This window comes from Symphalangus syndactylus, chromosome 24 (assembly GCF_028878055.3).
Source record: "Symphalangus syndactylus isolate Jambi chromosome 24, NHGRI_mSymSyn1-v2.1_pri, whole genome shotgun sequence".
NCBI lineage: Eukaryota > Metazoa > Chordata > Mammalia > Primates > Hylobatidae > Symphalangus > Symphalangus syndactylus.
Window position 1 is genome coordinate 17849508 of NC_072446.2, and position 288358 is coordinate 18137865.

Genomic DNA, 288358 nt, shown 5'->3' on the forward strand with positions numbered 1-288358 from the left:
TTGGCTTTTCAAACAAAAAATACTAAGCCTTATCTGTATTAGTCTGTTCTCACACTTCTACAAAGAACTACCTGAGACTGGGTAATTTATGAAGAAAAGAGGTTTAATTGACTCACAGTTCCACGGGCTTAACAGGAAGCATGACTGGGAGGCCCCAGGAAACTGACAGTCATGAAGCAAGCACCTTCTTCACATGGCGGCAGAAGACTGAGTGAGAGAGTGAAGGGGGAAGCCCTAGACACTTTCAAACAACCAGCTCTCGTGGGAATTCCATCATGAAAACAGCAAGCGAGAAGTCCACCTCCATGATTCAATCACCTCCCACGAGGCCTCTCCCTCAACACCGGGAATTACAATTCGACAAGAGATTTGGATGGGGACACAGCCAAGTCATAGCATTACCCACCTGCAATATCTGTAAATCCCCCTAAGCAACTCCTGCTTTTCTGTAGAGGACAGAAAGCAGCCTCACCAAAGGCCAAAGATAATAAATTTGTTATTATAATAAAAATGAAAGAACTTGGAGAAAGGAAGCAAGACAGTTTGGCTGGTGGCTCAGTGCCGACGCCTGAGCTAGAGCAGCTGGATTCTCGCTTCCTTCCCTTCCTCACCCAGCCTGCCTTTTTTGCAGTCTCTGCTTTGCTTTCACCAGCAGCCCCTGGCTAGCTCTTTCCTGTTAAAAAGAGCAGTGTGGGAAGGCCTCAAACTTCAGGCATCTCAGAGAAATAAAGAAGGTCAAACCAAGTCTCCTTATTAGTTGTTATAGCAACAAAGAAAATATTGCAGCGACGCTGAAAATGCCTCCTGGAATCCCACTTCTGAAGCTGCAATTACAGCACATCTCCCCTTCCCGTGTGTTAACCCAGGCATGGAATCGCTTCTGTACCTGTGTGCCAGAATTCTGCATCTCCTGACAAAGGAAGCGTCTTGGGCAGCCCACTCGAATGGAGTCACTGGCTTGGCTCTACCACCTGACTTTTCACAGGTGTCTTGGATAAAAGCACATTGCCAATTGCCTCCAGGTGCCTCAAGTCTTACCTGATGGGTACTCTCTGCATTTCTGTCTCCTCGAGCTTTCTTAAAATGAGATTTTATGCCATTTACCACCTGCACTGGAGTTACCTAGAGACGCTAATTGAAAATGTAAATTTATGGACTCCACCCCAGATCTAGTGAATAAGTGTCTTTGCCAACATTTAAGAACTGCTAGCGTAGAGAGGGGAGTGTGGGTGATGGTACTTTATTCAGTGCAGATCCAGGCAAAAGATTATCACTTGGTCCTGCCTTGGCTGACTCAAATCACAACAGATTGATCCAATGAGTTTGCAATGAAATCAGCCAACTGTTGATTTTCATGAGAAGACGGGCAGCTTACCTTCGTCCAGTATTTAATCTACAGAATTTAAAACCTGAATATCAAAGGGAAATTTCAAGTTTGCTGTCTTAATGGAAATCTGAACATCGATGTATTTTTTTCCAGGACCAAAGGAAAGATTTTCTTTAATATAGTTTATACAGTATTTCTAGCTCATAAAGTATTCTCTTTCCCAAAAGTCAAGATTGTCCAAAGAAGAAATAGTAAAATGTCTTCTCATACAAATGTATGTTCTTGTTAGTTTTTCTGTTTCCTGAGCAATTGGCTTACAAATTGAGTCTGTGGATCAGGCATGGTGAAGGCAAACACACTTCTCCTGTATACATCCTGGCATACCCATATATACTGTTAAATAAGTACTTGGAAAATGAATGAATAAATTTCAGAAACTCAAGCAGTCTTCCTTGAGAGCATTTTAATCACTACTGCAATATCCTGCCTTAAACTGGGTAAAAAAAGATATTTTTAACAGAGTTGAGGATGCAAAGAGGAATATGAGATTTACTTCCCTGCTCCCCCATCCTCACCTCCCACCAAGAGAAAAAAGTTGCTTTTTCTAATATGTAATTAAAACAGAAACTTCATAGTTTAGCCTCCAGATCCCAGTTTATTTGCAAGTTGACATGAATGCTTCAGAATTTAGTTTGTATTAGGTAAAAATCCACCACAGCTTTGAAAAACTTTCTCACACTATGTTCGCTACTTGAGGTAGGGATTTACAAAAAAATCAAAATCACTTCAAATTATCATTCCCTTCATTTAAGGCCAGATAGTAAAGTATTTAAATTTCTTATGTTTTCTACCTGAAACTGTGAAATTAATATAAGATAGTATTTGAGGTTTTTATTTGAGAGCAGGGGATCCAGAAATGAGTCAAGTCTGCCACTTGTATGTGTGAATGAAGTTTAATTGAAACAGCCATGCCTATCTGTTTATGTATGTTAAAAGCAGGCTGGGCATGGTGGCTCACACCTGTAATCCCAGAACTTTGGGAGGCCGAGACAGGCGGATCACTTGAGGTCAGGAGTTCAAGACCAGCTTGGCCAACGTGGTAAAACCCCATCTCTACTAAAAATACACACAAAAATATTAGCCGGGCGTGGTAACACGTGCTCGTAATCCCAGCTACTCAAGAGGCTGAGGCAGGAGAATTGCTTGAACCTGGGACGGGGAGGATGCAGTGAGCCGAGATCGTGCCACTGCACACCAGCCTGGGTAACAGAATGAGACTCCATCTCAAAAAACAAAACAAAACACAAAACAGTCTATGGTTGCTTTTGCACCAGAAGGCAACAGAGACCATAGGACCCAGCAAGCCTAAAATATTTACATCCCAACCCTTTACAGAATAAGTTTGCTTTCCCCTACGGAAGCCAGCCTTAGGGATTTACAAAGCAGATTCAGGCATCAGATTACCTGGGTTCGAACATGAATCTACCATTTAATAGGTCAAAGATCTTGGGCATATTAATTACATAATTTAGACTCCTTGAGGCTCAGTTTCCCCATCTGTAAAACGAAGATAATTATACTCACCTCATGGAGCTATTGTGGCGATTGAGATAATACCACAGAAGCACTTAGACTTGTGCCCAGCAATAAATAAACGCTGATAGCATAACCGAATCGAACACTCTTTTCTGTCAATACGTTTCTTTTCTTAAAAATCCTTAAAGAGGTTTTCACTTATAGTTACCTACATTCGGCAACATTTCTTTTCACACTCATTAGCTTGAGGCTTGCTTCAGTAATTTTAACTTCATTAAAATTATAATTATTTCTTTAATTCCATTTCCTTTATCTACTTCTTCAATGTAATTCTCCCATTGGCTGCCAAGGCCCTGGGAATCATGGAGAATCTCTTATGAGACAGTCTTAGAAGAGAAAGAAAATAAATAAGAACCAGATAAAATCAGGAAAATGAACAGTGAGGTAATTATCAAATGTGCCTGGCAAACCAAATTTTTAAAAGACAAAAATGAAGACCCCTGAGAGAAGTACGATCAGCTAAAATTGTGTGAAAAGAAGCTACAGAGAACCCAGAGAGAACACAGATGCATTTCGGGGAAGCCATTAGCACTAAACAATTTATATATCCCTAATCTACTAATTAATTGTTAGTTGAATTCAATCCTTTCCCCAGTATTTCTCAACCCCTTAAAAAACACATTCTGACCAGCAGTGTCCTAGGAAATCCCGGCTAACTCAGATCTATGAAACTATGCATTGCTTATCTGAAATTCAAATTTAATTGGGTATCCTGTATTTTATCTGGCAAAGAGTAGTGAACCAGGCAGGCGCTATCCCTGCTTGCTCTGCAGCTTTAGAGGAACTCTAACTTTAGGTGCTCACAAAATTCAATTCACATGCAGCACTGACCTTCTCTTTAGAAGTTCATGGCCACTGGGGGCCCATTTAGCAGGTGTCACTGTATGATATTCCCAACTTGATTTTCTTGTGGACTCTTCTGGAATTAAGGTCTTTGGCAACAAAGACTGTGTCTTTTGATTTCTACATCCCTGAACTCCAGTACAGTGCCGGAAACTCACAGATGCTCAATACAGACCACGTTAATGAATGAGTGAGCAAATGCGTGAATGGTTGAATTCATATTAGACACAATACACTCACAGCTTGCATGCAAAATGTCCACACACCCTTCAGAAATACCTAGGATAGGGAAAAACATGTTGCCAGAATCCAAAGAACATATGGGTGGAGAATGATCTTTTATTTTCAAATGTTTTATGAAGATACTCCGAACAAAATAAAGGCTTTTAAAAAAGGAGGCAAGGGGGTGAGGAAAGCATATGAGAGAAACTGTCACCCTGTAAACAATACTAACGGGTTCTTTGAACGAATAGTTTTGAACAGAACAGATAAGAGTGAGTCAAAGCACTGATTTAACTAATTGGTGATATAATCAAATATAATTTCCAGTAGTTAATCAGAACCACAGTAATAATAACTGAGGAATAGGGTGTAAACAAATAACAAATAATTAAAAGCCATTTTATTGTCAATACTGACTGTCATACAACTGAAACACTTGGAAGGAAAATCACAAGAATCCACAAAAGGACAGATTCAGAGAAGTGCAAGGGACAAGGTATCTACAATAGAAAATCATTTCGTGACATTGACTTCTTTCTGTCCAGCTGTAAAAGAGGGAACACAGAGTCAATATCTATAGAGCACGTTTCAATTACGCTAAGAATTTAAAAAAGAAAAAGAAAATAAAGAAAATTATTGTATTGCAGAGTTTTCCAATGACCACACAATTAGCCACGACTTTAAGCTTCTTCTCTTTGTCGTCACTTCCTTGCTGTCATTCTGTGACCTCCTGGGTGAATCTGTGGCTGACACATCGCAAGTGTGTTAACAATTCTTGGCAGTTACTGTCAGTGCTCAGATCTGTAGGCTGGAAAAGTCTCTGTTCGATGAAGCTTCAGAGGGCTGCCAACATCTTTTCCAAAAAGAATTTAAAATCAACAGTTACATTTCAAGAAAGCCCACAAATTAGCTGGCAACAACTTTCTCTATAACAGAAATAAGTCAATGTACTTAAGGCAGAATTTTTTCCAAAGGCCACTCACGATGATATGTAAATAAGTCACAGAGATTGCATGAATTACATATCATTTGCATGTGGCCTTTGGGCTGAGCCATGGTCAGTCCATTGCAATTATTTTCTTCCTTAATTTTTCATCTGCATAAATCCCCATATCCAGGATATTTAGGAGAAATGAGATAGAACTATGGAAACTTTTAGCTAGAATATTCTGGAAACCTGAGCAGCAATAAGGCAGTTTTATGCTTATACTTTGGTGATCTTGTAAATGTTAAGGAGAACTTCCTAAAATTTATTTAGCCTTTATTATTTCAGGTTTAGATTTCAGACCAAACGGAGTTTTCAAAGTCAAGAAGGCAACACACAAGATCCCTATTAGCCCCCTTTGTGACATGTTAATAATATAAGGGTTGTCAAGCATTTTCTAAAAAGAGCCAGACACTAAATATATTAGGTTTTGCAGACCATATGGTCTCATTGCCGCTACTCAGCCCTGCTGCCTGTAGCACAAAAGCAGCCATACTTAATATGTAATGAATGTCGTCCTAATAATGCTTTATTAATGAAAATAGTCAGCAGGCTGGATTTGGCTCACAAGCCGTTGTTTGCCTATCCCTGTAGATAATACTTCCCTGATTTAACAGAAACTGGAGGTTCTACTGCCACCTGCTGGCCAAGGGTTACCACAAGCAAAGAACTGTATGTACACTGCTAGGTGAAGAACTCAGGACTCAGAGCAAAGCCTTCGGAACAAACTTCCGCAGCCTTGGTGAGTAAAATGTGTGGATCAAGCAGGCACAAGAAGCAGGACTGCAGCCAGTGGAGCATGTCCGCCCCACCCACACACATTCAAAACAATGTTGTTTTTATTTTATTTTATTTTTTTGCATTTTTTTTCACCCGGGCTGGAGTGCAGTGGCATGATCTCAGCTCACTGCAGCCTCAACCTCTTGAGCTCAGGTGATCCTCCCACCACGGCCTCCTGAGTAATTGGGACCACAGGTGTGTGCCACCACACGCGACTAATCTTTGTATTTTTTGTAGGGACAGGGTCTCGCCACGTTGCCTAGGCTGGTCTCAAACTCCTGGGCTCAAGTGATCCGCCTTGGCCTCCCAAAGTGCTGAGATTACAAGCATGAGCACCACACCTGGCAATATTGTTTTTAAACGCTGAACCATGCAAAAATGTTAATGATGGCGTGTGGCCCTTAAGCCTTGAGTTTATGCTCTATCATTTTAAGACAAGCAGCCCTGACCTCAGTTCAAGTCCCATTTGATCTTCCTCCCAGAAGCATGAACTTAGACAAGGAACAACATCACTTTGACTCATTTTCCACTCCTGAGGAATGGGGAGAAAGCACTTGTTCCCCCTCCTCACAGTACTGTTGAAGAACAAAGGAAGTAGAAATGGCTTCATGAGCTGCACAGTCTTAAATAGATGACTACGATCTCAACACCAAAACAGAAACAAGCAAAAAAGAACATCTTGGATTCAGATATTTGCAAGACTCAAATCTGAACCAAAGGAAAATGATATATCCAGTCATATCATTGCTAGTACACAACAGCAGTGATTATTATTAGCTAAGTCTTGAATATCAAAATATCCCAAATAATTAGAAATCATTCCTCCCAAACTCCCAGCCAGTTTGAACACATATTCTATTCTCCTTCCAACACACAGACGCATGCACACACTATAATGCAGAAAAATTGTATTAATGAGTTTGAGTACTATAAGTAAAAATTCAGGAATATCTTCATTACAGTGTATCAAAACCTCCTTCAGGAAGCAGAGACCAGACAAATCTTGTTAGTGCAGAATCCAAATTTTTAGCCAACTACGCAGAAAAATGACTGACAGCATTCACTTGACGTCAAGTCAAAATGAAAACGCTTACAGCTTCTATCCTGAGGGCTGAGTCCTTCCTGCATGGTTTGAATGCTGTGTTTAGTATAAGGCCAGCAAACGGAATGAAAGGCTTCCCAACGCTCCCCACATTGTTGCAGTTCACACAAAAGTCACAAGCTGGTAATGACCTGTAGACCACATCTGGGCCCAGACGTGTTCTCTGGCCTCCACAGGCCTTTTTTTTTTTTTTTTGAGACAGAGTCTTGCTCTGTTGCCCAGGCTGGAGTACAGTGGTGCGATCTCGGCTCACTGCAAGCTCCGCCTCCCAGGTTCACGCCATTCTCCTGCCTCAGCCTCCCAAGTAGCTGGGACTACAGGCGCCCGCCACCATGCCCGGCTAATTGTTCTGTATTTTTAGTAGAGACGGGGTTTCACTGTGTTAGCCAGGATGGTCTCAATCTCCTGACGTCGTGATCCACCCGCCTCAGCCTCCCAAAGTGCTGGGATTACAGGCGTGAGCCACTGCGCCCGGCCCAGGCTTTAAAACATTTGGAATTGCTTATTAATATTTAAATAGCTGCTGACTGCCCACAAAGATGTCAGTTTCCCTGTACTCCTGGAAAACTGGAAGGCAAAACTAGCCCTACATTCTGCTAAGCATGACCAACTGCAGACAGCAGACTGCCTGCTCTCCCTGACATCCGCCAGGGACCCTGCCACTCCTATACCTGTCCCGTTTACTCATCTGCATAGCCTGCCTGGACCCTGTAGACATGCGGGTTTGAGACCTTTCACATTTGCTTGGATCTGAATCTATTGCTTCCCTCTTAACTTCTGCCCGTTTGAGATTTGTGACTGTGTTAGGATTAATATTGAAAAAAACAATGTTAACTTCTCCAAAGTAGCCCCTTGCTCCAAGAATCTATCATCTTTAAAATAAATATGTAAATTGCATGGGTTGGAATGAGTCCTCTGGAGGCATTTCGGTCTCAGGGAATCTGCATTTGAAATCACCCATGGAGGAATGATTTCCTCCCACAGGGAAGACCATATGATGAAGGCAATAGGCCTGGATTAGAAGTCAGAGCCCCGGAGTGCTAATGCCTGTGCCTGCATCCACCAGCCACGTGGCCTGGAGTAAGACCTTAACCCCCGAAGGTCTCTGTTTCTTCAGCCATTGAAATGGAGAGGATAGTCCCACTCTCACCAACTCCCGGGCTTGTCAGGAGAACCACATAAGGCTACATGGAAGACGCCTGGTTCAGTGACACAACTGTTTAGTGCCACTCTTTGATTTCCTCAAATTATCTCAAGTCCGCTCTGTGATATAGGTGCCTAGTTTTTCTTGTTTTTGTTTTGAAACAAGTGATGCTATCTTCCAAGGCAATTCCCACAGAAGAGTTCTGAAAATACCGGAGCAATGAAGCAGCTTGGCCTCAGGGTGAAGATTGCTGAGATGATAACTTTGAGAAGGCGGCGAGAGAGTTAGAGGAACATTGCACTGAAGCCAGACACTCGGGTGCTCATGTGCAACAGCCTTGGGTCTAGTCACCCACTTCCTCTCCTGTTCTCTTGCAATCCCTTGAATGAAAATATCAATTAAATCTGACATTGCCATGCTGAGGACCCTCTAATGCTTCCCCTCACACTTAGAATAAGCAAGTCTTGATCATCTGTAATCACCACCCCGGCTGTCTCTTTCTGCCCCTTAGGCACCAGCCACACTGGCTCCTTCCTGATCTTTGAACGCCCGCAGCTCATTTCTGACTCAGGGCCTTTGCATCTGCTGACCTCTCTATGGAGAATGCCTTCCCCTGGCTCTCGGTATGGCTGCCTCTTTTAGACTTAAGGTCTTGGGGTGTTGCAGGGGCTTCCACTGACTACCCCATCTCAAGAAGTCCCTTTGTCAGCGTCTTCTCAAAACCAACAGCTCTGCCTCACTTTCTTTGTCATAAAAACGTTCTTTTCCACTGCTCCATATACGAAATCTGAAATTAACTATGTTTGCTTGATCATGGGTTGTGACTCTCCACTAGATTATAAGCTCCGAGAGGGAAGGAATGTCTCTGCCTAGGACCCCAGGTATGTCTGTCATCTAGCACAGCGCTTGGCCTAAACTAGATGCTCAATAAACATTTACTGAGTAAACAAAGAACAGATGGATGGATGAATGAGAGATAAAAACCTTAAAATCTTTGCTACTTACTAGATAGGTAGACTTGGACCCATCAATAACCCTTCAAATTCTCATTTTCCTAACAGCAAATGAGAATAAAATACCCTGTCAGGCAGCTGTTTTGGGATCTAAATGAGATTGTGTATGTTAGGTGCCAGTGGAAAGCCGGTACACAGTAGGTCCTCACAAAGAGTAGCTTTTAGAAAGACCCCATTGAATATGGCTTGTCTCCCTCGTAATGATGAAATCTGAGATTTCAGCACTGCACTGGTGGCATGTGAATGTTTATTCATATAACAAGAGGGAGAAGAGGTTTCATGTCCAAATAGAAGTGCAGAGCTTTGGTTTAAACAAGTTTAATCAGGTTTTTTACTGCAGGATGTCTCAGAGCCCTGAAATTAATTGATTTGTTTTCTGACTCTCCATGAGAATTTAACATGTAGCATTTCCCCCAAACTCGTTTGACCACAGTACTTTTCTTAGGGGGAAGGTGCTGTCTACCAGAGTTAGCTTTCCAAGGAACATAATTTGCGAAATGCTACTGATGTAACTGCTGTTATTTTATCCAATGCATTCCTAAAAGAATCCAGCGAATAGTGTTCAACATAAACTTGTTGATTGCTTCTGTAAGTTTCTTCCATAGTTTTCTTTTCTTTCTTTCTTTTTTTTTTTTTTTTTTTTTTAACTGAGACAGAGTTTCACTCTTGTTGTCCAGGCAGGAGTGCTGTGGCATGATGATCTTGGCTCACTGCAACCCCTGCCTCCTGGGTTCAAGCAATTCTCCCACCTCAGCCTTCTGAGTAGCTGGAATTACAGGCGCCCGCCACCATGCCCAGCTAATTCTTGTATTTTTAGTAGAGGTGGGGTTTCACCATGTTGGCCAGGCTGGTCTTGAACTTCTGATCTCAGGTGATCCACCCACCTAGGCCTCCCAAAGTGCTGTGATTACAGGCATGAGACACCACGTCCAGCCAGTTTTCATTATAAACCTACTTCAAATGTAGATTTTTTATCTGCATAATTATAGAAGAGAATTTCTATGAAAATTTTAAAATGAAGTGGGAGAAGCAGTGAAGGTAGATTATGTATGTCTTGTGTGGCACATGTCAAAACCAGCACCTCCCTTTCCCCACCAAAAACTGTAATAAAATGATAATCCCCAAATCAACCAGCAGGTGGCTCTCGAAGACTACATTTGAAGAAAATGACCATTATTCTCAAACCAATTTGGGAAATTCCTCCATAAGGGGTCTGCATGATTTCCAACCTTAACATCCAGATTTGCCAGAAAAAAAAAAAGCCTGAAATTCATCAATGTAGGTGAATTGACCAGAGGAATTACAACCATAATCACCAGCAAAACAAGAAGAAATTAAAGGCTCTGTAACTTCATCATATGGCATCCCCCAGGCCACCAAGTCATTAATTTTCCCCAATCCTATTTTCTTTTTCTAAGGGGGATGAAAAGGAGGGGAGAGGGAAGGTAGTTAGTATAGGTAGAAGAAAAAAAACTTTTTTTAAAAAATGTACTTGTTTAAATAGCCACTTGTAATAAGCAAGATAATTTTAGGTACTCTGTGAACATCTTTTAAATCTTCAGTACTTATTATTATTTTATTGTCTATTAAAAAGCATAACTAGCTGGGTGCAGTGGCTGATGCCTGTAATTCCAGCAATTTGGGAGGCCGAGGCAGGAGGACTGCTTGAGCTCAGAAGTTTGAGACCAGTCTGAGCAACAAAGCAAGACACCCTCTCTACTAAACATAAAAAATAATAAATTAGCTGGGCTCGGTGGTACACACTTGCAGTCCCAGCTATTTGGGAGGCTGAGGCAGGAGGATCACTGGTGCCCAGGAGGTTGAAACTGCAGTGAGCCATGATCGCACCACTGCACTCCAGACTAGGCGAAGAGCCAGACCCTGCTTCAAAAAAAAAAAAAAAAAAAAAAGTATAACCAGTGGATCTAACAGTATTAAGGTAGTAAAATGGGCTTTTTTTAAAAAAGGTATATTACAATAGAAGAGAATAAAATTGAGTAACATTCTGGTATGTATATGACAAAAATTGTGATGATATAACTCAAATATTGCAAACATTTTTGAAGTTGAAATGAGAATCAATGGCATCGTGACAACCTGATCTAACTCACTCTCTCTGCAGAGATATCTTGGAAGGTAAGCTTATTTTTCAATTATTAATTCAGTCATTTGCTCAGCTGCTCACAGAGGCACTCAGGATCTTTTTTTTTTTTTTTTTTTTTTTGCAGCATCTGCTATGTGCCCTGCTCTCTGCTAGTGAACAGAGCACAGAGTCATGAAAACTAAAATGTAAATACCCCCAGTGCCTTCTTAACATTATGCATTCTTTCAACAAATCCGGATGGAAGGCATACAAGGCACCGGGGGATACAATGATAAAGACAGAAGGAGGCGCAGCTCTCCTCCCTCCTGTACATTATTGCTTCCTGGGAGAGCTGACCATGAGTCAAGTGGCCACATAGATAAATATGAAATGAAAACTGGGTCATCATCTGCATCTTATGAGTGCACATAATCAGAGATGTCCATGCAAGTTACAAGAAAGTCCTGAGGGCTTTCTTGGAGCCTGAGGGGCACTGGAGGTGAGACCTGGAGGTGAGCAGGAGTTAACTAGGATGAGGGACAGGCGCAGCATACAGGAAAAGCTGCCTGGGGGTGAAAGGACTAACAGCAAAGACTGAGGAAAAAAGGCTTTGGTGACCAGGGTTCAGCATGGAGGACTGAGGCCGTGGCCTCCCATGGTCATTCATTCATTCTTACATTCAATTATTCAGCAAATTTCTGCACGTAAACTGCGTGTAGTCTAATGCATGCTGTTTCATTTGGTGGTCTTGCACCTCATCATTAAAGAGTTTTTTTGCACAGAAATTGCAGGGAGCCGAGATCGCGCCACTGCACTCCAGCGTGGGTGACAGAGCGAGACTCCGTCTCAAAAAAAAAAAAAAAAGTTTTTTTGCAAGTATCCCCCACATAGGTGCATAACATAATAATCTGTTCTTATGTACAATGAAATGAAAAACAAAACAAAAAAAATATGTTTGAAAGGACAGGTTTAAATAGAATTTTTGTTGTTGTTGTTTTGAGACGGAGTTTTGCTCTTGTTGCCCAGGCTGGAGTGCAGTGGTGCGATTCTGGCCCACTGCAACCACGGCCTCCCAGGTTCAGGTGATTCCCCTGACTCAGCTGGGATTACAGGCACAGGCCACCATGCCCAGCTAAATTTTGTATTTTTTTTTTAGTAGAGACAGGGTTTCACCATGTTGGCCAGGCTGGCCTTCAACTCCTGACTTCAGGTGAACTGAATCGCCTTGGCCTCCCAAAGTGCTGGTATTACAGGCGTGAACCACCATGCCTGGCCAGTTAAAATAGATTTTTTAATTGTTGATATTGTCCACACTATGGGCTGTTCTGTGTCATGCTTCAGAGACCACTGCTCTGGAAGAAGAGCTTACTTCGATTTGCCTAAAGTCATTCAGCAAACCTGAAGCCATGGCTTCTGGCCTCAGTCCAGGGACCCATCCAGCCAAACGTTGGCTCCTAAACCTGAGCTCTCGGGAGAACCACCTGGAGGGCTTGTTCAAATGCAGGTGGCCTGGCCCCACCCTCAGAGCTCCTGATTCAGTAGGTCTGGGGAAAGGCATGGAAATTTGCATTTCTAGCAAGACTTCAAGTAATGCTGATGCTGTGATTCATCAGTCCACTACATCATTTCTTGAAGCCTGGTCCCTGGCCCCTCGCCCAGACCCTGTGTACGGTCTGTTAAAAGTGCAGATTGCTCAGCCACATCCTATGCCTTAAGATCTAGGGTCTCTGGGGATGAAACCCAAGAAGCTGCATTTTAAGTGACTTCCCCCAGGATACTGTGATAGATACAAATATCTGTAGAGCCACACAGATATTTGGCTCTACAAAGATTAAGTGCCTCATGTGTGAGGCCTTGATGGGGGTCCTACCTTTGGAGGAAGGGCACTAACCAGCATGCATGCAGCTGCGAGTTGAGCTGAGCCCCCTCCCCAGTACTCCCAGGCCTGGCCCACACCCTGGACACAGGCAGCCCCACGCTTACCTTGCAGGCGGTAGAGCTGCCCCGTGCTGTGCTGCCGTGTGATGTGCTGCCAGTAGGCGCTGCGAGGCAGGGGTACCATGGTGCTCAGCGAGGCGGCCCGCTCACTCATCTTCATCTGGAGCTGCAGCCAAAGGGAAGAAAGTTGTGCGTCAGGAACACTGGGGCTGAAAGTGGCCTGACTGAGGAAACAGGAGAGCATGGAGTACAAGAACCACAGAGCTGGCCAGGCTGCAAATCAATGAACATCGATTGATGGTGGTAGGCATGGTGGCCAGCTACTGTTTTTGCTTACTTTGCACCATCCATTCTTTACCCTGCTGGCAACAGTGCCTTGATGACGTTCCTTTGGGGAACTTCCCTCCAACCCAGCCAAGTCCCTCTAGTCCTGGTGGGGCTGATTCCCCCATTCACTTTAGGGTTGGGCTGGTGACCCCTGCCAGACCAGTCCGAAATAATTTATTGAGACATTATTAGAATTTTTGTGGAAGAGAGAATCAGCAGAAGTAAGCTAAAGATTTGTGACTGTTTTGTTCATTGCTCTATCCCCAGAGTGTAGAATATTGCCTTGCACGTAATATACGTACAAGTAACATGTGTTGAGTGATTTCTTGTGGAGTTGTTAAGAGGCTGGAGATGGGACTGGAGCCTATCTTAGAACTACAAAGGGACCAGGTGACAGTGAGTAGACACCATTCAGAAGAAGACAGCCAAGAAAAGGAGAGGGATCTTGACACGCTCCACTGAGACCTTGTATCCCACCGAATCCAGAGGCTAGCCCCAGACTTTTCAATTGTATTAGCTATTTTATTCTTTTCAGTTTTGGGTGTTTTTTGTTTTTGTTTTTGTTTTTAGATGGAGACTTGCTCTGTCAGCAAGGCTGGAGTGTGGTAGCACGATCTCAGCTCACAGCAACCTCCATCTCTGGGCTCAAGCAATTCTCCTGCCTCAGCCTCCTGAGTAGCTGGAAGTACAGGTGCATGCCACCACGCCCGGCTATTTTTTTTTGTATTTTTAGTAGAGATGGGATTTCTCCATGTTGGCCAGGCTGGTTTCGAACTCCTGACCTCAGGTGATCCACCCGCCTCGGCCTCCCAGAATGTTGGGATTACAGGTGTCAGCCACCCCACCCAGTCTAATTCTTGTCAGTTTAAACTGGCTTGTGTTGGGTGTTCTGGCATCAGAAAGAAAAAATAAAAGTCTGTTTGAACAAGTAAGTTTTGTCGACAAATCATTGTTCCAGACATTGAGGGAGGAAACAAGATGAAATGGCTTTTGGCAGCAGGCAACTCTAAAGACACAGTTCTAGTCCCTCAGATTATCAGAGAGCAGTCAATGGCCTGACCAGCCACATCGGGGAAATAATTGTACAAAAGAAGGAAAGTTTCAGAGAGAAAAGAGCCTGTAGGATGGGTAGAATAAAAGGAAAGGTGAACAGGGTCAATGAGTGCAAGAAGAATGGGGGTGCTAGTGGAAGCAGCCCTCCAGGCACCCCCATATCTGAGCTCTGGTCTTAGACACAATCATGACGCAGGTTGATTATGTCATTGTGTAAGAAGTGACTATTTGCGAAGTTGGATTTCCTGGATACTTGAATATCAAACAATCCATTCCCATCTTTAAAAAAATTCACCCACAAAGATTTATGCAAGATGTTCATTGGGAGGTAATTTCACATTGGTGAAAGCTGACGGCTATTTAAGTATCCTCTCATTCAAGGCCCAGTTAACTACACATAGGCACAATGTAATACTTGGCAAAGATGGAAGATTTACATGAATTGGAAATGAAACATTCATATGTCGTACCACGAAGGAAACACAGGGGGTTACAGACCTAGTGCAATGTCATTTTAGTTGCTCATAGGAAAGTTGTTGGCATTACACACCTATCCACTTGGGAAGTATGAGAGTTTGATGACATGGTACCTACTTATCCTTACCTAGTAACAAATAGGTAAAGGGGAAAAATGGAGATGATGATGCTGCTGATGATGATGATAATTAGAAATTGCAATGCCCATTTTAGGATTTTTTTTTTTTTAATTTCCAATCTCTTAAAGAAAAAAATGTCTCCACTGTACACATCTCATCAGCATGGTCGTTTCAGGCATAATTCACTCAGTAAAGCCAAAATAATAGGAGGCTTCATATGTTGAAGAGCAAAACTCATTGTAGTTCATGCGATTCAACTTGAAAAAAGGATTATAATATTCACTCAAAAGAAAATTGAATTTATAAGCATTGAATTTACATTTGCTGAATCGAATTCCCTGTCCCTATCATAATTCCACAATTACCAAAACATGCCCCCAAGTGGAATCATATAGGATTAGATTCCATGAGGACAACTTTTCCTAAAAATAAACTTTTAGATGAAAAGGTCCAAAAGCTAAGTACTAAGCTAGTAGAAAAGTTCTGCAGCTGTTTCTTGTTTTTAATTTTTAAAATGTATTTTTAATGGCCAAATAATAAGCATGCATATTTATAGAGTACAATGTGATGTCTTGATCTATGTACATACTATAAAAAAATCATTCGAGCTAATTAACATATCCCTCACCTCATCAACTTCTTATAGTCGTTATTTCTGTATACATGAAAGCCTAAAAAAATCCAAAACGATTTACCAGTGACTTTTGGTAACATTCTATTTCATTTGCATGGAATTCAAAAAATAAAAGAAGGAAAATAACTCAATTTAGAGGTACTGGTTATTTGATTTTCTTAATATAAAGAGATTCTATTTAATTTAACAGAAAATTTAATATAAAGAAAACATTTGTGGACTACTAGTCACTTCAAATTATTCACTACTTCACTGCAAATATATTTAGGCAGCCCAGCGTGATTTGACTGTATTTTTAGAAAGCTGATTTGGGATCAAGAGTGAAATGACAGCAATGCCGCGTTTTGAAGAGGAGAATAGTACAAAGCCTGGCTCTCTAGTTCTTAACCCTTTGGAAAAATATCTAATTTTATGAAAGGAGCATTTTAATTGTCTTTGGACAAAAAGAAAAGCCTTCTAACAATGCAGAAATGTCTGCATAATTGTATAAGGGAGAAAAGAGGGAGGAAGTCCTTTGGTGAGAATCCAGCAGGTGGGTTTCCGCTCCCTCTTCTGTGATGCTCCGAGTCCCTCTATCCTTGATATCAACCACCAGTGGAGGGCCACAAGTGGCACTGATGTACCGCCCTGGTGGAAATAGCAGTTAGCACTCATTTTTGGAAGAGTTAAAATTGGGTTACCTGGAGCGCTGCAGGTCCTCAAATAACGTCAATGCATTCAGCTTTGTTTCATTACAACTTTGATGTGAACATAAAAATCTATTCCTGGCAGGGTCACTGTCTGTGTCGATTTGGCACGTTCTCCCGATGCCTGCTTGCGTTTTTTCTGGGTCCTCCGCTTTCCTTTCATATCCCAAAACTGCCTGTTGGCCTCACTGGTGTGTCTAAGTGGTCCCTGTCTCAGTGGGTGTGGGTATGGGTGAGTGTGTCCCAAAACGGGAGGGAATCCTATCCGGGCTGGGTCCCATTTGGCACGCAGAGCTGTAGAGATGGTGGGCTCTGGCCACCCGTGACCCTGAACTGGAATCACTGGGTAAATAATCATCTTGTTTTTATTAATCTTTCTCAAATGTACATATAGCTCACATTTATTTCAATGTGTAATATTAGAAGTGTTTTTGTCTTTATCTAGAAGTTTGGTAATGTTTCTGTAACCAGAAATATGCCATAGGAATTGAACTCTTCTTTATATCAGTCAGCCCACGGGAAAATTGGTTTTGTTATATGTCCTTCCACTAAAGTCACAGGACCTATCAACAACGTTAAATGAGGATTTCCTGTATTTGGAGAGAAGGATTACAGTCTTCCTACTTAAAAAATATATTTTATATAGTTTTTTTACAATAGATATAATATCTTCACATTAACAAGTAAAAATAAAAATTATCCCAAGCCATAGAATTGTAAAGTATGGGGATTTCCCCTGTAAGGTGACACAGACATTCTTGAAAAACCTCCCATTCACAAAATTGTGGGAAAATTCAGGGGGTGGGTTGACCATTCAAATGTACGCCTGTTGACAACCAGAGTCATTGTTACTTTGGGGGATAGCTTGCGCAGCCCAGCTAGACTGGAGGTTGATTTGGGGTTATAAAAAATGTAGAAAACACTTGATTGGAAGTGCCAGCTTGAGGAAGTCCAGGTGATAGAGGTGAAGAAGGGGCTCTTGCAGAACTGGCAATGGTGGCTGTGCAGCCACATGAACAGGAGCTGAGCAAGACTGCAAAGGCTGGGCACACCCCTCTATAGGGAGGGAGTCCAGGGACCTGTGCTCATGGCTCATCTTCTGGAAGAGGCCCTGCCTGTGCACCAGTCTATACGTACCTTTTCCTATCCACTCCTGCTAATCTGGGCTTCCCTTTCTTAGGAAAAATTGCTCAGGAACCGATACAACCTTAATATTGTAATGAATTTCCAACTTTTCAAATACATCTGAGCTCAGTGGCAATATAGAAATGGTGTGGCCTGGCGCGGTGGCTCACGCCTGTAATCCTAGCGCTTTGGGAGGCCGAGGTGGGTGGATCATGAGGTCAGGAGTTCAAAACCAGCCTGGCCAATATGGTTGAAACCCCGTCTCTACTAAAAATACAGAAGTTAGCCAGACTTGGTGGCAGTGAGCTGAGATCATGCCACTGCACTCCAGCCTGGGCAAAAGAGCGAGACTCAGTCTCAAAAAAAAAAAAAAAAAGAAATGGTGTATGGTGGAACAAACTGTATACTATACGTGACCCACAGTCCTGACCCCGTATAACCTACTAAAATCATGTCTCTGGACTCCATAGAAAACAACCACAAAAATTACAAATAATCCATTTTGTTTCCTATGTCAGAAAAACTTAAAAGAATCATGGAACATTAGAGTTGGAAGAACGACGGGGGACATCCAGCCGAGTCTCCTGAGTTAACCGGTCAAGGGACTATATCCTCATGCTTATGGTCAAACTTCTTAGACTGGCGGGCTCTGATCTTGACACCCTTCCCGTTTCAGGCCTCAACACAGCCTAAACCACACCATTCAGCCCAGCCAGTTCCAACAGCCTGGAAATCCATTGCACATCTGCTCCTAAGCCCAAAGGTTTTCCCCATTACTTATGTGGTTAAATTCTACCTTCCCTTCAGGAGTCAGCTAAGGAATCACCTCCTTTAGATACTCTCCTGATATCTCTCCTCCTCCCTTAATAGGATCAGGTGCTTCTACCAGATAGCTCATCATTTCACTGTTTTGTGATAGTCACTAACCTAGCCTGCCTTCTGCTCTAGACCGTGAACTGCTGAAAAGTAGGGATTATCTTTTTTTTTTTTTTTTCGAGACGGAGTCTTTCTCTGTCCCCCAGGCTGGAGTGCAGTGGCACGATCTCAGCTCACTGCATGTTCCGCCTCCCAGGTTCACGCCATTCACCTGCCTCAGCCTCCCAAGTCACTGGGACTACAGGCGCCCGCCACCACGACTGGCTAATTATTTGTATTTTTAGTAGAGATGGGGTTTCACCATGTTAGCCAGGATGGTTTCGATCTCCTGATCTCGTGATCTGCCCGCCTTGGCCTCCCAAAGTGCTGGGATTACAGGCATGAGCCACCACGCCCGGCCAAAGTAGGGATTATCTTTTATTTCTGTATCCTATCTCCAGCACCTAGCTAAAGCCTTCAGAGGCTTAAAAACTGTGTGATGAATGAATGAATGAATGAACCCAGGCTTTGCCTAAGTAGCAGAAAATAGCCTTCAAAAATAAATCCCAACCAAGCTATCATATTAGAAGCACTGTTAGCCCAAGGTTGAATTCATGCTGAAACTTTAGGTCCAGGTTAAATTAACATGGCTGTGACTGACTGTGGTGAACGTGGCAATAAGACTACTTCACTCGACTTTGCCATTCAAGTGATGCGCAGAAGCAGGGCCTTGGGGAAAGATCTTTCTTATGTGTATATGCACAATCATTTAGGACTATCCAACAGCAGGGGAGTTTAGCACTGAACATTTATTAATTCTATTAGCAGTGATAGCTCAAGATCCCACCAGAGTAGAAAGACAAGCCTTTGTGAAAGTCAAACAAATGTCTTCTTGTACTTCAACACTTGAACTTTCCCTCTAAACAGGAGGAAAATGCATGCAGGTCTCTTCCTAACCTGGCCTAAGTGAGTCACGATGCTGCCTAGTGGCATAAAACACTTAAAGCAATCAATCAACTTATGTCATCAACTGGGTTCTGAATGCACAAAAAGCATCATGCTGCTGGGGAGAGAAGCTAACCATGAAGTAAGAGACCCACGTTACAATGTAGAAGCAGAAGACGCTTCGCATCACGGGAGTTGTTTGGACTTACAGGTCTCTTTTCTCATAGAACTAAGAGACCCACGATGAGACTGTATACAAATTAACAAAAATATTCAGATTGCTATAAAAAGAAGAATGAAGCTCTGATATGTGCTACAACATGTATGATTCTGAAAACATTGTGCTAGTCACGGAAGTCCAGGGATTATATTATTCCATGCTATGGTTTGAATGTTTGTCCCCTCCAAAAGTCCTGTTGAAATTTAATTGTCTTGTGACTGTTTTGGGAGGCGGAACCTTTCCAAGGGGCTGCCATTATCTCAGGAGTTCATTTGTAACCATCTAATGAGTTCTTCCTGCCCATTGCACAAATAAAATCAATTCATGGAGATCATGGCATTGCAGTAAAGAAAGAGCTTAATTGACGTGAGGTCAGACACACCACGTGGGAAATGGAGTTCTTAGTCAAATAAATCTCACCGAAGGCTCAGAGGTCAGGAGTTTTTTAAAGACAGTTTGGCAGGCAGGGGGTTAGGGGATAGGGGCTGCTGATTGGTTGGAGATGCAATCATAAGGGTGTGGAAAATGGTCCTCATGTGCTGAGCCCACTTCTGGGTGGGACCATGGGACTAGTTGAGTTACAGGTCTGGGTGGAGCCATCTGGTTGTCAGAAACGCAAAAATCTGAAAAGCCATCTCAAAAGGCCAATCTCAGGTTCTGCAATAGTGATATTATTTGCAGGAATAATTGGGGATGTTGCAAATCTTGTGGCCTTCAGTATAATGTCTGGTCATTTTTAAACTACATCTACACCTCAGAAGAATTCAGACCCCTCTCATCCTCCTAACTTGGCCTTTCATTAATGTTACAAGGGCAGTTTAGATTCGGGGAAGGGCTATTATCATTTAAACTATAAACTCAATTTCTCTCAAAGTTAGCTTGGCTCATGCCCAGGAATAAATGAAGGCAGCCAGCTTGTGAGGCTAGAATCAAGGTGGAGTCAGCCATGTCAGATTTCTTTTACGGTCATAATTTTTCAAAGGTGGTTTCGGGTTTATTATTGCAGGAGTAGGTTCATCCCCTCTTGGTCTCTCTTCCTGCCCTCTCTGCACTTTCACCGTGTGATACTCTCCACCATGTTACGACACAACAGGAAGGCCTTCTCCAAGATGCCAGCACCTTGATCTTGGATTTCCCAGCCTCTAGAACTGTAAGAAGTAAATTTCTGTTCATTATAAATTACCCAGTCTTTGGTATTCTGTTATAGCAGTAAAAATAAACTAAGATATTCCATTTACATAAAATGTCCCAAATAAACAAATCCCTAGAGAGAACATAGATCAGTGGTTGCTGGGGCCTAGAGGATACTGTCAAAAATATTTGAGAAGATTTATTCTGAGCCAAATATGAGTGACCATGGCCCATTGACAAAGCCCCACAAGATCCTGAGAACATCTGCCCAAGGTGGTTGGGCTACAGCTTGGTTTCACATGTTTTAGGGAGACACGAGACATCAATCAATACATATAAGATGAACATTGGTTTGATCCAGAATAGGTGAGACAACTCCAAATGGGGGCTTCCAGGTCATAGGTAGATTCAAAAATTTTCTGATTGACAATTGGTTGAAGGAATTTATCGAAAGGCCTGGAATTAACAGAAAGGAGTATCTGAGTTAAGATAAGGGGTTGTGGAGACCAAGGATTTTATGATGCAGATGAAGCCTCCAGGTGCCAGGCTTCAGAAAGAATAGATGGTAAATGTATCCTATCAGAATTAAAAGGGCACCAGACTCTTAGTTAATTCTCTCCTGGATCAGAGAAAAAACCTGAAAAGGGAAGAAGATTCTCTACAGAATGTAGATTTTCCCCACAAGAGACGGCTTTGCAGGGTCGTTTCAAAATATGTCAAATAATATATTTGGGGGTAAAATACTTCAATTTCTTTCAGGGCCTGCTATCTCTCATGTTAGTATCTTACTCCTACAAAGAGTCTGTTTTGTCAGTCTTGAGGTCTCTGTTTTAATGTTAATGCTGGTCAGTTTTGCCTGAACTCCAAAGGGAGGAGTGTATCATGAGGCATGTCTGATCCCCACTTCCCATCATGGGCTGAACTGGTTTTTCAGGTTAACTTTTGAATGCCCTTAGCAGAGAACAGGAGTCCTTCCAGTTGGCTGAGGAGCTTAGAATTTTATTTTCAGTATGCAGGGGTGATAGCTAAAGGAGGTGGGGTTTCTCCTTAGGGTGATGAAAATGTTTTGGAATCAATTGTGATAGTTTCGCAAACCTGACTACATTAAAACCATTAAATTGTACAGTTTGAAAGGGTACATGTGTATGGTATGGTACGTGTGGTATGTTTGTATCTCAATAAACCTGTTACCAAAAAAATAAAAGCAGATAGTAGTATATGCCCTGAAGATTATTTTAAAAGCATGATATTAATCCCAGCACTTTGGGAGGCTGAGGCGGGTGGATCACGAGGTCAGGAGATCGAGACCATCCTGGCTAAAAGGGTGAACTCTCATCTCTACTAAAAATACAAAAAATTAGCCAGGCATGGTGGCGGGCGCCTGTAGTCCCAGCTACTCAGGAGGCTGAGGCAAGAGAATGGCATGAACTTGGGAGGCAGAGCTTGTAGTGAGCCGAGATCGCACCACTGCACTCCAGCCTGGGTGACATAGCGAGACTCCACTCAAAAAAAAGAAAAAAAGAAAAAAAAGCATATGATGAATTAGTGAGTGGCTACTTCTGGTCAAGCAGCCCCAGAAAAAGTAACATTGAAGGAAGACCTGGCTGACAACTGGCTGAAGCATGGTCCCCCACCCCCGCCCCCGCCCCGCCCCGCCCCGCCCCACCCCGCCCCGCCCCCGCCCCGCCCCCGCCCCGCCCCGCCCCACCGTCATTATTGTCATTAACAGCACAGTAAAAGCCTTGTAAAAACTTCCCAATACTCACAGTGAGTGAAGGGCTGATTGCCAAGGCCCTTTCCTCATAATGGTGAGAAAATTCTATCAGCTCTCTTGGAAGAGAAAAAGATTCTAATACCGGACCACTGTGCATAGCTTGCCACTGAGAAAAGAAAAACAACTGTCTCCCATACCTGCCAAATGCATTTCTGGTTTCCGGGTTCCTCACTGGGTTTCACTGACCCTGACTTGTTGCTAGTGCACTTCTTTCATGAGTCTGAGACCAGGTGCAGAGCAGTGGCAGGTCTCAGCCTCAGCACTGCACCCTATTGTCCTTCTCTGGAATCCAACTGTTTTTATGGTAGAGCATTGTGTTTTGCAAAATTGAACAGCACAACAGGATGTAACTGTTTTCTGCTACAGTCAGTCATGAGTACCATATGCCGTCTTTGTGACATCAGTCTGGATTCATTCAGAAAGGAGCACAAATCTTCACTATGGCAAAAAGATCAGTACCGCAATATCTAATTCCATCCTCATCAAGCTCTTAAATTTTCATCAGGTTGCTCCTTAAAGTATTAATAGCTCAAGTGGGGTCTTTGCCAATAACAACTCTGCATATGCAAATCGTATTGTAATTTTCCTTTCATTCAACCTGGGCCCTAAAGCGACTGAATAAAGACACTGTCTTGATAAGATTCAGCTGAGTCAGAAGCCACATCCACGCCTGAACACATTCTCAACCTGAGAAACTTCCAATTCTAATCATATCTTCCATTTCATATACATAACCCAACTAATTTTCTATCAATATTTCAAGCACAAAACATGGACAAAGTTGAGTCAGAAGGGACATCTCAGTCCAAGAGAGAAAGAATAAAACCACTTTCCAAATGAAGCCAGCCTCTGAATACCTGCTTTTCTCACTCTGCTGAAACCTCGGCTCCCATCTACACTACCCTCCACATTCACTGACATTCACCAGGTGGCTTCCTGAACAATATCTTTGGGTTCTGCCTACTTATTCTCTTGTGAAAATAATATTTGAAAACATGATCTGCCTATGCTTTCTGGGCCCTGGGTCAGCAGTTCAGCTATCCAACTGCAAGCAGAAGCATTACCTGGAGGGATTGTTCAAATGCAGATTCCCGGCCCCACTCCTAGAATTTCCGAGGGTGGAGCCCAGTCATTTGTATTTTTGTTGTTGTTGTTGTTGTTGTTGTTGTTTTGGTTTTGTTTTGTTTTTGAGATGGAGTTTTGCTCTTGTCACCCAGGCTGCAGTGCAATGGCACAATCTCGGCTCACTGCAACCTCTACCTCCCGGGTTCAAGCGATTCTCCTGCCTCAGCCTCCCGAGAAGCTGGGATTAGAGGGATGCGCCACCACGCCTGGCTAATTTTTGTATTTTTAGTAGAGATGAGTTTTCACCATGTTGGCCAGGCTGGTCTCAAACTCCTTACCTCAGGTGATCCACCCGCCTTGGCCTCCCAAAGTGCTGGGATTACAGGTGTGAGCCACCACTCCCGGCCATGAATTTGTATTTTGTAACAAGTTCCCAGATGGTTTTGATCTTAATGATTTAGGAACCATGCTTTGAGAATTACTGTCCTGTGCTATTTATTACCTTTAGACCAATCATTCTGGGAAATTTTCCACTGTGGTAAGAGCCCACGTGAAAGTCAGAAAATCTGAGTTAAAGTCTGGAATCTGCCACTAATAGCTGCATGACCCTAGGCTCGTTACTTAATCTCCCTTAGTCCTTAATATCTGGTCAGTAAAAAAGAGAGAAAATAGTCCTTGCTTTGCAGCTAATTCTTAGGCCATGCATAATTCATTGTGGATCCCGTGGTTATTACTGATATTTATAATTAGCTCTATATCATGATATTGTCTTTAGCAAGAATTTCTGAACAAGGTCATAATAGAAGCATTCACATTTTCTTTTCAAATCTAAATATCTGATGTTGGACTGTTTTTCTAGCTTGAGGGCAGAAACCTTAAAATATTTTTAGGGAACAACGACAAAAAGCCATACATAAAACCACCAAATAATATGCTTAGAGAATACATTGAATCACCCGGTTTCAGTGAGTGTACAATGAATCCAAGGAACAAGCCTGAGTTAAGATGTTACTATAGGCATGGAACCATTGCAGGAACGGGAAAAAAGCAAAAAAGCTCTAAGCCCTCACATTCAGCCACGACCCCGGCAGGGAGTTTACAGTCTCCGAGATAGCTCTATCTTTGGGTCTGGTAGTATTTTGCCTGGCATCAAAAAGTGGGGAGGGGTCCATATTTTTGTGATATTTATTACCCACTACCATTTTGTTGTTGTTGTTGTTTTGTTTTTGAGATGGTGTCTTGCTCTGTTACCAGGCTGGAGTGCAATGGTGCGATCTTGACTCACTGCAACCTCTGCCTCCTGGGTTCAAGCGATTCTCCTGCCTCAGCCTCCCCAGTAGCTGGGACTACAGGTGCGCGCCACCATGCTCAGCTAATTTTTGTATTTTTAGTAGAGGCGGGGTTTCACCACGTTGGCCAGGATGGTCTCGGTCTCTTGACCTTGTGATCCACCCACCTGGGCCTCCCAAAGTGCTGGGATTACAGGTGTGAGCCACTGCACCCAGCCTATTACACATTTTTTAACATGTAATAAATTATGTTCTTCCTTTGCTATATTTTATATTATGTTCAGAAAATACAGAAAAACATATAAGGTAAATTTTAAATCACCCCGTATCCATTACCCAGAAAAACAAAACAAGAAAATAAAAACCACTTTTGACATATGGGTATATTTTCTTCCAGCCAGCCAGCCAGGCTGGCTGCCTGCCTCCCTCCCTCCCTCCTTCTCTCCCTCCCTTTCTTCCTTTCTTTCTTTCCTTTCTTTCCTTTCTTCTCTTTATTTTTTTGACAGGTTCTCACTTTGTTGCCCAGGCTGGAGTGCAGTGGCAAAACATGGCTCACTGTGGCCTCAATCTCTTGGGTTCCAGTTATCCTCCCACCTCAGCCCCCCGACAAGTAGCTGGGACTACAGGCATGTGCCACTATGCCTGGCTAATTTTTCTATTTTTCGTAGAGATGGAGTTTTGCCATGTTGCCAGGGCCAATATTTTTAAAAAGGTACATACATAATGTATATTTAACACAAATTGGATAGCGTACATATTCTCATGCCATTCTCTTTTGTCATTTAGTATATTACGAACATATCCTAACATTCCTAAATACTGTCTTCTACAGCATCATTTTAATGTCTGGATCTTAGTCCATCTTTGGCTGTGTCATACTTTGTTCATTTCCCTAACCACTTTTTAATTTACCAGATGAGACAGTAAAATTAAATTCTGACCCAATCTCCTTTGTAATATTTATTTTTCCTGCTGACCACAATTTTCATCCTGGGACCTACTATATTGAAGATAGTTCTGATAACCAGTTTTTAAATGAATATTAGAATTTCATTTTAATTTGCATGTTAAAATGGATTTTAGACTGACTCAAAAATGACTTATGTTGCTGCTATATCAAAAAAGTAGATGAGTTGGTAATTTCATTTTTATTCTTACACAGAGAAGTCTTACCTTCACATTATTGTGCAACAAACCAATCTGTAGCCAATAAGAAGAGAAAAGGTAAATCTTTGTGCAGTGATATGAAATGAGCGTAAAAACAAAGGAAGGCAATTATTAATCTAAACAGATTCACAGAGACAGCTTGTCATTCAGGTGGGTTTAAATACCGTCTATCTACAACCTGACAATTCCCAGTTGGAAATCAGCAACCCTTATCTCTCCCCCAAAGCTCAGAGTTGTGTATTTAACAGACCATTTCCCACTCCCACCCAGATGACTGGTAGGCATCTCCCATTTAACAGGTCCTGAGCTGTTGTTTCTCATGCTCCTCTCCCCTCAACCTCTCCCCCTTCCGAGTACAGGTTTCCTCCATTCTACATGTTGTTTTGGTTAAAACACACACAAAAACAACTACAATCTTGAGTTTGACTGTCTCCTCTACTCTATGAGACTTCTTATGTATCAGCAAATCCTATTGGTCCAATCTTCAAAAATATATCCAGGATCCACCACTTTCCCTCACCTCCATCACCATCATCCTGGTCCGTACCCCGATGCTCGCCTAGATACTCAGATGACTGCAGCAGCGTTTAACTCATCTTCTTGCTTGTACCCTTGCTCTGGGCACCCCCAGTCTTTTCCAAACAGCTTCCAGGGTGATCAATTCGAAAGCAAAGTTAGCCGATCACCCTTTCTCAAAACCCTCCAATGACTACGCAACTCTCCCCAAGGAAAATCCATAGCTCATAGCTACAGGGTCTGACAGGACCCTACTCACAGTTCCTTTCAGAATTCACCTACTATGCTCTTCTCCTCATTTCATCTGCTCCAAAATCAGCAACCTCTTTGCACACGCACATGCAAAGCACAGACTGCCTCAGGGCTTTGGCACTTAAAGCCTCCTCTGCCTGAAGCACCTGGCCCTTAGGAATGGCTGTCTGCCTGGGTATCACTTTACCAGAGTGACCATTCCTGGTCATTCTCTCTGTCTTACACTGATGTCTTCTTCATAGCATCCATCAATTCTTGATATATGTTTATATATTGATTGTTGATTTGATTCTCCACCCACAGCAAGGTAGTAAACTGCTTGAGGACAAAGACTAGTTCTTGTTTTCTGTTGTACTCCTGCTTCTTGGAACAAGGCCTTACAGAGAACAGGTACTTATATGTGAAGAATGAATGAATGTATTAATACATATGTTTTATATCTATTAAACAATTTATATTCTGGAAAGATTCAAAGGAATCTGGTAAAATGCTTCTGAGAATGTAAATTGGGGGTCTGGGATGATGGGACAGAGACTTGTTTTATAGTGTGTGTTCTTTTGCACTATTTGCATTTTATATCATGTTGCCAATAGAATCTTTTAATCCAGGTGCTTTATTTTGAAACTAATGCATCTCAAAATAAATCACAGCTTCCTCGCTCACTTACACAGTATTCTATTCATCAGTTTCAAGGATTCGGTATCTGTGGATGAGGCACTGAGGGATACGTTACGTGCCTTACTCCTCTAAACGCAGTCTTTTAAAAAGGAAATATCTTCCTACTTCATACACTGTGGTTTTATAAGTCCTGCCCCCAGCACCATCCCAAACCCTTTTGGTTTTCTCCAAATGACACTAGAAAATGAAAACCAGGGGAAATTCAAAGGACAGCAGCAAAGAGTCCTCAAAGAAACCGAACATAATTTCGAGTCTCTAGAAAGAAGTATTCAAAATATTTCATGAATATCAAGTATGTTTTTAACTCAATCTTAAAATGTTCCCTGCATTTCTACAAGATTCAGACCAAATGGTCTCCCTTAAAAAAGAACGATGATCATAGATAATCCATTTTCTAAAAGACATTAAAAATAAAAAATATGCTTGTGCAGTGTGTAATCTATTTACCAAGTCTGAAAAGTCGATATTTCTGAGGTTTATAAAATACCTTCCTAAAGTTCTCACAAATGCATCTTGTATGGTTTGGTGTGGGGCATAATTTATTGAGAAAAATACATTAGCTGCACTTTGGGAGCCTCGTTCTGCTTGATGAAGCAGGTTCATTTAATCGATATAAACTGCGTAATATACTAATTGCTATGCTAAGTGGCAGTAACCAATTCCTCTGGAACACAGATGCAGATGTTATTGAACAAGTTTTGTGATAATCGTGGGGCAACCACGTGGCTGATGAGAAGACTAAGTCATTCTTAGGGCATATAGACACAGTCCTGTGCATCAGTTCTGGTTCTGCCTCTTTCCTCCATCTGCTGGATTCGGTGCATTCCCCTTTGTGTTACAGGAAGAATGAATTCTTTTTTTTTTTTGAGATGGAGTCTCACTCTGTTGCCCAGGCTTGAGTGCAGTGGTGCCATCTCGGCTCACTGCAAGCTCTGCCTCCTGGGTTCACGCCATTCTCCTGCCTCAGCCTCCCGAGCAGCTGGGACTACAGGCGCCCGCCACCACGCCCGGCTAATTTTTTTGTATTTTTAGTAGAGAAGGAAGAATGAATTCTTAAAAGGATCCCGTTTTCTCCAATGAGAGAACGCAATCACTTACAACTTGTTCTTCTTTCCCTAAACACTTGCAACCTTGTGAACAGATAGTGCTAACACACACTGTAGGCTGGTTAGTGCCGGTGTCATGAGACAAGTAGAAAATTATGCTTGAATTGACTGTTCTCAGCACAGGATGTGATCACTGATCAGTGAGTATGTCTCACTGTGAACCGTTGTATCATGAAGGGTGGAGAAGCACAAGGTGCACGCTATGATTTCTGTAGCTCCTGGTCCATCCCTTGTTTTTTCTTGAGACAGTCACACTTCTTGAGAATATACATCTTTTTGCTCTTCTCAGGACTAAGGGGCCAGATCCTAAAATTCACTTCAGAGCATCGGTTCTGAAAGCATGTTACCTGGTCTAGCGACCTCAGCATCGCCTGAGTACTTATCAGAAATGTGCATTTCAATGCCCCGCCCCAGGCCTGTTAAAACACTCAAGGTGGAACCCAGAAATCTGTGGCTTTACAAGCTTTGTAGACGACTGTGAGGCACAAGTAAGTTGGAGATCCACCGCGTCTTTCTTTCCCTTACCCTCACCCTGTCACCTTGACCCACGCCACAGACACATTCACACTCAGACCCTAGAGGCTCTCTCTGCTTGAACCTCTGACAAGTCTCCCAAACCTGTTTCTTCCTTTCAGTTCCCAGTGAGTATCAGTCCAGGGTTTTTGGTTCCCATCCTGACTCTCTACTTAACTAAAGGGTGACCCACCGAGCCTCAGCGTCTGCCATTATGAAATGGATCTACGAATATGTCCAATAAAATGCAAGATACTCCAGCATTTCAAAAGACAAGGCAGCAACACTGATTTAAATATTTTAAAAAGCGACTTAAATCCTTTAATTCAGCAATTCTACTCCCGAGTTTAGAAAACTCAGTTAACTAAAGTTCACAAACTGAATTCAATAAGGTTAACAATCTATAAGAACTGCGTACAAGGATAATTGTTGTAGTACTGGTTTTGATGTTGTTGTTTTGTTTTGTTTTTTATTTTCAGGGACTCACTTCACAGCCAAAGAGTATTGTTTTAATGGCAAAAAAATCTGATATTCTTATATGTACATTTAATAAATTATGTTACATCAAGACTCTGAAATATCATGCAGCCATCAAAAAGAATGAATAAGAACAAAGTTGGCAAACTTTTCTGTTTTGGACCAGATAGTAAATGTCTTTGCAGGCCACACCATCACCAACTACTCGACTCTGCTGTTTCAGTGCAAACAACAACTCATAAATGAACAGGGAGGATGTAGCTGTGTTCCAATAAAATTTAAATTACAAAAACAGTCATAGGCCAGATTTCACCCTTGGGCTGTAGTTTGTCAACCTCTGAATTACAACTGTACTACAAGACTTCAAACTATTTCCATTAAATGTTTACTGTTGAATGGAAAAACTAGGGGTTAGTTGTGTGATGTGATCACAATTTTGTAAAATAAACAATTGCATCACAACACCCATCTTTTGTATGTATCTGTGTATGTGTCTATGTATATATGTAGATGTGAATATCTGTACAGGATTATGTGGGCACACAGGAAAACATGGAAAGGTACATGTGAACTTCTTAACAAGGATAGGAATTGCTAATAAAGAGACAGGAGGGGAAAAAGATGCATGTAAACAAATTATAAAAAGAAAAAATAGAGCACTGATCATCATCTATATGACCATAATTTTGCAGTTAGTTAAATTTTACAGACATGTCTTTATGTAAAAATAAATTAAATAAGATTCAAAAACCAGTCCCTATCTCCAAGGATAGTTATGAAAATTGAAGGAAATAAAGCACGCAGACTCTCAGCAAAGAGCCAGATGGAGCCACTCATTCCAACTCCAATTATCCCTCAATTAGAAGAAGCCTCCTAACTGGGTTTTCTGCTCACACGCTTCCTACCTAAAAACCTCCGCCCTTTCCCTCACCCCTCTCGATGAATTCTGCACTCGATGTTCTTCGGCTCATTCATTCCCTCATCCCATCCATTTATATAATCTGGGCACCATTTATAAGCCACACACTGTGCTAGGGGCTGGAAACTTGAAATGAAAAAAAACTTTCACACTTTCTCTTTCCCCCAGGATTTTAGAGTATCTGGTCAGAAAGCTAGTTGAAAGCCAAGCTTTGGATATATCATTGTCTGCCTCCACAACGGTGCTCCTTCCTCTAAAAAAGAGAGAAGACCCTCCTCGCAGCAGAGTTCTCCTTCCTGAAGGCAGAGATTTCTTGTATATGCTCATATACATCATGCCCACCATGATTCCTGGCATATAGTAGGCATTTAATAAAAAGGGATTGGATAATTGAATTATGGATGGATGAATTGATTGAAGAAATGAATGAATCATTTGTGTGAATGGGAATTCCCTATAATCTGCCTTCCCTTGCTATTTTATTCTCCCACTACAAGTCAGTAATAAATAGCAGCTCAGTTTGCTGCTGTATTTAATAGGTACCAGGCACTGTGCCAAGAAATCACCTGCCTTATCTCACCTGGCAAGGTGTGAACTAATATAATCCACACTTTGTAGAAGGGGGAACAAGTACTAAGGGTGATAAAGTCAGTAGCCCAAGGACCCTGAGCTGGTAAAGACATCCAGCCAGGATATAGGACCTGGCCTCTTACTCCATAGCTACAGTTCATAACACAATCCTACATATTTCTCATAGACAGTACTGAGAGTATTATACAGATCCTAAAGGATGGACTCAAATCTACTTTGTTCCAAATGATAAAAGGCACCTTAATTGTATTTCCAAAGCTTAAAGAAATGGCAACTGGCCAAACGTCTAGGCTGCAGGGAGATGAGGCTGCCCCCACCATCTTGAAAACCAGGAGATTAGAACCTCTATGAGGCCCTTGGACCCCCACTGTCCCAGGGGCCTTCTTTCAAGTGGAAATTAACGATCTGCCAAACATGTGGTCTTCCCTGACATTCTAATGAACCGCTCCTCATGGGCTGCCTAATTCTGATGCCAGCTCTGACAGATGTTTGGCAGGAACCACCCAAAGAGCTGTCTTTACTTTCTCCGACTCCTCTCTTTTGTTCTGACATTTGGAGGAAAAGTGATGGGTACTCCTATCATCCAAACGTTACCAAGATATCACAGAATATTATGAAACTGTCAAGAAAATAGAGTGAGTAGAGGCTTACTTCCTCGATGTTAGAAAACACAAAAAAAAAAAAAAAAAAAAATGTGAGTAAGAAAGACCGCTTTGCTGCTAAGGGAAAAAGAAAACATGCAGCAAAGACACTACACAGTGAGTAGACTCTGGCAGAAACAATGCCTCCATTGTGGCTTACAGCTTTGACAAAGCAGACTGTTAGTGAAATCAACCATTTGGGGCCAAATTTCCAAGTGCAGCATGTTGCTGAGCACCAGATGCACTCAAATGGTTATTTTCATGGGGAATGAAAGTGATTTGCATCAATTTATTCAAAGCCATCTGAATTCTCAGCCACGTGCATAAAACAAATTCACTGCTCCCTTTGCCTCCGATAACTTTTTCTGCCTCCTTACTAAAAAAAATCCTGTCCCCCACCTGTACATTGACATAGACATCCTTAGGGGATGAGTTTTCTGTGGCTTTTTAAAGCGGACTTGCCTGGTACCTGTGCCCTGTTTGGGCATTAGGAAAGAACTGGACTTGGTATTTTGGCTTCGATTTTTCTTTTTCTCTTGGCTCACACAATAATTTATTTGATCCCTATTTTGTTCATTCAACAAACCTTTAAGCCTTGTGCCGGACCCTGAGCTTATTACACACCCATGGGGCCTTGTCCCTGCCTTCCAGAGGTTTACAGGCTCAAATGGAGCTGCCACTTACTCAGAGGTCAGCTTTTAAAGTTAATGCATAACATAAAAATCCCATATAATCAGATTGTCCCTTTAAACATTAGGCTCACACTCAGTGGAAGCAGGTGCTTTTGTGACAAGATGCCAAGCACATGCCAGGGTGAAGGGGTGGGCTGCTGGGCAGAATCGCCTGCCCCATGTATTCACACATTGTTTTCTTGTTGCACTTTGCTTTACAAAGCAGGTATAACTGACTGTGCATATTTCTGGAATTCCTGCTGAGTACTAGGCTATGAGCCGCACAGAAGACCTCATAGTCACGTGTGGTTGTGCTCACTCTATTCTTTGATACTGCACAAACGTCATCAGGGTCTTAAGGAAACAAGAGCTCTCAGCTCCATCATTCAAATTCCTGGTGTTGCCTGTTTGTATCCCCATTGCTTCAGGGTGAGTCTCTTTCTCCTGGCCCAACTCATATTGGTTTCTATAAGTAAAAAGGAAATCACCAGCCAGGCGCGGTGGCTCACGCCTGTAATCCAAGCACTTTGGGAGGCCAAGGCGGGTGGATCACAAGGTCAGGAGATCAAGGCCATCCTGGCTAACATGGTGAAACCTCGTCTCTACTAAAAATACAAAAAATTAGCCAGGCATGGTGGCAGGCACCTGTAGTCCCAGCTACTCGGGAGGCTGAGGCAGGAGAATTGCTTGAACCCAGGAGGCGGAGGTTGCAGTGAGCCAAGATCGCACCACTGCACTCCAGCCTGGGTGACACAGTGACACACCATCTCAAAAAAAAAAAAAAAAAAAAAGAGGAAATCACTGTAATAGTTCACATGTGTTGAATCTTACTATGCCTCGTCTCGTTGCCTCACATGTACTAGCTCATGTGAACCAACACGACCAGGCAGAGGCATTAGTATCACCCACTTATTACATATGATGTGAACAAGGCAAACAGAGGCTGGGTTGCACAGCTCATATATGATACTCAACCCCAAACACACAGACCCATCAAATTCTGGCCCAGCTTCAAGCAGAACCTGTCTATCAGAAGAGCAAGCATTCTCAACCTTGGCCCTATTGACATTTGGGGCCAGCTCATTCTTTGTCGAGGGGAGGAGGGCTATCCTATGCATTGTGTGGTACTTACAGCACTCCTGGCCTCTACCCACCAGATGCCAATGGGACCCCATTGTTGACAGCCAGAAATTACTCCAGATACTGCCAAATGTCCCCTGGCCAATAAAACTGCCACTAATTGAGAACCACTGTTTTAGGGTGACTCCGCGTTCCAGTTTGCTTGATCACATCCTGTTTATGTATGTTCCCCAGGCATAACTCTTCACTGGGGCCGGCTTCACAGGAGTATAGTGTGTGCAGTCATACAGGGCTCTGTGCTTAGAAGGGTCCTGTACTTGATTTCATGCCCTGCTACCACCATTTTGAAAATCTTAAGAGTTTTTAAACTTACTCCTTGACTTCCCAAAACAGATCGGAAACTGCACTGAATTGATTTCTTTCTTCTCTCAATCCTCATCACTATTTCTATCTCTATCTTCTTTGCTATGCTTGACACTGGGAAATAGGATTGCTCACCACCGCCCACACGGTCAAGCAGATGCACGTGTGATTTTATGCTCTGAAGTGAACATCTCCAAATGAGGGAAGGGTCGTGGCATGACAGACTGCCTTGCCAACATCAAGGTCGCAATGTACTGCCTAATGACGGAGCCTCCATCTCAAGTATTAAAACTAGTTTCTGAGTTTATAAACAAAGCCACGATCTGTTAGCAAAACAAGTTGTCTCCTTTTCCTATAGAGGCATAGCCATGAGTCAACCAACATCCCTGGCACCATGACAGGAGCTCCCAGCTCTGGGGAGGAGCTGTGTAAGCTAAGGCAGCATTTAATAATCAGGTGAAAGCACTATTAAAACACACCCCTGCACATTGCAAGTTATTATGTTGTTGTAAGAGACTGAAACAGAAGTGCTCAGAAAATGAGATTTTCTTCCCCTAATACACAGGAACAAAGCCACCGCAAATTTAAGGAAGAAGCCTGAGTTTCCTTCACATGCATCCTGTCTGAATAAACAGTTTGGTCTGTGTTAAATATCTATTAGTAAATATAGGTTAATCTCATTTAGCTTTTTTTTTTTTTTTGAGATGGAGTGTCGTTCTGTTGCCAGGCTGGAGTTCATGGCATGATTTCGGCTCACTGCAACCTCCGACTCCTGGGTTCAAGCGATTCTCCTGCCTCAGCCTCCCAAGTAGCTGGGATTACAGGCACCTGCCACCATGCCTGGCCAATTGTTGTATTTTTAGTAGAGACAGGGTTTCACCATGTTGGCCAGGCTGGTCTCAACCTCCTAACCTCAAGTGGTCTGCCCACTTCAGCCTTCCAAAGTGCTAGGATTACAGGCGTGAGCCACCGTGCCCAGCCAATCATGCATTTTTATGTACTTGAAGTGAAAGAACCCTCCCTCTCTCTTACCAGTTGAATCAATTACATTTGCTATATGCCAGAAACTCAACCACTGTTTCTTTTTCCAAAAATATATTACATAGCCATGATTTAAAACTGTTAAATATAAGAGAAAGACATAAAGTAATACATGAAAGCCCCTTCCCAGACTCTCCAAATCATAGTCTTGCTCCCAAAGGGTAGCCAACACTAACACATCAATTTGTACCCTGCCATAAGTTAATTTTCTGCGCTTCTAAGAGCATTCGTGAAGGTGTCAGAATCCACCTTGAGTTCTGCCTCATATTCATTCATTTCCTTTACACACCTTGATATGATTGTATATTACACTCTTCATGTGGTCATTACTATACGTGAATCTCCTGTATTTCTAGTTAGCTGCCTCATGTAATTCCTGTCATATCATGTGCCATAATCTGTCCCCTGGTGGTAGACACTTAACCTCTTTCTAGTTATTTCTGCTCTTACAAATAAGCTCCCCAAGAATGGGAACTTCATCTTCTTCAGAGCCATTTCCCCAGCACCTCGTATACTATCTAGTGGACAGCAGGGCTCAGCAAATACTTGTTAAAAAGAGGAATCTAAGAATAAAGGAACGGGTCCTCCCGTGAACATTTGTGTACACATCATCTTCACTTCTACTAGCATACTTCAGAGTAAATTCCTAGAAGCACTACTGTTGAATAAAAAGATGTGTGAATTTAATTTCAATAAATATGGTCCTCCAAAGAGACCATAGCAAATTGAACCCGCAGAATTACACTGTTGCATGAGGGGTATATTTAGAACTCCTAGAATTTATGCATCTTAGATAACTGATACTTCATACCCATCGATTAGCAATTTCTTATTTTCTTCTCTCCCAGCCTCTAGTAACCACCATTCTACTCTCTGACTCTAAGTTTGACTATTTTATATACCTTATATAAGTGGACTAGTATGTTTTTCTGTTTTCGTTAAGCCGTTCTTGAATTCTTATAAAGAAATACTTGAGATTAGGTCATTTATAAGTAAAGAGGTCTAATTGCCTTAAAGTTCTGTAGGCTGCACAGGAAGCATAGAGTTGGCATTTGCTTCTGGGGAGGAATCAGGAAGCTTTTACACAGGATGGAAGATGAAGCAGGAGCAGAGATGGGAGCCGGGCAAAGAGAGGTGCTACACACTTTTAAATAGCCAGATCTTGTGAGAACTCACTATGGCAAGGACAGCACCAAGGAGATGTTGCTAAACCATTTATGAGAAACCCACCTCTATGATCCAGTCACCTCTCATGAGGCCTCATCTCGAATACTAGACATTTACAATTCAACATGAGATCTGGGTGGGGACAAATACACAAACTATATCACTGTTGTAATTTGAAAAGAAAACTGGCAAGATTTACTTATTTAAGGTAAAATAATAGTTAAGGAATCTTGCTGAGACTATAAACTGATATTTCACAAATCAGATGCATAAATTCTAGAGATTTGCTGTAATACATTGTCCCTATAGTTAACAATAATGTATTGTACAGTTAAAAATTTGCAAAGCTATTATTTTCCTAAAGATTACCACTTGCTTCACACAATATGAGGCAGTCAGTTTGGCAAACTGTGTATCCTGCCGTATACTGCTATATCTTTCCACTTATTTGTGCATATTTATACAAGCGTCTGTATAGATACACACCAGCTTACTTTTCTACTTTTATCTAATTGTAGGCATACTATAAGCCACATGTTTGCAACTTGCTTTGTATCACTACTTGTGTATGTAATGCACTGTTGTTGATGTTGTTTCAGGTTTATGTGTATTTCTGTTACTAAGATTTTATTTTCTGATTCATAAGTGCCATAAATTTTTATAACATGTATTTTTGAATATTTCGTAATCACTATTGTGGTTTTTTAACTATTTCTTCTTGAGATGCTCATTATTATAATTGGAAAAATCCATTAGTTTTGTATATTTATCTTACGTTCAACTACCTTAACAAATTTTTTGTTGTCATTTTAATCTAGAACTTTAATTTTCTATAAATCAAATTATCAGAAAAAAAACATGATTTTTTCTTAAGGACATGGTTGAAACATATGTTAATAGCAGACATCCCTGTGTGTTCCTGATTTAAAATAAAAATATTTGTTTTTCCTATATATAAAAAAAAAAAAAAAAAAAAAAAAAAAAAAGAACTCCTTATTTAAACGGTAAGCTCCTTTAAAGATGAAAACAAATGCCAGGCGCAGTGGCTCACGCCTGTAATCCCAGCACTTTGGGAGGCTGAGGTGGGCACATCACTTGAGGTCAGGAGTTTGAGACCAGCCTGACCAACATGGTAAAACCCTGTCTCTACTAAAAATACAAAAATCAGCCGGGCATGGTGGCAGGTGCCTGTAATCCCAGCTACTTGGTAGGCTGAGACAGGAGAATCACTTGAACCCGGGAGGCGGGGGTTGCAGTGAACCAAGATCGCACCACTGCACTCCAGCCTGGGCAACAGAGCAAGACTCTGTCTCAAAATAAATAAATAAAAGATGAAAACAAATTATGCTTTATTATATATGCTCCATAAGATCTAACACTTTGCTTTGCAAGTAGCAAATAGGTATTTCATAAAAATTTTTTGAAGGATAATTAATATGCCAGGATATAAAAAGGGCTTAATTCAGGAGGGGGAAAATGAAAATTGCTTTAAGCAGTACATTTTTAAAAATCCATAAGTTAACCCAATTAACCAGAGCCCATAAATAGAAGAGGGAAAGACAGATTTTCTTGGGGTGGGGGGAGGGACAAGGGAAGTAGGGGATGCTGAGTTGTGAAAAGAGCGTTTACACACATAAAACCCCACCACGCAAGGGTCTACTTTAGTGTCTGAATAGTAATGAAATTGACTCTATGATTTCTTTGATGCCCTCTATATCTAAGAAAACCAAATGTGTAGCATATTGCATTTAAAATTAGATCGAATATAAATTAATTTTGTTTCAAAAATTGTGGAAGAATGCCACTTGAATTCTACAAATTCATTAGCAAGTTGTATTTGCAAATCCCAGCTTGGAAGTAAATCAATCCTTTAAACAAAGAAACACAAAGAAGTGACAAAAAAAAAGTTCGAATTGAACTCTCAAGCCTGTGGGTAATCCGGACTCCAGAGTACAGGGCAGAAGTCACCCGGGGGCCTGAACATCCCCTTCAGTGGAGCCCCCTCACCCCACCCAGAGCCCCTGGGAAAACCTGTCAAAAGCAGGCATTCTTCACCTTAAGGCTCTCGCCTTGAAGGAAAGTCTAAAAATGACAAGCCCAGTCGTGGAATGAGGAATATCCCACACACTGCCACTCCTTGTTCCAAAATTAGACTTTGTCAGAGACACTGATCTCAAAGGTGGCAAAAATAGCTATAGCTGCTCAAGGGAGTGCCTGAGATGTCCTGAAGTTTTGCTGCGGCTTCTCCAGCAAGGCAGCTGGCAGCTGGTGCAAGACAGTCCTCGCCTCCTCGCCTCATTCACAGTTAGTTCTCCACCTCATACTCCAGGCCCACCCCCGCTTCTTCCAGCACCCCCTTTAGAGTGAATAATAACAATGCATTGAATTTTTAAAGTGGAAATGTAGATGAGAAATAATAAAGTGGCAAGACTGCTATCTAAAGCCAAAACTACACAAATAAATGAGATTTCATTTAACAGTGATTTTTCATATATATATATATAATTTATTGAAACAAGGTCTTGCTCTGATTGCCCAGCTGTCATAGCTTACTGCAGCCTGGATCTCCTGGTCTCAAGCCATCCTCCCACCTCAGCCTTCCCAGGAGCTAGAACTGCAGGCATGCACCATCATGCTGGGCTAATTTTTAAATATTTTCTAGAGATGGGGTCTCCCTGTATTTCCGAGGTTGGTCTCTAACTCTTGGCCTTAGACAATCCTCCTGCCTTGGCCTCTCAAAGTGCTAAGATTATAGGCATGAGTCACTGTGCTCAGCCCTAACAGTGATTTTTTTAAAGATATATTACAAATTGATAGATGTTTCTGAAAGGTGCTCTGATTATCAAGGTCATTTGAGAATGCTAAGTCTGACCGGGTGAGGTGGCTCACGCCTGTGGTCCCAGCACTTTGGGAGGCTAAGGCGGGCAGATCACGAGGTCAGGAGTTCAAGGCCAGTCTGGCCAACATAGTGAAACACCGTCTCTACTAAAAATAAAAAAAATTAGCCAGGCATGGTGGCAGGTGCCTATAATCCCAGCTACTCGGGAAGCTGAGGCAGGAGAATCACTTGAACCCACAAGGCAGAGGTTTCAGTGAGCCGAGATCATGCCATTGCACTCCAGCCTGGGCTACAGAGTGAGAGTCTGTCTCAAAAAAAAAAAAAAGGGAAAATGCTAAGACCATGCTCAGTGGGGACATAAGAGCTTTAAAACCCTTCAAAGGAGTGAGGCATCGTGGCCAGAGGTAGAGTTTTGGAACCAGATAAAACTATCCTGCATTCCTGGCTCCAGTAGTAACGAGCTATATAGCTGCAGACAAATGACTTCGCCATGCTGAACATCTCTTTTCTCATCTATATCATAGGACAGTGATTCCTTCCAGGTCAGGGATCATGAATATTCTTTTCCATTGTAAGCCCTGTAGCAGCATGGGCCTCAAGTGTCTACTTACCACTGTATCCTGCCACACAAAACAGAACATAGTAGGTTCTCAATAAACATGTTTAAATGGTCAAATGGATGAGAGTGAACAAACGAATCTACCTCACAGAGCTATTGCGGTGATTAGAGAAAAGGCAAGTAAAGTATCTGCTATGTTGTAGGAGGCCTGAAAAATAATAGTGGCCATTATTACTAAAGAGTTGGGCATATAGCAGATGTTCAATAAATACATCGTATTATTAGCAAACGCCATAAAGTAGGAAAAATATTTAAAAGTGAAAAATCAAACCACTAAGTAAATATTATTCCAGAAAGTTTCACGGTGCAGGGGACAGACACTGAGGTGGCCCCATGATCTCCTCCTCCTGGTGGGCATACCCTTGTGTGGTGCCCTTCCTTTGCATGCACAGGGCTTATGATTTGCTTTTAGTCAACAGACTGGCTGGGTGCAGTGGCTCATACCTGTAATCTCAGCACTTTGAGAGGCAGAGGAAAAAGGTTTGCTTAAACCCAGAGTTTGAGACCAGCCTGGGCAACACTAATAGGGAGAACTCATGTCTACAAAAAATAAATAATAAATAAAAGGAACCAGACATGGTGATGCATGCCAGTAGTCCTAGATACTCGGGAGGCTGAGGTGGGAGGAGGCCGAGGCTGCAGTGAGCTGTGATCGTGCCACTGCAGTTCAGCCTGGGTAATAGAGCAAGACTCTGTCTCCAAAAAAAAAAGAAAAAAAATCGATAGGCTATGGCAAAGTGATAAGATGAATAAAATAATCCTTCCATGATTGTGATACATAGGATTGTGCCCTCTTGCTGGCTTTGATGAAGTGTGTGGCCGTGCTGGCAAGGTCCATGTGGCCAGGAGCTCAGAGTGATTTTTCTGTCCAACAGCCAGCAAGAAACTGTAGCCCTCAATCCCACAACCTCAAGTAGCTAAATTCCACCAATAACCATGTGAGCTTGAAAGTGGATCCTTGTCCCAGCGTGGTGGCTCACGCCTGTAATCCCAGCACTTTGGGAGGCTGAGCCAGGTGGTCAGGAGATTGAGACCATCCTGGCTTACATGGTGAAACCCTGTCTCCACTAAAAATACAAAAAATTAGCCGGGCGTGGTGGAAGGCGCCTGTAGTCCCAGCTACTCGGGAGGCTGAGGCAGGAGAATGGCGGGTGAACTCGGGAGGCGGAGCGTGCAGTGAGCTGAGATAGTGCCACTGCACTCCAGCCTGGGCAACAGAGTGAGACTCCGTCTCTACAAAAAAAAAAAAAAAAAAAAAAAAAAGCAAGTGGATCCTTCCCCACTTTTACCTTGAGATAAGACTGCAGCCCCAAGAGAAACCTACATTACAGGCTTGTGAAAAACTGGAGAGGAAGGTCCACTATGCTATGCCAAAACTCCTGACCCACAGAAACGGTGAAATAATAAATGGATGTTGTTTTAATGGTGCATAGTTTGTGATACTTTGTTACATGGCAATAGAAAATTAATCTATACAGTAATATAGACATCAGTTAGCCACAGCATCAGTAGCAAGGTCCCAGAGAAAGATGTGTGAGGACAGACACTACTGGGTGTATCTAAGCATTGCCTTGTCAGGATGCAAGATCAGCACTGCCAGAGCTTCGCACTTTTCAAGAAAATATAAAAATCTGAGATTTATGTGTAAGCTCTTAATTTTTAAATGTTGGTTACTAATTTGGAGTTTTCAGAATAACCGTGAGTTAATCTCATGCAGGGTAAAGAAAACATGTCTAGGGGCTTGATTCAAAGATACAGTGTAAGGCAGGGTGTTTTGTCAGCACACCTGTTCCAAATTTGAGCCTACTACCTTCTAAGCTGGTGGTTTGGGGTCTTCAATGCAAGAGTTTTCATGAAGTTTAGAAATTACACAAAATGTCCTTAAAATATTGTCTGTTACAGAGCACAGACATAATACATTTTTGTTTTGTTATTATTATCATATAGTTTTCTATGGCTGTTGAAACAAATTACCACCAATTGGTGGCATAAAACTACACAAATTTATTGTCTTACAGTTCTAGAGGCCAGAAGTCCCAAATCAGTTTCTTTTGGCAATAGTCAAGGCATCAACAGGACTGGTTCCTTCTGGAGGTTCTGGGGGAGAACGTGTTTTTATGCCTATTTTGTTTTTTGAGACGGAATCTCATTCTGTCACCAGGCTGGAGTACAGTGGCACAATCTCGGCTCACTGCAACCTCCACCTCCTAGGTTCAAACAATTCTCCTGCCTCAGCCTCCCGAGTAGCTGGGACTACAGGCACACGCCACCACACCCAGCTAATTTTTGTATTTTTAGTAGAGACAGGGTTTCACCATGTTAGCCAGGCTGGTCTTGATCTCTTGACCTCGTGATCCACCCGCCTCGGCCTCCCAAAGTGCTGGGATTACAGGCGTGAGCCACCGCACCAGGCTGTTTTTATGCCTTTTCTAACTTCTCAAGGCCACAAACATCTTTTGGCTCACAGTCCCTTCTTCCACCTTCAAAGCCAGCTGCGTGGCATTTTAAAATCTCCCTCTCCGCCCCTTCTCTCTCTCTGTCTCTCTGCTTCCACCATTGCCTTGCCCTCTGTTTGACTCCTCTTGTTTCCCTCTTCTGCAGACACTTGTGATTATATTCGACCCACCTGGATAGACCAGGATACTGTCGCCATCTCAGGATCCTTAACTCGATCACATCTGCAAAGTCCCTTTTGCCTTGTAAGATAACATTCACAGACTGCATAGATTCGCATGTGGACATATTTGGGGAGCCATTATTCAGCCTCCCACAACTGTTACTATTATTATCGGACCCACAGGCCCCTTCTTTATGAGTTTTGGGATTGAGGGTCATAAGGCTGACTGAAATCAATTCACTCCAGGCTGTAATTTCAGCCTGGTATTGGCCCCACAGTGCAACATTCTGTCTGTAGACACACTCTTGGGAATTTTACAACAGCGACAGTTAACAATGAGTTAGGTCTTCCTAATAGTGAGGCTAAGGCCAGATATGAGTTTTGCCATCTTTCTCCGGTTATGATCTTGGCCATCTCATAGAAGCAAGTCCGCAGTCATATAAAGGCAATTCCCAGTGGGGAATGTAGCCAGGTCTATGTGGATCCACTCTTAATTACCAGAAAAGACAAAACAATAACCTAGGCAGGGTGACCCAGTAATGCTGCCTCCATTTGTTTTCTTTTAGCGTGGTATCCCCTAATCAGAGACTGACTAAAGTACATTGATTTTAAGCTTTTCACAACCCCTCGTTTAACTCTTAAAGATTCAGATCCATGTTGAAGCTTACTCATTTCCATCTATAACAGGATGCCGTGGCTTTAAAATCACATTTATTTTATAGAACCCATTAAGCATACAGCAAATTAAGAGCAAGTAACATTATTTTCTAGTTAAATTTGCAAAGGGATAATCCAAACGATTTACTCATATTCCTGATTAATTTTTAGCGGAAATAATGAGCAGGTTGTAAATGGAAAAACATGTGCATGAGCATGCAGAACCCACCTTTCAAGTACAAAACAATTTATGCTAATTGATGGCTCTACGAACAAGACAATCTAGACAAACTTCTTCAGGTGCCTAAAGGGATCTAATGGAATAGCCGCAGAACACTAATACAATAACATGTTGCCCTGTTTTAAGTGACTTGAATTCTGCTTCACAGCTTGCTCTCGCTCTCTCTCACATTCCCCTCCCTCTGTCTCTCTCCATCCGTCCACTGATGTCTCTTTATTGAAATATCCAGAACTCCTGAGTACATGGGAAAATAAATACCAAGATTGTATTCATTCAAAAAGAAAGTCTTCCTGGAAGGCTACTTGGAAAGAAAAGCAAATCCTTAGAAGCATTCTCAGACTTTGATTCAGCAATCAATTTTTAAGAATTTATCTTAAACAGATAGTCATCGCTGCATAAAGACTGGGCATCAAGCTGACGCACAGGTTTTTTGTTGTTGTTTTATATGTGTGTATATATATTATATATATATATATAAACTCAAATATAAATATATATAACCATATATATGTATATATATTAGAGATGGCGTCTCCCTTTGTCACCCAGACTGCAGTGCAGTGGCGGGAACCTAGCTCACTGCTGCCTTGAATTCCTGGGCCCAAAGCATCCTCCTGCCTCAGCCTCCTGAGTAGCTGGGAGTACAGGCACAAGACACTGTACCTGACTAGTTTTTAAATTTTTTGTAGAGACCGGATCTTACCATTTTGCCCAGGCTGGTCTCAAACTTCTGGTCTCAAGTGATCCTCCTGCCTAGACCACCTAAAATATTGGGATTACAGGTGTGAGCCACTGTGCCCAACCTTGATGCATAGTTTTAAAAATCTATGAAATATCCATATAATAAAATAGGACCACAAAATATGATGTTGCAGATGATATTTAATGGGACAATATGTAGACATTGTCTTGCAAAAAGCTAGCACAAGCAATGTATTCAATATAGTTCTATTTTCTACATCCACCTAGTTAAAATACTGGAAAGCTACACACTCAAAAGTGAGAAACAGGTATATTCTTGTGTGGTGGGCAGAGGGATGACTTACTATGTTCTTTTTGTTCTGCTGTGTTGTCTGCAATTTTTCAATAATATGTAGATTCCTTTTGAAATAAGAAAATAATAAATATAATGATTTCTTATGGTTTCTTATAGTAGTTTCTAATTCTCTAAAATCTATTAAATTATATCATTCTCCATTCCTTCTCAATCTAATATTACATTTGCTCTACTTAGACATTTAGAGAGAAAGAGAGAGAGATGGTGAGAGAGAGAGAGATGGCGAGAGAGAGAGAGAGAGAGATGAGGTGCAGATGTAAATGGGCTTAGATGTTGTTACTAGATAATCCTCCAGCCATTTTCATCAGCCATTGCTAGGATCGATCTGGACCAACCAGTCTGCTCAGCTATTAACAGCAATGCTAATGATGGCTCAGCTATTAACAACAGTAATAACAGCTACAGTTCATGGAAAGCTATATAATGAGCTCTGGGATGAACACGTTATGAGCATATCTCACTTAAACCTTAAGAGGGGAACTTAAGATAAATACTATTACCGTTCCCATTTTACAAAGGAGAAAACCAGAGCTCAGGGGTATCAAGAACTTTGTTCTCCTCCACAAAGCTGGAATGTTTCAGAAATGGTGTTGGAACTAAGTCTGGCTTCAAGGCCCATGATCTTGAACACAGTATGATGGCACTGAAATTTATCTCTGTTTTATCTGTTTCTACCCCTAAATTAGTTATATTGTCACAGTTTTCCAGAAACAGAGTAAACAGGATGTATACACCAAGATCTGCAGTCTGAAGGCCTGAAAGCCAGTGGCGATGGTTTCTGGTCTGGATTTGAAGGCCAAAGGAGACCAATGTCCCAACTCAAGACCATAAAGAGAGCTAATTCTCTCTTACCCTCCCTTTTGTTCTATTGTGGCCTCCATCAGATTGGATGAGGCCCACTCACATAGCAGAGGGCAATTTGCTTTACTCAATCTATCATTTCAAATGTTACTGGCATTCAGGAACACCCTCAGAGAACATACTCACAAGAAAGTTTAACCAAATATCTAGGCATCCTGTGTCCCAGTCAGGTTGACATATAAAAGCAACCATCAAAACCCCTTAATTCATTCCAGGCCTCCTCAGCATGCCCACCTCCACCACCTCTGAAATCATACACAAGTCTTCAAGCCTGGTTTCTCGCAAATGCTTATGTCAGCACTGGCTCACAGGGGCACTTGCTCTTTTCCAACTGTAAGCTCTGTCCTGCGGCCCAAATCCAGCCTGCTGACTGTTTCTGAATGACCCATATGCAAAAAACAAACAACAACAACAAAAAACTGCACTTTTTAATGGTCGAGAGAAAATCAAAAGAAAAGTAATATTTCCCGATGTGAAAATTATATGAAATTTGTATTTCAATGTCCATTAATAAAGTTTGTTTTGAGACATGGCCATGCTCATTTGATTATATCTTTCCCATAGCTGCAGTTGTGCTACAAGGGCAGTTAAGTACTTGCAGGCCCTATTAGTCCACAAAGCATAAAACATTTACTGTCTCTTTACAGGAAGCTTTGCTGACCCTTGCTCTAAAATCCCGGAGTGTTGCCTATAGACGTCATTTGGGAATAACCTGGGGCTGTGTTGGAACAGATCACATTACTGGCATGCTTTGTCCCTCCACTCTTTAAATCCAACCAGCCCACATGTTTCAATCATAAAGTTTCAAACTACCCTAATCTTGCCAACCCAATTCCTTTTTTGTTTTGTGTATTTCCTTCCAGATGTGAAGCTCTATGTATACATTTGCAGCCACAATGCATGATGTGCATTATTTAATTGTTGGGCATTCATTTATGATTTATGATTTCATGAATTTACCCTCCTTAAAGAAAAAATTCATGAACACAATTAAAAAAATTTTTTTTTTAATTTTTAGGCAGTGTCTCGCTTTGTCACTCAGGCTGAAGTGCAGTGGCACAAACTCGGCTCACTGTAGATTTCACCTCCTGGGCTCAAGTGATCCAGCTACCTCAGCCTCTTGAGTAGCCGGAACTACAGTAGCATACCACCATGGCTGGCTAATTTTTGTATTTTTGTAGAGACAGGGTCTCCCCATGTTGTCCAGGCTGGTCTCAAACTTCTGGGCTCAAGCGATCAGTCTGCCTCAGCCTGATTACAGTTCTGGGATTACAAGAGTGAGCCACCGCGCCTGGCCTCATGAACATAATTCTTTGTGTAATCCAAGTCCCTAGCACAATGTAAAGCAAACAGTAAGTGTTCTGAGGGCATGTTTATGTGTGCTACGTGTTTATGTTTGGGCATCTCTATATACCGATGACTATGAAGAGATAGCACATGCATGGCTGTGGGTAGCACTTCACCCGCAGACGAGTTCTCTTTGACCCACAAAGTATTGGAGTCTTAACTAGAATTAATTTCCAATAGTTACCAAGTAGCAGGTATTACATACAGGCTCAAATCTTTGGCTTCCCTTGAAAAATCAAGGGATCTACCTAGATAGATGTCACAATCTCATGTTCTCATGTCCACAGTTGTCTGGTCTTGGGCTTTTGACATTTCACTCCAGTTTCCCTCAGCCCTCTTTTTTCATTTACATTTTTCTCTCTGGCCCCTGTTGACATTTGAAATAACTTCTGACATAGCAAGACATATCTCCATAGGTAAATGATCCACATGGTTGTGTCTATAGATGTCTGTACACATACAAATTAATTTTACACACCCTTACGATTGAGTTGTAAAGTAGATAATGGGGATGCATGGTCAAGGTGTTACCAACGGCCCACATCAGGCATTCCAGAATGGCATTTAATCCAAGTGATACACTGTTGAGAAGAGGAATCAATTATCTGCTCAAATAATGCTGACCATATTTTCCAGCACAAAAATGACCCAATTGCTTTCTGCAGTGATAGGCACTGGGACACGAGGAAGAAATTCCAAACGTACCATTGAGTTTTTCACGCTCTGTAGCAAGCGCTCGTGCTGCTCAGCTATGGCCAAGGCAGCAGAGTGGACTTTCTGATAGATGGCCTCCCCGTCTCGGGTCTGAAAGATAAACAGCCCTTCACCAGTCTCACACATCCTGTGAAAACAAAAACAAAATAGCTTCTGAAAATCCAGCGCCTAGAAGTTCAATGCACCAAGATCCTGGAATACTCCATTAGGCTGTGCCCGTTTATTATTTTTTTATGAGATTAAGATTCTTGTTCACATTTGTTAAACAAAGTTAACTAGAATTGAAATGTTCAAAGTGTTCAATTGTTATTAACAAAGTGTTCAATTAATTGTTATTAACCTGTGCTGAATGGTTTTATCACAAAGTAAAACAGAAATTTTTTTTTAAAAAGCTGTTTCTTGATTTTCAGTGTAATAAATACTTCACCTTCCCTATCCTTCACCTTGCCACTCTCAAAAAGAAATACCTGTGCAAGTGTATTCCTTTGTACAGTCTGTGAATAGCTCCTCATCAGAAACTGCCAGCGCAGAGAGAGAGAAAGATTCTATGTCTCTTAGATTCTGTTCTCGCTTTCCCTACAGACCATGGCTTTAAGGATTCTTTCCTTCCTAAAATCCTAGATCAAATATTACTCCAGCTTTCCTTCAGTGTGATGGATCAAATGCAGTTAATTTTTTTTAATGAGCATGACTGTGCTGAATGAATATTTGGAACATTAGAGAAGTTCTTCATGGAAAGCTGTATGGTTTTGATAATTAACATCAAGAGTTAAGAAGAACGGTATCTGTACCTCAGATGGTAAAGGTAAACAAAGAGAAATAAATTTCATTAATAAGGGAAGACTGGGACACACAATTAGGCAAGAAACAAATAAATGCTTTTTACTTACATATATTTTAGTATATGTATGTGTATATATATATGCTATATATATATATTTTAGTGTGTGTATATATATAAAACTACACTAAGATATATTTAATTATTATAAATATTTTTAAAGAACTTGGACAAAATCATATGCAGGGATATTAAAAGAAGCTCTGAATTTGATACATACATATGCCAACAGTAAACTAAGAGGTTGCTTTGTTTGCTTGCTTGTTTTAAAGAGCCGAATTATTCTAAGACACAATGCCACTCCTTCCATTTCAGAATTTCCTGCTGAAAAACTGAACAGTAGCTTCAGTGCCTGAATTTTGCTCCCATCTAAAGAACTGTTTAACACAGCATAGAAACTAAGCAAATTTTCAGCCTAAACCACTGATATGTTTTTTTAGTCTAGCCCAGTCTATGCAGTTAATGCAATAAAATGAGGAAAATGCATCTAATGTTTTGCAGTTGGCCCAGTACCACAGCCAAATGACAGCTTTCTATATGTATGGCATGGCCTAAGTAGTGGGCCAAAACCCATTAAATTTGAATTAAATTTCATGAATTTTATGAATATGAGCCATGTAGGAAGAAACAGAGAAAGTTTGGGTGCAGTGGCTCACACCTATAATCCCAGCACTTTGGGAGGCCAAGGTGGGCGGATGATCTGAGGTCAGGAGTTCAAGACCAGCTTGGCCAACATGGTGAAACTCTGTCTCTACTAAAAAATACAAAACTTGGCCAGGCATGGTGCAGGGGACACCTGTAATCCCAGCTATTCCGGAGGCTGAGGCAGGGAGAATTGCTTGAACCTGGGAGGCGGAGGTTGCACTGAGTCGAGATCATGCCACTGCACTCCAGCCTGGGTGATAGAGAGAGGCGCCATCGCCCAACCAAAAAAAAAAAAGAAGAAGAAGGGAGAAAAAAATGAAGGCTCTTTCAATAAGCTAATCTAAAGAACTAGCTCATGAGGTTGATCATGTGATTTTAATTATTAAGTCATTTTAATCCAAAGAAGACCTGAAACTGAAATTCAAGGCATTTTCAATAAAGTCCCATTTCTTCCCTGAAGACATCTTAAAATACTTAAGCCCTTTCTGCTACCTCTTCCTTATTTAAGCCACCATACAAACTTGACTCTATTGCTTGGCATCCAATTCTGTAAGGTTTTGTTTTTCATACATCTTTTTTCTATCAAATATGGAAATAATTAATTTGTTAAGAGAAAGAAGTAATCCTAATCAATTCTTCAAGAGGAAAAAGTGGCCACTGGTTTCCCCTGGGGCAGAGGTCACTATATATTTATTTACTTCCTTAAATGCCAACCTTGGTTCCAGAAGTAATGAAGGTACCTGTTACTCAGAAACACTTGTAGTGTGACAGATTAATACCAAATCTTGCAGCTATGTTTCTCAAGCTTGGACAATCCAGTTGCTTTCAAAGTCTTTGTTAACTGCAACCCACCGTAGGAAATGTACTTCAGATTTTTAGCCAGTATACCTATCAATCTATCATCAATCTATAACATGCTATTATTTTCTATTCCATCTTATTTTTAATACTAGTGGTGGAATGCTTAATTTATATCATAACCCATTAATTAATTTTACTCTTGGAAAATCACTCTTACCCAATGCCCACGTTTTTTTGTTTTGTTTTGTTTTGTTTTGTTTTGGTTTTGTTTTAGATGGAGTCTCGTTCTGTTGCCCAGGCTGGAGTGCAATGGTGCGATCTTGGCTCACTGCAACCTCCACCTCCCGGGCTCAAGCAATTCTTCTGCCTCAGCATCCCGAGTAGCTGGGACTACAGGCACGTGCCACCACTCCCAGCTAACTTTTGTATTTTTAGTAGAGATGGGGTTTCACCATTTTGGCCAGGCTGGTCTCGAACTCCTGACCTCGTGATCTGCCCACCTTTGCCTCCCAAAGTGCTGGGATTACAGGCATGAGTCACCGCACCCAGCCCCCAATGCCCACTTTTAAGAAACATAATAAATCTACAACCTTCCTTTAATGACATTTAAATCTCTAAATAAATATTGTTATCAAAAACAAATGAAACCAAAATAACTATAGTACTAAACATTCTTCTTTAATGTACATGGACTCCCCTCTCCTCTGCCTGAAGATCTGGAACACACACACACACATGCACACACACACACACCCCACTTACCACTAACAGAAAAGAACAGGAGACACAACCTCAAATTCCATTAGAGTTCAGGCAGAGAACGTGAATGCATAAAGGTGCTCAAACCCACTATGACCTAGGGTAGAGGGAGGGCAGCTAGCAGAGAGCACAGGTCCCGTCTAAGCATGGTATCCAGAAGTCAGCCCTAGTCAGGTGTCTACGTGGGGGAATGGGGAAATACGCGTCCAAGGTACTCACAGTTTCTGATTGTTTAAGAGAAGCAAGACTTCTTGACTTTTATGTGAAGTCACCTGAATTTTATATGTCAGCAACTTGTTTCATTTTCTTTTTAAGTTGTGAGAGTCAAAAGGACTTAATCAACCAGATCTGGCCAGGAAATCACCACTGTGCATTAAAGTCACAAAATGCATTAAGAGCTCTAAACAGAACAGAAATGAGGCCTCCGGTGTAAATTGTTAGGACTTTTGCTTGTATAACTCAAAGGCATGTGTCCTTCATTGGACAGCCTGACCCATGAAGATGCTAATGACCACAAACTGACCTTCAGATGCTCTTCCATCAAGTCTCTTCTATACTTTCCCCACAAGTCCTTTTATCTTATCCACCCCTCCTAATTGATGTGTTTGGAGTTGTTTCATAAGCAGCTTTACAACACTTTAAAATGTTACTACATGCCTCCATCAAAACCATATGATGGGCTAACTCCCCAAGGCAGTAAGAAGAAAACAAACAAACCAAAAAAGGAAAGTGAAAAGAAAGGCACATCAAACAGACTAATGGTCTTACATAACCTCCTATAGCCATGTCTGCTTCTTGTCTCCAGAGAAACTGCAACACAGAACAAAGATGTTCTAATGGGTTTACCCTTTAGCAGAATAGCAAAGCCACCTGCTTTAAGTTCTGATGCTACCGATTCCTCCTTTCTCTTTACCCATTGATTTTTACCCCGGATGCTCTTCCTGTATCCAAAGTAGCCCCAAGTGACCCAACACTCCGTACATTAATGGAAACCAGTGGATTAGAAACCCAGAGAAGGTTAAAAAAAAAGTTTAAGTTAGGCCTTTCTAATTTTCTCTGTGAAGATAAGGATTCAAATATAATAATATTGCTGCCATAGAGATGCAGGTATAGTTCTGAGTTTCCCAATAATTGCCTAAATGAAATGCCTATCACTCCAAATCATGGATTATTCGATTATTCAAGAATCCAGAAGGAACCAATAGCCCAGAAAATGTTGGGAACAATTCGTTCTTCCACCTACCAAAGGCAACATAATAGAATGCAGGAGCTTGACCAGGGATCACCTGGCTGGCCTGGCATCTCACCAGCTTTGTGACCTACTGTCAGCTATCTAACCTGTCCAAATCGGCATTTTCATATGTAAGCAAATGTAATGCTAAGAACTCTCACCTAGATTTACTGCAAGTATTAAATAGGATATGTAGAGTACATAATTATATTTTCAAGTAAAGACAGCTTCCATTACTTTACCAGAATGTAAACTCTCTGTAGACGGGGATTTTGTTCTGATATACTCACAGCTTTCCCACTAATGCCTAGAGCATGGCTTGGTTTACATCTGGTGCTCAATAAATAACTGTAGAATGAATTGTGAAGTAGAAGGCAGTGCTAGGAAAGGCATAGCTGGGAACCTGACCCAGGCTTCCCTGAGCAACTTTTGCTGACACTGAAAATTCATTGAGTTACCCTGGGGCGAGGAGTGATTTGAGAAAGAAGGCAGGACGGACAGTCTTGACAGACAGAACTGCACATATAAAGCTTTTAGGTGGGACACAGGTAAGTGAAGTCAACATGTTGGGGAGGTGGTGGGAAAAAGGGCAGCCTGTGGGGCTGAGCCCCCAGTGGACAGAGCACAAGTGTGCATGTGCTGGGACTGTGGTCCTGGGTACTGTGAAGATTCAAGACCCAGACACTATGGTTCATACTCACTGAGTGCCCAACCTCAGAAACTCTGTTCTCTCCTTTTACCCATAACATTGCACACCAACATATCTTATTAGAAAAATACTAATGGGTTGAAATTATGAAAACTAAAATAAATTATCTCATAGTAGACAGAATGAATAAGTAAACACTTGAAATCAGTAAGCAAATAAGTTTCATATTTTCTTGCTTCTAAGATGTATTCTGTGCACATGGCTCTCTCTGTCTCTCTCTCTCTCTCCCTCTGTGTGTGTGTGTGTGGGTGTGTGTAGAATATATGGACACTGCCAAAAGCAGAACACATTTTGACCTCAACGTGTGTGTGTGTGTGTGTGTGTGTATAAAAAGTTTTTGGGTTTTGTTTTTTTTTTTTGAGACAGAGTCTTGCTCTGTTGCCCAGGCTGGAATGCAGTGGCACCATCTCGGCTCACTGCAACCTTTCTACCTTCCGGGTTCAAGCAATTCTCTGCCTCAGCCTCCTAAGTAGCTGGGATTACAGGCGCCTGCCACCACGCCTGGGTAATTTTTATATTTTTAGTCGAGACGGGGTTTCACCATCTTGGCCAGGCTGGTCTCGATCTCCTGACCTCGAATGATCCATCCGCCTCAGCCTCCCAAAGTGCTGGGATTACAGGCATGAGCCACTGTGCCTGGCCAACATGTATATTTAAGGTAGGCTTTTCTTTTTCTCCACCCCTGCCCAGGCAGCTATTAAATCAATGTTGTATTTTACATTTACAATTATGTTATAATTGAAAGAATAAGGTACTTATTACACCTACCAGAGACAAAGCATAACAGCCGCCGTGAAGGATGTAAACATAGGCTTTTTCTTTGAGGAGCTGAGAATTAATTTGGAGAGACAAGATCTACATATGCAAAACGTTTGAGAATAATATCACGGTTGCATGAGCCATACTGATGCAGCAATTAAAAAAGGAAATGTACAGTTGAGAAGAGGGGTGGGTGTCAGCGTTGGGAAAATGAAAATCTGGAATCCAAAAACCTGAGAGAAACAGATCTGAAGCACCTGACAGAGAGGGATATAAAATTAAAAGGGAAAAAAAAAGCACAGGATGTTTACTTTTGTCTGTGAAAGTGAGGCGAACTAAAAATACAGTTTGAGGCCGGGCACGGTGGCTCACGCCTGTAATCCCAGTACTTAGGTAGGCCAAGGTGGGTGGATCACTAGGTCAGGAGATCGAGACCATCCTGGCTAACACGGTGAAACCCCTTCTCTACTAAAAATACAAAAAAATTAGCCGGGCGTGGTGGCGGGCGCCTGTAGTCTCAGCTACTCGGGAGGCTGAAGCAGGAGAATGGCGTGAACCCGGGAGGCGGAGCTTGCAGTGAGCCAAGATGGCACCACTGCACTCCAGCCTGGGCGACAGAGCAAGACTCCATCTCAAAAAAATACAATTTGAACAAGTGGAGTACAATCCCCTCCCCCTACCCCTGGGGCTATAGCAAGGCCAACAACACTGTGACAAGAAAACACACTTGCACAGACATGAGATGAAGAAGCAAGCGGCTTAGCCATGTAGGTTCTAGGAGTTTCATTGTGAGGAATAAATTTGGGAGGAATTTCTAAGGAGCTTGTAATACGGACTTGATCTCAGCTCTGCTAAAGTCAGCAACACTGACGTGGTCCGATCATGCTTTGTTATTAGGGCTGTCCTGGGCGTTGTAGTTTACTGAGCATCATCCCTGGCCTCTACTCACTAGATGCCAGTAGTACCGTGCAGTTTGACAACCAAAAGTGTCTCCAGACATTGACAAATATCCCCAGTTGAAAATCATTGAAATAGACCAAAATGAGGACAAGGGAGAACCCAGGTAATGAGTACCTGGTAAGAGGTTTTCTATACAAGGCAGTGTCTGAGTTTAGGGAACTGTTGCTTCAGTACAGACTGGGATGACAAGGACATTCTGCGGTTGACTATCTTTGTTGTCTTTCCTGTTCCAGTCACTGGCATTGCTGCCTGGTTGATCTCAGCTTAAGACAAAGCAGCAGTCAATTCTCCTAGTGCCCTGTGTGTGTGCTCGCTGGAGATCAGGGGAATCTGGCCCACCTGCTACTGCAATTGTTTTCCTAGCCCTTTCTATGACTGGTAGGGTGAGAAATGGGAATTGATGTAAGATAACACATCATGTATCACTTGCCATTAAGGCTTCTGAGCATGGGACAGCTGGTGACATCCATCATTCACAAACAACTTTCATGATGGTTGTCAAATCTTTGTGCCACCTATGTGATTCATTTTTAATCAACTTGCTTTATTTTCCTTAAATGAATATATTTTTGTAAGTTAGAATTATCACATCAATATCAAACCAGTATCCCCTGTTATAAATTGAAAGCAGACTTTAAAAATACATTAAAAGGCTGGGCGCGGTGGCTCACGCCTGTAATCCCAGCACTTTGGGAGGCCTAGGCGGGTAGATCAAAAAGTCAGGAGTCCAAGACTGCCTGGCCAAGATGGTGAAACCCCATCTCTACTAAAAATACAAAAATTAGCCAGGTGTGGCGGTGTGCGACTATAATCCCAGCTACTCGGGAGGGTGAGGCAAGGAACTGCTTGAAACCGGGAGGTGGAGACTGCAGTGAGCCGAGATCACTCCACTGCACTCCAGCCTGGGCAACAGAGAGAGACTCCATCTCAAAAACAATACATTAAAAAATTGTTATCAAACTCTGCTACATCCTCTTGCTGTCAAAGATTTGAGCTAGAAGTTTGCTCACTTCTTAGTTCATTAGAAAGTTTTAGAGATGTGTGTCAGGCATGCGGCATCCAACTGAAATGTTTCTCCATTATTCAACCAAAAAGATCAAAAAGTAAACGGAAAAGAAAATGACTGCATCACTGTGAGACTCACATTTATTTAACATCGCCTCTACCGCCCAAAATCATGCCGCATTTTTGGAAACACAGGTCTAGCTCCTAGAGCCCTGCTCCAGGTGACGTGGAGCAATGTCTGGAAGACAAGAAGTCTCAATCCCAGCCCCCTCCCATGATGCAATCACTACCCTGGACAGGTTCCTTGACTTCTTGAAGTCTCTGTGACTTCATATTTCAAATGTGAATAAATTTGAACAAGTGGAGTACAATCCCCTCCCCCTACCCCTGGGGCTATAGCAAGGCCAACAACACTGTGACAAGAAAACACACAGGATGGTGAGAGATTGCGTTTTGTATTTAGCAAAGGATCCAGCATCAAATAAGCATTTAATTAGAAATTTTTGTTTTTTCTGGCCGGGCGCGGTGGCTCACGCCTGTAATCCCAGCACTTTGGGAGGCCGAGGCGGGCGGATCACGAGGTCAGGAGATCGAGACCATCCTGGCCAACACGGTGAAACCCCGTCTCTACTAAAAATACAAAAAAAAAAAAAATTAGCCGGGCGTGGTGGCGGGCGCCTGTAGTCCCAGCTACTCGGGAGGCTGAGGCAGGAGAATGGCATGAACCCGGGAGGCGGAGCTTGCAGTGAGCCGAGATTGCGCCACTGCACTCCAGCCTGGGCGACAGCGAGATTCCGTCTCAAAAAAAAAAAAAAAGAAATTTCTGTTTTTTCTATCTTAACCCTTTAAAATGTCAAAGCCAAAGAGAACAGGACTCTTGTGAAAAACCTCATGAGAGAGGCACAACCACATATTTGCCTTGAAGGAAATGCGGGCAGCTGCAGCCCAGAACAGCAGTGGGGAAGCAAGAATGACTAAGAAGTATGGGAATGGAACATGTGTGACTGGGAGAAAGTGATGTGGAGGCTCATGGGTGGGTGAAAACAGAATAAAATAAACCTCTTCTTTGAGAATGAAAATATGAATTCAGAAATAGGAATCGCCCTCTAAGAAAAGGATCGGCTTTACTTAAAGAAAAACTAGGATGCAAAAATTGGGTATTTTGTTTCTCCAGCTCCAGTGAAGTACAGTGTCTGTGCTGGAGCATTAGCACACCTTACGAGATATAAAGCTTACTAGCTGGTGTGCAGGGTGAAGAGAAAGGCCCCAGTGCACACTGTGGAGGGCCACGCTGTGGCCATTTCATCGTCACTAGCACAGGCTTCCTAACAGCCAGAGTCCCCTCAGATGTGCACAGAGACCTTCGCTATCACTTTTAGATGTAAATTCTAATACTTACTGTCTGGACTTGAAGGTTTGTGGAAAAACAAACAAACAAACAAAAGAATAAATTAACTACTATCTGCAGTCATAGAACAAAGCTAGTATAACAGACAGTGGTTGTTTATTAATTGTATCTGTTCTTTATCACTTACGATGTGCATAAAGTCAAAGGAAGATCACTTTTTTCCATTTTTGCTTTATGATATGATCTAACTCCTTGTGTGAAGAAAGCATTTTCACACATTCTTCCTGCGATAGCAGTTATAAGAAATGGGTTGGAATTAGCAGTGCTTTTAACAGTTTTAAACTCAAACACAACGTGTAGCTTTACTAATTCCTGACAGGATGAAATGGCGGTTTAGTAAGTGGGGTAAACTGCTGAACGAGCCCCGAAGTTAACCTTTCCAAAACTGACCTCTGGAAAATCCTCAGCCCCAGTGCCCACTCCTCGACCTTTCTCTGCAGTCTTAGCTGCTCCTGGAGGGTCCCTAACACTTCCCTTTCCCTCTTAGCCCACATCCAATCTGTCAGTAAATCTTTCTGGCTTTAGCTTAAAAACCTATCATCATCCAAAACTTAAGACCGTATTCACTGTTACGCACATGCCTACAGCCATTCTTTTCCCTCACATGAGTACTACAATACCCTGTAACTGGTTTTAGCCTGAGAAAGTCTTAAAGAAAAAAAAAGATTATGTCACTTCTTTGCCTAACACCTACAGCATAGAGAAGAATTTAATCTCATCTGAAAATAGCCCTTTGCTAGGATCTCCTGCAAGGTAATGTTTGCCTGCCTGGAAAACTTGAGCCAGACAGATAGGAACAATATGACTCAAGATAACGGCTTCAGGTCATGTGATATCAGGCAGCCTGGAGACTGAAATCCACCAGTCAATCAGTCAGTCACACGTACATAATGAAGCCCAGTCAAATCTTTGTGAGTGGTGGCTTAGAGGTGTCTAGGTAGGCAATGCTCCATGTGTAATGTCACATGTAGGTAGGAGGAAAGCAGCATGCTCGGATTCCAAAGGGAGAAGGTAACAGAAGCTCCACACTTGGTACTTCTCTGGACTCCATCCTCCCATGCGCTTCTTTGCTTGCTTGATTTCAATCTATATGCCCTGCTGTGATAAACCATAACTCTGTGTTTAATAGCTTTTGGTGAGTTCTGGGAGTCATTTTAGTGACTTACTAAATCTTAGGGTAGTTTTAGAAACCCATGAACTTGCAGTTAGTGTCAGAAGTGAGAGCCATCTTGGGGACTTGCTCAAACTCTGTAGTTGTCCAACTCTACACAGCCCCTGAGGGCTCCCTATCAGACTAAGACTAAAAGCCAAATTCTTCACAACCACCTTCAAGCTCCACATGGCCTGACCCTGCTGCATCTCCACCTGTGTCATGTGGCTTCCCATCCATTGATTCTGCTCAGACACATCAACCTCCTGGCTCTTCTTTGAATACTTCCTCTTCAGCATCTTCTTCCATCTTCCTTCTGGAAGCAATGCTCTTCCCCCAGATTCTTACATGGCTCACACTCTCACCTCTTAAGATGATGTACTCAGTAAAGCCAGTCCTGCTCACTGTCTTTGAAACTGCACCCCTTCTTTGGCACTGTCTATCATCCTTCCCTACTTTATTTTTCACTGTGGGACTCTAACATCTACTTTACCTTTTAAAATGTTCGTCATTGTCTATATCTCTCTCTTCTGTTGAGTAAGTTGTATGTCGTTTTCACTGCTACATCTGCAGTGCTTAAAACCACACCACGCATTAGGGTGCACTAGGTGAATATTGCATAAAGGAAGGAATGATTCATTTTTACTAGTCCTTTCTAGAATTCCAAAATACCATCTCATATAAAGTAATCACAAACACCAGTGGGCCATCACCTACATTAAAGATGGCCACAGACAAGATATGTTGCTGAGTGCCTAATTTTGCCTCGAAGGTGAGAAAAAAATCATCCTTTCTTTCAAGAATTTCGCGTGCTATTTAATAAAATCACAGAAGCTCAGAGGTGGATAGGATCTAGCTAAGCCTCTTACAACAGTGGCCTTGTCTTGCTTGTCTTCACACCTCTCACTTAGCACACTGTGTGGCAGACAGCAGACATGTAATAATGAAATATCTATTAAGATGATTATTAAAGAGGTTACTCTGTGGAGTAGAAAAGAGAATGCTTCCTTCTGATTTCATACATGCCTCTACTATTGGAATATTTATAATGTGTGCATTATCTTTGTAATTATTTTTGAGGAAAATGCTAATGGATAACAAGTGGCCATTTAAATGACACAACGTTTGTTCCCTTTTTCTTACAAAAGAAGAGGATTTTACTTCTCCTGAGCAAACGTGTTAGATCCAGCACATTTGCATTCTAATTGTTATACTCAACATAGTTGAGGGGAGCTCAGTATACTGGATTGCTTACTTGCTTTAAATTCTTCAATAAGGATAAGTGTATGCTCTGTAAAACTTTCAGAAATGAGAGATTACTAAGAAGCTATCTAAGAAGATAAATTGGGAATACGTAGCTTTCAAATATGCAAATACACATATATTTCAGATATTCAAATAAATAGAAAATATTCATAAGCTATCAAAACAATTGTCATTTTACCTGGAAACTCACCAGTTAAAGGAGGAAACAATTTTTTTCTTGAATGAAAAGTTATTTCACCAATTAGACTGGTTTTAGGGTGAAATATGCAAAAAACAAATTATTTTCTAAAGCTGTTCAGATGCCTTTATATCCAAATAAATAAAAATCTTTTTCAAAAACCACTTGTGAACTCCATTTAAGGAAAAGTATTTGTATATGCAATTTGGATTTTCACATATTTTTGGCATACCTAAAAGTTTCTCTTAAAACGATGTCAAAAGCACAAGAGACACTCTTTCCAGCTGGTAAAGAAAGGCACTCATGTGCGGTAATTATTTAGTACGTTCTGCCAAATGTCACCTGAGCTTCTCTTGCTCCTGCAGGTGCGAAACCCAGGGTATTAATTTAAATCAGTCAGGACGTAAGGCAAGTCTGACATTGAAGCATGCTAACTCAGCAGCGAGCTGTACAGTTAACAGAGAAAGGGACTGGACACCTGCCACCCTTCTCTACACAATCACATTGCAAGGATGGTTCCAAGGGAGATGTTGCTGCAGTTAGAACTTCATGTCAGTTAGATCTTCCCATAAAAAATTAGTGCCCCTGCCAGTCTGATGTGCCGTGAGGTTTCAGGGCTTTGAAGTGGAAAGAAACAAACAAAAGACTAAGAAAACTTCAAGCAAAATAAGCAGTATGTCCCTTAGCCCCCAAGATAAACTAATTATTCTCTGTCTCCAAGGGTAATTAATTGTGCAATTTCATCTTATTAAAAAATGTTATATTCCAATTCTGAATTTCCTCAAAAAATAGGGACTATGGTCAGATTTTATGACACCAGGAGGAGAAGGAGAAAAACAGTGTGCAGAAGACCCTAATGACCTACAATCCGCATAGTGCTACCCCGGAAAGATGTATGTGCCTACACTCCAAACTAAGAGAACATACAGGGGGTTCCAAAAAGTCAAGTCAAACTAAGAACATTTATACCCCAGTGCGCAGCTCAGGAGGCATATTTACATCACCAGCATCTTTGCAAGTCTGTGGCTCATTGACAGTTGCCTTCCTCATATTGAAGCAGCTTCAGTGGGAAAGGATAATATGCTCACAAGATCATCCCAAATGGATTTAGTAAGCTTTGGTTACGTAAGCATGCTTTCTCTCCTTTAGCTCTGCAGAAGTTCACTAAGAACTAGGCTAACCTCCAGTAGAAGGTGAGCCTTCTTTTTTTTTTTTTTTTTTTTTTTTTTTTTTTTTTTTTTTTTTTATTATACTTTAGGGTTTTAGGGTACATGTGCACAATGTGCAGGTTTGTTACATATGTATCCATGTGCCATGTTGATTTCCTGCACCCATTAATTCGTCATTTAGCATTAGGTGTATCTCCTAATGCTGTCCCTCCCCCCTCCCCCCACCCCACAACAGTCCCCGGAGCGTGATGTTCCCCTTCCTGTGTCCATGAGTTCTCATTGTTCAATTCCCACCTATGAGTGAGAACATGCGGTGTTTGGTTTTTTGTCCTTGCGATAGTTTACTGAGAATGATGTTTTCCAGTTTCATCCATGTCCCTACAAAGGACACGAACTCATCATTTTTTATGGCTGCATAGTATTCCATGGTGTATATGTGCCACATTTTCTTAATCCAGTCTATCGTTGTTGGACATTTGGGTTGGTTCCAACTCTTTGCTATTGTGAATAGTGCCGCAATAAACATACGTGTGCATGTGTCTTTATAGCAGCATGATTTATAGTCCTTTGGGTATATACCCAGTAATGGGATGGCTGGGTCAAATGGTATTTCTAGTTCGAGATCCCTGAGGAATTGCCACACTGACTTCCACAATGGTTGAACTAGTTTACAGTCCCACCAACAGTGTAAAAGTGTTCCTATTTCTCCACATCCTCTCCAGCACCTGTTGTTTCCTGATTTTTTAATGATGGCCATTCTAACTGGTGTGAGATGGTATCTCACTGTGGTTTTGATTTGCATTTCTCTGATGGCCAGTGATGATGAGCAATCTATGGAGTTTGGAAGTAAAAGATCTGAGCGTGAGTCCTGAATTTATCAGCTCTGTGTCTTTGGACCTCTTGCCATTGCCCAGGTTTCATTTTAAGAGGGAAATAACTGTATCCCCTAGTTTATATGATAATGAGTAGCTCAAATGAGGTAATGAGCCTCTTAGCACAGAGGCTTTCATATAGTAAGGGCTCAATAAATGCTAGTGATGATTTTCAATGGCTCATACACCTGCTAGAGTAGGGTTTCTCAACCACATGATTAGACCTGATAATCCTTTGTTGTCCAGTACTATTCTGTGCACTGTAGCAGCATCTCTGGCCCTTTTATGCACTAGATGCCAGTAACACCCCCTTCCCAGGTTGTGACAATCAAAAATGTCTCCAGACATTATCAAATGTCCCCTAGGAGCAAAATCACCTCTAGCTAAGAACCACTGCTCTGGAAATCGGCACTATTGTGAGTGCAAATGTCAATTACAGTCAAATAGCCTCTTGACCTTATTTGTTTTGAGCAATTATTAAATGCTATATTGTACATATTTTGTTAGGTTTTAAAAGCCTCACCTCCACTCCTCTTCTGATGGCAACAGTACCCTCTTCCTGCCTTCAGTGAACCATCCTCATTGCATTTGTACCCTGTGAGCTTTGTGTAAAGTGCAGTGCTTGACACATAGTATATATAACGACAGCAGAGAGTAGTAATATATCTCTCTTTTACTGAGATAGTGTGGGGAGATCTCAAAGCTTCTGCAAGTCACCATATGGAGCTAGAATGAAGCTATTTTAGAAGAAACAGAACTGTCAAATAAAACCTGGGATTATCCTTTGGACACTGAGCCAAGCCAAGCCTGAAGCCATCTTTACTCCTCAGACTTTGAGTTTATGGAAGTCAATGAGTTTCTTTTCAGTACTAGTTTGGGTGGACACGGCTGCCTACTACATCCAGGCACTATTCCAGGTGTCTTTACATGTGCCTTTATTTAATCTTCATAGCAATCTTGTGAGATAAGTAATATACGTGCTCCCAATTTACAGGTGGCAATGAAAAAAAGCTCGGTGAGTTAAGTGACATATCCACGTTCCCACAGCTAGTACGTGACAGAACTGTAATTTTACTTCATTTCCTCCAACTTCCAGTTCAGTCTGTTACACATGCCCCACTGTCAGCTTTGGTGGGGTGAAACGGGGCCACTGAGCAGGAATAACACTCAGTTCTAGTTCTAAGAGAGAGGCTGAACATGAGCAGAACTTTGTCCAAGAAAGATTCCCTGTGCTCTAGAGGATATTGTTAAGTTTTTGCAGATGCATGTTGGATATGTAAAAACTACTTGCTTAGACAGACACTCCTGTTCACTTCTCGATGTGAGAGAAGGGGAAAATTATATTGGTTAATATAAAACTGCTTTGTTTCAACACATCCAAAAATAGCCAAGAAAAAAATTATCTTCACTAATAAAGCAAGGCAGACATGAAACCTTCACGCTTGGTGTGGAACACAAATGATCTTATTATCCTGAGTATCTTGATGGTAACTATAAAAATTTATCTTTATTTGAGTTTCAGGCAAAATATAAAATAGTAATTTTACCTTGCATTTAACACTATCCTGCAAGCCCATGTTCTGCTCCAAAAGTAATCATAATAGAATACCAAAGATACTATTTAGGAGAAGCCCAGCATCCTTCCAGGTCATCTACATGCATTTCTGCCTTTACCTATAACAAACCTGCAAGAAAGTTATTACTCCGATCAACTTACAAGGAAAGTTAAGAACTTTGTCCAAGGTTATCAGCTAGCAAAAAATAGAGATTACCCAGGGTCTCTCTAAATTCTGAATCAGTACTCTGCATACTCCACCATGCTGTTTGAGAAGTAAGATGCTAAGCATACAACTCCCACACTTTCCTTTCTGACCATTCACTCTCAAGTTTGCACCAGCCCTGCAAAACATGACCAATGCATAAGAAATAATGCTATTCAAAATCAATAAATATTCTATGTCCCTACAATATTAGAGATAGAACATTGAGTGGCCTGGATTGTGAATATTATAATCATCTAACCAATGGAGTTCTTGGATGAAATAAGCAAATGGATGGACCATAAAGGGGTCATCAAAGTCACGGAATAAAACGCTTATATCTTCCAAGTCAGCATGTTGGTAAAGACCACTGAAATAGTTCTGGAATTTATGTCACCAATATATCTTTTCATCCACCATTGTTTCACTTGAGCCGGTTCAATATCTCCCACATCCATACCTAGCTCCTCTATACTATGGTTCACAATGTGGTCAAAGTGACCTTTATAAACTATTAACACAATTACATCACATACACACACACCCCATATACACACATCTCATACACACACACCCCATATACACACATCTCATACGCACACACCCCATATACACACATCTCATACGCACACACCCCATATACACACATCTCATACGCACACACCCCATATACACACATCTCATACACACACACCCCATATACACACATCTCATACGCACACACCCCATATACACACATCTCATACGCACACACCCCATATACACACATCTCATACGCACACACCCCATATATACACATCTCATACACACACAGAGACTAAAACATACCAGCCTTCAAGTCTCTATAGTTTCCTACAGCACTTAGGAGAAATATCAACACCTTTTAAGGAATCGCCTAAATTCTTAGCAGTTCTATTAGATTTCAATATGAATAAATTAAACGTTTGCAGGATATGTATGTGTTCATTTGATACCTGGAAAATTAATAAGATAACATGTTTTCAAGTTTTAAAATAGATATGAGATACTAATAAAGTTTACTAAGGCTTTGGTCCTCAAACACTACCATAAAAAGCTATACTCTTTTTCTACTACTATTTCCCGTAAATGGTAAATAAAAAAAGATTTTAAAATATTAATAATTGAATAAGTGCTGCCCAAAACAGATCCAAAGAGTCTTGATCAATGCAGAATTCTCTTACACATCAATATGAAATATGAACGGTGATGATATGAGATGTACAGTCATAGAAGTCTATTTATATTATAAAACATTTTCAGTACTTAGATTTCACTGTTTATCATTAATGCATAAATAATTTCTGAGACTCAAAGGGAAAAATGTATCAACCTGACCAAAAAAAGTATTCATTTTCTATAGGGATTATCTTTTGTTGTTGTTGTTGTTTTCTTTTTTGGAGATAAGGTCTCACTCTGTTGCCCCAGGCTGGAGAGTAGTGGCAAGATCTTAGCTTACTGTAGCCTCGACCTCCCAGGCTCAAGTGATCCTCCCACGTCAGTCTCTGGAGTTGCTGAGAAGTGTGTGCTAATTTTTTTTTTTTCATTTAATTAGCTTCTGTTTTTTCTACAATATATCCAGTAATTAATAGATATTCTTATTTTCTTTTTTTTTAAACTTTTATTTTAAGTTCACGGGTACATGCGCAGGATGTACAGGTTTGTTACATAGTTAAATGTGTGTCACAGTGACTTATTGCACAGATTATTTCATCATGCAGGTATTAAGCTTAGTATCCATTATTTATTTTTCCTGATCCTCTCCCTTCCCCATCCTCCACCCTCTGATAGACCCCATATGTGTTGTTCCCTTCTATGTATCCATATGTTCTCATGATTTAACTCCCACTTATAAGTGAGAACATGCAGTATTTGGCTTTCTGTTCCTATATTGGCTTGCTAAGAAATTAGGCCTCCAGCTCCATCCAGGTCCCTGCAAAGGACATGATTCATTCTTTTTTATGGCTGCATAGTGTTCCATGGTATATATGTACTACATCTTCTTTATCCAGTCTGTCATTGATGAGCATTTGGGTTGATTCCATGTCTTTGTTATTGTGAATAGTGCTGTGATGAACATACATGTGCATGTGTTTTTATAATAGAAAAATTTCGAAGAGATGGGGTCTCCCTATGTTTCCCAGCCTGCTCGCAAACTCCTGGGCTCAAGCAATCCTCCTGTGTTGGTCTCCCAAAGTGCTTGGATTACAGGCATAAGCCACTGTCCTGGCCTGGGATTTTCTTATAAGAAGAATAAATAAGGCCGGGAGCGGTAGCTCACGCTTGTAATCCCAGCACTTTGGGAGGCCGAGGCGGGCGGATCACGAGGTCAGGAGATGGAGACCACGGTGAAACCCCGTCTCCACTAAAAATACAAAAAAATTAGCCGGGCGTGGTGGCGGGCGCCTGTAGTCCCAGCTACTCCGAGAGGCTGAGGCAGGAGAATGGCGTGAACCCGGGAGGCGGAGCCTGCAGTGAGCCGAGATTGCGCCACTGCACTCCAGCCTGGGCGACAGAGCGAGACTCCGTCTCAAAAAAAAAAAAAAAAAAGAAGAATAAATAAGTAATTCTCACAAAATAAGAACATTGCTCTCAACATTAAAGGTTTATTTTTTGTGATAACTTTTATAGTCTTTGAAAGATTCACCAACTTGTTTATAGGTACTTAAAAATAAAATAGACCAGAAAAGAGCTGTATGAAAAGTATAAAGTAAAAAACTTTCCAGACAGTTGTAAGAACATCAAACTGATCATATTTCTGAAATGTAAATTTTAAATAATTGAGCTTTGATTTTTTAAAATGTAAATTTTTTTTTTTTTGGGAGATGGAGTCTCACTCTGTTGCCCAGGCTGGAGTGCAGTGGGCGATCTCAGCCCACAGCAAGCTCCATTGCAAGCTCCATCTCCCAGGTTCACGCCATTCTCCTGCCTCAACCTCCTGAGTAGCTGGGACTACAGGTAAAATGTAAATTTTAAATAATTGGGCTTTGTTCATTAAAATGGAATTAACAGATTAGTTAGAGGGGACCACTACTGTTATCCATTCACATGGATTGGGGTATTTAGAACTTCGGTTTTTACTTTCCTTATATCAAGAGTCATATTCCTGTCAGGAATAACTGTCTGCTTTTACCAGCAATTTTTATTTAACATCACAAGTTAATGGTTTTCAATTTGAGTGTAATGTCAGGCCATATACAGAAGAACTTATATTTCTTAAAATTTAGGCATTAAAAATTCCAAAATAGAAAATTTATCTGGCCGGGCGCGGTGGCTCATGCCTGTAATCTCAGCACTTTGGAAGGCCGAGGCACGAGGTCAGGAGATCAAGACCATCCTGGCTAACATGGTGAAACCCCATCTCTACTAAAAATACAAAAAAATTAGCCGGGCATGGTGGCGGATGCCTGTAGTCCCAGCTACTCGGGAGGCTGAGGCAGGAGAATGGCGTGAACCCGGGAGGCGGAGCTTACAGTGAGCCAAGATTGCGCCACTGCATTCCAGCCTGGGTGACAGAGCGAGACTCTGTCTCAAAAAAAAAAAAAAAATTGCCTGTAGTGTTCCCAAACGAAGCCTAAATTCTAAGGGAAAAGTGAAGGACAAGGAAAATAGGATTATGACTAGAGGAATCTTTTTGTAGGTAGCAACCAATCCATATATTATTGGCACTATTTTCTCTACCCCAAATTAACCCCTAAGAGGAAAAAGAGAAAACCCGGAAAGTGCTTAGTAGGTATCACAAAGAGCAAGTTGTAGCATTAATCTCGTTCAGTATTCATGGTAATCCTTACACTGTAAGCCAAATAGATGGAACTCAAGAAATTGCAGCTGGTGAAAACTCCATGGGCCCTCATATTAATAATCTACCACGGTTAGCTCAGATGAGGAAACATATGTGAAATAATAATATGGAAGTTTTCCAAAATCAAGAAGCTGGCCTCTCTGTTCAGCTTGACCCAGGAAATGGTACCTTTTTAACATTTTTACCTGGATCAACTTCAGTTTGTGATACGGAATCACACTGTGTAATGAAAATTTGGATCATGTGTATGAAACATTAAAATCTTCCACAGGGGAGAAAAGCCATGTTGAGTATATAAATATTTTACAAGACTCTTCATATTATGTAATCGCAACTCTGAATTTCCTCAAGTGTACTTCAGTTGGATCTCATATGTAAACCTACCACCTCATATGATGCGAGCCTGGTAAAAATGAACACACACACACAAAAAAACAGAAAAATAGTCATTAAAAGTCATTAAACTCACCTCCCTGCCTCAAAAGTGAACCACGTAGTATCACGTCCATACCGCCGCAGGGCGCTTAGCGGCCAAGAGATGAGTTTGACTCTGGGATTCTGGACGTCCCAAAGACAGATATACTCATATGTAATCTGCAAGGCACATTCGCCATGTACATCTAAGTTAGGAGATGGCATCAAATACACATTGAATCTCTCTGGGAGAAAAACAAAAGGTTAGTCTAAAATCCCCAGGAATAAAACATCAAAGACATTGTAGGAACATAGAGGCATTTAAAAACAATTCAAGTTCACATTCTAGATTTTGGTTGCATATTCAGAAAGATAAACCTTTCCCATTAATTAACAGTCCCAGAAAATAATTTCTTAAATGCAGATCCTATTAAATAACATAATAATGATACAGCCTGACTGTCCATATACACTAAGCACTATTTACATGAGCAAAGACCATTTTTAGAATTTTTAAATTTGCATAATAAAAATGTGTATGCCAATAAAAGACTAAAGCAATAAAACCATTAAAAGCAATTTTTTTTCCTGCCAAGAACACATTAACTAGATCCGCACTTTTGTGCTCACAAAAGAAGCAGGTGCAAAACAATTATGTCACGGTTTAATGTTATTAAAGTTATATTGATCAACTTGTAATTTCTATAACTAAATGAATAAAACTGTATTTCAATCATTTAAACAAAACTCCACAGTAATACTATGCACTTAACTGGCCAACAATTTGGGAAAATGCCGATGCATATATTTGAACTAGTTTTAACAAATAACTTTCTTTAGCCAAATACTGGAAAGAAATATTCATTGCATATTTGGATGATAGCTAAAATGCAACCAAAATTATTCTACATAAACTGCTTGGCTGATTACTTTAACCTAATTTTCATCCCTGCAGATACAGTCACCATATTTCTGTTATATTTCTGGAAAATTCATTAAGAAGTTTTTGAGTCAAAGTCTTTCAGTGAAAAATGAACAAAAATATTACTATAGCAAATATATTTCCACCTATGCATCATTATGGTAGATTGCCTACATACGACAATGTGGCATTAACAATTTTATATTAGTGGTATTCTAAATACATTGTTTTATGATAAGATAGTCATTTTAATTTTCATAGATTTTAGTTGAATTTAGTAAATAGTAATGCTGAGATTGTGTTCATGAAATGTGTTCCGCCATCTACTATCCAAAAATTTTTAATTATTCATACTCTCAATAAACAAATATTCGTCGATATCTAGTAACCATATTTAAAAATGTATTCTAATTGAGCATATTCCCCCCTTGAAAGTTCCAAGTAAGAAAGACTGTCTATATTAAGTAAAAAGTAAGAGAGATCATTATCAATCTGTGTGCTTAGAAGTTCTGTAAGTCCTACCTCACTCAAGAATAACAACAGGGGAGAGGTAGGGAAAAAATAATAATAAAAATTTAAAAAGAATAATAGCAATAGTGGTGGAGTGACCATTTTAATTACAATCATTTGAAGTCATACTAATTCACATTGTAAAGGGCCTGAGAGGGCATAGTTGAATTTATAATAATCCCTGATACTTGTAGACCAGAGCTATTATTTCCATTTAATAGAAGAGGAAACTGAGGCACAGAAAGCTGCTGTGGGAAAGGCATCTCCTAGGCACCGCCAATTTTTAAATTCAAATTGTGGTGCTGTCAGGATACTGCTTCCCAAATACAAATTTGTGAAAAGTGCTGATCTGAGCACTCTAGGTGAAAAAATGAATCATAATCAAAACCTGCCAGGTTGTCTTTATGCTTGGCTCCTAGGTATCCTCTCTGCCTGGGGTGTCCTGATTTAGGGAACCAGAGAAGGAGGAGCCTGGGGATTGGTTGTGTAACCCCGTCAATGACTTAACCTCTCTGTAGCTCAATTTTCCAATCTACAAAGAGGCTCCTCTGAATTACCCAGCACTTCTAGGTCTCGGTCAATAACATTTCCATGGAGATGGGTTATGGTAAATATGGTGCATCCAAAACAGTCAAGATCATAAATATGTCATGAAGACATAGTTCCAATTGGGAGGGACAGTGTTTTTTTTACTAACATTGGAGTGTGCACCTACAGAAAAAGTCAGTACAATTCCATCTCTGCCATGTCCGTAATCAAACCAGATGACCCACAGATCTTTCCATGGTGACATGCCCTCATAGATCAAGTCAGCCTATAGCAGAACTCTGTGATCTGATCTACCCTGTCCCTAGGCTCAGCTGTTAGGAGACAAAGAAATGATTCCTCACCTCCAGGTTTGTTCTGTAAATCAACATTGATTTTTGCTGAAGTGTTCATGAATATTTTGGTCATTATTATTTTAAACTATTGATTCCCAGATTGAGTGCTGAGCTCAGAGTTGGCTCAAGTATTTCAATAAAATATATATATTTTTAATTACAGATTTTAGATGGGTTTAAATTTGCTGAAATAGTCATAAAGTTTGAATTATATTGAAAACATTGGAAAGCTGTTGATAACATTTTAAGTGAAAAAGGTATGACCAAAAAAATGCCCATGACATTTTAAAATCTGTAAACTGTAAATATAGTCCAACAGTATCATCTAGAATCAAACACTAGTGAGCTAACGGAATTGAAGGAAGGTCTTTACGTCCTCTAAATTTTAGTTTCCTCATCTGCAAAACGTAGGAAGTAATTATACCTACACCATAGGGCTGCTATGAAATGTATAATAAATAATCTGAGATGAGTAAAGCATCTTCCATCCACCAAACTGGCACATAGCAGGTTCCCCAAAATTTCTAACTGATATTATTAATGTAGATACATGCATGTTATGAACTGGAAAAAAAATAAGAAAAAAATACGCTGAAATGTTAACACAGGTTGTGGATTAGAAAAAAGGTTATTTTCCTTATTTCTTTATACATTTTTATACACCAAAAACTTTACATAATGAAGATGTCTTATGTTTTATCATATGGAGACAGAAGCAGTTTTGAAAGAGAGAGGAGAGAATTTTCTTTACATACCACTCTGTTCTCTCTCAACCCCAGTGGCCAGTAAGTCAGGCTCTCCAAGGCTGATGTCATTGATCCGTGTTCCTATACACTCCATCTGGAGTACTTTGCACCATTCATCGGCCTCAAGATCTGTGGAAATGTCCAGAAGATTAAACTGTGTGCCCAGCATCCATTCAGAATCTAAAAGCAAAAGCCCCCCAGCCCTGCCTGAGACAAACCTGATTCACAAGCAAAAGTCTTGGAGGTATCATCATTGAAATAAATCCCTATGGCATGTTTCTTGGTGCTTTTTGGCAATCGAGCTACGTTCTTCACATTGTTGAGTTCTGTAACCTGAAAATGAACAATTAGAAGTTTGACACACTCCCTGAATGAATGTCTCCAGTATACAACACCAAAAGTGAGGCCCAGAAATCAGTACGGCACAGCACAGCTGAGCACAACCTGTTGAAAAAGTATCTATGTCTGAAAGCTAAGATGTATTTAAGCGAATTTAGTGTTATCTGTAACACACAGCAAGGATGGTTAACAAATTATCTTTCCTTATTAAATTTTCTGAAGCGTATTAAGTGGAACAGGCTTAAAACTTTATAGAGGTAGAACATTTTGGTTTTTCTTTTTTCTTTAGTTTTTTAAATCCTCCCAAAGACTCCACTTGATCAATAGTTCTTTTGTCTGTTTCGGTCTCTGTGGACAGCCTTCTTTCTCAGCCGGCTGCAAAAGCCTCCAAATATTCCATCCCTTCAGAGTATTCCCCATGTAAGTGTCTTAAACACATCAACCCAAGGAAGGGAAGGGAAGGAAGAGTGGTCCAATTCATAACTAGATTATTTCACTCTTGACCAGTCAGAGATAGAGTGTCAAGAGTCTCAGAAACAACCCCTGACTTGAGGTCCAAATCATAGAAAGTACATAATGAATTTGGGGTTCCAAATATTTTCCCACTGTCTCTAACTTACTCCTAGCTCCTCAGTGGTTACGGGGCCGTTGTTTTAGGCTCTGAGAACACTACCCAGTGGCGCCTTCTTCCTAACAGGGAGGGAAGCCATCCCCACTAGACATTCTTCTCTCCTTCCTCTCTCCCATAATCCCTTGGCTCCTTTAACACTTTTGTAAACCCCTCCCTTCCCACAAAGTGTCTTGGCTCATTATGTTTCCACAGTGGTCATCCCTCATCCAGTTACACCCGCATCCTTGGCTGCATTGGAGGTTTGGAATATTTGGGTCATGCCTGAGCGAAGACTTAGGTGGCTTCAGGGTAAGTATTTACAAGATCAATAGCTTTTCACACTGACAAGTTTAACCTCCCTTTCATGTATCTCTTTTGTGCTGTTATACAAAAGAATCCGCTTTCCATCAATCTTTGCCTGCAACGATGTTGTTCCGTTTCTCTCATCTATTACTCTAAATTCAATAAATGCTTAGCTCAAGAAGTAGGTGGGAAGAGAAATAAATATCCTCCATGCACAACACTAATCTGATTATTTCATTTCTCTGCTTCTTAATCTCCATCAGCCCTTTACATAGTATAAGTGCAAATTTCTTAGCATGAAACATCATACCACTGCTCCTCAAAAAGTGCCCAAACCAACTACGTCAGTGACTCAGCACCATGTATCTTATTCTCCAACTACACCAAGTGCCTCAGGACTCACCAGATACAACTGTTGATTTGTTGTTGTTGTTGTTGTTGTTTTTGCCACTACCCCAATTCAAGCCACTATCATCTTGTCACAACTACTTATTGGTCTTTCCACTTCCATTTTAATCCCCATTAATGCATGCTGCACATAGCAGGTTTTTCTTTCAAAATGTAAGTCTTGAAATATTACTATGCATAACCAGAACATTTCAATGACTTCCCATTGCACTTGGGACAAAAGCCTGCATCCTTAGAATGACCACCAAGACCCCCTGTGGTCTTGCCCATGCTATCTCACCACTGTCCTCTCCATACCTTTCCCATGTGCTCTACGTCTCAGCCACAGTGGACTTTGTTCAGTTCCCAGAAGATACCACGGTTCTCCTGGCACGGGGCCTTCTCTATCTCTCCTTACCTCACTTCCATTCCCACATGGGTCTCAGTTTAAATCTCAGTTACGCACAGAGGCCCTACTGGACACCTCCCATCCTAACACCTAGTCAGTCTCAAGGCTACACCATCCAATGATGTCCTACACCTTTCCTATTGGTTATTGGTTTCATGCCCACCTTGCCTGAAAAGTGAGAGTTACATAGGGCAGGAATAGTTTTTGTTTTGTTTTGCTTTTGCTCTGCTCATCATTGTCTTCCCTGATTCAAACACAGAACCCCTCACATAGTGAGAACTCAATAATTATAAGTGGACTATATGAATGAAAAACCCAACTCACCCGTAAATTTACTCGTATGGTGCTTCTGGAAGGCAAATGCCTCTCTCTCTCCTGCCTCTTTTCTCCAGGGAAATTTCACTTTTCCCCCAAGGTCCACTTCCTTTAGGAAATGTGCCCTGACCTTACTGTCAACTAACACTTCTCTTCTCTCTGTTCTTATATATGCTTCATGAAGCTCTACTGTATTATCTGTTGTTGTACTTAATCTGTTTCTCTCTCCAGCACCCAGCTAGACTTGAGTTGCCAGCAATGACTTACTGAAGAGCCGAATCAATGAAAACAGTCATACTGATGCCAACATGCATTGGTCCCCACACATATGTCACATAACGTGCTTAGTTTATTGTTGTTGCTGTTGTTTTTTGAGATGGAGTCTTGCTCTGTCGCCCACACTGATCTCAGCTCACTGCAACCTCCACCTCCCAGGTTCAAGCGATTCTCCTGCTTCAGCCTCCCGAGTAGCTGGAATTACAGGCACCCACCACCACACTGGGCTAATTTTTTTGTATTTTTAGTAGAGACACAGTTTCACCATTTTGGCCAGGCTGGTCTCAAACTCCTGACCTCAGGTGATCTACCCGCCTCAGCCTCCCAAAGTGCTGGGATTATAGGCGTGAGCCACCGCGCCTGGCCAGCATTTTTATAGAGGCTATTTCATTTGATCTTCATAAAAGCTCTGTGAAATAAATATTATTATCATCACCTTTTCACAGATGAGGAAACTAGACTGCGAAAGGTTAAAGTCATACAATCAAGTTCACAGCTTCAAAAATAAAGCAAACTAACCCTAAAGCCTGTGCTTTTAATGCATCTGAAACACTAATGACTAACTAAACACTTTCAACCAGAGGATCTTTAGCCCCGAAAGCCACCTCTCATTTTAAGACCTCTTTCTTTTCAATATGGTTAGAAATTGAGGTGGAAGTAGAGCCCATGTGCCAACTTTATTCTGATTCTCTAGTGAGACATTATGCCTGAAACACAGCAAGGACTTTGAAACATGTGATTTCATTACATATCCATTAAGGGCAAAGAGGAAGAGATAGTCACCTGAAATAGTCAGGAAATGTAGGGGGAATTGTACGAGTCAGAACACAATTACCCATTTAGGAAATTGGTTTAGGAAATCAGCAACTGAACACCCCCGCTCAGGAGAAGCAAGTGACCATTCCCAGAGCAGCCAGGGTCATAATTTTATGGGTCAAAGGACAATCAGATTTTAAAGCAACGGTCTCTGTCTCTACCTCAGAACTACACCTAGTGGGCATGTGCGCACACACACACACACACAACACACACAAGCCTTGCAATCTACACTAATTCATAATGTCATAATGGAAACTTCCTCAGTATACATGCTAAAGTAATAATTATGACGACTAAATTTTGCAGAGATATTTACAAGTCACATAAAACTTTTCAAAGATGTATTTATTTCCACTATCATTCCACTTTGCAAATGAGAAAACCAAGGCAAGACATAATCGTCCTCTTACAAAGAAATCTGCCTGATAAGAAATTCTAAAGGAAGTCCTTCAAGTTGAAATGAAAGGACACCAGATAGTCACATGAAAGCAAATGAAAATACATAATTTACTGGAAAAGGTGTGTGTGTATATATATACATCTATACACACACGCACACAGGCACAAATACATATTATAGTACTATAATATTGCATTACATGTAACATTACAAATATTGTATAAACAGCTTTTAATTTTGATATAGAAATGAAAAGATAAAAGTATAAAAACTATAAAATTATGTTAATGGATACATAATATAAAAAGATCAAATTTGTTACAACAATAACATAAAGGAGTCTAGTGGAATAGTACAGTTTTTGTATGTGATTGAAGTCAAGTTGTTATCATCTTAAAATAGATGATCATAACTACAAAATGTGTTATATAAGCCCCACAGCAACAAGAAAAGAAATACCTATAGGAGACACACAAAAGAAAATGAGGAAGGAATCAAAATACGACCCTAAACACAAATAAGACATCAAGAGAAAAAGATGAGGACAAAAGAGCTACAGGGAATACAGAAAACAATAAAATGACAAAAGTAAGTCATTTCCTATCAATATTTATTTATTTTATTATTTATTTATTATTATTATTTTTTAAACAGAGGCTCACTCTGTCACCCAGGCTGGAGCGCAGTGGTGTGATCTCAATTAACCTCTGCCTCCTGGGTTCAAGCGATTCTCCTGCCTCAGCCTTCTGAGCAGCTGGGACTACAGGTGTGCACCACCATGCCCGAGTAACTTTTTTTTTTTTTTGTATTTTTAGTAGAGACAGGGTTTTGCCATGTTGGCCAGGCTAGTCTCAAACTCCTGACCTCTAGTGACCCACTCACCTCAGCCTCCCAAAGTGCTAGGATTACAGGTATGAGCCACCATGCCTGGCATAGTAATTACTTTAAATGGAAATAGATTAAACTGCCATATCAAAAGATAAATTAAAAACCAGGTCTAATGATATGCTGTCTATAAGAGACTCACTTTAGATTTAAGGACACACATAGGCTGAGAGTGAAAAAACGGAAAAAGATAACCCATAGAAACAGCAATCAAAAGAAGAGTAGGGGTGGCAATACTTATATCAGATTAAATAGGCTTTAAGTAAAAAACTGTCATTAGAGACAAAGAAGGATACTATAATGATAAAAAGGTGAATTCACCAGTAAGATAGAGCAATTATAATATATATGTATCCTGTACCAGAGCAACCAAACGTATGAAGTAAACATTGATTGATAGAATTGAAGAGAGAAAGAGAAAGCAACACAATAATAGTAGGAGATTTCAATACCCCACTTGCAATAACAGATAGGACATCCAAAGATTATATAAGTAAGAAAACAGAGTGTTTGAGCAACACTGAAGACCAATTAAACTTCACAGACAAATACAGCCAATAGCAGCAGAATACACTTTCTTATTAAGTGCACATTAGATAGATCATGTGTTAGGTAACAAAACAAGTCTTGACGAATTTAAATATCTTTCCCTACCACAATAGAATAAAACTAAAAAATAATAACAGAATTAAGTATCTTTTCCAACCACCACAGAATAAAACTAAAAAACAATAACAGAAGGAAAACTGAAAAAAAATCAGTATGTGGAAATTAAATGGCTCAATCTTAAACAACCAATAGATCAAAGAAGGAATCAAAAGGGAATTTGGAAAATACCCCGAGCTGAATGAAAACAAATACACAGGATACCAAAATTTGTGTGACATAGCAAAATCAATACTAAGAAAGAAAATTATAAAGGTAAATGCCTACATTAAAAAAGAAGAGAGACTTCAAATAAACAACCTAAATTTACACCCCAAGGAAGTAGAAACAGAGCAAACTGTGCCCAAAGTAAGAAGAAAAGAAACAATAAAAATTAGATTAGAACTAAATGAAATGGAGAATAGAAAAGCACTAGGAAAAATCAGTGAAACCAAGAATTGTTTTTTGAAAGATCAATGAAATTGACAAACAGCTAGGTTAAGGAAAATAAATGGAGTCTAATCAGAAATGAAAGAAGATACTACTGCTGACGCCACAGAAATGAAAAGGATTATGAGACTACCATGAACGATGATATACCAAGAAAAAGTCAACAGCTTGGATAACCTAGAAGAGGTAGATAAATTTCTAGAAACATACAACCTACGTAGACTGAATCATGGAGAAATAGAAACTTGGAACAAACCTGTAACTATTAAGGGATTCAATAATTAATCATAAATCTTCCAACAAAGAAATACACATGATCAGATGGCTTTTTGTGTATTTCTTTGTTGGAAGAAATGTTGGTGTATTCCATGAAACATTTAAAGAAGAATTAGTGCAAATTCTTCTCAACCTCTTCAAAAAAATTGAAGAGGAAGGAACACTTCCAGATTCGTTTTGTGAGACCAACGTTACTGTGATACCAAAGCCAGACGAAGATACTACAAGAAAAGAAAAATACAGGCCAATATCATTGATGACTATAAGTGCAAATTTCTCAACAAAGTACTAGCAAACTGAATTCAGCAGCATATTAAATGGGTAATATATCATGATCTAGTGGGGTTTATCTCTCAGATGCAAGGGTTCTACACAGCAAGATGGATATTCCACATTAACAGAAGAAAGGATGAAAAGTATATCATCACCTCAACAGATGCAGAAAAGGCATTTGACAAATTTCAACACATTTCATGATAAAAACACTCAACAAAATGGGAATAGAAAAAAATTACTTCAACACGATAAAGACCACATACTCAATGGTGAAAAACGAAAACATTTTTTTTTTTCCTAAGATCAGGAGCAAGTCAAAAGGTGCCCACTGTCACCACATTTATTCAACAAGGTAATAGAATTCCTAGCTAGAGCAATCAGACAAGAAAGAGAAGTAAAAGGCATCAATATCTGAAGGGAAGAAGTAAAATTATCTCCATTTGCTGATGACATAATTTTAATGTAGAAAACCCTAAAGATTCTATCCACAGACAAAAAGTGTTAGAACAAATAAACAGTAAAATGGCATGATACAAAATCAACTTACAAAAATCAGCTGTATTTCTACACACTAACAATAAACAATCCCAAAAGAAAATTAAGAAAATGATCTCATTTACTATTGCATCAAAAAACCCAAAATATTTAGGAATAAACATAACCAAGTGGGTGAAATATTTGTACACTGAAAACTATAAAACACTGATTAATTTTAAAAGACACAGATAAATGGGAAGGCATTCTGTTTTCATAGACTGAAAGACTTAACATTGTTAAAATTTCCATACTATCTAAAGTGATCTACAGATTCAATGTAATCTCTATCAAAATCCCAGGGGCTTGTCTTTTTTCAGAAATAGGAAAAGCAATGCTAAAATTCATATGAAAACACAAAGAACCTTATATAATCAAAACAATCAACATAAAATAACAAAGCCAGAGTTGCTTCAAAATATACTACAAAGCTACAATAATCTAAATAATATGGTACTGGCACATAGGCAAACATATAGACACATGGAACAGAAAGAGAACCTGGAAATAAATTGATGCTTATACAATAAAATGGTCTTTCACAAGGGTGACAAGTTTACACAATGGGAAAATGATGGGCTTTTCAACAAATGATGCTGCAAAATCTGTATATCCACATGAAAAATAATGAAATTGTACCCTTACTTCACCATAAACAAAAAATCAATCAAAATGGATTAGAGACTTAAATGTAAGACCTGAAACTATAAAGCTCCTGAATAAAACAAAGGGAAAAGGTTATGACAGTGGTCTTGACAGTGATTTCTTGGATATGAGACCAAAAGCACAGGCAATGAAAGCAAAAATAGACAAGTAGGACTACATCAAACTAAAAAGTTTATACATAGAAAAGAAACAATCAACAGAGTGAAAAGGCAACCTACAGCATCAGAAAAATATCTGCAAACCATATCCTTGATAAAGGGTTAATAGCCAAAATAGATAAGAAATTTGTATAACTCAATAGCAAAAATAATAAAAATAAAAATAAATAAGCCAATTTTAAAATGGCCAAATGTCTATTCAAAGATAGACATTTCCCCAAAGAAGACATACACTGACCAACAGATATATCAGAAGATTCTCAACATCACTAATCATCAGAAAAAGGCAAATGAAAACCATAACCACAACCTCCTATCTGTTAGGATGGCTATTATCAGAAAAAACAACCCCACAGACCTAAAAGATAACAAGTGTTAGCAAGGATGTGGAGACATTGGAACTTTTGTGCACTTTTGATGGGAATGTAAAAAGGTGCAGCCACTTAGCGAAAGAGTGTGGAGGTTCCTCAAAAAATTACAAACAGAACTACCATATGATTCAGTAATCTACTTCTGAGTATTTATTCAAAAAAATTGAAAACAAGGTCTTGCAGAGATCTTTTCACTTCCATGTTTATGGCAGCATTATTTACAATAGTCAAAACAGGGAAATAACCTAACTATCCATTGACAGATAAATGGATAAAGAAAATGTGGTGTCTCTTCATATCCTTTGCCCACTTTTTGATGGGGTTGCTTGTTTTTTTTGTTTTTTTTTTTGTAAATTTGTGTGTGGCACATATACACCATGGAATACTATGCAGCCATAAAAAAGGATGAGTTCATGTCTTTTGAAGTGACATGGATGAAGCTGGAAACCATTATTCTTAGCAAACTATCACAAGAAAGAAAATCAAACACCGCACCTTCTCACTCCTAAGTGGGAGTCGAACAAGGCGAACACATGGACACAGGGAGGGGAACATCACACACCAGGGCCTGTCAGGGAATGGAGGGCTAGGGGAGGGATAGCATTAGGAGAAATACCTGATGTAGGTGACAGGTTGATGGGTGCAGCAAACCACCACACCACATGTACACATATGTAACAAAACTGCACGTTCTGCACATGTACCCCAGAACTTAAAGTATATATATATATATATATATATATATATATGAAAATGTATACATATACAATATACTATTATTCCACCCTAAAAAAGAAGGAAATTCTGTCATATGCTCCAACACGGATGAACCTTGAAAACATTACGCTATGTGAAGACAATCACAAAAGGACAAATACTGCATGGTTACCACTTATATGAGGTTATCTAAAGTAGCTGAACTTACAGAAACAGAAAATAGGATGGTGGTTTCCAGGGGCTGCAGGGAGAGGGGAATGGGAGGTTGCTGTTTAATGAATATAGAATTCTAGTCACACATGATTTAAAAAAGCCCTAGAGAGCTGCTGTAAAACAATGTACATGTAATTAACAATACTGCACTGTACACTTAAGAGTTTGCTAAGTGGGTAGGTCTTATGTTATGTGTTTTTTAACCACTGTGCCCCACCCCCCGCCAACACACACACACACACACACACACACACACACACAGGCACACACACAACTTTTAGGTGGCAAAAGATACCCAGAATTTTAAAATATTATTTTCTATCCACTGTATTTTTTTATTAAGTTAATTTCTATTCATGGCAAGTGACACTATTCTTGTATTAATGGTAATATGGTAATAAGAAAAGTTTTCTTTTATTGTAAACTTATTTAAACAAAAACCAAGCTGATTTAAAACAAAATACTAGTAAGAGTAAAGGTGATACTGATTATGGCAAAAAATAATAAATAAATGACAAATGACTAAAAGTCAGGAAAGATACTGTTAATCTAATACTACTGCTATGAAATTGACTTTCTTTTCATATAATTTTCTACTGAGTCAACAGTACAGCATGCAAACAATAATGTCATATAATCACCCAGAACAAGGCTCATTTGCTTAGCAGAGGAATGACAATAGATTTTAACAGAAACTGGGTGACGATCTGATTCCCATTTGACATCTTAAAGACCACTCATCTCAATAGGGCCATTTGTTTTCCTTGTAGTTTTTTGCCCATTTCTTGATTGTATTTCACAAGCAACAAAGAAAATAAAGCATTTCAAGCTCCATGACTGAAACCTGAAATATGTCTGAGAATTATGATTTAAAGGACAAAATAGCTGTTGCAATGAAAGGTCTAAAGGAGATGCAGTTATAAATTTTCATTACTAACAGAAAGAGTTTTGATAACAAAAACAAAAGAGAAGTCAAATTTTATTATTAAAAATGGTATGTAAATAGAGTTATTTATTTTTAGATATCCTTGCACACGATCTTTCTGCCAAAACAACAGCAGGCCAAGTTAGAAAATCAAAATAACTTCTGTGTATTTTCTGGGCTGTTACCTGCCTGGTTACTCTTTCAAATTAATCATTTGACTCTTCTCAATTCCTCAACTTTCTTTTCTTTTTCCAGGATATATTTAGGCTTAGATTCCAGAGTTCTTTCTCTTGAAATGGAGCTAAAATTTGTAGCTATCAAAGAAGACCAGAACTGTCTAATGGCTTACTAAAAATGTCAAAATTACGAGCTTTGAAATACTTGATTTTCTCAAAAAAATGGGTATTAAATTTTAAAATCCCAGCTTAATTCTGTATTTAATCTGATTTTTGACATCCTGAAGTAATTTCTTACAGAAATTATCATAGGCTACCTCAGAATTCACAGCACATAGTGGTAAAAGATAATGAACTTTGAATGGGAAGGTTTTTAATGCATGAAGTATACTTGTGATCCTGGAGGTTGGAAAAGATTCAGTAAAGATAAAGGTTGGCAAAAATGATTCTCTCCCTAGGATTTGGGGGTATGTAAATCAAACCAAAGGCACATTCTGCAGCTCACAGCAACCTTCATTTTTTGTCCTAGATTGAGTTATCTATCAAGAATCATTCATTCCCTCTCAGCCCTTGCAACTGTTTCCTATGGCTTTGGACTTGGCCATGCAACTTGCGTTGGCCAATAGAATGTGAGTTAATGTGCTTTAAGTGCATGTAATTAGGTCAGTCCCTCCCTCCTTGAGCTTCAACTCTCCACCATGAGAACAACATTGCCCTCCTTCCTGGATTTTTGAACAGACAGGTGAATCTCAGCTGAGTTGAGATGCATTCGGTACACTCACAGCAAATCAATCCAGACCCCTCATGTAACAAGAGTGAGAGATGAAGATGTGTTGCTGTAAACTGTTGAGATTTTGAAATTATTGCCACAGCAGACATTGGCTAATACACCCTCTGTTTGATTTCCTTTTGGCCAAGGATTTTCGTAGAGTTTTCCCTCAAATCCCATTGTGTAACAATATTGCTTCTTGTATGAAGAAGACCAGATTTCCTAGCCAAATTCCTAATAATCAGGAAACTCTACTAGAACATTGGCTATCAGTTTTATTTTAGCAGTTGAATCGTTTTTTCTTTTTAATTTTCAAAGGAAATCTAACACACTGTCCCATTATATGGATGCAGAGCTAGTGTAAGGAAATAAAGAAATGAATTCCACTCGAATCCTCTTCCCAATAGTAACAATTATAAATCTACTTCTCAAGAAAGAAGCCCATTCACTTTAATCAAACACAGAATACTGAATGATTTTAAAGTAATACTAAATCCTGTGGATGATATAACATCCTTGGTAAACTATTATTAAACCCATTACAAGGATAAATAAAGTGAAAATCAAGGAAGTAACTTAATTATAATTTCTTTTTTTTTTTTTTTTTTTTTTGAGACAGAGTCTCGATCTGTCGCCCAGACTGAAGTGCAGTGGTGCGATCTCAACTCACTGCAACCTCCGCCTCCAGGGTTCACTCCATTCTCCTGCCTCAGCCTCCCGAGTAGCTAGGACTACAGGCGCCCGCCACAACGCCCGGCTAATTTTTTGTATTTTTGGTAGAGACGGGGTTTCACCATGTTAGCCAGGATGGTCTCGATCTCCTGACCTCATGATCCGCCCGCCTCGGCCTCCCAAAGTGCTGGGATTACAGGCGTGAGCCACTGCGCCCGGCCCTTAATTATAATTTCCTAGAAAGGAGGGGGTGTAGCCACACTCAAATCAAGAACTTCCAGCTTCTAAAATAAGTATGTTTTTCCTAATACTACTCTCCATAGCAAGTGTTCCTTAAAAATCAGATAATAACATATGAATGAATCCCTGGGAGGCTGAGTAAATGAGCAAATTAAAAAAATTAAAGATGCAAATGGTCTTAGAGACAAATATGTTAAAGAATATTTCTGAAAATCATACACTGTATCTTTAAAAGTGCATCACTTGGAAGTGCGAAAAAACAAATGCAAATCTTAATTTCTAAGTAAAAATAAAGTACTTGTCAATTCAAAAGAAGGCAGTCTGAACTAAACTCATCTTTCCTGCTTGGACTTTAAAATGTGGAAGAAAACTCAGCTTCTCAAAACCACTTGGTTTTATGTGGGTACATATGGCACCATGGTTTAAAGCCCACGCAGGCTACCACTCAAATGAAATTTAAGACACGCAGCGTAGGAATCTGCATGCCAGGTCCTGTGGCAAAGCACATATAGTAACGAACAGACATCTCAAGACTGCAGTTCAGTGAATCTTTACTTGTTACACAACTGTGTAGTAACCATACAGAGGAACATATAAAAACAATTTCAGTCAATTCCACCCCTTCCTGGCCATTATGGCCCACATATAAAACTACCATTCTGACCTCTATCACCATTGATTAGTTCTTTCTTTTAAAAACTTTTTATATAAATAGAATATCATATTTTTGTGTGTGTGTCTGGATTCATTCATCCAATATCATGTCTGTGAGATTCATCTATGCAGTTGAAGATATAAGAAGTTTTGCCTTCTGAGCAGTAGTCCACTATGTGAATGACCATTTTATTTATTTAAAATTTATTTTAAATTTTTATTTGCTTTCATCTTATATGTATCTCTTGTAGAAACATATAACTGATTTTAAGAAATACGAAGTTGGATTATTATACTTTTATCCAATCTAAGGCATCGTCTTTTGATATAGATGTTAAATAGATTTAAACTAATTATTATGACTCACATTTTGGGAATATTTTCAGTCCTCTTTTATTCTTTCTAATTCTTTTCATGCTTCATTTTTTTAAAAGATATTCTTTGTTTTCTGCCTCTGTTCGTTTCTCCAGGAATTCTGTGTTCATGATTTTCTTTTCCAAAATTTTATTTTTAAGATTTTCAAATACAGAAAAACTAAAAGAATAATGCAACAAACACTAATGTATCCTCTACTTAGGATGAACAATTATTAAGATTCGCTAGTTTTATTTTTGGATTTATCCTCGCTTTATATATAAGTGTAATGAGTGTTTGCATGCATGTGTGTGTTCACACACATGCACACACTTGCTTTTAGTTAAGTGATTTGAAAGTAAATTATATAGTTTATCTGTACAACTCCAGCCAATATTTCTTACAAATAACGCAGTTGACCTGTAATCCCAGCACCTTGGGAGGCCAAGGTGGGTGGATCATTTGAGGTCAGGAGTTTGAGACCAGCCTGACCAACATGGTGAAACCCCACCTCTACTAAAAATACAAAACTTAGCTAGGCATGGTGGTGGGCGCCTGTAGTCCCAGCTACTCAGGAGGCTGGGGCAGGAAAATCGCTTGAACCTGGGAAGTGGAGGTTGCAGTGAGCTGAGATGGCACCACTGCACTCCAGGAAGTGGAGGTTGCAGTGAGCTGAGATGGCACCACTGCACTCCAGCCTGGGTGACAGAGAGAGACTCTGTCTCAAAAACAAAATAAAATAACAGGGTTGTCTCACATTACTTCAAAGCTATTTACACAACTAAGAAAATAGGCAATAGCTCCTCGTATATTTAACTTCCATCCCATATCCAAAGTTCCCTGAAAGTCCCCAAAATGTTTTTTAAAGGTGTGCCCATGCCTGTCCACCATCACTCCAATCCAGAACCCCATGAGGATTCATGCCGTGAGTTTCTTTGTATCTCTGAGTCTCTTTAATTTAGAAAAGTCCATATTTTGTAAATGATTCCTGCCTGTTGAAAAGATCATGTTAGTTTTCTTGCAGAATGTTCCATGTTCTAGATCTGTCTGTTTTCCCACAGTGCCCTTAATTTTTCTATTCCCTGTGCTTCTTCTAAAATGGCAGTTACATTTAAAAGTTTGATGAGATTCAGATAAACATTTTTGTTAAGAATGCTTTGTAAGTGAATTTGAGGACTTCACATGGCATCACATCATAAGGCAAAGAATGCCAGAAAATCCCTCCATGAATGAGGCTCAGCTTGATCACTCGGAGGTAGCTGCCATTTTTGTTTATAGTAAAATAGCAATTTTCCTAATTGTCATTAGAGCCAGGTGATGTTTTGGCATCATCTGACTATACTGTTTCCCAACCATTTCAGCAGTCTTAGCATTCATCTAAGGCTTTCCTCTGCATCAAAATACTATTTTTTAATCCCCCAATTTGCCCTCCTAAGCCCACATGTCTATGATTGCCAGGTTCAAGATAAATATGGACTGAGGACATTTTTCCTGTTTCTACTCCACAATGCTTTTCACTAATATAATCTGCAGAGATCCAGATTATTACTAGAGTCACTATTGTTATTCGATTTTTTAATTTCAAAAATGTGTAACTACTGAATTTAGTCATATGAGCAAGTTCGACTCTTTAGAATTTACTCTGCCTGTTCAGCTCACATCAGTGCCCACCACACAGTCCTTGCACACACAGACACCCTCATCCTCAGCTTTTAACTTAGATGTGTCAATAGGTGAGCTGCTCTACACACTCAGGTAGCTTCCTCAAGAAAGGAACAGTGGCATTAAAACATCAATCATCATCAGTCTCTTCATGGGTATTTCAGCAGAAATAGCCAGCTGGCTGTTATCACAACCACAACTTCAAACTGTACTTATTAAGGATATCAAGAAAGCCAAGCAGAGGTGGATACAGGTGTCTATCTAGTCCTACTGAGAAGGGATATGGGTGATGCTCTGCTTCTCAGGCCTTTTGGCGGCATTTGCATTCCATCATTAGTTGGGCCTTCAAAACCTCCCCAGGCAGCACAGCATCCTTCCTTCAACAGAGACTTGCAGCAGATGGGGAAGGCGGTCCGGCTCGCCTTTCCTGGAGCAGTGCAGGAAATGACAGAAGGCTACCTTGTCGGTGATGTGCTTTTTGGATCCAGCATGTGATTATGTTGGATGGCACTGCCTGAAAAATCAGTCTGAACAAACTTTGATTCTCTCTTCTCAAGATATATTCCAACTGCATGTGTTCTTCCCACACACTCTGAGTTCCTCTAAAAGAAATGGCTCTGTTTGCATAGTTGGAAGAAGTAAAGCTGCACACTGAAGTTCTGCTTATCTAGTGGGCAGCTCTTTGGAACTTTCAGAAAGCTCCTACACACCTCTCTGCAAACATGGCCTTATTGTGATGCTAGAGGTCATTATGTGAAAGACACTCTACTGAAATAAAGTCAACGCACAACCAACGTTATTATTCTTTTTTTTTTTTTTTTTTTTTTTTTTTTTTTTTTTTTTTTGAGATAGAGTCTCCCTCTATCACCCAGGCTGGAGTGCAGTGGTGTGATCTCGGCTCACTGCAACCTCTGCCTCCCAGGTTCAAGCAATTCTCCTGCCTCAGCCTCCCAAGTAGCTGGGACTACACGCATGCGATACCACACCCAGCTAAGTTTTTGTATTTTTAGAGAGACGGGGTTTCACCGTATTAGCCAGGATGGTCTCGATCTCTTGACCTCATGATCTGCCTGCCTCAACCTCCCAAAGTGCTGGGATTACAGGCATGAGCCACCGCACCTCGCCTAACGTTATTATCTTAAGAGCCCAACTTTATTTTATCTTTAAAGCCCAACTGAAATCCATTTCATGTATGTGGTCTTTTTCTATCACTCCCAACAAGCATTCTCCCTGCTCCAGGCTTTGCACTTGCTCTTCTTTTGCCTGGAAACACTTCTTCTAGCTACGCCATTGGCTCACGCTCACCCTACCATCAGTGACTTGCATATTACCCTCTCCATGAGACCATTCCCAATTATTCTGCTTAAAACTGCAACCCTCTCCTTCCATGCTTCCTATCCTCTGTTCTTGCTTTAATTTTCTCTTTGGCATTTATCAGTAACACCAATACACCATACATTTTGCTTATATATATTCCTTTCTGTCTCCCTCTATTCCCCACTACAGTAGGGTCAGGATTTCGTCTGCTGTGTTTGCCACCATATCCACATTGCCAAGAACCATGCTTTGTACAGGGTAGACCCTCAGTAGGTGCTTGTTAAAGTTCTACTTCCAGAGGTGAATACTGGCATTATCCACACTGCAAAAGAAAGAAGGCTGAGAAGCACGGTGATGTCATTAACATATCCAGGGTTGGACCATTCCCAACCAGTGGCAGAGGCAGGCGAACTCCAGAGAATGATTATTTAGACCGAGTCTGCACAAGTGCAGCAGAAGCACACAAAGGGAAAGATCCAGTAATCTGATCTATATGGTTCCCAAAGGTCCCAAGACCTACAAAAAAAGAGGGGCTCCCTGCGTTGCTCATGGGCCATTTGTAGAACCTTAAACAAAAGATATTATGGTAGCATAATAACAATAATAATGGCAGTGGCTGACATTCATTTGGTTCTTAATTATATGCTAGGTATTAAGTTCTAAACACTTCATATCAATCGTGTCATTTAATTTTTTTTTCCAATCTTCCAACTAGCTGGCACTATGGTATGCCCATTGTACATATAAGAGTGTTGCAATGTAAAGAGGTTAATTTGTTCATACAGATGGCGAATAACTGAGACAGTAATTCAAACACAGAAAATTGGACAACTCTTTACTAAGCCACCAAATGAATATAGAGAAAACGATCAGAGAGGCCATCATTTCTGAGTTAGGCCTTGTTAGTCCTCAGGTGAGTCTCGAAGGATGAGTACGGGTTTATGAGGCAAAGAAAACAAAGATGAGCTTCCAGGCGAAAGAAACTACACGTGTGCAATCATAAGATGGCAGAGTTTGGTATGACGAAAACGTAGGGAAGAGTGATGGGAGGAAGGTGGCAACAGGAAACTGACAAGCATGAGGCTGGAGCAGCCGGACCAGAGCTAGATCCTAAAGGGGCTGGTGCACTGCACTTAGATCTGAATAGCACAAATTAAAAGGCTTAAGCAGGCAAATGGAACCAGTGGTCCTCAGTCTGGGGAAGATTTTGCCCACCCCTCTTCCCCAGAAATACTTAGCAATGTCTGAAGACATTTTTGGCTGTCAGAATTGAGAAGATGTACTGGCATCTAGTTGGTCAAGGCCAAGGATGCTGCCAAAGGTCCTACAATGCACAGGACAGCCTCTCACAACCAAAATGTCAACAGTGCTGATGTTATATATAGTAAAAGTGGACAATGAACAAGGCAGCTGCCTCATACAACTATAAGAAGCACCACTCAAATGGAATCTCTCAGAATGGCACCTCCTGGATTTGAGCCTTGTCCAGCTGGCTTGGCCACACATGTTGACCTTTAACCATGAGAAGGATGGGAACTGGACCTGAGGGCAGGAGAGGAGGTCCTGAGAGCCCAACAGACAAAACAGCAAAAAGCGATTAAGACTTTCACCTAGGTAAGAATAAAGAGGAATAAAAAAGCAGGGAGATATTTAAGAAATAGTTAATTACTATGCAGTTCTTGGTTTCTAGCTTTCTGAGTATCAAATACACAAAGTACTGTGATTCCATCAAAAGAAAGAAATACTCAACACTCTCCTAAATTACAGATAAATCTTTATGCCATCCAATTAGGAATTTCCAAAAATGGACTGCCAAATTAATTTTTCTGTTTAGAGCCATACTCCAGATGTCTTATTCATCATAAATGATAGTATTCACTGAAATAAATGTTGAACAGCCAACAATTAACAAAGTGGTCATACTTTAAAAGTTTAATTTGCTACCGATATAGTTTTGCATTAACAACTTGGAAAACAATTGCAAATTACACAATTTAATTTTCTAAATGGATTATTTTGTAACTAGACAGGGAAGCTGTTGAAATTTCTTCTGGTGTTTCAAAAAGATTAATACAATGGGATTTTTAAAGGCACATTCCCTTGAGGAACTGGCATATTCCTGTCAGAATTATGCAATTAGTCTGCATTTTGTGGGGATATCAACTATGTTTCTGATGTGCTGCAAAGTCAAAAGCCATTTTAAAAAAAAAAGGATCTGATTTCCAATTTTTCCCTTTCTTTTGCTGATGGTAATTTACAGATGATGATTTATTTATGTTTACCAAGTTAAAACAAGACTGCTACCTAAAAGGTAATTTTCCACCTTGCTTTGTAGGTTGTATCCTAATTATTTTTTCCCTTGTGGGACTGAATGAATTAAGTGAGCAATTCACTTTGTATATGCAAATTGCACAGCTCTGCAGAAGCTTCAAATTATTATTTTTTTTTTATTTTTTTATTTATTTTTTTTTTTTTGAGACAGAGTCTCACTCTGTCACCCAGGCTGGAGTGCAGTGGCACGATCTCTGCTCACTGCAAGCTCCGCCTCCCGGGTTCACGCCATTCTCCTGCCTCAGCCTCTCCGAGTAGCTGGGACTACAGGCGCCCGCCACCACGACCAGCTAATTTTTTTGTGTTTTTAGTAGAGACGGGGTTTCACCGTGGTCTCGATCTCCTGACCTCGTGATCCGCCCGCCTCGGCCCCCCAAAGTGCTGGCATTACAAGCGTGAGCCACCGCGCCCGGCCCAAATTATTTCATTCTTAAAAAAAACTTAATTATCCTACCATTATCCCACCGAAAATAAAGAGGCACAAGCCCCTTTAACTTTTGTAGGTTGTCTTCAAAAATAAAACTAACATGAAAACCATCCATTTCTGAGTCCACAGTGTTTCTGAATTGTTAATAAATAACCCAATTAAATTATAACAATTATTTTTATATAATTATGTTTAAAATGGCAGAGTACTCTAAAATACTCTAATAAGCATTTCTATTAGAAATTTCCAAAAGATTTTGTATAATGTGTTACAAAACTTTTAACCTTTTCATATTATCTTTTCTAAAAAAAACACCAATGGCTTAAATATACAGTGCCAGTGAGCAGGGAGAAGCGAGCAAAGAGAAACATGCTCAGTTTTCATAAAAAATTTTATCCACAAGACATTTCATCCAAGCTCCTCCCAGGACCCTTGAACATAGCAGTTTAAGCAAACACTTTTATTAAAACTTTCTTAAGAAAGAACCAGTCTAGACAGTTATATTCCAGTCCCCATATATGTGGTTTCATTCTTTCCAAAAATATCTACATGCCCTAGGTCACTTAAAATAGGGACTAGCGCCTGTCTGAGTTATAAATGTGGACGTCTCCTTGAAGAGTGGATCTTTATTTGTCCATGTGAAATAACTAAAATACTCCATTTGTGCACTATGTATTCTTTTAAAAATGCTTAAGTTGAAAAGTTTACATCTGAAATTTACAGACAGACTGGAATCTGACATGAGGGGGACTTTCATAAGCTGTCAGTGGGTGTATGATTTTATATAACCTTCCTAGAGACATCCTGGCAGTAACTAGAAAAAACTTAAAGGTGCAGGTTATTACTTGATAACCTCACTTCTAAGACTGTTTCGTCCACACACGTTAGTCTGAGCACATAAAAATAAACGCACACATTCTTTACTGTAATAGAATTTGTATTAGCAAAAATTGAAAACATTTTTGCCCACCAATCTGGGTATGCTTAAACAGATTATGGTGTATTGATATCAAACAGTACCCTAGAGCTGTTAAGGAGGTATAGTCATTAATTACTGACTTAGAATTATAGTCAAAACATGAGGAAAAGGGGACTAGGGCAATTCGTGTGATCATATAATTTATCTCATTAACCACAATATTTTGAATATGAAGGGAATTGCCACTACAGTTTACGAAAGAACCACAGGCTCACCAAATGTGTCTTACGGAAACGTGAATTTATGAACTGCTTAAATATAATATGTATAATATGTAATGAATTACTCCATTTTAGCTCTAAAACTAATTTATATGTGTATGAGAATATGTTTCTGTGTATGTAGACAGAGGAAAGAGTTTGAAAAATGTACATTAAACTATTAGCATTTTTTTCTGATGGCAGGGACTAGGGTCCAACATCAGATGTTTTTTTTATTTCTTTGTTTTTTGCATTTTAGTCCATACATTTCAGAAACATTTATTTATTTATTTATTTATTTATTTATTTATTTATTTATTTATTTTGAGACGGAGTCTCGCTCTGTCGCCCAGGCTGGAGTGCAGTGGCGTGATCTCGGCTCACTGTAAGCTCCGCCTCCTGGATTCATGCCATTCTACTGCCTCAGCCTCCCGAGTAGCTGGGGCTACAGGCGTCCGCCACCATGCCTGGCTAATTTTTTGTGTTTTTAGTAGCGACGGGGTTTCACCGTGTTAGCCAGGATGGTCTCGATCTCCTTACCTCGTGATCTACCAGCCTCAGCCTCCCAAAGTGCTGGGATTACAGGCGTGAGCCACTGCACCCAGCCAGAAACATTTATATTTGTTACAAAAAACATGTTTTTTTTTAAAATAACTTAAAAAATAAGAAGTGTAAAGAGAAAAAATGAATCTGCAAAAAAATTTAAACAGATTAGTAGATCTCCATCTTTTGTCAACAGAATTTTTTGGGCAATGACTGCCTTGGCTAATAATAGCCTGTGAGTTCTCCCAAACAGAAAAACTATCTGACAAACTTTTCACCAACTTGAGAAAACCCACCCTTTCCTTTTGGCATCATTTACAAAGAGATTATATGTGTACTTGGATTACGTTTAAGTGTTCATGCACATACGCATACAAATGTGAAACTTGATAGATTGTATCCTAGAGATATACGCTATTAAGAAATTCATGTAAGAAACATATGAATGGAGGAAAAACATCTACAATCAATTCACTTCATAAGTAAAGTTTGGTTTTGTCTTGTTTTTCTTATTTCATTATGTGTATTGTGTGTTTCTTCAGAATATAACTAAGCTAACAAAAAACAAATAGTCCAATCACAGACTAAACAAATTAAACTTTTATAAACTGTTAAAAACCTGAGGCTCTTCCCAAAATGCAAAGACAATTAATCATTTCTAAGATTAGTTAAATAATTGTGGGGTAGGAGAGAAAACTAGATGATTGTTCTGTCATATCATAGGCCAAAAACGACTGGCTTATACAAATTAGATACTCAATTTTAAAAACCTTAAAATTTAATACAAATTAAATGAAATAATCAGGTATAAATGTAATAAAACATACAGGATTTGAAGGCTGAACATTAGAAGATGCTGATGAAATAAATTTTTAAAATCCTCTAACAAATGGAGAATCATACCATGTTCGTGAATGGACTTAACATAGAAAAGATATCAGTTCTCCCGCAATTTGATCTATAGGCTTTACACAATTCTCAAAATCCCAACAAGGATTTTCTGTAGATATAGACAGGCTTATTTTTAAGTTTTATGGAAAGGCACAGCCACTAGATTAGCTAAAATAACTTTGAAAAAGAGAATAAAGTGAAATGAATCACTCTACCCAATATTAAAGATTACTATATAGCTACAGTAATCAAGAGAGTCTGATATTGGCAGAGAAACAGATATACAGATCAATGGAAAAGAATAGAGAATCCAGGAACAGACTCACATAAATATGCCCAAATAATTTTTGACAAAGGTAAAAAAGCAATTCAATGAGGAAAGAATAATTGTTTTCAACAAACGATAGTGGAATAATTGGACAATCACAGGGAAAAGAAACTCAATCCACATTTCACTCCTAATACAAAAATTAAACTCAAATTGAATCATATTTAAATGTAAAACTTAAGACTAAACCTTTTTCCTTAAGAGAAAAACAAGAAAATCTTTAGGATTGAACTTCAGGCAAGGAGTTCTTAGACTTGACACCAAAAGCACGAACAATAAAAGTAAAAATTCAGAAACTGGATCTCATCGAAATTAATACTTTTCTTCTGGAAAATATCCTGTTAAGAGGGTGAAAGAAAAATCTATGCATTGGGAGAACGTATTTGCAAGCACATATGTGACACATATATATATACACACATACACACAAACACATACGTACACACTCCCAATACTCAATACTAAAAAAAAAAAAAAAAAAAGGAAATAGGTCAAATACATAAAGAGACATTTCACAGAAGATATACAGAAGCATGTTCAACATCATTAGCCACTAGGGAATGCAAATTAAAACCACAGTGAAATGTCACTATTAGAATGACTAAAATAAATCCCAGTGCTTTGGGAGGCTGAGGAGGGAGGATCACTTGAGGCCAGGAGTTCAAGTCCAGCCTGGGCAACACAGTGAGACCTCATCTCTACAAAGCATTAAAAAATTAGCCAGGCATGGTGGTGCATGCCTGTAGTCCTAGCTACTTGGTAGGCTGAAGTGAGAGGATCTCTTAAGGCCAGGCCTTCAAGGCTGCAGTGAACCATAATCATGCCACTGCACTCCAGCCTGGGTGACAGAGCAAGATCCTGTCTCAAAAAGAAAAGAATGACTAAAATAAAAATAGTGACACCACCAAATGCCAAATGCTGGTGAGAATGCAGAGAAACTGGATTACTCACACATTGCTCATGGGACTGTAAAATGGTAGAGTCCCTCTGGAACACAGTTGGACAGCATTTTACAAAACTAAACGTGCAACTACCATATGACCCAGCAATTACATTCTTCAGAATTTATCCCAGAAGTGGAGAGTAGGGGGGATAACTTATGTTCATTCAACATGAACTTGAATATTCATACCAATTTTATTTGTAATGACGAGAAACTAAAAACGACCCAGATGTTCGTCAGTGGATGAATGTATGCAGACTCTGGGAATGTATACTATGGATCACTACTTAGCAGTAAAAAGGAATGACTATTGCTATGCACAGCAACTTGGATAAGCCCCAAGGGAGTTATGTTGCGTGAAGAAGGCCAATCCCAAACGATTACATATACTTGAAAAGAAAAAAAAAACTGTAGAAATGGGAAAGAAATTAGTGCCTGCTGGGGTGGTGGGGTGGGAGGACTGGAGGATGTGATTATGAAAGGGCAACACAAAAAGTTCTTTTGCTGATGGAAATGTTCAGGGTTTTTTTTTTTTTTTTTTTTTTTTGAGATGGAATCTCGCTCTGCCATCAGGCTAGAGTGCAGTGGCGTGATCTCAGCTCACTGCAACCTCTGCCTCCCGGGTTCAAGTGATTCTCCTGCCTCAGCCTCCTGAGTAGCTGGGACTACAGGCGCCCACCACCACGCCTGGCTAATTTTTTTGTATTTTTTAGTAGAGACGGGGTTTCACCTTGTTGTCCAGGATGATCTCCTCACCTCGTGATCCACCTGCCTCAGCCTCCCAAAGTGCTGGGATTACAGGCATGAGCCACTGCGCCCGGCCATGTTCAGTATCTTAACGTGGTGATGGATACAAGAAGCTACAGGTGACAACATGCACATAGTAAGCTTCTTGGAGCTTACAGTATACTAGCAGTAAACAAATATACAAGCAGATTATGTTTTTTTTAAGAGACAATGTTAGAGAGATGATGTTGAGACTATGTTGCTCAGGCTGCTCTCAAGCTCCTGGGCTCAAGTGATCCTCCCACCTCAGCCTCCCAAAATACTGAGATCACAGGCATGAGCCACTGCACCTGGCCAACATCATTTCAAAAGTGAGAAAGGCTATGTACTTAATATATGGTAGTTTTTCTTGTCCATACTTTCTGTTTCAGAGGTTTCAGGTTACCCACGGTCAGCTGTGGTCTGAAAATAGGCGAGTATGGTACAATAGATATTTTGAGGGACAGAGGCCACATTCATGTAACTTTTACTACAGTATATTGTTATAATTGTTCTATTTTATTATTAGTTATTGTCAATCTCTTATTGTGCCCAATTTATGAATTAAACTTTATCATAGGTATGTACGTATAGGAAAAAACATAGAATATATAGGGTGGAGAGCTATACACAGTTTCAGCCATCCACTGGGGGTCTTGGAATGTATCCCCCACACATAAAGGGAGAGTACAGTACTAAAGAAATGTGATTCTAAGAAGCATGGAGTATTCAAATAAGGCCCTTTTCAGGCACTGAAATTGAGCTAATCTCTGGAGGAAGAGAAAAAAAAATGGGGGAGAGCTCAATAGACCAAAGGAACAGAAACTGCAAAGGCTTTGAGACAGGACAAATGAAGGGAGGTCATTGTAGCAAAGTGACAAGTGGCATGGCAAGTCGGAGAAATGTGCTGGAGCAGAATCACACAGAGCCTCGGAGCCCAGGGTATCGGCAATGAGCTTTGATATAATCCTAAGGGTGATGGGAAGCCTCAAAAAGAAAAAAAGAAATCTTGCAGAGGCACAGCTTTGAAACCAGCTTGTACTTGCAACTCACAGGTGATAGCTGATCCAACGTTTGTGACTCTTGCCCCGGTAGATGTTACAATGTGGGATTGACATCACTTTTGACCTTGTTTCAACCATGGTCATACTACATGGTATATGTATTTTTTTTTCTCTCTCTCTGATTTTGTTCTTTGTATTTTCTTTGAAACCTGTCATTCTGGCATATAAAACATTCAGCTTTCCAATCACAATTAGGGTACTCTTACAGAGGAGGCATAGACACAAATTTGTCCTTGATGGTTTTAATGGTGTTGTTGACCAAAATAATATTTTGTGAAGCACATGTGTATCTCTAATAAAAATCTTTTTTTTTTTTTTTTTTTTTGAGACAGAGTCTCACTCTGTTGCCCAGGCTGGAGTTCAGTGGCACAATCTTGGCTCACTGCCAGCCCCGTCTCCCAGGTTCATGCCATTCTCCTGCCTCAGCCTCCCGAGTAGCTGGGACTACAGGCACCCACCGCCATGCCCAGCTAATTTTGTTTTTTGTATTTTTTTTTTTTTTAGTAGAGACAGGGTTTCACCGTGTTAGCCAGGATGGTCTCGATCTCCTGACCTCGTGATCCGCCCGCCTCAGCCTCCCAAAGTGCTGGGATTACAGGCATGAGCCACCGCGCCCAGCCATAAAAATCTTATTATAGCTGAAGTATTTGTAATGTTTTCCATCACAATGAATGTATCTATATAAACCATAAATAACTGAAAGAAAATAGGCATCTAGGTCCATCGCAAATAAAGTATGATGAGAGTTTTATTTGTAATTTACACATATTAAAATAGTAGATCTACTAAGTACAGTGTCACATGTTGCCTCCTGGGAATACCATTGCTTTCTCTTTCTGGCATTAGTTCAAGGGGTAAATAAGAGATTTAAAAAATTTTTAAAGGCAGCTTTCAGGCCAATCACCTGGAGAGATATTCAATTTGTCCTTTCTTATATTTTAAAATTACAGTTAAATATTAAAAGTGTTCAACTAAAAGATCTTTGCTTCCAATTTCTCTCGAAACAATGGAACATGTGACAAGAGTGAACCCACATTGCTGTAAGACAAGAATCTGGTATTGAATAAAATGAAAGTAAAAAAAAACCTGACAAATAGAGAAAAGCAAAGGGGACAGGCAATAAGATCGTTAACAAATGAGACTGATATAAGAATTGCTTTCTAACATTTATGGGGAAGGGCACAGGGGTTTAAGCATGTTATTGAATGTTCCACATACAGTAGAATATTTATTGAAAGTAATGTAATTGTCACAATTTGTAAGGAAGAAGAAAGAGTTGATGAGATTACAGAAATGAGCCAAACCATTAACTTTCTAAAGGGGAGGAATCTGTTGGTAATGTTGGGAGTTAATAAAACAAGAAACAAAGTTATAAACACATCATCGAGAGTTACAGAGGCAACCACCAGTAAAATGAACACCAGAGAATGACAATGGTGATTAAGTCCCGGGAGGTGAATTCGTTTCCTAGAGTAGGGTTGCAGTAACAACGTACTGAGTGTCCTGCACAACAGAAATGTATGCTGTCACAGTTCTGGAGGCCAGAGACCAAAATCAAGGTGCTGGCAGGGTTGGTTCCTACTGGAGGCTGTGAGGGAGAGTCTGTTCCATGCATCTCTCCTACGATCTGGTGGCTGCCGGCAGTCCTTGCCACCTTTGGCTTTTAATTGCATCATTCCAGTCTCTGCCTGTCTTCGCATGGCTTTCTCCCTGTGGGTCTGTGTCTCTTCTTATAAGGGTACCAGCTATGGGACTGGGGTCCACCCTAATCCAATAATCCCACTGCAACTTGAATACATCTACAAAGATCCTAGTTCCAAATGAAGTCACATCTGCAGGTACCAGCCATTACACCTTAGGCATATATTTTTGGGAGATCACAGTTCAACCCACAACAGAAGGGTAGGAATAAAGTAGGCACTGCTACTTTTCATGATAAACGCTTCAATACCATTTGATTTTTTTTAACCTTCTCTATGTTTTAGATTGATTTTTTTAAATGTAAATATATGTACAAATGAGGCCTGGCACAGTGGCTCATGCCTGTAATCCCAGCACTTTGGGGGGCCAAGGAGGGAGAATCACTTGAGCCCATGAGTTCGAGACCAGCATGGACAATATAGCAAGACCCTGTCTCTACAAATAATAAAAATCAGCTGGGCATGGTGGTGCATGCCTGTAGTTCCAGCAACTCAGGAGGCTGAGGTGGGAGGACTCTTAAGCCCAGGAGGCAGAGTTTGCAATGAGCCGAGATAGCACCACTGCACTCTAGCCTGGATGGCAAAGCAAGACTCTGTCTCAAAAATAATAATAATAAATAATATTTAAAATATGATGTCATTATCTCTATTAGAAGGTCTTCTCCATAAGACAAAACCATGCATGTGCTCAGATGACAGAGAATTTGGCATGTGAGTCACACAGCCCTTTTAATTCTCAATATACCAGGGTTCCCTAACATTTCTACTATGCAATACTAGCATAAGTAGGCCAAGAATCGTTTCCTGGGAACCCTATGGGTCTGTGGAATCCAAAGCACCTACTTTGCATGAGACCCTATGCTGGAAAGGTAGATACAAAGATGAATAAAGCATGGTTTCTATCTTTAAGAAATTCAAATCCAACGGACACTGACTGTGTCAGGATACTCCTGACTGTGAATAACAGAATTCGCTACCCAGAGTGCATTGGATGATGAGAAAATTTTACTACATCTCTAATAGCTAGGACTCTGGTGCACACGAGAGAAAATCCAACATTGTAAAGGCTTAAACATGGCCAGGTGCGGTGGCTCAAGCCTGTAATCCCAGCACTTTGGGAGGCCGAGGTGGGCGGATCACCTGAGATCAGGAGTTCGAGATCAGCCTGACCCACGTGGAGAAACCCCATCTCTACTAAAAATACAAAATTAGCTGGGCTTGGTGGCGCATGCCTATAATCCCAGCTACTTGGGAAGGCTGAGGCAGGAGAATTGCTTGAACCTGGGAGGTGGAGGTTGTGGTGAGCCGAGATTGCGCCATTGCACTCCAGCCTGGGCAACAAGAGCAAAACTCTGTCTCAAAAAAATAATAATAATAAATAAATAAATAAAAATAAGTAAAAAAATAAAGGCTTAAACAAGAAAGAAGTTTATTCCTCTCATATAAAACAAATCCAGAGGTAGGTAGTCTTGGGCTGCCCTGGTGTTCTACGGTGCCCAGTTCCAGGCTTCACCTGTTGCTGGGCTACCCTCAATCCATGAGCTTTCCAGCGTCATGGGCCAAGATGGCTGACGCCCATTTTCGAATCAGTAGGAAAGAGCAAGAGATGAAGAAGGGCGTGTGTCTTCTGTGCTTATTCCCCTGAGGCCAGGAATCAGTTGCAGGAACATACCTCGCTGCACAGGGGTCTTTACTATGGGTTGCCTTGTCTCCAACTAGAAATCAGACATCCATTACCAAAGAAGAAGGGATCGGCCCCAACCGGACAGAACCTGCCACCACCATGAAAATAAAGCCCTCCTTTCATTGTGACGAGTGCATCCAGGCAGAGCGGGCCCAGCAGATGAATCACCTCAGGGAAAGTCGAGAAGACTCACAGGGAGGTGAAGACACAGCAGAGACTTTGAGGGATTGATAAATGTTTGCCACATGGACCACAAAAGAAAAGGGGTCTATACAGCGGGAGGGCTGCATGCAAACCTGGTGACGGATTGATTTGGGAGGGAATACGGAGGACAGCAAGTCAAAGACAACTCCCTGGCTTCTGCCTTGAATAACAGAATGGATCTTGATGCCATACAATGAGCCACGGAAGCCCATAAAGAAACCAAGCTCAGGCCGGGCACGGTGGCTCACGCCTGTCATCCCAGCACTTTGGGAGGCCGAGGCGGGTGGATCACCTGAGGTCAGGAGTTTGAGACCAGCCTGGCCAACCTGGTGAAACCCCGTCTCTACTAAAAATACAAAAAATTAGCCAGGCATGGTGGTGGATGCCTGTGATCCCAGCTACTCAGGATGCTGAGGCAGAAGAATCATTTGGACCCAGGAGGCGGAGGTTGCCGTGAGCCAAGATCACGCCATCGCGCTCCAGCCTGGGCAACAAGGGCAAAACTCCATCTCAAAAAAAAAAAAAGAAAGAAAGAAACCAAGCTTGGGTAGGAAAGAGTTCAGTCAGTTTTGAATGTGTTTCAGGAGTCTTTGGCACTCCGGTGCAGACTCATACTTCCTTGACTAGAAAAAGTACTTACATTGGAAAAATATGGTTTTTTGTACTACAGTCAACCTCTTCTATCTAATTTACCTAAGCCTTAGAAATGTGGGTATGGAATTATTTATCACCTGGGAAAAACATCAGAGTAATAATCCATCATTTAATTTATGGAGATGTGAAGAGTCACATCCTCTTTGGCATAAGCTTAGGAAACTTCTAGAATATGGCATGGTGGGTAGTTTCTTACATGAGGAGGGGATGGCTCCAAAGTAAATATCTGAGTATTGAAAGAGGGGGCTGTGACATTTTATGATTTTGAAAAGACATATTATAGACAGCCATATCGGAAGAGGAAATATTTTAGATGAGGAAGAAACTGTGTTAAAAAAGAATGAATCATTAGTACAGAAAAAGTTATCACACACACATACACACACACAGATAAGTTGGATGAAATTCCAGAAAAATAAATTTTAGGACATTAGCTCATTGTGCAGAACCCAGAATCCTATTTTTGCAGAAACCAAGAACAAGGTCTGACATTGAGCTTAGGAGATATAAATGACCTAGTCACTACAAAGGATAGAATGACAGAACAAATAAGACCAAAGGTGTTTGGGAGAATGAAAATAATAATGGCAATTAATCCCTACAGTTAGAGAGTTGTTCCCTTTTCAAATACATTCACATTCATTTAATACACCCATTAACCCTGATTTTGATAAAGTAGAAACGATCATCCCTAGTTGTTTACTGTTGAAACAACAATAAGTTAACCCATGAAAGCAGCATATCCCAGACTGTGTTCCCTAGAATTAAATTTATTTGTTCCGTGGAATACATGATTAAAACAAATAGTTCCATGGCCCAGTTGTTTTGGAAATGCTGACTCAAAGTCCCTCCAATTTCTTAACTGTAGGACTTTTCAGAGCCCATGAGGGGCTGCAGTGGGTTATGAATGTCAAAGATGGGGCCATAAACGTTGCAGTTCCCAATTTCTTTGACCACACAACGTTTAATCGTGAAAGGCTCTTTTAACGCACTCTTTCATTCACATTTTGGGAAACACTAAACACAGGATTTGCTGGACTTCTCCTTCTGGTCCAAGGTGAACCGAATCCCTGCAGACTCAGCCACATGTGATGATGAGGAAGCAAATGTGTGACTTGCCTTGGAGGCCACCTTTACACAGAAAGAGGGTGATTTGTCAAGACATATACAGTGGCAAAGCTGGGATTAGAACTCAGGCTTCCTAAATCCAGGACCGACATACTTCCCGCCATACCATTTGCCTTGGTCTCAAAAGCGATCAGTGGTCTTCCTTCCACTCTACTTCCTCTCAAGTGTTACTCATCTTGAAAATGTAAAACTATGCACGGAAACTTTCATCCCCTTCTAATTAGTATAAGCAACGTTATTTCCTGAATGAAAACATGGAACTGGTATTTAATGAGAAGGTCAGAAACTACATTTAAAGTCACTGGAGTCTTAATATTGTGGGAATTACAGTTAATCAAATTCGCAGCCGTCTCTGACAGCTATGGGTGCTTGAGGGGTGCTTCATGGAGGAAGTAAGAAATAAAAAATAAATTGTTCTATATGTGCATTATTCATACGTTTATTTTCCAATTTTTGCAAGAGTGTATTTCGAGCTACATTTTCAGTGAGGGGGTACCAAATTTTAAAATTCTACAATCTTTTTCTTGTGTTGAAACTTCTAAAAAGTCAGATATGCAAGACTGGCACTTTTTTCTTAATAATGTCTTTAAAAATAAAAAGGGAGAAGTACTGTGCTCTTATAAATGCCATAGATTTCCTGCGGGAGGGATACGTTTGCATGCAGCACACCACCTCCGTATTGATCAAATAGCATGATGTACACTTCCTCATTTCTTTTGGAAATTGCTTTATTTATGTTAGAATAAACTCTAAAATTTGGTCACGGTGTGCTACTTATAACCCCAGTATTTTATTATCAAGATTCATAAATTACACAGCATTTAGATGAAAAATGCATATCTCAGAATTACTCCAGCTTTTTATATGCCCCGAGAGATTAATACTAAATGTATCAGATCTAAAAGAGTAGAGGATGAATCAGCTACAGGAATTCATCAAGGGCTTGGAGGCTAAATGTAGATAATTCTTCCATTCTAATGCTTTGAACTTTGGTTAATGATTATTATAGATGAAAGAGAATGTGGCTTACCAAGTTCCCCAAAGATTTACATATTAAATTCCAAAGCCAGCAGGTAGCAGTCTGAAATAGAGCAAGTTTGTCCTCAACTTCCCTTTATTCATTTCACATTCAAGCAAGAGCTTCTTCATCCATTTTGATTTTATATTTTTCTGTCCTCCTAAAACATCCAAATCCTGGCTTTTTCTGCTTCCATCACTGCCCACCCTATTTTCTCCAAATCAAAGTTTCTTTTTCTGGTTTCAGATGCCTCAAGTACAGATTTCTTCTGGTAAACTAAATAAAAGTATGACACATAGACATCTGTATGTATTCCATTTCCTCTATTGATAACATTTCTTGCTTTTCAGCCAATACTTTTAAAAGTGTTCACTATGTGTTAGATTCTAGTAACTAACAGTGAATCATGTCTCCCATCCCCAAAAAATCCCTGTCTTTGTAGACCTTATTTTATGTGGGGGAGAGGGGAAGACAATAGGAAACAGCCAAGCCAGTGTGTTATGTTCTGGTGCCTCCTAAGAAGAGCAATAAGAAGGATGTGGAAGGCAGTGAGTAGGTGGGTTCGATTTCCAACAAGGGAGTCAAGAAATGGCCCCTCTTAGAGGAGCAATTTGAGCAACGCACTGAACAAAGTAAGGGAGTGAGCTCTGTGGGTACCTGGGGGAGAGCATTCCAGGAAAAGGGAAGAGCAGGTATAAAGGGCAGGAGGTGCTTGGCATCTTCTAAGGAAAGAGAGGAGCCCAGGGCACCTGGAGCAGAGGAAGGTGGGATTAAGGAAACTCAGAGATGAGGTGAAAAGGGCAGCAAGAAATCAAATCATGTGATTGCATAGACCAGGGACCTTATCCCTGGGCAGCAGATGGGTACTGGACCAGTACTGGTCTACAGCCTATTAGGAACCCGGCTACACCGCAGAAGGTGAGCAAGCATTCCTGCCTGAGCTCCACCTCCTGATTCTCATAGGAGTGGAAACTCTATTGTGAACTGTGCATGCTGGGGATCTAGGTTGCCTGCTCCTTATGAGAATCTAATGCCTAATCATTTGAAGTGGAACAGTTTCATCCCGAAACCAATCCCACCCCCAAACCCGTCTGTGGAAAAATTGTCTTCCATGAAACCTGTCCCGGTGCCAAAAAGGTTGGGGACCACTGGCGTAGACCATTATAAGACCTTCGCTGAGGGTGTTGCAGCAAAGAATATCGTGATGTGATATAAATATTTCGAACAGACTCTAGAAGCCCAAGAATTTGGCAGCCCACTGCCTAGAACCCCAGTGGTAGCAGTAGAGGCTGTGAGCTGTGCTCAGAGTCTCCATACATTTTGAGCATACAGCCAACACCATTTGCTGATGCATGGGATTTGAGGAGTTCTTATAATATATTCCTCACTTATCTTCTTTCTTCTCTTAGGTATGTATAGGTCTATCAGTAAAACATAGCCTATTTCTTATTTTTTCTACATTCAGAAAGGTTGGCATATGGAATTGTGCAGAATCAGATGTTTGGATTGTGAAGAACCAGACATATTTGGAACTCTACCAAGACAAAAAAGGATCAAAAGGCCACACACGATGACCAGACAGTATAGGGCCTCAGGGTGAATTGCAAAGTTACAGACTGGCTAAGGTTCTCAAGAGAAGACCTGATGTGTAACTACACTTTCTGGCCACCTAAAGCTCTGTCTGTGTCTAGATGATAAGCCAAACATCTTCCTGGGTATTTTGATTCTCGTTTTAAGAAAAGGCTGTTCAAGCAAAAATAAAGCAAGTCATCCTTATGGCATTGCTCGCCATCTTGTTATAAGGTAAAATACTGGATACATGAGGGATAACTGGGCCATAATACATCTGGTTCAAAATGACTGGATACAAATAGTTTGGAGTGTTATAGAAGTGGAGAGTTTGGCTCAAGATTATTTGCAGGGTTCAGAGCTATGCTATCACTGGCTTCATGGATCACTGTGCCTACATAATACATTTGCAATTCAACAACTCCTCCCTGGCAACAAAAAATATATATATTTGAAGTGTCATTTCATATTTGGCATATGAAAGATAAATGATAGAGGAAATCTGGACTCAAAAAGGTATTAAGTGGGTTCTCCTTTGGCGAGAAGGAAGGCTGGGAGTGGGAGAAGCCTTGGAATGTGGAACTGCTTCATGGGGTGACAGGGAAATGAAATGCATGGAAGATGCAACCCTTGACTCCCTTCTCTACCTGTCCCAAAAGCTTGTTTTGTGCTTATTCTTCCCTTATGTACATACAGGTGTGCCTCTAACGTATAGCATAGTCCTTATTTCTCTAATTTGAGAAGAAATGCAGCTTCCTCTACTGTTTTCATCATCATATAAACCAAAGTGTCATCATAGACCCTTTATAAGGTGTCGAAAAGTCACTGCTTTTGGAGAGTTTGCACAAAAGGAAAGACGGTTCACTTCCCCCACCTAGCCAATTTTCTGTTCTAATAGATGGACTGGTTTCGCATAAAATTTTAAATGGCAAAGAAGCCTGGCCCCAGTAAATTCTCACCAAATGAGGCTTAAAGAATCTTCAAGATGGAAAGCCAAAACTAAAATGTTCTATCATAAAAATAAGCATAGTTCCTTCATAGACAAAAGAGTAGTATTTTCTCCATATGAAAGTAACCAGAGCCTCAGAGGAGTGTTAACCATGTGCTTTCACACGTTTTCATGAAAAAAGAAAATACACAGGCTGCCTGTTAACAAGGACCATGGAAATATACTGCCATGTAGAGGGAAATACTTAGCTAATTTGTGAATCCAAGTGGTAAGTAAATCTTGCACTTACCTTAATGAGTTTTAACATACAATGACTATTTTTAGTGAGGAAGTCTCACTACTACTAAGAAAATTTAGTCATCAAACTTAAAGAAACAACAAATGGGTAGAACTTCCTCTTCGTCCACTGTTACCTGTTTTCTGCTTCTTCCCTTCCCTTTTCTCCCCACATTTCCCAAGCATTTGAATGAGTGTCTTTCTGCCTCAGGCAGTGTCTCAGACACAATGAGATCCAGTCCTCATCCTCTCGGGGCTTCAGTGTAGGGAGTACAACAACGTGATAAGTCCCATAGCAGAGATTGGAAAACAACAAGAACAGCTACAGCAAATAGCAGGAAACCGGAAGAGTGACTTTAGATAGTCAATTACTTGAAAAAAATAGCAAGCAGATGTTATTTTAGGGGTGTTTTGTCCTTGGAAAAGATATTGCTTGTACCTTTGTTAAATAATTTAGGCAAGTTTTCAGAGTCAATAATTCCAGTTGCCTCCCTGTAAATAGATTTCTGGAAAGCTACAGCAATCGAGTCTTACCTTATGATAACACCTGAAATATGCAGCACGTTCATCAGAAAATTTCTCCAGTCTTTTTGGACCTTTGCTTGAAGCTTTCTTGAATACTAACCAGCATCGTTGATAAATCTGGAAGGAAACACAAAGACTGAGCTCAGCATCTCCACTGACTGACATTTGCATTTAAATGTTTTCTTTTTGATGTTTTCACCTGTGAAATATTTGCAAGCCAGAAATGTGATGCTGCTTAGGGAAAATAAAGTTTTAAAAATCAAAATTGTTTCCACAATGGGCATATTATGTGTCATTCAGACAATTACTGGAATCAAAAGAAAATAAGTATTTGAAGATAAATTTCTTCATGCTTTGATAGCAATATCACTAGGTATATTTCAGAAAAAGTCCCAGAGATAAAAATCCCAAATAAGTACAAATAAAATAGGCATTCAAGGCACATGCTAGAATTTCAAGTGCAATTAAATCTGAAAACCATGGGCTTGGTCTATGCTAAAGATCTCATTGCCCATCCTAGAATCTGACAGCTCATGGTTATCATGTGATATTCCTCATAATGGATGGTGAAGAGTTGGACCAGACACTAAACTAACTAGCTAATAATTGGCTGATTTACACCAACCAGATTCTTGCTTAGGATATTCAACCCAGAGACTTGAAGATTACTGCCAAAGGTGCAGACCAAATTGAAAGGTCAATGCTGGTAGGTTTAAACAGAAGTTGTTGGCCATGTTGAATCACTTGCAGGAGAGTTAAGCAGTGGAACATGCCACAGGGAACTAGATCATTTCTACTCTAGGTAAAAGGGACATTTTAGTTCTTCACCATCTTTCAATTCCTAATATTGAGATCTAGCCTTTCCTCTGGGTTTCTTGGAAATCACCTATATCCCCAGGAACCCATCACCATCAACATCACTGCAACTTTTAATTAAGCTAGCTTGAATGGGGGTCTGATTCTAGCAACCAAAACTACCCTGAAGAAAATAACTAGTAAAAAGTACACTAGTACATTAAAATATTAGTAATGCTAGAGAGAGAAAATGCAAAGAGCTAATGAGCATATGAAAAACAATGTTCTCCAAAAGCGAGATCTCCGCTCATTGCAACCTCCACCTCCCAGGTTCAAGCGATTCTCCTGCCTCTGACTCCTGAGTAGCTGGAATTACAGGCAAGTACCACGATGCCCGGCTAATTTTTGTATTTTTTTAGTAGAACGGGGTTTCACCATGTTGGTCAGACTGAATTCAAACTCCTCACCTCGTGATCTGCCCGCCTCGGCCTCCCAAAGTGCTGGGAAAACAGGCGTGAGCCACCGCGCCTGGCAAATGAGTATAATTTAATAATAATATTTACTGATGGCAAATGTCTGAGTGGCACTGTTATACTCAACTGGTGATCTTTAAAGGTCACTTGACAATAAATAACCTTAAAAGAATAAAAATCAGGCTGGGCACAGTGGCTCATGCCTGTAATCCCAGCACTTTGGGAGGCCGAGGCCGGCAGATCATGAGGTCAGGAGATCGAGGCCATCCTGGCTAACACGGTGAAACCCCGTCTGTACTAAAAATACAAAAAATTAGCCGGGCGTGGTGGCGGGCGCCTGTCGTCCCAGCTACTCGGGAGGCTGAGGCAGGAGAATGGCGTGAACCCAGGAGGTGGAGCTTGCAGTGAGCCGAGATCGCTCCACTGCACTCCAGCATGAGTGACAGAACAAGACTCCGTCTCAAAAAAAAAAAAAAAAAAAGCAAAAGAAAATGAATAGAAATCTATCCTTAGGAAAAAACCCGAAACAAAATGAATTCCATATTCAAGCGCAGATGGGTAGATGCTCTTCAGTCATGATTATCCTCGATCCTTAAATCACCTCCAATTACCATATGTGGTTTTGTATATTTGACCCATAAATAAAGTTTATGTACTACAAAGTTTAAGAACCTCTGAACTAATAAGAAGAAACAAAACAAAGTCTACATAAAATATTTGGTCCTTCAAAACATAGTCAATTTGAAAACCTCTTATAATTCTATCAGTACCTGGCAGATGGGTGAGGAATTCAAGTTAACTACTACTTGTCTGCAATCTTTACATATTCCATTTTTCTCTTCTGGCTCAGAAACTTGAACATAAATTAATTGCTTTGTTCAGGGTGAAAAAACGAAATCCACTCTACTCCGAAGTTTAGCTCTAAATAAAGAGGCTAAGATATGTGCCTGATCCCACCGAATGTACAATAAAATGTTAGCAGCATTATTTACAATAAAAAAGTTAGGGATTACTCAAATTTCAACAATAAGGAGTGACAAAGTAAATTATAATACTTCTATAATATATAATGTAATATATCTACTTATCTATAGAGCAACATTAGTAGCTATATAAAGTAAATGGTACACATATAGTAAACATGTAGTACATATTACGATACATATAGAATATATCTATAATAAATGTTATGCATCTATAAGATAACATAGGTAATTACTTTATAAAAAATAGTAATATAGTGTACATAATATTTATATAGTAAATTATACTACATCTATAATACATATATTATCTGTCTGCAGGATAACATAGTTGGTTCATTTGAAACAAGTTTCAGAAGGAATTTCCAACGACATAGAAAAGTGTTCATAATATGTTATTGTGGAGAGGGGTGAAGCAGAATATAAATTTTCATTTAGGTCATGATCTCCACTATACTAAAAATGCATGGAAAAAGGCAAAAAAAAAAACCCAAAATGTTAACAATGTTTTCTCTGGATCATGAGAATAGATTTTGGGTTTTGTTAGTTTTTGTTTTGTTTAATAAAAGTTAATACTGTATGGCTGGGCGAGGTGGCTCATGCCTGTAATCCCAGCACTTTGGTGGGCCAAGATGGATGGATCATTTGAGGCCAGGAGTTTGAGACCAGTCTGGCCAATATGGCAAAACCCCATCTCTACTAAAAATATAAAAATTAGCTGGGAGTGGTGGCACATGCCTGTAGTCCCAGCTACTCTGGAGGTTGAGGCACGTGAATTGCTTCAACCCGGGAGGCAGAGGCTGCAGTAAGCCGAGATCATGCCACTGAACTCCAGCCTGGGGAGCAGAGAGAGACTACCAAAAAAACAAAACAAAACAAAAAACCTGTAAATTAAATGAAAGAGGATTCTGTTATTTTTTAAATACCCAGAGGTATTAGTATAATTAGTCAATTCTATTGGTTTTCATCCTGCACAGTTGTTAAATCCACCAAGCAATATAAAAACACAGATGCAAAGGTGGAAAAGCAGTTCAGTGGAAGAAAAGCAACCTTTTCAGTGCACAGTACTGAGGCAATTGGACATCCACGGTGGGGGGTGGAAAAATCGTCTACTTAAACATTAAAACACTCACCTTATATAAAAATAGCTTAAAATAGACCCAAATATTAAATAAAATGAAAAAACTTAAATATCAAATAAAATGATAAAAAGAAAATGCGTGAGATCACAGTCTGGAGAGAGTTCTTAGACCTGTTATCAAAGGCACAATCCACAGAGGGAAAATTTGATAAACTGGACCTCATCAAAATGAAAACTTTTGTTATGTGAAAAACTCTGTGAAAGGGGATGAAAAGACAAGTGACAGACTGGAAGAAAAGATGTGTAAACCACATATCTGACAAAGAACTGGTATCTAGAACAGGTAAAGAACCCTCAAATCACATCAGTAAAACAAACAAATAATCTAATGACAAAATGGGCAAAAGTCATGAACAGACATCTCACCAGAGAGGGTGCGCAGATGTTCGAGAAGCACATAAAACATGTCCAGTATCACTGCCCGTGAGGGAAGGGCAAATTAAAACCACAATGGCTACCAATACACACCTATCAGATTGGCTGAAATAATAATAATACCACCACCACCAAATGCTGACAAGGATGTGGAAAAATTGGATGACTCCTACATAGTTGGTGGGAATGTAATATGGTACAGCCACTCTGAAAAACAGTGGTAGTTTCTTAAAAAACGAAACAAGCAACATACAACCAGCAGTTTCATTCTTAGGAATTTATGACACAGAAATGAAAACTTTTATCCCCACACAAAAAAAATCTGTATATGAATATTTATAGCTTTATTCAAAATAGCTGAAACCTGGAAGCCTCATAACATGGAAATCCTTCTGTGGGTGAATGATTAAACAAACTGTGGTACATCCTCCATACAATGGAATACTACTTAGCAATAAAAAGAAATTAACTATTAATATCTGCAACAACTTGGATAAATCTCTGTAAGAATTATACTGAGTGAAAAAAACAGCCAAATCTAAAATGTTACATACTACATGATTGCATTTGTATAGCATTCTTGATGTGACAAAATTATAGAAATGGAAAACAGATTAACGATGGTCCGAAGTTAGGAATGTGGTGGTGGAGGACAGAGGGTGCCCAGGGATGTGGATTTGGCTGTACAGGTTAACATGAGGGATCCTTGTGGCAATGGAACTGTTCTGTAGCTTGACTGCATCAATATCAATGTCAATATCTTTGTTACGATATCGTACTGTAGTTTTGGAAGACTTTACTACCACAGAAACTCAGATAGGATCTTTTTGTAATATTTCTTACAATTGAATGTGAATTTACAATTATCTCGAAATAGAATGTTTAATTAAAGTTTTAAAAAGACAGTAAGATGTACAGATATTAAAGCAAGATCTTAAAATTACAGCCTAATCTAACAAATGTCATCTACATTCTTCTCCAGTCCTTTTTTTTTTTTTTTTTTTTTTTGCCATCCGATCACAGTGTAATTAACCACTAGACTGAGTAACTTTAAGAAGGCAAGTTACAAGAGCCATTGGTAAGAGTTCAAGCACAAAATCCTTTTCAGGGTGGAGATTCAGCCATGAAAGTGAACATTCTCAGTACTATGGTTGTCAAGGAGAGTCCTATCAACATCTTGCTTATGTCTGAATAACAGATGAGACAATTGGCTCTCTTAAAATATTGCCACCACCTGAGAACTGTAATTACAGTGGGAATGACCGTCACTCTGCTTCTTCAAATAAAGGATGTGAAAAATAGGTTTCTTGCTGTCATTCTACTATTGGCAACCTCTTGCTTTTGTACATGCCCCAAGAATGTGTTCAGAAACTGAACATGCTAAAGGTATGCAAACATTATGCTCACTGCAAGAAAAAATATCTTCACCAAGAAAGATATTTTAAATTTCCTAACTATCCCTCAGTTTTCAGACCCAAACTTCAATGACAGCATTTCTAACGTTTTTTAAAATGTGTTCCATTTTCTTCACAGTTTTTGCCTGGCTTATGTCCAAAAGCTGCTGAATGCAAGCTAAAGGTTCTTCAATTTCAGCATGCCTAATGATTTCCATTTTTGACCCATCAGTATTAAGTCTAGGGGACTTTTTTCTCATGTCTTATTTTTCTTTTATTAAGTAGTGAGGACAAATGAAAATATATTGGTTCATTAGAAGATAAGGAAAACTCAAATTTGGTTTATGAACAGGCAGTCTGTGATGTGAAACTATAACATACAAACACACGGTGCAAAAGTAGACAGTACCAAAGCTGAGAGCAATGTGTGCAATCAAGATCCTTCCTTTATTGTCATGTATCATACCTGAGTGATTCTCACTGTTTGGTCCAGCATCACTCAGGATAATTGTCAAATATGCAGATTCCTAGAGACTAGCCGAGGTCTACTGAGTCAAAACCTCCTCAGCTGGGACCAGACAAATTTGCTCTTTACCATGTTTTCAGGTATTTTATCTGTAATTTGCAAGTCAATGCCATAAATATTTATAAAGTACTTTCAGATGACGCTGTGTTTCCCTCTTGGGGCTGCCGACAAAGACTCCTAAAAGTGCTTCCGGATGCGGGCATCTGAGATGGGTGGCTTGCAAAAAGTGGCACATGGTGGCCTTTGAAACAGAGCAACATGAGCTGCCATATTGAGTTTGAGAGAGACACTAAAGGAGAAATGGAATCCATTAAACTAAACTCCTAATTTCAACTGCCAGCACACTGTCCTAAGAACACTAGAAGAGCCACCAAGTATCCAGAGGACTAAAAGCTTATCCTAAATATCTCAGTATTGTTTAGCGAAAATAAAACAGGAAGACTGACTAAATATGGTAGCATGTGGGGACTACTTGGGTTAACATTGGGTTAGCATTGCTTCAAAGAATGACAGTTTGAAAATAATCCCATTCACTTAATAGTTTAGGGCAGTTTTTAAAAATTAATTCATTCAACTGTCTTTATATTTTATATAACAAATCTACTTGTCATCTATAGTATTAGTTAACATTTTTCTTTAAATTGACTTTTTAAACTAACATTTTTATTTAAAAGAGAAATATTTTATTCGAACTATAATAGTTTCACTGGCTATAAATAGTAGTTAATCCTGGCTGGGTGCAGTGGCTCATGCCTGTAATTCTAGCACATTGGGAGGCCAAGGTGGGTGAGTTGCTTGAGTCCAGGAGTTCAAGATCCACCTGGGCAACATGGTGAAATCCTGTCTCTATAAAAAAAATGCAAAAATTAGGTGTGGTAGTGCATGCCTGTAGTCCCAGCTACTTGGGAAGCTGAGGTAGGAAGATCACCTGAGCCCACGGAAGTGGAGGCTGCAGTGAGTCAAGATTGTGCCACTGTATTCCAGCCTCATGACAGAGTCTCAATCAATCAATAAAAGATAAGTAATCCTAGTGTAAATACACTGTATGAGAATTCAATGATAGTCTAATTTCCATGTTGAAATAGCTCACCTCCTATACACCATGTTTCTCAATTTTACCACAGTTGACATTTTGGGCCAGAAAATTCTTTCTAGTGGGGGGTTATCCTGTGCATGGTAGCATGTTTAGTAGCACCTCTGGCCTCCACCCTCTAAATGCCAGTAGCAGATTCTCCCACCTCCATTGAAAACCAAAATTGTCTCTAAACATTGTCAAACATCCTCCGGGGGGGGGCAAAATGAGGACCACTGCTACAGCTGAATGCACGCTGATCTGAAATTGTATATTTGAAAAATATGTGTCTTTGTGAATATCTTCAAAGCCCCTGATTTGAACAAGTCAATCCCCACAGGCCACTGTCAAAGCTTAAGCAGATAAGCACATCACACAGTTCTAACAACCTGGGTGGAAAGACAGTAGATTTAGTAGTTACATGAAAATCTCATTCAGCATGTACTTTGTTGGTGGTGGTGGTGGTTTTATCATACCTAATTTTCAGCCTTAAGTTGTCACCAATCCATGAATAATTTGTTCTGTTTTTCCTTTGTCTTTTCTTCCTTTAAAATTTGATACCCTTAATAATTGCTTAGCCCTGGTTTAAAATCTCTAACATTTTTTACTGGCTTCTTTTCCTAGCAAAGAATATTCTGGTAAGTTCACCAAAATTTCCAGTTTTAAGAAGCAGCTGAAACAATTAAGAATTTGCTTAAATTCCTAATTTTAATATAATAGTAATCCTTCACAATGTCTTAAACAGAGCAACAATTATACTTCTAAAGGATTCAAGGACAGTTATGAAGAAAATAGCAAATTTTGGTCACAAAATTCCTGTTGAAAGGAAATAGTACACTGCCTCCATGCAAACTATAGAGTAAGATGGGGCTGTTTAGGCCTTTATAATCTACCACAGGAGTTGGCAAACTTTCTCTAATCAGCCAAAGAGTAAATGTTTTAATCTTTGAGAGCCCCCAGGTCGCTATTGCAACTACTCAACTCAGCAAATATAGCATGAAAGCAGCCACAGAATATATGTAAATAAATGGGTGTAGATACCTTCCAATAAAACTTTATTTACAAAGCCAAGCAGTGGGCCAGATTTGGCCTGTGGACCATAGTTTGCCAACCTCTGGTCTACGGCAGTATTTCTCAACTCTTTAAGCTCAGATCTCATAGAAATCTGTTTGACAAGTCTCTCCAGGGAGAAATGGAAGTAATTATGCCTTCTGTGGAATCCCTATACATTCCACATCTCCCCACAAGCCAAGATTCTACTCCAATAAAATTCTATTAAAATGTTGACCTGAGGATTTTTCAACTCCCTCCACCAAATGTCTGGGCTCCCTGTCCACCACTGGGGAATCACTGTTCTACAATTAATGTGGGTGCCATCCTGAAGGGCACTTTCTCATGCAGATCCATTAGCATCCCCATCTCTTGCACTGGGCTGCAGTTAGGTTTCTATAGTTATTCTATGAAGTTAAGGTACAACTTAACTAAGTAGGTGAAAATTGTCTTCCATTTTGCCAGCATTCCCTTTCTGTAATCACATTGACTCAGAGCATTCTCTCCAAACTCTAAAGATATATATTAGTGAGAACACTTGGACACAGGGTGGGGAACATCACACACTGGGGCCTGCTGTGGGGTCAGGGGAGAGGGGAGGGATAGCATTAGGAGATATACCTAATGTAAATGACGAGTTAACGAGTGCAGCACACCAACATGGCACATGTATACATATATAACAAATCTGCACGTTGTGCACGTGTACCCTAGTACTTAAAGTATAATTAATAATAAAAAAGATATATATCCTCACAGTGCTGACTGAATTAGCCTCAGTTCTCATGTGCTACTCCTATTGGCACCTACTTTCCAAAGCAAATCAAATATTTTTTCTCAAGCAGGATGTTAATATTAATGCCTAGCATTGGCTGAACTCTTTTTCTGCGCACTGTGGAATGCTGAGCCCTTTATATGCATTATTTCAATTAGTCATCCCAACATTCCTGTTTGGCAGAGTCTATTATTATTCCTATTTCACAGATGAGCAAATTTTGTTTTAGTGAGGTTAAGCATCTTACTCAAGGTCAAAAACTAGGAGAAATATGCCAGGATTCTAACTTTTGTTTGCCTGAATCTGGAAAATAAACTCTTAACCACTACTCCAGGAATTTTTTCAGAAAAGTTGGACTCTTAGGGATGCATAAACTCAGGCTGATGGTCGATCCATCTGTAAGAAGTTTATTTTCATGCTTATCATAATCTAAAAAGGGACACTTAGTTGTAGCCATATGCTCTTTCATCTGGACGACTGCTTTATAGATAATCTATTTCAGTGTGACATTTGCATTTGTGATTTTAAGTTCACTCACTGGCACTAAGTGTTCACCCACAGTGATAGTTTTGAAGGGAGTTTTTTGAAACTGGCTTCTTAAGACACTAATCCAGGACTCCACGTATCCTAGCAATCTGCAAGAAGTATTTGCTTTGAAAAGAACTCCATACTATCTCTCCTTCAGTGATAGCATAGTCAGTGTCTTCGACAGAAGTGCAGGAACCCAAACTAAGTATTTTTCTAACTATATTAGAATTAGATGTTATCTCATACAACTTCTCAACTCTTCTTGGACTTCCTTGCTTCTCTAACTCTCAGCCTCTTGCTCTTCCTTTGCCATGGTGGTGGTAAACTAGTGTTCAGGCTAAGTGACTCCCCGCTGGCCTGGACAGTCCACTATCTGGGGCTGACCAGTCACTTCTCCATGAGTGCCCAACCCTCCAATTTGGCTGACACTATCACCGTAGAGTCTCAGTCTCCTCTGTCACTTTCAGGCTTTTCAATAGCCACAGAGAATGGTGTGGGTTGATATAATCTGGAAGTCAAGGGTGGAGATGCTAACCAAGGAGAACCAGGAGATAGGAGTTTGCCCCACAGGTAATGCCCCTCCATCCTATCTGCCATTGTCTGCAAATTTCTCCTTCTGCAATATAAGAGTGAAACCATCTTTGCAAAAATTATGACAGTGAGAAAATTAAGACAACGAAAGGGATTTGATCTAATCAGCCCTTATCTTGCCTTTAATCTCAAAACTGCCCTTAGTCATTCTTGGGCTTGGGCCAAGCTAATGTTGGGAGAAAATTTAGTTTATAGGTTAAATGATAATCACTTTTCTTCAGAACTAAATGGCCTTTGTAAAACTTATGAAAGACCACCAGGTTAGGAGGATGAGAGGAGCTATTCTGCTAAGATGTAAGCATAAAGAATTACCAGCCATGATTCTGGAAGTCACAAGATTTGCAGCTTCTTCAATTACTCCTGCAGATAACACCAGTACTGTAGAACATAAGATTGGCCTTTTGAGTTGTCTTCTCAGGCTTTTGCATTGTTGACCACCAATAGCCCCACCCAGATCTATGACGCTTGACTCAACTGATCCTGTGGCCCCCACCCAGGAGAGGACTCAGTACACAGGATTGTTTTCCACACTCCTATGACTGCATCCACAACCAATCAGCAGCACCCATTCCCTTGCCCAACAAACTATCCTTGAAAAACCCTAGCTTCTAAATTTTCACAGAGGCTCTGGTCTCCTGTTCAGCCAGCTCTGAGTGAATTAAACTATTTCCCTATTGCAATTCCTCTGTCTTGATAAATTGGCTCTACCTGGGCAGTGATTAAAAGGAACTCGTTGAGCAGTTACAAGAGCACTGGCCTGGATGATCTCTGAGGCCAAGAAAGTCAAAACTTTCCATCCTATGAATGACTCTGTCATGACAGGATTTCACAGTTGGTGCTTGAAGACTACAAAAGAGTGATTTCTATGGCCTCCCCCAATCATAAGACACAGGCTGCTACCAATTCCACCTACCAAAACAATAAGCTGGGTCAGAATCATGTATTTTATGAAGGAAAAAAAAATCTTTTTAATGAGTAAACAACATGATTCTATGCCTAAGATTCATATATACCCTTCATTTGTAAGGAAAGAAAAGCCAATTTGGAGAAAATTGAACAGTGGATATCAAGATACATTTTAAATTTACTGTAAAGAAAAATAGCAGCAAAAATGGGATAATTAATCATAAAATAAAATATGTATAAAGAAGGTTAAAAATACTTAAAAAGCATCCACAGGGAATAAATTAGCTATGCCAACCCTTTCCTGGTGGTGAAGTAAATTAGCACAACCTTTCTAGAGGCAGAATTATATCTACACTTTGACCCAGAAATACTACTTCCAGGAACTGCCCTTTGAGGAAATAATTAAGGAAATATGCACACATATGGGAATAGGGTTCTTTGGAGAAAAACTGGAAATACTCTAAATGTTTCAGAGGACTGGTTTAATTAATCATGGCAAATCTGTAAACTAGAGGTTTCCATCATTAGAAAGGATATTGTAAAATAATATGTATACCATAGAAAATGCTATTAGTAAGTTATTAAGTACATAAAGGAGGTTGCCCCTGCTTTTTAATCTGTTTCTCTTCTAGTTTATATACATATACACTAATTCTGTAAATTAGGCGGAGGTTGCAGTTGCTCATATAAGATTTCAGCTATATTTAATCCTCTCCCTCCCCATCCTCTCTCTCCTCTCTCTCTTTCTCTCTCTCTCTCTCACACACACATAGACACACACACACACACACACACACAGCAATTCTAGGGAATAATCTGCACTTCAATGGAAAATTGGGCTTTCTGTAGCAAGCACCTTTTGAGAATTATCTGTTTTCGATTCTGTGGGAGCTATTCTACTTCTCTGTAAATTGTAGGTAAGTGAAAACAATGCAAAATTATTCTAGTCTATAAAGATGCAAATTATGTACTGTCCAGTAGAGGTTCAACTGAATCCCACCCACCCCACCCCCCACTGTCCACGAAGCTAGATTTGCCTCCTTTTGAATATTCATTTCATCATTCCGGATATATAAATGTGTGAGTTCTTTGAATTACCCTTTGAACTAGTTATAATATTTCACGTTGTTCCTTCATTTAATTAACGAGTTAAGTAGAAACTTCAACACATGTTCATTCTACATTTGTATGACAGTCATAATTTTACCTGTTTTAAAAATTATCTTTTAACATAATTCATCAATCACCAAATCCTGTGTATTTTTACCCTCTAGCTAAACCAGGAATATTTATATTTCTCTACAAGGGACTGCTACTCTAATCTAAGCTACCATCTTCTGAGTTTCAGAGAGCTCCCTATTTTATTCTTGCTACATTGCAATCCATTTTCTACCTAACATCTGGGGTGATTTTGGCAACACTAATCTGAGCACATTGCTCCTTTACCTAAAGCGTTTCTGTGGCTGCCTGATGCCTTTAGGGCAAAAATCAACAAAAATCAACGTCTTAATAAGACATTCCAGAACCCTCAAGAACTGGCACCTCCCTATGCTGTAACCTATTTTGCGGTTTTCTTCATTTTACATTCTTCCTTCATAAATATATGTCCTGTAGTATGTGTTTTTCATATAATAAAAATGAATATATAATTTTGAAAACATTCTCATGGAATCAATATCTGCCATGAACAGCTCAGACCATTCTTGCCACACATCGGGAACCCTTCCTTTGTCAGCACAAAGTTGACCAGTGTCAACCAAGCAAGCGTTAAAAGAGAAAGTTATATATGCTTTTCCGTCTCTGTCTCCAGTGCCTTTCTCATCTCCAAAGCAGAAGCACTGCAGAAAGAAGCCATAATTTGTTATATTTATTTTTCTAGCTTCGATTTCTAATTAGTTTTATAGAAAAAAGTAAAGACACTACTCTAAAGAAATGCCAGAAAGTCTAAAATACTGGGTGAACATTCTACTTAAACAGAAATTTGAGAGCTGATATCATTCTTTAATTCATTCAACAAATATTTATCAGGTGCCTACCACGTGCCAGGCATTATTTAGGTGCAGGGGCTATGGCTACGAACAAAAGGGAGAAAATCTGCTGTCTTTATTGTGCTTTCAGACAATCAGTAAAATATATATACGCTTACGTGCGTGTGTGTGTGTGTGTGTGTGTGTGAGAGAGAGAGAGAGTATCTTATAATATGTCTCATGGTGTGATGCACCATGAAGGGAAATAAACCAAGGACAGTGATAGGAATTGCTAGTGGTGGGTATTGTGATTTTAAATAGGGTGAGGGATGATCAGGGAAGTTCTCATGAAGAAGGGGTCATCTGAGCAAAGACTTGGAAGAGACAAGGCAATCAACAGAGTGGATATGTGAGGGAGGTGGGCTCTAGGTGGAAGAAATAAATGGCCTTGAGTCAGACACGTGTCCAGCAATGTTAAAGAGAGAATAAAGAAGCTTGAAGATAGGAGAAGAATTCAGGGCTGGCAGTGGTGGTGAGTGTGGGTCAACATGGTCAGGCCTTATGGGTCTCACTCTAAAGATGTTGGCTTGGCCAGGCGCAGTGGCTCACACCTGTAATCCTAGCACTTTAGGAGGCCCAGGCGGGTGGATCACTTGAGGTCAGGAGTTCTACACCAGCCTGGCCAACATGGTGAATCCCCCATCTCTACTAAAAATGCAAAAATTAGCCGGGCATGGTGGTGCATGCCTGTAATCCCAGCTACTCGGGAGGCTGAGGCAGGAGAATCACTTGAACCTGGGAGGCAGAGGTTGCAGTGAACGGAGATTGCACCACTGCACTCCAGCCTGGGCAACAGAACTAGACTCTGTCTCAAAAAATGTAAAAAATAAAAATAAATAACTGAGTAAAGATGTTGGCTTTTTCTCTGACTGAGACGGGAAGTGAGACGAAGCATTGAATGGAAGTGATATAATCCAACTTCAGGTACCGTAGGGCAGGAAAGGCACAGGTCGGGGAACCAGTTAGAGGGGGTCACAACAAACATTGCAGGGGGTGATGCTGACTTGGACCACGATGAAAGTGGAGGAGAAGTGGAAAGTGCTAAGAATCCGGACATATTGTGAAATTATAATCAACATGATTTACTGATGGGATTGAATGTAAGGGTAAGGTTAAGACAAAAGTCATGGATGATTCCAAAATGTTTAGCTCAAGCAAGTGGAAGAATGGAGTTTCCATTAGCTGAGAAATCCTGGAAAAGGACGAAGCTCAGTAGGGACGGTGTGAAATTTGGGGATGAGTATATTGAGCTTGTCACACCTATTAAACATCTAAGCCTGTAAAAAAATTATATTACTAAGCATAATGAAGAAGTTGTTCTGTATACATTGTGTATATGAAACTATATATACAAGATTTTATTGCACTCTATAAATACAATAATACTATCTTCCCTATAGGGCTGTGTGAGAATTGAATATGTCAGTGCATTTAAAGTACTTAGGGCCAGGCACGGTGGCTCACATCTGTAATTCCAGCATTTTGGGAGGCCACTGTGGAAGAATTGCTGGAGGTCAGGAGTTCGAGACCAGACTGGGTAACATGGTGATACCTCATCTCCAAGAAAATAGAAAAATAAAAAAATTGTCCAGGTGTGATGGCGCACCCCTGCAGTCCCAGCTACTCAGGAGGCTGAGGTGGGGAAGGATCACTTGTTCCCAGGAGGTTGAGGCTGCAGTGAGCCATGCTCGTGCACTGCACTCCAGCCTGGGCGACAGAAACCTTGTCTCAATAAACAAATAAATAAATAACATACTTAGCATATTGCTTGGTATATAGTAAACACTCCATAGTGGTTAGCAGTTCATACCATCCAGCTAGGTGGTGATTTGCATGCAAACAAGGGCAACACATTTTGTTTCCTTCATTTACTCATTTATTCTGCAGATATCTACTGTGCACCTACTACAAGCCAGACACTGTCCCAAGCAATGAGGAAAGAGCAGCACAGAAAGCAAAGTCCAGAAACTTTACTTTCTATTACATAGGGACAAATAATCAGGCACTCCAGGCCTTCGCACAACGCCAGGTCTGTGGTCATAATGTTGATAGACTATCTATGCAGAGCACTCATTTTGTGGTATGCACCCAATAAGTATTTTGGTAGAGTTAAAAAAAAAAAAAGCAATGATCTTCCTGGGGCTTCCAAAGGGATTTCCAGAGAGGTCTTCTGAGTAGTCACCAAGACTAAGTTCCAGTTGCTTAGCCTACCCTGTATAACTGACCCCTGCTTACTCATTAGGCCTCATATACCACCACTTCCTACTTCACTCATAATAGGCCAGCCTCCAAAGTGTTATATTCTTCTCTGACAAGAGATGAGAGAATATTTCCTCCCCTGCCCTTCACATGGTTGACTCCTTTTCCTCCTTCGGGTCTTAGGTGGAGTTTCTCTATCAGTTAGTTATTGTTGCAAAACAAATCATTCCAAAGCTTAGCTGCTTAAACAACAATTTATCACTTCCCATGAACATAACTGTTGTTGGGCAGTTCGGCTGATCTGACCTGGCTTCATTAATCATGGCTGGGTTCATTCACGCATGAGCAGTCAAGTCCTGGGTTGTCTTAAGGTTGCCTGGAATGACTTAGCTCTGTGGCTCATGGTGTCTGATTCTCCAATAGCCTACTTGGGGCTTATTCTTCTGGAGCAAGCAGGAGCCCATGAGAGCAGGCATACATTGAAAATGCTTTTCATTTTTCAACTAATCTTTTTATTTGGAGATAATGGTTGAGTCACATGCAGTTGCAGCAAATACTACCGAGAGATTGTAGCTACTCTTTCTCAGTTTCTTCTAAGGGAAACATTCCCCAAAACTATAGTATAACACAGTCAGGATACAGACATTGATACAGGCAGGATTCAGAACAATTTCCACCACGAGGATCCCTCACTTGCCCTTTCATTACCAAAACTACTTCCTTGCCTGACTTAACGTCTGGCAACCACTAATATGTTCTCCTTTTTTTTTTTTTTTTGAGATGGAGTCTCGCTCTGTCACCCAGACTGGAGTGCAGTGGTGTGATCTCACCTCCACCTCCCAGGTTCAAGCAATTCTTCTGCCTCAGCCTCCCAAGTAGCTGGGACTACAGGCACGGGCTACCATGCCTGGCTAATTTTTGTATTTTTAGTAGAGACAGGGTTTCACTCTATTGGCCAGGCTGGTAGGCTGGTCTTGAACTCCTGACCTCGTGATCCACCTGCCTCGGCCTTGCAAAGTGCTGGGATTACACGTGTGAGCCACTGCGCCCGGCCCCGTTCTCCTTTTATATAATTTTGGCATTTCAACAATGCTATATGCATGTAATCATACAGTATGTAACCTTTTCAATTTGGCTTTTTTCATTTAGCATAATTCTCTACAGATTCACCTAGGTGGTGATGTTCCATGGTACTAATGTAACACAGTTTGTTTACCCATTTGGTCACTGAAGGACATCTATGTTCTTCAGCTTCTGACTGTTACGAATAAAGCTGCTAAAAACATTCATACACAGATTTTCGTGTCACCATAAGTCGTTATTTCTCTGGGATACACTTTACCACCCTTCACATAATTTTACTTCTCGTATTTATCGTTGTCCTAAATATTTTTTCTATATCCATTTAGAAACATAGAAGACAGTGTTACAATTTTGCTTCAAACAACAAACCTAATTTAGAAAACTTGAGAGGGGAAGAAAAACGTATTGTGGTTACCCATATTTTTGCTCACTGAGTTCCTTCTTTCCTCCTGATGCCCCAAGGTTCCTTCTTGTTTTGTTTCCTTTCTGTTTAGAAATCTTCATCAATTATTTTTTAAGGTAGATCTGCTAGTGACAAATTATCTTTATTTTCTTTCATCTGACAATGTCTTGATTTCCCCTTTATTCGTGAAGGACATTTTTGCTAGGTATAAGATGCTGGGTTGACAGTTCTTTTCTCTTAGCACTGGATGAATAAACTTCCTTCTGCCAAATCTTTTCAGCTATTATTTTGTTGAGTTTATTAGGTCCTCCCCTAATATCAATAGGTTCTTGGAAACTGTGACTTGAGGCAAAAAAAAAAAAAAGTGCATAATAAAACCAATTTTTTTTCTCACCATAATAATGAAATGACATTACTCAAGAACTTGTTGTTGTAGCCAAGTGCAGTGGCTCACTCCTGTAATCCCAACACTTTGGGAGGCCAAGTTGGGAGGATCATGAGGTCAGGAGTTTGAGACCAGCCTGACCAACATGGTGAAACCCCGTCTCTACCAAAAATACAAAAATTAGCCGGGCGTGGTGGTGTGTGCCTGTAATCCCAGCTACTCAGGAGGCTGAGGCAGGAGAATTGCTTGAACCCAGGATGCAAAGGTTGCAGTAAGCTGAGATTGTGCCACTGCACTCCAGCCTGGGTGACAGAGTGAAACTCTGTCTCAAAAAAAAAAAAAAAAAAAGAACTTGTACACTTGTACATCATTTCACTTAAAGTCACAGTTTCCAAGATTCTGTCAGCAATGGTAGATAAAGATTTCCACACTTTTCAGTCCTATGTCTCTCTCCTCTCCTTCTGGGCCCTGTTGACATGAATGTTAGATCTTTAGTTACAATGCCACGGGGTCCCTGAAACTCTTGTCAATATTTTTCCAGTCTATTTTTTCTCTGTTATTCCAACTGGATGACTACTATTGCTCCATTTTGCCTGTGTTCTCTCTATTCTGATGTTGAGCCCATCCAATTTCAATTATTGCATTTTTCAGTTCTAAAATTTCCATTTGGGCCTTCTTTCTATCTAATTTCTCTTGAGAAAATTTTCGATTTTTTTCCTCACGCTTCAAGCAAGTTTGTGATTACTCCTTGGGGCATTTTTATCACAGTTCCTATCATACATTTGTCAGATAATTCCATCACCTCTGTATTGGCATTCACTGTTTGAGAGTTTCCTGATTTGGTATAACGAGTACTTTTTATTGAAACAAGTATTTGGCACATTATGTTATGAGGTTCTAGATCTTAAATAAATCTCTTTCAACAGGATGCCTCTAATGTTGCTACAACAGGAGAAGGGGTAGGAAAGTATGTCTTCTTGTTGCTGCTGGTAGAAATCCAGAATCCCCAGAAAATCATACTTGATACTTGACAGGGCCCCTCATTATTGATAACGATACTTGACAGGGCCCCGCATTATTGCCGGGTTGCGGTGGTAGGGATTCTGTCTGCTCATGCGGCATCCACTGGTTCTGCAGTGGGAGTGGCCTCATTACCACTGGGCAATGCTGATTCCATTAGGTCTCTGCTGACACCACCCTAGTAGGGAGAGGAAGGAGCACCTCATTCTCACTGAGCAGAATTAGAAGTCCAGGCTTCCCATGTGGTCTCCACAGACACCATGGTGTGGAGGACTTGTTACTGATGGGTGTGGATGAAAGTCTGAGCTCCTGACTCGGCCTTCACAGACATCAACTTCGTGAAGTGTTGGGATAACTCATTACAGTCCCATGAGGGTAGAAGACTAGGTCCCCCACTTGGCCTTCATGGGAGAGGGTGGGTCCACAGTCTCTTCTTTAGCGTTCGGATGGTGTAGAGCAGCTCTTATCTGAAAGTTTCTTGCCTTGCTAGGCTGCCACATTTCCTGGTCCTCTGGCCAGGGAGAGCAGGCTTTTGTTGGGACTTTTTTTTTGTCTGTGCCTATTGGGGTTTCTGGGTTGTTGGCTTCTTTACCTCCATGTGCAGGATCTATGAGGCAAAAGTTAGTCTGGCTAACTTCTTCTCTCCACCTTTCCGTCTTCTTAGGTTTGATTTCTATGCAATGTCCCAGCTTTATAGTCTCAGCGAGAGGAGTAAGAAGAGGTACACCTGCTCACTGTTCCCAAAAGTGGAAGCCTGTAAATAATTTTATAAGCCTTTGCTGGGTCAAGTTTGCTAATATTTTATCTCACATGGTTAAACCCAGAGTCAGAGTTGATGGAGACAATAAAGTCACAAAGCAAAGATTATGGCAGTGACTAAGGCCACCGATGCACTCACAATCTACCATGATGTCACCATCTCAGAGACACATTCCCATCTCCCAAATCTAAAGCACCCCCCAGGCCTCCACAAATTGGCCTCAAGTCAATACCTGAAATTATTTTGCTTACTGATTTGTCTGCATTTTTAGTTTTTGCCTTGGTCTTTAGAATATAAAAACACACTATATTTTATCTGAATCACTTTGAATCCTCAAGGCCTAGAAGAGCATAATGTTCTCATTTCTTTATTTTTGAATGGCTGAGTGAATAAACAAATGAGCAAAAAAACGAGTGGGCAAAAGTCATACTAAGAACTCATGAAATTCCCAGAATTTCATAAATGAGGCCCTTGGATCAAAAAGCCTCAGAATAGGCCTGACATTTCCAAACATGCCTTAACATATTTATATAAGAGGTTTATTTTTTAAAAAAGCCCAGAATATGTAGAGTACAAATATTCAAATCATATTGAGAGACATTGTTTTAAGAGAAACATTCTTTTAAACAATTGTACGACACATTTTTCCTTAAAAAGTTCATCGTACCAAGTGCCACTTTTTATACCATGGAGAAGGGCTCTGGTGGCCATTTGTCACATCAATGTTTTCAAGCATCAGTGGGCTTTGTTCTAAAACCACAGAACCTCAAGATGAATAAATTTCCATACAGATAAAACAAATATAGAATATATTTGTTAAAAACAAGCTGTAGCAAAATTGGAGATATTATCACTCTACTGTGGCAAAAAAAAAAAAAAAAAATCCCAAATTAGGGACTTTGCATTAAAAAATGTCTATTCCAAAATTGAATCACTATAATAATTTCAGAAGGAAATATTTCAGCAAGGTTCAGTCCTTCAACCTCCACATTACTGAAGCAACATTGAGTAAAAGACATTTTGTGAGAAGGCTCAGTACAGAAAATTAGAATGCCACTCTCAAAGAAGGGAAGAGAAATGAATTCCATGGTTGAGAAAGCACTGTTTAAAAAAAAAAAAAAAAAAAAAACCCACAAGGAACAGATGTTGCCAGAAAAGGGCAGAAGGGGAAGAATAATAGTCATGTGGTAAAAAAAACTTAAGCCAAGAATTTAAGGGAAGGAAACCTGGGTGGCCATAGAGGAGACAGTTGCAGATTTTCATGGATAACTTCTAGGAAAGAAACATGTTTTTGGCTGGGTGCAGTAGCTCACACCTTAATCCCAGCACTTTGCAAGGCTGAGGCGGGTGGATCATGAGGTCAGGAGTTCAAGACCAGCCTGGCCAAGACGGTGAAACTCTCTCTCTACTAAAAATACAAAAACTAGCCAGGCGTGGTGGCACGTGCCTGTAATCCCAGCTACTCGGGAGGCTGAGGCAGAGAATTGCTTGAACCTGGAAGGTGGAGGTTGGAGTGAGCCGAGATAGTGCCAAAGCACTCCAGCCTGTGTGACAGAGGGAGACTCTATCTCAAAAAAAAAAAAAAAAAAAAACCATGTTCTCAAAATCAATTCTTGTTGTGAAGAGATATGAAAGGGACAGCATCTGCAAAGTGTTTTTGTTGTTTGTTTTGTTTTAAGGATGAGAGATATTAAGCACTGTCAGCACACTGTTTGTAATATATCATCATCCTCCTTGTCACAGATCTTTACTGCTTAGTTGACAGGTATTCGACTAAGTATTTCACATGTATGCTTTCACTTAAATGTCACCCAAACTGTGTGAGCTAAGACCTGTTAATGTCCACTTTATACAAATTAAACAACTAGGACTCAGACACTTAAGCAATGTGATCAAGATAACACAGCTAATACATTATGGAGTCACATTTGAAATGTGGTAGTGGCACATGCCAGTAATCTCAGGACTTGGGAGGCTGAGGCAGGCGGATCACTTGGGCCCAGGAATTCAAGACCAGCCTGGGCAACATGGCAAAACCCCATCTCTACAATAAAACACAAAAATTATCTGGGTGTGGTGGTGTGTGCCTGTAGCCTCAGCTACTCTGGAGGCTGAAGAGGGAGGATCACCTGAGCCCAGAGGGATCGAGGCTGCAGTGAGCCGTGATTGCACCACTGCACTCCCGCCTGGGCAACAGAGTGAGAACCTGTCTCAAAAAAAGAAACAAAAAAAGATTTGAAATCAAATTCATCTCTCTCCTAGGCCCTGCTTTGCACCCTGAGCTCACATTCCCGAGGTTTGATCAAAAACAAATCTTTACCACCATCCATGTTTTATAATGGGTAGTCCAGCCATACTGGCTATTTTCTTTTTGAATTCATTCTTCAGGCTTTGAATTTACTCCTGACAATAAAGTGATACTTTAATAAGCCACTAGAAAAATAGTCAAAAATTAGATAATTATCAAATAAGTTATAGTATGGTTGCTATCTATAAATGCTGCTAGCTGAAAAAAAATGATCAGCATTTTGGGAATCCACTTTCTCTAAAATTACAATATTAATCAAAAATATAATTGTCCTCTTTTAATCTGGACCTTTACTTAGAAGAAGCAATAATTTATCTTCTGGCATCAAGCAAATAAATAAAATCAGAAATAAAAATATTGTTTATTATATCACAAATTTAATATTAAGAGAGGTTCAGCTCTAAAGATGAGAAGCTTGAGACAGAATTAAAGTAAAAAAAAAACTGTCATTCTGCTTTGAGTAAATAACTTACCGTTTGAGCTTCAGTTTTTCCATCTGTTAATGATGATAATGGTAGTGCAGAACTTACAGCTATGTGTATAAGGTACCCAATACTTAGTGCTTAATAAGGTTAGCTATTATTTTATTATTATGCATTCTTTTGCTAATTGGATGTTTTATTATTTTATTATTACTATTAATTTAATTACAATAGGTTAGAAAAAAATGTTTAAATTTCAAATTATTGAAATGCTGTGAAATGGCCTCTTATAATACATCATCCAGTGCATAAACACCATCCATATCGGAATGACACTGGACTATAGGTGAAGAATACTATTCCTTTATGCTTAGAACAATAGTTATCAACTAGGAGTGACGGTGTCCCCCAGTGGACATTTGACAATGTCTGGAGAAGCTTTTGGTCATCACAACCGAGAGGGGTTTCTAATGGCATCTCATGGGTGGAGACCAGGGATGCAGCCAAATATCCTACAACGCACAAAACAGCCCCCACCAAAGAATTTTCTGCAACAAAATGTCAATGGTGTTGAAGTTGAGAAAAGGAAGGCATTAGGCAAAGAAGAGGATTCTCAAAATTAAAGCCATTATCCCAGATTTAAAAGGAATAATTAATCAGAATTTAGTCTACTAGAAGAGGCAATGTACAACCAAAGAACTTGTCACGGTGGAAACCAACAAGATGACAAATTAGTGTGGCAAACGCTTTAGGATCAGGTAGACACAGATATCAACTTGTTTATCAAGCCAAGATACGCCAGTTGTCCCAGGAGGATATACTTGAAATTTTAAAGCACTTTCAAACTTAGGTAGCACAATTAGCTCTGGGCCAGGAAGTCAGGACAAGGCCTGAGGAAATGTCACTCAGATCGCAGGTCTCTGAGCCTCCTGGTATCTTGCCTGAACTTGATCCTGGCTAACAAAGTCACTGCCAGCACGCAGACATAGAAAACAAGAGCAAAAGTGACACGGTGAAGATCACTCAGTATGAAAAGAAACAAAACAGAGGCTGAGAACAGCAGAGGTCCTGGCACATAAAGTCTTGAGTCTGCAGGCAACCTACAAGACTTGTGCCGAGCTGTGAAGATACACCCACCTCCAGACTCCCACACACCAGGCTCCTTTCTTTCCTGAAACTATTGCTACCTTCCCCACCTTCTTTCTTGCACCTGGGCGCAATGCATCTATGTGGAACAATCTTCCCATTCCACTCCCTTCTACTTGGCTACTTATCTTTTAAGTATCATGTTACTTGTTCTAGGAAACCTCTCCTAGTGCCTTCTTCTCTATAAACACAGAATAGGGAGAAGCATATACAATTAAAGTCAAGAACACAACCTCAGGAGTCCACCTGCCCACGAGCAGGTTAATTCCAAAATGTACATGTAGCGTGGCCTAGGGCAGGTTGTTTAACCTCTGTCCTTCATGAGATCATTGTAATCGTATCTACCTCACTGGGTTGTTGAGAGGGTCAAATGAGTTACTACATTGAAATCACCTTAGAACAAGGCCTAGAATATAAGTGTTTAATAAATGAGAGATGCTCTTTTTTTTTTTTTTTTTTTGAGACGGAGTCTCTGTCCCCCAGGCTAGAGTGCAGTGGCGCAATCTTGGCTCACTGCAAGCTCCGCCTCCTGGGTTCACGCCATTCTCCTGCCTCAGCCTCTCCGAGTAGCTGGGACTACAGGCGCCCGCCACCACGCCCGGCTAATTTTTTTGTATTTTTAGTAGAGACGGGGTTTCACCGTGGTCTCAATCTCCTGACCTCGTGATCCGCCCACCTCGGTCTCCCAAAGTGCTGGGATTACAACCGTGAGCCACCGCGCCCGGCCGAGAGATGCTCTTACTAGACTCCAGCTTCCAGAGGTGGAGGGTATTTGTCTATAGTCTTCATTACTGTATCCCAAGCTCTAGCACAGTGATCACCGTACTGTAGGTATTCAATAAATACTTGCTTCATAAATGAATTACATGAGAGGCCCCTCTCATCTACACTCAGAACACATGACCTTTCTCCATCATAAACAAACTACACTTAAAGTAATTGTTCATATAATTATCTCTTTAGACTGTAAATTCTATGAGGGGCAGAGCCTGCTTTATGTACTACTCAAATTATAGTAATTGGATCATGGTGAGCACAAAACAGTTTCCAAGTAAAATGAAGAAATAAATGAATGCCCAACTTAAAGAATAAATAACATCAGTAGAGCCAGTGGCATTCATATAAATCTTTCTTTGAGCTTTCTTGGAAACTTTTGAAGTTTTACTGGATTGCTTTTTCAAAGGATATGAAGAAAGTGAGAGCCTTTCCACTAGAAACTAATTGGAACCTGACTTCCCCAAGACTTTTGGCTCCAATAGTAATACGTGGAGACAAGAGACTCAACTTCTATCTTCCTTGTATCCAAAGACAAAAAGAAGCTTGTAGGAGGTTGCTGAATATTGCAAAGCCCTGGAATGGCATTCTTACTCTGATTTGTTATAAAATGAGAAAAGCTGGTGATTTATTTCCCCTATAATATCAATTTATCCTTAGGTGTTCTATCTATAGTGAATTTTGCCCAAACTCACTCAAAATTGAAAAACTTCCCTGGCTATAAACTAGGTTCTTGCAGCTTTAGTCTTTTGGAGCTCTGGGGTTCTGTGACTAAAATTGAAATTGACTCAAGATTCACCTGAATGAGAATTTTAAGCTCCAGTGAAATGCTTTTCCAATACCACATAATATACGAAAGTGGAGCGACACTAACAAAAGTTCAGAATATAGTTTCACAGACATTCATGATGGACCACAAAGGCTCTAAGCAAGCAACATAATTCAAACTTGGTAAGTTGTGAATAACATTCTCCATAAGACAAAAACAAACCAATTACTGAGGAAAGTCACAACTATTCTTTATAATTGGTCCAGACAGAAATATTGCCTCAAGCTCTTCATAACACATAGGAGTGTGGTTCAGACAGTCTCCATGGAAGGGCAACTTAACAAGAGTGTTCCTCATAATGTACATATCTTCTGATCCTGCAATTCTGCTTACAGGAGTTTAGCTTAACCCTTTATTCTTATATTCTTATGTGGGTCACATACATTCTTACATTTGGGAAATAATGGGTATACAGGGTATTGCAGGGGTGAAAGGAAGCTTCCCTTCACCCTCTAAAGGCTGTCTAAAAAAATCAACTCACAAAAGACAGATTAATAGGGGAAAAGGCATACAAATTTATTAACGTGCATATGGGAGAGAACCACAGAGTGAATACCCCAACTCCCCAATGGGGTGCAGAAGCTTATAAACCATCTTGAGGTTACAGAAAGAATGAGGGCTCAGGATGGCCCAAAATAGGCTAGGCTGATAAACCAGGTTAGACTGGCAAGACAGGTCATGGGAAGTAGAGAAGAGGAGGCTTGGTTAGCAAAGGTGGTCTTGTGTAAATGAAATCCAACACGTAGCAGCCCTCAGAGAGAAGAGATAGTAAATGTTTCATCTTTAAAGGTGTCAGACTCTCAGTTAATCTTCCCTAGATCAAGACAAGGGTAGGGTTGGCTGCCTCAACGTAGACTCTCTACAGATGCAAATCTCACCCACAGAAGACAGCTTTGCAGTTGCTTCTGTTTGCTGGCCCCTGAACAGCCATCTCAAAATATGTCAAATAAATAAGAGTAATAGGGCAGACTCTCAAGCCAGAATAGGCTCACAGAGACTTTAGCATAGCCACATAGTAAAAAAGGATTTATAGACACACACCAAGAAAAGGACAAAGAAACAAAAGTGAGATACAAAAACAGCCAAATTGGTTACACTATGGCACTTGTGCATGATTTAAACAGTTGGTCATCTTTGATTAGCCAAAATTCAGTAATTAACACAAGAGTAAACTACAGCTCACAAAAAACCTTTAGGCTAAACTTAAAATATATAAAAAGAGACAGTTGTAGGCTAAACTTAACAAACCCAAATGTATAAATGGATGAATAGACAAACAAAATGTGGTCTATCCACACAATGGAATATTATTTAGCCTTAAAAAGGAATGCAGTACTAATGCATTCTACAACATAGATGAAACTTCAAAAACATTGTACTAAGTGAAAGAAGCCAGACACAAAAGACCACGTATTGTAGGATTTCATTTATACAACATTTCCAAAAGAAGCCAGTGCATGAAAACAGAAAGTGGATTTGTGGTTTTCAGAAATTGATGGAAGGGAAAATGAGAAGTGACTACTCTTAATGGATAGGGGAATTCTCTATGGAATGATGAAAATGTTCTAAATTTACATCGTGATGATGGTTATACGACAGTGTAAATATGCTAAAAATACTGAATTATACACTTTAAAAGGATGAATCTTATGGTATATGAATTATATCCCAATAATGCTGTTTTTTCTTAGTCACCCTTATAAACTTGTTGTTGGGAGTAAAATTCAAAATAATTACAGAATGCCTGGCACATGCTATGCCAACAACAAAATCATCCTCATCTTGCATTTATTGAGCATTTATTAAGGGACAGCCAGTCACCTAATCAGCATTATCTTCTTTAACTCTTATAACAATTCCATGATTTATAGAGGAACTATTATTAGTAGTAGTATTTCAAGGTGAGAAGTTGAGGTTTAGAATATTAAAACTGCAACTGAAGAGCAATTATTGTTCAATGGAATATACTACTTCAAGAAAGCATTTCATATATTTTAGTTTTATTATTATAATTATGTCTATCTTCCTTAACACCCTAATGCCTTTGCATTTAATCATTAGAAGGCTAAGTGACAGCCAATAATTAGCATTTGTCATTAGAACTGTATCTATGCAAATAGTTTTAGTAGAGACAAAAAGACCATGAAATCCAGATTGTGTATGCACCTGGTTAGTTATCTCACCCTGCTCAGGACCCAGGAAACAGTCACGCAGGAGGTGATCCATTCAAAGATGCAAAGATGCTTTAACATCAAAGAGTAGGTCCAAGCAAGATAGAGAATCATCATTTCTATGGTGCTGCTAATCTTGAACTGATGACTTCCCACAACTCTACTTATGTTTTCATTTCTTCTTTAAAATATGCATCCCTCTGCTTTTTTTTTTTACTGATTATTTTAAAATGCAACAGTACAAAAGTATATAAAGAAGAAAATGGAAGGGTTCCTGCTCTTCATCTCCACTTCTAGTGACCAAAGGAAGCCACTTGCAGCAGCTCCAAAAAGCTGCCTCCCAGCATCCATTCCCTTTTTATTCGGTAGTACAAAACCCTCGGCAATGTGCCAGCTGAGGGACTGGATTTTCTATTCTTCCAGATAAAGCTAAGGGACCAAATATTGGCCAAGGAGATATAAGAAGTTTTGTGTGAGCTTTCCAAGAAGGCTTTTTTAAAATGAGAAGGGACAAAATTAGTTTACTCGTCTTCTATTCCTCCTTTTTCTGATCATTAAGATACATGATGCATGGAGCTTCAACAGGCATCTTGGACCACGAGGTAACCTCTAGGTGGGAAGCCATATACAAAAATGGTGGAGCAGACACGTGAAAGAAACCAGGTTTCCTGTTGACCATGGAACTACGATACTAACTTCAACTTCTTTCCCATGAAAGAAAACTAAACGACCTTAATAAGCCACTATTATTCTGAGTTTGACGGTATCTACAGCCAAAGCTAATTCAAATAGAGATATAATTCTATCTTCCTATTTATCTATACATGTATGTGTTTTTGTTTTGTTTTGTTTTGTTTTGAGATGGAGTTTCACTCTTGTTGCCCAGGCTAGATGCAATGGTAGGATCTCAGCTCACTGCAACCTTGCCTCCCAGGTTCAAGTGATTCTCCTGCCTCAGCCTTCTGAGTAGTTGGGATTACAGGTGCCTACCATCACGCCCAACTAACTTTTTGTAGTTTTAGTAGAGACAGGGTTTCACCATGTTGGTCAGGCTGGTCTTGAATACCTGACCTCAGGTGATCCACCCACCTCAGCCTCCCAAAGTGCTGGGATTACGGGCATGAGCCACTGCGCCCAGCATATGTGTGTATTTTTAAAAATTAAGAGGATCTCATCAAGTATGTATTATGTTCCACAGTGTTCTCCTTTACTCTTCCTGTAGAAAGCAAATCAAAGGCAACTTTCCACTTAATATCCATAGCCCTAACTATTTTTTTGTAATGCATACACAGCTTTCCACTGCAAGGATACACCAACCTTAAATCCTACTGGTGGACACAAACTGGTTCCCTGTATTCCTTTGCCACTTTGTTGAATTCTTGTTTAAAATGCTCTTTCTTTCTCAAATCCATTTCTACTCACTTCCACCTTTCCAGGGAAGTCAGTTTTACTTTGTTCTTAGGGAAGCAACTTTGTTTCCCAGCTTCCATTTTGGGGAAATAACAAAAAGCTCCCTGGGGTTAACCTCCCTCATAGTGGGAACTGAAGCATGTATCACCTAATAGCACACAAACCTGAGAGGTTTGCTCTTCGATTTGAATTTAGCTGTGGATGCCATGACAACATATGGTTCTGTGAAAGCAGTGAGCTGAGGGCTGTTTCCTGGTAACAACCAGGGAATTGCAAGTGTAAGGAAGCTTCATAAAATCCTAAGAACATGAACATATGCTTGAAATGTATCTCCATTGGTCGAACCATAAAATAGCTATTAATTGTAGAGGAAAAAAAATTGAATTAAAAAAAAACTTTTAAAATGGCCATTCTCAAACAGAAGGTGAATTCTGAATGAAAGATCCTGAAATTTGCCATTGGAATTAGAATTGCAATTGTATGGGTAAAACAGACCCCATATATCATTCAAAATCCGTGTTTTCAGGCAAGTTGCTCAAGCTCTTAATTTTAGACAGAAATATTAAGGAGATAACTTTTGTGAATTGTTCTGTCCTCTAAAAGTATAATTATCTCAGTATCCTTATCAGACCTATACAGAAACCTCAACTATTTTGAACCACTTCCCAGTAAAATTAAACAACAACAATAAACCAGGAAAATTGTACCTTAATATGTAACATAGACTATAATAACTACAACCTCATTGTTTCATAGATATCACTTGCTTCTAGTTAAGCAATTGATCTTAAAGCATCTCCACCGCTGAATAAGAAATTGCACTTTTCTTTCTCACTGGTATTCAGAAAGGGAAAAAAAGACTGCTTTTCAAAAACAGACAGCCCTACTCTTTTCTCTGGGAGTTCAGACACAGCCATGTGTATAAAGAGATATCTATTATTGGAAAATGGAGATGTTCCAGGTATTTCTGAAAAAAACACACAGTTTAATTACATGGCTCTAGGAAACTTCTAGAAATTGGACATCTTCTCTGTGTTCTTAAATTTTTGGGTTTTTAAAAATCGCATATACTTGGTTTCTGCCAAGTGCTCACTTGGTTCATAATCAAACCAAGAGTCTGCAGCAAGAAAGTTCAGTTTGGGTCCTAAGGAGACAATCGTGACTCCTAATGTTCTTTAACATCAGACTCGTCAGCTTCCATGTTTCCTTTCACTTGCCAGCCAGCACCCTGGGTAGCCAGCTCTGGATCAAAGGACACAAATACATTTCTTTCCTGAATATTCACTAGCTAAAACTCCATGGATCCTGGCGTCATGCTGTAGTTGTCCCAGCTTTGGGGCCTCACCCTTCACAATGCAGAGAAAAGACACCCCTCAGACTGAAAGTGCTCTTTAAACAGCCTGTCTTTATCCAACATTATGAATAGAGGAAGGAAGAAACAGCTTGGCAATTCTGAAATCTGACCTCATCAAACCTAAAAGAGAAGAATGCAGGAAATAGTTAAAAAAAAAAAAAACTTGGTTTACTTTCACGCAGGCTTCTGGTCCAGAGATCAGAGAAGGGTGAACCTTAATGGGAGAGGCAGCCAGATTTAGACTAAAACTTAGTGAGGGAAAGTGGTTGCCACAGAAAAGAAACTATGCAGCCTGTCGCTGGAAGCTGGCATGAAAAAATATCACACTCAGGCTCACAAATTTAAAACAAAAAGTCTATTTGTGTCTTAATGTTTGGCCCCAAATCTGTAGGCAAATCTTCCAAATACATTGAATCAGCAAATGGGAAGCATTAGAAGGCCTGAATACAACCTCTAACAAATCCTTCTATCATTTCAGTGGAGATCAAAGGATTGCCTAAATTACCTTTGCAAAACCACAAAAATTTTTACATCATAAAAATAGGCAGTAAAACATGGTTTACCTTCAAATGGAGAATAATGATCAATATTTAGTAAAAGCCTAAAATCTGGACTTCTGCATCAATGTAGCCTATTTAACTCTCCCAGCTAGTATTATTCTTGTCTCCATTGTATAGAGGAGGAAACTTCCAACAGTTGAGTAACAGGCTTTGACATCTCAAGACCAGATCTGCATCTAGATTTTTCCATATTCTTTCTTACCTGTAGCCTTAAGTGTCTCACAATTATTATCAGCCATTCAGAAATAAAGTGCAGTAATAAAAACTAACAAAAGCACCATATGTTATTTGCTCTTTAGGGTACTTCAATGGATGTTTTCTCTGACAGTGCATATTCCCTGCATAAATATGTTCAAAGGATGCATATTTGAAAATAAAATAAGAATTTTAATGTTCAAGTCCAAAAGGGAATTCATTCTGACCCACTTGGTATATTCCCATTTGTCCCTGTAATATTGTAATATTCCTCTGTACCCCCTAGTTAATCAGGTGGGTAATTTAATGATTTTCAACCAACTAAGAGAACAGGATTCCACATTCTCCTGCTAGAGCTCAATAGTTTGTTAGTCTGTCACCCACCCTTGGGGAAAACAACTCCTTTCAGGGCAAGGACACTCATAATTAGACCCACTATAAATAACACAAGTGCTCAGAGCAATGCCACTTGGAATATTTAACATGTGAGCAGGGCAAGAACTTCCGCCTGCTCTCCTACTGGACACTGACCATCACCCGCTTGGGAACACCCTCAAATAATGTTCTTCTCCAAAGGGCTGTCCTCTGGCTGAAAACAAATCACAACCAAGCACTATAACATACAAGCTGCAAAGAGTGACAAAAACTCAACCTTTTCCATCTCCCTTTTAAGGCCTTTTAATTAAAGAAGGACTGGTATAGATCAGTTTCAGCTATAAGCTCAAGAGCATGCAAACTGTCTTAGTGAAAATTAGTTATCAAGAACGAAAAAACAAATTAGGAGAGGAAGAATATTAAAACTTCAAGAAATGCTATATGTTCTAAGTTGGCTTTAATAGTCAGAAAAAGCTGAGTTTGAAAGCCAGCTGTCCTTCTACTGTGTGACTTTGGGCAAACACATTCTCTAACTCCTCTTGGTCTCAGTTTTTCCTACTGAATAATAAAGGAAATACAACCTACATCTTCATAGCTACCCCACAGTATGGCTCCAGGAGAGAAGGCAGGTCCCGAGGCATACAATAGGCTGTTTCAGTGTTAGTCACAGCTAATAGATTTTCCTAAAATCAGATAATTTGAAAGGAGCCTGTGGTCAGAAAAGCAGAGTTAGGAATTTCCAGGAACTGTTCAGTTTCAAAGGGTAAGTCCTGCTCATGTTCATTGCATTCTAATGGGCCATTTATCAGCATATATCTGTTTATGTTGTCAAGTGAACCACTCTGATTCTGAGAAAAAAGGGGCAAAGTGAGAAACATCCCAAGTTGTATCTTTACCTGCAGCTAAGCTGCCCCTCACTTCATCCTTCTTTTGCATTAATACCCTTCTGTTTCTCCAATCTCAGACTTCCCCAGCACAATCTTTTCTCCCCTCCTCCACCACACTACTTTTCTCGCCTCAGCCTTCCATCATCTCACAGTGGGAGGGCATAAAGGTTGGGCTAGAACTGGGAGATGCATGGAGTAGGGTGAGAGGTGAACAGGGTGAACCATTGCTAATCCCCATTTAACAAACTTTTAGTCCGAGAACAACTTTTCAAGCCTGCTATGAAGGAGATTTGCAGAACAGCATTCACGGTTTTCAATTCTGCAGCCAGAAAAATATTCAGTCCCTGATGCTGACCTTAATACATTTATTTGGCTGGGCGCAGTGGCTCATGTCGGTAATCCTGCACTTTGGGAGGCCAAGGCAGGCAGATTACCTGAGGTCAGAAGTTTGAGACCAGCCTGACCAACATAGTGAAACCCTATCTCTACTAAAAATACAAAATTAGATGGATGTAGTGGTGCACATCTGTAATCCCAGCTACTTGGGAGGCTGAGGCAGGAGAATTGCTTGAACCCAGGAGGAAGAGGTTGCAGTGAGCTGAGATTGCACCATTGCAGTCCAGCCTGGGCGACAAGAACAAAACTCCGTCTCAAAACAAAACAAAAAAAAGGCAGTTATTTATTTATTTGATTTAATTGATTGATTTTTTTGAGACAGAGTCTCACTGTCACACAGGCTTGAGTGCAGTGGCACGATCTTGGCTCACTGCAACCTCCAGCTCCCGGGTTGAAGCAATTCTCCTGCCTCAGCCTCCTGAGTAGCTGGGATTACAAGCATGGGCTACCACGCCTGGCTAATTTTTGTATTTTTATTAAAGATGGGGTTTCATCATGTTGGTCAGGCTGGTCTCGAACTCCTGACCTCAGGCAATCTACCCACCTTGGCCTCCCGAAGTGCTGGGATTCCAGGCTTGAGCCACCATGCCCAGCCCAAAAAATAAAGTTATTTAGTTAATAGTTGTAACATTTCTATTGGAGCTTTGAAGTTAAGTGCCCTCAAAGAGGCCAAGTTTGATGGTTCCTTACAGAATGCTTAATGTGTTTCTGACTTTGGCACTACAATGGCCAGGAATCAAATGTGTTGGAGCTTTCTCCCTGAAGCCGATAAGAAATACAAGCCTTTCTCTTTGTAGCAATCATTCATTCATTCATTCAGCAAATATTTTTGAGCACCTATTATGTACCAGGAATACTTTTTTTACTCTAATAGGCTTAGAAGGATTACATTTGCCAAGGTATTTTGGTTTACAACAAATGCAAAACCCATTCAACCTTACTTGAGAAAAGGAGAATTTATTTTCAGGACAGCGGCAAAGCTCAGAGAATTTTCCAAGAAAAAGAAGTAAAACAAAGTATCATGAAAAAGTAAAAATCCAACCAGAAAGCTCTTCAGAAAACAACTTTGGGCCAGGCGCGGTGGCTCACACCTGTAATCCCAGCACTTTGGGAGGCCGAGGTAAGTGGATCACTTGAGGTCAGGATTTCAAGACCAGCCTGGCCGACATGGTGAAACCCCATCTCTACTAAAAATACAAACATAAGCCAGGTGTGGTAGTGGACGCCTGTAATCCCAGCTACTTACGAGGCTGAGGCAGGAGAGTTGCTTGAACCCAGGAGGCAGAGGTTGCAGTGAGCCGAGATCACACCACTGCACTCCAGCCTGGACAATAGAGCAAGGTTCTGTCTCAAAAAGAAAAAGAAAAAGAAAACAACTTTGTTTTCGCTCCTTCTCTGTCTCTGACCCTCATGGAGCATGTTTTCACTCATGTCTGCCTCTACCTATGGTCTTCCTCCATGAAGTATTGCATTAATTAATGTCCAATTTAATTCACATGAGTAATTCATTCAGTAAGTACTGATTGAGTGTCTATGGCAAGCTTGTATAACTTGCGACCCATGGGCTACATGCAGCCCAGGATGGCTTTGAATGCCGCCCAACACAAATTCGTAAACTTTCTTAAAACATTGTGAGATCTTTATGTGCTTTTTGGTTTTTTTTTTTAAGCTTATCAGCTATCATTAGTGTTAGTGTATTTTATGTGTGGCCCAAGACAATTCTTCTTCCAACGTGGCCCAGGGAAGCCAAAAGATCGGACACCCCTAGTCTATGGTGTATTAGGCACTGCTCTGGGTGCTGAATGAGACCAGTAATAAAACTGGCAAAAGTGACTTGTTTCTGTAGAGCTAAGTTCTTGCAAGTGGGGACAGACAACACCCAAGAACAATATGAAGCAGTTTGGCTGGTGTGATACAACAAGAAACATGTGTTTCATCTTTGTCCCTGGTTCTATCACAGAGACTCCCAAACCCCTGGAATGTCCTGAGTGACAAAAGTGACTGGAATTTTAGGAGTGTCTCTTGTGATTCAAAACTAGCCCCTTTCAACCAGTCTTGAGTTTATGCTAACAAGGTGACTCTCAACTGGGCAGAAGAACCAACGCTGTGATTGGAGAGTTGGAACTTTCAGTCCCAACCCCAGCTGGAGAGGGGCTAAAGATAGAGCTAATCACCAGTGTCCAATGATTCAATTAATCATGCCTAAGTAATTAAATCTTCATAAAAGCACCTAGATGACAAGATCTGGAGAGCTTCCAGACTGGTGAATACACTGAGATCCTGGGAGGATGGCATCCCTCAAGAGGACACAGAAGCTCCTCACATCACAGCCCATACCATATACATTTCTTTTATGTCTGTTCCTGAGTTGAATCCTTTATAATAATCCAGTAAGTGGAAGCAAAGTGTTTTCTTGAGTTATGTGAGTTGTTCTAGTGAATTATTAAACCTGAGAATGGGAACCTAGAAATTTCTAGTCTGCTAAACAGGTGTGGGTATGCTGGGACCCCCTTGTGGTTGGCGTCTGAAGTAGGGACAGTCTTGTGGGATTGAGCCTTTAACGAGCGGGATCTGTACAAGCTCCAGGAGTTAGTACCAGCATTGAATTAACTTACTGAGCACTAACTATTATTGGAGAATTGGTATGGAAAAAGAGAACAGCAAATGTGATGTCAGAAGTCATGTCATTAAAAAAAGGATACCACAGCTGGTGAAAAGTGACATGATACCAGATAACAGATGGTAAGGGCCATGAGGGAGAGAGGTGCTGCTTCGAAGGTTGCTCACAGAAGGTCCCTCAAGGAGGCATCATTCAACCAGAAGGCCAGGTGATGTAAGGGAGCAAGCCGAGCCACAAGCAGGGAAAGATCATTCTCAGGAGAGGGTAAGTGCAAAGGCCCTGGGGCAAGTGTGTCTACCATAATTAAGAAAAAGCAAGTCAGCTTACAGAGTAAAGGGAAGGGTGATAGGAGACCACATCACAGAAGGATGCAGACGCACAATCATGGGAAACTTCAGAAGCCATGAAGGACTCTGTATTTTATTATATGTAAAATATAAGACATGTAGGTTTTTTTTGTTGTTTTTTGTTTGTTTGTTTTGAGACAGGGTTTTGCTTTGTTGCTTAGACTGGAGTGCAGTGGCATGATCATAGCTCACTGCTGCCTCAACCTCCTGGGCTCAAGCAAGTCCTCCTGCCTCAGCCTTTCCAAGTAGCTAGGACTATATGCACACACCACCACGCCCAGCTAATTTTTTATTATTATTTTTAGAGAGACGAGGTCTTGCTGGGTTGCCCAGCGTGGTCTTAAACTCCTGAGCTCAAAAAATCCTCCTGCCTTCACCTCTCTTTAAAGTGCTGGGATTACAGGTATGAGCCACCTTGCCTGGCCAAGACTTGCAGAATTTTGAGCAGAGGAGTGGCATGATCTTACAGTCTCAAAAATCATCTCAATCAAAAATAGGCAGGGGTAGAAAAGGAAGCAAGTTAGAAGGTGATTGCAATAGTCCAGGTGATTATATATGAGATCTTGATCTAGAGTGGAAACAACAGGGGTACCGATCACTATATCCAGATGTGTTTTGAACACAGAGCTAATGGAATGTGATAAGAGGCTTAGAATTTGCTAATAAAATGTGAGGAAAAGAGGGAACTCAAGAGTGACTTAAAGTTGACAGCCTAAGCAAGTGGAAGGTTGGAGATATCGTTTACTGAGATGACAAGGACTTACGGGGAGGGTTTAGGGGGCAGGATTAGGAGTGTTCTACTGAGATGCCTTTGGTTCAATCAACTGTGGCAAGGACGTTGAGGGGCCCAATAACATAAGCATTGCAACAAGAGTTCAAATGTTCAGTGAAGCTGCAGGTCAAGGAGCAGCAGTGGGCAGGTATGTGCACCATAGAGGTTAAAACACACTTAGATGTCGAAGACTAAAACATTAAGACAACAGGATTCTCTTTTGAGAATTTGAAATGAGGTGTTACTAAAAGCCTGGAGTCAAATTTGCCACAGATAATCTACAATTTCTAATGCATCACATCTCCTTGAAGATTAAAGAAGTATTAATTCAAGGATAAAATAAGACAAATTGGGTATCTCATAGCATAGAGCCAAATTCACAAACATAGTTAATGAATGCATCATTCTCTTTCAAATGAATTTGTATGGCATCATATTTAAACAGCTTATTTCTCTTTCTTTACTGAATCATAAGATAATGATATTATAGACTTTAGTGATATTTGTTTAAAAATACAAGCTAGTTATTTGAAAAAAAAAATGAATATAAGCCTTACTCAAACTTGAAACTTTGACCTAAATGATGAAACTATTTTTGCTATTCTGTAGAAATTGTAAAAATCTTGGCATTCCCTCATCTTCAGTGATATCGGCAATAGTAACTTTTGCATCCTTATAGAGGAGAATAAACCATTTCATCATTTCAGAATGGTTTTAAATTTTAAAGGCAATAATAGAATCAATAACTATTATAATTTATACATTAAAAAAGAAATAGATCTAATACCAATTAAATATCTAATAGTTATTTAGCATTTACTATGGAACAGATGCTAAATATTAAACATACATCATGTCCCCTTTAATCTTTGTTACACCTGAATTCTTGATACAAGATGATACAGTTTAAACTACCAGAGCACAATAAAACATTAACTGAGACACAGTACATATTAAAAGTATTAAAGTTAATCAAACTTATGTTGGAGCATTAGGTGATCCTGGACATGTTAAGCAACTCCACAAACCTCAACTTCTCATTGAAAATAGGGATTATGTAAAAGTGTTCCTATTTCTCCACATCCTCTCCAGCACTTGTTGTTTCCTGACTTTTTAATGACTGCCATTCTAACTGGTGTGAGATGGTATCTCATTGTGGTTTTGATTTGCATTTCTCTGATGGCCAGTGATGATGAGCATTTTTTCATGTGTCTTTTGGCTGCATAAATGTTTTCTTTTGAGAAGTGTCTGTTCATATCCTTCACCCACTTATTGATGGGGTTGTTTGTTTTTTTTCTTGTAAATTTGTTTGAGTTCATTGTAGATTCTGGATATTAGCCCTTTGTCAGATGAGTAGATTGCAAAAATTTTCTCCCATTCTGTAGGTTGCCTCTTCACTCTGATGGTAGTTTGTTGGTGGGACTGTAAACTAGTTCAACCATTGTGGAAGTCAGTGTGGCAATTCCTCAGAGATGTAAAACTAGAAATAACATTTGACTCAACCATCCCATTACTGGGTATATACCCAGAGGATTATAAATCATGCTGCTATAAAGACACATGCACACATATGTTTATTGTGGCACTATTCACAATAGCAAAGACTTGGAACCAACCCAAATGTCCAACAATGATAGACTGGATTAAGAAAATGTGGCACATATACACCATGGAATACTATGCAGCCATAAAAAAAGATGAGTTCATGTCCTTTGTAGGGACATGGATGAAGCTGGAAACCATCATTCTCAGCAAACTATCGAAGGACAAAAAACCAAACACCGCATGTTCTCACTCATAGGTGGGAATTGAACATGAGAACACATGGACACAGGAAGGGGAACATCACACACCAGGGCCTGTTGTGGGGTGGGCGGAAGTGGGAGGGATAACATTAGGAGATATACCTAATGTTAAATGACGAGTTAATGGGTGCAGCACACCAACATGGCACATGTATACATATGTAACAAACCTGCACGTTGTTCACATGTACCCTAGAACTTAAAGTATAATAAAAAATTAAAAATAAAATAGGGATTATGATAGTAGCTACCAGAGGGGGCAACTGAGAATGCTATGAGATGATGCATGTAAAGTACTCAGCACAGCACTGGCAAGAAGGAAAGGCTTAATAACTGTAAGGCTGAGTCCATATGGGCCTCTATAACAAAACATCATAAACTGGATGGCTTATAAACAACAGAAATTTATTGCTCATCTCTGGAGGCTGAGAAGTCCAAGATCAAGGCACTGGCAAGTTCAGCATCTGATGAGGGCCCATTTCGCGGTCCATAGACACCAATCTTTTAGCTGTGTTCTCACATGATGAAAAGACAAATGACTACCTGGGGGTCTGTTTTGTAAAAGCACTACTCCGATTTGTGATTCATGACTTCATCACCTCCCAAAGGCCCCATCTCCTAATACCAAATCCTTGGGGGTTAGGATTTCCACATTTAAATTTGGAGTAGGGGGGTGCATAAATATTCAAGCCACTGCAGAGACACTATCATCACCACCATCACTATCATCATCACTTTATCATCTCCTCCAGCACCTTCATCATTATTATGAAGCCTACAAAAGAAAACATTATTATTTTATTTTACTAATAAGGAAACTGACAGAGAAATATTAAATAAATCACCCAAAGCCACACACCTTACAAATGGCAAAGTCAGCCTTTAAACTAAACATATGAAACCTCAAAGACTATATAATTCAAATTGCATGACTCCAGCATACACAGTGGTTAGGCTACAATTTTATCCCATATTGCCTACGTCATAATGCTTTAGTTTTATTTCAAAATTTAAGCTTGTTATAAAACTTCTGTAAAATAGCATCTGATTCTTGTGAGAATCCATACCTATGCCGATGATTCAGATGAAGTAAATGAAGCTAAGCTAACCCAAATAGGTTAACCAACTGCTGATAAATCTTGGCAAGAGACAAGAAGAGGTTAGAACTCATGTATGTGAAACTCAAGGGCATGACACCGCACACAGGGTGGGAAGTTATATTTGAATCAAATCAGCTCTGCTAATTCCTTAGGGATTTGGCATACAACATTATTTTTAAACTCTCAAATAAAAAAGGGAATGAAAGGATTACTATAGAATAAAAACATCAATCCGAGATATGTTGCATTTAAAAGCAGTAAGTATGGCTTTCAAGGAACTCGGTAACATGAGGGACTCTGAGCCCAGGAGACAGTTTGTAGAAACAGAATTGCTTCTGACAAAAACCTGCTTTAAATTCAGTGTTGCAGAATAAATGCATAGATATTAAAGACTTAATTGCTAGTTTATGAGTAGGTCTACCCCTAGACTGTAAATTCTTTGAGGGCAAGAGCTAAATTCAACTTCTATATTCTCATGTCTAGCAAAAAGCTTGACTTTTATTACCTATTTAGTAGTTGAGTCAATGAGTTAATGTTAATTTTTACATCATATATTGCTAGGCTATATCTTGGGTCAGTGTAAAGCACACATCTGGGGTCAAACGGTTGGAGCTGGATTCCCATCACCATAATTTGGAGGGACCTGAATTTTGGGGAGCATGAGCACTTAAGCACAGGATGTTATAAGGGGAACATGCAGTTCAGATATGATAGCATACTGTACCCACAACCCAAAGAAGGCAAAATGTCCTTAAAGCTAGAGTATTTCCAAAGGGTTAAATTTAAATTATTTTCTTCTCTCACTATGCCTTTCCATCTGTTGTAAAAGCCTCTTTAAGTCAGGCAGAGCTACAGAATACATATACACATACTATCTGCTAAGAGGCAATCATTTCAACAACACTGCTCAGGTTTTTTTTAGACTGAATTAGAACCCCAATTTGAATAAAACAACCCCCACATCATTTTCAAATTCATAGATTTTTTTTCTTACCGTAATTAAATATGTATCTGTAGCTGACAATGATTTCTCCCTATGCATATTTAAATATAGTTTCTCTTCCCACTGTAACAGGATTATATAACCAGATACACTTCTACCCACTTAAGGAATTATATATGGGGAAATGAGAATATGGGAGCCAGATTCTGAGATGCTTGTCTATCTTTAGCCTAAGGGTACATGACACACTGCAAGTGAACATTTTACTATTATACACACTTCTCTTTTTTGCTTTCCCTGTCCACTTTATGAGTCAGAAGTCACTACAGCCAGAAAGAGATGGATCAAATCAGGGACTGCTGTCAGCTAATGCATTCCCCAATTACTGCAACATCACAGAATGGCATAAAAGCATACGTTGAACATTCCTGCTATCGCCTGGCAAAACTGGCTGATGGCCAGTAATCTTACATATTATTAGTCTACGTTTCTGGGTAGCTAGCATCTCCTCAGGGGGTACAAAACCCATCTTTGCATGCTCTTTTTAGTTGGACTATGCCACTTTTCATTGGTAACCAATACAAGAAATGATTTTCTTCTTGGTAAACAAATTAACTCTCTGAAATGGATAAATCAAGAGAGAACACAAGCTCACACAAATTTGCATCTGAACTGACATTGGTAGGACGTTCCCGGTTTTAAGATCTCAAAGTAAGGATTTAGTAATGAATAGCAACAAGATGTACTGTGGTAGACAAGAAAATGTCCTCCCAGAGGTATCTACATCCTTGGCTTATAAAATCTCCATGTCCTCACAAAACTCAGCAAAGTTCAACATTGAGATCATCTACAAGTTAGTTACAAACCTGGACTGACTCAGAAAAAATAGATGGTGGTTCCAATTAGATTTTCATCTTGTTCAGTGGTTGTTTCCCACTAGGTTATAAGAAGCGGAATTAAGAAGAGAAATAATTCAGTTATACAATCAGTCATAACTGGCCAGGCACGGTGGCTCATGCCTGTAATCCAGCACTTTGGGAGGCCAAGGCGGGTTGGATCGCCTGAAGTCAGGAGTTCAAGACCAACCTGGCCAGCATAGTGAAACCCCCGTATCTACTAAAAATACGAAAATTTAGCTGGGTGTGGTGGCGGGCGCCTGTAATCCCAGCTACTCAGAAGGCTAAGGCAGGAGAATCGCTTGAACCCGGGAGGCGGAGATTGCAGTGAGTCAAGATCGCACCATTGCACTCCAGCCTGGGCAACAAGAGTGAAACTTCACTTTAAAAAAAAAAAAAAGTTATAACTAACACATATCTCAGAGCCTGAAGTTAGGTCCTTAGAACAGTAAGATTATTTATTTTCTTTAAAAAAAGAAAAAGAAAGAAATGAAGGAAGGAAGAAGAGAAGAAGGGAGGGAGGGAAAGAAGAATGGAAGGAGGAAGGGAGGGAGAAAGGGGGAAGGCAGGTGAGCATTTTGGGAATTCAACTCCCTGTGACATCATTCAAACTATTCAGCATAAGCAAAGATTAAGTGGAAATGGTTTCCTTAAACTTGCTTCTAATTGCCTCAGACAGGGACCTACATGTTTCTTCTAACATCAGTTTTACATGACCTCAAGTCCCAAAGAGACACCATATTCCTCCTCCTTTTCTCCGTGAAGGCATCTCCAATTGCTCTCCCCTGATTGCCTTTCTGTAGCCAAAAAAAAAAAAAAAAGAGTAAAACTTCTCTCAGTAAGCTAGTAAAGCTGTAGTTACTAGGCAACCCTCAATATATATTAAAATAACTTGAAGTTCCTCAGCAAGAGGAAGGAATATTTAACAGCCCATTAAATGTTGAATTTTTAAAGCACACCTGAACCAAAGTTAGCAAGAAAAGAGATCTCCTGCCATTTCTGGAATTCGTGGAATTCCTCTTCTGTCTGAAAACTGAAGCATGACCTTGGACTCCTACAAACTCTTGACATATTTTGACAAGTGGAAAAGGCAAATTCTCACGCTTAGTACAGTGCTGGGAGGATGAGGGCTTTGCAGAATTATTCAGAATAATGAAAGAGGAGGAAAATGTCAAGTTGGCATCTATCAAACCAGAAGATGTGACATCCCAGGGGAGATTCCAAAAGGAGGCCTGTATTCAGAGCCACATGGCCCTTAACTGGACCAGCGATGGCTTAGGAGGTACCAACGACTCTCTCAAGAAATCAGAATCCAAAACCACTTCGGACTTCCCAGCTATTCCCTTGAATTGCATCCTGCAGCGCACAAAGAGTACAAAAATTAGGGTGCAGCTACTGAATCCCTTCAGAATAAGTAATCTGAATCTCAAAATTCCAGATGGGAGGTCATTCCAAGGTCACCAAAACCACACAAATTTCTCTCTGATAATCTGTCCTAATTCAAAAAAACTTTACAAAATAAAAGTCCACAGCCCCTTCCTCTGCTAAAATTTAATAATTCTCAACATCTAGAAAACTGTTCTGGTATTTATTCAAAATTCTTCTCCTGAAAAATAATTGTGTTTTCTTTTTTACCCTACTCTGCAGAAGATAAAGGATAGTCAACATCAGTTGTCTAAAATCCCTTCATATATTTGAAAACTATTAATTAGCCAATGTACAGCCCACTCTTCTTCAACTTTAATAATCTCACATTTTAAAAATCTTCCTTTGACAGCCTTATTCTCTAGTCCTTTAGTGACACACTTCTGAATTACTTTCAACCTCTCCATGGTTTGCTAAGTGAATAAATGAAAGCAATAAATGACCAGTGGTGGCAAAATGGTGGCCTACAAATAAATGTTGGGTTTTTTTTTCACTCAGCGTATTTAAAGCAAACAAGCAAACAAAACAAACCAATGTTTTAAGACAAATTTTTGCATAAAAGCTGATTTTCAATTTTGTTTTTAAAAATTGGAAAAACTGGTGAAGCTGGGTCCCAGGCTGGATATAAAAAAGTGACTGCTTAATTCTCACTAAAAAGCTCAATTAACTACTATGAACAATATTTTTCTAATTAGGAATTGCATTCAGCTGAATGTAACAGAAAACTAATTACTATGTCTTATTAGCCCATAGTCCCAAGATGACTGCTCAATCTTCAGGAGCATCCCTGGGTTCACTCTAGGAAGAGGCAAAAGATAAGTTGCCAACATATTCTGCCCCTTATTAAAGGGCTTCACCAGAAGCCCTATTAGGTGACTGAGCATGAGCTGAGGAGCTGGGAAATGTAGTTATTTTAGCTGGGTATCACAGGACGCCACACAACCCAAGGATCTGCTGGTGTATAAGGAGGAAAAAGCCATCAGTGAGATGCCCAGCAGTGTCTACAAAACAAACCTACATCATGGGTTTGTTATGAGGAAATAAGAGTTGATGCAACATTTCTGAAACATGCTTAGGCCCCCACAAATGTTTGCTCTTGCTCCTCTCTCCTTTACTCCTTTGCACCCCTCTTCCACTCCCAGCTGCCACGTGCTCTGGTGATGGCCTTCCCCAGAACCACATTACAGCAACTATGCAGTGACTGAGGCCAAAGACTAATATACACCATCAAAATGGAGTTTATCCTTCATAGCAAATTTCTTTTTTTAACAAAAAGTGTTTTCGTAAGAGTAAAGCAAAGTACAACATTTTAACATAAAAGAATACTACTAAAAAATGCCAGACTTTCTTATCAAAACCCATGTTTTATCACCCTCACTGTCCCAAAGGCAAATAATTAGTGGGCCTATAATTAAGCCCACTGTAACAGGCTGCTGTTACTATGGCTACATAAACTATGCATAAATGACACAATCAACTTCTTAAATTGATCCCCAATATGAGAAAAAAAATCACAATGCATATTTTTAACAAATTGTAACTGTCCAGGTCAGTCAATGCCTTTTGAGTTCCGGCTAATCACCATAAATGATTTGATGGTCTGAGTATAAACAATGTATTGCAATATTTATGGGACCAGCAGAAAATCTAAAAGACTGCATTATAGATGGCTCTTTTCCCTTGAGAAGGAGAAGTCTTTATTTTTTCTTTATTCTCTGAATAGGTATTTTTTGCAGAAAGAAAACTTTCAGGAAATAGGAAAAGAAAGGAAGCAGACATCTCGACATTCATAGGTGAGTCTACTCATTAGGTATTCAGTAGTCTAGTGGATTTCTACTGCTTGTGTCATGGGGCATCTGTTCTTTCACACAGGTAGACAGCACTCCACATTTCCTTGGTGAAGCCACCTCTGCTCTGTTGGTGTGTATAAGGTAGACACAGCCACAGGTTCAACAGAGAGCAAACTGAACAGCCTGACCCAATCCTCCTACCCCATCATCTAAGCCACATGATTCGTTCAATGGTGGACATGGGACCTAATTTTGGCCAATGAAGGCCAGACTTAAAAATGCTTCTTCAAACGTTAGGAAAAAGAAGTACATTCTCTCCCTCATTGGGAAAGAATCTGAAAGGATATGAGTTTTAAAACTGCTGCAGTCATCTTGCAACCCCAAGAAGAGACTGTATGAGAATGAAGGAAAGCAAAGCCAAGAGAGAATCAGGTCCCATCAGTGTCACTGACTCCAACAATAAGCCATTCCTCAAGCCAGGTGCATCCCTGGGCCTTTGAATCTGATAAGCCAATACCTTCCTCTTCGCTTAGTTTGGATCGAATTTTCTGCCATTTGCACCATCACTAATACAAATTCCAGCTATGAATCTTTACCTAGTGTTAGTTGACAGCGAATGAAGATTAAACCAATGGCTTTTAAATTCTCCAAGAAACTATATATAACACACTAGCATACTGGAAACACATTTAAAAAAAATTATCAGCTATCTACCACCTTTTCTACTTTCTTTGGTTCATCTTTTGGTGAGGCCAGAGAAAATATCTGTTGTATGAGCATGAGCAAGTTAAACAGATGATTTCACCTCCCTAAACCTAAGTACCTATTAGCAAAGCAATGTCAATAACTTTTATTGAGCACCTACTATGTATCAGGCACTATGGTATCCTGCTTGATACAACAGCTCTATGTAGTGTATCCCCATTTTAAAGATGGGTAAATGTGAGCATCCAGGAGTTAGTCCACTTGCCCAAAGTCACAAAGCTAGGAAGTGGTCAAAGCAGCATTGATACCCTGGAAATATGTGACTTAAAGCACCCTCATCCTCCAAAGTGATGCTACCTAGCTCATGAAGTCAAGGTAAAGCTTAATGAAAAAGCACATGAAAATGTTTAGCTCAGCATTGAACCCACAGAACATAATAAATGGCAGCTATTACTGCTGTTGTTGTTGAAGGCTGGCGGCGTGGGTTTGACTGTCCTCAGACGCAAATGCTACTCTGTGTTGTCCTGCTGAGCACCACGGACAGTGTTGATCAAACCAGCCCTGCGGAGCCCTCTGGCTCATTCCCATTTTAATGAGCTACTCTTTCACCTCCAGAGGCCCAGGAGTGAAATCAAGTGGACAAATTTGTAGATGGAGTGTGCTCCCGATAGCCGAGCAGGGAGAGTAATTTCAGCCCAGCAAGCACACAAGGCCAGGCAGCCTTCCAAGCCAACACAACCCAGGGCAATGTAAGTGAACTCAAGCAAGGCTGAGGGGGCTGGGCCAACCGGATTCCAGCAGAGCGGGAAGGAGGGTTGTTCCTTCCAAAACTAGGCCATGGGATCCTATGTTGAATTTATTTAAAAAACCCCCACAACATTTCTCTCAATGTTTCAATAATATTATCAGTTTTTCCAGTTAGTCATTATTATGTAAAGTAATTTTCTGAGTATACATCCCTGGCTGTGGTTTAAAGAGACTGGCAATAAAACACCTCTCTTAACAGTGACCAAAAATTTAACATAAAATGGTTTTCTTCTCTCTTTAAATCTAATAAGGTAGAAACTGCACAAGCACAAAGATTAAAATCAGCTGTTTTTAAAATGTTATGTTATTTAGCGTACGTATATTTTAAAATTAAGTGTAAAGTGTGATTCTTAATTACTGAGGATTTGTGGATAAACAGCCGCTTCTATGGTGAGTTTGCTTAACCAAGGAAGGGAGAAAGGAGAACCTACAGTAAGAAAAATGAATAGCTTTGTTTATTATAGCAGCAGATTTCCCATATGAATAAAGAATGCAAACAAAAAAATGTAAGTCGGTATTTTTTTAATTCTTATTTTTAGTTCTGGGGTACATGTGCAGGATGTACAGATTTGTTACATAGGCTGTAAGCGTGTGCCATGGTAGTTTGCTAAACCTATCAACCCATCACCTAGGTATTAAGCCCCACATGCATGAGCTATTTTTCCTAATGCTCTCCCTCCTCCCATCCCCCCACCCCAGTATTTTTAAAAGCATATGTACTGCCGTCTGAAACCCTCCGATGGACATTTCCAGACCTCAGTGTAACTGGGTGGTTTTTAGTCGACTGGCCCCCAGGCAGCATTAGTTTTCGGGACAGGTGGAGGCAGGGGTCAGTGAGAGCCGGCAAGCAGTCTCTCCCAGAATGAAATTTCTCTCTGTGATTAAAGCTTGGTCTTTACCAGCATGAGTTTTAACTTACAGAATTTAATTAGAGAAGTGGAGAGGAGAGAAAGGAGAAAATTCTACTCAATAATAAATGCCCTTGTCACCATCTTGCTTGAAACCCTTTCATTTGTTCCTGCTTTGCAGATTTTAAAGATAAATGAGAAAATGAATGTAAAATGCTTACCAAAATACCAGACACCATCTCTTGCTTAAAACCCAGCAATGGCCTCCCATCATATATGAAAATATATTAAAATCTTTCCCAACTGGGCACAGTGGCTCAGATCTATAATCCCAGCATTTTGGGAGGCGGAGGTGAGAGGATTGCTTGAGGCAAGGTGTTCAAGACCAACCTGGGCCAAAAAAGCAAGACCCCTGTCTCTACAAAAAAGTCATAAAATTAGCCAGGTGCAGTGGTGCATGACCGTAGTTCCATCTACTGGGGAGGCTAAGATGGGAAAATCGCTGGAGCCCAGCAGTTTAAGGCTACAGTGAGCCATGACTGCACTACTGTACCCTTGCTGGGTGACAGCACAAGACTCCGGCTCAAAACATAAAAGTTAAAATTAAAATTAAAAATTAGGCCGGGTGCAGTGGCTCACACCTGTAATCTCAGCACTTTGGGAGGCCGAGACAGGTGGATCACTTGAGGTCAGGAGTTCAAGACCAGCCTGGCCAACATGGCGAAATCCTGTCTCTACCAAAATACAAAAATTAGCTGGGTGGGGTGGTGCGTGCCTATAATCCCAGCTACTTGGGAGGCTGAAACAGGAGAATCGCATGAACCAGGGAGATGGAGGTTGCAGTGAGCCGAGATCGTGTCACTGCACTTAAGCCTAGGTGGCAGCGAGACTCTGTCTAAAACAATAAATAAATAGCTAGGCACAGTGGCTCACACCTGTAATCCCAACACTCTGGGAGGCCAAGGGGTTCAGATCACCTGAGGTCAGGAATTCGAGACCAGCCTGACCAACATGGAGAAACCCCGTCTCTACTAAAAATACAGAATTAGCCAGGTGTGATGGCACATGCCTGTAATCCCAGCTACTCAGGAGGCTGAGACAGGACAATCACTTGAACCCAGGAGGCAGAGGTTGCGGTGAGCCAAGATCGTGCCATTGCACTCCAGCCTGGGCAACAAAGAGCAAAACTCTGTGTCAAAATAAATATAAAAATTAAAAAATTAAAACATTACCAAAGCCTGCAAGATCTTCATGAGGTAGCCCCTGCACAGTTCTCCAGAAGCAGCTCTGAACACTCCCTCACCATCACCTTACCCACTTCCTTATTTCTGCCCTCCAGATATAAGTTCCTGCCATCTCGTATGTGTGACAAGCATCATGATATCCCCAGCCCTTTGCCTGTGCAATTCTGTCTGCCTGGAACAGTCATTTCCAAAGTAAAATGCAGTGGGATAAAAGAAAAAAATAATGAAACTTTTACTTATGTGTGGTGGGGAGGTGGGATAAATAAAAGTATTAGTAAAATAATAACACTGCAATACATGATTTGATAGCAGTGCACATGTATAGGAAATAAACACTTATACAAATACTGGGAGTTGCTACTTTTAATTGAATGCGTTGTATAATCAGAAAGCTTTGAAGTCTATGGGTCTAAAACACCCCCTGACTCTGAAAACCCCATCTAAACCCAACTTTGACGTGGGTGAGTCCTCTTTAGGACACATTTCCTCCAAGCCGTCTTTGAGCTTCTAAAGCTGGACTGGATCTATCTCTCATGGCTTTGTGCTTACATGCTTGCTGTTAACATTCTGCTCTCTGCATAGCAGTCAGTGATAGCTTAATCATATCACTTCCCTTCTTAAACCCTCCACTGGTTCTCCACTTAGAATACATCCACTCTCCTCATCATGAACTCTTTAAACTCCTACCAGAACTGGCCCCAAATAACTCTCCAATGTGATATGACTATCTTTTTGTTCTCTAGGGTGTAGCCCCAGTGGCTTTGTTGATCTGCTTTTAATTATCATAAGAAGCCCATTCCTGCCCTAGGTTCTTTGCCTAGCTCTATCTTGTACCCATGAGGGTTTCCTTCAAATTGCTCATGGCTGGGTCCTTCTTGTCATAACGTCTCAGCTTCCCCTGACCATTCAATCTAAAGCAGACACCTTATCATTCAAGACCTGCACTGTGCAATGTGACAACCAACATCGGCAACATGTAGCTTTCAAGCACTTGAAATGTGGCTAGGCTGAAAAGAATTGTGCCACAGGGTGTAAAATACCGGATTTTTGACGCCTTAGTAGAAAAGACAATGTAGAATGTTTGATTAATAATTTTTATATTTTTATGGGTTAAAATGATAATGTCTTGGATATATTTGATTAAATAAAATATAGCATTAAAGTTAATTTCACCTATTTCACTTTATTTTTTAATGTGGCCTCTAGGAAATGTTAAATTATACATGTGGCTCACATGTGGCCTCTAATTATGTCTCCATTGGACAGTGCTGCCCTAGAACATATATATTTTTATTTTCTATGTAATTATTACCTCGGCCTATTGTTTTCATTTATTTATCCCCACTCAGTCCTCCTTGATCTCCTTAAAGGCAGGATGTTCTCGTTCATACCGTATCCCAAGCACCTTCCAAACTCCTGTAACATGGTAATAAGTACTCAAAAAATACTTGTGAAGCAAATGACTGATTTTATGGAATCCTTTATGTTATACTAAGAGTTGATGTTTACTGAGCACTTAGATGCATTATCCAAATAAAGTCGATGTTCCTATTTTGTAGATGAGGACAAGGATATAGATAGATTAAATAAACTGTAAATGGCTAACTTCAAAGAAATCATGTTTAGGACCCAGGCAGAGTCTGTGACTCACCGAAAGCTGCACTGCTTCAGATTCAGAGCAGTGACCTCACGTATGATCGCCAGGTGTTTCTCTATCTCCCCATGAAGACAGAAACCAGAACTCAGTCATTGTTTCTCTAGTGCTGACACGTAGTAGGTATTCAAAAATATTTATCAGGCCAGGAGTGCTGGCTCATACCTCTAATCCCAGCACTTTGAGAGAACAAGGAGGGAGGATCACTTGAGCCCAGGAGTTCAAGACCAGCCTGGGCAACCGGAGAGACTCTGCCTCTACAAGAAGTTTGTAAAAATTAGCCAGGTGTGGTGGGACCTACCTGTAGTCCCAGCTACCTGGGAGGCTGATGTGGGAGATCGCTAGAACCCAGGGGGTGGAGGCTGCGGTGAGCCATGATCGTGCCACGGCACTCCAGCCTGGGTGACAGAGAAAGACCCTGTCTCAATAAAATACATTGAAATAAAATTTAAAAAAATAAAATGGCATATATTGAGTAAGCCTTCAGTAATAATGCCAATCATGGTAATAATAGCAGCCAACATGTATTGAAAATTTACTACATGGCAGACATTGTTCTAAACAATCCCACCCTGATGTCTAAGAGGCAGCTCAAAATTAACATATTTGATTCTGACTTCTTAACCTTGGCCCCAAAACCTGCCCTATCTCTGTTTCTTCCACATTGCAGTTAATGGTAATCCCATTACTTCAGTTGACCAAGTCAGTGTATCAAAGTCTTCCTGACTTCTCTCTTTCTTTCCTGATGCACTCCAAATCTGTCAGGGAATTCTCATCTCTCTGTTTTTACAACATAGGCAGAGCTGGGCTGCTTCTCACCGCCTCTACAGCTCTAACCCCAGTTCAAGCTGCCACTCATGGCCGCCATATGCAGCCAGAGTGATGTTTTTAAAATGCAATCCAAAGCACACCATCCCTAGCTTACAAGCCACTAGTGCCTTCCTTCCCATGAAGAACAAAATGCAACGTCCTGTCTGTGGCTAAGGAAGTCCTACCTCACTGAAAGCATCTTCGGGTCTCTCCTCTCCACCACCCAGTGGGCTTTGAGTACACTGGCGTCCCTGTTGGTCTCTGAACACTCAGACACACACTCTCACCTCAAGGCTTTTATCCTTTTATGCTGGCTGTTCCTTCTGCCTGGAACCCTCTTCTTCATGTGTCCACCTGGCTCTGATATCATGTCACTCTTTCAGTGAAGGTTCCCTAATGACCCTAATTAAAATTGCATCCCCCCACCCATACTCTCTCTCTCTTTCTCTTTCTCTTTATTTCCTGCATTTCCACCTCCATACCACTAGATCACTTTACATATATTTTACATTTTGGGGGTTTTCTTTTTGCTTTATTATCTGTTTCCCTCCTTGAACTGTAAGCTCCATGCGGGCAGGGACTTTTGTCTGTGTTTCTTCACTCTTATAGGCTCAATACCTCAATATTGCAGCCCATAAACATTTGGGAATTGAATTTATAGGTATTCACTTGTTTACTCCAGGGGTCAGCTAACTTTTTCAGTAAATATCTTAGGCTTTATGAGCCACAGGGTCTCTGCCACAACTGCTCAACTTGCTGCTGCAAGGTGTGCAAACAGCCACAGATTACACGTAAACTAACGGGTGTGGCGGTGTTCCCGTGAAAGTTTATTTGCAAAAACAAGCAGGAGGAAGGGGCACTTTGGCCTTTGGATCATAATTTACCAACCCCTGATTTAATCCTCACAACTACCCAGTGATTTGGAGCCTATAATATCCCTACATTGCAGGGACTTCAAGTGACTTGCCCAAGGTCAAACCACTGGTAAACTGCAGAACCAATTCAAACCTGAGCAGTGGGGTGTGGGATGCGGCACAGATTCAAGGATGGAGGGGATCCAGGAGACACCACTTGGAGAATGCCACTGGGACAGATATGAATAGAAGCATCTCAGTGAGAAGCCAGCCCTTGGTGCTTCCATCCACAGTTAGGTCTGCCAGAAACTCAAAGTCATGAGGTCTCTTTAGCTATACAAAATTATCCAATGGGTACTGAGATGGCCAAAACACCTTTCACAGATATGAGCCAAACTATGCTTTTTTCTCACCTACCACCCCAAAAGCCAACAAGCCTTTGATGCACACAACATTTGTCTTTGATGCGTGCCCATGACAGGTCTTCAATGAGCTCTGTCTACAGATAAATAAAATCACTCTTTTCCCTTCTGCCTACCATATGATCATCTAGCTCACCATTTCATTCATTTAAGAAGTAGAAATGCAGATAAGGCCAAGGATAGCATGACACCATCTCCAATCACCCCTGTATCCTCCTTCAACTGAGAGAGGAGAAGAAACTGTATTGGGAGAGGCAACAAATGGCACAGAACCTCACGGTGAGAAAGATACTCATTTGTCATGTCAGTCCTTCTGAGTGAGTCAAGCAGAAGTTCCATTCAGTGGGTAACAATAATCTTAAACCCCCGCTAAAACTTCCAGATCTTCCTTTTCAACAAAGAGAAAGCCTCAGGCTCAGTGCCTTCATTGAGCAATGTGTCTAATATTGTCTCATTTTTATTGTATTTATTTTTAGTTATCTTTTGCAGTGGATTTGTATTATATCAGCTCAGTTAAACTGGAACTATTTTTCAAAGAATTGCTTTCCCTGCACAGGTCAGAATTAGGGTGGACTGTGAGATCTGGAAGGTGGACAAAGGTAGCCATATTGTAGGATGTGGGAAGGTGAAGGTGAGCTTCCCCGCTGGAAGCTCAGGGCAGTGCACGCTACTCTCACTCATGCACCCTGTCTCTGATGTGCTAGTTCACCAGGGTGGCATGGACAACAGCTGGGCTGCAACTACTTTAACTGCTTCCAGATCCTCCTTCAGCTCCTCAGAAACCTCGGCCAAGCACCTGCTTAGCTCTTCTCCTTACAGGATGACCCCATCTTTGAAGTTGGTGGATTGGGGGCTTTGAAAATCAGATGCTTCCAGCCCATCTTCATAGGCTGCAGTTTGTCTTCAATCCCCTCATTTTATGTCCATCTTCACTTCTGATGTCAGGTTTCAGCACTAGGAGCACCTAGACCCTGCAAACCAGGCCCCTGCAAGTGCAAAAGAAACAATCCCCCAAATCCCCACACCAGACCTCTAATTAAATATCTCCCTGTGGTTCTTCTTCTCTGAAGGAGCTCCAATTTATGCAGCTTCCACTCATGGAAAATAATATTGGTTTTTTGTTAATGGCACTGCTATAAAAATCCAAAATAAAGAAAAATAAATTATTTTAGCAAAATAGTAAGCGAGTAACAGTGAAAGCTATTCACAGATATGACAAATACTGTAAAGAGGATGAATAAATGACTGACATTTGGGAAATACTTCATTACTTTTCCATTTTTTTTTTTTTTTTTTTTTGGAGACGGAGTCTCGCTCTTTCACCCAGGCTGGAGTGCAGTGGCGCGATCTCGGCTCACTGCAGGCTCCGCCCCCCGGGGTTCACGCCATTCTCCTGCCTCAGCCTCCTGCGTAGCTGGGACTACAGGCGCCCGCCACCTCGCCCAGCTAATTTTTTGTATTTTTTTAGTGGAGACGGGGGTTCACCATGTTAGCCAGGATGGTCTCGATCTCCTGACCTTGTGATCCGCCCGCCTCGGCCTCCCAAAGTGCTGGGATTACAGGCGTGAGCCACTGCGCCCGGCCTACTTTTCCATTTTTTTAAAAAAATCAAGAATAAAAGCAACAAAACTATGAATTAGATCCAACCAATGAACAAGTTCCAAGGCCAGGTCCACTTCGTGACTTCCTGCATTCCAACTGATTATACTGCTTTTCCAATATCCCAGTCTATAAAATTATTTTTTTAAAAAAATCCATGTGTACTCATATATTGAAAATGACAGAATAATAAAGAAATTTAATTTTTAATTTTATAGTTAATATTAATTTTTTGAAAAAGTAATACATTCGCATGGATCAAAATTCAAAATTATTTCAGAGGTATATATTAATTAGTCTGCTTCCCACCTCTATTTCCTACCCCTGCACCAGACCCGGTCACTGACTTACAACTAAATGCGTTATTTCCTTGTGTAAATACAAGCACATATATACAAATACAAATATACAGTCTTACCCCAACTTCTTACACAAAATATAGTATTCTGTGTATACGGTAGATCAATATTTCCAGATTATAACTTGAAGAATATTTTTCAATAGCCATAGAAACTTGCTCCACTTTAATTTGCAATTCTAGTTATTAAGGAAAAAATCTAAATGAAAGCAACTTATGTAAAGATATGCATTGTAGTACTATTTATAATAATGATGAAAATATAATAAACAAGAATTCAAAATTAATAGAATATTTAACACAATGAAATACCATGCTGACAGGAATAAAAAAGAAATGTGGCCAATCTTTAAGTAATAATTAAAAGAGCTTTTCAACATTTATTAAGTGACACGAGGTAGGTGGAGAATAATGGATACAGCATATATACTATTTTTGTGGGAAAAAAATGGGGTGTACACACATAACATATATGCAAATATACCTATATATGTATATGTTGATATATGCTTGAAATATGGCTAAAAGAGAAGAAACTATAAAATTGATTGCCCTCTTGAGGAGAATTGGTGGCTCTGGGTAGACGGGTGAGAGAATCTTTCCTGTATACCCTTTTGAACTTTTAATTCTTGAATTTCGAGCCATGTGAATAACTATAAAATTTTTAATAGTGTTGCTATAGTAATCCTAAAATGACTCATTAAATGAGTGCATATCAAAGCAATGATACTAACCATTCATCTATTTTCTGGTTTACTCTGATTCACCAGTTATCTACTGGTACCAAGAATTACCTTATACATAGAAGGCACTCCATGAAAAGTCGCTGAATAGATGAATGAATGTGTGGTCTACATGGATCCACAAATGAATGTAAATGCATTAAATATACTAAACTACAAGAATGACTAGGTCACTGGTATAATGGTTATTAAATTGGTCTCAATTATTATTGTAGTTTCTGATAGGCCATACACATACCACAAACAGCCAGAGACGCACATTCTGTCAGTACAGGACTGACTCAAATGAGCATGCTCTCTCTTTATTAACCTTCTCAGTATTGCAGTGGAGGTAGACAGCTTTATCAATGGCATATAACTGATAAAGAGCATAAGCCACAAAACCAAATTCAATGCTTTCCATTGTTAGCAAGCATAGCAAGTAAATTACATTCAGAGTGTTAACCGAGGAAATAAAATTTGCTCAAAAGTCAGAAACCAATATTAAGTGTCTTCTTTCTAGTTTCAGAACAAATGAAATAAAAATGTTCATTGAAATCATTTGGTGGCATTTATTAATGTGCTGAACACAGCACAGCTCAGCATTGCTAAGTCATATTTAAGTTTTCTTTGGTTATAATGAAATTCCTAAATAAGTTAAATAATTTACAGAGACTCTAAATTACGGAAGTCACAAAACACTGTGTGTATCTTCATGCTAAGGGTCGAAATATACACATTGGACTCTACATATGACTTTGTTTTATTAGTTTGGGATCCTGAGCCACATCCTATAAGCAGAGCATGGATGACTGCAAAACAAATAGAACATCAGCTTCCTCTGTGGCCCACTGCCAGATTTCTTTTTTTTTTCTTTTTCTCTTTTTTTTTTTTTTTTGAGAGTGAGTCTCGCTCTGTCACCCAGGCTAGAGTGCAGTGGCGCGATCTCTGCTTACTGCAAGCTCCGCCTCCCGGGTTCACGCCATTCTCCCACCTCAGCCTCCTGAGTAGCTGGGACAGGCGCCCACCACCACGCCCAGCTAATTTTTTGTATTTTTAGTAGAGACAGGGTTTCATCATGTTAGCTAGGATGGTCTCGATCTCCTGACCTCATGATCCGCCCACCTCAGCCTCTCAAAGTGTTGGGATTACAGGCGTGAGCCACCGCACCCGGCCCCATTGCCAGATTTCTAGCCTTAAAACCTGGCTGTAATGTAAATTTTGGCCCATAGGGAAGTTAATTTGTAATATGTATTAAGGGCCATAAAAATATTCAAACTCTCTAACTTCATTATCACATCCATTCCAAGGAAACAATCTAAAACATGGTCAAAGTTACAAGCCTGAGTGTCGCTTTTAATTAAAAACAACTTAAATGTTTTTACTATCAAGTAAATTATGTACCTAGGTCATCATAGACTCCAAACTCAGTTTTAAAGTTAAAATGATGATTTGGGGAAGTATTTACAACATAACAAAATACATTTAAAAATATACACGGCCGGGTGCGGCTGGCTCAAGCCTGTAATCCTAGCACTTTGGGAGGCTGAGACAGGCGAATCACCTGAGGTTGGGAGTTCAAGACCAGCCTGACCAACATGGAGAAACCCCGTCACTACTAAAAATACAAAATTAGCTGGGCATGGTGGCGCATGCCCGTAATCCCAGCTACTCAGGAGGCTGAGGCAGGAGAATCGCTTGAATCTGGGAGGTGGAGGTTGAGGTGAGCCGAGATCGTGCCACTACACTCCAGCCAGGCTCCAGGCAACAAGAGCAAAACTCCATCTCAAAAAAAAAAAAAAAAAAAAATACACTGGGTATGATATTGTAAATATGTGATCATTGTAACCATGTGAAACTTTCAATGTTTAGGAGAAACAATAGGAAGAAATATACCAAAATGATAATTTTGTATTGGGGCAGTAGGTTCATATTAGATTATTAAAGGGAAAATATTGTAAAATTCAGCAAAACAATTACTATAAAAAGAAGAAAAATGTTTATCGACATCTATGGGGCCTTCCCTATTTTTTTCGTGTCCAGTGTTCAAATTTAGTTTATTATATTGGAGAAGATCTTGGTTATTAAGATTCTTCTAAAGATTCTAACTATGGAATTTAGCTTTAGTCTTTTTTCCTAAAGAAATAAACCCACAAAGAGTGCTCAAACCCCTGCTGCATCTTCTTCCTTTGTTTTTCAAGTCAGTTGTATGGCATTCACTTTGGTTTCCTTAAAATCCACTTTTTAACTTTTTTATTTAGCAACTTCTTGAAGTTTCTCCTCATTTTCAGAGGATCAGGTAAATAAAGCAGTTCGAGAACATATCTAAAAGAGACAATCTTCAAGTGGTAACCTGGGGTATTCAGCTAGCCCTGTTACTAATATTAAAATTACAAGGATTGGCTACAGGACTATGCATCAATATAGCAGAGATTAAGCAGAGAAGGCATGGATCTGAGCCCCTCGCTCCTCCTGTTCCGAGCTGGGCAATCTTCAGTAAATTGTGCATCCCTCCAAGCCCAAACTTCTTTATCTGTAAAATGAGTTCAATGACAACACATCAGAATAGACTGAGATTCCATTCAATCCCAGATTTAACCATTATGCTCTACTGCTACTTGGTCAAGTAATGTGATTAACCATAAGCGGTGGATGTGAGCACCTCGTTTGTGTAAATTTGATTATTAATCTGTGTCTTAACCTTACTAATGTACATAGAGGTGTTTTTAAATTGGCCATAGAGACAACATAAGTGAAACAGAGAGCCTCCCACTCAGTAATAATTCCACTAGCATTGGCTCCATAGCAGTACAAGAACTGCCATATTAGCAGAACATTCACAGATGCAGTCTTTGTGGGTGATGCCTGATTCACCCGCACTTCCTCATCCATCCAGCATTCTGATGAGACTTCTAGGTCTGTCTGTATCAGGGTAGGTATAAGTAACAGAACTAGCATGGACACTGGTACCACAAATACAAATTCAAACTCTATCCAATCCTTTACCCTGTCTGTAACTCTGGACAACTTCCAAATTCTTGGAGCCTGAGTTTCCTGAAAGCTTAAATGAAGTTAATAACACATGTCTTAAAGGATTAGTGAAAAGAGAATGAAAAAGATGATGAATACAGAAAATCTAGCATGGCATGTAAGAATCCTCCTCTCCCTCCCAAGGGAGTAACAGCAATGTTTAAACCTTATCCCAAGAGTTAAATTAAGAATTAATTGAACATTCCCAAGTTCAAATTCTAGGTTCATCTCTCTTGACCATGTGGCCTAGGACAAGCTTTGACAGTGTTCTGATACCCAACTTCTTCATCCATGAAATTGGGGTCACCGGTAGTAACTGTTTACCCTGTATAAGCATATAGTACTGTACAGAACCGGCTATTAGCCAGTGTCCCATTATTATTAATTTCAAACTCAGAAGGCTGATGCATATAGCTCATATCTGTCAATATTTCTGTATTTCTTTTTTGTTTGTTTGTTTGTTTGTTTGTTTGGTTGTTTGTTTGTTTGTTTTTTGAGACAGAGTCTCGCTGTCGCCCAGGCTGGAGTGCAATGGCGCGATCTCAGCTCACTGCAGGTTCCGCCCCCCAGGGTTCAAGCCATTCTCCTACCTCAGCCTCCCGAGTAGCTGGGACTACAGGCGCCCGCCACCTCGCCCGGCTAATTTTTTGTATTTTTAGTAGAGACGGGGTTTCTCCATGTTAGCCAGGATGGTCTCGATCTCCTGACCTCGGGATCCGCCCGCCTCGGCCTCCCAAACTGCTGGGATTACAGGCGTGAGCCACCGCGCCCGGCCTGTATTTCTATATTTGCATTACAAGTGACTGCACTTAAGTGACAATTAGATGGCTTTATTACTCCACGGGGAGGTGGGGGGAGTCTTTTTTGGTTAAAGACCCAAAATCTGTAAAAATATTAGCTTGTGAATGAAATAAGCTCAATGCAACATTATTTTCTCCTTCCCCACTTTCTATTATTGTCCTAAACAAAACATGCTCTTTATACAACTCACCAGGATCATGGTCCTTAAATATTGAATGTAATTTTGCTACACAAAAGCAAACACCAACACTTGCAGTGTGACAAAAATTAAAAGTAAACAAATTATCAAGGTACATTTTATTTCCAAATCAGCTTGATTTACTCTGAAAATATGACCCAACTTCCTCTTCCCAATTGCTCCATCTGACTACAGTCCCTCACTGACCCAAGCTGCAATTCTTAAATATATGAGCAGATGAATCCAAATCCCATCTTTCTTTCCTTTGACAAACTAGAATTGCTATTGTTCCCTTGGTAAACATAGTAGGATATGAAATAAGACAATTTAAGCCTCTAATTTATGACAATGGGAGAGATGTTGCTGAAAACCCTGAGCTATCAGTGCTTTTAATTAAAACAACATTAGTAATGGTCACTAAAGGAAAATATATTCCTTTGTAAATGTCAAGATTTATACTGTTTCTGCCAATGCCACAATAATTATGCTAAGGTGCAGAAAGTAACACCGCCTCACTAATTCTCCTGCCACACAAAATATACAGTGAAAGTGACAAATGGATTGACATATGGATGAACATGATCTGTTGCTCTCCAAGGTCCCAAAAGAAACATAAGAGAAAAGTTCAGCGATGTTACTGGATGATGTCTTTTGAGACAACACAATACAATATCTGAGTATGTACCCTTACCACATAGAGAAGGGATTTTCAAAATATTTTAACTTAAATAGGTTCACCAAAAGAAATCACCTTCCGACCACTGTTCCTCGTCTCTGGTCAATTAGGGTCATAATATTGTTTTTATTGTATTACAAAAGGTAAGAATGTACACTGTATAAATGAATAAATAATATAGATTACTAGATAAGCAGATAAATAAACACAAAAGCACAAAAATACAAAAGCAAATGACCACTCAACTCACTTCCACCCACTTCAAAACACAGTTCCTTTACCACAGTTACTATCAGAAGCCTTTCCTTTCTTCATTTTCCTACAAGCATGCAGAAATATGCATGTGGACACATTTGTGCCAAAATTCCTTTTTTTCTGACACTCACTTTTTTCCTCCTACTCCACAATATGTCAGGACAATTTTCTACAAGATATAGCAAATGGAGTAACATAGAATAGAGCAAAACATGAAAACTTCAAACTCATTAGTGGATGATTTTTTTAATCTTATAACAGATTATGCCACCTTTTAACCTTCCACTCCTCCATTTAGAAGATGTGTACCTATGCTTATGTTACACAAGTTTACACTTCAATTATAAGAGTTCAGAACTAAATATTCCAAAAGTAAAGTAGCTGCATGTTGTTCAGATGTAAGACTGTTTAAATTGGCATTTTAAATGGATGACAATTTTAGCCTACATAATGCATGAAGCAGTGTCTCTACGTTCGGATTCGGGTCTGTAGTATTCATTCACTGATTCATTAAGGACCCACTATGTTCCAGGGCTCAGGAATCCAGGTGAACAACCAGCCATGTCTGCAACTTCAGAATCTGCTTTTCAAAGTAGCTAATGGGTTATGAAAAGGCTCTACAGCAACTATTTTATTTAATGTTCAAGACATCCCTGTGATTCAGGAGCCATAATTATTGACATTGTTTAACTGAGGAAACAGAAATTAGGAGAGGCTAAGTAACGTGTCCAGGATCACAAGGTAGCCATGGTATAGAAAGATCTGTCTGTCCGCCACCTCCCACAGACGTTTATGCTCTGAGCCACCAAGTTATATGTTTTACAGCTTAAAAATGTGGTTACTAAGAGGCCAGAATCTTGGAGAAATCATGAAATCTCACTTGCCCTCATTTCCCCATCAGTAAAGTACAGGATTGGAGAAGTTAATATCAAATCTCTCTGTACTCTAAATGTCGATTTATGCTGGTTCCTTTTTTTCTTTTCTTTTTTTGAGACAGTCTCGCTCTGTCGCCCAGGCTGGAGTGCAGTGGCGTGATCTCGGCTCACTGCAAGCTCCGCCTCCCAGGTTCACGCCATTCTCCTGCCTCAGTCTTCCAAGTAGCTGGGACTACTGGTGCCCGCCACCACGCCCGGCTAATTTTTGTATTTTTAGTAGAGACGGGGTTTCACCATGTTAGCCATGATGGTCTCGATCTCCTGACCTCGTGATCCACCCGCCTTGGCCTCCCAAAGTGCTGGGATTACAGGCATTAGCCACCGTGCCCAGCTCTTTTTTTCTTTTTAAGGATTTCAAAACTTGAACTGATGTTATTCATCCAATATGTTCTCCCTTAAATTTAATATGATCTTCACTTGCATGCCTCTGTAGATCAGAGAATAGTAAGAAACATTTTTAATAACCGTTATATTCTTCCTATTAGTCTTTCTCCAGCTAATATGCCAGTGCCTTTCTCAGTCTAAACCTTTGGAAGATAAAAGGAGAAACTGGTATTTCTAACTTTGTATTCATAATGCCTATTTAAAATCAAGATCAAATTCCCTAGAATGCATGACCTCAACTTGCAGAAAGTTGACCCATTCTTGAGTTAATATTAGAGCAATTAGTCTAACAAAAGGTCTTTTCTTCATCTTTATAATATTCAACTTCATCTGTGTCTGAAAACTAAGCTTCAAAATTTAATGCCAATAAAACGTCCAATCTCCTTCACACACAGTTGATCCTGTGTCTGTCTCTCTAAAATGAATTTGACTTCAGAAATGTACTTCTGTATGATAAAGAACCTTTGCAGTCCTATGTGTAAAATTGTCAATCTCACTAAGAGTTACCCCAGAAGCCTGGGAAATGTACTTCTTTCTAATTTTATTTCAATTTTTTTTTTAGATGGAGCCTCACTCTGTTGCCCAGGCTGAAATGCAATGGCATGATCTCGGCTCACTGCAACCTCCAACTCCCGGGTTCAAGCGATTCTTCCACCTCAGCCTCCCAAGTAGCTGGAATTACAGGCACCCACCATCATGCCCGGCTAATTTTCGTAGAGACGGGGTTTCACTACATTGGCCAGGCTGGTCTTGAACTCCTGACCTCAGGTGATCAGCCCACCTTGGCCCCCCAAAGTGCTAGGATTACAAGCGTGAGCCACTGCGCCCAGCCACTTCTTTGTAAATCTTTAATCCATCTCAAAACATCTGCTTGTCAGCATAACTTCTATAATTCCATCTATCATACAAATATTCCCCAGAAATGTATAGCTGCCTAATAAAATTGACAGTTATGAGAAAAAATTAAAATAAAATATTCTCCCCTCAGTCAGTAGGCTACTTGATGGCCAAATACCCTGTTCAGGATTAAAGTGAAATTAATCCCACAAACAAAAGCATCTCTCTTCCCTCTGGCTACAACGAGCTATAACCAGCATTCCCTTTTTATGGTGATATAAACAGGTACTCAGGAAGAGCTGTTATTAGGCCTTTGAAGCAAGAAAAGCTAAAGTAACATTTCTTTAAGGCATAGAAATCTTGCCTACTGTTTGGAGCTTCTTCCTTCCAGAGAAAAACACGGTTGGTACTAACCCTTTACCCAGTGCAAATTCAATGTAATGAACCAGTTAAGGTATTTTCTTTTTTATTTTTTTTCAATGTATGAATCTACTGAGGAGATTGGGGCATTTTAATAACATAATAAATAAAATATGATCTACCAAATTTCCATTTTATGAAAATCAAATTAAAGAGCCATTTTAGTTTTGAGAACATTGAGTAAAATAAAGGGAGAACCACGAGCCAACAAATCAAGCCAGATTCTTGCAAAAGGTCTTGAATCCCTCTTTGGAAGGGTGGTCTAAAGTTGCAGATTTGCAATTACACATCAGGTTGCTGGAGACTGGGTTTTCCAGGAACAGATTCCAAGAAGGAGAGCTGCATGCAGGGTGTTCACTGGGGAGGGCTCTCAGGATCAACACCTTGGAGGGAGTCAAGGACGGGCACAGGTCAGCTGTGATGTACTCTCAGCAAGGTCTTCCAAAGAGTTTTCTCAGTGTATGAATCTACTGAGGAGATTGGGGCATTTTAACAACATAATAAATAAAATATGATCTACCAAATTTCCATTTTATGAAAATTAAACTGAAGAGCCATTTTCGTTTTGAGAACATTGGGTAAAATCAAGGGAGAACCATAGGCCAAGCTACCTTACCTAAAGGTGCCAGCCACCACACCCAACTCAGTACCAGCTCAGCTGCAAGCTGTCACTGAATCACACTCCAAGCAGCTGGGAGAAGGAATGCTTCACTTATTAAGACAGGGATGGAGATCTGGGAGGCAAACTATTCAAACCATGCTCACCACACAGGTCTGGCTCAATCATAGTCAATCTTCCCACAGTTAAGCAATGGATTCTGAAATGTCAAGCCCAATAGGAAAGGCTAAATATCCCCCAGATGAATGAGTCTTGCTAAGGTATCCAACTGCAGTTTTGAAGGAAATGGGTTAAAGTGTAGAACATCCAGCTCCTTCCCAGAAGGTCCACTGAACATTAAGAGTACAACAATAAAGCGAAGAGCTGGAAGGAAATCTTTAATTTATTCACTCATCATTCATTCAACAGACAGTTATTGAACATTTAATATAAGGGAAAAAGCAAGAAGCAAGACAAGCTGTGCCCTTGTGAAGCTCACAGGCTAGTGAGGCTAAAATTATCAAAACAACACTCTCAAAACAAGTATTTTTAAATAGCCATGAGTGTTATGAAGAAGTAATATAGGGAAGCATTGTCCAATAGAATTCTCTACAATTATAGAAATATTTTAATTTTTTTTTTTGAGACGGAGTCTCGCTCTGTCACCCAGGCTGGAGTGCAGTGGCATGATCATGGCTCACTGCCGCCTCCAACTCCTGGGCCTAAATGATCCTCCCACCTCAGCCTCCTGAGTAGTTAGGAGTACAGGTGCCAGCCACCACACCCAACAAAGTTTTTTAAATTTTTGTAGAGACGAGGGTCTCCTTATGTTGCCCAGGTTTGTCTCAAACTCCTGGCCTCAAGCGATCCTCCCACCTCAGCCTCCCAAAGTGCTGGGATTACAGGCCTGAGCCACTGCATTCAGCCTGGAAAAATATCTGTGTTGTCCAATACAGTAGCCACTGATGACTATGTACGTGGCTATTTATCACTTAAAACGTGGCTAGTGTGACTAAGGATTGGGTTTTTAAATTTCTATTTAATTTTAATTAAATTTACATGTCTACATGTAGCATGTGGCTACCCCTACCATTTAGATGGGGATGTGTCAGAAAAAGCATCTCCAAATCAATGACATCCCAGCCTGGATTTTCAAGATGAGCAGTAATTAGAGAAACTAAGAGTAAGGGGAAGAACTTGCTAGTCAATAGGAAGAGCACATATAAGGATGGTGACAAAGGAAAGAGCGCGTGGCTACCGGAGGAACTAAAGGAGGTGTGTTGGGCTCATGCACCGATTTGGGGGAGTATGGTGTGACACAGCGAGTGAACGCAGCGGGCTCTGGGTCACACAGTGTCCTGAGTACCGTTCAGAGATATTCACGTGTAAGAGGAAGGCAATGGAAAGTTGTAAGAAAGGTAGGATAGAATTAGATTCAATTTTTAGGTAATTAATTTGACATAAAGGGAACAGATTTGGGGGGTGGGGGATTGAGCCAAGGAGCAGAGGGACAAACACATCCTTTTCTTTTTTGGAGGGGGACAGAGTCTCACTCTGTTGCCCAGGCTAGAGTGCAGTGGCTCAGTCTCAGCTCACTGCAACCTCCACCTCCCAGGGCCAAGCAATTCTCCTGCCTCAGCCTTTCGAGTAACTGGGATTACAGGCGCCCGCCACCACTCCTGGCTAATTTTTTTTTATTTTTAGTAGAGACAGGGTTTCACTATGTTAGCCAGGCTGATCTTGATCTCCTGACCTCAAGTGATACACCGTCTTTGGCCTCCCAAAGTGCTGGGATTACAGACGTGAGCCACCGCACCTGGCCAAGAACATCCTTTAAAAGGTTGTTCTCTCTCTTCCCTCTGCTCCTAAAACACACACACACACACACACACACACAAAGCCACACTCTTACAAGCACTCTTTATCAGAGTGTACCTGGTACAACCTCTTTGAAGAAAATTTGTTTTATTTCTCAAAAGTGTAAACGTACACAACTTGGTAAGAGTAACTTCCTTTTTAGGACTTATCTTAGAAATACAGTATCATGTATGCGTGAGTGTATACCCAAGGATGTTACTGCCTCATTGTTTATATAGCAAAACCTGGAAACTACCTAAAAATGTCCATTGTTAGTGGACTACCTTAAAGAAATTGTGACATAGAAAAAATGAATGTTGACCATTCATAAAAATTTTTGAAAAGTGTTTCAACATAAAAGAAAAGGGACAAAGTATATAATAGGATTGTATAATATGAACCCATGTGTGTAAAACAAATTATATATATACACACAAGTACACGCACTTTTATACTTGCCTCTAATAAACATCTCTGTACTAATATACAAGAATCTACTAAGAATAACTAACCCCCAGGAAGTGAAACCAGTCTGGTGTTGGAGAAAATTTTTCTCTTCATTCTATCCTTTTTTGTGTTGTTTTATTTCTCTACCGTGTATATGTAATATAAAATAGTGGTTAAATTGAAAGAATTTATATATATGACATATGAATTTATATATATGATATATATGTCATCTACATATGATATCCTTTGTTGTAGATAGAGTGGGTCCATTTTCTTTCTTTCCCTCCCTTTGTCTTTCTTTTTCTTTCTTTCACTTTCTCTCTCTTTTTCTCTATTTCTTTCATTTTTTGCCATTCTTTGCCAGAAATTAAACTCTGCTTTTTCTAATATCAGATCACTCTTGGAATCCAAAGTAAAGAATAAATTCAGTTGTTTGGGTCTGATTCAAGTCATGGCAATTTTGGAGAAAAATCCCAAGTTTTCTCTGCTGTTTTCCACTCAGGAAGCCAATGGTGGGATGCTGGGGAGACCCACTTGGGACTGAATAGAATGTTCCGGGTACTTGAGATGCTCTTCACATCCACAGTCACACTTCCTGAGCGGAGGTGAACAGCTGGTGGGGGAAGGAGGGCAGGCATTTCTGTGTCCATCTTCCGCAGTGGAAGCCGAGGTGTAAGCAGTTCAGTGACATGGTCTGCTCATAGCAGATGGCCGGCAGTAGGACAGGGGTGAAAATTGGGCCCTTCTCACCCTGGCCAGGTTTCTCTTCTACCAGTTTGGCCTGTGCTGGGGACTGCAGCTGTGATATTGCCAAAAGGCTACAAGAATCAAGAATCACGCAATAGAATTCCACAAACCTTTTGGAATTTCTTGACATATATGAATATGTGTATGCATTCTATGCTAGGGTGACTCGCCTCTTTCATAATTTAACATGCAAGATGTTATTTCAGGTTTTCAATTCTTCACTTAAATATTTATTGAGCACCTACTGTGTGCTCAGATACTATTCTAGCCACTAAGAATTCAGCTATGAACAAAACAGAAAAAGACCCGCTCAGTGCCTGTGGTTACTAGAAGAAACAAGCAACAAAGAAATGAATAATTTAAGAAATCATTACAGTTGTGAGGCATGATCCTGCATGCAATTAAAAAGGAGTGAGACAGAGAATACCTGAAGGAGACCACCTGAGATTGGATGATCAAACAGTTCCCTGGGCAGGGGACTTTTGACCTGACAATGAGGTCAGAGCCTGCCATGGAAGAATGTTACTGACAAAGGGAAGCGTGAGATGGCAAAGACGTGGACGGAAAAGAGTTCACCATTTGAAGAGTGAAAAGTAGATGCTGTAGCCAGAGCTTAGAGAGAAAGGAAAAGAGGCTGGGCACGGTGGCTCACGCCTGTAATCCCAGCACTTTCGGAAGCCGAGGTGGGCGGATCACAAGGTCAAGAGATTGAGACCATCCTGCCCAACATGGTGAAACACCATCACTACTAAAAATACAAAAATTAGCTGGGCGTGGTGGCATGCGCCTATAGTCCCAGCTACTTACTCGGGAGGCTGAGACAGGAGAATTGCTTGAATACGGGAGGCGGAGGTTGCCGTGAGCCAAGATCATGTCACCGCACTCCAACCTGGTGACAGAGCAAGACTCCGTCTCAAAAAATAAAAATAAGAGAGAAAGGAAAAGAGAGGCTCAAGATACCAGATATCCAGGAACAACATAAATGCAACATTCAGAAATTATATCTAGCACTCAGTACAAACATTCACATCATCCCCTACCTCCCACTCCTGCCACACAGCTAGACACACTTGAAGCATTTTATAAGATTGACCAAGAATATAGACTGAGTTGTATTAGTCAATATGTATTTATCTGATTAAATTTAAAATATATATGTATATATGTATGTATATGTATATATGTATCGTTTCATTCAACATACATTTATCAAAAGTGCAAATTCATAATTTAATTTTTTGAGCAAAAATAAATAAAGTAACAGTTAACATATAATTTATCCTATCTTTTAGGTAAAAGATTTCCACAGAGCCATTTCCCAGGAAGGTGTGTTTTAAGAAAGTAAATTATGATTTATATGTTTCTAAATGCTCACTAAATAACTATTTTTTGAGTTGAGTAAATATTATTCTTAAAAGAAAATATCCTGCACAACTGAAAAGATTCTCATTATAAAATGCCCTGAAACTCAGCCTCAAGTTAGGGAAATCTATATACAAATGAGTCCATTTCTCACCTAGTAGACTGGCAAAACGTTGAAAAGGCTCTCAGGCATAATGTGACAAAATGGGAGGAAACGGGCTTTCTTGTGCATGGCTGGAGAGCATCCTCCAAAACAACTTTCATGAAATTCTACGTGTCAATACGCTTGGAACAGTAAGTCCCACTTCTAAGAATTTATTCACCTCCAGGCTCTCCACTGGGTGTGACGAGGGGCGGTCTATAGCACTGTTCGTAACAGAGGGAAAAAAATGGATTTACCCCAATGTTCCATGAAAGAGATAGATGTTGGATTCGAACCCAGGCTCTGACATGTAAGGCTGTGTGAGTTGGCCAAAAACTTAACCTCTTAGTATCTCAGTTTCATAATTTGTAAAATGGGCATAAAATAACATCTACTTTATGCACATATTTAACAAATAAAAGGAAGGAAGGAAGAATAAATAATCAAATAAAATATATAAGATATATCCATACAGGGGAATCCTATCAAATTATTCAAAACTATGATATACCACTAAATAAGAAATCCATGGCTCAGAAGACTATATAAGTATAAATTGAATGCAAATGCACATACAGACACACACATGCACACACACCCACACACACACACAAAACTACTTATATATAGACTATTCTGGAAGAAACTATTCACAGTGGTTGCTTCTGAAAAAAGGAACTAGATGATTCTAGGAAATGAAGATGAAAGGAAACTCTACTCTTCAGTATATAAACTTTGTATCCTTGAATTTTGTACCAAGGGTATGTATTACCTACTCCAAAAGAAATCAAATAAAATTTAATTTTAATGGAGTAAATCCAAACCTTTGATATTAACTGCTGTATTTCCTGATGATGAATTTGCAGATTATATATAAACAACTACGAGAAATTCTAAAATGTTCTACTGTTCAGAAGCGAATCTACTGCAAAATGAGATGGGATATAGGCACAGCTTTCTATTTGTCTTCTTACATCTGAATATACCATTCCATTCTTCTCACAGGAAGTAAAACCATTCATCCATTCAATCAACAAATACTGAGAATTTACTAAGGACTATGACCTTAGTAACAAGGTGATACTTGAAACCTTGTTACAAGTGAACAAGATAGCCAAAGTCCCTGGCCTCAGAGAACTTACTCTAAGATATAAACAATTTGTAAAATGGGCACAAAATAACACCTACTTCATGCACATATTTAATAATGGAAGGAAGGGAAGGGAACGGAAGGGAAGGGAAGGGGAGGGGAGGGGAGGGGAGGGGAGGGGAAGGGAAGGGAGGGGAGTGGAGGGGAGGGGAGGGGGAGGGAAAGAGGGAGGGAGGGAGGAAAAGTACATAAGCAAATAATATATGGAAGGGAGGGAGGGAGGGAGGGAGGGAAGGAAGGAAGGAAGGAAGGAAGGAAGGAAGGAAGGAAGGAAGGAAGGAAAAATACATAAGCAAATAATATATGTAAGATAAAACTTATGTCTCTTAGAGTAAGTTCTATGAGGTCAGGGACTTTGGCTATCTTGTTCATTCCCTCTCTTACAGAAGACAAACAAACAAGAAAAAAAATGTAGATATAAACAGAGAAACAGAAAGAAGAGAAATAAATGGCACAAAATAAAAAAATTGTTAAGTTTTAGACATGGATTTAAATGAGGTGATGTTCTAGAAGGATGTGAGGAGTCAACTTTAAATGTTGTAGTCAAGGCAAGTCATTCTGAGGCAGGAATATGGATGCCAAGAGACAGCCAGCCAGGAGAAAATCAGACATAAGAGCATCCAGTTAATGGAGAAGACGGATTCAAACCAGTGAAGACTTCTCCAAGAGGACAAACTCTCTGGGAAAGGTTCCTATCCAATCTCACTTTACACCACACTGAATTGATGGATGCTGAAGACTAGACTAGGTTCGTGATAACTTCCAGATTTGAGGCCACTGCTGGTGGAATGGAACCCAGACTCAAAAAGTGGCTCTTTCACAGATTAGCCAAAATTTCTGCACTTTGGTGGACAGAAACCTGGAAACCGAGAAATTAGTATAAAGAGTCAGTTTTGCTAGGGGACTCAAAGAAGTATGATTTCTTAAAAGTTTGGAAAATAAATTTCTTTTATTGAATGAATGTATGGTGTTAAGATAATAAAATGAATTCTAAGAGTTGAATTGCTCTTCTAAACATGGAAACTTGTATTAAATGAAAGCACTGAACTCAATACCAGTGTTTTCACAAATTTGAGTTAGTCCATTCATGAGACTTGCTAGTTTCTCCTTCTATTAATCACAGCAGTATCCATTGTACATCTGAATGAAGGGAAGAAAAAATAAGGGCTTGGACAAAACCAAAATAAGGTTGTACAGTTTTGGGGGGGTGAGAAGTGACATATACATGGTGATACCAGAGGAAAGTTTTGTAAGAGGATGGTATTGGGTACATGGGAGTTTTTCCCTAAGCACCTAATTTTTAAGTTATTTATATAAAATGATGACATTTGGCAGCTATAAGTAAAGAAACTTTAGAAAACCTATTTTAAAAAATAAGTACACTGGTCTGCAGTTTCCCACACTTCACTCCTGCACCCTTTGGATTTGCACTGCATCTGTGTACCGCCACCTACCTCCAAAATTTTTGCCACTGCATGGTCATATAATACCTGCACTGTAAGTTAACATTAATTAAGTTACTTTGCTTTTTTAAATAAATAAGCTTTATCTAAAGAGGAAGCACACATTCTTATCTGAAATTGGAAACCAGTATCACTTGAAAGAAAATGTAAAATTTAACATAATATAAAGTTAATTAATGCAATGAAACATGACGCTGTCAGCCTGAACACTCTGCACCTAAGTCAGGATGGTCCTCTCTAGGAAAAGCCCTAGTAGTCACCAACTCTTCGAGTTATGTTGGACAATAAATAATACTTTTTCTCATTTTATGATTGAATGTTGTTTACTACCCTAAAATTATCTCTCCAGATATATAAATCTCACATTTAGACAAAGCTGTTAGAGTTAATAGGCAAAAATACTGTAGCCAGTCTTATAATCGAAGGTCTGCCATTTTGGCTAATATATTCAAGTCTTTATGTTCTAAGATAGGATTTCACTGGAGGCTCCTAAATAAACCCAATATTACAAAAATATATCACAGAAGTCAACAGCAAGAGGAAGATAGAATGCAACCTTATTTTTTTATTATCAAAAACATGACTCTTCCGCTGGAATATGAGTGAATTAATTTCCACCAGGCCATGGTTCTTACAGACAATAAACTAAAAATATCATTCAACCTCTTACCAATAAAAAATAAAAATCAATAGTATGACTCACTGAGTTTCTACTGTGAGTCAGGCACAGGATTAAGAGCCTGGTATATTCATCTTTCGTATATTATCCTCATTTTTCATGTATAAGTAAGGTAAAGATCAGAAAGAATAAGCAATTTTCCCTAAGGCCACAGAGCCAATAAGTGGCCAAGCTGAGACCAAACTAAAGTGTGAGTCTCAAACTTACGCTATTTCCACCACAAAAATAAACTAATGCACCAATTAAATCATGTGTCTGTGTGTGTAATGAGAGAGTATCCCAGAAAGATTTCTAGTAGTTATAGACATTATTTTAAAGTTTATATTAAAAGGCAAAGGAACTAGAATAGCTAAAACAATTTTGAAAAAGAATAAACTGAGAGGGATCAGTGTGCCCTATTTCAAGACTTATTGTATAGTTACAAATACAGACATATGTAGACATGTCACTGTACATATATAAGGCATATAGAACAATGGAACAGAATAGAGGACCCAGGCAAAGACACACATGAAAATGCTCAATGAAAAAAAGACAACCTTTTCAAAAAGGTGCTGGAGTAACTGTACATCCACAGGCATAATCTTGACCTGAAATGCACACCTTATACAAAAATTACTCAAAATGGATGATGGACTGAAATATAAAACGTAAAACTATAAAACTTACAAAAAAATTGAAACATCTTCAGGACGTTAGGCTGGCAAGACAAGACTGAGAGAAGATACCTGCAAACTACGTATCTAAAAGGGATTGATGTCTAGAACATATGAAGAACTTTCAAAATTCAACCGTTAAAAAATAAGCGATCCAGGCATTTTACTGAAATGGATGACAAACAGGAACATGAAAAGATGCTCAACATTGCTACACTTTACAAAAATGCAAATTAAAACCACAATAAGATACCATGACACACCTAGAAGAATGGCTAAGATAAACACAGTGATGACACCAAATGCTGGCAAAGATGCAGAAAAACTGATTCACTCACACGTTGCTGATGCGAATGTAAAACGGTACAACTCCTGTGAGAACACGGTTCAGCAGTTTCTTTAAAAACTAGACACAACTACTCTACAACCCGGCAGTTACACTCCTGGACATTTGCCTAAAAGCATGAAAACTTATGTTCACATGCAAACCTCTACACAAATGCTTATTTGAGTATATCAGCTTTATTCATGATAGCCAAAAACCAGAAACAACCCATGTCCTTCAAAGGTGAGTGTCTAAACAAACTACAGTACCTATGGTACATACACACCATGGAACAATACTCAGCAAGAAAAAAGAACAAACTTATACACAAAACAACCTGAACGAATCTCAGGGGATTATACTGAGTTTTAAAAAAGCCAATCCCCAAACGTTACATACTGTATGGTTCTTTTACATTACATTCTTTTTTTTTTTTTTTTTTTTTGAGACGGAGTCTCACTCTTTTCACCCAGGCTGGAGTGCAATGGCACGATCTCAGCTCACTGCAACCTCCGCCGCTCACTGCAACCTCCGCCATCCGGGTTCAAGTGATTCTCCTACCTCAGCCTCCTGAGTAGCTCTCCAACACGCCCAACTAATTTTTGTATTTTTAGTAGAGACAGGGTTTCACCATGTTGATCAGGCTTGTCACCAACTCCCGACCTTGTGATCTGCCCGCCTCGGCCTCCCAAAGTGCTGGGATTACAGGCGTGAGCCACCACACCAGCCTACATAATATTCTTTTTAAAAAATTCTGAGACAGAGTCTCACCTTGCTCTATCGTTCAGGCTGAAGTATAGTAGTATGATCACGGTTCACTGCAGCCTCAGCCTCCCAGGCTCAAGTAATCCTCCCACTTCAACTTCTCAAATAACCAGCACTACAGGCGTGTACCACCACACCTGGCTAATTTGCTGTTTTTAGTTTTTGTAGAGACAGTCTCACTATGTTTCCTGAGACTAGTCTCAAACTTCTGGGCTCAAATGGCCCTTCTGCCTTGGCCTCCCAAAGTCCTGGGATGACAGGAACGAGCCACCAAGCCTGGACTCCATTTACATAATATTCTTGAAATGACAAAATGACAAAAGGAAAACAGATTAGTGGTTGTCAGGGGATTAGGGATATGGAGGACAGGGGCAGGAGAGGCAGCTATATAAGGATACTGTGAAGGATCCTCCAGGGGATGAAATGTTCTATATCTTAATTGTATCATTCTCAATATATTGGTTGTTATGTTGTCCTACAAATTTGAAAGATGTTACCATTGGGGGGAAAGTGGGTAAAGGGCATGGAATATCTCTCCATATTATTTCTTACAACTACATATGAACATAACAAATATCTAAAAATAAAACTTCAATTAAAATAATGAAATATTGATCTTAACCTTTCTTTTTTGAGATGAAGTATCACTCTTGTTCCCCAGGCTGGAGTGCAGTGGTGCAATCTCGGCTCAATGCAACCTCCACCTCCTGGGTTCAAGGGATTCTCCTGCCTCGGCCCCCTGAGTAGCTGGGATTACAGGCATCTGCCACCATGCCCAGCTAATTTTTGTATTTTTAGTAGAGACAGGGTTTCACCATGTTGGCCAGGCTGGTCTAGAACTCCTGACTTCAGGTGATCCACCTGCCTCGGCCTCCCAAAGTGCTGAGATTACAGACGTGAGCCAGCGTGCCCAACCTGATCTTAATCTTTAAGAAGTCATAGCAGGTGGAAAGTGGGAGAGGCTGGGCCAGGGAGGAACAGACTTCTGTAAGAATCTCATACAAGCTGCAAAGCATTGTCTCAGAAAAGTCACCTGCATCCTCTCACTGGAGCCTAGTTAACAACTCGGCTTAAGAACACAAGACACACAGTTAACAATTTTGTTCTCTGGGATCCAGGGCATAAACAGGGTGAGAACACTAGTGAAATAAAGGCAGCCCCCACAACTGCTCTGCAAAAATCAGCTTCCAAATACTTATCCAAAATGTAGCCATCTGCATTCTAGAAAGAAGCTATTTTAATTTAAACATTCACATATATCATGTGGCATTTCTAAACTCACAATTTTATTTTGAATTTCACAGGAACGGGGGGCTCGCACCATAGTCTCTTCAAGGCTTAGAATCTCCAAAGGTTTAATTTCCACCCCACTAGGATCAAATTCCTAGAGTAAGAGAAAAGTCAAATTTGCCCTTCCTCATTTCACAAAAATAGAATAGAAAAATATCCGCAGGCAAGTTTTCACTTCAATATTTGACCTGTTACTCAGATTAATTCCTCTTTAACTATAGTGAATACATTAATCTCTTGTTAATAATACAAATCCAAAATTAAATCGTCAACTCCTTGAGGATGGTGATTGCATCTGCCTTATTTAAGGTGGTTAACACTAATAGGTACTCGAGAAATATTTGAGGAATGATAAAATAAATGAAAGAAAATATATTCCAATGAAAACTAAGTTCTTAAAATACCAAATGATTCCCCACAAAAATTACAAAGCTGCTTTAAAAATAAGTATTTCTAGTCTTCTAATAAATATGATTTCAAAAATGCATTGGCAGATGTGGGGACAATCATATCACTAATTTGGTTTATGTCTATATACAAAGTCACTAAATTGGCCACTCTTTGCCTAAATCAGTTTTGGGGATGATGATGTAAAGGCTGACTTTATGCACAATTAATCACCTCATCCACATGGACAATCAGATGAAGATGACTGAAATACCAGCTGGAAAGCCCTTCTGACATGGCAACCTTGTCAATGAAGCTGATTCAAATTGAGCCAAAATAATTGAGTCATCCTGACTGATGCATGTATATATACGCAGTCTATCTGGCCATAAATTTCCCTACTGGCAAAGTTATCCCAAAGCCTCTTGTTCTTAAGGAGTAACTAAACTTCACATATCTTACTGAATAGTTGCATGAGTTTGTAGGTGCATATATGTGCATGTGCATACATATACTTAAATAACAATAGCATATGATGAGGCCCAGCGCGGTGGCTCCCGCCTGTAATCCCAGCACTTTGGGAGGCTGAGATGGGTGGATCACCAGATGTCATGAATACAAAGCCAGCCTGGCCAACATGGTGAAACCCTGTCTCTACTAAAAATACCAAAATTAGCCGGCTGTGGTGACACATGCCTGTAGTCCCAGCTACTCAGGAGGCTGAGGCAGGAGAATTGATTGAACCCGGGAGATGGAGGCTGCAGTGAGCCGAGATCGCACCAGGGCACTCCAGCCTGGGCAGCAGAGCGAGACTCCATCTCAAAAGCAAAAAAAAAAAGGAGTATATGAGTTCATTCTATTTGTATAATTTTCATATTATGACCATGACTTTGTCATGGTACCATAAAAAATGTCTGGATCCCTAAACATCTAAATCTAAAGACCTCAAATGAAACATGAAAGCGTTTGTGGCATACCAGGTCAGGTGAAACTAGAAAATGAAAGAATTAGAAAATGTTTATTTTTAAAACCTGGACATGAGCTGACCAATTTTTAAAATTTCTTCTCTGCCACAAAAGAAAACAGTCCCGGAGTTAACAAAAATACCTCCCAGTCCAGTGAATTCACTCGAATTGAAGTTACATGAAGAGGCATTTCTCCTTATTTTATATCTCTACCACTTGCGTAGAATCATAAAAAATCTTATAAAGGCGAAATCTTATAAATTCCTTCTGTATCAACCATCAATGCCAAGCAACATTTGGTACTTGGACTAAGTTTGTTTTCCTAACTAAAAATCAAGTTGTTTGAGGATAAGAACAATTGCAGTAGAAACAGCGAAATAATAAGCAGTTAAGTGTCATTGCCTCTAACCACACTGGAAATAGGAGTGAGAGCCCTAATAAACATTAACTGGGTTTTTACTGTGTCAAGCATTGTGTTAAGCTCTTTATGATCGTCATCTATTAGGTGAGTAGTAAGAGTCTCCATATTTTTACAGAAGATGGAGGCTTATAAATATTAAATAACTCACCAGAAGTCACATAACCAGCCAGTGAGTTGGGATTTTAACACAGTCACATGTCAGAGCCTGTGCTCGTAAGCCACAACACAGTGATGGGGTCGTTAATTTATTCCACAAATCTTCATCAAATGCCCACTCTGTGCTGGGCGCTGAACTAAGCACTGGGGGGCAGCTATGATTAAAGAAGAGAGAAACAAGTCCCAGCCCTCACGGAGGCTCACATGTCCTCGGCAGTACATACGCAACACAAAAATAAATGAGGAGGGGATAATAAGTCTAGGGAGAAAAAGGGGCAGCGAAAGAAGGAAAGGAGAGGGAGGAGAAATAAAATGGAGTGGTCTGAGGCCGGGCGCAGGGGCTCACACCTGTAATCCCAGCACTTTTAGGAGGCTAAGGCTTGTGGATCTCGAGGTCAGGAGTTCAAGACCAGCCTGGCCAACATGGTGAAACCCCGTCTCTACTAAAAATTTAAAAATTAGCTGGGTATGGTGGTGCATGCCTGTAATCCCAGCTACTTAGGAGGCTGAGACAGAAGAATTGCTTGAACCCAGGAGGCGGAGGCTGCAGTGAACCGAGATCACGCCACTACACTCCAGCCGGGACAACAGAGCAGGACTCTGCCAAAAAAAAAAAAGATGATAGATAGATAGATAGATAGATAGATAGATAGATAGATAGATAGATAGAGGCCTTAAAAGCCTCACTGAGAAGGTAGGAGCTGAGAAAAGGCTGAAGGAGGTGAGAGAACAAGCCAGGAGGAGGTAACTAGGGAAACAGCATTCCAAGCAGAGAAAACAGTAAAAGAAAGGGTTCTGGGGCAGCATAGGGCCTCATGGCCCATTGTAAGACTTCTCTGCGGTATATGGAAGGTCACCAATGGTTTTGTTACCAGACAGGGGTCCTCATCCAGACCCCGAGAGAGGGTTCTTGGATCTCTCACAGCAAAGATTTCAGGGCAAGTCGGTAAAGTGAAAGCAAGTTTATTAGGAAAGTAAAGGAACAAAGAATGGCTACTCCATAGACGGAGCAGCCCGGAGGGCTGCTGGTTGCCCATTTTTATGGTTATTTCTTGATGATATGCTAAACAAGGGGTGGATTATTCATGCGTCTCCTTTTCAGACCATATAGGGTAACTTCCTGACGTTGCCATGGCATTTGTAAACTGTCATAGCACTGGTTGGGGGTATTGCCATGTAGCAGTGAGGAAAACCAGAGGTCACTCTCATGGCCATCTTGGTTTTGGTGGGTTTTGGCCAGCTTCTTTACTCCAACCTGTTTTATCAGCAAGGTCTTTATGACCTGTATCTTGCGCCGACCTCCTGTCTCATCCTGTGACTTAGAATGCCTTAACCGTCTGGGAATGCAGCCCAGGTTTCAGTCTTGTTTTACCCAGCTCCTATCCAAGATGGCGTTGCTCTGGTTCACACGCCTCTGACAGCTTCAGCAGCCAGGTGACATGACCTTTCTTACATTTCCAAAGGAACACTTTGCTGTATTGAGAAGGCACTGGCGGGAGCAAGAGTGTAAGCAGGAAGTCAAATTAGAAGACTGTTGCAATGTTACAGGGAGGAGATGAGGAGGGTTTGGAGCAGGGTGATAGCAGTGGATAGCATGAGGAGACAGCCGGATTCTAGATATATTTCAAAGATACAGCCCACAAGATCTCCTGATGGATTGCCCGTAGGGGTGGGAGATGAGGGGAGAAGAGTGAAATAACACCAAGGTTCAGTTGTGATTTTTACCTTCGTAACCAAAATGCTGGGACCTCTAGTGGCTAAGATGGAGGGGACTCTAGAAGCAGCAGGTCTGTGAGTCATCCAAGTGGAGATGTGGGGCAGACAGGAGAATTTACATGAGTGGAGGTCAGAAAAGAGGTCCAAGCTGCTAAGCCCTTGGTAGACAAGAGCACAGAAATGTCACTTAAAGGCAAGTAGCTGAGGGATTGTGCGTAGATAAATAGACCCGAGTTTCCGTTCTGAAACTTGGATGTGGGCAAGCCATGACAATGATTGATTGGAAGATCATCTTCATTGCAAGGAAAGAAACGAAGTGAGAATTGTTATGTGATGCCATCTAAGTCACACATTCAGCAGGTTAATGTTGTACAAATTGCCTGATTTTCCTCTCCCCTAAAAAGAAATTTTTAGTCCATTTAGTGGATTAGTCAAATAATTATAGACAGCTGCTCCCCTCCTTCCCCCAGCCCCCCCCCCAAATAGTAACATCAACATTCCTGAACAAATTCAGTACCCAGGGCACAGCTGGAGACCTCCAGGAACCAATGGGGATTAAGCTGGGGAATACAGATGTGAAGATACTGAAACTTTTGAGTTAAATGAATTATATTTCATTAAGCTTTTTGATGTCTAAAGAAGAGAATAAATCTATACATATTTGATTGCTTAATCATTTAAACTCTTTAGGATTTCAAATGAAGGTGACCACTTATCTGTGACCCATTTGAATGGGAATGTTTTTAGAATGTTTCCTGTCCTGTTAAAAAATCACATACATAAATATATATGTATATTATATATTATACAATATGTATATATGTTGTATGTATATATTTATTCCTATGTATAAAAATACACACACATACACATATATGTATATAATTTGTAAAAGTTTATTCCATTGAAAAAATCTGGAGCTGCATAAATATTTATGCCTTTGTACACTTCTACATAGAAAGAGAAGAAAATAGATAATTCCTATATCCATCTACCAATCCTAACTCATCTTTGATTAAAGAAAATGATACAAGCAGAATCAATGTTCTAGACTTTCATCGCATTTTCACAAATATCTTATTTAATGCTCCCAAGAACATCATTAAATAGTATTCATTGTACAGACTAGAAAACTGAGGCCAAGAAAGGTCAAAGGTCAACAAGCAATAGAAGCAGAATGCGCTCCCTTCTCCTCTTTCTCCAAATCTGAAGAAGCATTTATTCCTTGGCACAAGGAACAGCTGCTTACCATGAAATGTTTTTGTATTTAATTATAAACCCTCCCAAACATGGTCTGGATTCCATTAATAAAAATACTGTTGTACTAGTTCCTGAAGTTTATAAATGGCAAGACCATCCATGCACTATATAGTTCAGCACATATTTCAACACGAACTTACCAAGTGCCTACTCTGTGCTAGACAAAATAAATGCCCTACCTGTCTTTGAAACTTGCACATATTCCTAGAATATACATGTCGCATGCTGTTCTAGGCTATATGTAGCCTAGATTAACACCACTAACACTCCTTACTGTGGACACAGGGTCCCCATGCCAATTCCGCACAGCACCCCTCATCAATATTTGCAGCCTCCGCTAAAACTTTGGTTTGCACTGCGTTCTGGCAACTATGTAATCAGCCTCTTTTGTAAATTATACCATAAGAATATTTTTAAAATTAACTGGTGAGAAAACCAATGCTAACAAATAAGACCAGATTTATTTGATCATATTTTTGACCTTTTCTCTCCATGAGCAATAACCATAATTCAATAGATACTCTGAAGTCTGTGAACACAGACCAAAAGAATAAATCTTGAGAAAGTATACTGCTCACTAGCATCCAAAATGCTGTAAAATATAAAACAAATACAAATAAACTGTATTTCTGTTCCTTCTGCTTCAAATATCTGTCCATAAATGTTGGCACACACATAGGGCTATGTTGTGTCAATTGTAATAATTTAGAAAAAATAATCTCAGTTACCACAAACAAGAAAGTGATGGTAATCAGTCTTTCAAATAAATTACCATGTGTCACAATTTGGCATAAACTCTGATCCTTATGAATAATTCATATTTTGTGCATTAATAATGCATGTCCTCTTCCCATTGGAATGCTCCCTAACACAGAATGGATGTCTCATACCAATTCCTTCCATTGACATGATGGAGTAAAGCTAAATTAGAATGCTGGGTTTGTTTTGTTTTTTTTTTTTTTAACTTACTCCCCTTAAAATGGTAACACTTGGCCAGCCTATAAGCATACCAAAAATAGAAAGTTCCCATTATTGTTTCCCCTTACATGGGAGTCACTCAGTAAAGTACCCCCAACAATGGGTGCTCTTGCAGATGAGAATATTTGCATAGCAGAAAAGAAAACCAAGGAAACTTTGGCAGAGCTGATGGAAATGGTGAGTTCTGTTACATTTCTCCCTAATTACATATGTATATATTCACAATAACACAGGACATAATTGCTAAAACATGGTCACCAGCAGGAGAAAAAAAAAGAAAAGAAAAGAAAAAGAAAAAGACCAAAACGAATTAGGCAAGAGTTTTATAATAATTGCGGATGTTCCTCCCCACAGGGCTTCCCTCCCTAGCTGAGTTTACTACTGTGAAATTTTTTTTCAGTTTTCAGTAAAAGTATCTGGCACATTAAAACAGTCCAAAGACCAAGTAAGAGAAAGATGCCAAATGGCACATATTTGTAGAGAAAGCTATTCAATTTATCACTCATTATCAATAGCGGCATTCCACACCATTACTGACATTATAATTATTTCAGGCATTACACCAAAGGATATTTTCTCTCCCCCCCACCCCGCCTCCCCACCCCCACTTTTCACCGCCTATGTCCAAACGCACAGGATCAACTAAAACAGCGGCAACGCTTGATAGGAGGCAAAGAGAAATGAGGGACCTAGTTTGAAATTTTTAGGAAATAAAAAAATCATTCCAGTATCTTCCCTCTCCCTCAAGAATTCTTTCACCATCATTCAGGCCCAAGGAGAGGAAGGGTGGGTTCTCTCTTGAAGCCTCCTCCAGCGAAGAGCCAAGAGAGAAAGGGGCGAAAGAGAGGGAGTTTTAAGGAAGGAGCTAGCCTGTGTCAACATCCGTCCCAAGTGCCCTAAGATTCATTCATTCTTTCTTTCAGGACATATGTAGGGAGCACTTGCGCTATGCCAGGTATTAGGTTCCACGTAAATAACCCTCCCGTGGACCTCCAGGGTGTATTCCAGCAACAGAAATCCACCACCCCAGCTTCGAACCAGGGAAAATCCAGATTCAAGTATCTACCCAAGTTGGCCCCGGCCAGAGGCCAGCCCGCACCGCCCTCGACACGACACCTGGGACAGAGGTCGGGGAGTCCAAAGACACCTTACGCTTGGCAGAAATCTCTCCCTGGGGTCAGAGGGTTCGTGACCTCGTTCACACCGAGTATGCGTGTCCTCTTTCTCAACCAGCCGATCCATCCCCCGGAAAAGTTAAGTTGGCGGCGAGTGGGAAAAGAGGGGAACCAGGGGCATCCGGCAGGCACCCCCGCCCGGGTTTCTCAGCTCCAACTTCCATGGCTACCGAGAAATATTTATTTCGAGTAGATGGGCTCCAGTGGCTACTGAAGCCCAACACGCGGCCACCATTAGAAAGCCAAGTCATCCAAGAGATAAAGATAGATCCATTACATACCTAGACGCTGGCCTTACAGTGACAGCCCCGGAGACGCGGGTTTCGGCTGAGAAAGCCACCGCGCAATTCTCCGGCGCGCGGCCGGAGACTCTCCGTCCACCCTCCAGGGATGCTGGCTCAGGAGAGAGACAATCGAACTGGCGAACAGCAACACGGAGAGGATCGATACTCACCCCGAGGCGTCTGCTCCGGATCCTCACGTACCCTTGCTTCACTATGTCATTAAAATTGGAAGCCATCCCAGACAGCCGGTGACCCCCCTTTACCCAAGAGCGCGCACCCGAAGTGGCTTTGGGGAGGGTGGAGGGCAGGGTCAAGACAGGCAGTCGGTGGGAGAAAGTTGGAGAGGAGAAGCTGCTTCGGCCACGCTGGGAGAGGCTTTAGAAGGCGCACATCACTTTCTCTGTCCCCCGCAACCCTGACAGTGGGCGGCCGGCTTGCAGCCACTTTCGGGGAGCGCAGAGCGCGGCGCGGGGAGGCGAGGCTGGAGCGCCGGCGTCAGCTGACTCCGCGGCCGGCCTGCCAGGAGGAGGAGCGGCGCGGCGGCTGAGGGATCCAGCCCTGCCTCCTCCCGGCCGAGAAGGAGGAGAAGGAGGAGGAGGGAGGAGGGAGGAGGAGGAGGAGGAGGAGGAGGAGGAGGAGGAGGAGGAGGAGGAGGAGGAGGAGGAGGAGGAGGAGGAGGAGGAGGAGGAGGAGGAGGAGGAGGAGGAGGAGGAGGAGGAAGGGGTGGGGGGCTAAGAGGAGGAGCCGCGCGAGTCCCAGCACCCGGCTGCGGCCACCCGCGAGCAGCCGCCCTGGAACGCGCTCCCCGCGCCTCCCACCCACCTTTCCCTCCCCGCTTCCCCTTCCGATCCCTCCCCTCCTGGCGGACCCGGAGCTTGCCCCCGCCGCCCCCGCACCTCGCCCACAGCCTACCGAGATAGCGCTCGCTCTCCTTGCTCCAATGACTTATTTTAGGAGGAGAGGAAATTTCACTTTTTTCCAGCCGCCGCCCACCCCGCCTTTCCCTTCAGCCCCTGCCCTTTCCCCGAGAAGGGCCGATTTTGCGTGCGTGTCTAGGGGGATGGTGTTGCCGCGGCTCGCCTTGACCTTGGCATCTGAGGAGAGGGATATTGTCACCGCCTAAGCTAAATGCTTCCTTGGGTTTCCTTGGTGTCAGGGACCTAGCCCTCGCTGGTATCATTTGCCACAGTTTCCCTGTTTGAGCCTGTCTTTCCCGCCGGAATGTGTTTCCCAGGGGCCTGAGACTTGGCCTCATCACTGTCTGTCCCCAAAGCCTGACCCCAGAGCAAGTGCTCAGTAAATCCTTGTGGTTACCAAGATGGCCACCTAGGTGCCAGGCACTCTCCAAGCCTTTTGCATGGATTCAGTCATTCAAACTCCCCTGCACTTTTTGAGGTAGGTGCCCTGTTATGTATACACCAGGCCCATATTTAAGCCTCCTTAGCCTGGCAATAGAGTTCTCATTGCCATTATGAGATACTGCCTATACGATAAGATGAAGAAGGGGACTGGATTTCACACTCACCTGTCCCTGACTGCATTACCTCTCTAAAGCATACTTGATTGACAATTGCTAACACACATTGAGCACCAGTGTGCTGGGCATTGTACTAATCTTGTCAAGGGAATAATGAATTAGGTACCAGCATCCACATTTTACAGACTGAAGCGCGGAAGAGTCAGACCCCTGGGACTTGCTAAGGACTCACAGCTGGCCACTATCAGAGCTAAGATTGAAGGGAGGTGTGTGTAGTGCCCAGCTCTGCTCCTAAACATTCTCCTATTCCTCTTCTGAAGAGCAGATCTCACAGAAAGAGAGGTTACTAGTTGATTTCCAAGGAAGATCTTTCTAAGCATTTGCACTATTCACAAAGGCAAAGATAATAATCAGAAATTAGACAAAAATTCTTACTCACTGGGAAGTGACCGAGCTAAAGCTAGGGGTCGCTGCTTAGAGCCATTGAGAAGAGGATTCAGTTACTAGTGGATTGTTTGACCTGATGACATCCACAGGTCTTTCAAATCTAAGACGATATGAATCTTCCCATTCTCACTGGGAACATTAGCTTTTAGTCACCTTGGCTAGATGAGTTTCAGTTAAAGAAGAGAATCCCCCAAGAATGTGTCATAGGAGAACCAAGACTAAATGGGGACAATCAAAAAGGAGATATTCGGGCAGGGAGAACTATTTTTGCTACATAGTAAACCATCTGTCTTCATGTTGCCATTCTATGGAAAATGATGTTTTAATTTTAAATCTCTCACCAAAAGAGATGAAATGGTAAAATCATTTGGAGAGCTCTTTCTGAAGGATTGGAACTTAAAAAAAAATGCTGCCCATGGTTGCTGTAAAATAGAGGTGTTCATGGAAGGCATTTATCTAACACATCATTTATAGACCAAATCCACAGTACTACAGAAACAAAAAATGAAGAAATTAAGGCATAAGGAGCTTGAAGTGAAGGGCCCACAATAACAGAAATAATTACTGACAAAAACTGAAGGCGAGAAATCCATCCCTTGATAGTTAATGCTGACTATAATCAACATCCATAAATAATTTAACTGGAACTGAGGAAACTAGAATCAAACCAGAAAATATCAAACTAGATGTGAAGGAACAAATGATTTCTTTTTTAAATTGCAAGACTGAATCTAATATATGGTTTTGTTTGTTTGGTGAAATCAAATTGACATACATGCAAAACATACAGACTGTGATATACTATTCGTAGGACATTTACACTTGTCCAAATTGTGCAACGCAAGTCCTGGTAGCAAGAGCAAAGAGACCGGGCACAGTGGCTCACGCCTGTAATCCCTGTAATTTTTTGGGAGGCAGATGTGGGCGGATCACCTGAGGTCGGGAGTTCAAGACCAGCCTGACCAACATGGAGAAACCCCATTTCTACTAAAAATACAAAATTAGCCATGTGTGGTAGCGCGTGCCTGTAATCCCAGCTACCCGGGAGGCTGAAGCAGGAGAATCACTTGAACCTGGGAGGTGGAGGTGAGCCAAGATCGCACCATTGCGCTTCAGCCTGGGCAACAAGATTGAAACTCCGTCTCAAAAAAAAAAAAATTAAAAAAAGAAAAAGAAATGGAAAAGAACCATTCACAGAGGTAGGCGATGTAAGGGGTGCTTACAGAGTTCTACAGTGTACAACTTGCCTGACCATATGCTGCCAAACAAACATACTATCACACGTGATTTAGTTTTACTGGAAATATCTGACAAAAAAAAATACTATTTCATTCTGTGTTTGAACTCAATTTTTGAACATTTAGAGCTTCTTATTTGTAGTATGCATTTCTGTTTGTTTCCTCAGCATCCAGACTTTGTTCTTCCCATAGTAGTCACCATTTTCACTTTGAGTGTACTTACCCCTGTTCCCAGCTCACGTGTGCAGCCCTGTCCATGGCCTTCATTTGGACAACTAGTGGTTGGTGATTGGTTCAGATATGGGCACATGACCTAAGGTGGCCAATTAATAATGAGTTGGGTTACTTTTACTGAATACTGGGAGGAAGACTCACACTCCAGCTGAAATGGAATCTGGATGGAAGAGGCCCAGGAGCTGCTGGCACACATGGTGAGACCCCAGGGGAGGGCTTATCGAAGAGTGAAGGCCACACTAAAGGAGCAGAACCAAGACATAAAGAGAAGCAAACCAGATCCCGACGACACTGTTAGAACCCCTCTTCCAGCACCCCAAGAAGTTAAATAGAGGTGAAGCTTTTGTAACAATTAGACCATAAAATATAATGATTTAAGATGGATAAAAGTTTATTTATTTTTCATGTAACAGTTTATACTGGGCAAGTAGGACACTTAGTCCTATAAGGCTCCTAGGGATCCAAGCTCGTGGTTCAACCCTGGCACCTCAGGACATGGTTTTTCATCCTTGAGTCTAGTCATTGTCTGATATGGTTTTTCTGTGTCCCTACCCAAATCTCACCTTGAATTATAATAATCCCCACATGTCAAGGGTGGGGCAAGGTGGAGACAATTGAATCGTGGCAGTGGTTTCCCCCATTCTGTTCTTGTGGTAGCAAGTAAGTTTCATGAGATCTGATGGTTTTATAAAGGCAGGAGTTCCCCTACACAAGCTCTCTTGCCTGCTGCCGTATAAGACATGACTTAGCTTCTCCTTTGTCTTCTGCCATGACTGTGAGGCCTCCCCAGCCATGTGGAACTGTGAGTCTATTAAACCTCTTTCCTTTATAAATTATCCAGTCTCAGGTATGTCTTTATTAGTAGTGTGAAAACAGAGCAACACCCTCTCATTTCCCAGGAAGTGGGAAGAAAACACGGAGGGAAAATAACCTTCTAATAAAAATATGATCCAGATGTGTCAAACATCTCTTTTTCTTGCATTGCGTGGACCAGTGTTTTGTCACATGGCCACACCTGGCTCCACAGGAAAATGGAGAATGAAGTTTTCATTTGGGCATGGTCTGTTACTGAAAGAACAAAATGAATCCATAATGGGCAGGTCCATTAGCACACTCTACCTCACCAGTGCCACTCCTAGACTATTTAATTGCACAAGCTCAAAAATTCCCATTTTCACTTAAACCAGCCCAAACTAAGATATTCTGTCACTTACCACTAAAGGAGTCTAGCCTAAGGCACCATGGCACTGTGACTTGAAGCCCAAAGAATCTCAACTAAATTGGGTACAGATACATGTGTAAGGCTCAGATGAATTGAGAAAATTCCAAAATTTTCTGTGGCATTTCCATAATGCTATGGACCGACAGAAGTGAAAGCAACTGCAGCCAACTGATCCACCTCTGTTGTTTGGGAATTGCTCCACCAGTCCCAACAATGAGTGATTCTCGTGGCATGAGTCCGAGTGCAGCCCCAGTCACTCTCACCATAGGCTGGACAGCTGATCAAGGCTGGGCATTCCGCGTGCCTCATCTGGGATTGTCACAGGGATGAGCATGTGACCTAGAAGAGCCAATCAAAGTCTTCCCTACAGTAAACAGATGAAAACATTAGGGCCCTACTCCTAACAGCTTTCAGCTAGCCCTGACCATCTTGCCTCCAAAATGAGAGACTGGCTGAGAATAAAGTGAAGAAAAAAGAACCAGAGGCAGATCTAGAGATACAACCATGCCTGAAGCTAGAACTACCTCTTGGACTTTCAAGTGGCATGAGCCATTTTATGTTCTGTTTTATTTATTTGAGCCCATCTTGTTTGGCTTGTAGAGAGCACACTCCCCAGGCCTGGGACTAGAGTAGTGGGGGTGAGGCACCTAGGACATAAAATGTAAGGAGGCACTTGCTGTCAGGGCTTTGTGAGTTCTGAGCCTTCATTGCCATGACCCTGAGAGTGAGTGCTTCCTTAAATCTTGCACTATAGGCACTTCACTTGCTTTATCCTAGTCAGGCCCTCATACTGCCCTTATTTTAAAAGTGTTGATTGGCAGGGCACGGTGGCTCACGCCTGTAATCCCAGCACTTTAGGAGGCCGAGGTGGGCGGATCATGAGGTCAGGAGATTGAGACCACTCTGGCTAACAGGGTGAAACTCCATCTCTATTAAAAATACAAAAAAATTAGCCAGGCGTGGTGGCAGGTGCCTGTAGTCCCAGCTACTTGGGAGGCTGAGGCAGGAGAATGGTGTGAACCCGGGAGGCAGAGCTTGCAGTGAGCAGAGATCACACCACTGCACTCCAGCCTGGGCGACAGAGCGAGACTCCATCTCAAAAAAAAAAAAAAAAGTGTTAATTAAAATTAAATGAACGTGAGTTTAAAAGACAATACACATAGTAGTACGCTTATGTGGTCATCTTGTTGATAGGATACAAAACTTATAATGCATTCAAATAGAACCTTCTAACCATAGCATTGCAGAGCCAGAAATTAATCCAACGGTCATCGTCTACCACATTCAAAGCAGAAATCCACTCCAGCTTAAACACATGGACAACTTTTGCCCTGCTCTCTGAATTTCATTCAGCCCATTATCATCCTTATCATTGTCATTATTCTTCTTTAGCTATTGAGGGCAAAAAATTATGTACAAAAATCCAGAGGCTTCTACACTTTTCTAGAGCAGGTAATGGGCTCCCGAGCTTCACCAAAGGAGGCTGTGTTTTCATCAAGTACCACAAAGCACCAAGGCTGAAGCTGGAATGGCACTTCTCCAATACCCTTACCAAAAATAACTCGAGCTTTGGCCCCGCTGCCTGCTGCTCTGCTCTCAGTGGGAGTGTCACAGAAACATATGCAGCCTTTCCTCTGGAAAGGTGAGACGGTGCTCATGAAATGACTTGGCTATCACCAACAAGGGAGGTTGTTTGTTCTACAGCCAGCTCTCCCCTCTTCCAGCTAAAGAAGAATGACTTGGAAGATGACATCAAATCGGGTAGGAGAGCTTGGGAACAGTTCTGCTTCAGTTCCTCATTGCTTCATTCCTTCCTTTCTGCATTCAACAAATACTTATTGAGTATCTGCTACGAGCAAAGGTCCACAATAAACTTTGGCACACACAAACATGCACACACACACAGACACACGGATAAAAAAGGTTCCAGTCCCTATGGAGCTTATGTCTCAGTAGGAGAGAGAACAAATAAACAAGTAAATAAACAATGTAAATAGCTATAGATGGTGGTGAAAAGGAGGCAGCAGTGTGCTTTGTAAGGAGTAAGAAAGAATTCTACTTCACATAACAGAGGGCCAGGGAAGACTTCTCTGAGGAGGTGATATATAAGTTAAGAGAGGAAAGATAAGAAGCAGCTATGGAAAAAGTGCATTCCAGCTAGAGAGAAGGGTGCTTGAAGGGTTCAGGCCAGCTTGCAGGAAAAAGCTTGGCGAGTTCAAGGGTCTGTGGGAAGGACAATATGGCTTAACTCAGAGAAGGAGGGAATGCTGGGAAATGTAGTCCTAGAACCAGGTAGGAAGGGGCAATGCAATTCTGGTCCTTGCAGGCCACAGCAAGCAGATGGAATTTTATTTAAAAGAATGAAATCGTGAAGTGGCATCTGATTTATGTTTTTTAAAATATTAGCCTGTCCGATGAATAGAAATGAATTAGAAGTGATTGGACTGGAAATGGTGAAATCATATAAAAACCTACATCTAAAAGTCATTACCCAAATATCTTTAGAAAAAGACAAATAGAACTGCTGATGAAAATGTGAATTTATATCCATTGATATAACTGTTTTGGAGCACAAGTAATATTTATTTTTAAAGAACTAAAAACTTTAATAATTGCCTATCCTTGGTCTTCAACAATACCATTTCCAGACATGTATCCAAAGGCACAAATATTTAGTTCTAAGAATGTCCACTGCAATGTTGCTTATGATAAACAAATGGGAAAGTTTTGTTTGTTGTAGGTTTCGCCTTGGAGTTGGTGCCCTATAGGTAGCAGGTGAATGAATAAAAATTTTGCTCTTTCTGTCATGGAGATTTTGTGAATCCATTAGAGAAGGTCCATCTGCAATTCTTTTTTTTTTTTTTCTTTTTGAGACGGAGTTTTGCTCTTGTTGCCCAGGCTGGAGTGCAATGCTGCAATCTGGGCTCACCACAACCTCTGCCTCCCAGATTCAAGTGATTCTCCTGCCTCAGCCTCCCAAATAGCTGGTATTACAGGCATGCGCCACCATGCCCAGCTAATTTTGTATTTTTAATAGAGACGGGGTTTCTCCATGTTGGTCAGGCTGGTCTTGAACTCCTGACCTCAGGTGGTCTGCCCACCTCAGCCTCCCAAAGTGCTGAGATTACAGGCGTGAGCCACCATGTCCGGCCCCATCTGCAATTCTTTTGTCAGTCTGGCTACCCTTTTACCTCCTCCACCTCCCAGATTCCAGTGCCCCAGATGGATGCTGAGTTCCATTTGCACTTCTGGGTGGTCCTCTTGGTGGCATCTATTCTATGATAACCTCTAGTTGTTCCCTCTGTATGTTTAACCAGCCAGAGGGAAATCTCACTCATTGCTGCCCTTGTACATGGACAGTCAGCTCACTCCTAAGGTGGCCATGGCTCTTTGCTCTGCCATGGTCAGGGCAACTAGCCAACCCACAGCCTCCACCTTTAGACTCCTAGCAGATGGGTCTGGCACTTGTACCTGTGTCTCAGCACATGAGGAGATGCACATCTAGCCTTCTGAGTGATTCTCTTGAAAACGGCTCCATTCCTTTAAGGTAAAGGGCAAGCTCTCCTGTCTGTCCCCGTGGGAAAGAGAAGACCAGCTGTCTGCCAAGAAATCTTCCTCTTTAATCTCTTTACCCACAATGTCTTATTTAGGCTGGAGGTGCATGCTCAACTTATGCAGACAAAACAGTTTTGAACTACTGTTTTTGGCAATTTCTGCACAGATGGTCCAGCACCTTGCTTTAGAGTATTTTCTAAATGTTTTTGCCCCCTGGGCCTTTAAGGCTTCCACTAAAATGAAATCAACGGGAAGAGTCACATTTACCATTCTGTTACAAATCCAAATCATGGCCATTGAAATAAGTGGAAAAAGTTTCACTTATTTGTTCACTCAGCAGATATTATTTGAGCTACAATTTGAGCCAGGCATGCTAGATACCTAGGTGTCAATAGAGCAGAGAGAAGGAGACCAGACTCTCCGCCCTCATGGAGCTGGCTGTCCCCTGGGAGTGAGAGATATTATAAGAATAGTCTGTTAAGTGTAAAATTATACACAAAGGAAAATTACAGGATATCGTGCAAGGGCAGAACAAGAAGACAGGACTCGACCCCTTTGGAAGGTGAGGGATGGAGCAGTTAGCGAGCTGAGCTGAGAAGGAAGAGGTGCTGTTATCTAGGCAAAGGTAGAGAGGGTGATGGGATGCCATAAACAATGGAATGGCATATGGTAGAGCAAGGTCAGAGTGGCTGGAACTGGGAGAATAGCAAGATCCCTGTGTTATAAATTATCTATACAGTATGGTCCCATTTTTAAATAATGTGCTTTTTATGACCAAAAAATCTGAATATCTCTACATTAAATATTAGCAGCAGTTATTAATTATTGGTAGAAGTAGTGGAAATTTTCATTTTCTCCTGTGTGATTTTTTAAAAGTAAGTTCCAAATGAAATTGTTAAGAACCAGAATGACTGTTTCTTTCTGCACAAGTGGGTCTCACATCTTAAGTTTTATGACTAAGGACACAAAAACAAACATATGCCTCCAGTGAACTTGATGGGGATAACCATAAAGACTCTTCTGATCATTAAACTCTCCCAGATATTTTCTGAGTTTATTTTCTGGTGAGAAGAGCCCCCCTCTCTGTAGGTCACTGCAAAATGGATCCAAACAAAAATCTAGGCTAATACACAAGAAAAAGACCAGAGAGAAGTAACAAGATAACACAGGTATTTGGTATTTCTAAGACCCTTTTTCAAAATGAAGCGTGCATCTAATAGTTGTTGCAGGAAGATTAGAAGTCAATATTCTAGAGGACTCCTCAGGGCTCTTCTCCTGGTTCACCGAATGACTTTGGGCAAGCCATTAATTTCTCCCTGCTTCATAACCTGATCTGGAAAACAGAGATAAATGGGACCAGCTTTATTGGTACAGTCTGTTGAGGTCCCTGGATAAAACGTGTGAAGAGGGCGAAGTCTTATGTTCAAAGTGCTCTGCCAATGTTAATTAATCCTCACAGCACCCTCAAGCCCTGTAATATTATCCACATTTCACAGCTCAGGGACCTGATGCAGAAAGACTAAATGGCTTGTCCAAAGACAGAAGAAGACTGCTTCAGTTTGGGGATTAGCATTCAGCAACATTGCCATCTCCAGAATAAGCATTTTAACTTCACTTATAAAATACCATTTAATTGTGTCTGGAATGTTTTTATTTTGAAAACATAGTTTCTGTGTTGATTAATTATAGGCTGGTAAAAAGCCAGACACATTTACAAGGTAATGTGACAGACCCATTTGCAATTTTAGGCACTCCTTTCTTAGAGCAGTGACTGTAATTAGCTAAACGTGTGAATTCCACTCTTATCTCATTGGCCAGAACTTAGTCACATGACCTCATCTTCAGAGAGGTGGCAAAATGTGGGCTTTATGCAATGCAGCCATGTTTGGGAGTCTATTGCAAGGGAAGAAAGACTGCTGCATGGGGAATGGGTGTGAGAGAACCTAAGAAGAAGATGTAGTGACCAGTTAGGAAGCTACTGAGGGACAACAGCAGCCCTAACCAAAATGCCCTGATCTTAACAGGCCTAAAAACAAATTCACAATCCTCCCAACATGATTCCCCTCAACTATTGCCAATTATATCACTTAGTATGTTTTTAGCTGAAAATAGCATGAAGCTCAGGCACCAGAATCTCAGATCAAAGGCATTTATTGCAGCCTTTTATAAAATCTAAGATGCCATCAATCTTAAGATGCACCTCCATTTTATGCACTAGTAAGAAAAAAATACCACTAACTTACTTTTTCATATCAATGAGCAATTATACTTTTTGAACAAGCTTCATTGAGATATAACTAACATACGACAATCCGCACATACATAAAGTGTAAAATTTTATAAGTTTTGGCCTATATATATACCTGTGAAATCACCACCATAATCAAGATAATGAACATATCCCTCACTTTCCAAAGTTTTCTCATGCCCCTTTTTAACCTCTTTCTCCATCTCACCAGATTCCAGTCCCTAAGCAACCACCAATCTGCTTTCTGTCACTATAAATCATTTTTGCATATTTTAGATTGTTATAGAAACAGAATTATACATATTTATTCTGTTTTATCTGGCTCCTTTCAATCAGCATTATTTTGAGATGCATCCATATTGTAAGTGTACCAAATAGCTCATTTTTGTTGTTGTTGTTGGGTAGTATTCTGTTTTACAAATATGCCACAATTTGTTCAGCCTTTTACCTACTAATGACCTTTTAGGTTGTTTCCAATTTTAGGCTATTGTAAATAAAGCTGTTGTGAGCATTCATGTACTAGTGTTTGTACAGATGCAAGCTTTCTCCTCTCATGGGCAAGTACCTCCATGTGGAATGACTGGATCATATGGTAGTTGGTGTCTTTCAAGGCACTTGTCCATTATTTAGAGATGCACCTATGACAACTCAATGATGAAATTAAATGAATCAGTAGCAGAAAGATATGTGGAAAATCCTCAAGCCAAATAATACACTTTTAGTAACTTCTGGGTCAAAGAAGAATTCAAAATAAAAAATACACTTAATGTATGTGCAGATTGTTGTATGTCAATTATACCTCGATGAAGCTTGTTCAAAAAGTATAATTGCTCATTGATATGAAAACGTAAGTTAGTGGTATTTTTTTCCTACTAGTGCATAAAATGGAGGCACATCTTCAAATTGTGTTTAGAACCAATGTATTGGCATAAATTGTTCTAAATACTATCGTATTATCCTTTTATGTATGTAGAATGATGGCAGCCATCTCATTCTTGATACTGGTAATTTGGTTCTTCTCTCTTTTTTCCCTGTGCTACCTGCCTAGAGGTTTATCAATTTTATATTCTCCAAGAACCATCTTTTGGTTTCATAGATTTACTCTATTGGTTTTCTTTTTCCTATTTTGGTGATTTTCACTCTGATTTTTTTTTTCCTTTCTTCTGCTTGCTTTTTGTATAATTTGCTCTTTTTTTGTAGCTTCTTAGTGTAGAAGCTGAGGTCATTGGAGACTTTTCTTCTCCACTAATACTGCCACATAGTGATAAAAAATTTCCACTAATTACTGCTTTAGTGGTATCCAACAAATTTTAATATATTGTATTTCCATATATTAAGTTCAAAATATTTTCTGTTTTTTATTTTGAATTCTTCTTTGACCTATAAGTTTCTAAAAGTATATTATTTGGTTTGAGGATTTTCCACATACCTTTCTGTTATTGATTCATTTAATTTCATCATTGTCAAAGAAGATATTTTGTGCATTTGAGTTCCTTGTTGAGACTTTCTTATGATCCAGAATATGATCACTCTGATAAGTATTCTGTATGGGTTTGAAAGAAATGTATATTCTACTGTAATTTGGGGGCAGAGTTCCATAAATATCAGTTAGGTCAAGTTGATTTTCTGTCTACTTGTTCTGTCAATTACTGATAGAGGCCTGTTGAACTTGCTGATTCTAAGTGTGCAATTGTCTATTTCTTCTTGTTATTTTTTGCTTCATGCGTTTTGAAGTGCTGTTATGAGGTGCATAAACATTTAGAATTATATGTCCTCTTGATGGTCTTCTTTATTACTATTTCTGCTAATAGTCTCTGCTCTGAAATCTTTGTTGAATATTAACATAGTCACCTCATCTTCCTTTATCCAGGGTTAGCCTGTATATCCTTGTTCATATTTTTTTCACGTATTTGTATCTTTTCATTTAAAGTAGTTTTGTGGTTGATTTTTGTAGGTATCATATAGTTGGGGCTTCCATTTTTATGCTATCTGACAATCTCTTTCTTTTGAGATACTTAGACCACTATAATTTCATGTAATTATTGACATGTTTAACTATAAGTCTACCATCTTGCTATTTATGTTCTACTTGTTCCATCTATTCTTCTTTCTCACTTTCCCTTTGTCTTCCTTTTTAAACATTAATTTTTTATTATTCATTTTTATTTCCTTAGTTGGTTTATCAGCAATAAATATTTGTTTTGTCATTTTAGAGTTTGCATCTCTTCTTTTAGCTGAAAATACATATGTCCCCAGAGGCCCTCTAACACATACCCCTTACATACTTCGTAGCCTCATGACTACAACAGAAGACGGAGAAATAACTATTTTGCTGTGTTTAACCTCTACAATGAAAAAAAGATTAATGACATTGAGAACATTAAGAAAAATTGCATTTTCTTCATGACATCTTAATGACATTAAGAATGATTTTTAGGTAGCCAGCCAATGATGCCAGCCTCATCTAAATTCATGACTGCTACTAGTTTCTATCCACCTCTATAATCCAGAAAACCTAGGAGGCATCTCATATACTTGCCTATTTTTCAATCATCACAAAATCTATCATCAACTCTTGTTGACTTTTATTCCTCAAATACTCTTTAGATACTTCCAATTCTACATATTTCTACTTCCCTAGACTGTGATACTACCATCTCTTGGCTGGAAGAACAATTTACTTACCCTTTACTAATATGACGTATGTTCAATTCATTCTCCATGGTGCTGCCAGTGGTCTTTTCAAACAATAACCCTAATTACTTCCCGGCACTATTTAAAACATATCATTGCCTCAGACATATATTCATATCATGACTTCTTCAACACAAGACTTCTCCCTGGTCCTTCTAGGACATCTCTCTCCTCTCAGCTCCGCTCTTTCATTTCTCCGTGTAACCTTTCCATAATTCCTCATAGTCAACATTGCCCTTTATCACAATAAGACTGTGATAGCCATGTAGTTTCCTTTAGGAGAATCTTTGGTGACATCCTCCAGCTGCCACATCTTTGGATCCACTGTGCTTGTTCACATCAGTCTTTCACATCAGTCAACGCTTTCACTAGGCTGCTCTCAGCCTAAGATAGAGTATGGCAGGATTACCAAAATCACCAATTTCTGCTCAATTCAGACCCTGTCTAATGAACAACTTTGACTTAGGGATTTCCTTTGGCCTGAGACTTTCTCGGCTGTCTGCTGAGGTCAGAAGCTCTTCCTACCCAATCCTTCCTTCCCTCTCTCCCTTCACAGATCAGATCAGTGTCTTGGTCTAAAGCCTTTCCCAGTCTACTCCCACTTGCTGCCTGCAATGATTAATTTTATGTATCAACTTGACTGGGCCTCAAGGTGCCCAGATATTTGCTTGAACATCATTTTGAGTGTGTCTGTGATTGCATTAGTTCATTTTCACGCTGCTGATAAAGACATACCCAAAACTGGGAACAAAAAAACGTTTAATAGGACTTTACAGTTCCACATGGCTGAGGAGGCCTCAGAATCACGGCAGGAGGTGAAAGACACTTCTTACACGGCAGCGGCAAGAGAAAAATGAGGAAGAGGCAAAAAAGCGGAAACCCCTGATAAACCCATCAGATCTCATGAGACTTATTCACTACCACAAGAACAGCATGGGAATGACCAGCCCCCGTGATTCAATTACCTCCCCAAGAATTCTGGGAGATACAATTTAAGTTGAGATTTGGGTGGGAACATAGCTAAACCATATCAGTGATGGTGTCTCTGAATGAGATTAACACTTGAATAGTGTTGATTGCCCTCCCTAATATGGGTGGGCCTCATCCGGTCAGTGGAAGGCCTGAATGGAACAAAAAGGCTGAGTGAGAGGAGACTTCTGCCTGACTGCTGAGCTGGGACATTGTTTTTGTTTGTTTGCTTTCTGTTTGTTTTTTCCTGCCTTCAGACTCTTCCTGGTTTGCAAACCTGCTGGAGCTACACTGTCAGCTCTCCTGGGTCTCCAGCTTGCCAAACTGCAGTGCTTGGGACTTGTCATTGTCTTTAAACATATAAGCCAATTCCTTACTGTAAATATAAACATATAAGTATATATCCTATTGGTTTTGTTTATCTGGGGAATCCCGATTAATACATCCCCTGCCTTCACAGGTGTTTTCTCCAAATAGGTCCCTCACATGTTGAGTCTCATCTTGGCTTTTCCTTCTCAGAAGACCCAAACTGGTGCCAGGACATTTTAATATGCTATTCCCTATGCATCCAAATTCTTTCCACTCTTCCTCCTCAAACCCCTATTTGCCTTTCACATCCCAGCCCTATTATCTTTTCTTTATGGATGATCTTTCCAACCTCCTGACAGATTAGCATTTTCAACTCAATGCTGCCATATCATTATGCACTTCTTTGCAGCCCTTAACACAGGTGTGATTCTATATTGATTTAGGTGTCTTTATAATGAATGACTTTCTTTCTCATTAAACTCTACATCATGTTTCTTACTGTTTGTTTATTGTTTTTTGTTGTGTTTTTAGTTTACCGTTATGCCCCTATGCCCTGAGTTCCTGGCATATAAGGTGCTCAATAAATATTTAGTGAGTCAATAAATATCATTTTGTGCATGGGTCTTTTTTTCTGTTTTAGAATAAATTCTAGGATATGGAATTTGGGGTCAAAAGGCAAAATAAAACCCCTTGTTTAATGTTTTCTTCGTGCCACAATCTTTCTTCCTTGGTTTTTATTTTCTAATTTTTTAAACAAAATTTACATACAATAAAATATAAAACAATTTCATCTGCAATGGACAAGCTGTGACAAGCATAAATCTATGTAGCCAACACCTCAATCAATATGTAGAACCTTTCCATGAACTCAAACATTTTCCCCATGCCCATTTCTAGTCATCTGCCTCTCACCCCAGGAGCAAACTGCTGTTTTAATTTCTACTACTACCAATTGTTCATCCTAGAACTTCATAGAACTGAAATCAACGAAACACAGTATTAATGAACAGTAGTTACTCTTTTTTTTTTTTTGGCTTCTTTTTATCAGCATAATGTTTTTGAGAATCATCTATGTTATTATGTATATCAATTATCTAATTCCTTCTGATTGTTATATAGTGTTCCATTGTATGCAGACACCATAATTGTTTATACATTCTCCCAATGATTGCATTTGATTGTTTCCAGTTTTTAGCCATTGAGAATAAAACTACTGTGAACATTTTTATGCAAGTCTTTGTATGAATGTTTTTTCATTTCTCTTGAGTAAATTCCTAGGGAAAGAATTGCTGGGTCATAAGGTTTATGTTTAACTTGCCTGAAACTGTCAAACAGCTTTTCAAAGTGGTCAGCAATTACTAGAAGTCCATTTACTCATATCCTTACTAGCATTTGGTATTTTCAGTCATTTAAAATTTTATCCATTCTAATAGCAGTAAAATATACTTCATCCTGGTTTTAATATTTGTTTCTCTGATGCTTAAAGATATAAGGCACATTTTTATATGCTTTTCACGTAACTGGTCAATGAATTATCCTTGCTACTGCCCAGATACAACCAATTTATCAAGACAGGGGAATTGCAATAGAAAAATAGTGTAATTCAGGCAGAGCCAGCTGAACAGGAGACTGGAGTTTTATTACTCAAAGCAGTCCCCCTGAAAATTTGGAGATTGGGAATTTTTTCAGGATAATTTGCTGGGTAGGGTGCTAGGGAGTGGGGAGTGCTGATTGTTGGGTTGGAGATGAAATTTCAGGGGAAGTAGGTTCTTCTTGCTGTCTTCTGTGCCTGGGTGGGATCACAGAACTGGTTGAGCCAGATTACCAGTCTGGGTGGTGCCAGCTGGTACATTTCATAATGCAGGATCTGAAAAAACATCCCAAGTACCAATTTTCAGTTTTACAATAGTGATGTTACCCCTAGGAGAAATGGAGAAGGTTTGAAATCTTGTGACCTGTAGCTGCATGACTCCTAAACCATAATTTCTAATCTTGTGACTAATGTGTTAGTCTTAAAGACAGTCTGGTCCCCAGGCAAGAAGGGGTTTTTTGGGGGAAAGGGCGGTTATCATCTTTGTTTCAAAGTTAAACTATAGATTAGGCTCCTCCAAAGTTGGTTTGGCTTACGCTCAGGAAAAAACAAGGGTAGCCTGGAGACTGGAAGCAAGGTCAGATCTCTTTCACTGTTACAATTTTCTCACTGTTACAATTTTCTCACTGTTACACTTTTGGCAAAGGCAGTTTCAGTCAGACATTCCTAAACCACAATCTCTCCATGAAGACACAGAACACACTGAACTACAGAATGTTTCACAAACAAAGTTTGCACTCAATAGTTGTGTTTAACGCATGATGTTATTACAGCTTTCTGATTTTGGAAGGTAGCTGTTGTCCTAGCTACCTTAGAGGCTGAGATGAGAGAACTGCTTGAACCTGGGAAGTCGAGTCTGCAGTGAGCTATGATCACACAACTGCACCCAGCTTGGGCAACAGAGTGAGACCCTGTCTCAAAAAAATATAAAAAGAAGACCTCAGAATTAACAAATATCAATGTTTTGTCATATTTATTTCATATTATTTTTGATTTAAATAAAATGTTATAAATAAAGTTAAAATTAACCCATATTTCTCCCCAGTCCATTTCCTTCCTTCTCAAGTAGAAACCATGATGATGACTTCATGTGTACCTTTTCAATCCAACACACAAATAAAAATATATATGGTGAATTATTTATGTATTTAAAAAATCATATATTTCTATACCTATTTGACTACAACCTACCTTTTCCCCCTCCTCATTCTGTAGAGACCTGCACTGGTTGAATACAGGGGGATCTAGTTCATTAAACTGCTGAATCATACTTCATTGTATGACAATAACACGTTTTATTCCTTCTTTCTCCATTGATAGACGTTTAAATTACTTCCATTTTATCCCTATTACAAGCAATAGGCCTTAAATTGTTATGCCTAAAATATGGAATAAGATCATCATTGCAATAATATCTTTCTAAAAAATATCTAAAACCACTGACAGTCATTGACACTCAGTATCAGAATTCTTAAAAATATAGGTGCTCGTGGGCTTTTCTAAATGAAATCAAATACTCAATAGACCTTCTAAGACACTAGTGCAATAAAAAGTCTATTTTGCAGAAACTCTACAGGGAGAATAAAAAATAAACTTATATATTTTAAACATTTCTTTGATTTCCCCTGTAAGCTTCACATTTTAACTCTCACATCAGTCTATTTAAATAACTGCAAACATATAACTATGACTGATAGAAACAAGAACATGTAGGACATTGCATTAGTATTTTGATGGTGTGAAAGGTAACATTTGGCCTTCCTTTTGGAGTGGCCCCAACAAGATCATATTCCATTGGCACACAGAATAAAATCCACACTCCTTGCATGACCTACAAGGGCACAAATGCCTGGGTCCTTATCCACCTTCCACCTTCCTGACGTCATATCCTCCCTCTTGCCCCTGGTATTACCTTCCTTTCCATTCCTGAAATACACCAAACTCACTCCCGCTTCAGCATCTTAACATGTGCTTGTTCCCCTCTTTTGCACACTCTTCCTGCAGGTTTTCACATGGCTGCCTCCTTCTTTGCGTTTAGGTCTCAGCTTGCATCATCTCTGAGAAGCATTTCTTGACCTCTGAATCCAAATTAGCACCCTCCCTCCAACCAAGTCACTCACCTTCACAAAACTGTTGTATTTTTTTTCAAAACACTTACACGAATTGAAATTATCTTGTTTAATGATACATTAACATATCTTCTGTCTGTTCTCCACCTCCCCAACAGACCAAGTGTGAGCAGGGACCTTTCCAACTTGTGCATCAAAGAGCCTCAGTTCCTAGGACAACCCCTGGCATTGCTGAATGGATGGATGGATGGATGGATGGATGGATGGATGGATGGATAGATGAATGGAATTAAAGCAACACAGACAGTTCTTGCAGTCTATTATTTGATATTCTATGTGCTCTGAGATGTTGAATGAATAACAGAAACCTAAAATAATATCTATATCGTTATCATCTCACTTTTTTTTTTTTTTTTGAGATGGAGTTTCATGCTTGTCATCCAGGCTGGAATGCAGTGGCATGATCTCGGCTCACTGCAACCTCTACCTCCCGGGTTCAAGCAATTCTCCTGCCTCAGCCTCCTGAGAAGCTGGAATTACAGGTGCTCACAACCACACCTGGCTAATTTTTGTATTTTTAGTAGAGGCGGAGTTTCACCATGTTGGCCAGGCTGGTCTCAAACTCCTGACCTCAGGTGATCTGCCTGCCTTGGCCTCACAAAGTGCTGGGATTACAGGCCTGAGCCACCATGCCTGGCTATCATCTCACTTCTATCTTCCTCCAGCATAAGCCATCAGTGAATAAAGATTCTTCCTCACTGCATTGCCTTAAACTTACGTAGTTCAATACCAGTGTTAGTGTTCAAGATGGGTCTATTTCCATAAAGGCATTGTATACTAGATGAAGAAATAAATACAAACAAATAAGCAAAAACAACCAGTAGCTACGGTTTTGGGAGTCAAACATTTTTTTGGAATTCCTGCGCCACCACTTCCTGTGTCTCTGAATCAGTGGTTCTACTGGGGGCAATTTTGCCACTCAGGAGACAGTGGTGGGAAGATACTGTGGTTGTCATCACTATGGAGGGAGGGAAGCTACTGGGATCTAGTGGATAGAGGCCAGTGATAAAAGAAAAACTTCAACCTAGTTAAAGTTTAATGGAGCAATGAAGATTCACAAATTGGGCAGTCTCCTGAGCTAGAGTTTTCTCAGAGACTCCAGCGTAGCAACGTGGCAGAAGATTTATGGACAGAAAAAGGAAAGTGATGGGCAGAAAATGGAAGTGAGGTAGCCAATCCAGAAACAAGTGGATGGGTTACAGGTTGGCGTTTTTGCCTTATTTGAACATGGTTCGAACAGTTGGCTACAATTGATTGGCCAAAACTCGGTGACTGGCACAAGTGTAGGTTATGGTCTGTTCATATCTGCATTTGTTATAGTTCACCATGTACAGAAAAACCTTTAGGCGGAACTTAAAATATGTCAGGAGGCAGCTTGAGGCTAAACTTGATTTAACACCAGAGACGCTACTAAACACCCAGTAATGTGCAGGGCAGCCGCAGCAAAGAATTATCTGGCACCAAATGTCAATAGTGCTGGGGTTGGGAAATCCTGCTCTAAACAAATTACCACTTCCTCATCTGTAAAAGGTGAACAAATATTGTTAGTCATGTAAGATTAATGTAGAGATTAGTAAAAATGTGCTTAAGGTACCAAGAGCTGGGCCTTGAGCATGATAAGTCTGCAAATAAGCATTGCTTTTGTTATGAGCATTGCATATGATACTGATAATTACTTGCTTTTGTGTCTCACTGGCATGTGGCTGCTTCCATGGCAATGAGTGTTTCTAATAGGTAGACAAGATTGAAAACCTAATTGAGGAGTATGCGCATATAACACTAGCTGAGTCTTGACCAATCCCAGCAGCCACGCTTCAGCTACTCATACACTGTGGAGTGTTCAACCTGTGTTCGAATAACGCAAATAAATAAGTAAATAAGCTGTAACCAACCCAGTTGTTTCTGTACCTCACTTCCGATTTCTGTACGCCACTTCCTTTTTTTTTGTTGTTGTCTGTAAATCTTCTTCCAACATGTGGCTGCACTGGAGTCTCTCTGAATCTGCTGTGATTCTGGGGGCTGCCCAATTTGCAAATCATTCACTGCTCCATTATACTCCTCTAAATTTAATTCGGCTGAAGTTTTTCTTTTCACACTATTGCAGGAGCTAAGAGAAAACTTCCTCTTTACCCTCTGAAGGTTTGCTGAAAAATCAACCCACAAAAGGCAGATTAATAGGTGAAAAGGCATACATATTTATTAACGAGCACATGGGAGAGAACTACAGAGTGAATACCCCAACTCACCCATGGAGTTCAGAAACTTATAAATCATCCTGAGATTACAGAAAGAATGGGGGCTCAGAGCATGGCCAAAACCAGGTTATGCTGGTGCATTAGTCTGTTTTCACCCTGCTGATAAAGACATACCCAAGACTGGGTAATTTATAAAGACAGAGGTTTAATGGACTCACAGTTCCACGTGGCTGGGGAAGCCTCATGATCATGGCGGAAGGCAAAAGGCACATCTTACATGATGGTAGACAAGAGAGAATGAGAACCAAGCGAAAGGGGTTTCCCCTTATAAAACCATCAGATCTCATGAGACTTATTCACTACCATGAGAACAGTGTGGGGGAAACCACCCCCATATATCAATTATCTCCCACCAGGTCCCTCCCACAACACGTGGGAATTATGGGAATTAAGATGAGATTTGGGTGGGACACAGCCAAACCATATCAGCTGGTAAACCATTTATAGTGGCAAGATAGGTCATGGGAGGCAAAGAAGAAGAGGCTTGGCTAGCAAAGGTCGTCTTGTTGTGTAAATGAAACCAAACAGGTAGCAGCCATCAGAATAGATGGTAAATGTTTCTTCTTTAAAGGTGTTAGACTCTCAGTTAATCTTCGCTAGATCAGGACAAGGGAAGGGTTGGCTGCCTCAATGCACATTCTCTACAGATGCAAATCTCCCCACAGAAGACAGCTTTGCAGGTTGCTTCTGTTTGCTGGTCCCCTGAACAGGCATCTCAAAATATATATATTTTAGGGTAAAGTATTTTGATTTCCTTCAATATCATTTTTCCTCCTTCATTCAAGGCTTCTCCTGCTCATTTTTTGTTTGCTGTGTATATAGGCTCTCTTCCTTTTTCTATACCTTAAATGGTGTGCTTTGGGGTTTGGTGAAAGTGCTCTTAGATTTTCTCATTCTACACACATTCTCTAGGATTCCATTGCCTTGTAGAGGCATCGGCTTCCCAAATACATTTCTGAACTGTGATTTCTGTCAAAGTTAAACAAAGCTGGAGACTAAAGCAGTAAGGACAGATTTAAATAAATAATATATGATTTCAATCAGAAAGAGGGTCCGATGTGGACTGAACTCAACTGTGATTTGTGCGGAGATGGCTGGACATTTTCAAGGGAGAATGAAGAGTAGAAAGGGGAGGTGCGGGTGGCTACAGTAGGGTCACAGAAGTGAAAATGACAGAGTTGAATGTAAATGCCATTTGGCCAGCTGAGTCTGTTAGCTGCCAATTGAGGAAATTAGGATTCTGTCCTCCCACAGAGCCTGGGAGGCAGAGGCCCTATCCATCCTGATGATTACATTTTTCAAAGGAATGGCTTTCAGGTCTTTGAGAAAACCACTCCTAAGGAAATACACATACATCTCAAAGGGATGGAGAAAGGATTCACAGTTGTAAGTCCTTTAAGTAACTTCTATACGGAAGAAAGGTCAGGTGCCTATATCAGGTGTTGGGTAGGACAGACAGTACATTTTTCTGGTAGCTTAGAGCTTTCCTGGGCAGGCACTTTAGGAAGGGCTCTGGTCATGGTTTGAGTGCAACCTTGAGCTGTTTGAAAGGATGTTAGTGTTGGTTTAAGTCTTTTAGGTGGGGGGAAGGGTGGATGAGATGGTTTGTGCTGAGAGTCAGCAATTTTTATAGGCCAAGGTTGAGGCCTGGTAGAGAAGAGCGCTCAGAGTTGTTAGTGGTGGCAAATCCCGCGGGTCTGCAGCAACCTCAATTCTTGCCTCCTCCTCAGAAGAAATTCAACCAAGGGGCATAGGCAGAGTGAGAGACTGAGACAAGTTTTAGAGCAGGAGTGAAAGTTTATCAAAATTTTCAGGGCAGGAATGAAAGGAAGTAAAGTATACTTGGAAGAGGGCCAGGCGGGTGACTTGAGCGAGTCAAGCATACTGTTTGACCTTTAACGTGAGGTTTTATATATTGGCATACTTCCGGGGTCTTGAGTTACTTCTCCCCTTGGGGCAGGCTGTCCGCATGCGCAGGGCCTGCCAGTACTGGGGAGGGGCCACATGCACGGTGTGTTTACTGACATTGTGCACATGCTCACTTGAGGCACTTTTCCCTTACCAGGTGAGTGTTCCTATAAGGTTACAGCCCAGTTAGACTCTACCATTTTTCCACTTAGTGCGCATGCTTGAGCCTATTCACCCAGCTGCTGAGATTTTATCAGGAAGCTAATCACCGGTTTCAAGTTTTTCTATCTCCTGGGAGATTGCCTTTCCCTGGCTCTGGCTGCAAGAAATTATTTATTTATTTATTTATTTATTTATTTATTTTGAGACAGACTCTCACTCTGTCGCCCAGGCTGGAGTGCAGTGGCTCTATCTCAGCTCACTGAAAGCTCTGCCTCCCGGGTTCACGCCATTCTCCTGTCTCAGCCTCATAAGTAGCTGGGACTACAGGTGCCCGCCACCACGCCTGGCTAATTTTTTGTATTTTTAGTAGAGACAGGTTTTCACCGTGTTAGCCAGGATGGTCTCAATCTCCTGACCTCGTGATCCGCCTGTCTTGGCCTCCCGAAGTGCTGGGATTACAGGCGTGAGCCACCGCGCCCGGCCAGAAATTATTATTTTAGAGAGATGGCTTAACAACTGCCTGACCAGCACCTGACGGGCACCTGACATTCCTGGTTGGGGTTGAGAGTCGGGGGGCCTCTCCTGCCCTGCTCACGTCTGCCTAACTACCTACCGTAACAAGAGGACCCTGGCTAGAGTTTGGTCAAAGAGTGAGTCTTTGTCACCTCTCTCTCAGGTTCCACAACCCTATTTATGGTAATAGCAGCCCACGTATGCTGAGTACATACCGTGTGCTGAGCATGATCCAGGAGTTTGCCACGCACTTGCTCATCAAATCCTTCCAGCAGTCCCGGTGGCAGGCAGGCACCACCATTATTGTTTACGGTCACCAAGGAGAATGCGTGGCACAGAGAGGTTAACGTCTCAAGCCCTTGCGTGGAGAAGGAAGGGTGGTCACGACATGGGACCTTGTGGAGTGTACCTCCTGGACCAGCGAGCTCTGCTGATTATTCCACAGCTCTGTCTACATGCCCCTCGGCCCTCTCAAACTCAGCCCAGAAGTTCCGATATAAATGACTGTTAATGAGGTTTTTCATTGTCCTCAGAGGGATTGAGTATGCATTCTCACGTGTGTACGCACGTGTATGTTTGTGTGTTCACAGGAAAAATAATATCCAGAGCTCTGCTTCCTTTCATTTATTTTTGGTGATGTTCGACTTACGAAATTTACAAATTTACAAACCTTGTGACAAAAGAAAAAAATGAGAGCAACTTGAGTGAAAGGTAGAGGGAACCTTTCTGTACTATCTTTGCAACTTTCTGCAAATCTGCATTTCAAAATAAAGTTTTTTGTTTTCATTGGTTGTTCCTTTTAACTTCAACTGCTAAAAAACAATAGTATTGCATTTATTGGTTCTGCAAAATCTGTCTATGACTTCTATGGAGTCTTGGAAGGAGGATTGCTTTCATTTCCAAACTTAATTCAATACCTTAAAACGTTTTAAACTGTATTTATAAAGGGAATATATTCAATTTCCTTCTTAAGTACTTCAACTGTCTACCTTAGCATATAGAATCTTCCCTAATACAAATAATTTTTATGTATTTAAAAATGGGTAAATATGTGAGCCTAAATATTTCTTAAATATCTCAATGCTTGGTAATATTCCAATTTAGTCAGAAGCCTAAATCAATTCTTCACATACCTTTTTGTGTATGTGTATGTATATGTATATGTATATGTATGTGGAGTTAAAAAGCTTTCACTCAAATAGACTAAGTTCTTTGATTTTAAAAGCCTAAATATGTAACAAAATGTTAATTCTGTAGTTTTGACTCTACTTTGCCTATCTATACCCTACATCTATAATTCTAAATCTTCTGGATTCCACAAAGCATACCCTGTAAGTACCATCTCAGTTCATGCAAGGCATGAGGGCTTATGCTTCAGAAGTTCCCGTCATCACTAATTACTATAACAAAACAATGATTACTATTTTTTTTTTTTTTTTTTTTTAAGACGTAGTCTCGCTCTGTCCCCCAGGCTGGAGTGCAGTGGCGCAATCGGCTCACTGCAAGCTCCGCCTCCCAGTTTCACGCCATTCTCCTGCCTCAGCCTCTCCAAGTAGCTGGGACTACAGGCGCCCGCCACCACGCCCGGCTAATTTTTTGTATTTTTAGTAGAGACGGGGTTTCACCGTGGTCTCGATCTCCTGACCTCGTGAATTACTATTATTCACATTAGCTTGACAGGTGGTCTGCTTCTCGGGCTGGAGGTTCCTAAGGCCCAGGGTGCTGGCTGATTCTTATCAGCAACTTTCCCAGCATCACTGAACCCCATGTTAGAGTTTCCATGTCACGGACCCCGCAGAGGAGCCAAAGAGATGCTCTTCCAGGTTGCTCACATCGTGTCCCTGGATTCAATTTACATTCAATGTCCTCATTCTTCTGTTGCATTTCAGAAGTCTGCACCTCCCACTCAGCTTGCAGTCTGATTGGAATTTGCATTTCTCTGATCCTTGTGTTGGGGCTCAGAACAGGATATCCCAAAATATGGCACCTTGGCATACTGTGTATTTTAAGCTGAAGGAAATTGAGAAACCTACAAAAGCAGGAAGGTCACTCTGACTTTCTCCCACTTTTCTCCCCCAAGGCCCTAAAAAGAATCCTCTGGCCTCCTTCTTCTGAAAGTAGAACAGAAGGTTCTTACTCCAGAGGGGTCCTGCCCTATACCGGGAGAAAAGGAATGGCACAGACCTAGGCCAAGAGGAATCTCAACAATCAGGGCTTGCTGCCGGGTGCGGGGGCTCACACCTGTAATCCCAGCACTTTGGGAGGCTGCGGCGGGTGGATCACAAGGTCAGGAGTTCGAGACCAGTCTGGCCAACATGATGAAACCCCGTCTCTACTAAAAATGCAAAAATTAGTTGGGCGTGGTGGTGTGTGCCTGTAGTCCAGCTACTCAGGAGGCTGAGGCAGGAGAATCACTTAAACCAGGGAGGCGGAGGTTGCAGTGAGCCGAGATCATGCCACTGCACTCCAGCCTGGCAACAGAACGAGACTCCATCTCAAAAAAAAAAAAAAAAAAAAAAAAAAAAAAAAAAATTCAGGGCTTGCTAAGTTCCCTGAGTTTATTACCATTAGATTCCACCCACTTTGATCCAAACACACTTCTCCAAAACTGCCACTCTTCCTCAAAATAGTTTCCTTTGTTTCTTTGGACCTTCATTTCTGAAGGCTCTCATATCATGTCAACTTATATTAAATAAATTTGTTATGCTTTTCTCTTGTTAGTCTGTCTTTGGCTATAGGAGTGTCAGCCATGAATCTCACGGTAGATGGGGAAAGGTAATGCGCTTTTGCCCCTCTACTGGAGATCTGTAACTGTTTGCTCTCTGGGTCTAAATACCAGTGTATTTGTCAGGATCCTGATGGGGAAAGGTAATGCGCTTTTGCCCCTCTACTGGAGATCTGTAACTGTTTGCTCTCTGGGTCTAAATACCAGTGTATTTGTCAGGATCCTGATGGGGAAAGGTAATGCGCTTTTGCCCCTCTACTGGAGATCTGTAACTGTTTGCTCTCTGGGTCTAAATACCAGTGTGTTTGTCAGGATCCTGAATTCTTGCACATGCTTTCTCTCCTTGAACCAAACAACTCTCAATGATGTTCAGAATGACAGAAAACTTTGTTTTCTCACATTTGATTTGGGAGGCCGTTTTCTGATAACTTCTAAGCCTCCTCCAAACTTACCGTTCCCTTTTCTCCCCAAATTTACTCAGCCATTCTCTACCCACCTCTTAAGTCATTCACTCAGTAATTGACATCTCTTAGTGCTTTAGACCCAAACCACATACTCTTTTTTTTTTTTTTTTTTTTTTTTGAGACAGGGTCCCATTCTATCACCCAGGCTAGAGTGCAGTGGTGCAATCACGGCTCACTGAAGCCTTGACCTCCCAAACTCGGGTGATCCTTGCTCCTCAGCCTCCTGAGTAGCTGGAACTACAGGTGTGCACCACTATGCCCAGGTAATTTTTTTTAAGCTTTTAATAGCAATGGTGTTTCGCCATGTTGCCCAGCTGGTCTTGAACTCCTGGGCTCATGCAATCCACCCACCTTGGCCTCCCAAAGTGCTAGGAATACAGGCATGAGCCACTGCACTCAGCCCATACTCATCCTTAATTCCTCTTCCTCCCACATACAGCCACTCCAACACTTTTTGATTTATGTATTTTGATGATTTTTTTTATTTCATGCATAAAGATACATGGCTCTATATTTCTACGAACTTCCTTTGCAACATTAATAATTTTTGCTTTGAATTCTGCTTTTTAAAATTAATTTTTCCTCTTAATGTTTTTCTGATAACCTGGCAAATCTATCCTTTATTTTCAATCCCTAGGTATCATTTTTATAGCATGTTTTCCTTCAATTAGTGTATAATTGTATATATCTTTTCACTGGATAATTTAATCCATTTTTATTTTTAACATTTATTGGTGTATTTGGTCTTTCTGCTGCCCTCCTAATTTTTTCTTTCTACTTTTATGCTCATTTTATGTTTCATCTTTCTTCTTTTTTCTATTAAAGGCATGTTTTCCTTTTTAATTTCTAATAATGCTGATGTTAAAAAAAAAGCTGCTGACTACTGGTACCATGTACATCCGTACAACTTACTGTTCATGTTAACGTGACTTTATCATGCATTATAATTCTAGGCAGGAAATTCTTGCCCAGAAAAAAATGAAGTTGCACATAACTTTAGTGTTTATTTCAAGAACTTCCTGAAAATCCATTATCTGAACAATAGACTATTCACCTTGTTCTCTTCAGAACAAGGAACAAGTGCCCCATCTCGCTATTAAACCAGGAATTGCTCAAGTGGTTTCATCCAATGATTGTCCATTTTTTGAAGATTCACCTCAAAATTGCCTCTCCACATCCATCAGTTCGCCACTGTTATATCACAGACTCCTAAATTCCAGTCAGGCACCCTCATAGCGAGACTTACCTTAAATCAGACCTGAGACCCCACAGATATCCCACTTTCTAGATAGCATTTAGATATATCCCACATTTAAGTTTCCTCTTTACAGATGCTACTGAGACTGTCTTCTCTTCCTGCAGTCAATAATAAACTTGACTCTTCTTGAGCTATAGGTTATTTTGATGATCTCCTTAGGGAGTCAGCAGTTAACACTTTGACAGGGACCCACTTGGATCCCCAGAGATGGTATAAAGATTAAATAAGGCTGAAGACATTTGAGATTCAACAAACGCAGAAAAAGAAAAAGCCACGTAGGAGCTTCTTCTCTTATGTAAATAAAAGCAGCAACTTCTGGGAAGCAAGGCTGCCATGAATTCTTTTTAGAGCAGATCTAGTCCCAGGAGGGAAAACCTGCACGAAACCTACCCCGAATCCTTTCTCCAGGGGAGTTTCATGGCCCTGAAGCAGATAGAAAGCCCGCTCATTCCTGTGTAAACAAATATTATTTAAAACGTTCTTATTTCCTGTTCATTCTCCTGAAAATCCAAAACATCATTTGTTTTTCCATAAGTGCCTTTCTCTCCCTCCCCTTTATCTATTAAGATAGTATTTACATCTGAAATTTTAACGACCTCTTTGAGTTACTTGTTTCCGAATTTGTTTGCATGTGTGTGCATTGCACACATAAATAAACTGTTTTTTTCCCCCTCTTGTTAATCTGTCTTTTGTTAGTTTATTTTGCAGGCCCTAGTGTCTGAACCCAAAAGAGTAGATGAAAGGTTTACTTCCTCTCCTACAGCCTATTTATATTTTCCAGGCACTTCATTCTATAATGTTATGACAATGTTTTAATCCATTTTTCATATTTATGTCAAAATTTTTTCAAGTCTAATGTTCTTACAGAAGATGAAAAATTAAGCAACTTTTATTTATCCTTGATCCTACCTCTTTTCTAGATTTCGCTGATATGATATGGAATTATAATGATAAAGATCATGATGTTTTTATATCATACCTGCTTTTTCAATAATTATTTTTGACTTTGTATTTGGTTTTGTAAATATATAAACATATATGATGGAAAATTAAGCATACTTTGTTTTATGCCTACCTCTTCTATTGCTATAATCTGATATTTTCTTTTTATTATTATAATTTTTTTTTTGAGACAGAGTCTCACTCTGTTACCCAGATGGGAATGCAGTGGTGCGATCTCTGCTTATTGCAATGTCTGCCTCCCTGGTTCAAGGGACTCTCTTGCCTCAGCCTCCCGAGTAGCTGGGACTGCAGGCACGCACCACCATGCCAAGCTGATTTTTGTATCTTAGCAGATATGGAGTTTCGCCATGTTGGCCAGGCTGGTCTCGAACTCCTGATCTCAAGTGATTCACCCGCCTCTGCCTCCCAAAGTGCTGGGATTACAGGTGTGAGCCACTGTGCCAGGCTCAATTTGAGATTTTCAGTCCCTAAATCTATTATTCATTTTTTTCCTGTATTTTCCTTTTGTTCTCAAATTTTGAAACTCAAAATTCTTTTTTTGTTCACTATTATTATAACATTTAATTAAATCCTACTATTAAATTATATCTTATATCCCTCCTGAGCACTTCTAGTTTTTCAGTACTGCCATTTTCCTTCTCTGAAATTCTTTTTTTTTTTTTCAACAGAGTGTCGCTCTGCCACCCATGCTGGAGTGCAACCTCCACTCTCTGGGTTCAAGCGATTCTCATGTCTCAGCCTCAGCCTCCTGAGTGACTGGGACCACAGGCACATGCCACCACGCCCTGCTAATTTTTGTTTTTGGTAGAGATGGGGTTTCGCCATATTGGCCAGCCTGGTCTTGAACTCCTGGGCTCAAGCTATCCGCCCACCTTGGTCTCCCAAAGTGCTGGGATTGATTACAGGTGTGAGCCACCATGCCTGGCCTTGCAATTATTTACTTTGATGCTTTCTTATGAATAGCAGGGGGGTGTTTATTTTTTCTTCGGGAAACATACCTTTATTTTTCTGCCAGGAGAATGACCTTATGAGTTTTAATGCAAATCAGACAAAGGCCATGTGAGGTATACACAATTTAACTGAATATCATTATAAACATCTCCATCAGTTGTATAGATTTGAGAACATTATGTTAAAAAGTAATATCGTAAAACTGACAAGTTTCATCCTTGGGAAGAAATTATATTTATGTCTTCAAAATTCCATCAAATTCTTAAGTCTGAGTTAGCAAAGGACAATGTAATATGCTTCAAGAGGTTGGGGGGAGGAAGCAAAATCAAATACAGTTACCAACTTTCTTGAAAAACTAGAAGAGTTACAGAGAGATGGAGCCTAGCGAATAGACTTATGAATTAGTGAAACGTGTAACTTGAATTTGAGAAAATAGACTAATTGGCTACATTCTGAAGTTATGGAAACGGGAAAACTATAAAACAGTGCTCAGTGAGTCTCAGCAGGATAGCCAGTGAAAATCCAGGAAATCTTTTGCTGTTCTGGATGAAAGCTCCGGTCATGAATAAATTCAGTTAATTGGAATGGTAACTATTTTCCTTAAATGGCAACACATCTCTTTCATTTTAAAATTATTCATAAAAATTATAACTAACAAAACCATAGTAATACTATTTTTCTGTAAATAGCAGATGTGGACATACTGTATGCATTTGAAATATTTTAAGAAATTTAAAAATTCTTATATTTTTAATAATTGCCATTCTAACTAGCGTGAGATGGTATTGCATTGTGGTTTTGATTTGCATTTTTCTAATGACCAGTGATGATGAGCTTTTCTTCATAAGTTTGTTGGCTGCATAAACATCTTCTTTTGAGAAGTGTCTGTTCATATCCTTCACCCACTTTTTTTTTTTTTTGAGACGGAGTCTTGCTCTGTCGCCCAGGCTGGAGTGCAGTGGCACAATCTCGGCTCACTGCAAGCTCCGCGTCCCGGGTTCACGCCATTCTCCTGCCTCAGCCTCTCCGAGTAGCTGGGACTACAGGCGCCCGCCACCACGCCCGGCTAATTTTTTGTATTTTTTTAGTAGAGACGGGGTTTCACCGTGGTCTCGATCTCCTGACCTTGTGATCCGCCCGCCTCGGCCTCCCAAAGTGCTGGGATTACAAGCGTGAGCCACCGCGCCCAGCCCCTTCACCCACTTTTTGTTGGGGTTGTTTTTTTTCTTGTGAATTTGTTTAAGTTATTTGTAGATTCTGGATATTAGCCCTTTGTCAGACGGGTAGAGTGTAAAAATTTTCTCCCATTCCGTAGGTTGCCTTTTCACTCTGATGGTAGTTTCTTTTGCTGTGCAGAAGCTTTTTAGTTTAATTAGATCCCATTTGTCAATTTTGGCTTTTGTTGCCATTGCTTTAGGAAACAACAGATGCTGGAGAGGATATGGAGAAATAGGAACATTTTTACATTGTTGGTGGGAATGTAAATTAGTTCATCCATTGTGGAAGACAGTGTGGCGATTCCTCAAAGATCTAGAACCAGAAATACCACTTGACCCAGCAATCCCGTTACTGGGTGTATACCCAAAGGATTATAAATCATTATACTATAAAGACGCATGCACATGTATGTTTATTGCAGCACTGTTCACAATATCAAAGACTTGGAACCAACGCAAATGCCCATCAATGACACACTGGATAAAGAAAATGTGGCACATATACACCATGGAATACTATGCAGCCAAAAAGGATGAGTTCGTGTCCTCTGCAGGGACATGGATGAAGCTGGAAACCATCATACTCAGCAAAGTAACACAGGAACAGAAAACCAAACACCACATGTTCTCACTCATAAGCGGGAGTTGAACAGTGAGAACACATGGACACAGGGAGGGGAACATCACACCCCCGGGGCCTGTCAGGGGTTTGGGGGATAGGGGAGGGAGAGCATTAGGAGAAATGCCTAACATAGGTGACGAGTTGATGGGTGTAGCAAAGCACCATAGCACGTGTATACCTGTGTAACAAATCTGCATGTTCTGCACATGTATCTCAGAACTTAGAGCATAATTTTTAAAAAATCTCCAAGTTCTAAAAAAAATATATTTTTATAACTTTAAACATTGGTCAATGAAAAAGACTTGGTAAATATTCAGAAAGCTGTTTTTATTAAGCCAGGCTTTTCAAATCATTAAAGAGAGCAAATACATTAAATTTATAAAAGCTGTTGAAAATGTTATTGGTGTTTAAGCTTGTAAAAGGAGCCAAATATTGTCAAAGCTCCCTTGAAAGTGATTGTTAAAATCTACTGAATATATAAACAGAATAAATTTGTGAACTACACTGAAAGGTTAAGAAAGAGCTAGTTTTCTTTTTTGGTTCCATATGAACTTTAAAGTAGTTTTTTCCAATTCTGTGAAGAAAGTCATTGGTAGCTTGATGGGGATGGCATTGAATCAAAAGAACAAAGCTGGAGGCATCACGCTACCTGACTTTAAACTATACTACAAGGCTACAGTAACCAAAACAGCATGGTACTGGTACCACAACAGAGACATAGATCAATGGAACAGAACAGAGCCCTCAGAAATGATGCCGCATAGCTACAACTATCTGATCTTTGACAAACCTGACAAAAACAAGAAATGGGGAAAGGATTCCCTATTTAATAAATGGTGCTGGGAAAACTGGCTAGCCATATGTAGAAAGCTGCAACTGGATCCCTTCCTTACACCTTATACAAAAATTAATTCAAGATGGATTAAAGACTTATATGTTAGACCTAAAACCATTAAAATCCTACAAGAAAACCTAGGCAATACCATTCAGGACATAGGCGTGGGCAAGGACTTCATGTCTAAAACACCAAAAGCAATGGCAACAAAAGCCAAAATCGACAAATGATATCTCATTAAACTAAAGAGCTTCTGCACAGCAAAAGAAACTATCATCAGAGTGAACAGGCAACCTACAGAATGGGAGAAAATTTTTGCAACCTACTCATCTGACAAAGGGCTAATATCCAGAATCTACAATGAACTCAAACAAATTTACAAGAAAAAAACAAACAACCCCATCAAAAAGTGGGCAGAGGACATGAACAGACACTTCTCAAAAGAAGACATTTATGCAGCCAAAAAACACATGAAGAAATGCTCATCATCACTGGCCATCAGAGAAATGCAAATCAAAACCACAGTGAGATACCATCTCACACCAGTTAGAATGGCCATCATTAAAAAATCAGGAAACAACAGGTGCTGGAGAGGATCTGGAGAAATAGGAACACTTTTACACTGTTGGTGGGACTGTAAACTAGTTCAACCATTGTGGAAGTCAGTGTGGCGATTCCTCAGGGATCTAGAACTAGAAATACCATTTGACCCAGCCATCCCATTACTGGGTATATACCCAAAGGACTATAAATCATGCTGCTATAAAGACACATGCACACGTATGTTTATTGCGGCACTATTCACAATAGCAAAGAGTTGGAACCAACCCAAATGTCCAACAACGATAGACTGGATTAAGAAAATGTGGCACATATACACCATGGAATACTATGCAGCCATAAAAAATGATGAGTTCGTGTCCTTTGTAGGGACATGGATGAAACTGGAAAACATCATTCTCAGTAAACTATCGCAAGGACAAAAAACCAAACACCACATGTTCTCACTCATAGGTGGGAATTGAACAATGAGAACTCATGGACACAGGAAGGGGAACATCACACTCCGGGGACTGTTGTGGGGTGGGGGGAGGGGGGAGGGACAGCATTAGGAGATACACCTAATGCTAAATGACGAGTTAATGGGTGCAGGAAATCAACATGGCACATAGATACATATGTAACAAACCTGCACATTGTGCACATGTACCCTAAAACCCTAAAGTATAATAAAAAAAAAAGAAGAAAGAGCTAGTTTTACTTTTACATTTATAATCTTAATAAATTGAATACTAATTTTTAAATACCTTCCAAATAGTATTTTCTGTATGTCCTAGCTATTCTTGAGTGCAACAAAAACCTCACATGAATATATCCTTCTTTTATCAATAATTTATGTAGTCCTTAAACATAGATTTATTGAGTGCCTAGTTCATGTAAAGGGCAAGACATTGGGAATAGGGCAGGAAATGAGGGAGGGTTACTAGCAATATCTTCACACAGACACACATTTTAACCACAATTATATAGGATAGCTGTCTCCCTCCCCACAAATTGCCTGTCTGTTACCCTTTCTTTTTCATCAGATGGTGGTAGAGTAATCATAGATTTTGTTTGGATCTGGCTAAGAGAGAGACAAATTTAGGATACATTATTTTTGGTTTTAGTGGGATATATTTAGGTGATTCATAGTTATTGATGTGTTCACTTTTTTGCTAACTGTTCCGGTATAGAAATTGCCTACTGAGGGATTCTCAGTGCCTGCTAGGTTGACTATCCTGGCATCATGACATGAATATGCCAAGTCTTTAGCCTTGGGCAGAAATTACATTTATATATTTAAAATTCCATTAAACTCTTAAGCCTGAGTTAACAAGGGACAGTGTAATATGCTTCAAGAAGTGGGAGAAGAAAGCAAAATCAAATCAAGTGACCAATTTGAGTGAGAGGACAGAAATTATATCAAAAAGAGATGTGATCCTGACCCCAAAAGTACATGGGACATGGAGGAGAAATGACATTTGAATGTTCACAGTCAGATGCTAGTCTATGGAAAACCCTGACACAAAGATCTCTGTTATTAGGAATTGATAAGATACCGTAAGTGACAATAAATGCACCACACATTTTCATTTCTCTTTTGTTGAGAATTATGAGAAACGGAATTTCAGAATCCTTGAATTTATAGTGTACCATCCTCAAAGTATGAGTGCCACCGTATTAAATCTCACCTCAGCTTATTTGACACATCTTGTCCTGATGAAGTCTCATGGATCCAGACAAAACAGCCCACAAAACTGCCCTCAAAATAAAGATCATCAATCATAGTAGAAGAAAGACTGACTTTGCTTTCTATTCTCCCTCTAGAAAATATTACAAAATAATTGTCACATGAAGAAATGATTAAAAGGTATGCCCATAAAAAAGTAGGGGAAACGTACTGCAGAGGTTTGGGTCATAATTTACAAAAAAATGAATAATATGCCATGTTTCTAGACTTTGTAACATGTGGTTATCAACTTTAAAATAAATTATAACTTGGGAGTTATGATTTTTTATGATTTATGATTATTAAATGGTTTATTTTCTCACTCTACATAAAAATTTGTTCTGTGCCTAATTCCGTATTCATTACTTTGTATACTTTTCCATTTTAAAGAGGGCTGTAATAATTGTATCAGACAACAATCAAGAGAATCTGTTACTAGTAGTGGGTCAAACAGCTAAAATTCTCAGGTTCATAGAACATGTTATTGCCATGGGAAAATAGCTGTCCTTTGAAGAGTAATAGTAATATGTTTGGGCTTATAGACTTGCTTCATTCTCTTTTTTTTTCTCCTAAATATGTAGGCATCATTTCATTTAATTCTGGAAGTTAGTATTGCAGAAGGCTGGTATAACAGGAAAGATAAGACAACATAACAAGGAGGAGGGGGAGGGCATTGCGAAATGAAAAAATTGGGTTTCCATGGAAAACTATGCATCATCTATAACATACCATTTTGGGTTATCAGAGTTTAGCTCTATTCCTTTACTTTGAGCTATCTTACAACTCTATACATTGCAGATAACCAGTAGATACACAAAGTATGTCTTATCTGGTGGAGGTCCAAATTGTCTCCCCTCCCACCCTGGGAGAAAACAGTTAGTGTCATTGTTTGCAATTCATCTTGGTATTCCTTTACTCCAGATAAATTGTGTTGCTTTGACTTTCCCTTTGAACCATTTATAACATCAGCCTGGATCCTTATTTGAGTAAAGTAAAATATTTAACACATGTTCATTTTTATATCTATATAAAAGCTGTGATTTTATCTCTTCCTAAAAATGATCTTTTACCAATGGGAAGCCCTGTCTTAAGTCTCCCACTCCTAGAAGTCCCAGAAGGCACTGAATTTTATTTCTTTACAGATAATTTGATTTTTTCCCTCTAGACACTTAAGTAATTTTTCTTTATCTTTGAAGATACGAAAGTCACCGTAGATAAAAGTTATTAGTTTGTGGTGATGTGTGAATTTTAAAATATAGTCTATGGCCAGGCATCGTGGCTTACACCTATAATACTAGCAGTTTGAGGTGAGGAAGAAAGATCAATTGAGGCCAGGAGTTTGAGATTCACCTGGTCAACATAGCAAGATCCTTGTCTCTATTTTTGTTTAAGAAAACAAGAAAATTAAAAGTAGTATACAATCTCTAATTTAAGACAAGGCAAAAAAATGCACTTTGATTTACTATTTTGAATTCTCTTAATTAGTGCTATTTGTGGATATCATTAAATATTGTTGAAATTGAAACAAACTACTGATTTTTCATATCAAAAAATTTTAAACCATCTTAGAGTTAGACAAAGCCTGAGAGGCAATATACAATCCCACATTCATGTGCACAGTTATTTTACCTAATGCCCATTGGGTCTATTTTGATTCTTTCTAATGATATTATCATCATCTTAAATTTCAAGGAGAAATAAAATGTCTGATGTATAATATATTATTTTGATCTAAGAATTGTTCAAGTAGATTTTCTGACATTCTTGCAATATTGCCAGCAAAGCTAATGTGCCTTGTAAGAATGCAGTTTACAGCATTTTTAGGCTTAAGGTGTCATACCTTTAACATGGTCAGGATGTAAGTTTAAATAATGTGAGATGCTTGTTTTCAGAAAATCAATGCTATGCTTCAACCCTGCTGTTTTTCTTCATCTACCCAAGACATTTTCTGTTTCATTTATCACTTAAAATTCCCCCTCATAAAAAAGGAAACATATATTTTGTTTCTCTGAATCACGTCATGTGTTGCAATACATCAAGACTGAATCAATTCTATAGCTAAGAATGGTAAGAGTTCAAAACTCTTTGGCAAAAGCTATCTTTATATTACCCACGACTCTAGAACCTGTCCTAGCCACCAGAGTTAATCTTCTTTTTAAAATGGAGACAAATTTCTCTAGATACATAGGTAGATAGAAATACAGAAATTTAAACATGGTAACAAGTAAACCAAAAATGAAATAAATATATTATACTTATTTAATTGTAAAAAAAGACTGAAGGTTACATACTAAACATGAAAAATTTTATCTGGATATTGAGATTAAAGATTATTCCCATTTTTATATTGATACTTTTCCACACTTCACATTTTGTATAAAAAGCTCGGATTAATTTAAAATAAGAAAAAATAGGCCAGGTGCAGTGATGCACACCTGCAATTCCAGCACTTCGAGAGGCCACTGCATGAGAATTGCTTGAAGCCAGGAATTCAAGACCAACCTGGGAGACATAGGGAGACCCTAACTCTACAAAAAAAATAAAAATAATTAGCTGAGCATGGTGACGTGCATCTGTAGTCCTAGCTACTTGGGAGGCTGAAGAGGGAGGATTGCTTGAGCCTGGGAGGTGGAGGCTGCAGTGAGCTGTGATCATGCCATGGCACTCCAGCGTGGGTACCAGAGTGAGACCCTATCTCTAAAATAAATAAATAAATAAGTAAATAAATAATAATAAGAAGAAAAGCAAATAGCATTAATGAAATGAAAAAAAATTTTACTCGACAACAAGAGAGTCAAAATTCTTTGGCAGGACATAAAGAAAATATCTACACACGGCCCAGCCTGCTTCTCTGCCCTTGTCTCTCACTGACCCACTTTCCCCACACATCTCAACTCTACACTCCAGCTACACAGAGAAAAATAACATGGAATCTATACCCCTTGGCCTTTTCAGAGTGATATGGTTTGGCTGTGTCCCCACCCAAATCTCATCCAGTACTGGGTATGTCATTAATAGCAGCATGAGAACAGGCTAATACACATAGTTACTTTCCCTGATTTTGTTTCTGCCTGAAGAAAACCTTTTCCTTATTTTTGTCAATGGCATGAGTTGTAACCACAGCATTTTGGCATCACCTCTTCAGTGGAAATTATCATAGCATGGCTGTCTCATTAACATATACTCCCCACTCACCTGTTGCATGGAGCACTTCTTATATATCCTTGTATTTCTGATGTCTGTGTCTGACATTTAGTGTGCCCCATATTTGTTGAATAGACGAGTCAATGAGCAACAAAATCCAAAGCAAGATTATGGGAATTTTTTTCAGTTTCATGCAAACCTTACTTTTAAGAGGCCTGAGTGTACTTCCTGCATCCTCCATTAAATTGTGGTCTGAATTGTCATTCTTTTGTATAAGTTTTGTGAAAAAAAAATATATAGATAGTCTGTGTTGATGAAACCTTCCTTTTCTTCCAGAACAATCAAAAGAAACACTCCTTTGCATCTCTGGGGAGAAACAGGTTTTCTCTTAAGAAGTGTCTAGCCTATAAATAAACAAAGCAATTTGTGAAACTTGCTGCAGAATCACATCTAGGTCAGAAATTATGATCCTTTTGTGTATATCTCACTTATTTTGAAGTTACTTATTATTCTGGCAAAAATGCATCTTTGGAAGCTTATGTCCTATATAAAGGAAGACAGTAGAGTCAGCATTAAGGAATTCTAGGCTTCATAAAGACTGTCTCATGAATCGGTACTCATCTTTTGGATTAATCTGGCAGTGATATGTTAAATAATTACATAGCACTTTTTCCTCAAAGCACTTAAATCTCAATACTTTCCCTTAGTACCCCAATGAAGAAGGCAATTTTATCATCCTAAAACAAATAAAAACATGGAATCCTTGTGCTATGGGTGGAATCACGTCTTCTGAAAAGAGAGGTTATAAGTCCTACCCCCAGCATATCAGAGTGTGACCTTATTTGGAAATAAAGTCTAGGCTAATGTCCTACCTCCAACACTTCAGGATGTGACTTCATTTAGAAATAACGTCACTGTAAATGTAATTAGTTAAGGTGAGGTCATAGTAGGTAGGGTGGGCCTTTAATCCAATACAAATGGTGGCTTTATAAGAAAAGAAGAGACACAGAGAAAGAGACACAGAGAAAGAGACACACAGGGATAAGGTCATGTGACAACAGAAGCAGAGATTGAAGCTATGGATCTGCGAGCCGAGGAATGCCAGGATTGCTAGCAAATACCAGAAGCTAGAAGAGGCAAGGAAGGATTCTCCCATTGACGCTTCAGTCAGAACGTTGCACCTTGATTTCAGACTTCTGGGCTCCAGAACCATGAGACGAAAAAAAAGTTATTGTTTTAAGTCACCCGGTTTGTGGTACACTGTTAAGGCAGTCCTAGGAAACTAATACATATGGATAGATTCAGCCCATTTCGCAGGATTTTATATCTGATGATTTCATATCTCGTTATTGGGGAAAATAAGTCTGAGTCCAAGTCTCCTGTTCTCTGAGCCCGTCTGTGTTTGAGTAGGAGACAACTATCACTCTCTAGTTATAATTCTCCTCTTTCTGCTGTAATTGTAAGCCATGACTGTTTAGGAGTCCTGTGAGCTGTAGGAGGTGGAACATAAATTTATAGAGAGACAGACTTCTCTATTCCCTTAATTTCCCATTTAACCTTTTGCAAGGTTGATCTGAGAGTCAAGAACAAACCCAGTAGGGTTAAACTAGGCTATAATTTTCTATTATCGTTCATCTAGTCATTCATCTGTCCTGATGTTCTGTGAAGTAGAGATTTCTGCTTATTAACCTTTCAGCAAAAGCAAGCCTGACTTTTTGGTTAGAAGCTAAAAATATCAGGAACAGTTACCTTAAATGGCACTGCATTTCAAATCTAGGAATTTGTCCATGTAGATGTTCTTTAAGTGGTCATTTGTTACCTAAAAGATGGAATGGAGATGAGAACAAATGATGGACTAACACGAATAAAATCTACAGATGCAAACTAGGAATTAATTTAATGCCTGTAAGTGATCAACTTGTGACATTCACAGAAAGCAAACACTGGCCATGGGAGACAGAAGAGAATCCTGGCTAAGAGTCTGGAGTCTGGAGCCAAACTTTCAGTTTAAAAATCCTGGTTCAACCCCTTAACAGCCTTAAGAACCTGGATAACCCACGCAACCTCCATGTGCCTCAGGTTTCTCATACATGAAATGGGAATAATAAGAGTTTCTACCTTATAGAATTGTCATAAGCATCAACAGTTCTTAGAATCTAGTTCAACAGAAACAAATTACTGATTGTACTTTGGTCCTACTCCATTCCAGGCAGAAGTAATCACCAGAAATGATTTTCAAATCCATCCCAAACTGAGGAGGGACGCAGGACACAACTCCAGAGGTGGGACCCAGACACAGAACCAGATTGAGAACTATCTAAAACAGGGCCATGGCGGAAGCAACTTTCCAATCAGACACACCAGTGTGCCAAGTTGATTTATCATTGTCATGGCAACATCCAGAAGCTGCTACCCCTTTTCACGGCAATGACCCAGTGATCCAAAAGTTACTACCCCTTCCCTAGAAATTTCTGCATAAACCACCCCTTAATCTGCATGCAATTAAAAGTAGGTATGGCCTGGCATGGTGGCTGTTGCCTGTAATCCCAGCCCTTTGGGAGGCCAAGGCAGGTGGATCACCTGAAGTCAGGAGTTTGAAACCAGCCTGGCCGACATAGTGAAACTCCGTCTCTACTAATAATAATACAAAAATTAGCTGGGTGTGGTGGTGCGTGCCTGTAATCCCAGCTACTCAGGAGGCTGAAGCAGGAGAATTGCTTGAACCTGGGAGGCGGAGGTTGCAGTGAGCCAAGATCGCGCCATTGCACTCCAGCCTGGGCAACAAGAGTGAAACTCCATCTCAAAAATAAATAAATAAATAAAAATAAAAAATAAATAAATAAATAAAAGTAGGTATGAATACGACAGCAGAACTGTCCTGAGCTGCTACTCTCTGCCTACGGGGTAGCCCTGCTCTGCAGAAGCAGTCACAGAGCTGCAACACTGCTGGAGCTGTAACACTGCCTCTTCAGTAAAGCTGTTTTCTTCTGCTTCTGGCTTGCCCAATTCTTTCATAGGCAAAGCCAATAACCCCCATGGGCTAAGCTCACCTTTGGGGCTCACCTGCCCCGCATCAAAACTATCCAAGAAAACTCACCCAAACCTGCTCTCTGACAGCGAGTCCTCAACTATGTGCTTCAAAAAGCCCACCAATCCTTCAACTCCACATATCCCCAAACCCTTAAAAAGATGAGCCCCAAACCCTGCAAAGTGCAGCCTTTTCTTCTTGCTCAGAGAGAGACTAAGCCCTACCAGAACAGTTCTCCCTTGCTTAGCAAGCAACAAATTTCGCCTTTTGTTTCAGATATCGAGTGTGGCATCTGCCTTCAACATTGTAAGGATAAATTATTGAATATAGATAGATGATGTCGATAGGCAGCCAGATGGATAGATGTTCGGTAGGTCCCATAGACAATGCCTGGTGTATAGCAAGCATGCAATAAATATTTATTATCGTTATTATCAATTATAGTGCCCCTGACCTACTGGATGGACCAGCAGGAAGAGAGACAGAAGTGCAAGATGGTAATCAGGAAGCAGGACCACCTTTGTCCAAACTCTAGTTGCCACTAGAGCTATTATTTATTTATTTATTTAGAGACGGAATCTTGCTCTGTCACCCAGGCTGGAGTGCAGTGGTGCGATCTCGGCTCACTGCAACCTCCACCTCCCAGGTTCAAGCAATTTTCCTGCCTCAGCCTCGCAAGTAGCTGGGACTACAGGCGCATGCCACCGCGCCCGGCTAATTTTTTGTATTTTTGGTAGAGATGGGGTTTCATCATGTTAGCCAGGATGGTCTTGATCTCCTGACCTCGTGATCCGCCCACCTCAGCCTCCCAAAGTGCTGGGATTATAGGCATGAGACACCGCGACTGGCCTTAACAGCTATTTAAATGCAAGCAAATTACCTATGACCCATAAGAGGGGTTGGCAAACGATAGCGGGCTAAATCCAACCTGCTGCTTGTTTTTGTATACCTGCACTGTTCAAGCAACAAGAGCTGTTGTTTGAACACTGTTCAAACCAGAGTTATATTGTTTACATAATGTCCAAGGCTGCTTTTAAGCTACAAAGGCACAGTTAAGTAGCTGCGACAGACTCTATAGCCCACAAAGCCTAAAATATTTATTACGTGGCCCTTTACAGGAGAAGTTTGCCCTGCTTTATAAACCTCAAGTGCCATGTATGGAAATGATGTCAACAACAGTCTCTCCTTCACAGGGAGGTTGTGGTTGTTCAGTGAAAGAGTGTATGTCACGTGCATAGGAGAGCACTTGGCAGAGTGAATACTGTTTCAAGAATTAGAAACCAGCCAGCCAAATCAGTGGCAAAAGCTACCTTTTTAAGAAAAAATGAATTTCAATTATTTTAGATGAGGCATGACCCTTGAATTTGGCTACAAGCCTCACCTTTTCTCCTTTGTTTAAAATCAGGTTGATTTCCACCTGCCTGGCTACTGTAGCCATTTAAAGACAAACACATGGATCCAGATATTAGCCATTACTATTATTCTCTTCTTTTTGGGGGGTTCAAGAGGGTCAGGGTAACCCCTGGAACCAGGATAGGTTTAGAGAGACTACCCCTTTTTTCTTCTAAGGGGTCACTTAAAATCTCATGAATGCTTATTTCTAATTCTATGCCTACTTTTTTTGTTGTTGTTATTGTGAAGTATCTCACTCTGTTGCAGGCAGGAGTGTGGTGGCAAGATCACAGCTCAATGCAACCTTGAACCCCTGAGCTCAAGTAATCCTCCCACCTTAGCCCCCTGAGTAGTTGGGACTAGAGGCATGCACTAGTAAGCCCATCTAATTTTTTTTTTTTTTAGTGTTTAGTGGAGACAGGGTCTTGCTCTGTTGCCCAGGCTGGTCTCAAACTCCTGGGCTCAAGCAATCTTCCTGCCTCAGCCTCCCAATATGCTGGTATTACACATGTGAGCCACTGTGTTTGGCCCTAAATGTCTTTTTTAAAAAGAGAACGGTTTGCACATAGTAGAAGCACAACACATGCAATTTAAACTAATTAACAATTAGCACCACTTACATGTCTGGCACTGTTCTGGGCACTGGGGAGAGTAACTTTCAGGAGGGTGGGTACAGCAGCCTTCCCCGGGGAGAAATATCTGAGCTGAGTAACTTGTGGAAGGGGTGCAGAAAAACATGTTGCTGGAGTCAAGGCCTGGGGCTGAGTGAGTTTGACCGCTTCAGTGAAAGGCAGTAAGTCAGGGGCAGCTGAAGCAACAACACGGAGAGTGTGACGTGTGACAGAGCCAGGCGAGGCAGGGGACCCTGGTGGGGTAAAGGGCTGGACTTTTCTTCTGGGTACCATGAGAAACTGCCAAATCTTTTAAACATTAAAAGAAAAAGAAAAAAAAAGAGAGAGAGAGAGAGATTTGACTTACTTTCTTCAAAGATCTCTCTGGGTACTCTTTGGAGAATGAATGAATGAATGAATGGTAGCCAGTTTTCTATGTTCATTATTAAAAAGTCCACAGGGAAGGGCTTAGCAACTCAGCTGAAACCAGGAGGCACAAAAAGCCCGTCTGAACCTTTCCCGTGGGGAGGGACGGGTGTCCTCAGCTACTGTGTGCCAGACACGGAAAAAGAAAATGCCAACTGGGCGATGAGCCGACGTGGAACTGCAGCAGGTGGTACAACCCTCCTTCCAAAATGTTCTTTTAAAAAAATCCGTTGTGCAAATATTTAATTAAACTCTTGAGGTTCTAGCTAGAAATAGCCACATCTACATTCAAACATGTGGAAACCTTTCAATGTCTACTTTAAAAGAATCTAGACAAGAGGTCCTTTCCTATCACATGTTTTTGTGAATTCTAGCAGGGTAAGATGTACTTAGATGCCCAGAAGGCCTTGGCACTGCTTTTAAAATTAAATAAAATACAGACTGGAGCTCTCTGGCTGGATCTAGACACATAATTGGTCTGTCCCATTTTGACTTGCTTGCCCAATTCATTCATTCAATTTATATTAGTTTGGCTATTACATATTTTAAAACAGTCACAATAAATGAAGTATCGTACTAGAAACATAACATTGCATTTTATCCTAACAAATCCCTATTATTATTAATAATATTTAAACAGGAAATATCACCATTTCAACAACATGGATGAACCTAAAGGACATTAGGCTAAGTGAAATAAACCAAATACAGAAAGACTGCATGATTTCACTCACTTGTGGAACCTAAAAACGTCAAACTCATAGAAGCAGAGAGAAGAATGGTAGTTGTTGGGGGAGGAGGGAAGAAGGGAAAATAGAGAGATGTTAGTCAAGGGATACAGAGTTTCAGTTATGCAAAATGACTGAATTCTGGAGACCTAAGGTACAGCATGGTGACTGTTGTTAACTGGTGACTGTATTGTATAGTGATCGTGTTGTATAACTGAAATTTGCTGAGGGTACATCTTAAGTGTTCTTGCCACCAAAAAAAAAAAAAAATGAAGAAAAAAGAAAGAAAATGGTAACTAAGTGGAGTGATGAATATGTTAGTTAGCTTGGCTGTGGTCATCATTTTACAGAGTATGAATAAATCAAAGTATCAATTTGTATATCTTAAATACATAATTTAAAGCCATATGTACAATATATATGTAATTATTATTCGTCAATGATATCTCAATAAAGCTGGAAAAAATACAAATGAATGAAACCATTAGAAGTGTTTAAAATCTTTCTTCTCAGGAACTGTTAGATAATAGTATCATTAGTGGCAGCTCATCATTATTACTGCTATTACTGCTATATTGTTTTTGCTGTTACTAATACAATCAGTAGATGATGTAACTAAGGCTCAGAGAAATTAAGGAACTTCCTGAGGTCAAACACCAGGGTAAGAATGGGAATCTCAGAGTCTGACTAGAACCTACTGGATCTACAATAATTCTCTGGTTTAAGTATATTATTATTTGGGCCAATATTTGAACCAGTTGCCTATATGGATCCCTCCTTGATGTCCCTTTAAGATTTACTACATACAAATAAGCACACACACACACACACAGCTGTCCACATAAAAACACATTCATAGTTCTAGGTACACTTAGGACCTTTAATAAATGACAATAATAGACTACGTGATAAGTGTGCTGTGTCTGGTAAGTAAAAACACCAAGAAGTTTTTTTAAAGCCTTTAAAAAATACATCACAAACCTAATAGTGTACAATAATTCTCAATAAAAAATATCCCATGATTATAATTCCCATTCACAACAATAAATTTTTTAATGTTGTCATTGTCATTTCCATAGGGGAAAGACTTTATGTGCAAAAGCCTGGAGAATTTTCCAAGGATGTTTTCTGATTAATGTACAATTTTCTTTTTTTCTTTCTTTCTTTTTTTTTTTTCAACAAGGTCTCAGGAAAGCAAAACAGGAGGATTATTTCAGTAGGAACATATGCAGAACTTAAAAATCTGCAAATTACTGTCAATATGGTGAATATTATTAAAAGGAAGAAAATAATGCTGACTAAACCTGCAAGCAAACAGACTGTGCTGAACGCTGGGCTGTGTCACCCACTGAGAAACGCAGCATTCGTTTTGCTTGTTTGGGATTTTTGTGACAGGTTCCAGGCACGCAAACAGCTTTCGCTCCACTACCTTCTCCTTTCTGCCCATTGACAGCATATGCCACGAGAACCTTCTCCCTGCTCTGTTCAGTGACTCAGGAACACGCCAGGCTTGAGTCAGATTGCAGAATCATTCCCACTTGTCCTCTTTTGTGCTCTTTATTTAAAGTTCACTGAAGTAGGGCTGTTTGCCAAATTAATTGGCAGGCTCTGTATCCATCTTCAACCAGGCTGCTGTAAACGACAGAATTCTTTTCATTGTTATCCCTGGATAACAACCTAGAAAGTCACCACTTTCTTTAGTGACGATGGCAAGCCGGGTCATCCTGCTTCCTCAATGCCCTTGCCTAAACACCAGAGAGAAACTAGGGTAGAAGGAGGCCATCCCAAAAGCCAGCAACTTTTTTCCTACGTCACATTATGCTATGGTCTGGCTGTTCGTTCGTGTATTCACAGTCACATATTCATATATTCATATTCAAAATTCCTATGTTGAAACCGAATCACTAATGGGATGGTAGAAGGAGATGCGGCCTTTAGGAGGTGAGTAGGTCATGATGGTGGGAACCTCATGAGTTAGATGAATGTCTTTATATAAGGGGCCCCAGAGACTCCCTCGCTCCCTCCATGAAGTGAAGACACAGCGAGAAGATTGTGCTTATGAACAAGGAAATGAGCCTTCATCAGACGCTACGTCAGCCAGTGCCTTGATCTAAGACTTGTTGGTCTCCAGATGTGTGAGAAATAAAAGTTTGTTGTTTATAGCCAGCCAGTTTATGGTATATCATTACAACAGCCTGTAAGGACTAAGACATAGAACCTCAATTTTATTCAACTGTCTGGCAGAGATTCCTCAGGAAAGAGAGAAGCAGACCCCAATCTAAGGGTGATCATGTGACCCAGGTGTGACAGAAGAGAAATAAAAGCAAAAATCTCTGCGGGGGCGCTGGGAGAATGAGTTTCCCACCAGATAAGAGGATGGCGTTGGAAAAGAAATACTCTGCACCACTCCTCCTTGCTTTCAAAATGTTTGGTTAAAGACACCATGCTAAGAAGTGCCAGGACTATTTTGTAACTGTGAGTGGAGGGTTTAGAGAATTACAGGAAGCTGACCAGGAACCTAAGGTTGAACTACTGAACCATCACCAGCAAATCACCTTTCTCTAGAACTCTGTTTTATGTGAGAAAGTAAAATACTCCTTTTAAGAGCCTGGCAAGTGAATATGCTTACTTGTAGCCAAAATAATTCATACTCTTTTTTTTTTTTTTTTGAGACGGAGTCTTGCACTGTCGCCCAGGCTGGAGTGCAGTGGCGTAATCTCGGCTCACTGCAATCTCCGCCTCCCAGGTTCAAGTGATTCTTCTGCCTCAGCCTCCTAAGTAGCTGGGGCTACTGGTGTGCGCCACCACACCTGGCTAATTTTTGTATTTTTGGTAGAGACATGGTTTCACCATATTGGCCAGGCTGGTCTCGAACTCCTGACCTTGTGATCTGCCCACCTCGGCCTCCCAAAGTGCTAGGATTACAGGCATGAGCCACCGCACCCAGCTAGAATTCATACTCTTATACCAGTAGAGTTGACCCTTGAACAACACAGCTTGAACAGTGCAGGTCTACTTATTCGTGAAATTTCTTCTGCCTCTGGCACCCCTGAGACAGCAAAACCAACCCCTTTTCTTCCTCCTCCTACTCAGCCTACTCAGCATGAAGATGATGAGGATGAAGATCTTTATGACGATTCAGTTCCCTGTGATGAATCATCAATTTATTTTCCTTATAATTTTCTTAATAACATTCTTCTCCAGTTAGCTTTATTGTAAGAATACAGTATATCATCCATATAACATACAAAATAAGTGTTCATGGACTGTGTATGTTATTAGGCTTCCAGTCAACAGTAGGCTATCAATAGTTAAGCTTTCAGGGAATCAAAGTTATACCTGGATTTGCGGCTGCACGGGCGGTCAGCACTCCTCACTCCCTTGTTGTCCAAGGGTCGACTGTACTCTGATTTCCTGTTGTTTCCTGCCCTTTTCTAAAACGGTGTGAGATTAAATTTGCTGCAATTTCTGGTATCAATCCCGAGAAAGTGGCTCTTCCAAAGATGGATCTTTTCCCTCTGAGATGAGCTGAAAGTCTGAGCGGGAAGGAGCAGTGGCCATGGGCTGTGAACACTCCCGCGTCTTCCTGCCGGCCATGCCAAGCACACAAGGCCCTGCCTGCTTTTGACTCAGGTCGCTTTTCAGGGTTCTGTTTGCCGTCAGAAACTTGGAGGGATGAGGTAATCTTTCCTCGTAGGCAACAAGTAGGCTTACTTACTGCTCACTATTGTAACAGCAGTGAATTCCTCAAGCTCAATACTTCTCAGTTGCAATGCAAACCTGCTTGGTCCCCTCTATGCAGACAACCCTGGTCCTCCCAACCATGAGACTTGGAGGGCAGTAGGAGCCAACACAAACATGAGGCTCATGATATTTGCCATGCATAATACAGTCTTTTGTTTCTGACCCAAAAGCATCATGTCTTCTGCCAGCTGTATCAGACTTTGTCTATAAGTAGGATAAAACCTCAGACCCTTTATAGTCTTAATAGGCCTGTGGAGCAAAATTTCCTCCTTAGATGAGAGTCAGATGCTTTCATACCCTGAGCCTGTGGTCTTCACTCCCATCATCCCTTCTGTGAAAATCTACAGCATCTGTTTCCTTGAAGTCATGATAATGGGCCACTTAAGAGCATATTCTTTGAAGGTTCACTGAGTTAGTGTAGGATCTGCCACTTACCGACTAGACGACTATGTGAAACTTTTTAAATATCTCTCAGCTCCAATTTCCTCATCTGAAATGTGGGAATAATAATAGTACCTTTTCAAAATATCATTGTGAGTTTTAATATTCTTCATGCAAGAGTGCAACATCTAATGAATAGTAAGCAATCTCTACGGCTTCCCTTAGGTCTAAACCACTGCAATCTCCTTCCTATCTGATGGCTACAGTCACCTGACCAGTCTCCCTGGTTCCCTCTTGCCCTATATCGATTCATTTTTCACACAGCAGCCAGAATAACATTTTAGAATTTAGATTGTGTCTTCTTGCCCCTAATCCCTCCAACAGAATAGAATCACATGGCAACTCCTAACTGTGGCCTTTGAAATCCTACATGTTTTCCCTGTGTATCTTTCCAGCCTGGTCCAAAAATCTCCCCATTTTTATTCTGCTCCATGAACAGCTCAAATTCGTTCTTGCCTCTGGGCACCTACAATTTTTTTTTTTTTTTTGAGACAGCGTCTCACTCCATCACCCAGGCTAGAGTGTAGTGGTATGATCTCAGCTCACTGCAACCTCCATCTGCTGGGTTCAAACGATTCTCCTGCCTCAGCCTCCTGAGCAGCTGAGAATACAGGTGTGCACCACCATGCCCAGCTAATTTTTTTTTTTTTTGCATTTTTAGTACAGATGAGGTTTTGTTATGTTGGCCAGGCTGGTCTTGAACTCGGACATCAAGTGATCTGCCCGCTTTGGCCTCCCAAAGTGCTGGGATTACAGGTGTGAGCCATCGTGCCTGGCCTTGCACCTACTATTACTGCTATACAGAAGGCTCTCTCTGTGGATCTTTGCATAATTCACTACTCTTCATAATTCCGGTCTATGATAAGATGCATTCCTTTGAAAAGACTTCATCTTATTGCTCTATCAAGATTTGTCCCTACCATTTATTTTATATCTTTGTTTTTTACAGAATTACCCAAAATTATTACGTTGTGTTTACTTAGAAATTTTTATTCTTGTTTTTCTCCTTCCAATTAGCATGTGAGTTCTTTTTCTTGTTAATTACTGTAACTTTTGCACTAAGAAGGGTGCCTGGAATAGCTATATTGCTAAATGAATAAATGAATGAATGAATGAGTTATGCTTATATCATGAGGATATTAAAGAAGCAAATGTTTATACTCATTAGAAGAAGCAACAGTTTATGATCATTAAATGTCTCAAGGCAGGACTTTGCTACAAAAACTGATAATCCCCAGGTCTTTCCCAGATCCATTTTTTTTTGTAGAAATCCAGTGGTTTATGAACGATACTATATCTTAACTTTTTTTGCAATGTTTAAACTACATATATACAGTATTGAGGGAATTCTTACACCTTAAAAGATGACCCTTGTGAATTTAGACGAAAATTCCCTGGAGATGGGATTGTTTTTAATCATACACATTCCTCTGACATCTGTGCCCACAAGGACTCAGGCTCTGCGGATTGCAGAATACTCTGACAGGCTCAGAAACCCCACAAAACATCTAGAGAAATAAACATGTTGTTGACCTAAATACAAATAGTTTTTTTTAGAATATGGGCTTTTCACAGGCAATTATGGCTCAAAATGACATTTCCTATGTATAGTAATGTATTTCACAGGAAATGCCTAGTTTTAGGACTATCATCTAAAATGCACTTTCCTTGTCATTGGAAAATAGCTTTATGTGTAGGGGAGGGGCTTTAAAAAGTCATGACATCCTGCAAGATGCAGTTTTTAGTCTTGATTCTTACCAAATATTAAGTGCCCAAAATATATTGTTTTAATATCCTAGGGGGAATCTGGCTAGATATTTCCTATTACAACTTTTCTGCAATATCCAGGCTTTGGATGCTAATGTATTAATGTAATGAAACTACACACTGGTTTTTAAATGTTCAGTCTACAAGCAGCTTATTACCAGTTCATACGAAATCTGAAAGAATCATTGCATTCTTCACAATCTATCACAGTTATTGGCCAAGAGTGTGTGTTTCTTAACACAAATTTATTAACATATTGATTATAAGAAAAATATTTTTGTTATGAAAAAGCAATACATTAGCATTAACCTATCATATAGAAATGAAGGCAAATTCTTACAGTCTATTTTAGTAAGTGTATCATATTGAAAAGAATAAGAGAGACATGAAGAACTACGTAGGTTAAAAATAGGGGTTTTTCTTTATTTTTTTATTTCAATAGTTTTTGGGGGAACAGGTGGTGTTTAGTTACATGGATAAGTTCTTTAGAGGTGATTTCTGAGATTTTGGTGCAGCCACCACCCAAACAGTACACACTGTACCCAGTATGTAGTCTTTTATCCCTCATCCCCTCCCAGCCTTCCCCCCAAGTCCCCAAAGTCCATTGCATCATTCTTATACCTTTGCGTCCTCATAGCTTAGCTCCCACTTATAAGTGAGAACATACAACATTTGGTTTTCCATCCCTGAGTTACCTCACTTAGAATAATGTCTCCAACTCCATCCAGGTTGCTGCAAACGCCTTTATTTTGTTCCTTTTGATGGCTGAGTAGTATTCTATGGAGTTTGTGTGTGTGAATGTTGAGTGTCTGTATATATATATATATATATATAATCACATCATATTTTCTTTATCCACTCATTGATTGATGGGTATTTGGGCTGGTTCCATATTTTTGCAATTGTAAATCGTGCTACTATAAATATGTATATGCAAGTGTCTTTTTCATATAATGACTTCTTTTCCTCTGGGCAGATACCCAGTAGTGGGATTGCTGGATCAAATGGTAGATCTACTTTTAGTTCTTTAAGAAATCTCTGACTGGGCACGGTGGCTCACGCCTGTAATCCCAGTACTTTGGGAGGTCAAGGCAGGCAGATCACCTGAGGTCGGGAGTTCGAGACCAGCCTGACCAACATGGAGAAACCCCATCTTTATGAAAAATATAAAATTAGCCGGGCGTGGTGGTGCGTGCCTGTAATCCCAGCTACTGGGGAGGCTGAGGCAGAAGAATTGCTTGAACCCGTAAAGCGGAGATTGTGTTGAGCCAAGATTGTGTCATTGCACTCCAGCCTGGGCAACAAGAGTGAAACTCTGTCTCAAAAAAAGAAAGAAAGAAAGAAATCTCCATACTGTTTTCCACAGTAGTTATACTAGTTTACATTTCCACTAGAAGTGTAGAAGTGTTCCCTTTTCCCCAAATCCATGCCAACATCTATTCATCTATTTTTTAAAAATTTTTAAATTATGGCCATTCTTGCAAGAGTAAAGTGGTATTTCGTTGTGGTTTTGATTTGCATTTCCATGATAATTAGTGATATTTAGCATTTTTTCATATGTTTTTGGCCATTTGTATGTCTTCTTTTGATAATTGTCTTTTCACATCCTTAGCCCACTTTTTGATGGGATTATTTGGCTTTTTAGTTGCTGATTTCTTTGAGTTCCTTGTAGATTCTGAACATTAGTCCTTTGTCAGATGCATAGTTTGCTAAGATTTTCTCCCACTTTGTGAGTTGTCTGTTTACTCTGCTGATTATTTCTTTTGCTATGCAGAAGTGTTTTACTTAAATTAAGTCCCATCTATTTCCTTTGCTTTTGTTGCGTTTGGTTTTGGTTTGTTGGTCATGAAGTCTTTGCCTAAGCCAATGTCTAGAAGGGTCTTAGATTTAAGTCTTTGATCCGTCTTGAGTTGATTTTTGTATAAGGTGAGAGATGGGAATCCAGTTACATTCTTTTGCATGTTGCTTGTCAATTATCTCAGCACCATTGTTGAATAGTGTGTCCTTTCTCCACTTTATGTTATTGTTTGCTTTGTTAAACATCATTTGTCTGTATTTGTCTTTATTTCTAGGTTCTCTCATTCTCTATTCTGTTCCATTGGTCTATGTGCCTATTTTTATACCAGTGCCATGCTGGTTTGGTGACTATAGCTTTATACCATAGTTTGAAATCAGGTAATGTGATGCCTCCAGATTTATTCTTTTTGCTTAGTCTTGTTTTGGCTATGTGGGCTCTTTTTGGTTCCAAAAACTAGGGGCTTATTTCTCTTTTATTTAACGGAAGGCCTGAAGGTAGATAGTCTAGATGATGCAGATTATTCTTACATCTCAGTCTCCTATTTTTCAATTTTTACTGTTTCTAATGTATGGCTTTGTTCTCAAGCTTGCATCATAGTAACTATATGGCTGCTGCTGTTCCAGCCATTACATCTACATTCTAGCAAGGAAAAAGGAGAATGGACAAAAGAGTACTGAAAGTTAAGTTCTTTAGGTGTTTCTCAGGAAGTTCTACCAAGAGACTTCCATTCGTAGCTCAGTGGCCTGACCTTGCCATAGGGCAAGCCCTATCTTCAAGGGATGATGGGAAACATACACTTTTCGTGGATATGTTGTTGTCCTCATCAAAACCATGGCTTGTCTTAGTAAGAAAGAAGAGTTGAAGAATTATTGAGCGGGCAACTTCTGCCCTAATAAGGTATAATAAGCCTCAATTTCCTTTAATATTGAAGACAGACATACAAGATTGTTTGGATCAGAAATGAAAGATAAGCATTTTATATGGTATAATTTATTACTTTAAATTCATATAACACTATAGATTTATTCTCAAATACTTTGAAAAATCAAACACTTAAATTCAGGGCTTTTATCTAAAACATGGAAATGGAATAATGGAGCAAGTCAAATATCAATATTATCATTTTAGCTGTTTAATAATGATGGCTATTGAATGCTAAACATTTCACAGTAAAGGTAGTATGACATGGAAGATACTACTAAATTATTAGTTATTGTGGCCCACCTGACGAGCTTAAATATAATTTTTAAAATAAATCTAACAGTAAAAATGATTTAGAAGGGTTGATTTTGAAAGTGGACATTGTCACTCAGCACCATTGATTGGATGGCAATGATAATGGTGGTGGGGATGATGATGCTCATGGTGGCAGGTATGATGATGAAGATGTGGTATTGGTTTCAAGTGTGGTGGAGATGGTAGCTAACATAAAATTGGAGCCTAATATATGCCCATCCCTGTTGTAAGCACTTTACACATACCACCTCATTGAAGACTCACATCCATCCTGTGAAACAAATAAAATGTTTTACTCCATTTTATAGATGAGTGAAGAGAATAAGTAATAACCCGAGGACATTTGCTTAGTTAGAAATTGAAGTCTGACTCCAGAGTCTGGCTCTTAATTCCCATATTATACTACCTCTCTGACGGGATGAGGAAGGAAAGAGCAAAGAAGATGATGAAGATCTGAACCTTCATCACAATCTACCAATCTGAATTGGTAGATTTTTATCCATCTTGCTCTGCCCCCACTTAAAGACTCCTCAAGACTTCTCTGCCTTTCCCTGGTGCTGGAACAATAAGAAAACCCATAGATGAACCAGGTCAAGGGAGAACCTTTATTAGTGTGTATATGAAAACACCAAATGCATCAAGAAAGACAACATATGGAGAACCACATTCTGGGATTGAAATTGGTGAATATTAGGGCCCTTTCTGTGGTTTACAATAACCAGTGAACACATTTGGTCCTTTCTGTGATCCCCTTCAGATACAAGGGGTCATCAAAAAGGTTATGGAAAATATGTATTATGAAAAAGCTATGTATGGATTTTAAAATTTTATTTTGCACCAAAATAAAATTGTACTAATTTGCTATCAAATGTCTGAACGGGATCTCTTTTGAGGCACTAAGAATGGTAAGACATCAGTTTGAAAAAGAGCCCCATCAGAGAAACATGAATTCTGCTAAAATTGAAGCAAGAACAAACATTGATCCATAAAGCTTCTGTGGAGGAATGGTGAAATCACTAATGCTCTGTGCAAAGTTTATGAGGACAATCCCCTAAAGAAATCAGCAGTTTATAAATGGACAAGTTGTTCTAAGAAAGGACAAGACAATATGGAAAATGGAGCCTGCAGTGACAGGCCATCCACATCAATTTGCAAGAAAAACATTCATCTCGTTTGTGCCCTAATTGAAGACGACTGACGATTAACAGCACAAACAACAGCCAACACCATAGACATCTCAATTAGTTCAGCTTACACAATTCTAACTAAAAAATTAAAGTTGAGCAGACTTTCCACTCAATAGGTACCAAAATCATTGCACCCAGATTAGTTGCAGCAAGAGTAGAGATTTCAATGAAAATTTTAAACAAGTGGGATCAAGATCTTGAAGCATTGTTTGAAAGAATTGTAACAGGAAGTGAAACATGACTTTAAAAGTACAATCCTGAAGACAAAGCACAATCAAAGCAATGGCTACAAAGAGGTGGAAGTGGTCCAATGAAAGCAAAAGTGGACCAGAGCATGGCAACAGTTTTTTATGGGATGCTGAAGGCATTTTGCTTGTTGACTTTCTAGAGGGAAAAATAATGATAACATCTGCTTGTAATGAGAGTGTTTTGAGAAAGTTAGCCAAAATTTTAGCAAACAAAAAAAAAGATACCCAAGAAAGCTTCACCAGAGAGTCCTTCCCCATCACACCAATGGTCCTGTTCATTCCCCTTATTTTAAAAAGGCAATTTTTAAACACTTTCAATGGGGAATCCACAGGCATCCATCTAAGAGTTCTCTTTTTTTCTCTTTTTTCTTTTTTTGAGATGGGGTCTCACTGTCACCAAGCTGGAGTCCAGTGGTGTGACCACAGCTCACTGAAGCCTCAACCACTTGGCCTCAAGCAATCCTCCCACCTCAACCTTCCAAGTAGCTGGAACTGTAGGCACATGCCACCATGCTCAGCTAATTTTTTAATTATTTGCAGAGATAAGACTTCACTGTGTTGTCCAGGCTGATCTCAAACTCCTCAGCTTGAGCAATTCTTCCGCCTTAGCCTCCCAAAGTGCTGGGATTACAGGCATGAACCACTGTGCTCTGCCAACTTAGAGTTCTGATTTGGCTCTTCTGACTTTTACCTGTTGCCTAATATTTATAAAACCTGTAAAGGGTGCCCATTTTTCTTCAGTTAATAATGTAAAAAAGATTGCATTGATATGGTCAACTTCCCAAGACCCTCAGTTCTTTGGGGATGGACTAAATGGTTGGTATCATTGCTTACAAAATTGTCTTGAACTTGATGGAAGTTATGTTGAAAAATAACGTTCATATTTTTTATTTTTATATTTTAATTCAATTTTTCCATAAACTTTTTGAAGTCCCCTGATATTTAGAACATCCAAAAGTCAACTTTGTATCACAGCTAGAACATTATTGTGATGGGCACTGGTTTTGAGGAGGGAGCAATATTTAAGCAAGGATTACTTTTTGAAGTAGTTTATTAATTGTTGCTTTTATATAATACAAAATTATTATATACCTTTTACTTTCTCCTCAACCACAGATTCCTGATAAAGAAATCTCAGATATGACATGTGAAGATCCTCATATGTTAATGGAAAATGAGAAACTGTTGTTTTTAACTTGCATTGTTTGATTAATAATGTACCATAGATATGTTCCATTTTATTAAATATCATTGTACATAATTAATATTGCATATATTGTGAGCTAATATATATATTGTGAGGATATACTATTATACATTTAACAATATATGCTGCTAGACTCATTGACTCTAAAAAATTAAATTGTTATTAATGATGCTGCATTACATAGATTCATAATTAAATTTTTGCCCAAATCTTTAATTATTTTAGATCATATGTTTCTGAAGCATGAAATTATCATGTTAAAGGATTTGTGTGTGGTAGGAAAAATTCTAAGTAAGTAGTTTTAAATTAGCATTTATTGAAAAATTGCCTTCACAGTCTTCATAGCTGCCTTAGAACTTGAATCTCAATTTATGACCATTGGCTCTCCTATCCCAGCTATGTATTGTTGTTACAGAAAATGGAAGCTCCTCAGGCCAGCTATCCTCCTGTAAATGCTTTTTATCCAAGTACTGTTTTATGTTTCTCTACCTCCTTCTTCTTCCCCTCTTCCAAAACCTTGTGCTCCTTGGAAAACCAGTTAAATCATTACCAAGCACCCCCCTACTTCCTCAGTCTACCTCCTTATCATCTGTTCTATTTATTGGTATCAACTGGAGTCTTTGCATTTCTGTAGACCATTGAAGGAGAGTGATACTTTCTTCCACACCCCAGTTTCCACAGGCCAAGCCATGGCTCAGCACTGTCCTAGCTTCTCAGCACTGTCCTTGCCTCTCTCCAGCCATTGCACCACATCCAGATGTAAAAGTACCCTTTCCTTTAGGAGTCATAGCATCTGCTACCTGTCCAATTGTCTCACCTTCTTTCTTTGTTGATAACCTTGCCTCACACAGAAGCCAGAGTCATGTCACTCTTTGTCTAAAAAACCAGACGGCTCCCATTACCCACAGAGTAAAATCTGCAATCCTTACCACGGCCAGTGAGGCCCTAAAATATTTATGCTCCATCCTCATTTATTGCTATTCTCCAAGTACACTCCAACCTCAGAGCTTGAAGGTCACACTTTCATCTGCTGGAACACACTTCTGACACATGGCTCACTCTCTGACCTCCTGAAAGCCTTGGCTTAAGCATCCTCTTATCATAGACATCTCCTCTTTCTACCCTCACCTCCTTCTCTGCTTTTTTATCCCTACTTTATTCTTCTTCATAGTCCTTGTGCCCCCAGCCAACCCATGGCATGTATGAAATGGCACATATCCATGAAAGCAGAGGCATTTTTTTGTTTTATTCAATGGTGGATCTCTAGTGTCATCAGTCTCTGGCACAGAAAGGGTGCCAATCAATATCCATTGTATAAATAAATGAAGAAATGGTTATCTACTTATCCTTTGGCCTCTCATCCACATTTATTTTACATTTTGACACTCCCTGCCTCACTATGCTATAATTACCTTTATTTTCTTGTCTTGCAAAGTAGACTATATACTTCCTAAAGGTAAGGAGTCTATTCTATTTTTCTCTCATCTAAACTTAGGAAGAACCTGACACATGAAAGATACTCGGGAAAATATTTGTTGAACCGAACTACTCTCCCTTTCGGACCCTTTCTTATCTTCCCTGTTCTACTATTCCAATTTTGCAGAGAAACTAAAGCCCAGTGAAGTTCAGAGAATTTCCCAAGCTGGTGAATGGCTGAGCCATGACTTTAAACTCAAGTATTGCTCCAAGTCTAGTTCTTTTTTTTTTCTTTTAATCTTGTTTTTCCTACTAATGGCCTATCCTAATCTTGAATTGATATATATAGAAGCTTCTAGCATTATGCACATGCTGTGAAAAGTTATGTTTGAGACCTTGGGATCCTTAATTTGTCAAATGTTTGGAAGAAAAATATACTGCTCTAATTATAGAATGCAGATGGCTCTTTGAAAACTTACAAACTATGTCATTTAGCAAAGTAGAACATAAGAGAAACATGCTTTATAAAGTGGCCTTATTTTCTTAAAGGGACAATTTTTGTGAATCTTACTTCAAAGGGCATAAACAGGATGCCTACACAATCTTGATTATAAGAATACCTTAAGTAATCCCATTAAACACTGGTTACAATAATTTTAATCCTCAATTATAAAAGTGGGTCTTTCTAATTATAGCCAACATTCAGCATTTGGGACCAAGTTATTGTCGGTTATATAAGTTGCAGATCCAACCAAAGCCAAATATACCCTAGCTGGATTTTACCCCACATTTTAAAATTTCCAATTATATTGTGATAGCATCAGCACTACCCTCTGCAAAAATTTAAAACCTCCTGACTCAAATTAGCCTACAGGGAAACTTCCAGAAGCAAGGGAAAAAAATTTGAATGAGGACGTGGTTCAGTATCAAAGCCAAATACCCTGAGGAAAAGCTCTTAAAAACACAAGTAGCCACGAACAACGGGATTCTTTATTTCTTTATGAATTTCCTAGAAGTGACCCAAAGTTTCCCAATTCTTCCATTTCCTCTATGGAATGCCCAATAACCATAACCATCATAGTGAAACATGTTATCACAATTCCCATTTCACCCACAAAGCATAGCACAAAGAAAGTGAAGAGAGTTAATAACTGAATCAATTAATTAATTCCACAAATATTTATTGAGCAGTGAATAAGATCAAAGATCCTACCTTTGGGCTGGTGCCATGCACCTATAATCCCAGCTACTAGGGAGGCCAAGGCAAGGGGATTGCTTGAGCCCAAAAGTTCAAGACCAGCCTAGGCAACACAGCAAGACCCTTGTGATGGTTCATACTGAGTGTCAACTTGATTGGATTGAAAGACGTCAAGTATTGTTCCTGGATATGTCTGTGAGGGTGTTGCCAAAGGATATTAACATTTGAGTCAGTGGGCTGGGAAAGGGAGACCCCCCTTAATCTGGATGGGCACCATCTAATCAGCTGCCAGTGCGGCCAGGATATAAAGAGGGCAGAAAAACCTAAAAAGGCTAGAGTGGCTTAGCCTTCCAGCCTACGTCTTTCTCCTGTGCTGGATGCTTCCTGCGCTTGAACATCAAACTCCATGTTCTTCAGCTTTGGGACTCCGACTGGCTCTCCTTGATCCTCAGCTTGCAGATGGCCTATTGTGGGACCCTGTGATCGTGTAAGCTAATACTACCTAATAAGTTCCGCTTTATATATATATATATACCTCTGTCCTATTAGTTCTGTCTGTCTAGAGAAACCTGATGAATACAACCCTGTTTCAACAACAAAAAATAAAACCAAAGATCTCACCTTTGTAGACTTTATATTCTAATTGCCATTAACTGATTATAAAATCCACTCAAGAGGATTTTAAAATAAACTTGTCAACTATCTAACATGGTGAAAAAAAGACTGATGCTTAAAGTATAAATTCGCTAGTTTCCCAACATTTTGGATACGAAGTGACTTCAGGTGTTGAACTTTCTTTTAAAAAACTAATGCCTTTATTTTCATATGTATCTGAAAAATATTGTTTCTCCATTTAAGCCAGTGACATATTATATTTGTATTAATTTATATATAATATATTCACATATATATTTACATATGAAAGGAAAAAAGAGGACTTTTCCATTTAAAGAAAAACATCAAATAAATAAGAATAGAAGTAATATGATACATGGATATGGCAAAACTTGGGAAGATGACACACAAATGACCAAAGTTTTGCAAAAACTAATCTCTTTAGAAAGTGGTTTTAATGTACATAGTTCCAAATTGCAGGTATGCAAATGCTTGACATTAGAAAAAAACTGCTTAACTCTAGAGGGCTTATTTTATCAAACACAAGAATTCAGATATATATATATATATATATATATATATATGAACATATGCATAGGCTTATATGTTGAAATAATTGTGCAATATTGATTGGGGCTTATTACATTCCAGGCATTGCTCTAAGCATTTCACATATTTTATATCTTTAATACACACAACAAAATTATAAAATAGATAAAATTATTGCTTTCATTTTGCAGTTTAAGAAAATGGCACAATAAGAAAAAGTAATTAGAAGCATAAGAATTAGAAAAAAGGAGGCAAAACTATGCCTATTTTCAAATGGCATGTTTCTTTCTCAGAGGTGAAAATACTTTTAATTTTTAATTTCTTAATTTTTTAATTTTAGTTTTTATTTATTTAGAATTTTAACTTTTATTTTAGATTCTGGGGTACGTGTGCAGGTTTGATACCTGGGCATATTGCATTACTCTGAGGTTAGGGGTACAATTAATCCTATCACCCAGGTACTGAGGTTGGTATCTGTTCATTAGTTTTTCAACCCTTAGTCCCCAGTTTCCATCATTGCCATCTTTACGTTAGATGACATATTTATATATCTGGAAAACCTAAACACAACAGTGGAAAATTTCTACAAACAATAAAATAATATATTAAAGTAGCAGGTATAAAATCAACATACTAAAACCAATAGCTTTTACATGTAAAGCAGGTCTTTGAATAATGTTGCTTCCTTTAGTGCTGTTTCACTATGTTGATGAGAAAAAAATAATCAGTTCCCAGCTGGGGCCACTGTCTGTATGGAGTTGGCACATTCTCCCTGTGTCTGCGAGGGTTTTCTCTGGCTACTCAAGTTTCCGCCCACATCTCACAGCTGTGCTCATTAGGTGAATTGGCCTGACTATGGTCCCAGTGTGAGTGGGCGTTGGGTGTACGTAAGTGCGTTCTGTGATGGGATGGTGTCCTGGGCAGGTTGGGTCCCACCTGGTGCCCTGAGCTTTGGGGACAGGCTCCAGCCAACTGAGACCCTGAACTGGAATCATTGAATAAATAATTATCTTACTTGTTTTTATTAATCTTTCTTAAATGTATGTATAGCTCACATTTGTTTCAGTGCTTAATATTAGAAATGTTTTGATCTTTATTTTGAAGTTTGTTATGTTTTTGTGACCAGAAATTTGCTGTAGGAACTTAGTTACCATTTATTTATTTATTTTTTTTATTTTTTTTTTTTTTATTTATTTTTTTTTTTTGAGACGGAGTCTCGCTCTGTCGCCCAGGCTGGAGTGCAGTGGCGCAATCTCGGCTCACTGCAAGCTCCACCTCCCGGGTTCACGCCATTCTCCTGCCTCAGCCTCTCCGAGTAGCTGGGACTACAGGCGCCCGCCACCACGCCCGGCTAATTTTTTGTCTTTTTTTTTTTTTAGTAGAGACGGGGTTTCACCGTGGTCTCGATCTCCTGACCTCGTGATCCGCCCGCCTCGGCCTCCCAAAGTGCTGGGATTACAAGCGTGAGCCACCGCGCCCGGCCTACCATTTATATCAACCAGCCTGTGATCAAATTGGTTTCATTATATGTTGTTTCAGTTGAAGTTTTCAAGAACCTACCGATGATATTAAGTGAGGACTTACTGTATATAAGTTGATAAACTGTAGAAGATATAATGAGAGGGAAGGAAAATAAAGATAAATGAGTGAATAAAATAGGAGTAAACTTAACAAGAAACGTTCAAGAACTGTTAAGAAAACTATAAAATACTCCTGAAGGACACGAAAATTAACTTGAACAAAAAGAAAGAGACAGTGTCATTTGAAGAAATGGTATTATAAAAATGTCAATTCTCTATAACTCGATTTATAAATTCAACAATCATTCCAGTAAAAATACAAAAACATTTTTTGGAGCTAGACAAGTTTATTATAAAGCTTATTTGGCCAACCAAAAAAGCAAAAACCATCAGGAAAACCCTTTAAAAAAAGAATAATGGTGGAATGGGAAATAGCCAGTCCTACCCGATATTAAAACATATATAAAGCCTTTCAAATAAAACAATGTGATATTGGTGCATGGGTGGATATAGAGAACAATGAATCAGAAGAGAAATCCAGAAATTAATCCAATTGGGTAAACAAATTTAGTACACACAAAAAATCAGTATTATAACTCAATTGGGTAAAAAGGGATTTTTTAATAAGTGATGTTCAAATAATTGGATTACTCTATGGAAAAATATAAAGTTAGATATAATTCTCAAACTGTGTACAATGATGATTTCCAAATAGTGAAAGATTTACATGTAATGAAAAAAAGAAACAATACAAATATTAATATAAGGAAACATTGATGAATCTCTCTATAAATTATGAGAGAGGTTTCCTAATTATAACTCAAAGTCTGCATGCAAAAAAGGAAAGGACTCTGAATTTAATTACTTAAAAATAAATCTTTGTACTATAAGCAAAGTAAAAATGTAAATTACAAAACAGGAAAAAAATATGTGCAATTTATATACCCTTAAGACAGAAAAAGACTCTAAAAAAAAGTTCAACAATTCTATGAGAAAAACAAGCAATGGAATATGAACAGATGGTTCACAGTAAAAATACAAATATACTTTAACATAATATAAGGTGCTCAAACTTGACTCATAAATAAGACGCTAGTTAAAAATCACTTGGAAAGGAGAGAATCAATAGCAGATCTGTGACTCCCTACCTCTCACTCTGGGAGGATTAACCTTAAACAGATCTCCTTTTAAACTTCCTAAAGCTTTTACCAAGATACACCAGGTTTGTCTACCATGTTTGTCATAAATGGCCCAGAATTTGTTAACGTATAGAGCAGAGCTAGTGGCAGAATGGAAGCTGGGTCGCATAGACTCTCTCTCTGCATGACTAACAAGAGAATAAAAACACAGAAGCACCAAAGTGTTTAAAGCTTCCTCTGAGCTGATGTATATCACGCATATTGTTAGTATTTGTCTTACTTTGACATCAAAACATGTTCCAGTGTGAGAAAGAGGACTGTTTTTTTTGGAAGCTGCATCTGATGGGTTGGGGTCCCTATAGAGAAGCATGCTGTGTCTTTGTTGCTACTTGCTTTAGTTTTTGAATCATTAGCGTAGTATAGTGGTAGGTAAGATCTATGACTTGCTTGAGTTGCTCTGACAATCTGACATTCTGTGGTAAAGAAGATATTACCGCCTGCCTATTAGGGTGACAAAAATAATCTCTTGGTTTTGCTGTGGGGAGAGAAGCATGTTTAAACGTTGCTGGTTAGAAAACAAAATGGTATGTGGAATGTAGCAAGGTAGGACACAATTATCTATGCAGCTACCCTTTGATCTAGTGCTCTGCTCCCTCTTTTGGGAATCTATCCAAAAAACATAGCTCTAAAAATATTTTTTAAAAAGACATATGTACAAAGCTATTCATTAAAGTCCTATCTAAAACAGCAGAAGATTGGAAACAACCCATATGTCCACTGGTAGACAACAGATTTAATAAGCAGTGGAATGTGCACACCATGTAGGACTATGCAACTGCTTAAAAGAGGGGAATATCTTAATCCTCTTCCATGGAGTGATTTCCTGAATATATTTTTAAGTGAAAAAGCAAGGTATAGAACAGTATATAGTATCCACATATTATCTAAGGACTGGACGTTATACAAATGCATATACACATTTGTTTATCTTATAATCAATGAAAGGACAAATTAGAATGTTAAAAATAATAGGTTATCCATAGAGTAAAGGAAGAAATGGGTCAAGAGGCAGAGATGTAAGCTGAACTTCCCTGAGTACGTCTTGATTTAAGTTCCACAGTTTTAAAACAAAAATAAAACAAATACCTAAAAAAGGCAATCCCTACAATAAAAAGTGAAATAAAACAAGTCAGCCTAATGGGTATTGATTGGTAGCTCAACCACTCCGAGAAAAAATATTTTAAATGACTTTAAAACATGGTAATTTATTGTATATCCTTAATAGGTTACATTATAAGGGCAAAATTATTTTAGTAATAACCGGTATTTTTTTCTCTCTCACACATATACGTCTATATGATTAATCATACATATATACAAATGATTATAGTGGTATTATCATTCTGACACACATTCGCAAGCATGCACATAAATGATTAATCACATGCACCTGGATACATAAACGTGATTAAAATTAAAGAATAAGTACTGGACACCTAATACATAACATGGTGACTGTAGTTAATAATGACATATACTTCATATATGCTGAAAGTAGATTTCATGTGCCTTCACGCACACACAGACACGCACACACACACACACACACACACAAATAGGTAACTATTTGAGATGATGGTTGTGTTAATTAGCTTGATTTTAGTAATCATTTTAAAATATAAATGTATATCAAAATATCAAGTTGTACACCCTAAATGTATGCAATTTTTGTCAATCATACCTCAACAAAGCTGAAGAATTAAAACAAATAGGTAATTATGTTAACATCATTAGGAACCAATTTTTCTAGCATAAAACATGTTAAATCAAAGAATCAAGTAATAACCTTGAAACCATAAATTTAATTTTCTAATGGCAGTAGAAACTCATTACGTGTTTTTTTTTCTTAGTAAGCAAGCATATTTCCTGTATCTGCCCAATGAAAAGACCGATAAGCAAAGACCAGCTCTGTATTCCTAGGTAACCCCAGCACCTACTCTGTGCTCTTCGAATGTCATTTTCCTCTGAGAAGAACCAGGGCTCTTGGGAGAAATGGGGGATCCTGGGTCTGGGGCAGTGAAAATGTAGGATGAATTAGAAGCATCCTGTAGGGTAGGAAACCCAGAAAGCTGTGAGACTCCTGAAATTATGTCAAAAAGACTCAGGAGCCAAGGTGAAGGAGCTCCCCTTGGCCAAAGATAAAAAGAACTGAGTCTCAAAACAAAACAAAACAGAAAGAAGATTGAAAAACAAATGTGTTAAAAAATACACTCATAATACAGTAGTCCTCCCTTTTCTGAAGACTATATATGCTTTTTTTTTCATCTGATGACCAAGAGGGCTTCTCAGTTACCCAGAGGGTTGGGGGACAGTGTGAAGATGCTGGGAAAAGGGATAATTCACAACCGCCCAGGATGGAGCCGAAACAGAATGCGATTTCGTCACACTCCTCAAGGGGAACTCCTTCACGTTGACTCCTGAGTCTTTTTGACATAATTTCAGGAGTCTCACAGCTTTCTGGGTTTCCTACCCTACAGGATGCTTCTAATTCATCCTACATTTTCACTGCCCCAGACCCACAACTCCTCCTTTTACTGCACTCCTCAGAACGGTGTGCAATTTAAAACTTATGAATGGTTTATATCTGGAAATTTTCATTTCCAGATCATATTTTCAGATCAAGGCTTAATATGGGTAACTGAAACTTGGAAAGTGAAACCACAGAAAAGGAGGACAACTATTTTAATACCAAAACAATAATGCTAAAACCAAACCAACAAACCAAAGAAACCTCATTTGTCAACTTTTCGGAATTCCAGTGAATAAAGACGGAAAAAAACATGCATTTGTCCTGCTATCCAGGTGTGGACTGTATCTCAAGGTAACCATACAATAGCTCAGGGGAGGTTTTCAGCACAGAAGAGTTCCAGGCAGGTAATGCATGTAGGAGTTACCACCTTCCAACTCCTACTAAAATAGTAGATCGAGGTCTGCAAAAGCCATGAGGTGAAAAGCTAATGAGGAACTCTTACTAATAGATGGATTGGGCTGACAATACTTAAACCCACTCATCAGCCATGGCCTGGAAGAAGCAGAGCACCAGGCATTCTGGGCCTCCTGGCAGGATGCACATAGCACCACCTATGGCCTAGGTAGCATCCTTGGGGTGGGAAGAGGACTTGACTCGATTTTCAAAAAAATCAAATGACAGAGTGATGTATTAAATGATACAAGGTGCAATCAACCAAATTCAGGATGGCGATTTTACAGAACAATCTAGTTGTCCCAACAAATAAATTGCAAGAGTGAGGGTTGGAGAGAGGTATATGAACTTGTACATTAAGAGAGATTTAAGAGACAAATCAATCAAACGTGATGTGTGGACCTTGTTTGGATCCTGATTTGAAAGACAATATGTATGATGTGATCAAGAAAATTGGCGCGGTGGCTCAAGCCTGTAATCCCAGCACTTTGGGAGGCCGAGGCGGGCGGATCACGAGGTCAGGAGATCGAGACCATCCTGGCTAACACGGTGAAACCCCGTCTCTACTAAAAATACAAAAAAAAAAAATTAGCCGGGCGTGGTGGCGGGCGCCTGTAGTCCCAGCTACTCGGGAGGCTGAGGCAGGAGAATGGCGTGAACCCGGGAGGCGGAGCTTGCAGTGAGCCGAGATGCCGCCACTGCACTCCAGCCTGGGGGACAGAGCAAGACTCCGTCTCAAAAAAAAAAAAAAAAAAAAAAAAGAAAATTGGAACACTGGCTAGTTTATAAAATTAAAGAATTATTATTTTTGTGTGTGATGATGGTGCTATGGTTATGATAAATTTTAGAGGTACCTAAGGAAGGGCTGACAGATGAAAATAGTATGAAATCCAGAATTAACTTCAAAATAACCCAATAGTTGAGGGGTAAAGGGAGGTCCTTTAAACAAAAACCACATTTGACCATGAGTTGATAATTACTGAATCTGGTTGACAGATACATGGGGAATTTATTATTCTCTGCACTTTGATGTATGTTTAAAACTTTCCAAAATAAGCTAGTACACACATACACACATAGACAGAGAAAAAGGCACAAAGATGTTAACTAACTTGCCCAAGGTCAAACAGCTAGTAAGTTCTAGACCTTTTAACCACTATGAAAATTAAAATATGTGTTAAAATTATTTAAAAATTTGGAGAGAGTAACTAGGTCTTATCATTAAAAAAAAAAAACACATCTTAGAAGAGTATTTGGCACAAATTTACCCAATAAACTTTGTTGCATGAAACATTACCTGTGCCCTGTCTTGTTCTGAATAGGACTTTCCATTTATTTAAGTCTTCTTTAATTTTTTTTAACAATGTTCATAGTTTTCAGAGAATAACTTTTGTACTTCTTTTGTTAAATTTATTTCTAAGTATTTTATACTTTTTGATGCTATTGTAAATGCAATTGTTTTGTTCATTTTCCCTTTGGGTTTTTGATGTATAGAAATATAATGGACCACTCCGAAACCTTGATGGAAGTGTTTATTAGTTCTAATAGTTTCTTGGTGGATTCCTTAGGATGATAGCTCTACAAGATCATGCCATCTATGAATAGAGGTGGGTTTACTTCCTTTCTCATATAGATGTCTTTTATTTCATTTTCTTGCCTAATTGACCTAGAACATCCAGTGCAATGTGGAGTAGAAGTGGTGAAAGTGAAACATCTTGTTCTTTTAAAGATTTTAGGGGAAAGCATTGTCTTTTCCCATTATAAAATAAATTAGGCACAGAAAGACAAATACCACATGACCTCATTTATATGTGGGAAGAGGACTTGACTCGATTTTCAAAAAAATCAAATGTCAGAGTGATGTATTAAATGATACAGGGTGCAATCAACCAAATTCAGGATGGCGATTTTACAGAACAATCTAGTTGTCCCAACAAATAAATTGCAAGAGTGAGGGTTGGAGAGAGGGATATGAACTTGTACATTAAGAGAGATTTAAGAGACATATCAATCAAACGTGATGTGTGGACCTTGTTTGGAATCTTAAAAAGAACTTATAGAAGAGAGTAGAATAGGTGTTACTAGGTCAGGGTTGAGGAAGGAGTGTTTGTTGAGATAATGGCGAAAACACCAAATTTCAGTTAAATAAGATGAATAAATGTAGGAGATCTAATGTACAACATGGTGACTTTGGTTAATAACAATCTATTCTATTCTTGAAAATTGCTAAAACAGTACATTTTAAGTGTTCTCACCATAAAAAAAGAGACAAAATATGTGAGGCAATACATATATTAATTAGTTTGATTTAGCCATTCCACAATGTGTAGATATTTCAAAACAACATGGTGTACACGATGAATATACACAATTTTTGTCAATTTAAATAAATAAATAAATGTTTAAAAAAACTAAGATTTCCTTCATAACACACACACACACACACATTTTCTTAATCTCATTCAATACCTAGTCATATTCAAATGTTCCCAACTGTTTCCAAGTCATCCTTTTTTAGTTGATTTGTTAAAACCTGGATCAAATCAAGGTTCACAATTTAAATTTGATTCTGTCTCTTTAAATCTCTAACAAGCACCCACCCCCTTCTCCTTTCTTGAAATAGCATGGAAGCAATTGGATCACTGGTACCTTTCCATTTTGTCATTAAGAATAAAATGCAAGGACCTTGTAATAATTTTTAATGCAAGTTATATTGAGTTGAGTGTTATACTGAGTATGAACCTATTCTAAAGTGAGGCATTCAATGGGAGAGGGTAAGGGAAGTTAAAGTATCTTAATAATGGTGTGTATTATGTTGTGCGTTTGCTTGTTTACTATTTTTTAAATCTTATTTCCCAGTTGCCAGCTTCTGAAGAGCACTGGCTCTGTCTTGTGCCCTGATGAAAACCCAGTGCCTGGTACATAATTGTTCAATGAATACTTCTTAAATGAGCAAGTCAGTGAGAGACTGAATGAATGAATGAGTTTCTCTGATGGGAGTATAGACAAAGTGCTATGAAAACACAGAAAAGTCCATTTTTATATAGGTCCCTTTTAAGACCAATAAATAAACTGAAGAACATAGATTATAGGAGCTATTTAAAAATCTTCTCTGCTTTGAAGGAGATGTGTTTCAAAGCAAAATACCTCATACAGAAAGGTCCTCATTGATAATAAGCCTATATCTGTATCCTTATTTAATTAGAAGATGATCCATGGTATTACATTTTAGGGTCACCTTCTTCTTTGATACTCATTTGGTCTTTTCATCCTTCTTGAACCTCTCCTACTTTGTATTCATCTTCCAAGAGAAAGAATTAAAATTCCAGCACCGTGGCATGGACACAAATCGTTTGGCTTTAAAATAAGCCCTTTTTTTTCTGAGGTTCACTGTATAATAAAGAGTCCATATAGGGGATAAAAAGGCAAGACTTCTAGCTGCAGTTTTCCTCCTGGAACTTAAGCTATCTCTCTCTTAAGTTAGACGTGACTAATGTAAAATGGTTCCTATGGCATTTAGGAAAAATTCAAAGTCTGAATGCACTCACATTACTTTATAAGCTATCCAGCCATATACCTCCTGACAGAGCCCATTTCCCTAACATTAAAATTTAATATAACCATTACTCTTCTTCTCAATTTGGTGTTTAAAAATGTAAGCGCTCTAATACTCAAGCTCGCATTAAACAATCCTTTCCAGTTTCATACGTTGTATATGAATCCTGGAAGTTCTTTTTTTCTTTTAGAATATCAGGATCACTGGTACCTTTCAATTTTGTCATCAAGAATAAATGCAAGGAACTGGTAATAATTTTCAATGTAAATTATATTGTTGACTTTTTTGAACGTCTTCTAAAGTAAGACTTTGAATGGGAGAGGGTAAGGGAAGTTAAAGTGGCTTAAAATAGTCTTTCGTAAGGCTTGATACAGTGGTCACAGTTTGATTATTCCCCTAGAGACCCCGCCAAAGAAAACGCTGATGGATGTGAATAAATTTTGATGCCAGTAGCCTTCCCATCTCCATCCCCAGTGGACAGATGTATTTTGTTGGTTGGTTGATTGATTTTTGCTGCATATCACCTGTTCTCTATTTATAGTAAAGCCCATGTTTTGTCCTTTGGAAAGAAATGCTCTGTAATCTAGTCCATTTGGTTTATGTGAGATTGAATCAATTTATTTTAGGGTAGCTCTAAGGGTAGTCATCTGACTAAGGCATGAATGATCAGAGCATTTTTTTCCACCTGGATACCACCTTTGGTTCAGGAATATACATAAGCATAACCAATGAGACACAACATAAAAATTTGGATGAAATCATTATAAAAAAGAAATTCACTTTATAGTATGTTACTATTTGAAGCAGGATGGATGTCTAGAAGTGCTGGAGGACATTTTGCTGCAATGAATAAAAAGACTGACTAAAGCCAAAATAGAAGAAAGCAAGGACAAGAGATACAGGCGGCTCTCTAATTACAGAGTCTAAGCACCTGGATTTAGCCATACCTGAAGATTATCCTGAACTTTTCTGTTACATTAGCCAATAAATTATTTCTGACAGAAGACAGTTTATGTTGGATTTTTGTCTTTTGAGACTGCCAGCATACTGACACATGTATGACACGGTTGTCACTATCACTGGCCCAACTTTTGGAGTTCGGGAAGAGGCCAGCAATTCTCACATTTACTGCTTGAAGAAAGGATTCTTATGGTGTTCATCCAAGAGCAACAGCATTTTTCAGGAAAATCCATTAAGACTCAGTCTTTTTAGAAAGATCTAGTTCTTAAGAGACATCTGACTAGACATTGTCTGTTTTCCTTGTGTTTGACCTACTTCGTGGACATTCAAAAGAAAAATGTAAGTCTAGAAGTAGTAGGTTTCAATGGAATCAGCTCATATTCAACTCTATTTTCTTTTCCTTTTCCTTTTTTTTCTTTTTTTTTTTTTTTTTTTTTTTTTTGGTTGAATTTCTTTTGCAGGTTCAAGCCAATTTTGCCAAAACACCAGATTGGAATATCGATTTAGCACTCAGATAGGAAAGCCAAACTTTTGCCAGGATGGCCAAAATACCATCTGTAGCAAAGGAAATCTGATTGCTTTGCACAGAGTCTTCTAGATCCCAGTTTTTGGACAAGGTCTGTGAGGGTGAAAATGCATCCAGAAGCCAGACTCCTTAAATCACCCTCATTCTTGAGACAATGAGGAAAAGGGAAGAAAAAGTCCACCTACAAATGACAAATGATCAACACAGCTTGCTTGCTAAGTGAAGCTGACTAATCTATTACCTCTGAAATGATTTCAAGGTGTTACAGAATGAGCTTGCCTATATTTCACATTTGCGGGGACATAAGGCAATAAATTCTAAGCATGCTTCATTGCCCTGCAATAAGTTACTCACATCATCTTCACACTAGTTGATTACTGATCAAATCGTTAGGTGACCATGATTGAGACTTCAAGCATATTTTTGCCAAAGGATATGCATCGCAAAATGTTTCCACAGTAGAAAGACTCAAGGAAATACACAGTTGGAATTTCCTGAACTCTGATGTCGGTGGAATAACACTTGATTTATTCAATCACAGCACATTATTTGCAACCTGTGTAATTTGCATATCATATATTTCTACAGAATCCAAGAACTTTCATGTTTTATCTAATTTATCTCTATAATTTCCCTGGCTGGAGAAAAGAAAGTGTTGATTGGCAAACCTGACCCAAATCATCATGTTTTGCAAATAAGGACCTCACTGCACAAAAAGGTGGATTAGTTTGTCCCAGGACATTCGCACACAAAATCTAAATTATCAAGACTATATTGATTTTCTCCTTCACCGTTGCATCTTAAAGACCCTGAAGTAGAAAATGAAGGCACACCTATTGGTTGTGGGTGGTAATTGCAAGTAATCCCTCTCCCTTCGTACTGCATGTCAATGCTTCACTCAGAAATTTCTTAACAGTGCAGAGCAACACAACACAAACAGTTTCTCATTATCCACGTGCCCCTATCTGTGCTAGCACCTGGAGGTTAACAGATGAATGTGTCAAACTACAGCTCTCCAGAGCCTCTTCTCATAATGGGAGGGATATAGTTAGACATATAAAAGATATAGCTAAATACGTAAAAATGTTGGCACTGTCTCATACACTATTTCTTCATTTATTTAACAAAAATAAAACAAAAACCAATGAATAAAAAGTTAGCAGAACTAATCTCCTCTTTCCTAATTCTAAATCCTCAAGCATTAATGTGATCAAATTGATGTGGAAACTTCTTCTACCTTTTTCTGTGCATGTGCAAACTTATACAAACCTGTGTTGACTTTTTAAATTTTCTCAATGGAATCATACTATATAAAGTGCACTTAAAGTAGCTTTTCTTTTCTTTTTTTTTTTTTTTTTTTGCTCTAGTAATATAATGGACATCCTTCTAAGCATATATGGAGAAAACTAACCTGTTATTTTTCAATTTCATTTTATTCATTTTTTTATTTCGTTGGGGGACAAGGTCTCACTGTTGCCTAGGCTGAAGTGCAGTGGCACAATAACTGCTCACTGAAACCTCACATACCACTATGCCCATATAATTTTTTATTTTTTGTAGAGATTGTGGGGGGCGGGGTGTCTCTATATGTTGCTCAGGCTGGTCTCGAACTCCCGAGTTCAAGTGATCCTCCCCACACAGCCTTCTAAAGTGCTAGGAATACTGGGGTGAGCCACTGTGCCTGGTTGAAAACTAACTTTGTAGATAGTTGCATACTGTTCTATATTACAGATATGCTATGGTTAATTCAACGATCCCATAATTAGTAGACATTAAAGTTGTTTTTTGTGTTTTTTCCCCCAGTGATTTATTTCTTCTCCTCTTCATCCTCCTCCTCCTCCTCCCTCTTCTTTTCATTATACCTCCAAAGGTACAAGGAAACATTTGTACTTATATTTCCACTTAAGGATTTTCTCATTTCTGTTAAAAAGATTCACAAAAGTGAGATTACTGGGACAAGACATCTACTTTAAATCTTGATTTAAATATCTGTGTTATTTCACCTGAAGTCTTTTCATTTTTGGTAACATAGTCATTTTGTGGTCAGCTTATTTGGCTATTTTTATATCTCTTCTTTCACTGAGTTTTCTTTTGATAAGAGACATCTGTTGTAACAGTTCAGCAATTCTTTTATGATGTCTGTTATGTTAGCAAATGCATCAGTACTTAACTATGGCCCAGACAACTCTAAATGTATCCATCATCTCCTCTAACCCTGTACCAACATGTGTGCTAGTAGTGTCTCCATTTTACAGAGAAGGAAAGTGAGAAAGAAACAGGCTATTTAATTTGCTGATGGTCATAGAGTTCATAAGTGAAAGCACCAGGATTTGTAACTGGGGGTATCTGGCTGAGCCCACATGGCTGCCCACTGGGCTATGCTACCTATCAATAAGCAAAGAAAGGTCCCAGCAACTAGGAAGTAGAAAACCTTGGGTTCAGCTCTTGACTCTGCTACTTACTAGTCGCATGGCCTTCAGAAATTACTTATTATTTCTGAATACAGGTTATCAAGCATTTCTAATCCAAGAATCTGAAATCCAAAATATTCCAAAATCCATAACTTTTTGAGCACTCCTGCTCAAAAAGTCCTGCAACACCACCAGTGGATAATTCTACCCCTGACCTCACGTGATGGGTCGCCATCAAAATACAGGGCACAAAACCCAATTTGTTCAGTCTGCCATTGCCTGTTGTTGCTGTTGTTTAACAGCTGATCCTGGTTTCTGCTGAGGCTGCTGTGCTGCTTGGTCACCCCTAACATGTTATTTTTTCACTGTATTACTGCTATGTCATATTTTTTACCATTGTTCGTTCTCATGCTTCTATGAAGAAATATCCCAAGACTGGATAATTTATAAAGAAAAGAGGTTTCTTTGACTCACAGTTCTGCATAGCTGGGGAGGCCTCAGGAAATTTACAATCAAGTCAGAAGACACCTCTTCACAGGGCAGCAGGAGAGAGAATGAGTGCCAGCAGGGGAAACGCCAAACACTTATAAAACCATCGGTTCTTGTGAGAACTCACTATCACAAGAACAGCATGGGGGAAACTGTCCCCATGATTCAACTACCTCCCACCGGGTCCCTTTCATGACATGTGAGGATTATGGGGTTTACAATTCAAGGTGAGATTTGGGTGGGGACACAAAGCCAAACCATATCAACCGTTAAGTACTTACTGTAAGTGTAAGAAAATAAATGCATATCAGTAGCATATAAATTCAGTCAGGAGTGATGGAAATGCTGAACAACCACAAATTGTCCACATGGGTGGCTGAGACAGGGACACCTTGCTTTCTGATGGTGCAATGTACGCAAACTTTGTTTTATGCATACAATTATTTAAAATAATATAAAATTATTTTCAGGCTTTATGTGTAAGGCCTGTATAAAACGTAAGTGAATTTGGAGGTAGACTTGGGTCTCTTCCCTAAGATATCTCATTATGTATATGCAAATATTTCAAAATCTCAAAAAATATAAAATCTGAAACACTTCTGGTCCCAAACATTTTGAATAATGAATGCTCAACCTGTAACAGTTTTCTCATATTTAATATAGACTCATAGCATCCTCCTCGAAAGGTTGTAACTGAATGAGGTCATGTTTGCAGTTTGCAGAGTGTCTAGAACACAGTTCAGCAATTCTGTGTCTCTTGCCTCCCCCCACTTACCCTTTTCTGTCCTCCATTATTTCCCTTTATTCTTTCTTTGTATCCCTAGCCCCTGGTTCAGTGTCTGGCATGCAGTATTCAAAAACTTTTTTTGTTGTTCGTTTCTCTTTCTTTTCCTTGTTCACATCTCCATGTTTTCAGACTACTCCTCTGTCACTTGAAAGACATTCAGTAATTGAAGGCTGAATTTAGCAAACTTTGGTCTAGTATTCAGATCACTTGGGGAATTAAAAAATAAACACATCTATGTCCATACATGTGCAGAGAGGCCCATGCCTCAACCCTTGAGAGTTGATTTAGTTGATTTAGTCCTGGTGTCAAGAACTTTAAAATTTCACCAGAAGATCCTCACCTGTGCCCAGAATTGAGCACTCCTGGTCTGATAGAAGAGTCCATATTTCTTAGTCATTTTGATGGATCAGGGGTTCTTAAACTAGAAGCATGTCAGAACTACTCACCAGGAGGACTTATCAGAACAAAGCGTGTTTGGCCTCATCCCCAGAGTTTCTGATTCAGTAGGTCTGGGGAGGGACCTGAGACCACACTGAAACCAAGTTCTCAGGTGAGGGTAATGCTGCTGGTCAGGGTAACACTTAGAAAACCGCTGTGCTATGTTTCTGGGAGGGAGGATGATGCTTCATCCTCTAGGAACTCTGTGTTGGAATCTTAAGTCAAATAAAGAGCCTATTCTATGCTTCCAAAGCACTTCCTACTGCTTAGTTTATGTTTCCATCATTACATTACCAGATTTGTCTATTTTCTCAACTAGAATAAATTCTTCTCTAGTATTGAAACCATAACTTTTTACATTCCTATAATACCCCAAGGTTAACCTCACCACTGACAAATAGTAGGCAGTCCTAAGATGTCAAAAGAATGGAAGATTTCCACCTTAAGGCAGGAGAAGTGAAGGAAGTTCTTAATTCATCACCAGATATTATCTCATTTGAATGCCACTAAACTCACTGAACTTCCAGAGCTTAATTACAGAGGCACACATAGTGGATAGAATAAAAATACTTGATTCCACATTACGTTCAACCCAATTACTAGTTTTCCTGGAATAGTGGTATAGACAGCCTGTATTCACATAATGAAAATTAATTTCACCTCTCCACAACAGCAATACTCAAAGACTGCATATTCCTTGTCTCCCTCACCATTTCATTTTAATTTAACAGATGTTTAATAGTATATAATTATATCTCAGCACTGTTTGGGATAGGAAAATTAGGAATCCAATTTGCATTTTAGGATTATGGAAACCTAAAATCTAATTCTCTAATATCAGATTTGGCCACATAGAATATGCTGGTGATCATTTGACAATAAACTCTGGTATTTGTCTAGATAAATTCAAGAACTGGGCACACACTCGTGTTTGAGTTAATTGTTTTAGGTTACATTCTTAGTAGGGGGCACTTTATTTTTTGTCTGTGCATTCCTATTCTCCAGTTTCCTTTTGGGAATCCGTTTGTCCCATTTGTGTTCAGTCTTGGTACTAGGATAATCTTGAGTTGTCTTTCCCTAAGGATGCCAGTATGAAAAAAAATACCTTCTCTTGTTGGCATGGGATAGACCTACTTGAACATAAACCTCCACCACTGGGCACTCCCTTGCAGGATTTTAATTTTAGCCACTGATAAACAGAGAGAAGAAAATGCTGCTGGTATTTGAACCAGGTCATTCCAGATGAAAAGTGGTTGCTAAGCTTCCTGCATCCTTGGACCTGAGACCTTCCCAAGCCTGGTGTGCCACTTTTCCTTTAATTCTGTGAGTCCTTCAACTCTGTGGACCCACAGTCCAAATAAATTTTCTGGGGTTTACATTTGCCATATCTTGTTTCTATTGCTTTCAACCGTGAAATTCCTATGCAGATTGACTCAAGCACAAATAACTAATCTTATTTTTTCCTGCTTGCTAACCTCTCCAGACACACCCATTTTGGGCATTAACTAGGATTTTGTTTTTGGTTCTCAGATTTAAATAGTTTTTAAAAACTATATATTTTTTCAGTGCTTCCATAGCTTTTTCTTTCAAGTGAAATCCCCCACCCAAATTGTAAGAAACTTGTTTTAATTAGCCACATTACTATGACATATAATAATTTACATACATGAATTAGTGCTATATTGAAACTTTGTGGCCCATCATATGTTTTAATAAGAATACCTTTGTCCTTCTAGCAATTGTTCTTTTCTTCAGATTAGTAAAGTATATCCCGTGATCTATGAGAAATACAATTTCTTTTTTCTAGAAAGCAAATATAAAAATATCTGTGTCACCAGAATTTAGCAGTGTCTCGTACATGCCCAAGACCTATATTTTGGGGTGACTCAATATGATTTCAAGAAAAGATATTTGAAGGGATGTTAAAGATTAACAAGATCAATCCTTTATCTACCCATTTAGAAAGTGAGGTTTATGGGAGGCTGAGACAGGTGGATCACTTGAGGTCAGGAGTTCGAGACCAGCCTGGGAAACATGGTGAAAGCCCATCCCTACTAAAAATATAAAAATTAGTCAAGTGTGGTGGTGCATGCCCATAATTCCAGCTACTCAGGAAGGTTGAGGCAAGAGAATCACTTGAACCCAGGAGGCAGAGGTTGCAATGAGCCAAGATCATGCCACTGCTCTCCAGCCTGAGAACAGAGCAAGACTCCATCTCGAAAGAAAGAAAGAAAGAAAGAAAGAAAGAAAGAAAGAAAGAAAGAAAGAAAGAAGAAAGAAAGAAAGAGAAAGAAAGAAATATGAGGTTTAGAGTTGTTATTTTGCTTGTTCACCAGCACATAAAACCACCTCCACAACCAACATGGTCTTTAAGAGGATGAGCTTTGGCTTCTAATAGAGTTAGACACTATGTACATCACCTGAAACCTCAGAGACTCAATTCCTCAAATTTATAATGGGGCGTACAGTAATAACAGCCATCTCTTTAAAGGTACAAAGTGTTAGCAGTGAACCAATCACATAATGAGTGCTAAATAAATAGTACCATTTTCATTGCTGCAATTAAGATTTTGATATTTCTAATATTTGCTGCCTCAGCTAAGTTGCCTGAATGCAACTGCTACATTTTTCCAAATGAGATTTAGGAACTGTTTTATTATTGATGCCTTAATTAAACAGTTCTTAGTGATGTTGGCAGTTCTTGGAAATATGGAAGGATTGCATGCCCAGGAAAAACAAACTTGGCAGTTTCAAAATAGCACAACTGGCTGAGTAGTTTAAAGGAAGATATTAAAAGACACAAAAATGGCACAGGGTACTGATCAAATTTAAAGACTAAAAAGATATCGAAGGCATGCAGCTTGTAGGTTGTAGGATAAAACAAAGCATCTTCTGCTTTACAGGAAATCAAATAGATCAGGGATCAACAAAGTACGGCCAGTGGGCCAAATCTGGCCTCGCACCTGCTTTTGTAAATAAAGTTTTATTGTAGCACTGCTGAGTTCCTTCACTGACATATTGTCTATGACTGCTTTTGTGCTATAACAGCAAAATAGAGTGTTGAGACAGGAAATGTGTGGCTGCAAACCCTAAAATATTTGCTAACTGATCCTTTGCTTGAAAGGTTTACTTAACTCTGAGCTATATAATTTATCCCCTTATGTGCTTAATGACATTTTAGTAGCTGCAAAATTTGATTTCTGTGAAATACTTCAGCCTTGATTTAAAAATGATTGCTTTTTCTCTGTCTGCATTTCTCCCCTTACATAGCATGTACACATGTTCTCACATATAAGTCCTCTTACTTACATATGTATTTACAAGTCAATTTCTTTAGCTGCCTGTTGAAACATCCTACAGAGATGGCTAAAGAAAATAAGTAGATTTGCAAACAGAAATAAGTGGAGAATATCACTGGATTTCGGCTACTTCCCAGTAGGAAATATTGGCCAATGTCATTACACATACGCAGTACAAAATTCTGAGGGTGGTAAAAGTCAGGTTTCAAAAGAACTAAACAAGTCAGGAGAGCCAATCTTAAATTTGTTATCCACACAATGGGTAGGTTTGATTGTTTGGAGGGTAACCATCCAATGATCGCAACCAAGGAGGATTTGATACAGGGGTTTTATTACTTGCAACAAGTAAGGGGAAGGTTGGGGATCGTTTCCAAAGCAGCGTCTCTCCCTGAACAACAGTGAAAACAGGAGTGTTATCGGGCTGGTTAGCTGAGTCATTGCATGTAGAGGTGGAGCAAAGGCAGCGCAGACACAGTGCCCGACCAGGTTTCTACATAAACGGCATTTATATGTTGCATATTCCTTGTTTCTACATAAATAGCACTTACAGAATATAGTGAATGTTTCTACATAAAGGGCATTTATAGAAAATAGTGAATTTTGTCTATAAGTGGCATGTTTCTACATAAATGGCATTTATATGTTGCATATTCCTTGTTTCTACATAAATAGCATTTACAGAAAATAGTGAATGTTTATACATAAATGGCATTGATAGAAAATAGTGAATTTTGTCTATAAGTGGCATGTTTCTACATAAATGGCATTGATAGAAAATAGTGAATTTTGTCTATAAGTGGCATGTTTCTACATAAATGGCATTTATATGTTGCATATTCCTTGTTTCTACATAAATAGCATTTATGGAAAATAGTGAATGTTTCTACATAAATGGCATTTATAGAAAATAGTGAATTTTGTCTATAAGTGGCATGTTTCTACATAAATGGCATTTATATGTTGCATATTCCTTGTTTCTACATAAATAGCATTTACAGAAAATAGTGAATGTTTCTACATAAATGGCATTTATAGAAAATAGTGAATTTTGTCTATAAGTGGCATGTTTCTACATAAATGGCATTTATAGAAAAATAGTGAATAAGCTACTATTCACTATTTTTCTATAAATAGTGAATAGTTTCTACATAAATGGCATTTATAGAAAATAGTGAATAAGCTACTCTCTGGGTGCAGATTTTCACATGGTAAGAGGAGAGTTCGCCAAAGTTCATTTCCAACTCAGGCATCTTGGGATCCAACCATTCTCCCCCATCCCCACCCCACTGGGGTTGAACTTCTTTTGCGTTTTTGTTGTTGTTGTTGTTGTTGTTTGTTTGTTTGTTTTTGATTTTGAGACAGTCTTGCTCTGTCACCCAGGCTGGAGTGCAGTGGTGCGATCTCGGCTCACTGCAAGCTCCGCCTCCTGGGTTCACGCCATTCTCCTGCCTCAGCCTCTCGAGTAGCTGGGACTACAGGCGCCCGCCAACACGCCTGGCTAATTTTCTGTGTTTTTAGTAGAGACGGGGTTTCACGGCATTAGCCAGGATGGTCTCGATCTCCTGACCTCATGATCCACCCGCCTCAGCCTCCCAAAGTACTGGGATTACAGGCATGAGCCACTGCATCCGGCCAGTTGAACTTCTTCCTGGAACTTTTCTGAAACAAGAACTTAAGGTGCAACAGTTACAAGTGGTTACTTTTTCACAGTGTGTACCCCAAAACCCGGGTACTCTGGGATACAAGCTCACTCCAGGCTGTACCTGTTTCAAGGGAAGAGACTATGGCTATTTCACAACAGTTGTAACACAGGTCTACTGACTGAAAGGAATGATGAGTTGAGTATCCCTCATTCAAAATGCTTGGGCCTAGAAGTGTTTTGGATTTCGAACTTTTTCAGATTTTGAAATACTTGCATATACATAATCAGATATCTTAGAAATAGAACCCAAGTCTAAACATGAAATTTATTTTTTATGTACACCTTAAACACATAGCATGAAGCTAAATTTATACAATATTTTAAATAATGTTGTGCATGAAACAAAGTTTGTGTTCATTGGACCATCCGAAAGCAAAGGTGTTACTATTTCATGTCAGTGCTCAGAAAGCTTTGAATTTTGGAGCATTTTGGATTTTGGAATTAGGGATGCTTAACTTGTATTTGGATACTAATCATCAGAGTATTTCAGTTGAGAGCAACTCTTCCCTATTTCCCATATAGCGATTACCAGAACAAAACAGAAATGACCTCAGCAGCTCAGTTGGTCCCTTGCCTTGTCATGTGGGGCAGCTGCCCTCCACCAGCAAGGGCAAGGACCAGTGTGACAGCCTTTTCTGGGTACCCACACTTGGTGGATCCTGAGCTCTTGTCAGACATCTAAGAAGAATGAGGTCACATGGACAGTTGAAGGGTGGTGAAGGTGGATAATTTTACTGAGTGATGAAAACTATTCTCAGCAGACAGGGGAGCTGGAGAGGGGACAGGAAGGGCAGGTTGTCTTCCCCAAAGTCAGGTGGTCTCTTCCCCGAAGTCAGGCCATCTCCTCTCCTAGTGACTGAGTCTGGGGTCTTTATAGGCACAGGATGAGGAGTGCATGCTGATTGGTTTGTGAATATGCAAAAAAGGTTAAAAGGAAGACACCACTCAAAGGTGGGCATGACAGTGTAGAAAATCAATTAGGAAAGCGTAGGTATATGTAAAATAAATGAAAGGTGGGGATCAATCAGAGGAAAGCATGCCAAATAGAAGACAAGTTCTCAATCCAGACTGAGATTAACTTGTAGCTTGGCTTTTGGGCTTTAAAGTGTCTTGGGTTTGGAGGTGGAGCTTCATCAGATACCCGCCCCATCTGCCTAGGCATTTGGCTGCCTCCTGTTGTTATCAGCTCTTTAAAAGAAGTTGTTTCTCCACATCCTCTCCAGCACCTGTTGTTTCCTGATTTTTTAATGATGGCCATTCTAACTGGTGTGAGATGGTATCTCACTGTGGTTTTGATTTGCATTTCTCTGATGGCCAGTGATGAGGAGCATTTCTTCATGTGTTTTTTGGCTGCATAAATGTCTTCTTTTGAGAAGTGTCTGTTCATGTCCTCTGCCCACTTTTTGATGGGGTTGTTTGTTTTTTTCTTGTAAATTTGTTTGAGTTCATTGTAGATTCTGGATATTAGCCCTTTGTCAGATGAGTAGGTTGCAAAAATTTTCTCCCATTGTGTAGGTTGCCTGTTCACTCTGATGATAGTTTCTTTTGCTGTGCAGAAGCTCTTCAGTTTAATGAGATCCCATTTGTCGATTTTGGCTTTTGTTGCCATTGCTTTTGGTGTTTTAGACATGAAGTCCTTGCCCACGCCTATGTCCTGAATGGTATTGCCTAGGTTTTCTTGTAGGATTTTAATGGTTTTAGGTCTAACATATAAGTCTTTAATCCATCTTGAATTAATTTTTGTATAAGGTGTAAGGAAGGGATCCAGTTGCAGCTTTCTACATATGGCTAGCCAGTTTTCCCAGCACCATTTATTAAATAGGGAATCCTTTCCCCATTTCTTGTTTTTGTCAGGTTTGTCAAAGATCAGATAGTTGTAGCTATGTGGCATCATTTCTGAGGGCTCTGTTCTGTTCCAAGGTGCTGGAGAGGATGTGGAGAAATAGGAACACTTTTACACTGTTGGTGGGACTGTAAACTAGTTCAACCATTGTGGAAGTCAGTGTGGCGATTCCTCAGGGATCTCGAACTAGAAATACCATTTGACCCAGCCATCCCATTACTGGGTATATACCCAAAGGACTATAAATCATGCTGCTATAAAGACACATGCACACGTATGTTTATTGCGGCACTATTCACAATAGCAAAGAGTTGGAACCAACCCAAATGTCCAACAACGATAGACTGGATTAAGAAAATGTGGCACATATACACCATGGAATACTATGCAGCCATAAAAAATGATGAGTTCGTGTCCTTTGTAGGGACATGGATGAAACTGGAAAACATCATTCTCAGTAAACTATCGCAAGGACAAAAAACCAAACACCGCATGTTCTCACTCGTAGGTGGGAATTGAACAATGAGAACTCATGGACACAGGAAGGGGAACATCACGCTCCGGGGACTGTTGTGGGGTGGGGGGAGGGGGGAGGGACAGCATTAGGAGATACACCTAATGCTAAATGACGAATTAATGGGTGCAGGAAATCAACATGGCACATGGATACATATGTAACAAACCTGCACATTGTGCACATGTACCCTAAAACCCTAAAGTATAATAAAAAAAAAAAAAAAAAAAAAAAAAAAAAAAAAAAGAAGTTGTTGGCCGCATCCCTAATTTGCACTGTGGAGTACAATTAGGCATCAAAGCTTCAGTAGACAGTTTAGGACGCTCAGGACTTTGTGAAATAAAATGTCAAGAATGATTAAAAACAAAGAAGCCATCTTTTGTCTTTCTTAGACCAGCAAAACTTGTAACAGCTGCAGGTGCCTATTGTTTGAGTCATAGCTACAGTTGCCATTTTCTCACTTTAGGTTTAAAAATATCACTCACTTCTGTTCAAAAACACAATAAACGGCAAGGCTGCCTCCTCATTCAGGGCTGCTGTGTGAGTAGATAACATGTTCACTTTCTCGATTATGGAAGCTTAGTCCAAGAGTGCAATTAGGAAAAAACCTTAATGAACAGACATGGTAATGAGGCTGACTCATTCTATAGCAACGCAGAGGCAACGAAAACAACAAACACAGCTGCTGAGTATGATGGTGATATTTCTTATTTGTGAGCATAAAACAATATATAAAAAACATTGTCATAGATCAAAGTTGCAGTTTTTCAATTTTTTTTCTTGTGTATCCATGGAAAAATTGCTTGACATACAAAAAGTCTTTATGCATTAAGAAAGTTATCCATTTTAGAGAGACTTACAAAAAAGGTTTAACATGTTATATAAGTAACGTCCCTTCTAATGCTACTTCTGATCTTTTCCTCCATCATGACTATTAACAAACTTGCTAAGGTTATAGCTCAGTACTTGAGGACTTTGCTAAGTGAATGGCCACTGATATACTAAACAAATTGCAGCTCAAGTTTTAATGGATAGGAGCAGGTGGGTTATCTCTTTCAGATAATTATTATCTCATTTTAATTTGCATTTATTCAATAATCATGACTCTCCTTTATTTCTGTTTTATATTCCTCTGACAAGTTTTGGTTTTTAAAAAAATTTGGCCCAGCATCTTTCATAAATGTATTCCTAAGTATAACTTTTTTCACTTTTTTTGTTATTACTGTGAATAGGACTTTATATTGCACTATATTTTCTAACAATTTTTAGCACATAGAAAAGCTATTGATTTTTGGAAATTTATTTTACTGGCCATTTTAAAGAACTTACTTATTACCAGTTCCGTTTTTTTCTCACTTGCATTTTAGAAAGAAAAACAAGGACTCTGAAAATAATTATAATTTTGTTTAATACTTTCTAGTATTTATAAACTGATTCTTTTTCCTTATTATAAATGTGAATATCCTACAAATTGATAATCATTCTGTAAAGCCTAAGTTTATGGAACTTGGTAGTAATTTGTGTTTTTTTTAAATGCTAGATAGAAATAAAATTGATAAATTCTGATCTGAAAGATTATTTTGGTGACATTATTTCTCTGCATCTCAAATTCTGCATTTGTAAAATGGAAATAAGAATTTATGATATTTTATTTCTGACATTTTAGCTCACTATTAGATACGTAAAACAAAACAATAAATATAGCTTTACTGAATAAAATTATCAAAACATTAATTCTATGGGAAGGATAGGACATTTGTGGAATACTGCATTAAAATGATGCTATTCTTCTGAAGCAAGGGTACCATGTTCTTTGGGATGTTATCCTGATAGTGTCAATGTTATTGTTAAGTTTGCGACAAACTCTTTCTCAAAAGTTCTGAAACAAATAGTATTTTTATTACCTTCTCACCAGACTATTCTTTCTTTTTTTCTTTTTCTTTTTTTTCTGAGACAGGTGCTTGCTCTGTTGCCCTGGCTGGAGTACAGTGGCACGATTATGGCTCACTGCAGCCTCCACCCGCTGGGGCCCAAGCCATCTTTGCACCTCAGCCCCTGAGTAGCTGGGACCACAGGCTCATGCCACCACGCCCAGCAAATTTTTTGTATTTTTGGTAGAGATGGGGTTTCACTACATTGCCCAGGCTGGTCTCGAACTCCTAAGCTCAAGTGATCCACCCACCTCGGCCTCCCAAAGTGCTGGGATTACAGGCATGAGCCACCACACCCAACCCAGATTATTCTTTCTTAAAAAGTTCTGACAAGTCATTTGCCTGATTCTATATATCCACTGGCTTCCCCACCACTCACTGAGTAAAGTCTCAATGGAAGGCATGTAAGTCATTTGATAAGCTCATTGAAGCTATTTTTCTCAATGAATACTTTCTTTTATCATGACCATCCTGATTCCATCTCTCCACATGTACCATCTAGAAGTGCTGTTCACACTGGGCATCTTCTAGATAACTGAAGAAATCTAAAAGAAATGCCAGTCCTCTATCATCATGCCCTGTTGTGGCTAGGTCTTTCATGACACACAATACAATGGAGAACAGTTATTTGTTCATATTTTTTTCTCTCCCTCTAGAGAGTGAACTTGAGATCAGGGACAATACCATGCACATCTTTGAATCTCCAGAACTTAACACAGTTCTTAAAATATGATGTTCAATAACTTTTTTGTATAAAAAATATTTTTTATTGTCTCTAATAACGTAGAGAGACTTCAGGGACTCTCCATGAGTAGGTAGTAGGTATCAGATTTACCCTCTAATCATAAGCACCAGGTAAGATGCATGGAACATTGCGTAAAATATATGTTAACAATAGCACAAAGAACGTGAAGCAGATAAATGGGAGTATACTGCTATAAGGTTATTTTATTATATTTGATGTGGCACGACATTAATTCAGAGTAGACTATAATAAGTTTAGTATAATTATTATAATTCCTAGAGTAATCCTTTTAAAAATAAAATCTAAAAGTATTGTCAAAAAGCCAATAGAAAAGATAAAATCAAATACAATTTAAAAAGTATGTGTTCAATTCAAAAGCAGGTAAAAATGGAAGAAAAGGGAACAAGAGAAAATTGATAAAAACAGGAGATGAAGCAGGTTGGTAGATATAAAACCAACAATATCAATAATTACATTAAATGAATGCAGTGAAGTAAGCACACCACATAAAAGGCAAAGACTGTTAGATTAGATTTTCAAAAAGCAAGACTCAACTATATGTTCTTTATAAGAGACACATTTTAAATATAAAGACACCAGATAAAGGAAAAGGTTTAAAAATAAAATACAGTGCAAGCACTAATCCTAAGAATGCTAAAGTAGTTACTATAATGATATTAGACAAAGTAGACTTCATGTTATAGATTAACACCAGAGAAAAAGAGGGAAATATTTTGTGATATGTGTCCATTCATAATGAAGATACAGCAATCATAACATATACGCACTTAATAACAGCAGCAATCATAGATGCAGCAATCATAATACATACACAGTAACAGAGCTTCAAATTATACAGAGCAAAAACTAATTGAAATAGACAGATAAATTCACAGAGTTGTAGGTTTTAATATTCATCTCTCAGTAATAGATAAAAGGAATATTCAGAAAATCAGCAAGTCTTGAACAATTCTATCCAGTGACATAACCTAACTAGTAATTATAGGACACTCAAATGAACAACTGCAGAATAGGCATTCTTTTAAATGCACATAAAACATTAGGATATTCTATAGATTGAGCCATAAAACAGTCTTAATACATATCGAAAGACTGAAAATATATAGAGCATGTTCTCTAGTCATAACAGAATTAAACTGAAGGTCAATAACAAAACGTATCTGAAAAAAATAAATATTTACAAATTGAATGACAAACTTCAAAATAACCTTTGAGTTATGGAAAAAAAATCACAAGAAAAACAAGAGGCTATTCTGAACTCAGAATGAAAACATACCAAAATTTTTGGAATACATCTACTATAGTCCTTTGAGAAAAAAATTAAAGATGTAAATATTAATATTACAAAAGACAACAATTTTAAATTATAACTGAACTTTCCAACTAAGTTATAAAAATAGCAAATAAGAATGGAAATAAGTAGAAAGAAGGAACTAATATGTAAGCATTGAAATCGATGAAATGGAAAATGGGAAGCAATAGCAGGAATGAGCAAACTACAAAAACAGTTTTAATAAAAAAGAAGAAAGTTCCAAAATTAAGAATGAAGGGGGTACATTATGATAAAACCTACGGACATCTCTAGGCTAATAAGAAAATATATAATCAACTTTATACCAACGAATATAACAACTTACATGAATTATCGAAATTACTTGAATGATATAATTTAGTAAAATGGATGTGAAAATAAACAGAAGAATTTGAATAGCCCTATATCTGTTAAGAAATTGAGTTGATAATGAAAACTTTCCCCAAAAGGAAACTCCTGGATCAAATGACTTCACTGGTGAATTCTTAACAACATTTAAAGAAGAAATAATACCAATCTAACACAAACACTTTCAGAAAACAGAGAAGAAAAGAATATGCCCCAGCTGATTTTATCAGGCCAGCATATCCTTGAAAACACAACCACATAAGGACATTATATAAAATGAAAACTCAGCCAGCACACCATGTGAAAATAGATGGAGAACATTTTAATAAAGCATGGCAAAATCAGATTCAGCAATGTAAAAAAAGAATAATACATCATGACCAAATGGAGTTTATTTCAGGAATACAAGATTTCAAAATTTGATGCAATTGACCACATTAATACAATAAAGAAAAAATTATATTAATAGAGGCAGAAACATATTTGACAAAATTCAAAACTCATTCATGAAAAAATTCTCAGGAAACTAGAAACAGAAGGAAGTTTTTCAATCAAAAGGCATCTATAAGAAACTCACAGCAAACAGTATTTTTAATGGTGAAAAACTGAATGTTGGCTCATAAATAAGCAACAAATCAAGGATGTCTGTTCTTTTCACTTTGATTCAACATTGTACTAAAGATCTTGACCAGTGCAATAAGTGGGGAGAAAAATTTTCTCCCTACTTATTTAAAAGTTTATAAAGAAAGTAATACATCTTTATTTGCAAATGACAATTTCATGTATGCAAAAAAATCTTAATGAGTTTAAAAACAATAATTAGAACTAGTAAGTCAATTAGGCAAGGTCACAAGATACTATGCCAATCTACAAAAATTATATCTCCTTATTATAGCAAAGGAGAATTGGAAAATCAAATCTAGAGCAACAATAACATTTACAATAACATTAAAAAATACTTGAAGTTGGAGGTTGGGAGAGGGGTGAGGTCCGTAAAACTATTAGATACTATGCTTATTACCTGGGTGACAAAACAATTCCTACTACAGCAATCCCCCACAACACACAATTTACCTATGTAATAAACCTGAACATATACCCCGAACCTAAAATAAAAGTTAAAAAAAAAAACCCACAAAATTTCAATGGATAAATTTAACGGCAGATACACAGAGTTGCATACCAAACAATGCTGAGAGAAATTAAAGGCCATCTGAATAAGGGAGAAGCATACCATGTTCATAGATAGAAATAAGCAATCTAGTTAAAATGAACTTCTTCAAAATGTATCTATGAATTCAATGCAATCCCAGTCAAAATCTCAGCAGAATTTTTTTGGTAAAACCTGACAATCTGATTAGAAAACCAAAACCGTTTTGAAAAGAACAAAGTTAAAAGATCAACACCTCTGTATTAAAGTTAGATTAAGTATGGTATTTGCATAAGAATAGACAGATTATTAAAACAGAATAGAAACTCAGAAATAGACTCCATACATAATTTTCATTAAGATGTCAAAGCAATATATCAAGAAAAGAAATGTAATTTTAATAAATGGTGATAGGAACAAGCAGATAATGTGAAAACTAAAGCAATCAACCTTCTAGAAAAAAACCATTAAAACATTATTTGGAACCAGGTGGTAGGCAAAGATTTCTTAGTTAGAACACTGAAAGCAACCTGGAGTAGGCAAAATATTCTAAGGATATAAAAATTATGTTAGGCTTCACCAAAATGAAAGACTTCTGCTCACTAAAAACTACTATAAAGAAAATAAATAGTTTAGGCCTAGACTGAAAGAAAATAATTGTAAAGCTAATGTATAACAGTAGGCTTGTATCCAGTGTCCAGCTATATTCCTACAAGTCAATAAAAGGACAATCACTCCAACTAAAAAATGAGGAAATACTTCAATATATCTTGAAAGAAAAGTATACAAATGGCCAATAAATGTGTGAAAAATTGCTCATTATCAATAGTCCTCAGAGAAACACATAACAGAAACACAGTAAGATACCACTGCACACACGCTATGGTGGCTAAAACTAAAAAGATGGACAGCATCACATATTGGCAAGGATGTGAAGCATCTGGACCTATTATATTGGTGTTAAGAAAGAGAAAGTAGTTAAACCATTTTGGAAAATGATCTGCAAATTTCTCATAAACTTACATATGCATCTACCACATGAGACAGTAATTCTACTACTATATATTTACCCAGTAGAAGTGAAAACAGGTGTTTGCAAAAAGTCTTGCACATCAATGTTTACAGAGAAGACTTATTTGTAATAAAGCTTAATTGGAAACAACCCAAATGTCCGTCAGTAGAAAAATAGATACACCAATTCATATAATGGAATACTAATCAGCAGTGAAAAAGAAACAAACTACTGTTACATGCAATCACGTTTTAATCTGAAAATAAAACAGAAAACTTTTGGTGAGTGAAAAAAAAGACAGACACTAAAGAGTACAAATTGTGTGACTCCACTGACAGAAAGTCCTAGAGTAGGCAAAACTCATCGATGGTGGTAGAAGTCAAATAATGGTTACTCTTATCAAATAAAAGTGGGAGGGCAGTGATTGAGTGGGAAGATGCACAATTTTGGGGGCTAATGGAAATAATCTATATCTTCATAAGTTGAAAGGTTTGAGGATTATATAAATATATACACTGAATTGTACATTTAAGCTGTGTGTATTTTATATTCTGTATAGTCTCCTATTAAAAATTACACATGGGGTTGTGTAACTATAATATATCCTTTCTATGTGTTGGCTGTTGCTGTTAATTATGGGATAGTTTCTTGCCAATTTATATATATGAATTATAAAGTATGAAGTAATTATCATTTGCATAATTACATGTGAGTTATGAGTTATTTATTTACTCACATATTAATGCTTTAAAATACATGGATTGTTAATATATGCTACCAACATTGCCTAAGTTCACCAACAGTCTGCTTAGTTGTGGGTCAGCTTTATACACTCTGAAGATAATACCTAAGACATCAATAGCATATAAAAATGCATTTCACTCAATAGCTTTTCATAAGATCAACAGAATCCTGTTTATCGAGCTGTTAACTGAATCTTCTTTTTACAAAAACTTACCTGTTTTGTGATGGCAAATAAGTGTTATTGCATATTTTAGTATCAGCATCACCCAACCTTTAGTAGTTGTCGGGTGAAAAGCCAGGACTGAGATCTGGAGGAAGGGGTTCCATGATCAATTAAGAATGGCTGCAGTGTGCACCTGAGCAGAAGCAGGGGCAACGGCAGGGCTGAAAGTATGCTGGGAGATATCATTTGCCATCCTGGACTTATGTTGTCAAAATATACAAAATAATTCAAATGCAAGTGCAAAACACTGAAAACACACCCAATGGAATTTAATCTTTCATTGATGATTCAAAGGAAACTTCAAGATATTATAAGATAACAGGCTCATCATGGACATGAACGGACGGACTAATGAAACATTATGTTTGGTTGAGTTCTGGGTAAGCAAACATTTGCTGTGTATCAAATGGCTGTGTGTTTAAATAAAAGTGCCTTTAATTGAGAAAGTATATACAGAGGAAAACATTCCTACCATTTTCGACATCATCTGGTGCTCCTTTATGAGATTTCAGGAACATGAGGCAAGGCTTCTATGAGATGGTAGGCATTCTAAGAGGCAAACTGACTCCCTGGACATCACTCTAAGCCTAATGAGCATTACTTTATCTGCAGTGAACAGCAGGCGTATAGCTTTCTTACTCCCTACATTTCCAGCAGTTTGAATTCCAGATGTTGGGCGCTGCTCAGCAGGGTTTTGGCAGCTCCGTGCATTTCTTAACAGATAGTTCTGCTTTCACTGCCTTGGAAAACAAATGAATTGGCAAATTTGCAATGCCATCTTTTCAAAGAAAATAAGAAGGAAAATGACTTGCATATTTACTAAACTGTTGGTTACAATTTCCATCATCTTTTCTCTATTTCTAAGACTATGCATCACTAGGGAGAGAACAAAATAAAGGGACTGAATTCACAAAGATCCAACAAAAATCCAGCATTTGGTTTCCTGACTTCAAGCCATCGAATGTAAAACTACACTATTATACTGCTCCTCGGAGAGAAATCAGAGCTAGGTTGTTTATCTGGGGGAGCCACCTGTCTACCGTAATGATGCTTGGTTTACCAGAGTGCTATTTCACTTTTTTTTTTTTTTTTTCAGAAATTTATCCCAATATGGAGGTGGGCATGATGCATTAATAAAATCTTATTCCCTCTCCCTCTCTCTTCCCAACCGGGCTTGCTATGTGGAGCTGAAATTATAGGCAGCAAATCTCCCTTTTCTCCAAACACTGCTTTGTGGAGTACAAGAAGCTGCTAAAAAATGAGCAAATGTACATAAATCCCAGGATGTGAAAGATCATTGAATAAACCTTCTTAGTAGGGATATGATGGAGAAGACACACAAACTTGAAAGACTAGCCAGCGGGTTATAGACTTGGTTCCGACACTGACTTAATGAAACAAAGATGTAACATTGGTTGAGATTTGGGGCTTCAGAATCAGAGACCCTGGGATAATAGCCCAACACTGCCCCATCAGCTGTATGAGCTAATTGGCAGTTGTTTCCTTTGTGAATTGGGAATCCGCTATGCCTACCTCATAGGATTTCCAAAGGATTAAAACAGATCATGCCTGGGAAGTGTTTCCACAGTGCCTGGAAGAGAATCAGTGCTGAGTAAATGAGAGCCACGATTTCTAGAGTTAAGCAAGTTATTTCTCCTTTCAGGGTCGTGTGTGTGTGTGTGTATGTGTGTGCGTGTACCCAGATGCCATTTCCACCCCTAAAATGTTCCTGAAGATCTCTAGAGGACCCTGTTGAGTCTCCTTAGTAAAACTACTAAGTACTAAGGTTTTGTTTTTGTTTTCGTTTGTTTTTTGTTTTTTGTTTTTTTTGGTTTTTTGGTTTTTTGTTTTTTTGGTTTTTGTTTGAGATGGAGTTTCGTTCTTGTTGCCCAGGCTGGAGAGTAATAGCACAATCTTGGCTCTCCGCAACCTCCACTTCCTGGGTTCAAGCAATTCTCCTGCCTCAGCCTCCCGAGTAGCTGAGATGACAGACATGTGCCACCACGCCTAGCTAATTTTTCTATTTTTAATAGAGACAGGGTTTCTCCATGTTGGTCAGGCTGGTCTCAAACTCCCGACCTCAGCTGATCTGCCCGCCTCAGCCTCCCAAAGTGCTGGGATTACAGGCGTGAGCCACCGTGCCCGGCCAGGCACTAAGTTTTTAGGAGACTCAACAGGGTCCCTTAGAGTGAGTGTTGAGGTTCCCAAGAGCTTCAACCAAAATGGTTCCTCTGTAATGTTTCCACTCAACAGGTTTCTGCTAAATATTTCTTCTGAAGAGTATTCTGCTATTAAGAAAAAGGAGGGTGGGGAGTTTGAAAACCTGAGGTCTAGATTTTCTCCCAGCTTTATGATGTCTTTAAATGCTGATTGAAGCCCTACTGCGCACCACCCTCTTTGTCAGACATTAAGTTTCTGAAATGGTTGACGCTTCCCTTGGTCTCAAAGCCTCAAAGCCAGGTAAGGAAACCAAAAAACTGAGAGGTTGTATGTGACTACTGGGGCTGCTCACAGAAAGGAGGAGGTACTTCCGATAGAGAGAATCCAAGACAGATTCACAATAGAGATGACATTGCAATTTCCCGTCATTAAAAATAATAACTAATAATCATCATTGAGGGATTAACTATGTGCCAGACATGAGCTTGATGTTGTACATGTATCAAGTTGCAGAATTCTCCAAAAACCGAATTGCTATTCCCATTTTAAGAGCTAAGAAAAGTGAAGCACCACTGCTCCAAGAGGTGGAGCCAGTATTTAACTAGGTCACTGGCGCTAAATAAGGATTCTTATACACTGAAGCACACAGCTTCTGTAAGGCAGCCTGACTTTAAAGATTTTACTAGTTCTAAATGCCTGTTGTTTTTCACAATTTATATCTCAGAAATTGGGGTGCATCTTACATTCAGTAACATACTCTAGGTTTCCTGACAGGATTTTTTTTTTCTTTCCCAGAAGCACATAAAATAATGGCATGTCTTGGATGTCAAAGGCATCTTAATGAAGTATGATGACACTGTGGCAGGAAGCTAAGGAGGTAGGTCACCCCAGATAGACAAACCCACATATGCAACAGTACAGAGACTGAGATGGTATACCGTACTCAGGAAATAAATGGATTTAGGGGATTCATGGTCAAGGGCAAAAGTCGAGGCTACAAAGGCAGAACTGAACTGGAACAGAGCTTCTCAACAGGTGTTGGTCAAGAAGACTCTTCTCTGCTTCCTCGAAGAAGAGTTTGGAAATACATGGGGCATTTCTCCTTATCCTAGTTCCATAAGCATTTAGTGGAGATAAGAGGGGGCAATTGAGATGCAAGTGTCTTGCAATGCATAAAACAGTCTTGCCCAAAAAAGAATTGTCTCACCTTTGGCCTAACATTCAAATGCCATTCACAGATGACAAACCTGTTCACGATTAATTGAGATTAGAACCTAAGTCCATTGACATAGGAACATAAGGTATCTTTGAGGATTCCAATGTTGGATGACTTTCTCAAATATGAAACTACTGTGTAACTCAAAAGAAACCTGGACTCTAGCTCGCTGGAACTTTATCAACTTTTCCTCTTTAGCACAGTCCTGTCACCGACAACCATGTGGATCACAGCAGTATTTAAATTGCCATCCATCGTGCCTGGATCAGCCTGTGCTGGAAGCTGCCAAGTCCACCGTGCTCCCATCTATGGGTGTTAGTGGCAAGAGATTTCACAGGACTTCTAATGCAGCTAAGTATTCATATTTTAAAATATATAGTATGTTATTATAATTTACATTAGTTCTAATTTCCTTTATTACACTTACAGGGTTATGTCTATCTTATGTATATAGTTACATTGTATTATTTATGAATTTCATTTCATGAAAAATAAGAGGACTTTACAAATATTTATTACAAAAAGGTAGGGAGGGCCTGGGGTCTGAATGGGTTGTGATCCATTAAGCAAGATCAAGGTTTGAACATTTGACCAAGATTCTGAGAGGCAATGAGAAGGAATAAAAGGATTTTTGACAGATTTTACAAAGTTTGAAAAATATAGAAAAACACAGGAATAAATAAGCACTGTTAATTTTTTGTCACTTTTTTCCTATCCACATATATTTTTCTTTCTAAAAACATGTTGAAATTCTTTCATACATTATAATTCATGTAATTAATTAATTATTCTCTTAAAATACCTCTTTTAGTGGATGCATAACATTCCATCGAAAGTCACTTTATCTATTGATTTTAGGATACATTCAGAAGAGTTAGCTAACCTCCCAATAGGTTTTGTAAAGAGTACATAATAACAGAATTTTAGCGGTGAAAGAGGCTTTCGAATTTTCCAAATTAATCTCCATATACTACAGATGAGGAAATAAAAGAGCAAAAGGGGTAAGTCACAGGGTCATTTAGCAGCACAGCAAGAATGAGAATCCTGGTCTCCTGCTCAGGCTAATTCTGCTCTGTATTATTTTGTAGCTGCCTTCCCCAGTGCGCCCTCTTTAAAGAATTGACCCATGACTGTCATCTCCAGGGTGTATTTAATCACTTATTGTAACTATGGATTTGGCTCTCAACACAAACAAAAGCTGGACAGTCAATGGGGTGTGCAGCTAAAAGGCAATGCTTTCTGCTTTGGGAGCAAGACTTGTACAGATCAACAAGAAGCATTTCTTAGTCTCAGCACCCAGCAGGCCCAGCAGGAGTTCTTAATGATCAAGGCCAAATTGTTGTACTATTTCAAGAAAGTTTTATTACCAGGAACATATGGGAGGGCTGATTCCATATCAGATTATTTTGAGCTATAAAAAAAGATGATAACAGCTTGACTTCAGACGTGATATGTAAATACACGATTCTGCAAATTATAGTTGGCTTACGTGTTAAATGTAACACATTCCATTGTTTACATGCACAGTGCACATTCATAACAAAGAGTATCTATGACACTGAAATTCAACATAAGAGATGGACTTACAGTCCATGCTGCAGGTACAGAGTAAAAACCTCTTCAGGAGATGGTCAAACTAGGCACTTAGTAAGAATAAACACACAGCCCAAGTGACATGTCGGTTGTTGAGTGGGAGGAAGAGGCCGGGAGTGAGGCGAAGGGAGAAGGACAATCAGTATTATCTCAGGTACAAGCCAGCATGGTGTCTGAGATAAGAGAAAACAAGGAGATCTGGAACAATCAAGGATCAAGGATAATCAAGGAAAACTCTGGAACAATGTTGTAGATCAAGGCTTCTACCACCACCATCTCTGCCCAGATGATTGCAGTAGCTTCTTGCTAGTCTCCCACCTCCTGTCCTTGTCCTCCACAGCAGGGTATGGGATCCTGTTAAAACCTAAGACATGATCCTTGGACTTAGCTTAAGGCAAAAGTAGAAGCGATGTGGTCAGCTTTCAGACCAATGTAGCTCAGAGCCAGTGTGCTTCCTGCCTGCCTCTCTTTCTCTGCATCAGGAAGCTTGGAGACCCCATGATCCAGATGCAGGAGGGCCGCCTGACCGACATTTGATCATAACATGAGTAACACATACTTTTATTGTGTTCAGTTACTGAGATTTGGGATGTGTTTGGGGGGGATGTGTAGTATTTGTTAGTGAAGCCTAACGTAGCTTATCTTGATGAATACAGCTGTTATTGTAATAAAGTCATGGAAAGCCTTGATGAAAAAATTACCCACCCTGTAACAGTGTTTCATGTTCCACAAGGAAAACTGCATTTCTTTTCCAACCGGTATTTTGTTCTGTAAGAAGTTAAATGTTTTATACCCAATATGGGGAGGTGGATCCAATCACCACACCTCCCCAAGCACATTCTCCTTCCTGGAGATCTTGTAGAGATGCTCATGCAAAGTCCTTTTGAAATTCAGCTTTGAAGGATAAGTGATGTCTATTTGACTGTTTTAAGTACTTTCCCGCTCTCAGCATTAAAAAGAAAATCTAAAGATGCGAGTGTGTGAGATATTTCACTTAATTATTGATGGGTGCTGCTGAAGCCATGATCAAACAAGTCAGCTCAGCTCTGCTAAGGGAGGAAATATCTCACTGCAAAACAAAACAGAAACTTTTCTGCACATCTTACGTGGGCTGGGTATGAACATCCTTGAGCTGACTTCAACAATGGTGAAACATGTTCAGATGTGCTGATGGTTAGGGCACTGTTGGTACTACTGAGAGACTGAGAAATGGGTGTCAGACCAGGCATCTGCTAGGAAGGAGAAGTAGAAATGATAATGATGATAGTGGTGATGATGATAGCTTGTCGTTGAAGAAGAAGAGATGTACCAATCACATAATTGCATTAATAAAAGTATGGCATTGGCCAGACGCGGTGGCTCAAGCCTGTAATCCCAGCACTTTGGGAGGCCGAGGCCGGCAGAACAAGAGGTCAGGAGATTGAGACCAGCCTGGTCAACATGGTTAACCCCGTCTCTACTAAAAATACAAAAACTAGCTGGGCGTGGTGGAATGCATCTGTAGTCCCAGCTACTCGGGAGGCTGAGGCAGGAGAATCACTTGACCCCAGGAGGTGGAGTTTGCAGTGAGCCAAGATCACGCTACTGCACTCCTGCCTGGGCAACACAGCGAGACTCCATCTCAAAAAATAAAAAATAAATAAATAAAAATAAAAATAAAAGTGTGGCATTGAAGTGAAAGAAATGTCATGAAGAAAAAGAGCACATTTTGTAAAAAAATCAAACCTGACCCAGAACAAGAATGGAGGATATAGCGATATCAGAGAAGACTTCCTTCAGGAAGTGATGGTTGAGATGATCACTGAAACGTCAGAAAGGACAGAGAGAAGAGTATGTGCAAAGGCCCTGTGGTAGAAGGGAGCATGCAGCATTTGAAGGACTCAAAACGACTACAGAAATATTACTTACTTTGTTAGTCAGGGGGTTAGCAGCAAGGGGTGTAGTTAGACATTAGTGAGGCGGGCAGCACATGCAGGGCCCTGAGGTTGCATTAAGAAATTTGGTCTTTGTTCTAAGAGCAACAGAAAATAATGTAAGTGCTTCAAAGGAGAAGAGGGAGAAGAGGCTGGCATGATCAGATTTGCATTTTTCAAAGAACACTCTGGTTGCACCACTCAACCCTAAATGAATCTAATTCCAAAGCCCATGCTTTCATGCCAAGCCACCTCTGGCCTAAGATCTAGGCAAAAAGGGTGAGGAAGGAGGGTGTGGCTTTTAAATAGAAAGGTTTGAGAAGTCTTAATGAGAAGACGATATCTGAATAAAGACCTAGAGCAAATGAGGAGAAAAGGCTTGCAGAAACTAGAAGAAACAAAAAGACATTTTGAGGAGGAAATGGAAGAATAAAGGTCCTCAGATGTTACTTGTTGTAGGGGTGGATTCTGGAGCTGTTTGGTGGATCATGGAAAGGCTGAAAGGGAGAAAGTATACATTTGTATGGCTGTGCTGACAGTGGATCCAAAAAAGTAATTAGCAAGATTTTGTAGTTAAAGAGGGGACCACTTAGCAATGTGGCTTTGGAAGAGTTGGGTTGCCCAGTGGTCACCAGCACAGGATTAGGAATCAGACAGTCTCAAAATGGAATTGTGGCTCTTTCACTCTTGTCCACCTTGTATTTCTCGGAATCTCAGTTTGGGTGTCTGTAAAATGGGGGCAGTAATGACTGATCTCATATAGTCATTGGGAAAATTAAGGAAGATAATGATGGAAAGTGCCTGAGCAGATGTTGCCAATGCCCTACCATATCACCTGGGCTACTGCACAGAAACTGAAGGTGATTATCCACAGTACACAGCTACAGCTGATTTTCTTCTCTCTGCCTGATAGAGATCTCTGGCCAGTACATGTTCTTAGCCTGATCATTAGGCTGATCATAAGATCAAGACTGGAAAGTCATTTCCCAGGAATAACTCTCAAACAATACCCCTGTTTCCTCATCTCTTGGGAGACAAACACGGGTTGTGCTCTGATAGTCACCCAGAGGGTCCCAGCAGATTGAGCCCTGGTTGCCCGCAGTGGTAACTTGCCCTTTATTGCACACTTTATACGCTTTCCTGCCTTGCAGGTCTGACTTCTCCACTTCCATGCAGCGTAACCTGAGATCTCTTCCAAAAAAAAAAACCTGCTTGTACTCAAATGCTTCCCTCAGGAGTAAATAAATCTGTGACTGTGTAGAGTACCTGGCAAGAGAAAGCCTTCAATCAAGGTGAGTTGTTACAATTATTGCTATAGGAGTGAACAGGATTTAAGAAACTAAACTCAGAATTATGAGGCAAGAGAAAGAGAAGCCTCGTTCAGGGCCAATTCCATGAACAGAATCAAGAGAAATTTCAGGTGCTTTTGTCAGTAAACTCTGCCTACACCAGGTTTGATCTGGCCTCAGACAGAAATGGTTTTACCAATAGGAGATTGAAGGTTGTACTCATCCTGTTAGCAGAATGGGAAAGCACTCAAAAGGAAGAATCTAGAAAAACCACTGTGAAGACAAATTTAATACCGAAGGCTTTGCCTTCTAATAAAAAAAAAAAAACTCCCTACCCAAAGATATCTCTATATAATAGTACATAGATGACACCATCACAAAATATGTGTGTGTTTTCAATGTATATTCAGGCACTGATACAACAAATATTTATTGAGCATCTATTGAGGGCCAGAAACTGGTTTAGTCCTAAGAAGTTAGCAGTAAAAAAAAAAAAGGTGAAAAAAAAAAAAGGAAGACAAAAAATTCCTGACCTCACAGAACTTAACATTCTAGATTGTGAAGACAAACAATAAGCAAAATAATTAAGTAAACATTTGAGAATGTGAGAGAAAGAGAAGTTTTGGAGACAAATTAACCACAGAAAGGGAAAGAGGTGGGAAGGAGGAGGTTGGCAATTTTAAATAGAATGGCTCAGAAGGTCTTAGTGAGAAGGAAAGATCTGGATAAAGACATGAAGCAAATGAAAAAGAAAACCATTCAGATATCTGCAAAAAAAAAAAACGAAAACAAAAAGCAAAATTTAAGCTAAGGGAGAAGTAAAGCAAAGGTTCTGAGCAGAGAGAACAGCACCAGGTTCAAAGAACAGCAATGAGGAGGGTGAGGTGGAAGCATTTGGCTGCAGGGGTGAATGGAAGAATGAGAACCAACAGGGGCCATGGCAGACAGAGGGCAGCAATTGGCACATTTATTTCTATAATGGATCAGATAGTAAATATGTTGGCTTTGTGGATTATGCAGTCTTTATTACCAAGACCCACCTCTACCATCGCAGCACACAAGCAGCCACAGAAAATGCATAAATGAATGGGCCTGGCTGTCTTTTTTTTTTTTTTTTTTGAGACGGAGTCTTGCTCTGTCACCCAGGCTGGAGTGCAGTAGCGTGATCTCGGCTCCGCCTCCCGGGTTCACGCCATTCTCCTGCCTCAGCCTCTCCGACTAGCTGGGACTACAGGCCCCCGCCACCACACCCGGCTAATTTTTTTGTATTTTGAGTAAAGACGGGGTTTCACCGTGGTCTCGATCTCCTGACCTCGTGATCCGCCCGCCTCGGCCTCCCAAAGTGCTGGGATTACAAGCGTGAGCCACCACGCCCGTCATACCTGGCTGTCTTTCAATAAAACTTTATTTATAGGAATTTAAATTTCATGTCATTTTCACATGCCACAAATATTATTCTTCTTTTGAATTTTTTCAACCATTTAAAAATATATATTAAGTATACATTTCTTTTTTATCTACTTATTTATTATGTATTTTTATTTTTTTATTGAGACAGGGTCTCGCTGTGTTGCCCAGGCTGGTCTTGAACTCCTGGGATCAGGCAATCCTCCTGCCTGTCTTGGCCTCTCAAAGTGCTGAGATTATAGGCGTGAGCCACTACGCACAGGCTAAGAAAACATTTCTTAGTTTAGCAGCTGTACAAAAAGAAGGAATGGGCTAGATTTGGACCATGGGCTGTTAGTTTGCCATCCTCTATCATAGGACCTCACAGATTTCAAGAAGGCTTTGGCTTTTGCCCCAAGTAGGATGGAAAGGAATTGGAAGGCTTTGTGTGAAAGAGTGGCACAATCTGACTTAGATTTGAGCAGAGGAGCTCTGCCTTTTTTGTTGAGAGTAGGTTAAAGGGGGTCAAGGGCTAACGAGATCTTTAACAGGCTTGGCACACATCTTTTTACATATCTTTTTAATTAAGGCTGTTTGCAGGAATTATCATTTGTGATTCCAAATGCGTATTTACAATTTCCACTAACGGACAATGAGCCCTCATGATTTTGATCCATTATAAGAGTGTTCAAAATAAACATGGGCTATCAAGAAGCATATCAATAGATCAGATAAGAGTTCAGGGCAAAAATCCCATTTATATTTTTATTTCATAGCACTGAGACATAGTTATCATTGACAAAGAGAATTTATCTCCTACTTTGCATGTGTTTTTTTTGAATGTCTGAGTTCAAAGGCAATGCTCTTTGGTCATGTTTTAATATCATCGTGTATGCATTCAACTAAAAATCAAAGCTAACGTGGAAGCACCTGATTCATTGAAAATGCATTGCCCAGCCACCTCCTCTCTCCCGAGCACCTTCTTGATTCTTTATTTTGTACAAAAACTGGGAGAGCTGTTACAAACATAGATGATATATGACTGAATGATTTCGGTCTGAAAACAGAATTTACCACAGAACTATAAAAATGGTGCTATTAAGGCAAGCTGTCAAGAAATGATTAATACTTCTAACTGGCGATCATTTTTGTTCAGTCTTCACGCTTGAGTAGGTCATTAATCTGAAATTGCTACCACAAGTGTCACTTGCTTTGTTTGTCCATAGGGACCAAGATACCAAGATATCTTCTTTAGAATGGGGAAATATTACCAGATTAAGGTTGGGGCTCAGGTTTATGCCTCAGAGTACAGGTAATGTGTGTGTTTGCATGCATGTGTGTGCGTATGTGCGCACGTGTGTGTGTGGGGGGGTATATAATGTTTCATGATGAACACGGGGCTGGTTCTTGGCAATTTAGTGATGTAACATTTTGTTCATGCCCCGATGTGGTATATGATTTCTGATTCCCTTCTGTTGAATCAAGAATTGAAAAATGCTCATAAAAATTGAGCCTGGAGTCATGAACATTATTTTTCAATCCACTATGAGTAAAAAAGAAAAATCAGTTTGTCTAAATATTTATGCTTGCTTCCAAGAAGAACTTCATTAATAAGGACTTATATTAAAGATAATACAAAGATGAAGTTTAGAAAAAGTAGACACTGTTTTGTCACCCTTCCTATGCCTCTAATTTCTTTAAAAAAAATTCTATGGTGCTTTTTGAGGAGTTAATACCCAAGAACAATCATCATTTCACTATTACTAAATGTCTCAAATGCATAATCCCCATAGCAGGTGCCATGACAAAGAATGAATTGCCAGACCCGTATGCAATAGAAGCAATGCCCAATTTGTAATATTTCTAATCTAAATGCAAGAAAATTCAGAAGAAAGTAAATTCTAAGGTCAACCAGTTTTCTTATTGAAAGATAATAAAAAATAATAACAATAGTAATAAAATTCAGTTACATAATTGCTTCTACCATTGTGGACTTTGGCTTTCAAAAATATTGGCATTTTAAGGGTTTCTCAGTGATGCAGATATGAGTGATTATGTGATTCTGATCCAGGATATTTACTGAAAAGAACTGCATCTCAGTCATCGCTGCCAATCGAGCTGTAAGAGTAATCTTACAAAAAGATAACAGAATATAATGACTTTTGTGAGAGTTAAATTTTGATTATGTTTCTTTTTGTAATAATGTTTTAGCTATTTAATATGCTTAATAAAATATTGAGGTAAGCATGCTTTTTTTAAAAAACTGTAATCTGGCTAGCTACCCGGAAAAAAGTGATAAGGAGTAGTATGGTTAAAATATTCCAGGAGAAGGCCAGGCACGGCGGCTCATGCCTGTAATCCCAGCACTTTGGGAGGTTGAGGCAGGTGGATCATGAGGTCAGGACTTTGAGACCAGCCTGGCCAACATGGTGAAACCCCGTCTCCACTAAAAATACAAAAATTAGCTGGGTGTGGTGGCGGGCGCTTGTAATCCCAGCTACTCAGGAGGCTGAAGCGGAAGAATTGTTTGAACCCGGGAGGCAGAGGTTACAATGAGCCGAGATCACGCCACTGCACTTCAGCCTGGGTGACAGAGCAAGACTCCATCTCGGAAAAAAAATAATAATAATAAAATAAATAAATAAATAAATAAATAAATAAAATTACATATGTGTTTCCAGGAGATTTTAGTGTAGAAAGTGTATTAGGTAAAATTGATGGCTCAAAATAGCATCTAACTCTGGTCACAGTAGAATAAATGTCACTGAAATTGCCCTCTACAGTACAAAACTGAACCAAATATATAAAACAACTGTTTTTGACCCCAAAAAAACAAGGACTGAAGGACTGTGATTCCTGTGAAAAGACGTACAAACAAAGTGAGCTCTGTCACTGTCTGAATCTTATCCTTATAGGCACTTTCTGGACTGAAATTCAAGAAGGGACAATGCAAAGAAGAGCATGATGATCTCAGTGCTTTGAGAAGATAGAGATTGGAGTTCAGAGGGGCTAAGGCTGCTGAAAGATATTGGTAGAGTTCCATAAAAAGGGGAGCTATGGAGAAAAAGAACTCCAGATATCTTCATAGGGGTTTAATTAGGCTTTGCTGAATAATAAGCTGTGCAAGTGTAGAGAAAAACTCTGCACAGCGGAACAAAAAATGACAAGGAATTATAAGATGAATGATGCTAAAAGCTGACTAAGACGGGCTCATTCAAATGCCTATTGGTCAGAATGGACAGTCATTGCTCATTACTTGAAATAGAGACCCCAGGAGACTCATACCTTAGTGATATGGCTAAACTTGCCCTACATCCATGCTATTGGAGCTTTTAAAAAAAGACTTGAATATATTAAACTGATCTGTCATTTTCTTAACTGCCTGCCATTACAAAGCTTAACAATCCATAAAAGAAGACAACAGAATCCAAGGGTTTAACAAGATAAAAGTCACAATGTCATAATGTTCTGAATCTAATCAAATTTTAGTAGGCATACCAACAAGCAGAAAAATGTGACTCATAATCAGAAGAAAAATCAGTCAATATGGGCCGGGCACAGTGGCTCACACCTGTCATCCCAGCACTTTGGGAGGCTGAGGCGGGCAGATCACTTGAGGTCAGGAGTTGGAGACCAGACTGGCCAACATGGTGAAACGCCATTTCTACTAAAAATACGAAAAAATTAGCCAGGCATGGTGGCAGGCATCTGTAATCCCAGCTACTTGGGAAGCTGAAGCAGGAGAATCGCTTGAACCCAGGAGGTGGAGGTTGCAGTGAGCCGAGCTCGCGCCACTGCATTCCAGCCTGGGAGACAGAGCTGGAAAATAAAAATAAATTTAAAAAAGAATTATAGGGTGACAAGCTCAAGAACCTCAGAAAACACCAATAAAGATAAACACAAGGAAAAGCAAAGACATATGATAATCAAATGTTTTAAAACAATGATAAAGAGATTATCATAAGAAGGCAGATGGGGGAAAAGATACATTATTTATATATCGGAAAAAATAAGAATTACCACAGATATTTTACCAGATATTTTCCAGGCCAGAAGACAAGAAATAACTTTAAAGTACTTCACAAAACAAACAAACATCAAAAACCCTTGCCAACTAGGAATTATATATTCAACAGAAAAAAGAATTCCTTAAAATAGAATAAAAGAGAGACTTTTTCAGATAAACAAAAGCTAAGAAAATTCTTTGCCCACAGCCTATACTATAAGAAATATTTAAGGTCGGCACGGTGGCTCAAGCCTGTAATCCCAGCACTTTGGTAGGCTGAGGGAGGCTGATCACCTGAGGTCAGGAGTTCAAGACCAGCCTGGCCAACATGGTCAAACCCTGTCTCTACTAAAAATACAAACATTAGCCAGGTGTGGTGGCGGGCACCTGTAATCCCAGCTCCTCAGGAGGCTGAGGCAAGAGAATGGCTTGAGCCCGGGAGGCGGAGGTTGCAGTGAGTCAAGATCGCGCCACTGCACTCCAGCCTGGGCAACTGAGCGAGACTCTGTCCCAAAAAATAAAAAAGAAACATTTAATGGTAATGATAGAAGAAAATGGTAGTAGATGAAAACTTGACCTATGCAGAAAAGAATGACAAATGATGAAAATGCTATCTTTTTACTTGGCAAATACAAAACTTTTTCTTATTCTAGTCTATGTAAAAGATAACAAACTGTTTAAAGCAAAAATAACATTGTAATGTTTATAAAGATATATAATAATATATGTAATATTTATAAAAATATGTAAATATATTACATGTTTATATGTAATATATGTAACATAAATATATACTTATGTTTATATGTAATGTATTTACATTTATAAAAATTTACATATTTATCTTTATATGTAATATGAATATATATTTATGTTAGGTTGGTGCAAAAGTAATTGCAGTTTTGCCTATAATTTTTAATGGCCAAAACCACAATTACTTTTGCACCACCCAAATATTACACATAAAGATATATAATGTTTAAAAATATATAAAATATAGAAGTAAAATATAGGACAACAATAACACAAAATATAGAAAGGAAAAATGGAACTACATTGTTATATGAAAATAGTATAATGCCAGAAGTGGTATAGTGTTATTTGGTGTTGGAATGTAAAAAGTTAAAGATGCAAATTTAAATTTAAGGGCAAACACTAAAAACATAAAACAAAGAGAATTAGCTAGTAAGCCCATAGTGGAGATAAATTAAATTCATTTAAAAATACAGAATGAGAAAAAAAAAAAAACAAAGACGAGACAAATAGTAAACAAACACCAACATGTTAGATTTTGACCCCATTATATCAATGTTCACATTAAACATAAATTGCCTAAGTACTCCAAATAAAGGCACAGTGTATAAGACTGGATTAAATTTTTAAAAAATTTTTACATGTCACCTGGGGCCAAGGGATTGGCTCGACCTGCCTGCCACCACCAGTATCCACATGTACCATTTAGGGACCTGAGGACAGGCTCATCTTACCTGCTGCAGGAACCTGTGTACATTGTGTGGGGACCTAGAAATCAATTCACCTCACCCGTCACAAGCACCATCCACATACCACCTGGGGGCCTGAGGATAGGCCCATCTGTCTACCGCTGGCACCACTGGTGCCCGAGGACCAGCTTGCTTGGTGTCCTCACACAGACAGCAAAGCCTCACCACAGACTCCACTAACAATTGCAGTCTATCACTGGGGAATTCACAGACACTACTGATGCTAATTACAGCCAAAGAAATTATGATGAGACTACACTACTGTGCCTACCCAGCATTAAAGCCCAAGCACCCCACGTGTTCAACACTGTAGGTCCATCTATAGAAAAATGGTCATCCCTATGAAAGCTAACTCATAAAATTGGAAGAAGTTATACCAGATGACAGATATCAACGTAAAGACACAAGGAACATGAAAAAGAAAAAAAATGACACCTTCAAGAAATCACAATAATTCTTTGATAATAGATCATTTAAAAAGGAAATGTATGAAATACCTGAAGAAGTATCCAAAATAATGATATTAAGGGAACTCAGGAAGATATAAAAGAACATAGATAAATAATACAAAGAAATCAAGAAAATAATTTACAATCTGAATAAGAAATTCAACAATTATATACCATAAAGGAGGACCAAATAGAAATCCTGCACCTGAGAAATTCAATTAATGAAATAGAAATACCATCAAGAGCTTCAACAATAGAGTAAATAAAGCAGAAGAAAAAATTTCTGAACTTGAAGACAGGTCTTTTGAAACAACCTAGTCAAGCAAAAAAGAAAAAAAAGAAATAGAATAGAAAAGAAAAAAAAAAGAATGAAATCTATGTGACATATAAGGCACAACAAAGTGACCAAATATTCTAATTATTGATGTTCCAGGAAGATAAAAGATGAGCAAAGACATAGAAAACCTATATAATGAAATAGTATTTTAAAACTTCTCAAATATTGCAAGCAATATAGCCATACAGACACAGAAAGCTAAACAATTTCCAAATAGAGTCAGCCCCAAAAGGTCTTCTTCAGGGCATATTATACTTAAACTGTCAAAAGTCAAACACAAAGAGAGAATTCAAAAAATGGAAAAAGTATCAAGCCATGAATAAGGGAATTCCCGTCAGACTAACAGGAGTTCTTGACAGAACCCTTACAGACCAGGAGAGAATGGGATGATATGTCCAAAATGCTAAACAAACAAACAACCAAAAAACTTGTCAGCTAAAAAATGCCATTCCCAACAAAGCCATCCTTCAAAAATGAAGAAGATATAAAATCTTTCCCAGACAAGCAAAAACTGCTAGACTAGCCCTACAAGAAATGCTAAGTAAGTCCTCAACATGGGAGCAAAAGGACAATATCTACCATCATGCAAATATAAAATTTACTTGTAGAGCAGATACAAAAATAAGAAAGAGAAAGGAATTAAATGTTTCACTACAAAAAACTCCAAATCGTAAAAATAAATAATAAAAGAGGAAGAAAGGAACAAAGGATATAAAAATCAGAAAACAATTAACAAAATGTCAAGAGTAAGTCCTCATCTATCAATAACAAACTTGAATGTAAACAGTTTAAATTCCTCAATTAAAAGTTATAAACTGG

At 39.6% G+C, this 288358-nt stretch overlaps 1 protein-coding gene across 4 annotated transcripts; it reads right to left on the bottom strand.

Moving 5' to 3' along the window:
* Positions 1 to 4085: 4085 nt before the first annotated feature.
* On the bottom strand, positions 4086 to 183637 carry DOK5 (docking protein 5). Of its 4 annotated transcripts, none has more exons than XM_055265845.2 (8): positions 183216 to 183637; positions 103679 to 103786; positions 69892 to 70006; positions 69683 to 69802; positions 66670 to 66859; positions 46859 to 46994; positions 13079 to 13199; positions 4086 to 4841 (listed from the first exon to the last, which is right to left on the bottom strand). In XM_055265845.2, the coding sequence occupies exons 1-8, from the start codon at positions 183279 to 183281 to the stop codon at positions 4777 to 4779; spliced, it is 921 nt and encodes a 306-aa protein (XP_055121820.1). In that variant the 5' UTR covers positions 183282 to 183637; the 3' UTR covers positions 4086 to 4776. The 4 variants fall into 4 exon arrangements, with proteins under 4 accessions (XP_055121820.1, XP_055121821.1, XP_063490309.1 ...); XM_055265846.2 differs by lacking the exon at positions 183216 to 183637 and adding an exon at positions 183043 to 183133; XM_063634239.1 differs by lacking the exon at positions 183216 to 183637 and adding an exon at positions 182739 to 182757.
* Positions 183638 to 288358: the final 104721 nt, after the last annotated feature.

Coding starts and splice junctions, on each gene's coding strand:
- DOK5 (XM_055265845.2), bottom strand. CDS start 183,281: ATGGCTTCCAATTTTAATGACATAGTGAAGCAAGGGTACGTGAGGATC. Junction 103,787..183,215: donor TCCGGAGCAGACGCCTCGGG/GTGAGTATCGAT, acceptor GTTTCCTTCCAG/ATTTATCAACGATGCTGGTT. Junction 4,842..13,078: donor GCAGCTCTACCGCCTGCAAG/GTAAGCGTGGGG, acceptor TTTTTGGAAAAG/ATGTTGGCAGCCCTCTGAAG.